This window comes from Panthera tigris, chromosome F3, assembly GCF_018350195.1.
Source record: "Panthera tigris isolate Pti1 chromosome F3, P.tigris_Pti1_mat1.1, whole genome shotgun sequence".
NCBI classification, from domain to species: Eukaryota; Metazoa; Chordata; class Mammalia; order Carnivora; family Felidae; genus Panthera; species Panthera tigris.
The window spans coordinates 27,981,623-28,229,884 of record NC_056678.1 but is presented as its reverse complement, the minus strand read 5'-3'; the positions used below and the strand labels follow the sequence as shown (position 1 = coordinate 28,229,884).

Below are 248,262 nucleotides of genomic sequence, written 5' to 3'. Positions count from 1 at the left end.
TTTTTAAAACTGATACTATCTTCTGTAAACAATTAAATGAAAATGCTTTTATTGTAAGTCACAGTTGCTTTTCATGGGAGACATTTAAGAGGTAATTCAAAAATAAATTATCCCAGATTCCAAAAAGTATCCACATTAGGTTTAGGTCATTTAGTACAACCTATTTTAGGTATCTAATATAGAACCCTATGAAATTATATCAGTTAGTATCCGATGTCCTAATAGTTATTCTGTGCTTGTGTGTCATACATTATTTTTGGTAAGGTGGGCATGAATAGGAAAGGTATAGGGATTATTCTGTACTTTCTACTCCCACTCAACTCAGAATTGTCCCTGAAGGGGTGCCTGGGTGGCTCAGTTGGTTAGGCGTCCAACTCTTGATCTCAGCTCAGGTCTTGATCGCAGCAGTGTGAGTTCAGGGTCATGGAGCCTACTTAAGAAAAAAAAAAAAAAGAAAGAATTATCCCTGAAAATTCTGTAATTTTTATGGGAACAAATTATGAGAGGAGGGAGTGGTTCTTGGTTGTTGCCCTTTCAAAAATGATATTTTGACTTTAGTCCCCATCTCCAAGCTCCTATAAATCTGTTATAGTCTGCCCCATAAACAGAAACTGGCAAAAATCACAAACACAAATATATGTTTATATACTAATAGCAAGTACTTGTGCTAGAAGCAAACTAATCACAGGACAAAAATAAAGTTTGAGAATATTAACTGCATGTAAACTGTATATTTCAAAAATGGAGAAATAATGCATTTCTCCTTCATTTTGACCTGAATTTGGGATTAAGGTTACTGATGGGAGATCAGGTTAATTTAGGGCAGAGAGCTGCATATAAACATCCACAGTTATACCCATCCCACCTGTGTGGGCTGGTAACCTGAGAGTTGGGGAAACAGAGAAATCATGAACCCAGCAAACAGAACGATTTGTCACTAGGTAACTCCTATCTTTTTGGCTCAGCCAAAGCACAGAAATGCACATGCCAGTCTTCTCTCTAAAGAGAATCCAACTTCTTTGAGCACCTTTGAACAGGCATGCCTTCTGGATTCAAATGATGGAGGTTCCACGGGTAGCCCTACCACTCTTCAACCTGTGACCAAAAGCAAGCCATGTCATGACGCCAGGCTTCAGCTTCCCCTCTCTGAGAGACGGTGATACACCACAGGAGTTGGTGAGAATTAAACAAGACAATGTGTGTGAATAACTGAGGTTATTAAAGTTTGTGCAAGAGTTATTTATACATACATGTTATCTAAAATTAGTTACATAAAATACATATGTATTAGTTATAACCACTTATATATGTAAAATAAGTATTAGCATGTATTAGAACAGTATTTATGTTTGGACAAATTTTTATTTTTCTTTCTTCCTTCCTTTCTTCCTCCCTTTCTCTCTCTTCTTTCTTTCTTTCTCTCTTTCTTTCTCTTTCTTTCTTTCTTTCTTTCTTTCTTTCTTTCTTTCTTTCTCTCTTTCGAGACCATGCATATACACACATGCAACATGCAAGCAGGGGAGGGGCAGGGCGAGAGGGAGAAAGAATCTTAAGCAGGTTCTATGCACAGCCTGCCACCAGGGGGCTCGATCCCATGGACCTGTGAGATCATGACCAGAGCAGAAATCAAAAGTTGGGTGCTTAACCGACTGAGCTCTTCAGGTGTCCTCTCCAACCTCCTTTTTTTGTGTGTGAGAGTGGACAAATTTTTCAGTTCATGCTTAATGTATGCAATCACTTATATTTCCAAAACCAGCTCTCTCTTTGCCATCAATCTTATTCCTGCCTGTCAGTTTTTCTGTAAGGCAGTTCCAGCTGCTCTTGGCCCCTTATAATATTTTGTTAATGCAGTAGGATTTGTAACCAAATGCTCACATGTTCTCATTTCTTGTCCAACAGGTGGGGAGAACCCAATCCCGGGATTCCAGGAGTGGTTTTAGTGGCTGATAAGCCTCATTTAAATCTATGGGTCTTCTTCCAGGCTGGGCACCCAGCTGCCTTTTTCTATTTTTGGAAGGGCCACAGAAAATCTCCTGTCAAGAGTTTAAAACTTTCCACAGCCTGTAAAGAGATGGTTCACCCCTTTCAAAATATAACCTGGTTTGGTTACATGTAACCTTATTCTGACTTCTATTCTTTAGCGTTCTTTTTTTTTTTTTTATTTTTAAAAATTTTTTAAGTTGCAGCTGTCTTGCTATGAGATGTTCCACTGTATATTTCATTTGTATTATTGGTCCATAAAACAGCATCGAAACAGAGAGATGCCCTAAAAAGAGATACCCTTCTCTTTAGAGTGTTCTGGGAAAAAAGAGGTTGTCTTTGTACAGTAAAAGGATTTCCATGTCTGTTAGCTAAGCTGTTTAAAAGAAATGTCAATAGGGAAATAACCAAAAAGAAGGTGCTGAACATTAGAAGAGACTACTCTTTGAAGGTTCATGGAGATAAAAATAGGAAAATATAATTTTTTAAAGCTTAAAAACATTTCAAAATCACCCATTCAGAAGTATTCTTCCTCTTAAGTATAAAACTTAATTTGGGGAAAATAGGAAAGACGTGGGGCTTAGATGTAAATACATTGTTTGTCCACTCACAAATCTTGTTGAGGAAACCTGAGAAGATGGAAGCAAATCTTGGAAATAAAATGACCAGCCTCACCTAATCCTGATCCATTCCCCAACACCAGAGTTTATCTTTTTTATATGCTGTGGATATGCACAGAATATGTATAGAATTATTTTGATTTTATTTACATAAAAGTCAGACTACAGATGTTTAAGCAAGTTGCTTTATTACACTCAAGAATTTTTTTTAAGTTTATTTATTTATTTTGAGAGAGAGATAGAGAGCACAGGCAGGGGAGGGGCAGAGAGAGAGAGGGAGAGAATCCCAAGCAGGCTCTGCGAGCTGTCGGTGTGGAACTCAGTTCAGGGCTCAAACCTATGAACCATGAGACCATGAGCCGAAATCAAGAGTCAGACATTTAACCAACTGAGACACCCAGGTGCCCCAACAATGTTTTTATTAAAAAAATTTGTTTTTGGTGCACGCTCCCTTTCCCTCCCTTTCTGTATCTGAAAATAAACAAATAAAAGTAAAAAAAAAATTTTCTTTAATGTTTTTAAAAATTTTTTTAATTAATTAATTTTTAATATGAAATTTATCGGCAAATTGGTTTCCATACAACACCCAGTGCTCATCCCAACAGGTGCCCTCCTCAATGCCCAGCATCCACTCTCCCCTCCCTCCCACCACCCATCAATCCTCAGTTTGTTCTCAGTTTTTAAGAGTCTCTTTTGGTTCGGCTCCCTCCCTCTCTAACTTTTTTTTCAAGCCCAGCTAGCATCCTTATGAAAAACAAAAAACCAAGGGGCGCATGGGTGGCTCAGTCAGTTAAGGAACTGACTTCAGCTCAGGTCATGATCTTACAGTTCGTGGGTTCAAGCCCTGTGTCAGGTTCTGTGCTGACAGCTCGGAGCCTGGAGCCTGCTTTGGATTCTGTGTCTCCCTCTCTCTCTGCTCCTCCCCCCACCTCTGCTCACTCTTTCTCTCTCAAAAACAAATTAAAAAAGGAAAAAAACTCAAAAACAAAAGAAATGTTTTTGAGATGTACCCATTGTTTCCAATGTCTCACAATTACTACAATAAATTAGTTTATGATTTTAAGCCTCTATATTTAAAAAAAAAAGTCAGTGTCAGGTTTGTCCTAAATCCTAGTTTGCTTTTGACCTTATCAGAAATAGAAAGAGGAAGAAATTCACTAACCCCATTGCTGGGCTGTGTTCCAACAGCACTTCATTACTCATTTTAAGGGGGGATTAGCCATCAAAAATGAAATGTGGATTTGAAGCAATCTTCCAGATAATCCAATCCCAAAAAGCTACTTTGAGCTCAATAGCCACATGTTTAAGGAGTGGACTTTGTTCTTCCTTAAATTTCCACCTAGTTCTCCTGGTCTACTTTATTGATGTAATGTATTCATCCATCTATCCATTCAATGAGTTTTTTATTAACTGTTAGAGCTAAATGCATAGCACTAGGTTAAACGGTTATATTTATTTATATTATTTTTTATTTTAAAAATTCTAGTGTAAAACATACAGTGCTATATTAGTTTCAGGTGTACAATACAGTTATTCAACAATTCTATACGTGACTCAGTGCTCACATCACAATAAGTGTACTCTTAATCCTCTGCGTATTTTACCCATACTCCCACCCACCTTTTCTCTGGTAACTACCAGTTTGTTCTCTACATTCAAGAGTCTGTTTTGTTTTTTTTTTTTAATTAATTTATTTATTTTGAGAGAGAGAGAGAAGGAGAAAGAGAGAGAGAGAGAAAGTGTGAGAGAGGGACAGAGAGAGAATCCCAAGCAGGCTCCATACTGTCAGTGTGGAGCCCGACAGAGGGCTCAAACCCACGAACAATGAGATCATGACCTGAGCCTAAGTCGGACGCTAAACCGACTGAGTCACCCAGGCGCCCCTGAGTCTGGTTTTTAAAAACAGGTTTGTTTTATTTGTGGTCATGGGGAAGGGCATGCTCTTTGTCAAGGACATGTTTCTCCTTTTCATGTTAACTTTACGCAAGATATACTTCCTAAATTCTAGCTACCTTTACCAACCAGTATGAATGAGTAACTCAAAAACAGGGTGGGAGAAAGTGTAGATCCCACCACTGATTTAACTGTTTGCCCTACAGTTCCATTAAATCTTCAAACCATATCCTATCCATCAAAAAAAAAAAAAAAAAAAAAAAAAGATACGTACCATAAAAGCAGAATCTCTGCTAACGTTAAGTCCATCCAGGTTAAATTCCTTGTTCTAGAGTCATAAGGCAAGTCATAGGGCAAGTCAGTGTGAGTAGAGGCTTTGGAATCAGATCTAGGTTGGATCAGTAATGTCCTGCTAACTCAATATGAAAGTTTCAAGCCCTTAAAACCCTGTGGTGCTTTATCGCAAAGTTTTCATTCTCAGCAACTGGTTTGTGCAAAATCAATGTTAACTGTATTTATAGATTATTTGGAGTGGGGTTAAGATCTTTTTTAGTGTTGGAAAATAATTTCCCAGACCATCTAAATATAATTCTGTGCTTATTTAGTCTTGTTTGCTGCTAAATTCATTGAAAGTCTCTCTGAGTTCTTTCTTACGAGTGATGTCTTGACCTTCCCAGATAAGGATAAACGTTTTACCTAGCAATAAAGCAGAACCAATCTGTTTTAATATTTACTCAAGAGGTTTAAGTAAAGTAAGTGAAGTAAATGGCTCTGTTTTAACTTTACTAGAACTTATTTGTTAGAATTTCTTTCCTTTCAAGCTATGGATTTTTGCAATGGTCAGGTAACTTTCTACATTTAAGAAGAATGTGATCCTGAGTCACAAATGAGCTCAAATCCCGAGTTCCTCTTTTTCAAGGAGATAGACAAATACTGCTTGCTCCCTTATTTATTTATTTATTTTTTTTAAATCTGTGACTATAAATGGCTGAATCCTCAGAGAACTTTCAGGTACATTCCACATTATGTATTTCTGGCAGCAATAGGCTTCCTCATGTGCCCTCTCACAGAATCTCAAAATCTCAGGGCAATTCTGCTGAACTGAGTCATAGTCTCAGGACTGAATGGCATCGAGCATGAGAAACACAGTGTTGTTAACAATACACTTATACTGACAGGTTTGTCCAGTAAAAAATAGACTCTGTTAGGATGGTCCAGTGTGTTCTTACCAAAGGCAAATTTTTGCCATGTTTTTCTTATAGGGCTGTAATGATGATTAAACTAGTAGGCCAAAGTTCACTGCAAATCCTGCAATAACATCATACCTAATTCTAAACTGACATCTGGTTTGGTTGTTTAAATATTAAAATAGTTCTGCACTAAATGATATATCTGATAAAGGATTAAAATCCAAAATATATATATAAAGAACTAATAAAACTCAACACCCCAGAAAACCCAAATAATCCAATTAAAAAATGGGCAAAAGACATAAATAGACATTTTCCCAAAGAAAACATACAGATGGCCAACAGACATATGAAAAGATGTTCAACATAGCTCATCATCAAAGATATACAAATCAAAAGTGCAGTGAGTATCACCTCACACCTGTCAGAATGGCTAAACTCAAAAACATAAGAAACAACAGGTGTTGGCAAGGATGTGGAGAAAGGGGAACCCTCCTGCACCGTTGGTGGGAATGCAAACTGGTACAGCCACTGTGGAAAGCAGTATGAAGTTTCCTCAAAAAGTTAAAAATAGAACTACCCTACAATCCATCAATTGTACTACTAGGTATTTACCCAAAGAATACAAAAATACTAATTCAAAGGGATACATGCACCCTAATGTTTATAGCAGCAGTATCTATAATAACCTAATTATGGAAAAGCCCAAATGTCCATCAACTGATGAATGGATGAAGAAGATGTGGTATATATGCACAATGGAATATTATTATTCAGTCATCAAAGAAAAATGACGTCTTGCCATTTGCAATGATGTGGATGGAAGCTAGAGAGTATTATGCTAAGTGAAATAAATCAGTCAGAGAAAGACAAATACCATATGATTTCACTCATATGTGGAATTTAAGAAACCAAACAAATGACCATAGGTAAAAAAAAGAGAGAGGCAAACCAAGAAACAGGCTCTTTTATTATTTATTTTTGAGAGAGAGAGAGAGAGAACACGCACATGTGAGCTGGGGAGGGGCAGAGGGAGAGGGAGAGAGAGACTCTCAAGCAGGGTCCATGCTTAGCATGGAGCCCAACCAACATCATGACCTGAGCCAAAATCAAGAGTCAGCCACTTAACTGACTGAGCCACCCAGGTGCCCCATCAGATTCTTAACTATAGAGAACAAACTGAGGGTGGCCAGAAGAGAGGTGGGTGGGAGGATGGGTAACAAGGATTGGTGGGAGGATGGGTAACAAGGTGACAAGGATTATGGAGTATACTTGTGATGAACACCGGGTGTTGTATGTTAAGTGTTGAGTCACTACATTGTACACCAGAAACTAACATTTTCTGCATGTTAACTAACTGTAATTTAAATAAAAACTTAAAAAACATAGTTCTGTACTGGTTGCTAAATAGCTGTTGTCCTTCAGCAACCTGATTGGCAAGATCTAACAACTAAGGTGTTTATACCCACCAAAAAGGGAAGCCTCTAACCCTGCTCCATTCTGTTTGGCTCCCCACCTTACTGGTTGTTGTAAAGTTGTAGTAACACTCCTGCCTGAAACAAATGTGACAATAAAAGTGAATGACATGTGTGTGTGTGTGTGTGACATAACATGTGTGTGTGTGTGTGTGTGTGTGTGTGTATAAAGAGAGAGACACAGAGGGAGAGAAGATGGAGGTTGGATCAACAATGCCCTGCTACTCAAATATGGAAGTTTCTTTTCTGTTTTATCACAAGTTTTCCATTGTCAGCAACTGGTTTATGCAAAATCAATGTCAATTGTATTTATAGAGTATTCGGAATGGGAATTTTAAGATTTTTTAAAAGTTAGACTTTTTTTTTTTTTAATTTTTTTTTCAACGTTTTTTATTTATTTGTGGGACAGACAGAGACAGAGCATGAACGGGGGAGGGGCAGAGAGAGAGGGAGACACAGAATCGGAAACAGGCTCCAGGCTCCGAGCCATCAGCCCAGAGCCTGATGCGGGGCTCGAACTCACAGACCGCGAGATCGTGACCTGGCTGAAGTCGGACTCTTAACCGACTGCGCCACCCAGGCGCCCCAAAAGTTAGACTTTTTAATTTTTTTAAAGTATATATGTAAAAACATACTTCTATATGTTACAGTGTATATAATGTTAACATTAAATTACATATACTATATATTATATTGCACACATATCATAATATTACATTTGTACATATTTTGTTACATATTTTAATATATATATATATATATATATATATATATATATATATATATATACACACACACACATATTTACACATCCTATTGGTTCTATTAGACCTGACTAATACAGATAGGATCCAGAACCATCTGGAATTATCAATCCCTCATTTGTCTGGTAGTTAATGCTGGAAAGACTTAGACAGTTGGGAGGAGGAATACCTAGGGTTCTTTGTGCATTTCTATCTCTATATGGTCTTCCAGTATGGAGCTTCAACTGGGCTTTTTTCGTGTCAGACAGGATTCCCAAGGCATGTGTCCCTGGAGACAAAACACTAAGCAGAATTATATTGCTTCTTATGACCTAACCTCTGAAATCACATTTTATCATTTCAGTTGTATTCCCTTGGTTGAGACAGTTACAAAATTCCATCCAGGCTCAAGAAGAGGGGACACAGGGGCGCCTGGGTGGTTCAGTTCGTTGTGTCCGCGATTCTTGGTTTCAGCTCAGGTCATGATCTCACAGTTTGTGAGTTTGAGCCCAGGATCGGGCTTGGTGCTATCAGTGGAGGCTGCATGGGATCCTCCCTCTCCCTCTCTGCCCTTCCCCCACTCACGCTGTCTCAAAATAGACTTAAAAAAAAAAAAAGAAAATAATTTGTTTGACTTGAATTAATCAAAAATTGAACAATGTTAGCATTAACTTTGAGTTTCTTTTTACTTAGAACCAGCTGTACTGCGTTTTCACTGACTTATCTTCCTCTCCCAGGAATGTGCATAGTGGAGGGCTGGGCTGAGAAGAGGAGATGACCTCTCTTTGCTGATCTGGAAGAGTAGCTTGGAGGCAGGACACAGGTTGGAGTTGATTCTGCACAAACTTCCCCTTGGTGGTGGTTGCTCTTTATGTGAACTGTGGCTAATTTACCTCCAAGGAAGTTGCTGCAGCTTTTTCTTGGATATACACTCTTGTCTTGGCTTAAACTCTGATAAAAAGAGTGTACTTTTCTGTTCAGTGCTACAAAGTTCAAAAGTTTCTTGAACCCCAAATCAGTAAGATATCATTTCTACTGTTCGAAATTACGTTCTTGTGTTCTTTTACTTTTCTCTCTGGGGTGTTCTTCCTCCTATTCCCTACATGTATTTTAAAATTCTCATTTATTTTTATGTTTAAAATATATTATTTAATATTTTGGAAATACAAAAACTATGAAGAATAACAATACAAACACCCACACCTAGCCTGAGAAATAAAACATTACCACCAACACCATTGAAGTTTCTTGAGTTCATCTGGACTACATATAACTTCCCCTTCTGCTCCCTCAGAGGTAATCACATTTCTGAATGTACTCTTTCTTATTCTTTGGCATTTAAAAATATTTTGCTACAGGGTCGCCTGGGTGGCTCAGTGGGTTAAGGGTCTGACTTCAGCCCAGGTCATGATCTCACGGTTTGGTATTTCAAACCCCTGGTCGGGCTCTGTGCTAACAGCTCAGAGCCTGGAGCTTGCTTCTGATTCTGTGTCTGCCTCTCTCTCTCTCTGCCCTTACCCCCATTGAGCCCCCCCCCCCCCCCCCCCTCTGTCTCAAAATAAACATTTAAAAGAAATTGAATCTCTTCCTCTTTTTCCCCATTTTTGACCATTCTATTCCTACCTGAGGAATGTTATTGATGCCTGTGACTCTCCTTCAGCTGGCCACTCCCAATGTCCCCTCATCTTCTGCCCCCTGCCAAATTCTCGTCTTTCTCTGGGTTCCACTCACCCTGGCAGGCCACCCTTTCAGGAGGATTCCTTCAATTTTAATTTCTTTTTTTTTTTTTTAAGGAAAATACCTAATCTCTATTTTAAAATACTTATTTTTTTTAACCTTTATTTATTTTTTGAGAGACAGAAAGAGACAGAGAACGAGTGGGGGAGAGGCAGAGAGAGAGGGAGACACAGAATCTAAGCAGGCTCCAGGCTCCGAGCTGTGAGCAGAGCCCGACGCGGGGCTCCAACTCACAAACTGTGAGATCATGACCTGAGCCAGAGTCGGACGCTCAACCAACTGAGCCACCCAGGCGCCCCTAAAATACTTATTTTTAAATGGTTAGTATAGTGACATGATTAAAAATTGTTAAAGTACAAAAGAGTACAACTGATAAATCTCCCTCTTACTCTTAGTCATCCGTTTCCTTCCACACAGACAGCCAGTGATAGCAGTGTCCTCTGTATCCGTGTAGAGATAATTTACATATGTACAAGCAAGTATTATATTTCTCTCCACCTTTCCTTAACTCGAATAGTAGAATACTATTTACGTGGGTTCTGACTTCAGGTTCAGTTATCTCTGACTCCTCTTTTGGAGCAGGAACACTCAACCTGGGCAGGCACCATTCTCTACCTGACTGCTGAGGCTGCTGTACCTTTTCAAGGCTGAATCCAGCCTCAGGCTACTCTGGCTTCCAGATTCTGGTGCACACATCAAGCTTTCCATGTTGTCTCCTCAAAGCCCTTCTCTCTAGCTTGAGGAAAGGAAGAGGCCACCTCTGCACCTCTCTGCCTATTCTCTCCAAAAATCTTCCTCTCAAATCCTGTGAATCTACAATCCCTTAATCCTTTTTCTCTTTAAGTTGATTTATTTATTTTGGGAGAGAGAGAGAGTACGAGCTGGGGAGGGGTGGGAGAGGTGGGGGGACAGAGGAACCGAAGCGGGCTCTGTGTCGATAGCAGAGAGCCATATTCGGGGCTTGAACTCATGAGCTGTAAGATCATGACCTGAGCAGAAGTTGGACGCTCAACTTACTGAGCCACCCAGAAGCCTCTCTCAATCCTTTCATATCACTGACCGGGTTGAAGGGTCTTGAGAGAGGGGCCCAAGAATTGCATTACTGGTATCATATTACTCCTTTGAAAATGTGCTTCTTGGACGCCTGTCTCATAATTTACTTGCTGCTACCAGTTTGTCTCAGGACCTCACGCAACAATTGCAATTTCATATTCATTATAGTCAAATATGGTAAAATGCTGCAAGAGCCAATCTGTAGGGTGTAAATAATAAGAGCTATGGCATGTCAAAAAGAAGAGAGGTTGGTGTGTTTGAGGTATTTGGGAGGTGAAGGAGAGGCAGGGGTCAGCTTGCAGTATGAGAGATGGAAATTGTGCATAGGCTGATATGAGGATAACATTGCTCCCCACACAGTGACAGAAACTTTTGGTGTTTTCTCTGTGACCCAGGAGGTAGCATGGGGGTGGAGAAGTATAAATAGGCTTTAGAGTAAGGGAGACCTCAAATCTTACATTTGTCTTTTACTGATGGCATAATATTGGGCAAATTACTTAACTTTTCACAACGCATTTCCACTTTTAAAGATTTTATTTTTGGGGCGCCTGGGTGGCTCAGTCGGTTAAGCATCCGACTTCAGCTCAGGTCATGATCCCCCAGTCTGTGGGTTCCAGCCCCGCATCGGGCTCTGTGCTGACAGCTCAGAGCCTGGAGCCTGCTTCGGATTCTGTGTCTCCCTCTCTCTCTGCCCCTCCCCTGCTCATGCTCTGTCTCTCTCTGTCGCAAAAATAAAAACGTTAAAAAAAAATTTAAAGATTTTATTTTTAAGTAATCTCTACGTCTAAAGTGAGGTTCTAACTCACAACCTCGAGATAAAGAGCCCCACGCTCCACCCACTGAGCCAGTCAGGCGCCCTCTTCCCATTTCCTCTTTTTAAAAACGTGAGTATAATATTTAATAAGGTGGTTGTATAAATTCAGGAAAATAACATATGAAAAACATCTATCCCACTGCTTTACACAGAAAGGATGAGGAAAATAACTTTTTCCTTATGTTGTTTTCTCACTACTTCTGGCACCACTGGGATATCCACATTTCCTGTTCTTCCCTCCGGTACAGCCTCCTGGAGACACAGTACAGATTTTACATACGTGCAGGACCATTTTTGCACATCCACATACGTCCTATTCAGGCACAGTTAACAGCCCTACAGAGAAGGAGCGGTTACTGACTTCTGCTTTTACTGATGAGATCTACCCAATAAGCAGTTACCCAGCACCTAAAATGTCCTAGTTACACCTAGCAGTTAGCAGTTATCCAGCACCTAAAATGAGCTAGGCCCTACTGGGGTACAGAGAGACAAGCGTCTTCAAGATACTTAAAGATGAGAAATAGTCTCTGGGTAAACAGTTGTGGGAGTTCAGAAGGTGCAGGAAAGTGATGGGCAGAGAGCTTGTGCGAAGTGAGCACCTAGCGGAAGGTGGCATTATTTGCAGAAGACATGTCATTTAAGCTAAGTCCTGACACACATTAGAATTCACCATTCGGAGACTGGGGAAAGAGGATAAAGATATTAGAAGATATGTTGATCACACAAAGTCTCTCAAAGCACAGTTCTACCAATGCCTATACCTAAACGGGAGGAAACTCCGTTTTCCTTGCTCTGGAGTCTCTAGCCATTGGACAGACTGCATGCTGAACACAATCGTTAACCCTCGCGAACAAAACGGCCAGTGACAGCAGTGGGTAACTGCAGCAGCCGCAGCGCTGCAATTGCTCTGAAACCGATTGGGGTAAAGAAGATTTACTTGGACGACAATTGGTGAAACATCGTAAACTCTGAGAAGCTGTAATTTCGACTTCTGAGCGCACCCTGGTCAAACCCCCAGCTTGTTTTTTGGCCCGGGGTGAAATGCGCAGCCAAAAGGCCCAATTAGCGTCCGAGGAAGGAGGGTGGGGGGTGGGGGTGGAGAGAGGTCTCCGCTGCGGATCTACTTTGGCTCCTCCCGAGTCCTGCAAGGCACAAACTCGCCACACTAAACATGGCGCTCTCGAGCGTCCTTTCTTCGTTCTCCCTCCCGCACCTTTCGGCCACACTCAACATGGCCCTAACCGAAGGTTGTATTCCTGTAGAACCGTGTCGGGACAGTTCTCGCGAGGTTTGCCTGGGCCCCGACTGCTCCCGCCCTGCCTCGCGCGACCGCCACTGCCACTGCCGCCGGCGCCGCTCCTCCTCCGTGTCAGTTGTTGGGCTGTAATGGCGACTGGGCCGCCGCTGCCGAAGTGACTCCCGGGCGGGGGAGCGGGGCCGGACCTGCGCCAGAGGGAACTGCAGAGAGCCGCAGCTCAGGGGGAGTCTTGCTGTGGGGGAGGGGAGGCAGCCTTTCTGCCTCTCCTTCCTTCTCTGCAGCCCGGCGGATCCCGGGAGCCGGTGCGAGGCGGGCACCCGGTGCGTCCCCGGAGCGGGGAGGCCAGGCCCGGCAGCCCTGGGGCCGGTCGGGGAGGCATCACTGCACCCTCCGCCAGGCCCCGCGGGATGCACCGTGGGAGCCGAGGGCGGAGGCGACACTCTCAGGTGAGCCGCGGGAGGACGTGGCTGGGACCGCGGACGCTCGCTTAGCTTCTGCTGCCTCTGTCCGCGGTCCCGGGTCCCCGGTGGCGGCGAGAGAGGCGGGGCGGGGCGCCGGGAGTCCTGGCCCAGCCTGGCGTCCCCCTCGGGGAACCTCCCCGTGTCCTGAGCCTTTGCGGGGAGGGCCATCCTGAGACCTGGATTTCAGGTCCCACCGGTGCCTGCCGAAGACGGATTTCCTTCCTTACCTGCTAGTGCTCTCCCTGCTCCCGCCCCTCCTCTCGTCTGCAAAAGATGTAAGATACCTCTCGCCTTTGGTCTCCGGAGAAGTGCTCCTCCTTCGCTTGCAGATCAGGCATATTTTAGGAAATTCCGGGCAACTGGCTCCAGTGGCAAGGATGACTGGTTTCTGTTCCTTTTTGGTGGGGATAAGCGTTCTCAAGTATAGGAAAAACTTTGATCTTCTGCTCCAGTCTAGCAGCTGCTGAATGTAGTCTACCGATTTATTCACAAATGATTTAGTGGGAGATTTAAAAAGCTCTACGCTTTCAAAGTTGTCAGTATTTTTCCCCGCCCTCTTTTTAAATGTAACCCAACATGGTAAACAATACTTAACTGATGTCCCAAATACGGTTTGGAATTTCGCTGGATTTTTAGTTTTCAGATAGGAAGTTGCCCATAGGTATAAAATTTTAATGTGGTTTTAGTGTAGTAGCAAGTCTTTCATAAAAGAAAAAGATCCTTCATATAGGACAGGTTGTCAGGAGTAGTAATCAGTATCCATGCACTCCGCCTGATTGTTTGATATTTTTGTTTTGATGGCGATCCTTGTTTTGAATTTGGGAAAGTCGTTAATGGTTATGTTGCCATGTTAACGATACCTCCTCCTCTTGCATTTAAAGGTTTTAAAGGAAAGGCTGTGTTAGGCAGACCTAGCAACAGCCTGAAACGGTTTGTAGAAGCAATGATAAAATACTGAGAGCTGCTCTCCACTTTAAAAATTTTTTGGTTTAAAACACAGTTTTTAAACAAGGCCGTGTGCTGCCAGTAACATGAGATTTTGGGGGATTGGTTTTAGACCCATGGTAGAAGTTGCTTCAAACCCATGGTTGTGTAACATGAAATTAGTTTTGGTGTGCTAAATTGACCAACTCCATTCAGTGTAATAAAATAAATCTGAACCATTGGAGCGTCATTGCATTGAAGATGCTTTAATCAGAAAATAAACATCAAGCTAAAATACATTGTATGTGTGGATAAATACATGTATCTCATTTTTTCATAGTAGCAGGACTTGTGTTTGTGATGATGGTGACATCTAGTCAGTAAACAATTTCATACATATGTGAGATAATTTCCCTGATTCTCTGAGATATTTTGTTATGTAAGAGTGTTACTACTTAAACAACCAGCCTCCTGTGGGGGTAATCAATTTAGGAATTATGAAGTTTTGAATTTTTTCTTAGTGCTTTTTTTTGATTGCCAGTTTTTTGCCCCTTTTATAATACTTATGGACAGACGAAAGGAGATGGAGTCCTTATCTTACCAATTTTGTTATTTTTTAAATTGCTATGTTATAGTGGCGGCAAAAAAGAAGCAACTGTTTAAAATAACTGACATCATTTTTCAGTGTATCACCACATACGTTATTTTATTTAATCTTCGTAGCAATGTGAGGTAGGTTTGACAAATATTTTTGTTTTGCAGTTGTGGAAATTGACACAAGGAAGTGTGATGAATGATGCTCTTATTCCTGAACAAGTGTTTTTTGTTTTTATTGAGGTATAATTGACACAACATTATATTAGTTTCAGGTGTACAACATAATGATTCATATGTTTGTATTGTGAAATGATCACAAGTCTAGTTAACGTTGTGGAATTAGTTTTATTTTAAAATTGGATATTAATATAGATACTCTGGAACTTGGTTTTATAAAATCTAAAAAAAAATCTATTTTTGTTCCTTTTGACATACCACTAACTCCTTAATGCTTAATGATTGTTGTTCTTTAAAAATAGTATTTTCAATAATTTTGTTAATTATGAACAAGTGATGAATTATTATAATGAATGGCTTTACCGCTGTATGTACTTTTTGCTTGAACAGTACTCCTAAGAAATTGTAGTTGATTTGTCATCTTTCATTTTGTTTGGATACTCATAGTTATGTCGTCTTTGAAATTCAAAGCATTTATAGTCTTGGTTATGATAAACCAATATTTGGGCCACATAGTAGCATAACTGAAAAGTAGTGACATCTTGGTGACTTTATTCTAGTACTGGTGATTTAAAAAGTTAACTTGTCATCTACACTTGTGATTGCTAGTTTTTGCAGTGCAGGAGAGGTTGTGAAATAATTTCTTTATTGACATTTTCTTCTCATGTCAAACAATTTCTAGTGTTGCAAATAGTCCAAAAAAACCCCACAAATAATCAAAAGATTGCATAGCGGGTTTTTTTTTTTTCTTTCTTCTGCACTAATAGCTTTTTGTTTATTGTTATCAGAAGTGTAACTTTACATTTACTAGTGGTTATTTTGGTTTGTTATTTGCCTTTCTTGTCTAGTCTGTAAGTTCCATGATGGCAGAGTTACTCTGTTAACTATTGTGCACCCGGTGCTTAGTACATAGTAAACCAGTCAATAAATATTAGTTGAATAAATTGACTTAAGAGTGGTCTTGGCATAATATTTAAAAAAACACAACACTGGTTCATGTTCCTAGGCACATATCAACTCATGTTAGAAATATACTCTAGAGATATGTTCAAGTTTGCTAGGTTGCAGGGAATTACAGCCTGGGATTAAAAAACCACTGAGAATAAGCCACAGGTGGATCCTGAAAACTTTATTGGCTATTTTAATGATTTGCCTAGGTCTTCTGGCAGTAGTTATTATAATTTAAAGAAAATAGAAGGTTTAAGGCCCTGGCCTAATTAGTACTATAATTATAGGCTTTTAATAACTTGAAGTCACTTCTTAATTACAGCATTGAGAGTTTTAAATCTGAAAGGCCAGGTAGTCCAATTCCCACGTTTTGTACATAAGTGAACAGTATCGTATAGGGGAAATATCTCACCCATAGGTGGTTTCATAACTGGATGAAGAATTCACTATACAGTCTACACCTCTTTAAAGTCAGATAATTATCAAATTAGAGGATGATTGTGAATCAACCTGGCGGTCTGTTCATTCTGCGTCAGAGTGAAAAACTCAAAATAGGCCTCTCCATGAATCAAAAATATTTGTTGACTTAAAAATGAACCTCAACCCTCCCCTCTGTCATTGGGACTATAAGTTGGTACAAGTAGGACAGTGTTCTGGAAGGAAATTTGGTATTATCTATCAAAATTAAAAGGGCGCATATTTGATAGAGTTACTTCATTTTTAGGGAGTTTATCTTACAGAAATTTTAACACAAAAGCATAAGAGTAAATCTATAGGGAGTTCATTTTAACATTATTACAAGTAAATGCCAATAGTATTAAAAAATTAAAAAATGTCAAGAATAGTCCTAAATGTAGAGGAATAGTTAAAATTATAGTGTACTTATGCTGTGAAGTGCTATGCACTTGTTAACAGGTTGAGGGATAGCTAGATTTACTTCATGAGAAGCAGCTGAGTGTATCATTGAGTGCAAGGACCATGCAACTAACTTTCTGGGTTCAAATCCCAAATGCATCATTTATTAGATGCAGCCATTAGCAAATTACTTAAACTCATCTGTAAACTGGATATAATTATAGTTTCTCACCTGACAGGGCTGTTGTGTGAATTAAATGAGTTACTATTTAGGCCTCAAGCAAGCACAGTAAGCACCACATAAATGTTTGAGTGTTTGCAATTACTATTATGTCCTGACATGGAAGAATGTTCATGATATAATCCTGAGTGAAAGAAAAAAGTTGCATTACACTGTAGAATATGATTCAGTTTTGAAAAAACAAACACGGACAAAGAAATGTAGTTTGATTTTGTTACGATTTTGTATGTCCGTAGGAAAGGGTCTGTGAGGATATATGTTAAACTATCAGCTATGTTATCCCTGAGGGAGTGGATGACTTTCCTTTTTTTACTTTAGACACTTCTGTTTATTATTATAACTTCCACTTTTATAATTTTTGAAGCTTTTTTTCTAAAAAATATCAAAACAATTTCCTTTTATTATACAATCATATAAATGTATTTTTGAAAAAAAATTTTTTTAATGTTTATTTATTTTTTAAGAGAGACAGAGCACGAGCGGGGGCGGAGCAGAGACAGAGAGGGAGACATAGAATCTGAAAAAGGCTCCAGGCTCTGAGCTGTCAGCACAGAGCCCGAAGTGGGGTTCGAACTCTGGAACAGTGAGATCATGACCTGAGCTGAAGTCAGACACCCAACGGACTGAGCCACCTAGGTGCCCCTAAATGTATTTTTGAATTTAGTTGTTTTTCAGAGATCTGTAGATTTCATCAACATGCTATCACATGATTAGATTCTGTTTCAAAACTTTTGTTGATGCAGTTAACCCTTAAGTGTTTTTATTTTATTTTTTTTTATGTTTATTTATTTCTGAGACAGAGAGAGACAGAGCATGAGTAGGGGAGGGGCAGAGAGAGAGGGAGACACAGAATCGGAAGCAGGCTCCAGACTCTGAGCTGTCAGCACAGAGCCTGACGCGGGGCTCGAACTCACAAACCGTGAGATCATGACCTGAGCCGAAGTCGGTCGCTCAACCGACTGAGCCACCCAGGCACCCCAAGTGTTTTTATTTTCTACTAGCTTTGTGACCTTAAGTGTCATTTCTTAATTTGCAAAGTAAGCATACAGGCTAGATCAGTTGTTTCTTAAACCCAGGATTCCCAAACTGTGCTGTCAGGTACCTTTGATGACTATAGTGAGCTCACACAGGCACTGTGGAATATTTAAAAATTTTTGAGGGAAACACGGTAATATTTCACAGCTGTGGGGTATCTTTGTGATATTTGACATCTGTGGGGCACTGCTCAAACTATTAGTTTCAGGTAGTGTCTGTTACATTGTGCTGTATTCCTTTTGATGACAGGAAGTCTTCAAAAAACTAGGTTTGGGGGCTACTGTGATAAAAAAAAAAGTACTGTGCAAAAATCCATATGAACGGTAAATGAAAGTGGCAGTGTCCAAAGTGTTTTCAAGGTTTGGGAAGTTGTGTGTAGTAGGTGCATTCATTCCATTAATAAGCAACTGTGGTTATTTAGTAATAAAATATTTCTTTCAATTTATATGTATTTTTCAAACTGCTACTAAGTTGTTAGGACATAAATACTTAATAGATTGTATGGATCTAATAAATTGAAATAGAAGGCATTTTTTGGTGCCTAGGGGGAACCTTGAAAAAAATTACTGAGACACTGAGAGTTCTGTGAAATGAAAAAGCTTGGGAACCTCTCAAACTCTTTTGACTAGGACACTTACAATAAGAAATTTATTTTTTCTTAGGGATATAATTTACATATATGTATAAATATAAATGAATTGTAAGTTCCACTAAATAATATCCTACTACTTTTAACATACGCTGTTATTTTTAATTCAGTCCCATTTGATTTTATTAAAAGATGCTAGCTCCAATCTATCAGATTTTTTTTTTTTTTTTTTTTTTTTTTTTGACCTACTAACGGGTTGTTAACTACAAATTTGAAGAGCATGAGGCTGGATGACCTCTAATTTCTAGCTTTAATGTGCTTTGTTTTCTGATTGGTTATAAATGAAATCGGACTACACTTATTCAATTGATGCATCTCTGAAAGTTTGTATAGATGCTACATTTCTGTATTGTGAATTATTTTTTTTTTAATTTATTTATTTTGAGAGAGAGAGAGAACCCGAGTGGGGGAGGAATAGAGAGAAAGAGAGAGAGAATCCCAAGTAGGCTCTGCACCATCAGTGCAGAGCCCAGTGTGGGGCTCGAACCCACACACTGAGATCATGACCTGAGCTGAAATTAAGAGTTGGATGCTTAACCAACTGAGCCACCCAGGTGCCCCTATAACAGTATTTTATTAAAGAATTTCTCTGTAGTTCCAGGCTTGTTTGGAATTATAAATGCATATATGTATGCATGTAACTATTATTTAGTTAGTTATTTTACATGTTGTCAAAATAAATTACCTGCTTAGGAATGGTTAACCTCTTCATATTGTATGAGACTCCTGTATTTTTTTTTGCCTGTTTGCATGTAAGAATTGGATCCTGAGACTTATCAATGGGAGCATCCATCAGTCAGCAAGTAGGTCTGGAGCACCTAGTGTGTACTCTGCATGGACTAGGGATATATAGGGGCCTAAAACCTCTCCACAGTTCCATGTAAGCGACAGATATGTAAATAATAGCACAAGGTGGTAAGAGGAATGGTAAAGTACTGTGGATCCACAAAGTGGGAGCAACTACACTGCCTTAAGGAGTCAATAAACGCTTCCAATGAAAGAAAAAGTAGTTGTCTTTCTTTCCTTTACAGCCTTAGCTTAAATTAGTAAGTTATTGAATATGGAAGGAAACTTTTCAAAATTGTTTGTTTTTTCTTGGTTTTTTTTCCTTCCTCAAAAAGTGACACGTGCCTCTGCTTTAACAAAATTCAAAAACATATTCATAGAAAAATCTGCTTTTACTCCTTGATCCTCACTCAGAGTTAACCAGGTTTAGCAGTTTCTTCGGTATCAGGGAAGGTTTTGTCATGAAAATTTCATACTTAGGCCAAAAATAATCCTGACTCGCAAGCTGTAAAACACTTTTATAGGGATGTATTCCTTGAAATTAATTTGGAAGAATAAGTATTCAGGATAACTAGATGGTGGGTAAGCAAAGCTTAAGTTCCTATTCCTAGGGCTTTTTTTTTTTTTTTCCCCCTCATTATTCCCAGTCTTGTTCGTGGTCTTCAGTTCTCCTTAAGTAAAAGATTAGGACCACCTCTAGTCAAGCTCTAGTTTAGCTCTTCATTTCTTATCATTGGGAGACATTATGTTCTTTGAGATCCTCACCCTGCCTCATATTCCAGGGGCCAAACTGGTACCAAATGTTAGTTTCTTCTGGATTTCATAGATTACAGTAGATCTGCCTTATATTTGTAAAAGTAGTTGTTGGGGTTTTAAAATTTTATTTATTTATATATTAATGTTTATTTTATTATTTTTTTTTTTTGAGAGAGAGAGAGAATGAGAATGAGTGGGGAAGGGGCAGAGAGCCAGAGACACAGAATCCACAGCAGGCTCCAGGCTCTGAGCTGTCAGCACAGAGCCCAACATGGGGCTTGAACTCACCAACAGTGAGATCATGACCTGAACTGAAGGTGGTTGCTCAACCGACTGAGCCACCCAGGCACCCCGGGTTTTGTATTTTAAATGTGAAAAGAGTTGAGGCTGAATCCGCAGGTCACTTGTGTTTGTGTATTATACTATATTATGGGGGTGTTGGTTATTCTGGAAGTTTACTTGGAACAGTGTAATGGGTCTGACCTAGAGCTGGAAAGTTTTCTCCTTTTTTTCTAGCCTGGTCCCTACTAAATTTGTCCATTTTATATTTAGACTAGATAGTATGACTATTGCAGTCTTGTTTTTTCTCATTCTTTCAGGCAGCCATGATTGTTACATAGGATCTGATAGAGATGAGAGAACTGAAATGTAGCAAAGGTATGGAAAATATTCTCTGTGAGAGCCAAAACAATATAATTTCATTTTATCCCTAGTGCCAGGCACATAGTGGGAGCCCAGTGAATAATGGAACCAAATCTATGTGACTGAATGAGAGCCCTGTCATTTGCTTCTAGAGGATACTTGAGAATTGGCCATTTAAAAATATCATCTTGTATCTTATTTGTGTATATACCGTAAATACAGATTAGCATTTCTCAAACTTTTTGGTGTCAAGAGCACTTCATGAGTTTTTAAAAACTTAAAGAGCTCTTGTTCATGTGGGCTACGTGTATTGATATTTACTGTATTAGAAGATTTAAATATATATATTAGTTTAAAACATTTTGTTTAACGTTTATTTATTTTTGAGAGCGAGAGAGAGAGGGAGAGAGAAAGACAGAGCGCAAGCAGGGGAGGGGCGGAGAGAGAGGGAGACACAGAATCCAAAGCAGGCTCCAAGCTCCAAGCTGTCAGCACAGAGCCAGACACGGGGCTTGAACCCACGAAGCGTGAGATCATGACCTGAGCCTAAGTCGGAGGCTTAACCGACTGAGCCACCGAGGCGCCCCTTAAAAAAAAAATTAATTCCAGTATAGTTAACATACAGTGTTACATTACTATCAGGTGTACAATATAGTGAGTGATTCAGTACAATATAGTGAGTGTGCATTACTCAGTGTTCCTCATGGTAAGTGTACTCTTAATCCCCGTCACCTATTTCATCCATCCATCTTTTTGTTTTCTATAGTTAAGGGTCTCTTTTTCTCTGTTTGTTTTGTTTCTTAAATTCCACATGTGAGTGAAATCTAATGGTATTTGTCTTTCTCTGATTTATTTGACTTAGCATTCTACTCTGTAGATCCATTCATGTTGTTGCAAATGACAAGATTTCATTCTTTTTTATGGCTGAGTAATATTCTATTATATATACATAAATATATATATGTACATATACACATACACACACACACACCGCCCTTCTTTATCCATTCATCTATCAGTGGACACTTGGGCTGCTTCCATAACTTGGCTATTGTACATAATACTGCAGTAAACATCGGAGTGCCTGTATCTTTTCAGATTAGTGTTTTCGTATTCTTTGGGTAAATAACCAGTAGTAGAATTACTGGATCATATGGTAGTTCTATTTTTAATGTTTGGAAGAACCTCCCTACTGTTTTCCACAGTGGCTGTACCAGTTTGCTTTCCCACCAACAGTACAACAAGGGTTCTTTTTTCTTCACATCCGTGCCAATACTTGTTTCTTATGTTTTTGATTTTAACCATTCTGACTGTGAGGTGACATCTCATTGTTTTGTTTTGCATTTTCCTGATGATGAGTCATGTTGAGCATCTTTTCATGTGTCTGTTGGCCATATGTGAGACTTCTTTGGAGAAATGTCTGATTCATGTCTTCTGCCCATTTTTTAATTGATTATTTGTTTTTGTGTATGTGCTGAGTTGTAGAAGTTCTTTCTATATTTTGGATACTAACCCTTTATTGGATATGTCATTTGCAATATCTTCTCCCATTTAGTAGTTTATCTTTTAGTTTTGATGGTCATTTCCTTAGCTGCACAGACACTTTTTATTTTGGTTTAGTGCCAATAGTTTATTTTTGCTTTTGTTTCTCTTGCCTCAGAAGACGTATCTAGTAAAATGTTGCTTCAGTTGATGTCAGAGACATTACTGCTTGTGCTGTCTTGTATGATTTTATGGTTCAGGTCTCACATTTAAGTCTTTAATCCATTTTGAGTTTTTATTTTTGTGTATGTTGTAAGAGAGGTTCAATTTTATTTTTTTGCATGTAGCTGTCCAATTTTCCCAGTACCAGTTTTTGAAGAGACTGTCTTTTACCATTCTTCTTTGTTGAAGATTAATTGACCATGTAATTGTGGGTTTGGATCTAGGTTTTCTATTTTGTTCTATTGATCTATATGTTGGTTTTTGTGCCATTCCCATGCTGTTTTGATGACTACAGCTCGCTAGTATATCTAGAAATCTGGGATTGTGATACCTCTGTTCTGTTTTGTTCTTTTTTTTTCAAGATTGTTTTGGCTATTTGGGTTTTTTGGTTCTGGTTCTGTGAAAAATGCTCTTGGTATTTCGATAGGGATTGCATTAAATCTGTAGATTGCTTTGGGTAGTATGGACATTGTAACAATATTTGTTCTTCCAATCCGTGAGCATGGAATATCTTTCCATTTGTTTGTGTCATCTTCAATCTCTTTCATCAGTGTTTTATGGTTTTTAGAAGACAGATCTTTCACCTCCTTGGTTAAGTTTATTCCTAGGTATTTTATTATATTTGGTGCAATTGTAAATGGAATTGTTTTCTTAATGTATCCTTCTGCTGCTTCATTATTAGTGCATAGGTGCAACAGATTTTTGCACATTGATTTTGTGTCTTGTGTCTTTGTGTCTTGGGACACATTACTGAATTCATTTATCAGTTGTAGTCATTTTTTGGTGGTCTTTGGGATTTTTTATATATAACATCATGTGATCTGCAAATAGTGGAAGTTTTACTTTTTCCTCACCAATTTGTGTGCCTTTTATTTCTTTTTCTTGTATGACTGCTATGGCTTGGACTTCCAGTACTTTGTGGAATAAAAGGGGTGAGAGTGGACCTCCTTGTTTTGTTACTGATCTTAAAGGAAGAGCTTTTGATTTTTCACCATTGAGTATGATGTTAGCTGTGGTTTTTTGTTTTTTGTTTTTTTTTTTTTATTATATGGCCTTTATTATGTTGAGGTGTGTTCCTCTACACTTACTTTGTTGAGGGTTTTTATCATGAATGGATGTTGTACTTTGTCAAATGCTTTTTCTGCATCTCTTGAAATCATATGGTTTTATCTTTTGTTGATGTGATGTATCACGTTGATTAGTTTGTGAATATTAAACCACACTTGCATCCCAGGAATGCATCCCACTTGATACGGTGAATGATTTTTTTAATGTATTGTTGGATTCAGTTTGCCAATATTTTGTTGAGGCTTTTTGCATCTGTGTTCATCAGAAATATTGACCTGTAGTTCTCTTTTTTTGGTAATGTCTTTATCTGGTTTTGGTATCAGAGTAATGCTAGCTTCATAGAATGTATTTGGAAGCTTTCCTTCCTCTTCTTTTTCTATTAACTCTTCTTTAAATGTCTGGTAGAATTCTCCTGTGAATCCATCTGGTCCTGGACTTTTGTTTGTTGAGAGTGTTTGATTACTGATTCAGTTTCATTGCTAGTAATCAGTCTATTCAAATTTTTTGGTTCTTCCTGATTCAGTTTTGGGAAGTGATACAGTTCTAGGAATTTATTTCTTCTAGGTTGTCCAGTTTGTTGGTGTATAATTGTTCATACTGTTCTCTCATAATCCTTTATAGTTTTGTGGTGTTGGTTGTCATTTCTCCTGTTTCATTTGTGATTTTATTTGCTCGCTCACTCTCTCTGTCACTCTCTCTCTCTCATGAGTCTGGCTAAAGGTTTATCAGTTTTGTTGATCTTTTCAAAGAACTAGCTCCTGGGTTTATTGGTATGTTACATTGTGTTGTTGTTGTTGTTGTTGTTTTAGTTTTAGTTTCTATTTCATTTATTTCTGGTCTGTTCTTTTTTATTTCCTTCTTTCTATTGATTTTGGGTTTTGTTTGTTCTTTTTGTAGCTCATTTACATGTCAGGTTAGTTGTTTATTTGAAATTTTTCTCAACTTCTTGAAGCAGACCTGTATTGCTATAATCTTTCTTCTGAGAACAGCTTTTGCTGCATTCCAAAAATTTTAGACTGTTGTGTTTTCATTTTCATTTGTTTCTGTATTTTTTGATTTCCTCTTTGATTTCTTGGTTGACCCATTTATTTTTTAGTAGCATGTTATTTCACTTCCATGTATTTGTGTTTTTTCCAGATTTTTTCTTGCAGTTGATTTCTAGTTTCATAGCATTCTGGTTGGAAAACATGCATGACATGGAAGTTTTAAACATATTTATTAATTTATTTAAAATAACAATAAACCTGTATTAAAATAAATAACATTTTTAAGTGAAAAGTAACTGTATTTTCCAAAACACAAAACACAAAAGCATTTAGTGAAAAGAATAACATTGTTTGACATTTTCAAATCTTTTTAATATCTAGCTTAATAGAAGACATCTGGATTCTCATATCTCCTTCTGCATTCAACCTGTTGTGATATCATATGTCATGTAGCCTTTGGGAGACTGCACTATATATACTCAAAAAAGAATGAAAGTGAAAAAGAGAATTAATATCTTAATATTATTATGGAAATAATTTTGATTTCAAAGACTCCCCCTGATAGGTAGACCCTCAGAGATCCCTGGACCACATTTGGAACTGGTGGTATAGATTATAAATTTAGAGTAGAATAGGACCTTAGAGGTCATGTAGTTTTAATCACCTCTTGTGGATATTTCTGGCTTATGCATCTGGACTGAGATAGGGAATACCTCAAGGTTGTGTTTTTGGGAATAATCATGAGTTGACTTTTGGAGATGTTGAGTTTGATGTGCCTTTGAGGTTTCTGAATAAGCAGTTGGATATATGGGTTAGCATAGCAGAGATAAGATCGGGACTAGACTTTTGGCAGTCATTGGCATATACGTACATGGTATTTGAAGCCTTGGACGTGGTGACATTGCCCAGAGCATAATGTTAGAAAAGAGCCAATGTTCAAACCCTCATGAACCTCTAGATTTAAAAGAGAAGGGCTAGCTAGCAGAGGATACTAAGAAAGAACTAGAGAGGAAGTGGAAAATCAGAGTGTGGTATATGGAAGCCAAAGGAAATGAGTGTTTCAAGAGAGTAGTCAACTGTGATAAATGCTGCCAAGAGGCCAAGCATGATGAGGACTTTTTATTTGAAAATGCACAGCAGATTGAGAGATCTTTGGTGATTTTAATGAGTGCTGTTGGGGAGAATTGGAGGGTGCGAAGCACCTAGGAATTGCTTGAAGAGTGAGTGTATTCAATTAACTTTTATGAGAAGTTTGTAAAGGAAAAAGAGCAGTAGTAGAGGAGGGTGCTGGGTTGAGAGACTTTTGTGTTTGTTTTAAGTAAGAAGACTTGATTGAGTATAAGTGCTGATAGGAACAATCTTGGAGAGAGGAGGACGCTAGAGATACACATGAGGGAAAATGTAATTGATGGTTGAAGTTTCTTGTAAGAACCTGGAGGTGGGGAGATCTTAAAACAGATGTATTCTTGTGGCTCCTTTCCCCTAAAAGTTACTTTTTGTGTTCTTTTTCTATTCCCCCCTCTTTATGAATTCTTAGCCTGTACAGTAAGTGGGGAAGTTAAATGGTAAATATAATTCTTTAAAATTTCTTGGCTATTGTTAGTTTTCTTTGAGCCTTGCGCCTCTCTTATGAAATGAGTATTTGGGTGATACTTTGAAGTGTGGATCCCTTGTTTGCTATCAAGTAATTTATTTTAAGTTGCATGCTTACTTGAGATAAGGTGCTTCTGCCTTTTATATGTATCGTACTTTTTTTTAAAAGATGGTTCTCCATAGAGTTCTTTTTAAACTTTTTATTTATTTATTTTGAGAGAGAGAAAGGGAGAGTACGAGCACGTGCGAGAGAGTGCGCAAGTGGGGGAGGGGCAGAGAGAGACATGGGGCTCAAACTCTCGAACTGAACTGAACTGGAACTGAACCGTGAGATCGTGATCTGAAGTCAAGAGTTGGGGTGCTCAACCCACTGAGACACCCAGGTACCCCTTTATATGTATCATCTTAACCAGATACTTTTATATTATTTTCATAGCTTTAATGAAGTTTTATTTCTGTTTTCTGTTGGCAAGTTAGAGTCATCCTTAGCTAACTTTTGGAGGCTTTTTATATTTTATGTGATGTAAATAGAACCATGTCAAATATAGTTTCTTTTTTAGTCCTCATGATATTTGACTTTAGTCTGAACAAAGTAGTATTCATTTATGCTTTGACTTTTGCATGAAACAACTTGTTTCTCTAAAAGATGCCAGTTAAACTCACTATAAAATGGATACTAGAATGAAACTCTTGAGTCACTTAAATGAGTAATAAAAGTATTCTTTTTTTTTAATTTTATTTTTTATTTTTTAAAAATTTACATCCAAATTAGTTAGCATATAGTGCAACAATGATTTCAGGAGTAGATTCCTTTGTGCCCCTTACCCATTTAGCCCATCTCCCCTCCCACAACCCCTCCCGTAACCCTCAGTTTGATCTCCATATTTATGAGTCTCTTCTGTCTTGTCCCCCATGTTCATCTGTTTTGTCTCTTAAAGTCCTCAAATGAGTGAAGTCATGATTTTTGTCTTTCTCTGACTGACTAATTTCACTTAGCATAATACCCTCCAGTTCCATCCATGTAGTTGCAAATGGCAAGATTTCATTCTTTTTGATTGCCAAGTAATACTCCATTGTGTGTGTGTGTGTGTGTGTGTGTGTGTGTGTGTGTGTGTGTATACATATATGTATATACCACATCTTCTTTATCCATTCATCCATCGATGGACATTTGGGCTCTTTCCATACTTTGGCTATTGTTGATAGTGCTGCTCTAAACATGGGAGTGCATGTGTCCCTTTGAAATAGCACACCTGTATCCCATGGATAAATGCCTAGTAGTGCAATTGCTGGGTTGTAGGGTAGTTCTATTTTTAGTTTTTTGAGGAACCTCCATACTGTTTTCCAGATTGGCTGCACCAGCTTGCATTCCCAGTAATAAAAGTATTCTTAAAGTTTTCTGAAAAGTGCAATAGAGTGGTATAGATTCTATGTTATTGGTTTCTCAAAACTGTGGTCATGGAGAGGAGTGGCCAATAATTGATCCTTTAAAAACAAATCGTGTTGGGGCGCCTGGGTGGCTCAGTCGGTTAAGCGTCCGACTTCGGCTCAGGTCACGATCTCGCGGTCCGTGAGTTCGAGCCCCGCGTCGGGCTCTGGGCTGACGGCTCAGAGCCTGGAGCCTGCTTCCCATTCTGTGTCTCCCTCTCTCTCTGCCCCTCCCCCGTTCATGCTCTGTCTCTCTCTGTCTCAAAAATAAATAAACTTAAAAAAAAAATTTAAAAAAAAAATTAAAAAAAAACAAATCGTGTTGAAGACCTCACATGATCTTGTTCCTTTTCTTCTTCAGATTTATTTCTTGACATTTGTCCTTTTCAACACATGGGGCTTTTTGGTTTCTTAAACTGTGTCATGTCTTTTTTGTCTCAGGGCTGTTCCATGTACTGTTCTTACTGCCTGGAAAGCTCTTCCGTGCTGCCCTATATTCATCCTTTAGGTCTTAGATTTAATGACACTTTCTTCTTCACTTCCCAGATTAGATGAATTTCTTTCTGTTATATGCTTCTGTGGCATTTCTATTTTTCCCCTTAATTATTTTCATCTCATTTGTAATCTTTATGAATATCAACTTTCTGAGTAAATCTTTAGATTTCTTTAATTGGTGAGTATGTTCCTTCTCACTGCTGTCTCCCCACTGCTTAGCACTTTTCATTTCTACTACATACATAGCACTCAGCAAACAATAAATGAGTGGAGGACATGGGTCAATTTGAGGAAAAGGTCTTTCTTCAGTGTGGAAGAGCACAGTCTGATGCAACACCAGAGAGTTTGCTGAAACCTCTTACCTGTGTAGAAGAGAGGGTGGAATAAAACGTTTCATCCATAGACATTTGTGAGCAAGCCCTGTCCTTTGGTGTGAGTTTGATAAGAGTCAAGACATATTGGTTCAATGAGTATTCTCTAAAGAAGTTAAAGTGCATTGAAGTTTATGGAGCAGAAATTCCACTAGAGGTGGGAATTGAGGATAGAATTGAGGTGGGAAAGCCAAGTGCCTTGTGATGAAATTTTGAGAGAGTATGGGGGATTATGTTATGGATGGTAGCTGAGTTTGAATATTATGAGAGGCATTATGTGAATGGCCTGTTAGAGGCTTTCAGAGGTTTGAGAGAGAGAGAGGGGTCTAGATTTAATTTTCAGATCTGTCACTGAATGACCTTGGACTATTTCCATAGCCTGTCTGATACTGTTTCTTCATCAGTGAAATGGATATATGAATAGTTTTTCCATACTTTAAAAACTTTATTTATATAAAAAAACTCATTCATTTTTAAAAGCATTAACAAGAGAGAAAGAAAAACAGAAAAGGTATGGAGCAGAAGACCTGCCCCTTAGTAGTGTTCAGTGGGGAGGTGGGATTTTTGGTTCTCTGGGATTGAATGCTTAAGTGTTTTTATAAACAAGAGTGAAAAAAAATAAAATAAATGTCCCCCAAAGCCCATGTCTGTTCTATTATGCATACCGTACTGAGAAAAAGAACACCAGGAAGAGAACAGAAGAGGACAAGAGAAACCCGAGTGGAGCCAGGTTCAGATGGGGGCAATTTCCCCTGCGCAGTATGTTCCTACGGTCACAAAGAAGAAAAGGCTCCTTTTTGCTAGGAGTGGGAAGAAATGGGAGGGGAGAAAAAGGGTAAATAAGGGATCTTAATACATAGGGGAAAGGAAAGGGTGATGCGTTGTGTACTTTTCTCCTCAGCATAGCCTGAGTATATAAGAAGAGAGTATATAAGGGGAGAGAGAAGGATACAGATTTCCGGCTGCATTGAACAGAGCTCTTAGATTAAGGGGAGGAGTGAAAGGCAAATAAGGAAAAGGATTGTGGGTTGTGATGGAGACTTAGTTCTTGGCCCACATAGAAGGAACACAGAAAATGGTAGCTACAATTATTAACTATTAACTGCCTTCATGGTCACCCCCCATAGAGGTCTGTAATTTTAGCTTCTGGTTTAAAGGTATTTTTTTGTTCTTAAGTGTTCTGGATCTTCGCAAGAGAGATGGTCTCAGGTGGTTGGGGAATAGGATTAGTTCTCTCCACTGATGCTCATCTTTATGGAAATCAACAGTGGTTTTGGAGGCTTCGGGCTTCAAAGAGTAGAACTGAAAATAGTCTTTAGAGCTGTAGTTCTCAAAGCTGACATGGTATTGGGATTCCTGTGGACCTTTAAAAATACAGATTTTTGGCCTCTTCACAGACCCACTGATTCAGAAGCTCTTGGGGGTGGAGCCTCAGCATCTCAGTTTCTAATATGTCATTCAGGTGATTCTCCTCCTAGAGCTGCTTGAGAAAGCAGGTTCAGGAGACAGGAACTCTGCAGCTGCTTGGAGGAGGGCGTTATGTGGCTGCTCTGAAACTCTCTTGCAGCAGGAATGATTGGGAATGTATGTATGGATTATTTGGGAGAGAGTTATCTTTAAAAAAAATTTTTTTTAATGTTTATTTATTTTTGAGAGAGACAGAGCATGAATAGGGGAGGGGCAGAGAGAGAAGGAGACACAGAATCCGAAGCAGGCTCCAGGCTCCAAGCTGTCAGCCCAGAGCCCGATGCAGGGCTCGAACCTACGAGCCCTGAGATCATAACCTGAGCCGAAGTTGGATGCTTGACTGACTGAGCCACCCAGGTGCTTTTTGGGTTTTGAGAGAAATTTTATTATGTTGTAGGTTTATTCATGGAGGTAATACCTTTTTTAGATATAGAAAATTAGCCATAAACATGTATGATATAAATATGAACAGTAGATATAAAAATAGGGAAACTAAAAATAAGGGAGGAGAGGAAGTCAGATATGTGATTAATACAGAAAACAGAAGAGGGAAAAATATCATAGAAAATGGGAGGTAAATAGGGAAAAAAAGGAAGATATAATATTTGAAGAGATTATAACAAATTGTTTTTTAGGGAATGAATATAAATGTTTCTTTAATTTTAAGCGGACTTTCTTAAGTAAGAATGTACTAGTGAATGAAAGAACCAGAGATGATAACAAAGTATCGGGAAACCCACCTTCACCTTTCAGCTCACTTTAGCCTGTAGGATTTTAGAAGAAGGAATGGTATGGTATGGGTTTTAGGAGAAAGAATGCATTGTTTACTGATGGACTTAATTGAATAAGATCTAGGATAGTGTGCCTAGATCTAATTCCAGTTATTTCAATTTTTACCTTAGGATTCTGGCTTCTTACTGTCTGTTAGAGACTCTTGGCAGCTTGGAATCTTTGTTACTGGGTTTCACTGGAAGTCAGGTAGAGTTAAGGTCTCTTGAGGATGGCACTCCGCGATATCACCATACTTCCAAAATCAGGGAACTTGATTGCTAACAGTGTAATTCTCAACAGGACAGATTTGTTTGTCAGGTGTAGCCTGGGAGTTAGTGGTACATCTCTGTTAATTACCACAAATAATCTGTTCAGATGGGGCCACCCCATTCCCCTCTGAGAAACACTCAGACTTTATATGAGGTTGAAGCCGTATTTCTAGTAGTTAATCTTTGCTCTGGGTGAGTAGCTGGGAGAAATGTCTTCTCTTTCTGAGTAGTTTCTGCTGTTCACTGACTCTAGATGGTAATGTTTTACTGCTCCACTTTACCTGCTCATTACATTATGTCCAGAGTGAATAAATGAACCTCCAGGGCAGTTTATACATAGTTCTTGAACTTTTTTTTTGAACTATACGAAACTTTCTGAACTTTTTTTTTTTTTTTTTTGGCCTAATCATAGCAAGGCTTTTACTTAAGCAAGTAAATACAGAGGATAAGCATTATCTTTTGCTCCAGCCATCTGATTCATTGCACATTAATGATGGTATGCTTTTATCAAATGACTCCCATTATTTCCATGGCATCATACATTTAGTTTATTATATGGTCACCTGTAGCCCTCTTCTTTACACTGTTATCAGCAAGGTCAATTATGCTTTTTGTGTATGTGGTTTGTAGTTTATTTTACCAGTTATTCTTATAGGCTACTTGCAAAATAGTATATGAATTTCACTCCCTTGTTCTCTTTTGTTCCCAGCTTACTAGCCTAGTGATATATTTTAATTGTGTTCCTCTTTCTTCCTTAAGTGTTTTCCAGCCTGGCTTTTTAAACCATCTCTTCTGCTTCTGTGATCATGTTTATTGTTACTGCTATTGATTTACCCCCCCTCCCTTCCCTGTTTGTCCTTTCACTGGCAGCCTTGACTTTGATCCCTCTATTATTTTCTGTTTAAGTTGAGATCATAACAGCTTTCAACATTGCCATTTGCTTTTTTGTTCATGGACGGTCTCTGTTGATAGGAAGGTAAATAAGAAGACGTAGTCCTTAAAATCCATACAACCTTGTGGAGAGACTGATACACATGCTATTTGTAACTTTATTATATAATTTAGCACATTGTATACTATTTGTTTATATGTGTGCCTTCACTAGATTGTGAGCATTAAGTGCTTAAGGAATGTTCATTGAATGAATGAATGAATGAATGAATAGTGTGTGTGTGTGTGTGTGTGTGTGTGTGTGTCTGTGTGTGTGTGTGCGCGCAATGATAAGGGCTCTAACAAGTTAACAGAGTGCTATTGCGGAAATAGATGAAGTAGTAATAGTTCTGTTAAGGAACAGTTGGGGAAAGATTTGTACTAGATGACATTAACGTTGGACTTGAAGGATATTACTGCCCCCCAAAATTTAGGAAATAAGATGTGGAGGTAAAGAAATTTCTGGATGTTTAGAGAATGCATTCTAGATATGACTTTTTGACAGGAACAGTTGGTATACAGTGAAGATAGCAAAGAGGCTAAGACTATAAATTAAGTTTATCATGCTAAGGAATCTGGAATTTTATCCCATAGGTGATAGTCATTGAAGAGCTTTAGAAGCAGAGTTGCTAGGTTCTTTTTTTAGAAAGATAATTGTGGTTGCAGTATAGAGAATAGGTTAGGAACAGAATAATTTAGGAAGCTTTTACCATAATTTGGGCTAAAGATAATTCTCTGAACAGAGGCAAGGGGAAGAGAGAGAGAGAGGGAGAGAGAAGTTAGAAATATCTTAAGTTTTTTCAACAGCTTTATGGAGGCATATTTTATATATCATAACAGAAATGTCTTAAAAGATAGTATTGACTTGGTAACTCAGTAAATGATGGTGAAGGAGAGGCAGAAATGTCAAAGATTAACTGGATGCATGACAACCCCATTCGCTATGAGAAAAAGAAGAAACTATTTTGAAGATCAACAATAATGAATTTGGTTCTGAACTTGATAAATTTGAAATTCAGTGGGATTTGGAGGTGGCCTGTCTAATAGACTGAAAACTTGGGTCTAGAGTTCAGACAAGGACCTAGGACAGAAATATGACATTTAGGAAGTGGTTGAAACTATGAAAATGTGTGAGATTGCCTGGGAAGAAGGAGCTAGGAAAGAAGAGACTTACGAATGGAACCTTTTGAAATGTTACCATTGATGAATTGGGCAAAAGTAGAGAAGCCATCAGTTAAGGGGAAAAAAAAATCAAGAAGATAAGGAAAATAGGACAGATGTGTTTTACTGATTCCAAGAGTAGTGACTATTTCAAGATGAAAGCTTAAAAACCCAATGTGATAGTGTTATAATACCTTACTGGAAAATTGTGTTATACAGATTATATACATACACATATATACGTATATACTTAGTTTTAATTATTTTTCCTGTTTTATCTTCATAAAAACTAACTTGTGGGTCAGGAAAAAATGATTTTTTAGACTTTAGAAAGTATGGACTTTTTAGTCGAAGGATTGTTTATAAGAAAATGAATTTGAAGAACAAAGCCTAAATTTTATCAATGGATTGAAAAAAGTGTTTTCTGGTGACCAGAGATAACGCTCTCTCAAAAGAATTGTCATAGAAATTGTCATTGAAATTTTCTGTATTTTCTCTCTCTCTCTTGAGTGTTTATTTATTTTTGTAAGAGTGACAGAGCACAAGTGGGGGAGGGGCAGAGAGAGAGGGAGACACAGAATCCGAAGCAGGCTCCAGGCTCCAAGCTGTCAGCACAGAACCCGACACGGGGCTCAAACTGATGAACTGTGTGAGATCATGACCTGAGCTGAATTCGGAAGCTTAACCGACTGAGCACTCCTCTTTTTTTAAGCAATATATGTAACATATTTTATCTATAATAACTTCTCCTAATAACCTAAGCACTAAATAATCATATCAAGCTATATAAACATTAGTTTATAGAAATATGAAGAGGAAACAAAAAGTTACAGTACATTTTTACTTACCTTAATTCTTAATTCTTGACAGATTAAGTAGGCAAAAGAGAATACACAAGTGTTCAGTAAATAATTCCAAAATTTCCATATGGCTGTAGAATAAAGCCATGTTCATTGAACTGAGAAGGTTAGTTTCATTACTGCCCAATAAATCATCTTGAATAAGTTTGATCTGTTTGACTTGGTAACCTTAAAATAATTGGAAAAGGCATTTTGTGGATTGAGATTTATACTTTAAAGATAGTAAGAGTTTTGATAGATTAGATTCTCTCCTTTCTATGAAGGTTTTTTTCATTGTGCTTTTTCCTCATTTTTTTCTATCTTTATAAAAAAATGGTGATATTTTACATATATATTCTTACAGAAAGAACAGACCTACTTAAATAGATTCTATTAATAACATCCACTTACTGGTATGGGATAACCAGGGATTTTGAAGGGTGGATTATTGAAAAACTGACATTCATGAGACTAGACATATAGAACTGAATTAAAACTGTAATTATAAACTTCAACTAGGCATGTTATCTGAAAATACTTTTTGATGTATAATATACATTGAAAAAGAATGTAAGTGCACACAGCTTGATGGAAATCCTTTAAACAGAATACGTGCGTGTAATCAGCACCCATATCAATAAACAATATTATCAGTACCTCAAAAGCTGTTCCTTGCTCTAGTTCCAGTCATCACCCCTGCCCAAACCTACATAACCACTGTCTTTTTAACACCATAGAAGTTTGATACTTTAAAAAAATTTTTTTAATGTTTTATTTATTCTTGAGAGAGAGAGAGAGAGAGCATGAGCAGGGAAGGAGCAGAGAGAGAGAGGGACACAAAATCCGAAGCAGGCTCCAGGCTCTGAGCTGCCAGCACAGAGCCTGATGCAGGGCTCAAACTTACAAGCTGCGAGACGATGACCTGAGCTGAAGTCAGACGCTCAACCGACTGAGCCACCCAGGCTCTCCCCACCCCTTTAAAAAAATTTTTTATAAAGTTTGATACTTTATAAAATGGAATTATACAACATGTACTCTTGTTTCTGGCATTCTTCACTTAACATGTTTGTGATGTTCAACTATCTTGTTATATGTTGTTGTAATTAGTTCATTCTCATTGTTAAATGGTGAATATACTAGCATTTCTTTACAAGATGAAATTTTACATAAATGTCACACTCGAAACATTGAGTCCTTTGCATTTGAAGATGAGTAACTCTTACGAAGGTTTTTATTTGGGAGTAGATTTAAATGCTTTTCATTTTATTTATCTACCTTGTCCCAGCCTATCAGCATTAGCCCTTAAACATAGAGATTATGGACATAAATGCAGTTTTGATTATTTAATCTATTCTTCCTTCTCATTGGAAAATGGATGATCACTGTGTATTTAAGCATTTATTTTAGTTTTAAAGAAAAGAGAAGTCTGCCCAAAGAAAACTTTTGTCACATTGTTGACATATTATTTACTAATATAGAATAACTCATGTTTGTTATTTTATTTTATTAAAACTTTTTAAAATGTTTTTATTTATTTTTGAGAGACAGAGACAGAGCATGAGTGGGGAGGGGCAGAGAGAGAGGAAGACACAGAATCCGAAGCAGGCTCCAGGCTCTGAGCTGTCAGCACAGAGCCCGACCCGGGGCTCAAACCATGAACCGTGAGATCGTGACCTGAGCCTAAGTCGGACACTAACCGACTGAGCCATGCAGTTGGTTAAGTATCTTTATGAGAAGGAAAGTATCTTTATGAGAAGGAAAGTAAAGTGAGTTAATGTTTTGAACTACATTGGCATCTCTGATGGGAGTTTTTATGGTTGGAAAAATTTTAAACTACTTGCATATGTGTTAATTTTAGTTTTTCTATCTGTTTTCTATTTTTAGTTTTATTATTTTATTTTATTATTATTTTCTAATGTTTTATTTATTTTTGAGAGAGAGACAGAGCGCAAGCAGGGGATGGGCAAAGAGAAAGGGAAACACAGAATCCAAAGCAGGCTGCAGGCTCTGAGCTGTTAGCACAGAGGCCAATGTAGGGTTTGAACCCAAGAACCATGAGATCATGGCCTGAACCGAAGTCAGATGCGTAACCAGCTGAGCCACTCATTTATTTTTATTTTTATTTATTTTTATCTTTTTTAATGTTTTATTTATCTCTTTTGAGAGAGAGAGTGCAAATGGGGAAGGGGCAGAGAGAGAGGGGGGGACAGAGGATCCGAAATGGGCTCCAGGCCCTGAGCTGTCAGTACAGAGCCCGAGGTGGGCTTGAACTCACAAACTGCGAGATCGTGACCTGAGCCACCCAGGTGCCCCACAAAATAATTCTACTATATTGATAAGAAAATATGACTATTATCAAGCTGTTTAGTCAGCATAAGCAGATCGTTATCTTTCTCTTTGAGTCATGATATAATTTTTTTCTTTCAGTATTTTTTATTGTGCTAAAATAGATAATATAGGTGTACCTGGGTGGCTCAGTCGGTCTTTGGCTCAGGTTTTGATCTCATGGCTCATGAGTTCGAGCCCTGTGTCGTGCTCTGTGCTGACAGTTCAGAGCTGGGAGCCTGCTTCAGATTCTGTGTCTCCCTCTCCGTCTGGTCCTACCTGACTTGAGCCCTGTCTCTCTCTCTCTCTCTCAAAATAAATTAAATAAATAAATAAATAAATAAATAAACAAACATTAAAATACATAATATAAAATGTACCATCTTAACCATTTTTAGTGTATAATTTAGTAATATTAAATACATTTATAGCATTGTGCATCATCACCATTCATGTCCAAAACTTTTTCCATCTTGCAAAACTGAAATTCTATATCCATTAAACAATAGCTCCATGTTCCCCCCTTTCCTGGCTTCTGGTAACCACTGTTTTACTTTTTGTCCCTATGATTTTGACTACTATAGGTACCTTATATGAGTGGAATCATACAGTATTCTTCTTTGTAACTGGCCCATTTCACTTAGCTGATGTACTCAAAGTTCATCTCTACTATGGAATATGTCAAAGTTGCCCTCCCTTTTAAAATTTTTTTGTAATGTTTATTCATTTTTGAGAGAGAGACAGAGTGTGAGCAGGCAAGGGGCAGAGAGAGAGGGAGACACAGAATCCTAAGCAGGCTCCAGGCTCTGAGCTGTCAGTACAGAGCTCAACGAGGGGCTCAGACTCACAAACCATGAGATGATGACCTGAGCCAAAGTCAGATGCTTAACCGACTAAGCCACCCAGGCTCCGTCCTGCCCCGTTTTTTTTTGTTGTTGTTGTTTTTTGTTTTTTTTGTTGTTGTTTTTTTAAGTAGGCTTCACACCCAATGTGGAGCCTAACATGGGGTTTGAACTCATGACTCTGAGATCAAGAGTCAGATGCTTAACTGGCAGAGCCACTCAGGTATTCCAAAATTGTCCTCTTTCTTTTTTTTTTTTAAAGTTTATTTTAAGAGGGAGAGAGAGAGAGAGAGAGAGAGAGAGAGAGAGAGCAAGCACGTGAGCAGGGGAGGGGCAGAGAGAGGAAGAGGGAGAATCCCAAGCAGGCTCTTTGTGGAGCCCAACACCGGGCTTAAACTCACAAATTGTGAGGTGATGACCTGAGCTGAAATCAAGAGTCAGATGCTTAACTGACTGAGCCACCCAGGCACCCCTCTATTGTTAATTTTTTGAGGAACTGCCATACTGTTTTCCACAGAGGCTATATTATTTGGCATTCCCACAAACAGGCCACAAGAGTTCCAGTTTCTCCGCATCAACACTTAGTATTTGTTGTTGTTGGCATTTTGATATTGCCATCCTAGTTGGTGTGAGGTAGTCACGATAGACTTTTTAATGGTTTAGTTTTCCAAAGAAAAATAAAGTTATCAGATTATCAGGGACTCTTAACAGGGCATGAAGGTAACTTAGAGTTGACAAAATCCCTTGCTGACTTTCATGAACGTTAAGATAAATGATAGCATTTTCCTTTGCTAATGTGATAGTATTGATGTTCAATGAACGCTGGTGGTATGATTGCAGGTAAATTGGCAGGATGAAGAGCAGCAAATCAAAAGAGGTGCCTTTACCAAATCCAAGGAACTCTCAAAGCAAGGATACTGTCCAAGGTATGATCTGTTTGCTTTAAATTGAACTTAATGCCTTGTTTAGGTCGTGTGTGTAAAATTCTGGGCTAATCAGTAAATGAAAATTACATGTATACTTTGGTTTGTAAAAGGTAGATAAATTTTTAAATGAAATTTCTTTTAAACATACAAGGGATCTCACCTTCAAAGGTGTCCTATGGTAAACTTTTATAAAGGAAAACATTCTTTTTAAAAAAGAAGCAGTGCATGCAAAATTAGTTTTACACAGTTTCTTAGAAATTCTGAAAAATTCTGGTAATGTCAATAAGTGGTATAATATACGTCCTAATATAGTCTTAGACCTCTGTAGTGCACAGATAAGAAAAGGAAAAGTCTCACTGAACTCTTTTTTTTTTTTTTTTAAATGATGCATTGGGGGTAACTTTAATTTAGGGCATGATATATTTTGAGGTACATTGACAAGCTAGAGTACATCTGAAGGAAGATTATTGGGTTTGTGAGGGATCTGGAAATCATGTCACATAAGGAACATTTGGCTGAAATGAAATTTCCTAGAGAAGGATGACTCAAGGAACTATGTGGCCTTATGTTATTTGTAGGGCTATTATCTGAAAGACTAGATCTTACCTTTGTTTCTGTTGGTAGGTTTAAGTCTGGAGTACTTTTCTAATCTTTTCAGCATCATAATGTGAAATATATCACAATATAAAACTTTGTATGTGTGTAGGTCATTGGGGCAAATTGAGGATACTGCTTATTGTTGGAGACGTCTGATGGAGCTGCGGGTGGGGGTGTTGGTCCAGCTGTCCCAGGAACTAATAGGATCAATGTCTAATACAACTGTAAAACATAAACTAGGAAACTTGGCGTTATAGGATGGGAAAAGAACCATGTTTTGGTTCAATATAATAAAGCAGTTGCTGAGGAATAGTTCTGCCTAATAAAATGGTCCTCAAAATCAAGTGCATTTAGAAGCTTACTAAAATGCAGATTTTGAAGACTTTTTCAGAGATTCTGATTCAGTAAATATCACTGTTTCCTAGCAGATATAACCACATCGTGGAATGCACTTTCTCAGACCAAGGCTGCTGTAAGTAATTATAGCTTCCATTTATTTCTTTCAGGTTTAAAATTGATTTCCTGTTATGATTGGATAGATTACATTTTTTTTTCTATAGTGCTTTTGTGATAGGAAAATAAAGTCAAAGATTTTGGTTGGAAATTAAGTACCATATATTACAAAATGAACATTAATGACAGCTATTAAATAATAAAGGGATAATCAAGACACTATTTTAGGTGGCAGGAACATTAACACTATGGCATATAAAATATTAAAATAATTTGTGCTGTTTGTTCTCCTTTAATAAATTTGTTCATCTGGTATGTTGAAATGAAGATATAAAACAAAATGAATTTGGGAATATAGGGCTATGTCTACGTAGAAGGCTCAGAGTCAGAGAGGAAATGAAAGGAACAAATTTTTATTTAAATTCTATTTGGTTAACGTATAGTGTAGTATTGGTTTTAGGAGTAGAATTTGGTGACTCACCATTTACACAGCTTCTTTAATGGACTGTGAGTTGCCTCTTTTGTGGCAATAGCAGGCTGTTTTCTGTCAGTAGTGTTGAAGAATGTCTATAGGCAACCTGTTTTCATTTGTGTTCTGTCCAGTCTTGTCTGCAGTTTAGGAACCCAAATTTGGCAAGTGGTACATAGTCCCTTCAAAGGGAGCCTTTTTCCTTTTTCTTTGAATTTGAGTCACTTATTTCTTTACTGTGTGAATATGGTATTCTCTGTACCCTAATCTTCAGAACTGGTTTGAAAATACATCTGGAAAAGGTACTATAACCTAGATTTGGTCATAATGTAGGGTAAAATGAAGCATTATATATATTCTCTCTCTTCCATATGAGCATTGTATATCTACAATGTAGGAATAGTTTTTATCCCCAGTTTAACTTAGAGTTAACCTAATTTAGAGCTGAACTGTCAATTGTCGTTTTTCAAAACTATTGTGTTTTTAAAAATAACTTTTTTAAAAATTTATTTATTTTTGAGACAGAGAGAGAGCGTGAGGGTGCACAAGCAGAGGAGGGGCAGAGAGAGAATCCCAAGCAAGCTCTGCACTGTCAGCACAGAGCCCGATGTGGGGCTTGAATCCACAAACCATGAGATCATGACCTGAGCTGAAACCAAGAGTTGGGCACTTAACCGACTGAGTCCTCCAAGTGCCCCTAAAAATAACTTTCAAGGATGACAGGGGGCTTATAATATAAATGGGAGAAAAAGCCTGATAACAGAATATCAATGATTATTCCAGTTTTGTGAGTACATTGTACCACAAAAATCTGAATGAAGATAAATCAGAATTTTACACAGTGTTTATCTCTGTGTGGTGGAATTTTGATGATTTTAATTTCATTTTTTATACTTTTTCTGTGCTTTACAAGCTTTCTCCTGTAAGCATATAATTAGGGGAAAATGGTTTTTAAATCATTGAGAACATTGGTGGTTCTACCAGAAGTTGACTTCTACTGTAAAGTGTATGGAAACCTGAGTTCTGTCTCGTGAATTTTGTTTTTATTGTGAAACTTATTTTATAGACATAAGACTTAAAAAGTTGTAGCCGTTTGAACAATTCTAAAATTTGAGTCCATCTGAGTTGTTCTTTTCTAATTTTTGCCTGTAAATTGCACAGGCTATATAACGATGATGTGCAACATATAATGTTAGAAAATGTACTGTTTCGAAAAATAATAAAAAAAAGGTCAACAAAACAAATAGAAACTCTTTGATATTCTTCAGTATCTTTTTTTTTTAAGTTTTAAAATATGTGTATTTATTTTTGAGAGAGATAGGGAGAGAGAGAAGAAGGAACTGGGGGAGAGGCAGAAAGAGAGGGGGAGAGAGAGAATCCCAAGCAGGCTCCGTGCTGTCAGCACAAAATCCCCACAAGGGGTTCGATCTCACAAACTGAGATCATGACCTGAGCTGAAACCAAGAGTCGGGTGCTCAACTGAGCCACCCAGGTTCCCCTCTTGCAAATCTTTCTGATTTTCTTGTCCAAATGTGGGCAGCATTGTACTACTTGTTACTATAGCTGAAGTAACAAACAGTGAAAAAGCTAATACTACAAAAAGGCAGTCTTGAATTTTTCCTACTTTAGAGAAAGGTGTCGGACAATATAATTTGTGACTGTGTCAATCAGTAGTAGCGGATTTATATACAGAATTAACCTATTTGTTGTGATGGTGTTTGAACTTTAGCTGAGACACATTGAAAACAAATTAGAAGTTGTCCCTACAAGTACAGCTGTGTTTGATTCTGTCATGGATACCAAGAAATCTTCGGCAAGTGCTACCAGAAAAATAAGCAGAAAAGGTATGTGTGTTGTTGCTTCCAGAATTACAGATGTATTACATTTTTGATGTTTTGTTTCAATTTAATTTCCTTTTATAGTCTGGTATATTTGCTTGCTCTTTTGTCAGAGACCATACCTCATCCACATTTAGGTGTTTTGTCTTCGGTGCTGAGTAGTTATGAAGCAGCTTCATATTCAGTGACTACTGATGATGCTTTCACTATCTTTTGATGAGGGACTTTAGCATCATTGCATCACCTTTGACAGTGACTTTTCATTTGTTTTTCATGATAAGAATTTGATTTTAAGCCTTTGGGATTATGTCTGTATTTTAAATTCACAGATATATCACTTTGAGATTTAGTTGATTTAATAAGATTTACATATTGTTTAGGGGGTTAAATCATAATTGGAATTATGTATCTCATAGGTAAATTGACACAATGCCATTACTTTCTCTGGTTACCTTTCATATATGTAATTGTGTGGTTTCTTACTTAATTAGTGGACTAGAACCTGGAGGTTAGTACTTTCCATTAAAACTGTGATTTTTTTTTTTTTAAACCTGTGAGTCTGTTGGATTTTATTCGATAATTCCTTGTTTGAGTGAGAGCCTTTGACCAAAAGGAATTTTGTATGTAGAATTTGTTTTGCATTTTTTTTTGTTCAGAATGCAGTTTTTTCCTCTATAGATTGAGTGGTTTGTAATAGTTTAATTTGAATGTTTTCTATACACGTATATGATATTCAACTAGAGATGCCAGAAATAATAGATACTTATTTTCATAAACACTACCCAAATTCAGAGGCAATCGTAGATTATATCATATGTTCTTACAGACTTTCTTTTCCTTCAGATGGTAGATTCCTGGATGACTCTTGGGTTAATGCTCCAACCTCCAAATCTTCAAAATCACGAAAAGAGAAATCTCGCAGCCCTCTCAGAGTTACCACCTTGGAGAGTAACATAAGGAAAAATAACCGCGTGGAGTTTCGTGAACCTTTGGTTTCTTACAGGTTAGTGTTTAACAGTAAATTATCAACTAGGATTAGCCTGTAATATTTACATTAAGATTATGGTTTATTTTCTTGAGTTTTGCATAGCACTGTGGCTCTAGTATTATTACCTTTTTCATTTCCCAAAAATGTAGAGCAGAAGTCTTATATATGATGAAATACTGACTTTCTGCTCTTTCACAGATTAAATATTTGGGAGGAAGAAGTAGTGAATCCAGGCTACCACCATTGTAATATATGTTTCCTACAGACAGATTATTCAGTCTCTGGAAGTGTGGCTTTTTTTTTTTTTTCTTCATTAATATCTCAGATTAAGTGTTCTACATAATGAACTTTGTCTACATAATGAACTTTATATAGCTTAGTTTTCTCCTTCTTCCCCTCCTCCTCCTTCCCCTCCTCCTCCTCCTCCTTCCTCTTCTTCTTCCTCTTCTTCTTCTTCTTCCTCTTCTTCTTCTTCTCCTTCTCCTTCCCCTTCCCCTTCCCCTTCCCCTTCCCCTTCCCCTTCCCCTTCCCCTTCCCCTTCCCCTTCCCCTTCCCTTTCCCCTTCCCCTTTCCCCTTCCCCTTCCCCCTTCCCCCTTCCCCTTTCCCCTTCCCCTTCCCCCTTCCCCCTTCCTCCTCCTCTTCTTCTTCTTCTTCTTCTTCTTCTTCTTCTTCTTCTTCTTCTTCTTCTTCATCAATTACCTGAAATTTCTTTCCTACTGAGAATGTGAATTGGTTTCTTATTTTAATTTGTTGCCAGTGGCTCCTTTTAGCAACTTATTGTCAGATGTTCAGGATTGATGTATGAATTTTGATAGAATGGATAATATAAAATGTGTATTTTTGTTAGCTGATAATTTAGGATTTCAGTAGATAAAATTAGAGAATTTTATATTTGAGGAATATTTTACTAATGATATAAAAGTATTAATGCTGTTAGTATAGCAAATAGTAATAGGTGATAAACACTGGGCCTTATATTTCTTTGTTTCATTAACATTTTTAGTGTTGTAAAATGTCAACCAGTAAATCAAGGAGTTTCGTGATGGTGCTAGATACTACTGAGTATATGTTTGTGCTCTTAAATTTGAGGTAAAGAATTTGGGAGATAGAGGTAGATCCTGAGTTCATATCAGTCTATAACATCAATATTTGATTTGATGCAGTTTTGAAATATCTAAGTGAAAATATTCAGTAGGCATTTGAAAATTTGGGTAGGAATGTGTGTGGAAAGAGGGCTGGGAATGTAAATTTGTGAGTTGTCACTAGTGTTGAAGTGATAAAAATGGTGAAGAAAATATAGGGGAGAAGGCCAGGGAATTAATCTGTGTAAAAGTTCATAGTTTAGTAAAAGGAGAAAGAAAAATGTGGAAAATAATCGGAGTTCAGAAATCTTTAACCACACAAAAACAACTTGCCTAGAAAAATAATCACTATCGGAATTGAAACTAAATTACTCTTTACTCATAGTCTAATATTCTTCCTGCAAAGAATACTACTTGAAAAAAAAAAGAATACTACTTGATATTTAAAATTTTATAAATTATGTATCTTTTAAGATAAGAAAAAGTACCTATAAGGAAGCTGTGAATAGAATGTCCTTCACCTGGCTGACTCCATTCATCACTCAAAACTTCAGTTTTGGCACCTTCTATCTGAAACATTGCCAGATGTGTTTCTATCCTATTCCATTCCCACAGCCTATTTAGCCCTTCCTGTATGCTCTAATAATACAGTGTAACTTCTGTTATATATATTTTCGTGTTGCTTTATATTTTGATTCCATATCTAACCATTACATTAGTTATGTAAGGCTGTAAATCTGTCTTATTCTCAAAACATCAGCGTAATGCCTATCATTTACTAAGTATTCCATAAATATTTTTCCCTAACATTTATTATGAAAATTTTTATATTTATAGAAAAGTTGAAAGAATTGTACAATAAACACCCTTCTATGTATTCAGCAAATATCTAATGAATGAGTAAATGAAAACTAAAAATACGATTTTCTTTTTCTGGTGGGGAGGGAAGATCAACTGTCCTTCCCTTTTTAAGATTGTGACATGATATGCAAACTACCGTTTTATGCTTTCTTTTATTCTTTACATTTGCTAATTTTATACCTAAATCCTTCTAACTATGAATTGTTCTGGTCTGGTAAAGGTAGTGCAAATAACTGAATTTAGTCTTGATCTCTAGTGGAAGCTACATGAGTCATTTCTCAGTCCCCATCTTATTTAATAATCAACCACTCAGAACGGGGTCTGATGTTTTTTGGGTCATGGATTCCAGTGAGAATTTGGTGAAAGCTGCAGACTATCTCCTTAGAAAACTGCATATACTCATAGACTGACAATAGATATAATTACCATATTATACTGCAACAGAGTTATGGCTTTAAGAATTTTTGCGATATTTAGAGTTTTGTGCCTTTCCGTGAAACATCTAGATCCGTGCTGTATAATAGAACCAGTAATGTGAGCCATACGTACAATTTAAACAGTTTTACTAGTCACATACACAGACACATGAAGATGTTTTACATTCTTTTTCTGTTGTCATCCTGAGTCTTTAGAATCTGGTATGTAATTTACATTGTAGCACATCTCCCATTGGGGCTAACCATATTTCAAGGGCTCAGTAGCTGCATGTGGCTAATGTCTACTCTTTGAGACATTGCAGATCCAAATTTTATAATTTTGTTGGCTATTTTTTATAAATCACGTGCTGTTGTTACTGCTGAGACTTGTCTTCATTAACTTCGCTTTTAATAAACTACTTCTGTTCCTAAAATATAACTTATTAGAATGATGTATAAAATAAAAATAATCTCTGGAGGAAGACTTTTGTTAATGTTTTTATGAATAAAGAATATGGACTTTGTGATATGTACTTTGGCTATGCCTAGCTGTCTTTGCTTACTCCACAATTTCCAGATGTGCTATACAGAGTTTGAAGCTACCAAAAAAAGTGATCTATGGTTTAGAGAGGTTTAACTTTACTTAACTACATTTATTTGGAGGAAAATATTTATTATACCTCCACTTTATTTGTACTCCCCATCTATTTGTTAATTTGGTACATTATTTAGAAGTTACAAACACAGAATTTGAGAACTTTTTTCCCATACTTAAGATTTCATAGAGGAATAAAATGCATATTTTGGTAATAGGTATCAAGTGAATTTCTAAAGTCAGATTGTAATCCTATTTTCTGGAGTTCTTAAGGAAATCTCTCCATGTTTTGCATATTTCTTATTTTACATATGCACATTATGATTTAGATTATTTGCTATCTAACTTGATAGAGGGGGCACTGAGCATTGAATCTTAATGTTAGTGATGAGCATTTTGTTTTTTAACCTACTGGAATTTCTAGATTTTTAAAAAATCTCTAATATTAGAATTCTTTCAGTTTGACTGGTTTCAGTTTGTTTTTTGTGCTCTTTATTTAAAGCTTATTATTTTTTAATAATAGGGAAATCCATGGCACACCTTCCAATATAAGTCCTAGCCATCTAGAGTCAAAGCATGTATATTGTGTGGATGTTAATGAAGAAAAGCCTGAGAGTGGGAACCGGATGATCTGCAATCGAGAAGAACGGAACATACATTGCTGTGATTTTGAGAGCTCCCAATCATCTGTCATCAATGATACAGTGGTTAGGTTTTTAAATGATCGACCAGCAATTGATGCGTTGCAAAATTCTGAATGTTTGATTAAGATGGCAGGTCCTGTGAGAACTGAGGAAGAAAAGCCTAGTAGAGCAAAAGGAAATGAGAAGGCTTCTGTAAGTAACATGGGCCATGATGTTGATCCAAAAGTGTTACGGATAACGGACTCTTCTCCGTCCTCTACGAGTACTTGTAATTCCCAAAGATTAGATATTTTAAAGCAGCGACAACATGATGTCAAACTGGAAAAACTCAAGGAGCGAATTAGGAAACAGTGGGAACACTCAGAAGAAACAAATGGCCGGGGCCAGAATCTGGGTCATATTGACCATCCAGTAATGGTTGTTAATGTTGATAACTCAGTGACAGCAAAAGTCAGGAAAGTGGCAACAGCACCACCTGCTCCAACATATAAAGGTTTGTAGTCAGTCTTTGTATCTTTCTCTCTTCCTGCCTTCTTGTCCCCCTTTCTCCCTAAGGTGCATTTGAATAGAGAAGGTCATCTTTAGAACAGGGTGTGATTCTCAAATCAAATGCTTAAGAAATTAATTCAAGGTGCAGGTTAAAAATACAGATTCCTGGATGCTACACTGGATCTAAATCAGAATTTCTTGGTATAGAGCCCAGAATTAGATTTTTTAACAAGTCCCTCAGGAGATGAAGAACCCCATCTGAATAGTTAATAAATTGAACAAAAGAGAAAATACAAATTAGTGTCGTTTTTAGAGAACTGCCAGAATTTTACTCTTATTCCACCATTGTATTTGGATTGTTATTAGGAATTCTTTCAAAAGTAAATATTTAAAATTATAATTGAGTTAATTCCAGTTACAGTTGGTTACAGAATATTTTGGCACTGATATTTTGATCCTGTTATTTGAAGCTTTAAGTTTTGACAGTAAGGGATTCCCCCTCCGCCCCCATGTTTGAGAAAACAAATATTTAAATCAGATTTATACTAACATAGATAGATTTTCATTGAGAAAATCCTTTTCTAAGAGAATCTCTGTTTTGTAGCCAACTCCAGTTTTTATATATGGTGGTTTTAAGGAGATTGTATTTTTATGTTCCTGAAATTATTTTCACAGAGTTATTCATGTAAAGTTTTCAATTAAAGAGTTGATTCATTGATCAGATCAGTCTGTGTTAGATTTTTGTCATTAAAACTTCTGCTACCATAGCCTTTCTTTTTTCAAAGTTCAGTTTTTCTAGATAAGTGTATGAAGATCAAAAATTGTCAAGATTCATTTTTTCTGTTAATTTTAAGTTATTAACGAACTAGGACAGTTTTTGCTATAGTTAATTTTGTTTTGTATTTGTCTACCAAGTCTAACTTTTCTCTGACCAGCTTTGCAGTTTTTTTGTAGTCCTAAGGTCTTCTTCTCCAGAATGAATTTTATATGTGAGGTTAGAGCAATTATCGGTTTTATTATTTTTTTATTTTTTTAATGTTTATTATTTATTTTTGAGAGAAAGAGAGAATGAGAGACAGAGAGTAGGTGGGGATGGGCAGAGAGAGAGGGAGACACAGAATCCGAAGCAGGCTCTGAGCTGTCAGCACAGAGCCCGTCGCGGGGCTTGAACCCACGAACCGTGAGATCATGACCTGAGCTTAAGTCGGACACTCAACCAACTGAGTCATCTAGGTACCCCAGAGCAATTATCAGTTTTATTTTGTGTTGCTTATTATATTTTGATAATGATAATTAATTGTGAATTAGATAAAAGGTGGATAGTTTGCATTTTATTCTTGCTAATTTGTGATAAAATTATGAGCAGTTCCCTTTAGAATACTGAAAACTTGTTTTGTTATTCAGGATTGGTCTACTGTATTATTAATGAAATTATTTCATATCCTTCTAGTCATTTGTGTACAATGTAGTAATTGTCCACACCGTTGACAGAGCAAATAGCAAATGTTCTTGTTAGTTGTGAGATAGTGATTATCCAAAACTTTTGCTATATTAATGTCAGATCCATTAAATAAAGATTGTACATTTAAGGTGTGTTTATTCTAGAAATCAAAGTTCTGAAATTCCAAAAGTTATTCCAGTAAGGCAAAGTTAAGATGATCAACCTAAATCCATATTTTATTTAATAATTTACAAAAATCTAAAAATTAAAAATAGGATGGAACAAAACAAACACAACCTGAACAAACCTGAGTGAAAATCTTAAAATCTTAACTTCCTCTGAGTTGGTGATTGGATTTCGCACTTACCTTTTATTTAATAATTTTTTAACCTGTTAGTTTTCATATTAAAATGTTTTATAGGGACACCTGGGTGGCTCAGTCAGTTAAGCATCTGACTCTTGATCTAGGCTTGAATCTTGATCTGGGGTTGTGGGTTTGAGCCCCACGTTGGGCTCCCTCCTGGGAGTGAAGCCTACTTAAAAAAAATTTATAAATAGAACTTTTGGGGGCTAATTTATGAACTATAGCATACATTTGTGAAATTATAACAGAATATGGTTTCCAACGTCCTGAGCAATGGATTTATTTTTCCCAACACTGAAAAACTATTTTTGTCAACTTTTTGCCAATGTAAATGAAAAGGATCGAAATATACTATAAAGTGACATTTTACTTTCATTTGTTCAAATATGTAATAAATTCACTTGGTTCACAATTCAAAACATGAAAAGGATTTACCAGGAAAATCTCTTGTTCTGCAGCTCCCTGGTCCCCTTTCAGGTTATTACTTGTGTTAACAGTTCGTATATTCTTCCAGAGATAATTTTTGCATACACAAATAGTATGTGTGTGTTTAATTATTTTCTTTCTTTTTTTATGCAGTTGTTAGTATACTAAACCCATTCTAAACCTTGGTTTTCCATTTATGTTTTTTATGTTATTTATTTATTTATTTATTTATTCATTCATTCATTCATTCATTCATTTAAAGTTTATATACTTATTTTGAGAGAGATACACAAAGTGAGTGGAGGAGGGGCAGAGAGCGAGAGGAGAGAGAGTATCCCAAGCAGGCTCCACACTGTCAGTGCAGAGCCTGATGGCAGGGCTCAAACTCAAAAACTGTGAGGTTATGACCTGAGCTGAAATCAAGAGTCGGACACTTAAATGACTGAGCCACCCAGGTGCCCCTGGTTTTGTTTTTTTTTTTTTTTTTTTTAATTTAAAGACATGAAAAGTGTTCTATGATTCTGCTTTAAAATTTCAATTTAAAAGTAGTGAACACAAACAGTGTTTATGTGATTTTTGTCTTATACTTAGTTGTTTGCATACATTTTTCTCCCTGGTGTAAATGCCCATGAAGTTTAAGACCTTATATTGATCATCCTTATTTTATTTCAGAGCCTAGTACACTGTCCTGAGCATAAGTGCACAGTAGCTTTTTTATTCTAGTCAATAAATTCAACTAGTAACGAAAAAAGGGGACAAAGAATAGAAATACGGTAGTCCCCCCTATCCTCAGGCGATACGTTCCAAGCCTCCCAGTGGATGTCTCAAACTGTATAGTGCCAAACCCTATAAATATTATTTTTTCCCTATACATACATACATACATACCTATGATAAAGTTTAATTTATAAATCAGATACAGTAACATATTAACGAAAATAACTAGAACAATTATAACAATACACTGTGATAAAAGTTAAGTGAATGTGGTCTCTCAAAATCTTTAATTTTTTTTTAAGTTTTCCTTTAAGTTTAAAAAAAAATTTTTTTAAGTTAATTTACTTACTGTAAGCTAGGGAGGGGCAGAGAGAGGGAGAGGGAGAATCCCAAGCAGGCTCCATACTGGCAATGCAGAGCCCGATGCATGGCTTGAACTCACGAACTGTTAGATCATGACCTGAGACAGAATCTAGAGTTGGACCCTTAACTAACTGAGCCACCCAGACACCCCTCTCAAAATCTTATTGTACTGTCGTCACTCACCCTTCTTCTTGTGATGCTGTGAGATGATAAAATCCCTGTGTGATGAGATGAAATGAATGACATAGGCACTGTGACGTAGCGTGAGGCTACTATTGGCCTTCTGATCATCTGATCCTGGGCCATGGTTGACAGGTGTGTAATGGAAACTGCAGAAAGTGAAACAGCGGATAAGGGGGAACTACTGTAAAATTGGGGGACAGAAAAGGGAACTGGTGTAGATATTGAAAGCTTCTTTAAGTTAACTTACAAATAAAAATGCAGATATAATGAAAGGCTCCCATGAAGATAAATGTTTCCTGAAGAGGAGAGAAAAAATGATAGAGTTGAATGCAGAGAGATGGGGTGGGGATGATGGTGGTGAAAAGTTGAGAGAGCGAGAGATTTGCATGGGATTGCCACACTTTCTTATTACAAACTGTAGCTTGCAATAGCCTGGACACTGCGTTTACAAATTTTTTGTTGCATGGGCATAATTGCATGCCCCTTGCCACAAATGTCACGTGAAATTAAACTTCTGCTCTTGTGCTAAAAGCTGAATAGATTCCTTTCTATTAGACATGTAATTAGTTTACCAGTGCATTTTATTTAACACTTCTAGAGTGCTTTTATCCGTTTTTTACTCCAGTCTGTTCTTTATATTGATTTAATTTTTACAAACATTTATTGGGTGCCAATTCTTTGATAAGTTGAGACCATCTGAAAACAGAAATCTTTATACTACTCTCGTTATCGTCCATATTCATCATTTTTATGATTTTTTAAAATAGCCTTCCAAAATAAATTCGAAGTAGGAAATCAGACTGTTAATCCCTAGGAAATAGCACATGTGTAATGTTTGTTGCAAGATTGAACAAGTATGTTTTAAAGACCTGTTTTCTACACCTTGGGTGCATTTTGCTTGTGTAGATAGCAGCTTGTCGGTTTGTTCAGCCATAGGCAAAATCAGACAGATGGTAGCAATTAATGCCTGTCTTCAAAGGAAGAAGTAGTGTTGTCTCTCTCTTACTCCTGAGAAGAGTAGTTTTTTCTCTGAAATCCGTAATTTACGATTGACATTTCGTTTATCATTTAATTGAGTGCTTCTCCATTTCTAGTCCTTTTGAAGAAATGGATATTGCTTCATCTCACTGAAGCTTACTTTTTCCCAACAGTATTTGTCAGCACATTATGTGGTAGCTAATTATGCATCCTTCTTTTAAAAGCGTGTAAAGCTGCTCACCAGCATTTGTTTTTAGGGAAACACAAATCAAAACCACAGTGAGATACCATTCACAACCACTAGGATGGCTGTAATAAAAAAGACAGAAACAAACAAAAACGCAATAACAAGTGCTGGTGAGGCTGTGGAGAAATCGGAACCCTCATGCATTGCTGGTGAGAATGTGAAATGGTAGAGCTCCTTTAGAAAATGGTTTGGCAGTCCTCAGAAGTTAAACGTGGAGTTACCATATGACCCAGCAATTCAAACTCCTAAGTATGATACCCAAGGAAACTGAAAACATATGTCCACACAAAAACTTGTACATGAATGTTCATGGCAACATTGTTAATACTAGCCAAAAAGTAGAAACTGTTCAGGTACTTATCAACTGATAAATATATAAATAAATGTTGATATATTCATGCAATGGAATATCATTCAACAATAAAAAAGAAGAAAGCTTTGATACATGTTACATGGTGACTGAAAACATTATGTTAATTGAAAGACGCCAAACACAAAAGGTCACACACATATTGTAGGATTCATATTGTAGGGTGACATTTCCAGGATGAGCAAATCGATGAAGGTGGAAGGGAGGTTAGTCGTTCCCAGGGAATAGCATGATGGAAGAGTGGCTGCTAGTGGGTACAGGAAATTAGTGTTGATAGGTCCATAACTTGGTGAGTATACTGAAAACCATTGAACTGTGTTCTTTAAAACAGTGAATTTTATGGTTATGTTAATGATACCTCAATTTATGAAGCAACTTTGATACGACTCTTTTGTGTTGTTGGTATATATTAGGCTTCAATCCTTCAGAGACCAAGATTCGAACACCTGATGGGAAAGTGTGGCAGGAGGCTGAATTTCAAAACATGAGTCGAGAACTGTATCGAGACTTAGCACTTCACTTTGCAGGTGAGAGTGGAGCTTTCTTAGATTTTGCATGTTTTATCATGTATGCTATCTGACATCATATTTAAACCTAAAATTGTCACCAAAATAAAGGTATTTCCCTTTTTTAACTGCATGGTATACCAAAGTAGTTGTGGTTTCAGTCATAAGGCTCTCTTAGCGTCTAGGCTCTGCTCCAGGATTAAAATTAGCATACATGGCTGATGAGACAGAAACTAGGTTATTTTTAACCTCAGAGACTCTCTGAGTCAGGCCTGTCTGATTTGAAGGAAACATAGCAGAGTCTAGTTGAAGTTTACTTCTACTAGACTGAGATCTTTGAGATGGTCAGTAATTTGGTAGGCAGCAGATAAGATGATACTACCATGAGGGCAAAATGCAGAAAGAAAAATCAACATTATAGGAACGGAATACATTTAGAGAATTGGAAATAGGAGGAATTTATGGAAGGTTGAAGAGGGAAATGGGAAGGTGATACTGTAATGTTATGGAATGCTTAGTGCAATTTGGGGTAAGATGAAGCATTCGTAGTCTTCTGTACTTTTGTTTTACAGTTGTGGAAATGGAGGCTTACTGAGTAATTTCCCCAAGTTTGTATCTATAGGTAGAGTAGTTGAGAATGGAAGCCAAAATTCAAAGCCAACTCTGTCTGACTCTACAGCCTGAGATTTTTCTACTAAGCCCCCATAGAGATTTTGCTAATATATTTTGTGGTATTAAGTGTCCAGTCCAGTTTTCCTAGTATTATTATTGGAACAGTGTATTCAGGTTTTTTTTCTTTTTTTCCTGAGATGGAAAAGGAGTATAATGTAATCGTTAAGAGTAAAGATTTTGGAATTAGCTTACAAGGGTTCAAATTCTTGCTCTGCCTCTTATTACTTATGTATATACTACCTGTGTTTTTCTCATCTGTAAAAGAGGGATAATAATAATATACCTCTATAGGTCAGTATCTTTACAGACCAGTAGAATGATGTATGTCAATGAATTCTTTAAGAAGTCTGCCTGGGGGTGCCTGGGTAGCTCAGTTGGTTGTTATCCAACTCTTGATTTCAGCTCAAGTCATGATCTTGTGGTTTTATGACTTTGAGCCCCATGTCAGGCTCTGTGCTGACCACGCAGAGCCTGCTTAGAATTCTCCCTCTCTTTCTGCCCCTACCCTGCTCGTGCTTTCTCTGTCCCTCTCAAAATAAATAAATAAACTTAAAAAAAAAAAAAAAAGGGTCTGTCTGTTGGGGCACCTGGGTGGATCAGTTGTTTGGGCGTCCAGCTTTGGCTCAGGTCGTGATCTCAGCGTTTGTAAGTTCAAGCCCCATGTGGGGCTTGCTGCTGTGAGCACAGAGCCCACTTTGGATCCTCTGTCCTCCTCTCTTTCTGCCCCTCCCTCTGCTCATGCTATCTCTCTCTCTTAAAACTAAACATTAAAAAAAAAAAGTCTGTCTAGTAAGACTGCCTTCTCTTTCATGGTGGTTGAACTCTGTCCATTAGCTTCTAGCTAGGACTGACCCATCTACTTGTGTTTTAGGTTCCATTTACTCTTATAAAAGTTTAAAGACATCACTTTGTCCTTATTTCCTTTCTTTGGCATCATCAAATTTTCCTTCTCCTCAAGGTCATGCCCATCAACAGACTGTTTGCTAACATGCTTTTATCTCAGCCATCACAAAAGAATGCTGCTTTTGGCCCTACTCTCTTCAGTTATTGCCTTGTTTCTCTCCTATTTGTGGCACAACTTCAGAAAGTTGCCTTATACTCATTGTCTCTGGTTTTTCTCCTCCCTTTCACTCTTGAACCCATTTCTATTTGGGTTTTTCTCCGCCTTCTCTGTGGACTGCTAATGTCAAGGTCATCAGTGACTTCCACATTGCTAAATCCAGTGTTTGATTCTCAGTTGTCATCTTGATCTCCCTGCAACATTAGACATGATAGATTACTTCTTTCTTGAAACGCTTCACTTGACGTCTAGGGTTCCTTAAGTGTTTGGTTTTCCTCCTGAGTCTAGCTACTCTTTTTCAGATTTTTTTTTTTTTTTTTTTTTTTACCTAATTAACTCCCTGATATCTGAACATAGTCATGCCCTGGGCTCAGTACTTGGGTCTGTCTATCCTTTTTTTTCCCTCTCTTTTCTCTTCTCTTCCTCTCTCTCTTTTTTCTTTTTCTTCCCTTACTACTACTGCTACTACTACTGTTTATTTATGTACACTCTAGGCAGGCTCGTCTAGTCTCAGGACTTCAAATATTTTCTGTTGCCGTTGATTCCCAAATTTATGTCTCTGGCCCAGACTTTTCCTCTGCACTCAGACTTGTATCCAACTGCTAACTCTACCTCTCCCTTTGGATATATAATGGATTTCTCAAACTTAATAAATCCAAAATGGAGCTAACTAAATGGGGTCATGATACCCCGTTAAACCTACTCCTTTGGTAGTCCCTCCATCTCTGTTAATTCTATCTTTCTACTTCAGGCCCCAGATCTTGAGTCATCCTTGACTCCTCTATTTCTCTCAGACCTTATGTTTCATGTTGTTCAAAATATATCTAAAATATAACCACTTTCTCCACCTCACCACCTTTCTCCAGAGAAAGAGCAGAGCTCTATATGTATTTTAAAGTTTACATTTCACTACTACCTAGGTCCAAGCCACCATCAGTCTCTTGTGTGGATTATTGCAGTAGCCCTCTCATTGGTCTTCCTGCTTCTGCCCTTCTAGTAAGCCCGTTATCATCACAACTGCTAGAGTAAGCTTGTTAAGATTTAGTTTAGATCATATCACTCCTTTGCCCTAAAACTTCCAAAAACCTCTCGATCTCATTCTTAAGTAAAACCTGAAGCTCTTTCAGTGACTCGTAAAGCCCCACACAATCTGGCCCTCAGTTATGTCTCTGACCGTGGTTCTCTCTACTCTGTGTTCATTTCACGGACACTGGCCTGCTTGCTGTTTCTCAGGTATGTTCCTACTTTAGGACCTTTGACTCACACTTCCACTCTGTTCAGAGTGCAGAGCTCTATATGTGTTTTAAAGTTTACATTTCTTCAGATCTGTAATTGAGGTTGATTTTCAAGTTTATGTGTATAGCTCGTCTATTTCCCCAGATTGGAATTTAAAAAAATTAGTGAGTAGTAATTTATATGTGAAATGGCTTGACATATTTCACTAGCATAACCATAAAAGGGTTAATATTTGGGAATATTATTTTATGAAGTTTTATTCTGGAAGTTCATGAATATCTCAGATATGTAGGAATTTTTAAATGAAATAAGAATCTGTGAAAGTACTCACCTGTGAGATTCTGTAAATGATCCAACCCTGGCTTGGAAAGTATTACTTTTGTAACTTCTTCCAGTTTGTGAAATTGTGAAAATGAGGAAAAGTTTTCGAGGGTTTTCTGGAAAACGACAACAACAGCAAAACAACACAACAACAAAACAAAGCAAAAATGAAAAACAAAAAATGAAAACTTAGAACTCAAACTGTAGGGGTAGTTAGTGGTAATCTTTAGACCTTTCCATAAGAGGAGTTGGCATTGGTAGCTTATGGGTCACAGAAGTAGCCTCAGCGAAGATTTTTTTCCCCCCTACCTGAATCATGCTTTATGCTGATTTTTCTTACTGGGAAGAGGACGAATGGGTGGGTAGGAATCATTATAATGTTTGCTATAAGTGTTTCTGCTTTTCAGATGATATCTCTATGAAAGAGAAACCTGCTGAAAAAAGTAAAGAGAAAAAAGTGGTCAAGCCAGTGCGAAAAGTCCAAAAGGTAACACAGTTATCAAGTCCAGAAGGCAAAACAGGTTGGTTTTCTCAATATCATGCCCATCCCCATTACATAATACTGAAGTGGCATTCTATATGGAAATAAGTGTTTGTTTTTTTTTTTTTTAAGTTTATTTATTTTGAGAAAGAGAGAAAGAGCGCATGCATGGGGGAGGGACAGAAAGAGAGGGAGAGAATCCCAAGCAGGCTCCACTGTCAGCAGGAGCCTGACATGGGGCTCGAACTCACGAACTGTGAGATCATTACCTGAGCCAAAATCAAGAGTTGGATGCCTAACCGACTGAGCCACCCAGGTGCGCTGGAAATAAATACTTGTTAACCAGATGTTTTCATTGTTTGGCACATAGAAAAATTCAGTACATTTTATATATCATTATTTTGTATACATGTTTTATTGAGGTATAGTTGATATAGAATAAGCTGTACATATTTAGAATGTTAGTTTGATGAGTTTTCACATATGTATGTACTCATGAAACCTTATGTTCACCATAATAGTAAACATATCTCCCCAGCCCAATTGTTTAATCATTATTTTTAATAGAAATTAACCAGATTACAGGCAATGATTTTTATGTAGTAAACTTTTATATATAAAGGGATTGCCTATGACTGTCACTACATCCCTTCACTTACTCTCAAAAGAGAATAAATGTTGCATGAGAAAAATATAGCAGTCCATGCCAATACTGGTCAGGCCAGACTCTAAATAGATCAGGACTGAGAAAAAGAGAATTCCCTAGTTTTGTAGTTATTAACACTTGAGGCCTAGTCTAGGTTGCCTGCATTTATAACCTGTTCTGTTCTGTTATGTCTAGCTTTGTTCTTTTGGTGAGTAAGTTAATTTTAGTGTCCCTTGGTTTCCCCGTATGTAAAATGGGAAAGCAGTAGTATTTTTCTCACAGGGTTGTTGTGAAAACTAAAATAATTAATACCTAAAAGCATTCCGTATGTAGTATTTGGCACATGGTAAGCGCTCAAATGTTAGGTATGATTCCATTAATAATAATTATTATTTCTGGTATATTGAAAATGGTTATTTAGCTGTCATATTTATGTTAGTGAGTAATTTGGCCTGAGAGAGTGGAGGAGGTTGAGAATTTGTCACTTTCAGTTTGGAGACATTCAGAATCAATCATTCATTCATTCATTATGCAGATATTTTTGAGCACTTTATACATGTGACGCCCTGTGCTATACTAAGCTTAGGCAATACAGTGGTAAGCAGGATACACATGGCCCCTACCTTCTTGGAATTTATAATCTGGTCAGGAAAACAGTAGATAGTAGATACATAGTTATAATAGAATGTGACTAATGTATGATAGGGAATTATAGGAACATGGAGCAGGGGTGATGAGGCACTGGTGTTTTTTTTTAATATATGTATTTTAAGTTTATTTATTTATTTTAAGAGAGAGAGAGAGAGGGAGAGAGAGTACAAATGGAGGAGGAGCAGAGAGAGAGAGAGAGAGAGAGAGAGAGAGAGAGAGAATCCCAAGGGGCTCGATGTCACGAACCATGAGATCATGACTTGAGTTGAAATCAAGAGTTGGACGCTCAAGCGACTGAGCCACCCAGGTGCCCCAGAGGCACTGGTTTTTAACCAGACACTTGTTTTTCTGATCATAGACTAATCTATGGAATGTGAAGTAACAGATTTTGTGACACCCATTGTTAACCTCTAGATGTCAGAATGACCCTGACTATATACAAATCAAAATTTTATAAGAACGTGAATTATCTGAACACAAACTAAGCTAATTTTTACATTAAAAAATATGGCAAAGTGTTATTTTTATGCGGTATTATGTAAGACTCTTGCCAGGGGCATAGTTTGACATGAAGCACTGGGACCATTGTAACTTGTAAACACTGATCTTGGATTGTGTTTTTCCAGTTTTGTGGTAGACTAATTCCCATGTATGCACTGTGCAGTGACTGACAGAGAATCATTCAATGTGCTAAAGCTGTGTTAATAGTTTATCAATAACTGAAAGTCCCCTTTTACCACCAGCGACTGCAGTGAGACTATTCTAGAAAGCCAGAATTTAGAAATAACCACACAGCATATTCAGAAGCCAACATTTATAAATAACTACCCAGTATATTCATGGTTGCTTGCTTTTGATTCAGAAATCAAGAGAAGCTGAACTCCAAGAGAAGCCTGTTCTTTCATTTTGCCTAAGAACATAGTTTCTTATAAATAGATTGAACAGTAGACTTAAAGCCTTTTAAATACTTTAGATCGCTTAAGGTTAATAACAAGGTGCAAAAACACTTAAAAAGTAAACACTGATTCATAATTCATGTTTCTTAATACTAGATGTTTTATTAAAACTGCGGTTTAATTGAAACTTTTAAATTGAAGCCTTTTTAAAAGAACTCTAAATTGGATGTCCTTTATTACAAATGCAATAAAATAGCATTACAGAAAGCTTGAAAAATGAAGAAAACAGAAAACCACTACCCTCACTTAAAGTACTAGTGTTTTGTTTATTTCCTTACAGTAGTTTAAAAATCATAATAGTAGGTGATGTAATCATTGCATACATAACATTTTGTCTTTTTCTCTTAGCATCGTACCACCAGAACTTTTTTCTTATTTCTTATGGAAATTATAATTTGCAATAGCCACACAGTACTCCACCTGTGTTGGTGTATGATGATCTCATTTTAATTTTTTTACAGTCTGAAAGTAGTACATGAAGAGTTTTTCTCTTAGTCAACAGCTGTGTTTATTGGACCATACTTTCATGAACTTTTATAATGAGGGCAGTTTATACTGTTGGCGATGTTTGCTTTTTGACTGTCATTGTTTTATGCATAGAAAAGTAATGTACAGTTCTGCTATGTATCTATAAAATATAATGTGAAATTCCTTATAATACCATTCCCTTCATAGTAATCACTGGTCACTGTGACATGTTTCTTGGGATTTTTTTCCTACGCTTAGCTGAAGTCATTTGTTCATTCAGCAGACATACACTTTACTATGTGCCAGGTACCGTTGGTAAACCAAACACTTACTATACTTAAGATATGTTTTTTGTTGTGTGCCCAAACTGTTGAATTCAGTGCTCTACTTCTTGAGGATTCGAGAATCATTAATGTTTGGTACTTAACGTCCAAAGCATTTTTTTTTCAATTATTTTTTAATCTTTATTTAATTTTGAGAGAGAGACAGCGTGTGAGCAGGGGAGGAGCAGAGAGAGAGGGAGACACAGAATCCGAAGCAGGCTCCAGGCTCTGAGCTGTCAGCACAGAGCCTGACGCGGGGCTCGAACTCACAAACTGTGAGCTCATGACCTGAGCCGAAGTCGGATACTCCACTGACGGAGAGCCCCATGTCCATAGCATTTTATACTTATTTGAGATGTGTGGATAAATCAAGATTTAAACAAACTGCTAATTAATTTTGGGGACATTGGGTTAAAAATTAGCTTGTAAACCCTCTGACTTTGGCATAAGATCAGCATAAGATTAATTACAAAACCTGTATGGTTGAGTAGATATACTTGAAGTTTTAAATTCAACCCGGTATGTGTATGTATATATTTTTTTAGGTAGCAGTCGTCTGATAAGTACATCTTCTTGGCGAGATGGACAGAAATTAGTAAAGAAGATTCTGGGGCCTGCACCCAGATTGGAGCAAAAAGAGCGAAGAACAGCATCAAGTGACAGAAGTGGAAGAGAAAGAACTACTAAATCTGGTGAGTAATTAAATTATTAAATTAAATTGTTTCAGTAATTAAAATTGTTGAGAAAAGCAATTAAAGATTGCTTGTATAAGTACGTAGAGAAGGTGAAAGTACTCTTGAGAATGCTTTCGGAATTTGGTTTATAATTGTGAATGTAGCTCAAAAAAGAAGAACTGTTCTATTGGGCTTGTCTGTGGATAATTCCATATATAGATGTTATGATGACTTTTATTAAGGATTCTATTTGTTATGTTAATTACATTTAGCTGCCAGCTGCATAGAAGAGCATCATTTAATTAGGTTTTATTAGACTTTTAGGGACCTTAAGAGACTAAGTCCGATTTGTCTTTCTCTACACAAACATAGGCAGACATTCATAATATTGGCTTTTTTTATTTGACAGATTAGGAAACAGGCCCTGAGAGAGAAGTGATTTTTTTTCTCAGTGTATATATTCAGTGGGTGGCAAAATTTGATTTAGAATCTAAAACTCTTTGGTTTGACCCTCAAGTCCATTACTTTTCTCTTTGTGAAGTATCTTAAATGCTCTTTGAGATAACTAGTTACTTGTTTCATGAACACTAATTTTGGGAAATGAAATATAAGTTAACTACAGGCCAGCTTTCCTTTTCAGGAACAAAATTTGCATTAATTAATTTGAGCTTCTGGAATGGATTCAGTAAGAAATGCAATCACAACTATAATTTGGGATATAGAAATCAATATATACTTTGTATTTACTCCTCTTTACTTTCACTAGCTTATAAATAAACTCATATGCATTCTTGGTTCAAAATCAAGCCATGTCAATAAGCATTTAGATTTTAAAATGATTGTTTTTCTATCTATTTAATTTTTTTTCTGTTATTCATTGGAGAGTTGTGGCAGCTAAACATTGTTGGGTTTTGAACTCCTGATTTGATGGTTTAGGGATGGAGAGAGATAGTAATATTAAATATGTACATAGGAGAGAAATAATAATTCTCTATTAATACTTAAATATTCACATCAACAATAGATTTGTCTTTATTTTAGAAATATTAAAAATGCGTTGTTTAAATGCCAAGGAAGTATAGTTGTTGTCTTTTTTTTTTAAGTTTATTTGTTTATTTTTGAGAGAGAGAGAGTAAGCAGGGGAGAGGCGGAGAGAGGGAGAGAGAGAGAATCTCAAGCAGGCTCCACACTGTCAGTGCAAAGCCCGACTTGGGGCTTGAATTCACGAACCATGAGGTCATGACCTGAGCTGAAATCACAAGTCGGACACTTAACTGACTGTGCCACCCAGGCACACTGGAAGTCTAGTTTTTTAAAAGATTGAAATTATTCTCGTCTAAAAAAGGTGTTTTTCTTTCCTTCAATTATAGTCTTTAAACAACTTTATCGGATACTTGAATTTGAGTTTAGAATAAAGGAACATTCCCTAATTTTGTCCTTACTGCAGTAAATCTTAGGAATGAATTTAGGATTTTCATACATTGCTAACAGTTCATATTTTGCAGGGGGTCATATTGGAAGAGCAGAATCTGATCCTAGATTGGATGTTTCGCATAGACATCTTCCACGAAACTCAGAACGTTCGAGAAGTAGAGCTCGGTCTGAGACTAATACAAAGAAATTAGCTCCATCTCTTCCAGATAATAAACAGGAGGACAGTACTGCCTTAAATAAGGACTTTTTACCTCTTGAAATTCGTGGAATTCTTGATGACCTACAGCTGGATTCTACAGTTCAGGCTGCAAGGCAAGAAATAGGAGAGTTACAGAATCCGAAGTCATCAACACCAGTACAAGCTCCTAGGAGTCACAGCCCAGTAAAAAGAAAACCTGACAAAATAACAGCTAATGAAGATCCCCCTGTTATTTCCAAAAAGCGCCACTATGACACAGATGAGGTACGGCAGTACATTGTTAGACAGCAGGAGGAAAGGAAGAGGAAGCAAAATGAAGAGAAGAAGGCTCAAAAGGAGGCCACCGAGCAAAAGAACAAACGATTACAGGAGCTCTATCGGAAACAGAAAGAAGCCTTTACTAAAGTCAAAAATGTGCCTCCTTCTGAGCCATCAGTAGCCAGGCGACTGCAGGAAACTTACTCCAAATTGCTACTAGAAAAGACCTTGCTTGAAGAGCCACCTCACCAACATGTCACACAGGAAACACAGGTAATAGTAGCGTCAGAAATACAAAGGGAAGTAATTCATGATTGGAAAAACCTTATTCACCACTTTGTTGCCATCATTTCGAATATTCAGACAGACGCCCAGACGGTATTTAATAGTGATGATCTTTTCATGAAATTTATTGTGTGTGAAGAGTGATTTGATAAATATGATTAGAAAGAAGTGCTCAGTGTAGCATTTCCTAGAGTGAGTGTTCCTGATCTCAGTTCAGCTCGTCATTGTTGTTAGTTCCATCCTTGCCTAGTTTTCACGGTGTTACTGAGCATAAAGTTAGATGATGTTCGTAAAAGCCTAGTTTTGTAATCTGTGCGGAACCTAGAGAATATCCTATTGTATGTGATGATTTTACGAGTATTGCTCTTGTTTTAAGAATAACATTCAGTACGTGCCATGTACCTACCACAGACTGTGTTAAAGGTTTATAGGGTAAAGCTTCACTAAATCCTCACAACCCTGAGAAGGTAAGTACTATTAGTATTTCTAGACGAAAAAACTGAGGTTTAGGAAGAGTATTATTTCCTTCAAATTACACAGTTAGTATTAGGTGCCCTTCTTGGATTTCAGATGCAATTTTGCTGTTAATTGTAATGGCTGCTTTTTAAGACAAACTGAATTTGGATTGGTTTTATTTTAGGAGAAAAAAGCCCTCACATTTCATGAATCTTTGTAAATTGAAGTGAATTAATATTAGTCTTATGTACTCCCTGAATATATCTTTGGGATGGGGGTCAGATGAATTTGCTGTCCTTTTCTCCTAGACCAGACCAGGGTATCAACCTTCTGGAGAATCTGACAAAGAAAACAAAGTCCAGGAACGTCCCCTAAGTGCATCTTCCAGTAGTGACATGTCTCTGTCAGAACCTCCACAGCCTCTTGCAAGGTAAAAAGGGGAGAATGAAGTATGATTAAGATTCTTTCCATGAAATTTAGTATAGTGGCCTAAGCTCAGTGAATTCTGTTGACTGACCTTCCTGTGTGAGCAAGAAGTTTATTTAGAAATTGGTTAGTATCTTCTGGTGGATCCTTCAGCATGGGGTACATCTGTATTTGCTGCATACCCGATTCTATTGTTCACTTTTACCTGTCCTTTAATATCCAACCTAAATGTCAGTTTCTCGCAGGGATCCTGCGATTGGAAGCACTCTTGCTTTCTCTGAACTAAACACGCAATAAACGTTTGTTGGATGAATGAATCACAGTGAAGTTAATATTTTAAAGGATTTGTGGTGAATAATTTTCAAAAGGCACATCTGTGTCCATTACTATTCAGAATTTCTTTAGATGACTCATTCCATTTTATCCATCATCCCTTTCAAAAGTTGTATTTGGATATGCATATGAACACGTGAACAAGGGCTGGATTGCTGATCAAGGACTATTTTGCTTGTTTGCTTAAAATTTTTTTTCTTGCTGTAATATATTGTTTGCAATGAAGTAAAAAAAAAAGTATGCATGGAATTTGAGGGGATTTTGAGTTTATATGTTTTTAAACAATTTAAAGTAACCATTTTGAGAAGAGAAGCATTTGGAACTCTTTTGTGAGAATGCACAAATAAAGATCAAATCACATCCCAATTTGGGTCAGTATACGTGGTCCTTTCACCCCATTGCCCCCCCAAAGAATATAAATGCTGATAAGAATAGCTAACATTTATTGAGTACTTGTTAGTTTCCAGGCACTGATCTACATACTTTGCATATATTAGCTTATTTCTTCTTGTAATTCCTTGAGTTGGGCATTATTGTTATTCCCATTTTACGGAAGAGCTAATTGAGGCCTAGAATTTAATTAATTTTCTCCAAGATCAAAACATTAGTGGTGGAGAGGGATTTGAACTTCAGTCTGATTCCAGAAACTCTGTGCTTTTAACCACTCTACACACTGCCTCCCAATAAGTTTCATATGATTTATTTAAAGTTGTAAATAACCTTTCAAATTTCAAGCATAAATAAACTTTAAAGTTTTTTTTTTTTTGGATTTGAATACCTTCAGTAGGTGTACTCTTCAGTTCATCTCAGCCCCATTATTATTGTCAGACATAGTCTTCTGGCTTCATGTCCTCTGTTTTACCTTTCCTGAGTTTCCTTGTAACTCTAAACAAGTTAGCCAGTATTAGAAACAAATCAGACGTAAACAGATCGATCATTGTTAGCTTGCACATGTTCCTTTCCTTTTTTTTTTTTTTTTTTAAGGTTTATTTATTTTGAGAGAGAGCAAGTGTGCACGAGCAGGGGAGGGGCAGAGAGAGAAGAGAGGATGTACTGTCAGTGCAGAGCTGACGTGGAGCTCGATCCCACGAACTGTGAGATTGTGACCTGAGCTGAAGTCAAGAGTTAGATGCCTAACCAGCTGAGCCACCCAGGCACCCCTTTCCTTTTTTTTAATATCACATTTCTTCACCTTGAGATATGTAATCTTTTGCCTCCACCATCCCTCTACCCATTTCTTAGGTTCACCATTTCTGTTAGTAGTCTTACCATATCTCAGTTACTTTATGCTTGGAAGCATGGCATTACTTTTCCATGCCCTTTTTGCCCCATGTTCTTCGTTAGCTACGTGGAAAACTCCAAATTACGTACTTGACCCTGAAGACCTTGAAGATCTAGCTCAAAAGTCACTTCCCTTGGCTAGCAGAGTTTATTCTTTTCTCTCCACACTCTATTGAACTTTATATGTCTTTATATTAGTACTTATGAGATTGTAGTTTAGCTATTTATTAGTGTCTCATCCCTGCTATATCTTAGAAACTAAAGAGTAAGGATTTAGTCTTAACTGAATTAAGTCTTTCCATTTTTGTCTCCCCTGTGCCTCTATCATCAACATAGTGCCTGGCACGTAATTGGCATTGAAATACTTGAATTTAAAGATCTTGGATTTTTACTTAGCAATATCTTTTATGTTTATAACTTCATTTTTTTGGTTGTTCATTTGTTTTTAAAGTTTATTTATATTGAGAGAGAGAGAGAGACAGAGGGAGGGAGGGAATCCCAAGCAGGCTCCTCCCTATCAGTACAGATCCCAATGTGGGGCTCAAACTCATGAACTGTGAGATCATAACCTGAGCTGAAATCAAGAGTCAGATGCTTAACTGACTGAGCCACCCAGGTGCCCCTATAACCTCCTTTGTATTCCCATTACTGCCAGCTTGGTTTGAGGCCTAATAACCTCACACTTCATATTTTGTGGCATAGAATCTATGCATGAGTCTTCCTTCATTCCCTTTTTATAGCAGCCCTTCAACACCAAAGATTGCTATTATACAACCTCTAACTAAACCTTGCGTGAGATGCTTTCCACGCTTTTCAGTTCTCTTTTCACTCTGCTTCCCCTCCTCCAGGTAATTCTTTTGTATTTACTTTGTAAGGCTTCCCATTTCTCCATACTAGTTTGGTTGCAGCCTGTCCAGCTAACTTTGAATCATAATTTGATTTGTTGGGTTAGCCATGCATCCTAGCTTTCTGTCATCTGTGAATTTTATAAGAATATCTTTATGTCATCATCTAAAAATAATGGACAAGACCAAGGACAAAACTTCAAGTTATTTTTTATAAGCATCTTCTTAATAGTTCACATTGAGCTTTAATTGTTTTTTATAATATCTCTAAATATACAGAATGTCCATGGTCTGGAAATGTAGGTGAATTATATAATGTCATCTAGGACATCTTTGTTTGGTTTCTCTATTTTATGGACAGCCTTCTCTGTATTGTATATTCATAATGGGTATTCATAGTTTTGCATTGGTATTCATGGTTTGATGTTCATTAATTTTTTTTTTTTAGAATGAAATTATAGGGGTGCCTGGCTGGCTCAGTTGGTGGAGAGTGTGACTCTTGATCTTGGGGTCATGAGTTCTAGCCCTATGATGTAGAGATTGCTTAAAAATAAAATCTTGAAAAAAAAGACATCGTAATAATCTCCTTATTTCTTCAGTATGTACAATGTTAAACATAAACATTTATTAAATATTTGTTGATTAGAATAATGACTCATGCCTATGTTAGTAGTTAGCAACCTTAAGCATTTCTCTTTTATATAACATTATTTTTAAATTTTTTTTTTAATCTTTATTTATTTTTGAGAGAGACAAAGACAGAATGTGAGTGGGTTAGGGGCAGAGAGAGAGACACACACACAGAATCCCAAGCAGGCTCCAGGCTCTGAGCTGTCAGCACAGAGCCCGACGTGGGGCTCGAACTCACGAGCCGTGAGATCATGACCTGAGCCGAAGTCGGACGCTCAACTGACTGAGCCACCCAGGCGCCCCATATATAACATTATTTTTAAAGGAAGGAGTAGAGCCATGTTGTAAAGAATTTTGTTCACAGAGTTTTAAAGGTTATAAAGCCTTCTCTTTAATTAATAGTTTAAAAAATATGTCTTAGTTGAAGAAAGTGGTTTGCATGACATTCCATTTTTATGAAAATAACAATGCCAGAACACAACACACACATAGAAAAATGTTTGGAAAAGATATAATTCTAAATGAAATATTAATAGTGCCTATTTCTCATTGTTTAGCTATGAGAGATCGCTGTCTTTTTTATCCTCTTTGCCTGTCCTTTTTTTTTTTTTGGTGGTGAGTATGTGTTACTCTTATGAGAAAAAAAAAAGAAGTTAAAAAAACTGGTGGCTTAGTCATGAGTTACTGTCTTAACTAACATACTGTGACTTTCATTTCTAGAAAGGACCTGATGGAACCTACTTGGATGCAGCCTGACAGATTGAGCCCACGAGTCCACAATTCTCAACCACAGCCTCTTGCTGGAACAGCTGGAAATTTACTCTCCCATCTCTTGAGTCTAGAGCATGTAGGAATTTTGAATAAGGATTTTGAATCTATTTTACCACCCAGGAAGAATCATAATATGGCCTCAGGGCCATTAACTTTTACACCTCAACCATATCTGACCTCACCAGCTGCTCATCCAGATGCCTTGTTAAAACCTAGTGCCAGCCAGTATAAAAGTAAACTGGATCGTATTGAAGCCTTGAAAGCAACAGCTGCTTCTCTGTCCAGCAGGATTGAAAGTGAAGCCAAGAAATTAGCTGGGGCTAACATTAACTATGGGTCAGTATGGAGCACTGAGTATGATGTACAACGAACACCCCAAGAGGATGGATCTTGGACGAAGGCTCCAAGTCCACCTATGAAAGAGGATACTGAAGATATTTTCTCTGCCCGAATTCAAAAGATGATGGGAACCTGTGTATCTCATGCAACTTTTGATGACGATCTTCCTGGTGTAGGCAACCTTAGTGAATTTAAAAAGCTTCCTGAGATGATAAGACCTCACAGCGCCATATCAAGGTTTAGAATGCGATCCCCCGGTCCCAAACCAGAAGGGCTGCTGACACAATTGTGTAAGAGGCAGACTGACTCTTCTAGCTCTGATATGCAAGCTTGTTCTCAAGACAAAGCCAAATTGTCTCTTGGTTCCAGCACAGATTCAGTCAGTGAAGGGCCTCTTCTTAGTGAAGGGAGTCTCTCTGAAGAAGAGGGAGGCCATGATGGACAGCCCCCATTGAAGGTAGCAGAAATCTTAAAGGAAAAGGAATTTTGTGCTGGTGAAAGAAATGGTTATGAACCCATCAAAGAATTTCAGAAGGAAGCTGAAAAATTCTTGCCACTTTTTGGGCACATAGGTGGTACACAAAGCAAAGGACCATGGGAAGAATTGGCAAAGGGAAGTCCACATAGTGTCATTAATATTTTTACAAAATCCTATCAGTTGTATGGAAAAGGTGAGAAAAATAACTAAGCCTTGTGCTATTTGTGTGTTAAGATAAATCATTTAATAATTCTGTACAAGATAATACTTAAGTACAAATTTTCATTATTCATTATGAGGATAGTGGGGACTTATTGTCTAAATTAGTCTAAGTTAATCTAAATTATCTGCAAGCTTCCACTAGAGTATTACAATTTAATCTTTAAAATTTCATTTTTTAGTTGTTACTGTCATGAACCATAGTTGATAGGTAGTTGTAGAAATTTTGGTCTACTTCATAGGTGGTGTTTGGGATAGGTATGTATCAAATATACACTAGGTTTTCTGTGACCATGGGTATGTATTTAGATAGAAAATAACTGTATTTCCTAATACACTGATTGGTGAGTCATTGGGAATATAGTGGTCAAGAACTGAGGGGCAACTGTAGTAACATTTCTAATATGGAAACTACTACTGCTTGTTAAACCTAATTTTAAAAATATTCAGACTTCGAACAGTAATGTAGCTATATATTGGGGTTGTGAAACAATTAACTTCTAAAGTTTCTTTCTTCTCCCTGATAGACTCAATTCCTTCAAATCCCTTTCTCTGTTCTTCTACTGTAGGTGGATGCTACTCATTTTATGCTAACATAACCTTAGAATTTCCAGTTCAGAGAATGAGGCTGAGCCTTAAGTCAGCTATTGATATCTGTGGGTTTTTTATTTCCATTCTACACAGGGAGCAACTTATTTGATAAGTGAATTGATTTCATCTGTTCATTTAGGCTTAACTGGGTATTGCAGTGCATTTTTCTAGAATTCGTATTTAGCTACTTTGTTATGATCTTGTGCAGGCCTATTACATGCTGTTGGTCTCTTTTTGTTTAACACTTATTTCTATATTAACACTGTTTCTATATGGGGTGTTTTTAAAGTATTTTTGATGAAAGCAAAATGCTTTTTATTTTTTAATTTTTAAAAAATTTATTTATTTCTTTATTTATTGGGGGGGGTGGGGCAGAGTGTGAGTTGGGGAGGGACAGAGAGAGAGGGAGACACAGAATCTGAAGCAGGCTCTAGGCTCTGAGTTATCAGCACAGAGCCCGACACGGGGCTCAAACCCACGAACTGTGAGATCATGACCTGAGTTGAAGTCAGATGCTCAAGCGACTGAGCCCCCCGTGCACCCCTCAAAATGCTTTTTAAACAATACCCACATTTTTTTGTAAGAAAATTGTGTTTTTTCTTAAATCCTTTTAGATTTTCATTAAGATTTTATAGTTAAACTGAAATACTTAGAGTTGAAATGATATCTTACTTAGGATTTGCTTCCAAATAGTCTGGGGAGGGGAGTGAGAAATGACGGGAATAGGAAGTAATTCTTGAAGCTGCGTGATGGATTCCTTGGTTTCATTATGCTATTTTCTCTACTTGTATGTTGGCAAATTTCATTAATAAAATGTTTAAAATGTATTGTTAGATATAAAGATAAATTGAAAAGAAGCACTAATAAAAGCAAACTAAAACGTTCCCTAAATCCACGTTGTTAATCCCCATCTTGTGGAATGCTTTGCTGGTAGTTGTTTTGTTTTTGTTTTAAAGCATATTTCAACTACTACTTTTGACAGGGTTTGAAGACAGGTTGGAAAGAGGAACCTCAGCCTCGCGGCCTTTAAATGCCGTCACGACCCCTGTGAGCAGTGTTTCATATGAAGATGACTTTGTCTCCTCTCCAGGGAGTGGGACTTTGACAGAAAGAAAATCAGCTCTTGAACCTAAGTAAGAAAATGTTGACAATATGGACTAAAATCCAAAGAGTGAGAAAACTTTACAAATGAGAACTGTGGTGTGACTCTTACTTTCCTTTGTTTGAAGACACAGTGTAGAGGCTGCATAGCATAGTACTTATTAAGAGCATGGGCTCTGGATCCAGACTGTCTGGGTTGAAATCCTGGCTCTCCTGATACTAGTTGTTTGTCTTCAGGCATACTGTTTAACCCTCTCTGCTTCGGTTTCCTTCTCTGTAAAATAGGGAAAATAAATCGTTCCTGCCTCATAGCATGTTATGAATATTCAGTGAAATAAAAAGTACTTAGAACACGGCCTGACACATAGTAAGCAGAATGTAAGTTGTTAAATCAATCTGCGAACCCCTGGTAGAGGAGGATGTTGGGAAACTATCCCATGGTGTACTAATGTAAGGGGATTAAGAAATGGTTTTCTGTGATAGAATTGAGGATGACCCGTTGGATCCTTGACGCCATGATCCCAAGTAAATCAGTATTTATTTTTTCCTAATTGGGAGAACGTCTAAACTCTTGCAAGCCTTTGAAAAATTATATTAATCATGTTAATATAGTATTATTAATCAATTAATTTAATTAATTCTTAATTGATACAATAGATACTATAGTATATAATATAATATAGTATAAAACTATACTATAAAGTTATAATGTTAATATTTATTAGACACAATGTACAAGGCACTGAGAGGACTGAGGGGACTTTGCTTGTATTAACTCATTCTTACAATAGCCTGATGTGGCAAGTATTATTGCTACTATTCCTGGTATAGAGAGGAAACTGAAGCATCCAGGTTATGATACTTGTACACAGTCCTGTAGTAAGTGAATCAGACTTTGCCAGGGAGAATTTCCTTCCTAAATCTTGCTACCATGTAAAGTAGTCTGTAATTACTCACATTCAATATCATTTTCTTCACAAATTACATATTGTAATCCATATAAAATTATTGGATGATGTTTTGAAAATTAGTTCTATCTGGTTAGACTAATGGAAGTAAGTATTACTAAAATTAAAGTGGGCAAAGTCTAGTTTTAAATTTTGAACTCTAAAGAAAAGATTAAATTACTTTTAAAGTTTATTTACTTAGAGAAAGAGAGCACATGCGAGTGGGGGAAGGACAAAGAGAGGGAGAGAATTCCAAGCAGGCTCCATGCTGTCAGTGGGGAACCCAGTGCAAGACTCGATCCCACAAACCATGAGATCATGACCTAAGCCAAAACGAAGAGTTGGACGCTCAACTGACTGAGCCACCTAGGCACCCCTGTATTTTTACTTTTAAGTGTCTGAATTATCCATTTTTATTGGTTTCACTTCAGTAGATAACTCCCTTAGATTTTTTTCAGTAATAAGTTAAGCCACAGGGAACAATCTAAACTTATGGTAGTAAGAAACCAAAACAGGAAAGTGGAAGGTTATCTTTGATTATGGTTATATTCTCCTTGTGATTAATAGATTTTAAAATATCTACAGTTTTAGTGGTTTTAGGGTTTTTTAGTCATTCTTTAACCACTGTCGCTTGTTCTTTGGCAGTATCGCAGCTGGCAGTGTGGGCCTTCAGGAGGACCATTGTAGCAGAAAATCTGCCTATGACCTGTCCTCTGTGGACATTACCTCCCAGCGCTCGTCAGGGGCCCAGTCTGCTGCATCGTCTCGCTCATCTGCGTCTTCTAAAGGGAAGAAAGGAAAAAAAGAATGTAAGTGGAATTCTACATGGTAGTGTTTTCTCTTGTCATTTTGTGGTAGCGATCTAAAGGTATAATTTAATTCCATAAGAAGTTAGATGCATTTCTTTGTGATAAAACATAATTAGTTTTCATATTTTTTTGTCATTACAACAATGCCTTTTGATATATAACATTATAAATCCTTTGTTTAATACAAAAGGAATACATTTGCAATGATAAAAAATCAAGGATTATAGATGGATGAATAGTTGTAAAAGAAGTTAAGATTTTTAGTAAGATTCCTTCCAGACAATTTGTAGGCATATGTAAATAGGAGATGTTACATATATGGGATCACATTTTTTTTACATGCTGTTTTGTTCTGTCAGTGGGTTACAGATACCTTTCTCTGTCAGTAAATATGGATCACCCTTTGTAATGACTATCTAATGTTTTATTGTTTTAATATGTTGTAATTTATTTAGCAGATTTCCTGTTCCTGGACATTTAGGTTATTCTCTATTTCTGTTTTTCATTATGAACACTGCTGCATTGAATATCCTTATAAATGTATTTTTATGCATTAATCTGGTTCTTTCCCGTAAGGTAAAATCCTAGAAGTGAGGTAATGGGGCAAGGAGTATGTCATGTTTAGAACTTGGATATATTTTGCGGCGCCTGGGTAGCTCAGTTGGTTTAGTGTCCAACTCTTGATCTCTGTTCAGGTCATGATCTCAGAGTTTCTGAGTTTGAGCCCTGCATCGGGCTTTTGCACTGACATTGCAGAGCCTGCTTGGGATTCTGTCTCTCCCTCTCTCTGCCCTTCGCTTGCTTTTGCACTCTCTCTCTCTCTTTCTCTCTCTCTCTGTCTCTCCAAAAATAAATAAGCTTAAAAAAAAAAAAAGGAATTTGGATACATTTTGCCAAATAGCCCTTCAGAAAGTTAATGCCACTTTATACCCCTAATAGGAGAGCACTAGGAGAAATTATTTCTTAATCATTAGCTAGCATAACTCTCTTATAGATTGTTCTGAAAGTTTTTGGTGGGAACATTAGACATCATTTTACCAACACTTGCCAGTGTCTGTCTTTTTTTATGAAATACTGATGCGGTCAGATAGGCTGCTTCAGAAGTGTTCTGATATAAAAGAGCTCCATGGTTCCATAAATTTGGGAATGCTTTTAGAGTGAAGTAAGCTTCTTTTCTACAGGATTTATCAACACATTTAATATGCCAACATGCGCTATTTATTTTAGGATGAGGCTTGAGGTAGCAGTATGAAGTATTTTCCAAATTTATTTGTTCACAGAATCGTTTCTTCCATCAACATGTTAGGTCATTTGGATTCAGCTGGACACGTTTTGGGATGTGCTGAACTTGCTCAGTTCTTTTATTTTGCAATTGTTTTGTTTTGTTTTTATTTTTATTTATTTGAGAGAGAACATGCATGTGCATGCTTGTGCGGGAGAGGGGCAGAAGGAGAGGGAGAGAGAAAGTATCTTGAGTAGGCTCTATGCCCAGCACAGAGCCTGACACCACAGTGCCCGATGTGGGGCTTGATTTCATGACCATGAGATCAAGACCTGAGCCAAAATTAAGAGTTGGACAAATAACCGACTGAGCCACACAGGCGCTCCTGCTTTCTTAGTGTCTCACCTAAGGTTACTAGCCAGTTGTTGGTAAAGCCTGGATAATGACTTCTGACTCCCAAATCCAGCTTACCTTCTACTATAATATACTATACAACTTAAAATATTATGATATATTAAATATGAGTATAAGCAATACTCATAAGTTTTTAAAAATGATCTAAAATATAACTAGATGAAATATAGGTAGTGTTTTGTGGAATTCATTTACCCCGATCCCCTCTTACAATGCGTTTAAAAACAAGCAAACCCTATATAATGTACTTTATACTGCATCATGTAAAACTTAGTTTCTCCTGTGTACCCAAGTTCTAAAATCAGTGTAATTTTTGTTGTATATGCTCCATCTAGTGGTGAAAAAGAGTGTCTGCCTGCTCACACAAAAATAACCTCAATAATGGTTGAAAGTCCTCGGTAGATTAAAGTGATAATCATAAGAAAATATTTTTATCTTAATTTAACTTTAAAATATATAAATATACTCTCATTTGGCAATCTTTTAAAGTAGGGACAAATATTACAGTTTCTAGTTGGTTGAAATCAAGAGCAATTTTTAAATCGTGTGCTTATTTTCAAAGAATAAAGAATTAATGAATAAAGAATAATGAATGAATTAAATTATAATTAAATTTATAAATTTAAATGAAAAAAGAAATTCATTTTTATTATGGAAAAATTAGAGATACCCAGTATTAGCAGCTTGCTTTTGGCCTAGGGATCATAAATAGGTTTTAGATTATAGAGTCCATTCTGATTGATAATTCCTTAGATCGTTTGTGTGTTTTTAGCCCCCCCTTGTGATAATGTGATCAGCGTATCTAATTCATGGTGCACATCTTTACATAGCATCCTAGAATGAATTACCACAAATGAGGTGAAATTTTGGAGTCAAAGGGGAACAAAAATTATTTTTATGCATTTTTAAGTTGTCCTCCAGAAAGGATGTATCAGTTTGCACTCCCATGAAAACAATGAGTATCCTTTTCTGTATGTACTGAATAACACTCGGGGCTTAAAAATATTTGCTAATCTAATAATGAAGAAATGGCATCTTATTTGAGGTGGTTTGCATTTCTTTGATTGCTTGTTGGGCTTAATACTTTTCATATGCTATGGTTGTTTTCACTTTTTATTTGTTTATTTATGTATTTATGTAATTAATTAATTAATTAATGTTTATTTTTGAGAGAGAGAGAGAGAGAGAGAGTGCGCACAAGCAGGGTAGGGGCAGAGAGAGAGGGAGACCCAGAATCTGAAGAAAGCTCCAGGCTCTGAGCTGTCAACACAGGGCCTGATGTGGGGCTCAAACTCATGAAGCTTGAGATCATGACCAGAGCCGAAGTCAAGACACTTAACCAGCCGAGCCACCCGAGTGCCCCTCATTTTTCCCCTTATTCCTCCTCCCCCTTTTTTTAATGTTTATTTATTTTTGAGAGAGAGAGAGTGCAGCAGGGGAAGGGGGAGAGAGAAAGAGAGAGAGACAGAATCTGAAGAAGCAGGCTCTAGGCTCTGATCTGTCAGCACAGGGCCTGATGCAGGGCTCGAACTCATGAACTGTGAGATCATGACCGGAGCCAAAGTCAGATGGTTAACCGACTGAGCCACCCAGGCGCCCCATTTCCCTGCTTTTTTAAATGTAACAAATACTTCTCCATGTTGCTGTTGATACACACATCACATGCACTGGACTTAAAGTCATGAGGCCTGTGTTTATGTCCTATTTCTGGTCTTTGACCACGTATCCTCCGGCAAGTTATTTAGCTTCACAGATTTCTAGTTACCTCGTTAGTAAGTTGAGCAGATGGTATTCAGTTCATAACATGTTTACAAGAGCCATAAAGTAACATGTGGAATGCATTTTAAATTACAAAGTGTTATTTAAATGTTCAAGTTACTATTATCTATGTAATTTAGACAGCTCTGCAGTTGTTGGAGGTTTAGGTTGAAATTTAAAAAATTTTAAAGTTGTACATTGAATATCATGCATAATTTGTGTTTATTTCAATAATCTATTTAAGATACTCCTAGAAGTAAGATTATTCTGAGTTAGAAAATAAGACCAGTTTTATGAATCTGGTCTGTGGTTCTTGTCATAAATTCTTCAAAATGGTTGTGTAGTTCAGTGGCATTTGATACCATTTTTCTCCCACTCCTGGGTTTTATCCTTGAAAAACTTCTTCTTGGTTACTTTTTCATAGAGATAGGGTAGTACTTCATTCTTGCTTAATATGCTTGTCTTTTTTTACCATTCGGTTTAAGAACAATTTGTTTTTTAACAGCAAGTGGAGGATATCAATGGAAGAAACTTCAGTCTCCTTAAATGGAAGCAGAAGGATGGACTACTTTATTTTATATATGAAAAATAACTTTTATTTTTTTTATTTTTTTTAATTTTTTTAACGTTTTTTATTTATTTTTGAGACAGAGAGAGACAGAACATGAACGGGGGAGGGGCAGAGAGAGAGGGAGACACAGAATCGGAAGCAGGCTCCAGGCTCCGAGCCATCAGCCCAGAGCCTGACGCGGGGCTCGAACTCACGGACCGCGAGATCGTGACCTGAGCTGAAGTCGGACACTTAACCGACTGAGCCACCCAGGCGCCCCGAAAAATAACTTTTAAAAATAAGCCAGTTTTTAAATACTCTGACCTGTACATTTTATTACTTTGTTGAAATCGAGGTATCAGTTACTTCTCAGGAGCTTCTAACATTGGGAATCAGCTTTATAAGAAATTTGCTTTACAGGGCTGGATTCACTCACTGGAAATGTTCAGAACTCACTTCTTGATGAGGAGAAAGTACACTCTGGCTCAGAACGTGGCTCTCATCAAGGAAAGAAATCTGGGACCAGTAGCAAAGTTTCTGTTAAAGACTTTGAGCAGACTCTTGACACTGATAGCGTTTTAGAGGATCTTTCTGGGCATTCTGTGAGGTAAAGTAATACGTATTTTATCCTGTAATTCATATTTAATTAAAGTTACAATATCTTTGATGTTCAGAGAATCCATTCAATAAATTGCTGTATTTTCTGAATAGCCTTTGTGGTTTGGTTCATAGTTTGAGTCTTTATATTTTAATATATGGTCATCTCTCACCTAAACTATTATAGCCTCTCTTGGGAGTATTCTTTCTCTAGCACAATCCACCTTTCTATTCCAAATGCCATTGCCACAGTTGTTATGTTGACTCATCCTTTGACCAAGCAATTGCCCTCCTTAGGGTACTCTGCGAGCTCACAGCTACTCTGCAGATGAACTCCCAAGAACTTAACTTTACTTGAAGTGTTTCACTAGGCTGTCACGAACTATCTCATTCCCTTGGTCCATACATTCTTCTCATCTGTGTTCTTCCACTCTTTTAACACAACTACTTAGCATCCTTTTGTCTCATTGTTTATTTCTTCCTCAAACTTTTCTCTCCTGCTCAACTTACTTGATAACTCAAGCAGATTTTGAAATCTCACTCTTCTATTGATTACAGGGCTTACATACTCTTTTTTTCTTCTTTTTAATATTCTATAGTATACATTTAACGTGTTGCTTACAAATGACCTTCAGTTATTTCTTCATGTACAGTTTCTATTCCTTTGCCCACATGACTTTTCTTTTTCTTTTTTTTTTTTTTTTCGAGAGAAAGAGTGGATACGTGGACATGTGTGAGCAGGGGAGGGGCAGAGGGAGAGGGAATCTTTTTTTTTTTTACTCTTAAAAAAAATTTTCTTTTTAACGTTTCTTAAGAGACAGAGAGAACAGAGTATGAGCAGGGGAGGAGCAGAGAGGGGGGGGACACAGAATCCGAAGCAGGCTCCAGGCTCTGAGCTATCAGCACAGAACCCCACGTGGGGCTCGAACCCACAAACCGCGAGATCATGACCTGAGCCGAAGTCGGATGCTTAACTGACTGAGCCACCCAGGCACCCCAAGAATGTGGAATCTTAAACAGACTCCACACTCAGCGTGGAGCCTGGCACTGGGCTCAATCTCACAACTCTGAGATCATGACCTGGGCTGAAATTAAGAATCCACACTCAACCAACTGAGCCACCCAGGTGCCCCTGTTCACATGGCTTTTTATCTATTGCACTGATTTTGTCCTTCTGGAAATTTAAACTAACTGTATGCTTTTTCTAGTACAGTAGTGCAGTGTCACATACAGATAATCATTTTTAATGCTTTCATGCTACATATCTTATATTGTTAATACCATCATTGCTGTATTTAAAATAGAATTTTAATTTCTTTTTCATTGATTTTGGAATTCAGAAAACTACCTTTCTTTAGAGATATTCTGATGATTTATTTACCAAAATCTGTAAAGTTAAACATTTCTGAAACAGAATCCATAGCCAAATAAGTTTGATAAATGGTCCATACTATAGACTAGAACTGTTCTCCCCATGGAGATTCACAGTGGATAAAATGATTTGAAGCTTTGATGAAGAGTCCAGATTTTTAAAAAATGTTTATTTTTGAGAGAGATAATGGGAGCAGGAGAGGTGCAGAGAGAGAGGGGGACAGAGGATCTGAAGTGGGCTCTGTGCTGACAGCAGAGAGCCTTATGCGTGGCTCTAACTCAGGAACCGTGAGATCATGACCTGAGCCAAAGTCAGACGCTCAACGAACTGAGTCACCCAGGCACCCCAGAAGTGTCAGATTTTTAAAAAATTATTTCACCCATTTTTTTCTTAGCTTATTTGGCTTAGTCACTCTCTGTCCCCAAGCTCTTTAGCTTTCTGTTCTTTTTATTTTTGGGGAAACTTGTTAGTATCACTGGAAGCATAGTTTTGGAAATACTAGTCTAGGTAAATCTTCTGGGCAGAGCAATAAAAATTCAGCTTATAAAACTGTAAGGTGAGGTTCAGGCAGAGTACTTGGTTTTGATATTGTGTTGTAACTCTTTCTTGGAAATCTATTAGACAGAAGTAATAAAATTCTTTTTATGTTCCATAAATGAAGTTGTCAGACTACTAGAAATAGTATTTCTATAAACCATGAATAGTAAGTTAAAGGTCACGGTAAACAAGGAAGTGCCTCTTAAGACTACTTTAATTCAAATATTTATATGCTGGGTGTAGGAGAAATGTCTACCTTTGAAAACTATCTCCTGGTTTTATTAAAGCTAAAAGTAAACTTGTTTTACTGTGTTAGGAATATGTTAACTGGGCTAACATGCTTTATGGAGTACCTTAAGTAATTTATTCAATAAATAAATGTTTAGTGCTTGACAACATCTTCTTGTTATGAGAAATAGTAACTTTAATATGAGCCAAATTTCTCAGAGAGGGACTAGAGCTGTGCCTTCTGTTGAAATAAATACCTTAAGAGTTATTCCAGTCAGACTGCTTCTGAGGGATTACTTCATATTAGAAAGTTCAGGAAAGAACTGTAGCATTAAAAGGCAGATGGAAACAAATGAATATATATAAAGTACTTAAATATGGTTAATATGAAAGTAACTTTTTGCTGTGGCTCTGGGTTAAGACAGATAACAAAAGAGAAGTTTTGTCATTTGATTTTTAATACAAAATTATACTTTATTCTCTTTCAGAGATATTTTAAGACATTTTTTATAAGATAGGCTTGACTGTACCTTTTATAAATAGCTATAATTTTATTGCTGTACAAGGTCTAAGTATATTAGAAGGTTTTGCCTCCACTATAATAAGTGATTTATTATATATGTACATTGTGGAGGAAAGAGTTAAGTGCCAATTTAATTGAGACTCCTTTTCTGTTTTATTATTTTGGGCAGGGTTTGTGCCTTGCTCATTCACCACTGCAGATCTGGCAGTTAGAGACCTACTCCTAGTCATTCACTCAACATGGCGACTGTGTTCAATGATTGAAAGCCTGAATCACACACAGCCTTTAAAAGCTAGCGTTTAGATACAGAATGTAATGCATGCTGTTCTTATGAAATGTTTAGCTGGTTCTTGAAGTAGTTTTCCTTTCTCTAACATCTTTATAAAACAAAACTTCTAGTGTCTCATCAGACAAGGGAAGATCTCAGAAAACTCCAACTTCTCCCCTATCTCCAAGTTCCCAGAAATTGTTGCAGTTTGACCTTCCAGGAACTTCATTGGAAAGATCTAAATCTTCGGTAATAATGCCTCCATCTGTGACAGGATTTAAGCCTAATGCACCTTTTACTGACATGAACCCTCCTGCCAGCAGAACGCCCTCAGAGATGGCCTCGGCACCAGGCAAGTAGATCCATGTAGTTGTAATTTCAAGTACTATTTTTTTCCCTTAAAATCCTTTTTCTTTCAGTCGAACTGTAGGGAAATGTTATCTCAAGTGAATGTGATTACTTTTTGAAGTATTAAAAACTATGCAGGAAAAGAAGTACAGATTCAGCAGTGGTGATTTTCCCCGTTTTGTCAGCATTAGTCAAACACACCTGAAAAATGTACACTGTACTATTAATAAGTCACTGTCTTTTCCCACAATGGAAAACAAACTCTTTTGGCTCTTAATTAATTAATTAATTTAATTTTAGAGTGAGAAAGAGAGAGCGTGAGGCAGGGAGAGGCGCAGAGAGTGAGAGAGAGAATCCCTAAGTAGCCTCCATGCTCCGTGTGGAGCCCCACCTGGGGCTCGATCCCACAACTCTGAGATCACAACCTGAGCTGAAATCAAGAGTCTGCAGCTCAACTGACCCAGCCACCCAGGCGCCCGCGTTTTGGGTCTTAAGACAAGAAATGAATATCAGAAATCTGAGATGTTGTTTCACGTGAGCTTTTTTACATTTGACAGTTATTATGCCTTCCAGGTTCTAAGCGCTTTTCTCCTGCTGGCCTCCAGCATCGAATGGCGGCAGAACTCAGTTACTTGAGTGCCATTGAGGAGTCCGTGCGCCAGCTCTCAGATGTGGAGAGAGTTAGGGGCATATCGCTGGCTCAGCAGGAGAGCGTGTCTCTGGCTCAGATCATAAAGGTATTTGTGGAGTTTTCTTCTTTAGCTTTCTGGGTTTTTTCTTTTTCTATTTAAAATCGTTTCAATGATGAGGTAGACGACAAAAACAGTAACAACAGCAACACACAAAACTTTATCCTGCCAAGTAGAAAAAAATAGCGTGACATACAGCACCTATAAATAACTGTGGGAAAACTATCACACAGAGTATTAAAAAGAAAATGAAACATCTGACATTTGGCAGCAAAACAGTAATTCATTCTCTCTCAAATCCTTTATTTTCCTTGTTCTCTGCTTTTTAAAATGACTGTGAACATCAGCTAATCGGACAGGTCTCAGTATTGTCTTTTTCACTGACAAGTCAGAGATGACCTTTTATTTCTGTTTTTGCTTTTAATGTTTTATTTGTACCAGAAAGAAAAGTTTCTGAGATCCAGGTATTTGGTAAAGCCAGGATAATGTGCACTTTTCCTTAGCGAATAAACATCTAATAAAGGTCTACGTAGTGTTCCTACATAAAAGTTCTGTTGGTTATCTTTAAAAAAAAAACAAAAACAATAAAACTTAGTATTTACAATATACTAAAATATACAGATTTTAAGTGTTCCATAGTTCGATTGGTTTTGATCAGTATAACCACCACCTTAATCAAAATATAGAATACTTCTCTCACTTCAGAAAGTTCACCCATGGTCCTTTTTAGTTAATCCTCTCTCCTAGAGAGTTACTGTTCTGATTCCTAATCACTGTGGTTTTATTTTTGCCTGGTCTAAAACTTCATATAAATGGAAATATACTTTGTACTCTGTTGTGTTTCGCTTATTTTATGTGGCATAATGTTTTTAAGATTCATCCTTGCAGTATCCATTGTTTTGTTTGTGTTGATTTTTGTCTGAGTAATATTCCATTGATCAGTGTAATATAGTTTGTTTATCCCTCCTCCTGTTGATGTACATTGGTATTATTTCCAGTTTGGGGCTATTATAAATATTCCTGTTATGAATATTTTTTACAACTCTGTATTCAACATATGCTTTCATTTTTCTTGCTTTAATACCCAGGAGCGTAATTGCTTGGGTCAAGTAAAAGTGTATGTTTAACTTCGTATGAAACTGTTATACTGTTTTCCAAAGTAGTTGTAACATCTGACTCTCATGTGAGAGTCCCAGTTGCTCCCTGTCCTTGCTGTCATTTGCTATTCTAGGCATCCTAGTGAGAGTGAAGTAGTGGCCCATTGTGGTTTTAATTTGTGTTTCTTTTATGACTGATAGGTTGATTATCTTTTTGTGTATTTATTGACCATTCCCACATTGTCTTTTGTGAATATTCAGATTTTTTGCCTATTTCATAATAAGGTTGTTGTTGAGTTGTAGGAGTTCTTTATATATTCTAGACACAGGTCCTTTTCAGATATATTTCAAGTACTGTTTCCCTGTCCTTGGCTTGCCTTTTAATTAAAAAAAAAATTCTTTTTTGCCCTTTCATTTTTAAACTGTATCTTTTGAAGTGCAGAATATTTTAGTTTTAATGAAATCTAGTTTTTAATTTTTTTCTTTTATGGTAGTCCCTTTTGTTTTCTAAGAAATCTTTGCCTATCCTAAGATATTAAGGTACTGTAACAAAAATATTCTTTTATGTTTTTCCAAAAAGTGTTATAGTTTTGGCTTTTATATTTAAGTGTGTGAACCATCTCAAGTTAATTATGGGGTGTGAAGAAGGGACCAAAGTTTATCTTTTCCTCCATGTAGATTTTCAGTTGTTTCATCACTATTTTCTTAAAAAGACTTAAATTACCTAGGCACCTTTATCAACAATTAAGTAGTCACTTATGTGTCAATCTGTTTCTGGACTCTGTCCTTTTCCATTGATCTGTTTGTCTATCCTTAACTCCAGCACCATACTGTTTTAACATGTCTTTAGAGTGAGTCATGAAATCAGAGTGTAATTACTTCAACTTTGTTCTTTCTCAAGGTGGTTTTGGCCATTTTAGGTTTTTTTTTTTACATTTCTACATAACTTTTAGAATCACTTTATCAGTTTATACAAAAAAAAAAAAGAAAGGAAAAAAAATGCGTGGTATAATTTTGATTTGAATGGCATTGAATCTACAGATGATTTCCAAGAAAATCTAGAAATCTCAATTAAGTGTAATGCCCAAGTTATGAAATCTTATTTAAAAAAATTATTAAAAAAAAAGAATCAGATCAATTTGGGGGTAGACTTTATAGTTGTTTTTTTTGTGTGTGCTATATAACATTAAAAAATTTGTTTAATTTAATTTTATTTTTTTAATTTACATCCAAATTAGTTAGCATATAGTGCAACAATGATTTCAGGAGTAGATGCCTTAGTGCCCCTTACCCATTTAGCCTGTCCCCCCTCCCACACCTCCTCCAGTAACCCTCTGTTTGTTCCCCATATTTAAGAGCCTCTTGTTTTGTCCCCCTCCCTGTTTTTATATGATTTTTGCTTCCCTTCCCTTATGTTCATCTGTTTTGTCTCTTAAAGTCCTCTTATGAGTGAAGTCATATGATACTTGTCTTGCCCTAATTTCACTTAGCATAATACCCTCCAGTTCCATCCACGTAGTTGCAAATGGCAAGATTCCATTCTTTTTGATTGCTGAGTAATACTCCTGTGTGTGTGTGTGTGTGTGTGTGTGTGTGTGTGTGTGTGTGTATGTGTGTGTGTATGTGTGTGTGTGTGTGTGTGTATACCAATACCACATCTTCTTTATCCATTCATCTGTTGATGGACATTTGGGCTCTTTCCATACTTGGGCTATTGTTGATAGTGCTGCTATAAACATGGGGGTGCACGTGTCCTTTCGAAACAGCACACCTGTATCCCTTGGATAAATACCTAGTAGTGCAATTGCTGGGCCGTAGGGTAGTTCTATTTTTAGTTTTCTGAGGAACTTCTATACTGTTTTCCAGAGTGGCTGCACCAGCTTACATTCTCAAGACTTTATATCTTAACAGTGGCATTTTCTAATTCATGAATGTGATATCTGTGTCTACTTAGGTTTTAAAAATATTTCAGCAATGTAATTTTCAGTGTAAAGATCTTACACATTTAAAAAATGTTTTTAAAAGTTTATTTTACTTATTTTGAGAGAGAGAGAGAGAGAGAGAGAACATAGGAGGGGCAGAGAGAGGAGAGAGGGAGAATCCCAAGCAGGCTCTGCACCATCAGCACAGAGCCTGATGTGGGGCTCAGACTCACGAACTGCGAAATCATGACTTGAGCCAAAATCAAGAGTTGGTCACTTATCCTACTGGGCCACCCAGGTGCCCCAAGATCTTACACATTTTTAAATTTCTTCCCAAATATTTTATGTCTTTTGGTGCTGTTGTAAATAGTTTTTTTTTCCCGATTTTATTTTGTAGTTTTACCTTCCCGAATATCTAAAGAGTGTTCTTTGTGTGGAATTGTCCCATACTTTGCAAGAAGTTCAGCATTCCAGCACCTCTCCCAACAAATGACAGTAGTACTGTCCAGTCATGACAGCAAAAATTTCCCAGACATTTCCAAGTGTTCCCTTCAGGAGAAGGGGGAGGGACTTATAACAACTATGGTGGTTATGTCACTGGAATGGAGAAATGACCCCAGAGCCATGCTTACCTAGGAATCCAAAAAAGCACTGAGTTTTTCTACCATTTTATGAATATAATTATAATTCTGGGCTTTCGTATTTGTGCAGGGCATTGATTAACTTTATATACAACCTCACCACCTTTAGAAAACCTACATTTAGCACTATTCCAGAACCAATGAAAAAAATATAAATTTATAGGTAGCATTGTATGGAATAATGGAAACAAAGGGTCCTGGTGAGAAGGAGACCTTCTTTGGGGCAACATTTTTATGAAACTGCTCCTTCACAGCCAAAATAAAGGAATCATAAAATTCTGAGATGTGAGGTGTTATCTTTATGTTTACACATAGGACATTTTAATCTCTTCTAAAGAGTTAGGTACTGGGGCGCCTGGGTGGCTTGGTCGGTTAAGCGTCCGACTTCGGCTCAGGTCATGATCTCACGGTCTGTGAGTTCAAGCCCCGCGTCGGGCTCTGTGCTGACCACTCAGAGCCTGGAGCCTGTTTCAGATTCTGTGTCTCCCTCTCTCTCTGCCCCTCCCCTGTTCATGCTCTGTCTCTCTCTGTCTCAAAAATAAATAAACGTTTAAAAAAAAAAAAAAAAAGAGGTACTATCGATTTTGCTTTGAATCCAGCTTTTTAGTATGAGTTCTTAGTCCTGTGTGCCTTGGAAATTTTTTATATTACTACATTATTTGACACATAGTAGGTGGTCATTAAGTCTTTGATAAATGATTTGTGTCCATCCTATTTGCTGTCTTTCCTTTAAGCTCTCATTGGTTGCTTCAAAAAATTTGTGTTAGGAAAATAGCATTACGTGTTATATAGTCATTGTGTTAAAATCGTTTAGCGTCTTAGAATTAATAGTTGATCATTTTTTTATTTTGAAGGCGCAGCAGCAACGCCATGAAAGAGACTTGGCCCTTTTGAAATTGAAGGCTGAACAAGAGGCTCTGGAGTGTCAGAGACAATTAGAAGAAACCCGAAACAAAGCAGCTCAGGTACTTATTTTTGCAACAGGTACCGGTTATTTGTACCTAAATTTGTATCTTTGAAATGGTGTTAGTATTCTTTTAATTATATAGGAGTATAAAAGAAAAGATGTAAATAATAGTGCTTTCATACGTTATGCCATATGGGGTAATTTCCTGTCATTTGATTCCTGTGAAATAAATTAGTCAGGATTTATCCCCAATTTAGAGAAGCGGCAACTGAGGTACATAGCAGTTACTTGTTTTAAAAACAATCTTTTTTAACATTTATTTATTTTTGAGACAGAGAGAGACAGGGCATGAACGGGGGAGGGTCAGAGAGAGGGAGACACAGAATCTGAAACAGGCTCCAGGCTCCGAGCTGTCAGCACAGAGCCCGACGCGGGGCTCGAACTCACGGACCGAGAGATCATGACCTGAGCCGACGTCGGCCACTTAACCGACTGAGCCACCCAGGTGCCCTGCAGTTACTTGTTTAAAGAAACCTCAACTCATGAACACTGGAGTTAAAAATTAAACTCCAGCAGTGATTTTAAGACTCTAGATTTTAAGACAAGAAACCCAGATAATAGTCTAATGTTTTATTTTACAAGGCATTTGATCCATGAAACAATTTTACAAATTAAAGCTAATTTGGGGTAGGGAGAGACTGTGACATAACATAACATAAGCTCTCTTTTTGCTCCTTTTTATTTTCAGGTCCATGCAGAATCATTACAGCAGGTGGTCAAGTCACAGCGGGAAGTCACCGAAGTCCTGCAGGAAGCAACTTGTAAAATAGCTGCTCAGCAAACAGAGACTGCTCGCCTCACCACAGATGCAGCTCGCCAAATCTGTGAAGTAAGAGCCATTGAGAGCCCTTTTCTTTTTAGTCATGCTGAGTAAATTTGGTCGTCACCGTAATGGGTTTCTAACATCTAGCAAATACATACTTTCTTTTTTTCAAAGATTTATTTTATTTATTTATTTAAATTATTTTTTTTAATGTTTACTTTTGAGAGAGAGAGAGAGAGAGACAGAGTGCAAGCAGGGGAGGGGCAGAGAGAGAGAGAGGGAGACACAGAATCCGAAGCTTCAGGCTCCAGGCTCCGAGCTGTCAGCACAAAGCCTGACGTGGGGCTCGAACTCATGAACCACAAGATCATGACCTGAGCCGAAGTCAGATGCTCAACCGACTGAGCCACCAAGGTGCCCCGCAAATACATACTTTTAATCAGTGACTTTCAGTGGGAGCCATACACTATTGAATTAAGAGGCACCATTTGGGGCGCCTGGGTGGCGCAGTCGGTTAAGCGTCCGACTTCAGCCAGGTCGCGATCTCGCGGTCCGTGAGTTCGAGCCCCGCATCAGGCTCTGGGCTGATGGCTCGGAGCCTGGAGCCTGTTTCCGATTCTGTGTCTCCCTCTCTCTCTGCCCCTCCCCCATTCATGCTCTGTCTCTCTGTCCCAAAAATAAAAATAAAAAACGTTGAAAAAAAATTAAAAAAAAAAAAAAAAAAAAGAGGCACCATTTATTGTAGTATATTATACATGTGAGTGATACAGACGCTGGAAAAAAAGATGGAGAAACTCTAAATGTCTGTCCTAGAGTAAGCTTTTAAAAAATATATTGACTTTATGAGGCATGGGTGGCTCATTTGGTTAAGTGTCTGACTCTTGATTTCAGTTCAGGTCACAATCTCATGGGAGTGAGATGGAGCCCTGCGTCAGGCTCCGTGCTGGACGTGGGGCTGCTTAAGATCCTCTCTCTCTCCCTCTTCCTTTACCTGTCCCCTGCTCTCTCTTTCTCTCTCAAATACATACATACATACAAAAATAAAATCTTTCAAATATATATACTGATTTTATGATGTATAATTTACTAATAATAAAATATATCCATTATAAGTATACTCTTTGATGAGTTTTGATACATATGTAAGATACATTTGTCAAATAGATGTAGCTACCATATCTATATATATATCTGTGTCTTTTTTATCTATCTATCCATCCCTATAAACGCCACCGTAATCAAGAAATAGATTACAGCTGACTCTTAGGGCGCCGGGTTGACCCAGTGGGTTAGGCGTCTGACTCTCAATTTTGGCTCAGGTCATGATCTTGTGGGTGGGATGAAGTCCTGTGTCAGGCTCTGCACTGTTGCGGAGCCTGCTTGGGATTCTCTCTCTCTCTCTCTCTCTCTCTCTCTCTCTCTCTCTCTCTTTCTTTCTCCTCCTCCTCCTCTCTCTCTCTCTCTCTCTCTCTCAATAAATAGATAAACTTTAAAAAAGAAAGAATACAGTTGACTCTTGAAAAACATGCATTTGAACTGTAAAGGTCAACTGCAAATTTTTTTGACAAATACCTTACGGTACTATAAATGTAATTTTTCTTCCTTAGGATTTTCTTCATAACATTTTCTTTCCTCTAGCTTACTTTATTGTAAGAATTATACATATATACCCAATTATACATATATACACTGTAGTATATAATATATATAATGTCCCAAATATGTGTGAATCAACTTTATGTTAGTGGTAAGGCTTCTAGTCAACAGTAGACTATTAGTTCAATTCTGGGGAAGTCAAAAGTTATGCATGGATTTTTGGCTGCATGTGGATGTTACTAAAAAGCCACAAACCTACTGTGTTGGGTACAGTGGGATTGTGCAAAGAAGTTTGAATTATTTTAAGAAAATTTTAGACAACACTAACAAAGATTTCAAAAACGCTTCAAGTTGTCAAGGCAGTGACTGAATAAATACCAGATGAGTAATACATGGAGCGTTCGCAGAAGTGCCTAATAATAGGGAAAACACTTGACATTGTAGGTCAGAAAACAGATAGGAAGTAGTAATTGAGTTGATTCTTGAAGGAAGATTTAATTTTTGGTTTACTATGGCCTATTATATGACTTGAAGATTTTGTCTTAATTCATAGTGCTGTAACTGGATGAACCCTTGGAAATCATGTGCTCCATCCAACTCTTTGTTTTTATAAGGAAGCTATTGAGACTAAAAGAGTCTAAATGACTTGCCCACGGCACTTTACCTATTATGACAGAATTAACTTGCTCTCAATCCAGTGACCTTTCTTTTTTTTTTTTTTTTTTAATGTTTATTTATTTTTGAAGGAGAGACAGAGACAGAGTGTGAGCGGGCGAGGGGCAGAGAGAGAGAGACAAGGAATCCGAAGCAGGCTCCAGGCTCTGAGCTGTCAGCACAGAGTCTGACGCGGGGCTCAAACTCACAAACTGTGAGATCATGACCTGAGCCCAAGTCGGACGCTCAACCGACTGAGCCACCCAGGCGCCCCTCAATCCAGTGACCTTTCAAAGACACTATGCTCCTTCTCAGTTTCTGTGATGTTACCATTTTTTAATGTCTGCTTTTGCCTTGTGTGTGTTCTTATTTAGATGGCAGAGTTGACTCGGACTCATATCTCAGATGCCATTACTGCTTCAGGAGCTCCCCTAGCAACGCTGTATGACCACCAGCGGCAGCATGCTCCCGACTTCGTGAAACAGCTGAGGACCAGAGCTGAAGCAGATAGGTTAATATTCAGTCATTCGGCAAATGTGCAATGAGTGTCTACTATGTCCCAGGCACTGTTGTGCGTACTGGGAATATAGTTACAGGCATACAGTTTGGGGGGGAGATAGATATTGTAATCAAATATTCACTTAAGTGAAGTCACACTTACAAACAGGTTAAGTGTTACAAGAGAAAAGAACATATGTCCCTGAGATATGTGACAAAGGAATTTGAATAGCTTGGGGATGCAGGGACATCAGAGAAGATTTTCCTGAGGAAGTGAAGTTATGGGGAGATCTAGTGGGTGAAAAGGAGTGAGTGATGTAAAGGAGAAAGAATAGGCAGGTCAGTACACGCAAAGGTAGGAAGAGAAAATGAGGGAAGACTAATGTGACTGGAGGCAGAGAGCAAAGGGGAGAATGGTAGGAGATAGTGCAGGGACCGGAGTATGGTAGGGCATCGCAGACCCAGAGGATTTTGGAGTTTATTCTAGGAGCAATGAAAAGTCATTTGAGAATTTTTAGGCAGCCTGGGTGATGTGATCATGCTTGTGTGGTTTTTTTTTTTCACATCACATTTTGACCGTCTCTGATTCATCAATTTTAAGGCTATTTATATTTATTGATACCTGGGGTGATTTGTGTTTGTTTATCATAAAGCAGAAGATACTATTTTCTATGCGTGAATGCCTTTCTCAGATACTTTGTAATAGCTGTTTCAGAATTTCTGTTTATTCAAGATTTTATCTCGTATTGATGTTAAATGGTTTTTAAAGCCCTTCTCTTATTACAGGCTTCAAATATTTAATCAGGTTTTTTTGTCTTTGTAGGAAAAGTCCATCTGTTTCACTCTCCCAGAGTAAAGAAGGGACCCTTGACTCAAAGCATCAGAAGTATTCCCCTTCATATGATAGTTATTCTGAGTCATCAAGATATAAGAATCATGATCGAAGGTAAAAACAGTATGATTTAGTAAAATCTGATAAATGGCTTAGACATTGCTTTTTCTTTTTTACTTTTAATCTCATTTCTTTATATGAAATAGTTTTTTTCCCCTTCAAAGTTAGGACTTCCCCATTTGATTAGCTGATTTATAAAATAGTTGCTCTTTGTAGTAATGTAACTACCATTCCTTGGGAGCCTGCGTTGTACAAGCACTATGTAAGTTTGTTTTTCCTACGTTTAATTTTAACCACCTTCCAAAACAGATACTGCCCTCATTTTATAGTAGGGAACAGAGGCTCATGGAGCTGTTAGAAACTCACCCAAGGTCACATAAATAGTGGCACACCAAGGAATTGAACCTTGGTTTATCTGGCTCCAAGGTCTATATTTATTGTCCATTGCTTTGCTAACATCCATATTTCTTGACATTACTGCATCTGCTAATTTTTATCATCATAAAAGAAGATCGAATACTTAGTCATTGGTTCTTGCGTGGTATTAATATCTGTAGTTTTCAATTCTGTCCTTGGGTTAGAAGATTTTCAAAGCCACTTTTCTAGCATTCCTCCAGGTAGGATACCCACATTGTCAAAGTAAAACCTCAGTTAAAAAAATTAAGTCATGAGGGGTGCGTGGGTAGCTCAGTTGGTTAAGCGTCCTACTTCGGCTCAGGTCATGTTCTCACAGTTTGTGGGTTCTAGCCCCACATCGGGCTCTGTGCTGACAGCTCAGAGCCTGAAGCCTGCTTCAGATTCTGTGTATCCCTCTCTCTCTGACCCTCCCCTGCTTGTGCTCTCTGTCTCTCAAAAGTAAATAATACCAAAAAATAAAGTCATGAGACTAAAAAGCATTATTGTTGGGTATTAAGTATCTGCTATATCTCTGGAGCTGTATGATTTTCATTTAAGCTTCACTGATACTTTGTTCATTTAGGCTGTCCACTGTCCACTGGGTTACTACAGGGGATTCCTAATAGGTTTCCCTGTTCTCTTACCTTTCCCCAGTCTCTGTACAACCACATGGTAACTAGGTGATTTTTCTAAAATTTGCAGTCAATTTGCTTTTTTTTTTCAAGTTTATTCATTTTTGAGAGAGAGAGACAGAGACAGAGCGTGAGCAGGAGAGGAGCAGAGAGAGAGGGAGACACAGAATCTGAAGCAGGCTCCAGGCTCTGTGCTGTCAGCATAGTGCCCGATGCGGGGGTCAAACTCATGAACTGAAAGATTATGACCTGAGCTGAAGTCTGACGCTTAACCAGCTGAGCCATTCAGGTGCCCCGGCAGTCAATTTGCTATTCACCTGTTTGAAACCTTCGGTATTTCTTTAGAGCCACTTAGTAGAGCATGAAAGTTCCTTTATTATTGCGGCTTTGGTCCATGCCAGCCCTGTCTCTTGGCATTTTCCCCTTTTTCATATTCCACTAATTGTAACTACTCTATTCTAATTCTCTACAAGAACCATGCTCTCTCTGTCTTTTGTACCATTACATATGATGTACCTGTTTTCTAGACCTTCTCTCCTCTATTTCATTGAGTTTACTTTTACTGCCCCTCCAAGAATCAGTCTGCTCTAGATAATGCCTTCTATGTGTTCTCCCATAGCACTCCAAATGTAACTGTTACAGCCTCTGCTGCCTTCTATATCCCATTCCTTTATTTGTCAGTTACGGACTAGACTAGAAGTTCTTTGAGGCCTTCATTTTCTTCACCCCCAGAAGAAGCCCTGTATCCATTAGCAATCACTTCCCCTCCTCCTCCTCCTCCTCCTCCTCCTCCTCCTCCTTCTTTTTAAATAAAATTTATTGTCAAGTTGGCTAACATACAGTGTGCTCTTGGTTTTGGGGGTAGATTCCTGTGATTCATTACTTAAATACAACACCCAGTGCTCATCCCAACAAGTGCCCTCCTCAATGCCCATGACCCATTTTCCCCTCTCCCCCCATCTCCCCTCCCCATTAACCCTCTGTTTGTTCTCTGTATTTAAGGGTCTCTTATGGTTTGCCTCCCTCCCTCTCTGTTCGTAACTAATTTTTTCCCCTTCCTTTCCCTCATGGTCTTCTGTTAAGTTTCTCAAGTTCCACATAGAGTGAAAACATATGATATCTGTTTTTTTCTGACTGACTTATTTCATTTAGCATAATACCCTCCAATTCCATCCACGTTGCTGCAAATGGCAGGATTTCATTCTTTCTCATTGCCAAGTAGTATTCCATTGTATATATAAACACATACTTTTTAAAAAATTTTTTAATGTTTATTCATTTTTGAGAGACAGAGAGAGATAGAGCGTGAGTGGGGGAGGGGCAGAGAGATGGAGACACAGAATCCAAAGCAGGCTTTGAGCTCTGAGCTCTGAGCTCCGAGCTGTCAGCACAGAGCCTGACTTGGGGCTCGAACCCACTAACCATGAGATCATGACCTGAGCCAAAGTCAGACACTTCACCAACTGAGCCACCCATGTGCCCGTCTTTTTTATCATAGCCATCCAAATGAGGACTGCTATCCCTAGAACTTAGCAAAATGCCTAGCACACAGAAGGCAGGCAATCTACTGCATGTTTATTCAGTGAGTGATTACTGGTACATACTGCTGAATGGAATAACTGAGGTTAATCCCATATCCTTCTGACTTTAAAGCACTTGCTGGCTCCTGCATTATATCTTTTACCTTATAGCTATATTATAGGATTTATACTTTCAAAAACATTATTAAACTGGACATATAATTGCACAATATTCTGATAAATACTATTTTAGAAACCTACACAAAAAAACCCAGTATAAATACAGATACAGAGGTGACCAAATCTTCCTTGGGAGTGGGAGAAGGTATCCACAAGCACTTTGCAGAAATGATACTTGAACTGAGTCTTAAATTAGCAGTTTATTAGGCAGACAGGGAAGGAAGGGCATTTCAGAAGAGGAGAGAACTCATGCAGAGGCTCTCAAAACACGGCTTGTGATTGGCTATGTCTCTCCATGTATATTTAAATGAATGAATAAACTTAGGAAAGCAAAGGGGGAGAAAGGAAAACACTGACTTCGAAAACAAGTTTGCTGAGCATTTGGAAATTTAAGGCCGAAAGTCAGGGGAAGGACAAAGCTAGCTAATACAGATTTGAGGCTCAATCTAAATGACCATAGTTAAAATTATAGAGATGCATAATCCCTATCAAAATAACACCAGCATTCTTCACAGAGCTAGAACAAATAATCCTAAAATTTGTATGGAACCAGAAAAGACCCCGAATAGCCAAAGCAATATTGAAAAAGAAAACCAAAGCAGGAGGCATCACAATCCCAGACTTCAAGCTATACTACGAAGCTGTAATCATCCAGACAGTATGGTACTGGCACAAGAACAGACACTCAGATCAATGGAACAGAATACAGTACCCAGAAATGGACTCACAAACGTATGGCCAACTAATCTTTGACAAAGCAGGAAAGAATATCCAATGGGATAAAGACAGTCTCTTCAGCAAGTGGTGCTGGGAAATCTGGACAGCGACATGCAGAAGAATGCACCTGGACCACTTTCTTACACCATACACAAAAATAAACTCAAAATGGATGAAAGACCTAAATGTAAGACAGGAAGCTATCAAAATCCTCGAGGAGAAAGCAGGCAAAAACCTCTTTGATCTTGGCCACAGCAGCTTCTTACTCAACACGTCTCTGGAGGCAAGGGAAACAAAAGCAAAATTGAACTATTGGGACCTCATCAAAATAAAAAGCTTCTGCACAGCGAAGGAAACAATCAGCAAAACTAAAAGGCAACTGACAGAATGGGAGAAGATATTTGCAAGTGACATATCAGATAAAGGCTTAGTATCCAAAATCTATAAAGAACTTCTCAAACTCAACACTGAAAAAAAAATAATCCAGTGAAGAAATGGGCAAAAGACATGAATAGACACTTCTCCAAAGAAGACATCCAGATGGCCAACTGACACATGAAAAAATGCTCCACATCACTCATCATCAGGGAAATACAAATCAAAACCACAATGAGATACCACCTTACCACCTGTCAGAATGGCTAAATTAACAACTCAGGCAACAACAGATGTGGGCAAGGATGTGGAGAAAGAGGATCTCTTTTGCATTGTTGGTGGAAATGCAAGCTGGTGCAACCACTCTGGAAAACAGTTTGGACGTTCCTCAAGAAACTAAATAGAACTACCTTACGACCCAGCAATTGCACTACTAGGCGTTTACCCACGGGATATATGTGTGCTGTTTCGAAGGGACACATGCACCCAATGTTTATAGCAGCACTATCAACAATAGCCGAAGTGTGGAAAGAGCCCAAATGTCCATCAATGGATGAATGGCTAAAGAAGATGTGGTATATATACACACTGGAGTATTACTTGGCAATCAGAAAGAATGAAATCTTGCCATTTACAACTACGTGGATGGAACTGGAGGGTATTATGCTAAGTGAAATTAGTCAGAGGAAAACAAAAATCATATGACTTCACTCATATGAGGACTTTAAGAGACAAAACAGATGAACATAAGGGACGGGAAACAAAAATAATATAAAAACAGGGAGGGGGACAAAACAGAAGAGACTCATAAATATGGAGAACAAACAGAGGGTTACTGGAGGGGGTGTGGGAGGGGGGATGGGCTAAATGGGTAAGGGGCGCTAAGGCATCTACTCCTGAAATCATTGTTGCACTATATGCTTACTATTTTGGATGTAATTAAATAAAAAATAAAACAAGTTAAAAGAAGATTATAGAGATAAATAAGATTGCCAAAGAGAGTATGTAGCATAAAACAGAAAGGGACCAAAAACAAAACACTGGGAGTCACCATCATTTTAAGGAAAGCCAGGAAAATTTAAAAGGAAGTGAAAGAAGCAGAAAAACTTGTTCGGAAGAAAGGAAGAAAAGCTGGTGAGAGTAGAATCAGAGAGTGTAACAAAGGAGAGTCTTTTATTTGACATTTAGTTTTGATATAATTTTGAGCTTACAGAAATGTTGCAAGAATAATACAGAGTTAATATCTTTTATCCACATTGCACCGATGTTAACATTTTACTACATTTGCTTTAGCAAGTGGAGGTTATAAAGAAGGAGGTAGAGATCAACATGCAGAAGAATTATCTATTAGATTTGGCAATTGAAGTTTAGGTAGAGGTTACAAGAACAGTTCTAGTAGAGTAGTTGGGATTGAAGCAGGTTGTGATTAATTGTGATGTTGTAGAAAAGTTGAAATAGCCAAGCAGAAGCCCCTTTTCCCAGTAGCTTGATTTTAAAATGAAGGGGGAAGAAAAGTGATAGCCTGAGAATTGTGGTTGCCTCCCATGACTAACAGTCAAACCTTCCTCTCCCCTACTCATCTTTCCTAAAACAGTTTCTTCTCGGACTTTTCTCTATTTAGCATTTTATGTTTTGTGTTACATCTTTCATCATTTCATATCTTGATCATAAGACACACTCCCTTAGTCAAATAAGTTTACTTTGAAGTAATGAACCTTACTTTCTCACCCCCCCTTTTTTTTGGTTTGTTTCCATAATATCTATAAACAGAAGTAGCAGTGGTAGCAGCCGTCAAGAAAGTCCCTCAGTTCTGTCTTCTAAGGAAAATGAGAGGAAGCTTCATGGTGAAAAGATGGAGAGTTCTATTGATGAACAGGTTCAGACCGCTGCAGATGATTCTCTACGAAGTGACAGCGCACCCTCTCTTCCTGATGAGAAAGGTAACATTCCTTGCACGTGTGTGTGTAGTTATTTGTTTGGGGAAGCTTCCAGAGCCCTTGGAGATGTTTGTGGCTGAGCTAGTTGATATGCTTAGAACATGATAGCGCGCGTGTGTGTATGTGTGTGTGTGTGAGAGAATCTGATATTAAATGTATCCAGGTGAAGCGATTTCAAGGTTACATGTTATGTCAGTTACCCTTGCCAGTATTTTATTTTTTCATTTTATTTTATTTTATTTTATTTTATTTTATTTTATTTTAATGTTTATTTATTTTTGAAAGAGAGAGAGAAAGACAGAGTGCAAGCCGGGGAGGGGCAGAGAGAGAGGGAAACACAGAATCCAAAGCAGGTTCCAGGCTCTGAGCTGTCAGCACAGAGCCTGACACAGGCCTCAAACTCACGAACTGTGAGATTATGACCTGAGCCGAAGTACGATGCTTAACCGACTGAGCCACCCAGGCGCCCCCCGCTTGCCAGTATTTTAAACACGATTGTGTGTGCCAATACCATGCTGTCTTGATGATTACAGCTTTGTAGTAGAGAATAAGTCTGGGATTGTGATGCCTCCTCCTTTGGTCTTCTTCAATATTACTTTGGCTATTTGGGGTCTTTTGTGGTTCCATACAAATTTTAGGATTGCTTGCTCTAGCTTTGAGAAGAATGCTGGTGCAATTTTGGTTGGGATTGCATTGAATGTGTAGATAGCTTTGGGTAGTATTGACATTTTAACAATATTTATTCTACCAATCCATGAGTATGGAATATTTTTCCATTTCTTTATATCTTCTTCAAGTTCCTTCATAAGCTTTCTATAGTTTTCAGCATGCAGATCTTTTATATCTTTGGTTAGGTTTATTCCTAGGTATTTTATGATTCTTGGTGCAATTGTGAATGGGATCAGTTTCTTTATTTGTCTGTTGCTTCATTATTAGTGTATAAGAATGCAACTGATTTCTGTACATTGATTTTGTATCCTGTGACTTTGCTGAGTTCATGGATCAGTTCTAGTAGACTTTTGGTTAGTCTATCGGATTTTCCATGTATAATATCATGTCATCTGCAAAAAGTGAAAGTTTGACTTCATCTTTGCCAATTTTGATGCCTTTGATTTCCTTATGTTGTCTGATTGCTGATGCTAGAACTTCCAACACTATGTTAAACAACAGCAGTGGAATTTACCCAAGGGATACAGGAGTGCTGGTGCCTAGGGGCACTTGTACCCCAATGTTTATAGCAGCACTCTCAACAATAGCCAAATTATGGAAAGAGCCTAAATGTCCATCAACTGATGAATGGATAAAGAAATTGTGGTTTATATACACAATGGAATACTTCGTGGCAATGAGAAAGAATGAAATCTGGCCTTTTGTAGCAATGTGGATGGAATTGGAGAGTGTTACGCTAAGTGAGTAAGTCATACAGAGAAAGATAGATACCATATGTTTTCACTATGTGGAACCTGAGAAATTTAACAGAAGACCATGGGGGAGGGGAAGGAAAAAAAAAGAGTTAGAGAGGGAGGGAGCCAAACCATAAGAGATTCTTACAAACTGAGAACAAACTGAGGGTTGATGGGGGGTGGGAGGGAGGAGAGGGTGGGTGATGGGTATTGAGGAGGGCACCTGTTGAGATGAGCATTGGGTGTTGTATGGAAACCAATTTGACAATAAATTTCATATAAAAAAAGAAAACAAACACTAATGTGTGTCATAATCCTAAGGGGAGGCAAAGTAAATCTAGGACAGCATGCATGTGAATGGAAAATAGATATTAAAAAAAATTTCTTAATATCCTATTATCGATATATAATATAATCATAAAAACAGAATACATTATTAGAACTTTACATTTTAGATAATATAATAAGGATACAATTTCTTATAGATAATGATAATGTCAGATATAGTAACTAAATTAAAACTCATTAGTTACGTCTTCCTGGATCATAAACAAGAGGTGTATCCCTATCAAATCGTGGGTAGTAAACAACATAATGAAGAAAACAGAATTTGGCAACAGATGACACCTTTAAGGATCTTTTTTTTTAATGACTGGCTCTCAAGCAGTGTATTTGATTAATGGTCTAGAACTGTTGTCTTCAGAGCAGGATAGGCAAGGCAGTCTTGAGAGTACAAGAAGAAGGTTTTTCAATTTTGATTTTTCTCATCCCTTAAATTTTTTTTGGTAATTTTATAATGAATATAATTTATGCATAAGCAGTCTATAATTAATGGTTAACAATTAATGCAGATCTTGTTACCCAGAAGTACAAATACAATCTAGCTAATGAATATAGCTCTTATTACCCAGAAATGGGGTGCTGCTGTAACAAGTATCAAAAATGTGGAAGTGGCTTTAGAGCTGGGTAGTGATTAGAGGCAAGAAGAGTGTTGAGGTGCATGTGAGAATAAGCCCACGTTGCCTTGCAGAGACTATTGGCAGGAATATGGATGTTAAAAATGATTCTGATGAAGTCTGATGAAGATGGAAGTTAGGAATTTGGTATTGGAAACTGGCAGAAAAGCAGTCCTTGTTATAAACTGGCAAAGAACTTGGCTGAACCGTGTTCTAGCTTTTTGTGGAAAGCAAAAGTTAAAAGAGATGAACGTGGATAGTTAGCGGAGGGAATTTCTAAGTAAGGTGTTGAAGGCATGGCCTGGTTTCTCCTTACTGCTTATAGTAAAATGTGAGAGGAGAGATAAATTGAAGGAATTGTTAAAAAAGGAACCAGAACTTGAAGATTTGGAAAATTCTCAGACTGTCCCTATTGTGAAAAATGAGAAAGCATGTTCTGGAGAGAACACCAAGGATGTGACTGGATAATCACTCCGTAAAGAGATTACCCCTGGATTTAAGCAGCCATCTCAGCAGAAGCCAGGAATAGAGATGGGATTATCCGAGTAGAGAGACTGCCAGTTAGGACTAAAGAGCACAGAGATGGGATGAAATATACGAAGGCTTTCAGAGTTCTGGGATTCTACCAGATGAGACGGTAGAGCTAGGTTGTAAACATGCCTTTTCCTTTAAAACGAGGAAAGAATGACCCTGAGGGTGATTCAGAGATCAGCAGGGCAGCCATTGCCACCACAGGCCCAGGCCATACAACCCACATGGCAAGGCTGTCTCCTCATTGGTTTGAGTATGGGGCCACCTCTTTGGTTTCATTTGTCCAGGCTGCCCTTGCTCTCAGCCTCAGGAGCAAACTGTTTCCAGTGGCCGAGGAGATGCTTCTGCCCACAGAGGTAAGAAGGCAAGGCCACCCCAGTGGGCTTGAGGGCAGAGCATCTGGCCAAAGAGGGTCATTCTTGAGCCTTAAGATCTAATGGAATTTGCTCCACTGGAGTCTTGGACTAGCCTGAGACCCATCACCCTTCTCTCTCATTTATCCCTTTTGGAATGGGATTGTCTATTTTATGCCTTTCCCACCATTGTATTTTGGAAGCACATAACTGGGTCTTGTATCAAAGGTCCGCAACTAAAAAGGAATTTTACCTCAGGATGAATCATACCTTGAGTCTCATGGATGCCTGATTTAGATGATATTTAGATGAGACTTTAGACTTGTAGTTGGTGTTGGAATGGGTTAAGACTCTGAGGGCTCTTAGGATGGGTGAGTGTATTTTGAGTGCAAGAAGGAATTAATTTGGGGGAACCAGAGGATGGGATGTTATGGACTGAACTGTATCCTCTCAAAATTCATATGTTGAAGTTCTAACTTCCAATGTGACTTTATTTGAAGATAGGGCCTTTAAGGAAGTAATTAAAGTTAAGTGAGGTCAGAAGAGTGGGCACTTATGTTCTGGTAAGAAGAAGACCCCAGGCATGCACATGCACAGAGAAAAGGCCTTGTGAGGACACAGAAGGCATCAACCTGCAAGTTAAGAAGAACGGTTTTATCAGAAACCAAGCCAGTTGGCACCTTGATCTTGGATTCCACCCTCCAGAACTGTGAGGAAATAAATTTCTGTTGTTTGTTTAAGCCAGCAGTCTGTGGTGTTCTATTATAGTAATCCAAGCAGACTAATGTAATAGTATTAAATATCAAGAGACATGCTCATATTTTTATACTGATCGATGAATGTTTTTCAGAATGTTTTCGAAAATGTTTTATGGATTACTGAATTAAAGACTAACGAAATTCATTTTAGGATCAGACTTCATAATGACACCTTCCACATAAAGAGAGAAATAAAGGATAGAGGAAAACAATAAAGAGATTATTTGTTAAGTTCCTCCTGTAGGATGAATTTAACCCCTGCAAAATTTTATCTTAATAACAGTTGTTTGTGATTATAGTGGCGAAGACCGATTTATTTATTGAAAGTGTCCATGAGCCTCAGAAGGAGTAGATGTAACCATCTGTGACTTGTTTAATGTTGTTCTCAAGTGTTTGCCGTGGTTCCAGTACCTGTAAATGTAGAATTGTCAAGTGACTAATTTGAAATGTCTTGAACCATGACTTCTTGGTAGATTTAACTTGTTTAAACAATATAAAATTAAATTACTTGGACTTCTACTTCTGGCCACAATGGAGGAATAGGACCAGGTTTACCCTCCCTCCTAAAACAAGTATCAGACAAAACATGCGAAGTAAGTATTTTTACTTGAGTATCAGGCAGTGAATGCTGTCAATTCATGAGAGATGGAAAGCAGGTGAGAGGAGCACTGAGATTGTCTGGGCTTACTGCCTGAGGGGAGTCTCCCGGCTGCACAGCATGAAGCCCAGCAGCCTTTCTGAATTGAAGAAGTAGAGTTAGGAGTGTGGAGAGACTAAGGCAACTAGAATTCACAGGACAACCAAGATCCAAAGAAACTAAACCCTATTGAAAACCAGTATGTAGAAGAAAACAGGAGAAAATACAGGTCACCTTTTATTTGGCAGTGATTTCTTAGATACGACACCATAAGTACAATCCATGAGAGAAAAAATTGATATACTTTATCAAAATTAAAAAACTGCTCTGTGAAAGACACTGTTAAGAGAATTAAAAAGATAAGCCACAGACTGTTAGAAATATTTGTAAATCACATGTTGGATAAAGGACTTAACATCCAGACTTATATAAAGGACTCTTAAAACTCAACAACAAGAAAATCAACAACCCTATTAAGCAGTGTGCATAAGATCTGAACAGACACTTCATTGAAGAAACTCTACAAATGGCAAATAGACTTAGGAAAGGTATTCAATATCATGTGTCACCAGGGAGTGGAAAATTAAAATCACAACAAGAATGTACACATGCCTTTTAGAATGGTTAAAATCCAAAAACCTGACAACAAAATGGTGCAAGGATGCAGAGCAACAGGAACTTCAATTCATTGCTGGTGAGAATGCCAAATGGTATGGCTATTTTGTAAGACATTTTCACAGTATCTTATAGTGACCCAGCAATCAATATGCCTAGGCAAGCATATTGAAAACTTAGGTCCTCACAAGAGCCTATACACTAATGTTCATAGCACCATTTTTCATAATTGCTAACAATTGGAAGATGTCTTATGAGGAGAATAAGCAAACTGGTGTAACACTATTTAGCAATTAAAAGGAACAGGCAACATCATGAATGAATTTTAAGTGAAGCGAAAGAAGCAAGCCCCAAAAGGCTACATATCATATGATTCCATTTATATGACATTCTGGAATAGGCAAAACTTTAGGGATGGAAAACAGATTAATGGTTCCCAGGTGTTAGATAGAAGAGGAAGTGGTTAACTACAAAGAGGTTGCATGGGAGAACTTTCAGTGTGAAGCAAATGTCATATAAGGGATGTCCTGTATGGTTCTTTTATTTATTGACTGATACTGGGCATTTGTCAAAACCCTAGAGCTGTATGTACATCACAAAGAGCAAACTTTAGTGTGTGCATACTAAATACACACACATCAACCAGGATGTTGGGGGATCTAGGATGGAATGCAGTCTGTGACTAATGAATCTAACTTTATTAGAAATGTATAGCATGACCACATTGAAGAGAGTGGAAGGAAAAGGAGCTGACCTAAGTAAATTTGGAAAACGGAATTTTTGAGTAGAAATTGTAAGCCTATTAAATATAAAAGGAACAGTATATAAAGTATATTCTGATTGGTAAATGAGCTTTTCATAGGGGTACAAGTTCACAGTTCTTTACATATGTATTAGGATTGAACGAATAAGTAAATGGACGTTGGATGATGGTAGGGGTCAAGTTTCTTCATGCTGGAAAAGGATGTTAGATACACAAGAAAAGAAGACTAGAATGAATCCTGTGGTGCTGGACTCAGTAACATCAGTGTGAATCTGTCTTTAGATGGGTAGATAGATACAAGAACAATTTGTGTGTGTGTGTGTGTGTGAGAGAGAGAGAGAGAGAGAGAGAGAGAGAGAGAGAGAGAGAGATTATGTGTGTACACGGGCTAGTATACATGCATATATTACCTAGCTCTGTTCATTGACAGGGTGAAGAAACCATGACACTCTAGCAGTAACAAGAGTAACCAGTGCCCATAATTATGGTTTGTAGATATTGTCCAATAAAAGAAAGTAGAGCTCTTTGGAGAAATGAGACTGGTTCTAGGACTGGGCAGGGAAAATGCAAAATGAACCTGGAGCATCTTGTAGTACCAATAAGTAAGGGTGCCCAAAAACAGAAAGGAAGGGGAGTGCATGTCAGAGGCAAACAAGAACCAACCTAAAAAGAGCTGTTGTGTTTTAAGTTAAGCATGGAATTGATGAGTTCTAAAAAACTTTTAATTTGCATTTCTTTGCTAGCAATATTAAATGTTGTTTTTTTGTTTTTTTGTTTCTTTACTTAGTTTGGCCTTTTGTATTTTTGAAGGGTCTGATCATGACCATTTCTCATTTTTCTGTAGGAATCTTAGTAGTTTCCTAACTGGTTTGTAAGAGCTCTTTATATATAAAGTATATTACACTTTTGCCATATTTCTTGTACTAGTGTTTTTAGATAGTTTAGAGACTTTTTTCCTTGTTTGTAAGGTAAGTGAACTATTCCAGGCCTACAATTATTAGTGATCAGCTCTATGAATTTATGTTAGATCGTCCCATAAAGAGGCAGCAAGGGCTACTAAATTGAATACTTACTGAAAACTGTTACAATGATAAAATCCACTTGTTCTAAATTCTTTTAGATTCAACTTCTATTGCAACAGAATATTCACTGAAATTTGATGAATCTATGACAGAAGATGAAATAGAAGAAAAATCATTTCGATCTTTACTACCTTCTGAGAGCCATCGCAGATTTAACATGGAAAAGAAAAGAGGCCATCATGATGACTCTGATGATGAAACTTCTCCAGAAAAGACAACACTGTCTTCTGCTAAGGTATGCTTCAGTTTACCTGTGGAGATTACTTCATAAAGAGTTGTGGATGTGTTCTCTCGTAGATATGAGGGTACATTTTGTACTTGAATTCAGTTGTCATCTCCAGGAATGATTTTCCTAAGATAGCAATTTTATATTATACTTTTGCTATAGAATCTGGCTTTGCTTTCCTTACGAAGTACAACACAAGACTTATTATTCCTTGGAATGATATAGAAAGGCCTTCGAGGATCTGAGCCAGTGTTATGTCTCTAGCATTTCACTTGCTTTACTCTTACTTCATTCCATTTAAAAATTTATGTTTCTATCATTCTTCTTACTAAATCGTTAGCCTTGTGGGTAACAGGGACAATTCTTACCCTGCTTTATATCCCTGGGACAGTACCTGACTTACAGTAGTTGTTTGTTAAAATGTTATTGGTTGAATAAATTAGCAGATGAATGTTCTTCCCTCTTATGTGCCTTTTTTGAAGAATGTTCTCTGACATGGTCGGCAGCCTTTCTGTGTACATAGTTTATAAGTGCATGCCTCTTTTAACAGCGTTAATTAAGTTCCAGAGGCTTAGATGATGATAAACTTGAAATAAAATCTTCACTTTAGGAGCTGAGCATGCCATTCTCAGGAGGACAAGATAGTTTTTCTAAGTTTACGATGGAGATGGTTCGACAGTATATGAAAGAAGAGGAAATGAGGGCAGCTCACCAGTCTTCACTCCTGCGTCTCCGTGAGAAGGCCTTGAAGGAGAAAACTAAGGCTGAATTAGCCTGGTTAGAGCATCAGAAAAAGTAAGTTGTTTCAGTGAATATAGTTTTCACTTCCTAATTTCTTCTTTCATTAAAAGAAAGCGCTTTGATTTTAAAGATGTTTTTGTTTCCACATTTAATTTGATCAACCCAGTTTCTCAACCTAGAAATATGGCAGTCGTCCCTAAATCCTGTTGCTTTTGAGACCTCCTACTCATAACATTTTCTTTGCATTTCTCTTTTATCACTTGACTGATTGTTATTTTATACTGAATTCCTTTACTGTGTTGTAAACTCCTTAAAGCAATTTTATCTTTAAAGGACCCGGTCTAGTGTTTGTATATTTATATGTGCAGTAAAATATTTACTTGGTGGGATGGCCATTGCTGCGTACAGCAGTTGTTTTCCACATTTGAAAATGTTAAATTAGTTTAGAGACTTTGCAGTGATCAAGAATTCTTGACATTAGATTAGAAATTTAATCTACTCTTTGTCTCACTGTGAAATATTTGCAGACATCTACGAGACAAAGGAGAAGATGATAAAATGCCCCCACTTCGGAAGAAACAGCGTGGTTTGCTTTTAAGGTTGCAGCAAGAGAAGGTATGTCAGGAAAAACACTGTTTAAGAGAATTTACAGCAAGTTATGTTGTGGGATCTATTATTTTGCCTAATCTCTTTTTCTTATTATTACTTTAAGTGAGATTTAGTTGATACGTACCACCGTTTTGCCTATGCTACTATAATTACAGAAATTGCTTGGTAGTCTGCTGTGTTTCTCTTAAATTAGGATTGTGTGTCAGTGCTAACTTAATACAATGTAGAGTCAAACCTGCCTTCATTTGTTAAATAGTCTTCTGAAATGCATATTTTAAAAATTAAGATATTTGTTGAGTCTATTTGGACTGATTTTTTGGTCTGTATTTTCCCAAATAGACTTTTAAGACATACTCATTACAAATTGACTAATATTTTGGCCCAGTGAATTCAGAAACACCTAGGATTTGAATCCTGGAGAGGTAGCATGGTATAGTGGTTAAGAATTCAAGCTCCAGAGTCCGATTGCCTGGGTTAAAATTCCAAATCTACCAATTATTAGTTTCATAACCTTGGACAAGTTACCTAACTTTCTCTGTGCCTCCGTTTCCTTATTTATAAACTGAGGATAATAATGGTAACATACTTTGTAGGGTTGTTGGGAGGAATAAATTAATACAAATAATAAACTTACAACAACAGATCATGGCGCAGTGTAAGTGCCAATAAATGTTAACTGTTATTATCTGTGAAAAATGTGTTTCAGAGTGTCTGGTAAGTATTCAGTGGATTCTAGTTCTTTTCCCTTACTGACCTGTTGCAAGGTGCTAGCCACCATATTGGATCATCTGTGAACTTAATATTTAAGTTATATATTGGATTATTACTCAACTAGTTGCTTTTTTTTTAAGTTCACCCGGGAAACATCATTGATCATATGAACTTTAAAAATTTGATATTTTTTTAAAAAAAGAAGTTATGTCTTTTTAATACAGAAAAATTGGTGTCAGAATAACTTAAAATGCTTAGTTAAAATAAGGAAATAACTGTTTACAAGGTTACGGTAGCTTTCTGTTTATAAAGTAGAATAAAAGCTAGATTTCAAATATTTTCTCTCATTCTGTGGGGTTGTTTTCCCTTTTTTTTTTTTTTAAATGTTTGTTTATTTTTGAGACAGAGTGCACAAGCGGGGGAGGGGCAGAGAGGGGATGACAGGATCCAAAGCGGGCCCTATGCTGATAGCAGCCAGCCTGATGTGGGGCTTGAACTCACAAACTGCAAGATCATGACCTCGGCTGAAGTTGGATGCTCAGCCGACTAAACCACCGAAGCGCTCCTTCACTTACTTAATAGTGTGCTTTGGAGCCCACGTCTTTGGATTTTGATGAATCTAATGTTTTACTGCATGCCTGCTGATAGCACATTCAGTTTTTGTTAGTTTAAAAATCTACTTGTTTCACCTTCGTTTTTGAAAGATATTTTTACTAGGCATAGAATTATTTTCTTTCAGCACTTTAAAAGATATTGTCCATTGTCTACTAGTTTCTATTGTTTTTATGAAGAGGTCAGTTGTCTTAATGTTTTTTTTTTTTTAATTACTTTTTTGAGTTTATTTATTTATTTTGAAAGAGAGAGAAAAGAGGGAAGGGGCAGGGAGAGAGAGAGAGAAAGAGAGAATCCCAAGCAGGCTCCTCATTGTCAGCCCAGAGCCCAACACAGGGCTCGATACCCTGAACCGTGAAATCATGACCTGAGCTGAGATCAAGAGTCAGCCACTTAGCCAGATGAGCCACCCAGGCGCCCTGTCTTAATGTTTTTTTTAAAGACTGCTTTAAACATTTTTAAAAATTTGTCTTATATTTTTTCATTAGTTTTCCTAAGATGTGCTTAGGTGTGGTTTCTTTTCTCTTTATACTGTTTATGATTTGGTGAGCTTCTTGAATTTGTTGTTTGTTGTATTTCAGTTTTTGAAGATTACCTCTTCACATGTTGCTTCTGCTCCCCCTCTCTCCCTCATTCTCTTCAGTCTCCAAGTAGAAATATGTTACACCTTTTGACCATTTACCACATCTCTCTTCTACTCTGTTTTTTTATATCACCCTCTTTAGAAACAATAAAATAAAAAAACACTATGCTTCAATTTGGAAAGTTTCTATTGATCTGTCTTTGAATTCATTAGTTATATCTTCTGTCCTGTTATGTGTTCTGTTAAATCAGCTGATGAGTTCTTCATGTGATTTTTCTTACTTCTGTAACATCTATTTTCTTCTTTTTTTTAAATAGATTTTACCTTTTCATCAGTTTTTCTACATTTTCCCACATTTTTTTGAACACGTTATTCATAGTCATTTTAACTTTCTTGTCTGCTAACTAGATTTTGGACATATGTGCGTGTGTGTGTGTGTGTGTGTGTGTGTGTGTGTGCGCTACTGCTTTCTCTTTATATTTTCTATTATCATATGATTCTTTTTCTTTGCATGTCTAGTAAATTTTTATTCAATGCTGGAAAATGTGTAAGTAACTGCAAAGGCTCCTAATGATGTTATCTTCTCACAGAGAGGGCTTATTTTTCCCTCTGCCATGCAGTTAGAGTGCTCAACTATTCACCTTAATCCGTTCAGGGACTGAGCTGGGCTAGTGTTGGGTTGCAGAGTTAGCAGGCCTCAGTCTACTGGGCCTCTGCTTTTTCATTGACCCTAGGTTGTAACCCCTAGGCATCTCAGTGGAAAGTTAGGTAAACTTATTTTACCAGTATAAGAGACTGTGTTGAGAGGTTTCTGGCTCCTTAGTCTTCTGTCTATACTGCTTAAGAAAGGCAAATGCTTTGAAGGAGATACTGCATTCGAAGCCTCTTAAGTCTCTAGTTCTGTCACATCAGGTCTGTGTACCTGTGAGAGTGGTGACTGGTGTAACCGTTTTGAGAGCGGTTTCATTATATCTAGTTATATTGATAGCACATATAATCTAGGACTCAGCAGTTCTGTGTCTTGGTATAAATCCTAGAAATGCTTTCACATGTGTACAGAGGAAAATGGAAACAGCTTAATTTTTTCATGAAGAGAATGGATAAGATGAAGCATGTTCCTGCCAGAAAGTACAATACTGCAGGAAAACGAATGCATTACATCTCAGTAATGTTCAATAGAGATTTCTGAAATGACATTGATGTTCTATATCTGTGCTGTCTGATACAGTAGCTACTAGCCACGTGGAATTTTTAAGTATTTAAAACATGGCTAGTGCAACTGAGGAACTGAAATTTTAATATTATTTAATTTTAATTTAAATAGCTACATGTAACTGTGGCTACTATGTTGAATAGTGATAGCAGTAGATCTTTATCAAAAATCGTAATATTGGCTTTTATACAAAAGCAGGATGCAAAAGAATACATACAGTATGATACCATTCTTATAAATTTTTTAAGTCACGAATCAGAAATGTATGTTTTATGGACTCACTCCTGTACGTATGGACTCTTACATGTACAAAAGTACATATAAAAATGATAAATTCCTGGGGAGGGAATGGGAGAAGGGATTGGGGTGTTCAGTTTTATCTATAATGATATATTTTTGAAACAGAAAGATTTGAAACATATATGGGCAAACTTTTCAATCCCAGTGGTTGGTGTTTGAGTGACAAATTTTTCTACATATCATGTTTATAGTACTTCATAATGTTTTTTAAGTAAATGTGCAAAAAATACTCTGAACCAACTGTCTACTCCTGGAAAGTTGCCCTACAGAAATAAAAATACCAGCTTGGAAAGACGTATGTACTAAGTTATTTATTACAGTTGTATCAATTTTAGTATATGTGCTGCTGAAGTAAGCATATTAGGGTTGTATCAGTAAGAATTATTTTGACTGGTAGTGAGATGGCTATAACCAATTTGGCCACATATCTTTGTACAACTGTATCCAAAAAAGAGAGAACATATTTTCCTATGTTATGTTCTTTTTTTTTTTTTGAGATAAAATTCACATAGCTTAGAATAACCATTTTAAAGAGTATTTCACTTATACCATTAACCATTTTAAAGTGAGCAGTTTGCTTGTACAACCTTATGGCTTATTCTGAAAAGAAGAGCAAACCTTTTCCTCCAAGAACCGCCTCCAGACAGTTTCTTCGCTCTTCTAGATTTGGATTGGGTGAATTTATATATTAATTGGTTCAGAAACCCAGGCCTAACCTGTAATAGCAGTTTTTCAAAATGTACTCTATGGAACTCTCAGGTCCCTGATACCCTTTCATGGATCAAGGAGGTCAAAACTATTTTCCCAAAAGTGGGATATGAATTCACCCTTTCCATGTGTTGACATTTGTGCTAAGTGGTACAAAAACAACGGTGTAAATCTGCTAGTGCCTTAGCACAAATCAGGGCAGTGGCACCAAACTGTCTAGTAATCGTCATAGTTTTCACCGCCTCACGCTTGAAGCTAAAAAAAAAAAAAAAAAAAGCTAGTTTCACTGGAGTATGTCTTCAGTAGTAAAAATTGCTAATTTTACTCAGTGTTGACATTTGAGTACTCGTCATTTTCCATACTCTGTGTGACAAAAATAGGAAGCCCAGAAGTAAGCACTTTTGTTAGATACCAAAAGACAGTGATTAACTCAAGGAAAGGTATTTGTGTAGTTGTTTGAATTGCAAGCTAAACTAGCTACTTTTTTTTTTTTTTATGGAATATCATTTTTCCTTGAAAGAATTATTTAGAGGCAATCTGTTTATTCAGATTTGGGTATTTGACAGTCATTTTCTCAAAAATGAACAAAGTGTGCCTGTCACTTTAGAGAAAGTAGCAGTGACAGTATTTGTTGGCGATGACAAAATTCAGACTTTCAAGTAGAAGTCATTATTTTGGGGGCAACTGGGTGGCTCAGTCAGTGAAGTGTCCCACTTTGGCTCAGGTCATGATCTTGTAGTTTGTGAGTTCGAGCGCCACGTTGGGCTTTGGGCTGATAGCTCAGAGCCTAGAGTCTACTTCAGATTCTGTGTCTCCCTGTCTCTCTGCCCCTCCCTGTTCTCACTCTGCCTCTCTCTCAAAAATAAACAAACATTAAAAAAATTTTAAGAAAAAAAAGAAGTTATTATTTTGGACAATTTCTATCCACCACCTAATACTAAAGAACTTTTGAGATCTGTGGTGATAAGAAAGAATGTGATTTTTTGATACCGTATAATGAAATGCGTCAACATTAGGAAGATCTGCATAACTGATTGAACCGACATTTTCCAAATGACCAATGCATGATGTTAAAAAAAAAAAAAAAGCCAGACGATTAAAGAGATTTGGAGAAATCTAAATACTACTCTTCTCACAATTTTTTTTTTTTTTGGAAAATATAGTTATTTTCTTTAAAATGCATAGTGTTATTGTATGTTCACGAGAGAGCAAGAGTAAACAAGGGCAAGTAATGTCTTAGTATTATGAAGAGAGTTTGACCCTGAGAGTCCCCTGAAAGGACCTTGGGAACCCTCTAGAGTCCATGGACCTTAGTTCAAGAACTTCAGCTCCAGAGAAATCCGTACATGTGCCCAAGGAGACAGACAATGTAAGCCTCTTCATTGTAGCATTGTTGTAATAGTAAACAACAACTTTATCCAAACATAGAGGTAATGGACACATGAAATATTATATGCCTCCAGTGTTATGCAGCATTTAGGTATAAGTCAACACAGAGAGCTATCAAAAGTAATGACTAGCAAATAAAGCAAGATTGAAAATATGAATATGTGATATTATTTCTAAAATATTTAAAAACATAAACCAAACAATGTAATGTTTTTTGCAGGTAAGTGTAAATATTTGTGGAAGAATTTTAAAAGAATGTGTTGGAAGGACATATACCATGGTAGTGATTACCTGTAAGGACTTAGGGCAGAGGACATACACTGATTTTATCTGTAATGTTTTATTGCTTCACAAAATAAAGACTGTGATAAAATATGATAGAATATTAACAGTTATTAATATGAGATTTTAGAAATTAGATATTTTTATGCACTTTTCTACATGTTCAGTGTTTCCAAAAATCAAATATGATTAAAAGAAATTATAAATTGCAAATTATTCTTGTCTTTATTATGTGACAGGAACACAGATGAAAACACATTTATGATAAAACCATGACAGTCTCTTAAATTTTAACTATTATTAACAGTGAAGTGAATCACCTTTTGCCCACTTTTTAAATGGCCAACAGAAAACTTAATACCATGGTTGGAGAGTTTGGTGCAATGAAGTCTTAACTGTTTCTGGTGGCAATTTAAGTAGAGACAGTTCTTTTTTGAAAGCAATCTTTAAATGATTTTGAGGGCCGTAATATGATTCATCCTCTCTGACTTGTTTCTCCTACCCTTTGGAATCTCTCCATAAATCCATAGTATGAAACGGTTATGGCATGAAAGCATTCTTTGGGATGATAAAAAAAATTACAAGCGGCCCGAGTTTAGCAGTAGAATAATGGTTCCATTAACTACTTTATCTGTTATGCAACTATTAAACAAGTGTAAAGACCGAGTGGCACTATGGAAAAATGTGGAGGGTATCTTACGTTTAAAAGGGGGACAGGAGGGTGCCTGGGTGGCTCAGTCGGTTAAGCATCTGACTTTGGCTCAGGTCATGATCTCACAGTTCGTGAGTTTGAGCCCTGCGTTGGGCTGTGTGCTGACAGCTGAGAGCCTGGAGCTTGCTTTGGATTCTAGGTCTCCCTCTTTCTCTGCCCCTCCTTTGCTCATGCTCCATCTCTCTCTTTCTCTCTCTCTCTCTCTCCTCTCTTTCTCTTTCTCTCTCTCTCCCACAAATAAATATTTTAAAAAAATTAAAAGGAGGACAGGAAATTATTTGTCTGTTGTAGTAATAGTTATTTAAAATTAAGGGATAATGTTAAATTATTTTAGCATGATATGGGGTTATCTGACTCTTTTTTTTTCCTCCTTCACGATTTAAAATTTTTTCAATATTATTACTTTTATCTTGAAATACTGTATGTTTTTATTTTTGATATATGTGATGATTGGGCTTTCTTAAAATATTACTGTGGACTTGTGTCCTCCAAATCTCAATCCCTCTCCTAACTCTTTAAACCTTAGGCAGAAATTAAACGTCTTCAAGAAGCCAATAAGGCAGCTCGAAAGGAAAGACAACTAATTCTTAAACAGCAGGAGGAGATAGAGAGGATCCGACAGACCACCATGAAATTACAGGAGAAGCTGAAGTCAGCAGGAGAGAATAAATTGGTAAATTACATAAAATTACTATTTGTTTTCTGTCTCATGTTGCTTGCTAATAATCCCTAACCCTGCCTCAGTTTCTCATATGATGGACATGTTCCTTCTAGCACTGTGATACCATAAGGTACTGGAATAAAGTTCTATGTCTGTGCCCTTATATATAATGACAGTTTTAATTTTTTTCCCATGGAGTATTCAAGTTTTGAAAGGGACACATGGTTCATATAATAGTTGAAAAATGTTTTCCATTCATAAACTCAGTTTGAACAGAGTACCTTGCTTTTGCTTATCAATCCAAATATATTCCTCAGAATTAATGAGAGAGATTATTTTTGCTCATTTTACTTATGTTAGCTATCCTATGTTAATACAATGATACAGGAGTGAAAGGAGGTATTCAGACAAAAGCAAAATGTGGATCTATTCTGAGATACTGTGAGATGTCGATATAGTGTTGGAGAACCCAGACTTATAGCTGTATAAATAGTTATATATTTTATATATTTATATTTATATATATGTTTTATGTATATATAAACAGTTATATAGTTTATAAATAGTTAAATAAAGTCTCTCGTATTTTCTGCTTTGATTTTTAAAATACACCTTAAATTTTGAAACAATTTCAAATTTATAGAAAATTTCAAACACGGTACAAAGAACTCTGTCTTCCTGAGTTGAAAGTATGACAGTTCTCCAGCTGTCACAATAATGTGCTTTATATCAAAAGGTAAGTTCAGAATCGCATATTGCATTAAGTTCTCATGTCTATGTTGTCTCCTTAGTCTGGAAAAGTTCCTTGACTCTTATAACCTTCACACTTTGGAAGATCACATGCCAGTTATTTTGTAGCATGTTTCTCAACTTGGATTTGTCTGATACTTCCTCATAATTAGGTTCAGGTTGTGCATCTTTGGCTGGAATATCACAGACATGATGCTGTGTTCTCCTTGCATTCAGTTGGTGTCTGATATTGATTTATCCCATTACTGATGATGTTGACTTGACTTGATCACTTGATTAAGGTGGTGGCTATCAGACTCTACTAAAAAGTTACTTTCTTTCTCGTTATAGTTAATAAATACTTTGCATGAGTTATTTTTTAATTTTTATTAAATATATTTAAAAAATTTTTTTTAATGTTTATTTTTGAGAGAGAGAGAGACTCACACACAGAGTCTGAAGCAGGCTCCAGGCTCTGAGCTGTCAGCCCAGAGCCCGATGTGGGGCCTGAACTCAGAAACTGTGAGATCATTACCTGAGCCGAGGTTGGCACTCAACCAACTGAGCCACCCGGGCTCCCCTGCATGAGTTACTTTGAGACTACATAAATTCTTGTTTTTCATTAAACTTACTATTTTATTTATATCAATATGGACTGACAGATTCCTACTTTACTCAAAGATGAATCTGTTACTGTCATTTGTTTTGATGCTCACTTTGCCCCAAATCAGACTATTTCAAGTTTCTTTTCCAGTTTCTGTGTCCTTTTGACATGTCCCAGTCAGTCTTTGAGCACTTCCATGTTTCCTGCAACAAGATTTCTCCAGGTCATTTTGTACCTTCCGTGCCCCAGACTTGGAATCAGCTGTTTGTCCAAGGAGGAAAGTTCTTTAAAAACCAGTAGGCATGCTCATTGCTATTCAGGTTTTGGCCTCCTAAAAGCAAGAAATCTAGAGAATATATAGTTTTATGTAGATATAATAAAAATATACATTTTACATGTATATTTCTGTATGTACATATACATGTTATATATAATGTATATATACATATGTATACGTACATATATATATATATATATATATATATATACACACACACATATATATACATAATGAGTTCATGCTGATTCTTCAATTTCTAATCCAGCACCATAAGGTTCCCTTCTAGTTTTCTCTCTTCTGAAACTTCCTTCTCTGACAGACAGCTGGTTAACATTTTCCTTAATATAGATAATTATTTGATCATTCTTCTGTGTAACCCGTCTCCATAACCTCCACCCCTTTCCTCATGTGGATAGCCTTCTCGCCGCCCCTGGAATCTGACTCCCAAGTCAAGCTGTTCCCCCCCGCCCCCCATCTCCTTGCCCTTTCTCTGTTCTCTTCTTACCCTCTTTGCACTCTGTTCTCTGTGGGAATGCCACCTCACTCTGTTTGGGCTTGTGACATGCCACGTAGGACTGCTTACATGTGGACATCCGCATTGTTCCACTTGGGCTCGGACTTGGCACACAGGCCACCCTCCTGTGTTAGAGGCCCTCTTCATCTCGCTCCATTCAGCACACCTTATTCTGCTGTGTGTATTGTTCACAGAACAGAAACAGCCATGATTGTCCCTATTCATCTTCCTGAAAAGTTATGAACATAAATGAGTATTTGTGGGAAAGACTTACTTAAGCATATAAAGTTATTTTTTGTTCATGAGAAATAACGTATCAAGCTAATAGCTCTAGGGACGCCTGGACGGCTCAATCCGTTGAGCATCCGACTCTTGATTTTGGTTCAGGTCATGATCTCAGGGTTTGTGGGATCAAGTTCCTCGTTGAAATCTACACTCACAGCACAGAGGCTGCTTGGAATTCTCTCTCTTTCCCTCTCTCTCTGGCCCTCCCCCACTTGCTCATGCACTCTCTCTCTCTCTCTCTCTCTCTCCCCCTCTCAGAATAAATACACTTTTTTTAAAAAGCCCAATTGTTCTAAATCCTTTCATTGTAATTTTTAAGTTGAGAAAATACTGCTTTTTTCGTTAGAAATGAAAAGAAAAAAGATCCATCCCTCACTATTATTAAAATTAATTATGTGTTCCCTTCTTTCTTTTTTAAAAAAGTTTTTTAGTGTTTGTTTATTTTTGAGAGAGAGACAGAGTGTAAGTGGGGGAGAGGCAGAGAGAGAGGGAGGCACACAATCTGAAGCTCACACAATCTGAGCTGTCAGCACAGAGCCCGACACGGGCTTGAACTCACAAACTGCAAGATCATGACCTGAGCTGAAGTCGGACGCTCAACCGACTGAGCCACCCAGGCGCCCTGCTCTTCATTCTTTTGTCTGTACGTATAAATGTTACAGTGTCTGTAGTTTTGTATTTCTTTTGAGTGGTTCAATTTAAAAGAAATTAGGACAGGGGCGCCTAGGTGGCTCAGTTGGTTAAATGTCTGACTTCGGCTCAGGTCATGATCTTGCTGTTCATGGGTTTGAGCCCTGGGTCAGGCTCTGTGCTGACAGCTCAGAGCCTGGAGCCTGCTTCTGATTCTGTGTGTGTCTCTCTCTCAGCATTACCCACCCCCCCGCCCTCCCCTCCCTCCACCGCCCCACCCCATTCATGCTCTGTCTCTGTCTCTGTCAAAAATAAACATTAAAAAATTAAAAAATAAATAAATAAAAGAAATTAGGACAGGTACTAGTTTGCTAGCAACAGAAGATTTTGGATTTTTTTCACATCTTATAAGAAATTATTACACTTTGTGATTATAAATATATGTAAGATATACATAACAAAATCTGTATTTTAGCCATTTTCAAATATGTGATATAATCTTGTCTTTTAAGTAATTCCTTTATTTCTACTTTTTTATAAATATGATTTTGATAAACATAATTTTGAAATAACAGTGTTTAAGATCACTTTGAGATCTTAAATTCCAGTAAAATTGTAAAACTTTGCCCTCCTTTGTTTACAGGACTCTCATAGTGACGATGATACAAAGGATAATAAGGCAACCAGTCCTGGTCCAACTGACTTGGAGACCCGCAGTCCTTCCCCCATTTCAATCTCCAGCAGTGAAACTAGCAGCATTATGCAGAAACTGAAAAAAATGAGAAGCCGCATGGATGAAAAGTAATTCATTTTTATAAATATCTCCTGTTCACATTGAAAATGATAGCAACAAATATCTTTAATGTACTTCATTAGATTAGGTTGATAAAACATAATATTTTATGAATTCAGTAGCATTTTAGCAGAATTATTAAATCAACCTAGAAGTCAGTTGACTATAGATCTTATTATAAAACAAATTTTCTTGTTTTTAATACAGTCAGATTTCTTATTTTAAAAACCAGCATAGTGGGGCACCTGGGTGGCTCAGTCGGTTGAGCGTCCGACTTCGGCTCAGGTCATGATCTCGTGGTCTGTGAGTGTGAGCCCCGCGTCGGGCTCTGGGCTGACAGCTCAGAGCCTGGAGCCTGTTTCAGGTTCTGTGTCTCCCTCTCTCTCTGCCCCTCCCCTGCTCATGCTCCGTCTCTCTCTCTCTGTCAAAAATAAATAAACATTGAAAAAGAATATAAAAAAATAATAAAAACCAGCATAGTGATTGCACATATACCCATGACAATGTTTCCATCTTTCTTTCATTGAAAGCTAAAAGTAAGTGGGAAATTTATACTTCTTTGAAATCGGTGGATATTGTCTACTGACTTAGGGAAGCAGTTAATGGTGTATCCTGAGATCTCATGCTGTGGCTCGCTGACCACTCCGGGCTTAGGTCAGATAGAAATTTTAACCTGTGAGTAGGTGTGGATTGTTCAGTTGAAACCAGAAAAACTGAAATTCTCCTGGGATGTTGAATGCTTTGGCAGTCTACCATTCTTCTCAAACATTACTAAGTATTATTTTTTTAGAAGCTTTTTTAAAGAATGCTACCTCTACTTAAATGTAGCTCAGTTGTGTGTTGACATTGACCATATGAAGTTACATGTACGTGAGAGTCTACTCTTCTGGGTGTAATTAAATATGCGTGTCAAGTTGCTGTTTGTGGACTCTATCCTTGACTTTATAACCATTTCTTCCTTCTTTAAATACGAAAGACAGACCCATTAAAACGTTTGACCTTTATTTTATTTTGTTAACAGTTTGAACCACAGATTGAACTTAAGTTGTATTGATATCTTTTGTCAGTGTACCACACATCACCAAATTTAATAATGCTCTGTATTTATATGTGACATCAACCTATGAGTTAATTAGCTTTTGAATAGTCAGACAGTTGTAAATCAAACCTGATTACCATAGGTGTAGTGTTATATGTTGGCACCTATTGCTTAGTTAAATTGTATTTCATAACTTTAAAATACCTAAGTTGGTTATGAAGATAAGTTTAAAAAATAAATACAGATTTTTAAAATAAATAAAAAGAGGTGAAACCAAATATTTACAAATGTGTAAGTATTCCTTTTGGATAATTCCATGGGATAGACTAAATAAGGCTTTTTTAAAAATATAGGAATTTATTGAAATGTAGACTAAAGATGCTTTCTTTCTTTCTTTCCTAATAAAATTTCCCAAAGCCTGTATAGGCATACTGTTTTACTTCAGACATTTTTGAATTCAGAATTATCAGTCTCGTGAATTTTTATATTATAGCTGACCTGACATTTTATATATACCTCCAAATGTCTTTGGTAAATGTTGGAGGAAAGACAGCTTCAGGAATAATTTCTTCATTGATCCCTTGCTCATCTATATTAGTAAGATACTCATTGCTGGTCTTTATGAATAATATTCTGATAATTTTGATCACCTAGAAGAAGAAACTGCTAATCCTAGTCTGTTTATGAGATGAGTTAGTTCATGTAAGTGCTCATTTCAGATTTGGTTAAAGCTTTAAAAATTCTAAATAACAAATTCAAGGTTGAACTTATTGATTTTGTTCCAAGTTTTGTTAATTATTTTCTCAGAATCCAAAATATTAAACACATAGAAGTTTTGTATTATTGTTCTACCTTTGTCAATTGCTGCAGGAACCATTTGAGAAATTCAAAGAAATAGGCCTCGAAGGATTCAGTGACTTGATGTGTGTTTGAAGCAGTGCAGTTGTGTTTGTGGGTAGGATGAGGTAAGGACAGCGGTGGCAAAGGAATTAGTTTTAATGTTTAGTGATGGTGCCGAAATTTGAGGATGAACTGGAGTATTTTTCAAAAATAGCGATGCCCTATAAAGGAAGGTTATTGTTATGCAATGCTTTTTGATCTCTAGAACAAAATAATGTGAAAACTCGTTTTTATATACCATCCAGATCACCAGAACTTTATCATGAGATCTCTTTTAACAATATTGAGCCACCCAGGCACCCCAACAATATTGGAATGTCAGTAGAAATGCCATTAAATAGAATGAGTTCATTTTATAGCCAACAAAATCATTTGAGCCTTTGCTGCTCGGCACTATTATTTGTTCTGTAGATTTGCAAAGGCAGTCTCCCAAGAGATTACTATTTTATTGATATAAAACACCTGTCAAAAAGTATTCCTCCCTCAGTAAGTTTAGCTAACTATTGAGAAGAACTTTTTCACTATATACTGTTGCTTATTGTTAACCCTCTGAACTCTGATTCTATGACAGATATTTCTCTAAAGCAATCAAACTGTTCTCGGCTATCGTGAAAGATTTCCTTCTTTAATGTGTCATCGAGACAGCAATGCCTTTGTTAAAACTTGTATGTCTAATTTATGGCTTTTTCCGACCTTTTTATTGATCTGACATTAGGTAAATAATTTCCATTTCTCAGTGTAGTGAAAAGCAAAAGAAATTTAAGTTGTGAAAAAGATTTGTAATAATATATGTTTCAGGAGCCACAGAGTGAATAGCCCTCAGTCTTTTTGGTACTGTTGCAAGTGAAATCTGGGTTTTGGTTATCATTGTGAGGGGCATTGTTTATAATATAAGTGCATTGCCTGTAATCCTGAAACATATTCATGAAGAAAACACAATGCAGTTGACTTCTTCTGTTAATTTGCCAATTCCATTTCAGGGAAATTTTTTACTGAGCAAATAGAACAGAAAGAATGGGTTTATCTTCAAGTGTTAAAATAGGATACAGTGCATTTTCTCTTTCATTTAATAGCCACTATTCTTTTATATTATTTACTAAATATATACTTAGTCTTAGCAATTATTTATTGGGGAATGTATGAGTGTGCTAGGTCTGAGAGATACGAACGTAAATCAAACAGAAACCTTGACCTTAAAGAGTATATGGTCTAGGTGGAAAAAACAAATGTTGGTTCCTTTAGAGAAGTGTATATAAATTAATTGCTCAGAAATTCAGAGGAAGAAATTTCTACTGAAAAAATATATCAAAGCAATTTTCATGGGTGAGTGTTCTGAGTTAAGTATACTTTTGAATAAGTAAGTACTTTAATAGCATAAGAAGAAGCAAAAAATATCCCACCAACATATAGTTATATTTTGGTTTGATCATTGCAGACCAAGTTAGCATGGAAAAATGAAGTCAGAACTTCTGAAACATTCATTTTAAATATTTTAAAATATTCCCAGTTAGCTTAGAAACCATTAAAGGAGCAAATTAACTTACTTGGTTTTAAATAATCATAAAGTTAAACAGATAAATATTGTATGACATAGATGTGTCTAAAAATATTTGTGGTAGTGTCTGATAAATATTAAAATCTTCACCATTAATCTACTGAGTTAAAAAGTTAAGGATTTGCGGGGCACCTGGGTGGCTCAGTGGGTTAAGCGTCTGACTTCGGCTCAGGTCATGATCTCATGGTTTGTGAGTTTGAGCCCCATGTCGGGCTCTGTGCTGACAGCTCAGGGCCTGGAGCCTGCTTTAGATTGTGTGTCTCCCTCTCTCTCTGCCCCTCCCCTGTTCGCACTTTGTCTCTCTCTCTCTCTCTCAAAAATAAATAAACATTAATTTTTTAAAAAAAAATTAAAAAAAATAAAAAAAAATTAAGGATTTACAAGGGAAGACTTTTGATATTCCATTAAAGAAGACATTTTCATTAGAATTTTAAAAAGTGTGTTGGGGCGCCTGGGTGACTCGGTCCGTTAAGCGTCCGACTTCGGCTCAGGTCATGATCTCATGGTCCGTGAGTTCGAGCCCCGCGTCGGGCTCTGTGCTAACAGCTCAGAGCCTGGAGCCTGTTTCAGATTCTGTGTCTCCCTCTCTCTCTGCCCCTCCCCTGTTCATGCTCTGTCTCTCTCTGTCTCAAAAATAAATAAACGTTAAAAAAATAAAAAATTTTAAAAAAGTGTGTTAAATATCATTGCCTTAAATTAGAAATAGAATTTTCTTGGAGAAGGTTCTAGACTGAATGAATCCTGATAGTCTGATAATTTTCTTTACTTTCTAGGTTAGGAATAATATACCTGCATTTTGTTTATTTAAGTATATGCAAATTATTAGGCACTTTTAAGTAATAGAATAAATTTTGCTTAAGAAAAAATACAAGACTTCCTTTTCTTTTGTCAGTACTATCCATATCCTCATATTCCTCATATCATTAAAAATGCTTCCTCTCTCTCTGCCCCTCCCCTGTTCATGCTCTGTCTCTCTCTGTCTCAAAAATAAATAAATGTTTAAAAAAATAATAATAAAAAAATAAAAAAAAAGGGGGCGCCTGGGTGGCTCAGTCGGTTAAGCGTCCGACTTCAATTCAGGTCATGATCTTGCGGTCCGTGAGTTCGAGCCCCGCGTCAGGCTCTGGGCTGACAGCTCAGAGCCTGGAGCCTGCTTCCCATTCTGTGTCTCCCTCTCTCTCTGCCCCTCCCCCGTTCATGCTCTGTCTCTCTCTGTCTCAAAAATAAATAAATGTTTAAAAAAAAATAAAAAATAAAAAAAAAATGCTTAAAGACTAGAAGAATTAATTCATTTTAAAATTTAAAACACTGTGTTTCATTTTTACTTATTTACAATATAGAATTAATTTTTGGTCCAGAAACAATTTTAAAATGATTTAAAGTATTAGATTTTTGTGGTTTTTTTTTTTTAATATTTTTTGGAGTCAAATGATTTTCAACTCAAAATTTCATTTAAAATTTACATCATAATTTTACTCTTTCAAATTATAGCATGGTTTTATAATCTGTTGGAACATAATCTACAATTATATTAGCTCAGTGGGAAAAAAGCTTCTCATTTATGTCACATGATCTAGCAGTATGTTGAGGTAGCAGTATGTTGAGGTATTTAAAAAAATGTGAGGAGGTACTTGGAGAAAGAGTTGGAAACTGCTGGAACTAAAAGGTCTCTTAGGGACGTCATCTAGTATAGTCCTTTGGTTTCACAGGAAGAAATTGAGGCCATGGACATAAGTGATTCATCCCACATCTCACACGTTGCATAGTGGCAGGACTAGAACTCAGACCCTGCTTTCTGGATGCCAGCCAGCCAGAGTTAACGTTGAGTTAAGTTAGCATATCTGCTTTCAACCTCCTAGCTTAAAAAAAAAAGAAAAACTACAGTGATGACTTAGAGTTATCTCCGTAGAAATTGACCCTTCTAAATAAATAGGATTTGTTTAAATTGGAAGAGTGCTCAGTGGCTGTTTATCTGTATATGTGTAGAGTTTAGAGTGTGAAAGTGTGACTTTAAAAGAGAACTAATAACTCATGAATTTCTTAAGATTAAATAAGAACATAATGATTTGCATACTAGATTAAATCTATTTTGTATCTAATTGTCCCCAGTCCAGTGTTCTGTTAAGCATTCTTGCTGCGGGATGCCTTGACACCAACCATAACGCATATTAGCAGCATTTTCTATTAGTAGGCATTTATGTCTCCATCATTTACAAATTTCTTTCTTATTTGTGCAGCATCTTGGAGGATTGTTAACTGTAGTGTGAAGTACTGCCTTTTTTATTTCAACTTTATTTTATTTAACTTGTAAAGGACACTATTTCTAGAATACACATATATTAAATCAAGAACATATGTTTCTGGGAAGAAGTTTTAACTTTAAGTTAAACTTTTCTCATACTGTATCTTAAACTATTTTCTTCTCTTTTTCTATTAGCTATTTTTTTTGTTGTTCATTCCCAACTTAGAGCTTTTGAATATGCTTAATCCTTATAAATGAAAAATAAATGGTCAGTACTTGTTCTAATAGAGAAAATTATTATTCTCTATATTGGGCTAGACAGATTTAAATTGTATCTTTTTTACAGTTTATTTTACATGTTTCAATATCATTCTACTTTTTATACTAGGTCATGCATGCATTTAGCAGTTATGTACTTAAGAGGGTGGGTGATATTTGAATATTATGAATAGAGTTTTTGGACCATTTGCTGAGTAATTTGTTTTTCCATATTTTGATAATTAGCATCAAAATAAGTTTATTATACATTCATAAAGAATGGCAAGGAAGATTGCAGTGTCTTACTAAAATTTGACAAAATTGTTTTTCCTTGAACTTCAGTGCAGAAAATCCAGGCAATCCAGATACGAATGTGTATGTATGTGTGTGTGTGTATATATATATATAAGTATATGAAGGGGAGGAGAAATATTAAGTTGTATGTGGGGAAACAGACATTGAAATAGTCTGTTATCTAAAGATACATGTGTAAGCAAGATTCTACATACTTTTAAAATCCAAATGAGTGGCTGGATTTATACCTAGATTTTCTCACTTCTGTGACATACTGATATTATTCCTTGCCCTTCCAAGGCAAAAAGCGTTGCCTTGATCTACAGGTTATTGTTGTGTGCATGTGAACAGGAGCATGCTCTGTCAAAGAGAATTAACCTTTCAAACTATTACTAGACTTAGTTATCCTTTCGAATATATATATATGTATATATATATATGATTTATTTACTATTTAAATAGTAAAGAAGAGAAACTAGTGGGTTTTTTCTACTTTTATAACTCTAACACATGAAATTTTCTTCTTACCTTTAACCTTATGATTGAGCTGTCCACAGCATGATTTATTTTTTATTTATTTTTTGCTGCTGGGAGTATTTATTGCAACAAGCTTACGTTATTCTTAATTATGCATCCTCATATTTTATAGAATGGATATGGTATTTCAATCTTATTAAAGTGGGCCTTTGTTAAATATAAAGCACGATACCTCCAGTGGGTCCTGTGAGCAGTAAGTTTTATGTGGGAGAGGTGAATAAGACATTTTCACTATAAATTTAATTTCCAAATTATTTTCAAGCTAGATCATGATGGTAAGGTCAAATAAGGCAAATGCAGTGGTTTTTATTTATTTAATTTTAATCTTAAAATAGATGACAAGGTACAGATACAAAAATCATTTGCTCAGGGTTACATATGTTTGTATAATTGCTGATGTACCAGGTTCACAGCCATAGTTGTTGTACTCTGTGTTAAAGCTTATGGGAAAACTTACTTAGCTCCACACTGTACTTTACTCACAAACAAGTAAATTTACCTGAAACTATAAGTAATGGTTAAGCAACATCTGAGGAGAAAGGCATGTTTATTCAGAAATCAGCGGTAAGATCTATAATAGCACATGTTTTATATGTCACACAGAGTGTAACACTTGCTTTGACGGAGTAGCTTATAATGTTATTCAGGAAGCATATTAAAAGTTCTCCACTCAGCTCTTATGCTTTCCCTTTCTCACTCTTCTGCCTCTTGATCCCTTGGTTTTAAAATCTTCCTCCTTATTTTGTAGACACTGCTCTCCTGTTCACTACTTCTTCTCTGTCTTTACGTCTCACCACTGGGCCTCTCTCAGTGTCTGTTTTCCCAACCTTCATCCCAAATTCCAGCTGTATATCTACAACCAGTTGGTCAGGTAACTTTGCACCTTTTTCAGTGCACTCTTTGATAGAGCATGCTCTGTTCTTTTTGTTTGTTTTGTTTGCTTTTTTTTCTTTTTCTTTTTTTTCATAACAGCCTGGAGCCTTCTTGTCAAATGTCCCATAGATGGTACCTTTTTGTTTCCACATTAATTTGACATGCTGATTGTTCAAGAAGCGGAATGACAGTTTTTGTGCTTTTTATTAAGTGTTCGTTGGATGTGTGAACGCATTTTTGTTGATTAGCTACCAATACAGATCTAACACCAATAACATGAGCAGCCCACCTTTTATTTGGCTGTGGCATCTACATTTGAGGAGAGTTTAATAGTAGCTTTTTAAACTACTCAGATAACTTTTCCTAAATCAGAAATTTCTCTAAATCCTTTGGAGCTAAGATATATCGAGCTATTGAATTTGAGAGATCAGGTTAAATTGAGAAATTTGAGGCATTTGGTGCATGCTTTTACTCAAGTAAATAAAGTTATGTTTATATGCATAAGGCATCTGACTGTGGTGCTGTGTTCTCTCCATAATTATCACCTGACTTTGCATCTTTTAGGCAATAGGAACCAAAGAGGGGTATAGTGAGTGATACCTGAAATAAAACCAGACTGAATTTGAAAATAAAAGTCAAAAAGGGACATGAACACGTTTTTTTGTTTGCTTGCTTGTTTGGGGGCTTTGAGATTTGTTTTTTGTTGTTGTTTTGGTCTTTGTTGTTTTGGTTTTGTGTGTTTTCTGGTCTGAGCGTTCAGAATAAGTTCTTCATCTGTTATGAAAAAGAATCACCTATGAGAAGTGAATATGTAATTTCAGGATTATCAGTCCTGGTTGTCCAGAAATTCTGAAGATTTTCTTTTCTGAATTTGCCACCATTTTTCCTTTGCTAATCTTTCCAAACAATTAGAAGTAAAACATAAATTCTCTCCTTTTCTGAATGATTCACCAAAGCTTCTGTTACTTCAAGCCTTTTTCAAAGGAGTAGTATGAGTGTGTTGTTTTTACGCAGCTTGTTGCGAAGGCAGTGAGTGGTATAGAGCTCTAAGTGCTTTCTGCCTGTAGATTTATTCTCTGATCGACCCTCATGGTGTGACCGTAGGTTTCTGACAAAGCGAGAGCAGAAACTAATGCAACGGCGACAACACGCAGAGGAGCTGCTGGAGTGGAAGAGACGTTTGGATGCAGAGGAAGCAGAAATTCGTCAAATGGAGAAACAAGCTTTGGCTGCCTGGGACAAAGAATTAATAAAACCTAAAACTCCCAAGAAAGAAATTGAGGACCAGAGAACAGAACAGAAAGGTAATAAATGTTAACTCCATTCACTCTGCAAACCCAAGCCTAATGTAACCGAAAGATTGACTTCATTATTTTTAAAAAAGGTGGATGATTAAATGTGAAGAATGCGATATAACTGCAAATGCCACAGACCTTGGAATTATGAGACTGTTGTGAATAACTTTATGCTAACATATCTGAGAACTGAGAAGAAATGGGTGAATTCTGTGAAATGGAAGTGGGTTATTCCACGACCAAGTGGGGTTTAACACATCCTAAAAAATCAACAGGGCAGATTACTTAAACGGATCAAAGGAGAAAAATTACATGACATCTGAATGGATTTGGAAAAGGTACTTGATAAAATCCAAAAAGCATTTCTAATAAAACAAATTTCATATCAAAGTACCAATAGAAGGGAGCTTTCTTTATGTGATCTAGGATATCTATGAACAAAAATGAAAAACCAAACCTGCTACAAGATACTGCTGTTAAGTGATAAAACATAGAAAACTTTCCCTTTAAATTTGGAAAGAAGATAAAGATGCTTTTATTTCACCTAAGCAGTGAAAGGAAGAAGCAAAACTTATTATTATAGAAAATCCAGCATTTAACAAGTGAATCTAGCATGGTTGCTAAGTTCATAAACAAAATTCAATTACACGTCTATAGACCAGCAGAAATTGGTTAGAAAAATCTAATTAAAAAAATGTTTATTTATTTTGAGAGAGACAGAGTGCAAGTGAGGGAGGGGCAGAGAGAAAGGGAGAGAAAGAATCCCAAGGAAGCTCCATGCTCAGCACGGAGCCTGATGCAGGGCTCAATCCAACGACTGGGAGATCATGACCTGAGCTGAAATCAAGAGTCAGATGCTTCACTGACTGAGCCACTCAGGCGCCCCCAGAAAAATTAATTTTTAAAAGAGATGCCATTTATCATAGAAATAAAAAAAACATGAAGTACTAGGAATAAATTTAACAAAAAAATATGTAAGATCTTTATGGAGAAAACTTTAGAATGTTATTAGGAGACATTACAGAAGACCAAAATAAATAGAAAGCTTTTCCATTCTCACAGATTCAGTGTCATTAAAGATGTTAATTCTGCCTGAACTTATTTGTAGATTCAAGGCAGTTTAAATCAGAAATTCAACAAGATTTCTTCCTCGGGTTTGATAAGCTCGTTTTACAATGTGTATGAAAGAACAAAGGACCAAAAAGCAAAGACACTGCTAAAGACGAACCACAAAATGGAGAACTTACATTACCAGATACCAAAACTTGTAAAAGTATAATGATTAAAACAGGATTATTTGTACAGAGATACACAAATAGACTATGAAACAGCCCAGAAAAAGACCCATGCATATGTGGAAAGTTGACTTCTGACACAGGTAACTTTGCAGAGCAGTGAAGGAAAGAGGGACTCTCCACTAAATTTGGAGGGCAGGAAAAAATGAAATTGGATCCCTACATTGACAATATAGAAAGATCCAGCTGAAGGTTTAAAAAAAAAAAAAAAAGGCTTAAATGTGAAAATTAGAATTATGACACTTTTAGACCATAGAAGAGAATATCCATATGACATCAAGGGGAGGGAGAGATTTCTTTAATAGGTTATACAAAGCAAAACCACAAAGGGAAATACCAATACCTTTGATTTCAATAAATTGAGAATTTGTATTCATTAATACACCATAGAGAAAGTAAAACAACAAAATAAAAAAAGATATTTGCAACATATATGACTGACAAAGGAATAGCAGAAGAACATGCAAGCAGCTCCTGTGAATCAAAAATAAAATGACAACCACATTTTAAAAATAAGGGAAAGAGCAGATAATTCACAATGAAGAACTCCAAATCATCAATAAACATCTGAAAAGATGTCACATGTATTGGTAATCAGGGCATAAAAACCATAAAGAAATACTGCTTCCCTTCCTAGGGCTGCTGGAACAAATTATCACAAATTTAGTAGCTTAAAAAAAAGTTTTATTCTCTCACTTCCAGGGGCCAGAAGTATAGGAGCAAGGTGTTGGCAGTGCTGTGCTCCCTCTGAAGGATCCAGGGAACAGCTCTTCCCTTCCTTCTTCCGGCTTGTGGTTATGCTGTCGGCGTCTCTTGTGTCTGCCTAACTCCAGTCTGACACTCTTCTCCATGCCTGTCTGCTCCTCTTTTGTCTCATAAGGAAACTTTCAGTGGATTTAGGGCCTACCTGGATAATTCAGGGTGATCCTATCATGAGATCCTTAATTACATCTGCAAGGACCCTTTTTTCCAAAAAGAATTGCATTCACAGGTCCGGGGGGTTAAGACATGGACATATCTTTTCCAGGACCATCATTCAGTCCATTCACAATACCCATCAAGCCCGTAGGTATGTAGGTGGAACATGGAACTGCTGGTGTATTAATTGTTAAACCTAGTTTGGAAAACAGGTTGAAAAAAAGAGGCATTAAAAATAATAAAATCATAAAAGTGAGGTACACGTATTTCACGATTCAGCGGTTCCATTCCCAGAAATGAATCCTAGAGCAGTGGTTCTTAAAATATGGCCCAGGAGGGGCGCCTGGTTGGCTCAGTCGGCTAAGCGTCCGACTTCGGCTCAGGTCACGATCTCACTGTCTGTGGGTTCGAGCCCCGCGTCGGGCTCTGTGCTGACAGCTCAGAGTCTGGAGCCTGTTTCAGATTCTGTGTCTCCCTCTCTCTGACCCTCCCCCGTTCATGCTCTGTCTCTCTCTGTCTCAAAAATAAATAAACGTTAAAAAAATAAATTAATTAATTAAATATGGCCCAGGAAACTCTGGGGGAGTCTCTAAGATCCTTTCAGAGGATGTGGGGGTCAAAATTATTTTTATAATGATACTATCATGTTGTTTGCCTTTTTCACTGTGTTGACATTACACTGATGTAGCAAAAATAAGGGTGAGTAAAATTGCTGACGTCTTAGCATGAATCAAGGCAGTGGCACCAAACTGTGTTATTAGTAGCCTTGTATTCTTCACCACTTTGTACTAATGATAACATGCCAGTTTTATGTAAGAATGCCCTGAAATAAGCACTTACGAATACTAATTTTGTTGAATCTCAACCTTTGGGTACATATCTTTTTAATACTTTGTGTGACAAAATAGGAAATATGAACGAAGCACTTGCATGTGCTGAAGGTTGGTGGTGGCTTTGAAGAAAAGCACATAATGCAGTGGTTTGAATTGCAAGCTGAACTAGCCGTTTTTTTTCATGGAGTACCATTTTTACTTAAGTGTCTAAAAAACTGGTTATTCATACTTGTGTATTTGGCAGTTTCTCAGAAATAAATGAAGCAACTTTGTTCAGAGAAAACAGGGGCTACATTTATTGCCAGTGATAAAATTTAAGCTTTCAAGCAAAAATTTAGGATTTTAGAAATGCCGTTTTCCCCATCTTGAGCTGGACAGCTTTCCAATACTTAAAAGACTTTCCTGATATGATGGGTGATGATACTAATCAGGGTCATTTTTTCATATTGCGCGATAAAATGTGTCAACATTGGGAAGATCTTCAGAACTCAGTGAACCAGTGTTTTCCAAATGACCAGTGATGATTTAGAGAATCATGCATGGGTAGAAAACCCATTTAAAGTACAGAGTTGACCAAAGGATTTTAATGTAACATCACAAAAAGTTTATTGATATGGTTTTAGGTTCTACATTCCAGCTAAAATACAAGGAACTACCAATGGTCAAATTTCAGTGTAGCATCAAAAAAGAATATCCACGATTATCTGTACAGACTGTTACAATACTCTTCCCTTTTCTAATTACATATATTCTTTGAGAGGCCAGATTTTCTGCATATGCTTCAGCCAAAACAACAGATAGTCACAGATTGCAGACAGAAGCAGATAGGAGATTCCAACTGCCTTCTGTTAAGCCAGACATTACAGATATTTTAAAAAATGTAAAACAATTCCTCTCCTTTCAACTAAGCCTTTTTTGGAAAAATGTAGTTATTTTAAAATTTAGTAAATGTCATTATGTTAAATGTAGATTTATTACTGTTTTTAAATATTTTAATTTTTTTTCCATTTTAACTTCTAGTATGATTAATATTGATAGATATAACCATATCTGTTACCACAGAAAAAGCTTTTTGTGGTCTTCAATGATTTTTCAGAGTATAAAGATGTCCTGAGACCAAAATGTTTAACTGCTGTCTTAGAGCAATGTTTTTCCTGTTCAACTCTCTAATTTATTAGAACTGTTGGCCTCCTTAATCATGGAAAAAGTGTAATTGGGTAAATGTGATAAGACAAAGGCAATTTTAATGCAATTTTAATCTCATCAAATACAGCCTATGAATAGTTTAACTGTTTAATAAAGTAAAGTAACCTAAAAGAAAAAATTGAGTTGACCCTTAAACAACACAGGGATTAGGGATGCCAACCCACACACAGTCAAAAATTCATGTATAACTTTTGACTCCCCCAAAACTTTAGCAATAGCTTACTGCTAACCAGAAGGCTTACTGATAACATAAATAGCTGATTAGCCCGTATTATGTATGTTATATGTATTATATAGTACATAATATATTACAGTATCGTATTATTCTTAAAATAGGATAAAGAATATGTTTTAAAAAATCATAAGGAAGAGAAAATACATTTATAGTATTGAATTGAATTGTATTTATTTTTAAAAATGCACATATAAATGGACTTGTGCAGTTCAAACCCATGTTATTCAAGGTATTGCTTGTGTTAAATAAGCTTATTTTGCAGATTTCAGACCCAGAATCTTAAATGAGACTTTTAGAATTGAGTATATCAAATGTTAGCAGTACTGATGCAAAATATGATATCATCTAATTCTTGTGGGGCATTATACCTACAAAGACAAAGAAGGAAAACAATGTAAATTCTTAAAATTATACAAGTATAATGTCAAGGTTTTTCTGTTTAGTGTCAAACATATTTGTTTTCTTGGAAAGAGCAAGGGTTATAACGGACAGGAAATTCCAGAGACAAGATAGTGCTAAAAATTCTGGAAGCACTAAATGAAATTCACTGTATATCCATCGATCATGCAGCTCTAGTTCATTCATTATTGTTGCTATGTTACATGTTATTGGCTAAATATACCACAATTTATTCATTTTACTATCCGCAGATATTTGTGTTTTTTAAACCATGTAAATGTCTCCTACTGTATATATGCAAGATTTCTCTAGGGTGTATACTTAGTGGAATTGATAGATAATGGAGTATTGTCATCTTTTCCAAGTATTGCCACATTGTTTTTCAAAGTGGTTGGACCAACTTACACTCATATATGAGAATATGAGTTGTTATTGCTCTGTAGCTTCCCAATCAGTTAGGTTGTCAGTCACTGTCATTGCTGATTATATGTTTACAGATCTCTTCTTCAGTTTGCTGCTAGCCAAAATTCTTAGACTAACAGACTTTACAGTAATGTGATTCCTTAAATGGTGGGATTAAAATTGTATCTAAATGCAATTGGTGAAATTATGCAAAAGCAAATGTAAAGTGTAGCTGTGGAAAATTTCTTTTGACCAAGACTGTGGTCTTTTTCTTGTTTTTACTCTCTCTTTGTAGAAATAGCAAGTGAAGCAGAATCTCCAGTACCTTCTTACTCTCACCTCCACAGTGAAAGCTCTATTCCAGAAGAATTGGGCAGTCCTGCTGTTGGATATATACCCTCCGAGTCTATAGTTCAGGAGCAGTCAGGGAGTCCAGATCATAGTGTACTTACTGAAGAAATGGTTTTTTCACAAGAACTGGAATCTTCTACCTCTCCTAGTAAACATGTAAGTTAATGTATATTTATTCCTTAAAGCTTCTTTAGAACAAAGTCTTCTGAAAGTTATATTATTAACAGTTAACATTCTTGCAATTAATGACAGTGTTGACTATTGCCCATACCTGTAACATACAGCATATGACATTTGGACAGGAATAAAGCTTTTCATAGATTCCTAAAGATTAATAAATAAATAAATTTAAGTTTTAGTGGCAGTCGTAAAATTATATATTATTAAATCTATTAATATTGAGGGGATAGGAAGTTCTAAAATCTTTAATAGATAATTTAAGTTTAATTTAAATTAAACTTAAAGATAATTATAGAGGGACAATACAAGTGCTTATTAAAACCTGTATTCTGACCTATAATAGAAACAGTAAGATCTTAAACCATATCATTGTGCCTTTTCTATAATTTAGTTAATAGTTGCCCTTATAACTCATAAATCAGAATAAAAGTAATGGTTTCATTTCTTTAAGGCAGATCTGAAATGGTTATTGACTCTGAATTAGAATAATGGTCACTTCTAGAATAAGATTTTCCACATTGTCCTTAATTCTGTATTTCATTTAAAAAAAAAACCTATCTGATGAGGGGGCCTGAGTGACTCAGCCTGTTAAGTGTCCAGCTCTTGATTTTGGCTCAGGTCATAATCTCACAGTTTGTGGGATCAAGCCCTGCGTTGAGCTCTGTCCTGACAGCTCAGAGCCTGCTTGGGATTCTCTCTCTCCCTGTCTCCAGCCCCTCCTCCCCCGCCCCTCTCAAACTAAATAAATAAAACTAAAAACAAAAACAAAACCTATCTGATAAAAACTTAAGCTTAGAAACTTAACTGTTTCTTTTTAAGTTTGATTTTATAAAGCCTACAAAGGAATTAGCATAATATTATTAAATATTAAGTGAACATAAACTTTGTTAAAGTCTCTGTCTAAAAAAAGGAACCCATTTAATTTCAAAATGGAGTATCTTTTGATAGAGTCTTCATTTCACTGTGGATGTGAAGAATGAATTGCATTTCCTCTATTGAAAAATCAGGTTTATGTGTGTTATAGCACCTGAAAAATTTGGGGGAAAACATTTTTTATCCAGTGATCCAATGAAGAACCTATTCTGTGCTGTGTAGCAAAATATTCCAATGCCTTCGGCACATACTTGAAAGCAGAGTTTTTAGATTATAAAAGGCTTCTAATTAAATTATATTAGCAAATTCTTAGTTATTATGTGAAAATAGGCTTGTATACATAAACGTAGCATGGAATTTACAACCAAACTGTGCTTTTTGACACAATCTTAATATTACTTCCTGTGAATTGGTTAAATCCCACCTAGCATTGTTATTGACATTCAAAATAGGCTGATCAAACACTAAAAATTAGTTTTTTTCCTGACAAACAAATATGGCAAAGAAATAAAACTAGTGTGTCCTAAAGTGATTTTTTATAACTGGGGCACCTGGGTGGCTCAGTTGGTTGAGTGTCCGACTTCAGCTCAGGTCATGATCTTGCAGTTTGTGGGTTTGGACCCTGGGTCAGGCTCTGTGCTGACAGCTCGGAGCCTGGAGCCTGCTTCAGATTCTGTGTTTCCCTCTTTCTCTGCCCCTCCCCCGGTCGGCCTCTCTCTTTCTCTCTCAAAAATAAACATTAAAAAATGTGAAAGTGATTTTTATTTTTATTAAAAAAATTTTTTTTTAACGTTTATTATTGAGAGACAGAGAGAGACAGAGTGGGAGCAGGGGAGGGACAGAGAGAGGATGAGACACAGAATCTGAGGCAGGATCCAGGCTCTGAGCTGTCAGCATAGTGCCCGACGCGGCGCTCGAACTCACAAACTGTGAGACCATGACCTGAGCCGAAGTCGGACCCCCGGTCGACTGAACCACCCAGGCGCCCCTAGTGATTTTTATAATAAAAAACTAATACTTATTCGTGCTTACTTACCAAGTGCCAGCTAATATGCCAATGCCTTATGTGGATTATCCTCACAAGGAATCTAGAGATACTGTTTTAAGCCCCACTCTGAAGCTCAGTGGGCTAGGAAACCTGCCCAAATTCACAGATACAGGAAGTGATGATAGCCAGGAATCAAATTAGATATTCCCACTTCCTCCTGGTGGCAGGATAGAAATGATGTCCTTTGTAATCTCTTGTAGATAGTCTTCTTACACTTTGTTTTCTTCCCTTCTTCCTTCCCTCCCTTCTTTCCTTCCTTCTTCAAAATAGTACATATTTAGTATTTAAAAAAATTTTTTTTTAATTTTATTTTAGAGAAAGAGAGTGTGTGAGCAAGGGAGAAGGGCAGAAGGAAAGAGAGAGAAAATGAGAGAGAGAGAGAGAGAGAAAGAGAGAGAGAGAGTGAATATCTCAAGCAGGCTCCACTCTCAGCACAGAGCCTGATGTGGGGCTCAATCCCACGATGCTGGATTCATGACCTGAGCTGAAATCAGGTCATGAGCATTGGGACGCTCAACTGACCGAACCCCCCAGGCACCCCCATATTTAGTATTTTTAAAGTTTTTTTTTTCCAGTTTTATTGAGATATAATTGATACACAACACTGTATAAGTTTAAAGTATATAGCATAATGGGTTGGCATACATACATTGTGAAATGATTGCCACAATAAGTTTGGTTAACATCTCTCACCTCATAAAGTTAAAAAAAATTTTCCCTTGTAACAAGAACTTTTATGCTCCTCCCTTAGCAACTTTCACATATACCACACGGCAATGTTTAACTCTAGTCATCACATTTTACAATACATCCCTAGGACTTATGTATTTTATAACTGGAAGTTTGTACCCTTCCCACCTTCACCCAATTTCCCCACAACCCCCACGTCTGGTAACCACAAATCTGATCTCTTTTTCTATGAGTTGAGTTTTTTTTTTTTAGATTCTACACATAAGTGAGATCATACAGTATTTATCTTTCTCTGTCTAACTTATTCCCCTTAGCATAATGCCCTCATGGTTCATCCATGTTGCAAATGGCAGGATTTCCTTCTTTCTTTACAGCTGAATAGTGTGTTCCTGTGTGTGTGTGTGTGTGTGTGTGTGTGTGTGTGTGTGTGTGTGCGCGTGCGCGTCCATGCGTGCACATGCATGTGCACTTGTGCACACATGCACCACATTTTCTTTATCATTTATCTGTCAATGGAGAATTCCCATATGATCCAGCAACTCCACTTCTGGGTGGAATCTTCTGAAGGAAATGAAATCACTATGTCGAAAAGATATCTGCACTCCCGTGTTTAGAATTTTTTAAATTAAAAAAATAAATGAATAAGAGGGTAACTATCACTTATACAATAGCCACTCCTACTTTATTTTGAACCTCTCTAAAAAGCATGCTTCTCTGTAACTTTTTTGTATAACTTAAAAAAAATTGAGGTCGATTTATCCTTTGTATAATTTGTAAACTGTTTTTACTTTTTATGTCATAGAGTTACTTAACACTCTTTGTATATATTATTAACTGCTTGGTATCTCAAATGCTAACTGGATTTTACAACTGTATCACAAAACACTTCCCATTTGGTTTTCCGTTTGAACAGTCACCTCCCAAAAGCTGCACATCAGTATCAAAGCAGGAGTCTAGCAAAGGAAGTCATAGGACTGGAGGACAGTATCGTCTACCTATCAAGTCCCATCAACACTGTTCTAGTTGGTCAGATGAGTCATTATCTATGACACAGTCAGGTAAGAGTAATAACAAGGAGTTTTCTTTGTATTATATTTGAATACCTCTTTAATAAGCTTTGTCTGTCCATATGTTAGTGTAATGTTATCCTTTCTCTCATTTGTAAAGGCTTTTTTCTTGCCAAGAGTAAATCACATAATTCAGTGCTTTTCATTGATAATTAATTATTTCCCTAATTACACAAAATTGACAAACTGTTATATTCTTGGGTTGTTAATGGGCAAGTCATTTATTCATCAGACATTTGTTGAATATTTTTTTCTATGTGCCAGACACTGCTTATGTGTTCCCATAGTGCTCTGTGCATCATCTTATACCAGACAGCATATAAATTGTAACCAGACTTTACCCAGCAGGTCTCCCCTACTAGCATATAGACTTCTGGAAAGGAGAGTCTAATTTGTTAATAATTGGTGGCACCAGGACCTACCAGGTACTTTGCATTGCACATGGCAGGTATTTATTAAATGCTCCTTTCTTTCTTTTTTTTTTTTTTTTTTTTAATGTTTATTCATTTTTGAGAGAGACAGAGACAGAATGCGAGTGGGTTAGGGGTAGAGAGAGAGGGAGACACAGAAGCCAAAGCGGGCTCCAGGCTCTGAGCCGTCAGCACAGAGCCTGACGCAGGGCTCGAACTCACAAGCTGTGAGATCATGACCTGAGCCAAAGTCAGATGCTCAACCGACTGAGCCACCCAGGAGCCCCTTAAATGTTTCTTGAATGAATTAATGATGACCATGGAGAGAGAGAGGAGGAGGTAGGGCAGGATAGCCTAAGTTTCAAAGGAGGAAAGGTAGAGAATCAACTGCACATGGCAGTGGGGAACATTGTCTATTCTCCTATAGTCTCTATTCTGCTATAAAACTCTGTGCTATTAGATTATGAAACCATGAACAGCCTCTGTTCTGTAAGACTTCAATGTACACAAGATCTGATCTTGGGAAGCGTATCTATACAGGCAACGCTCAGTTTATGAGAATTCCAAGGAAGGTTAACACTATATTGAGTGTATGCCTTTTGAGCTCATTTTTAGTTTTCATTTGAGAGTAGACATTTAATAAAGAAAAAGTGAAAAATATTATTCTGTTTTTGGTCTTTGATCCTATTCTGTACCCCCTGTTTTCAGTGTTTCAAATGATAATAAATCATTGGAGGTTCCCACACCCATATTTTTAATTCACCCTTATTTTTGAATAACTGCATAATATTTCAAAGAGTAGATATACCATAACTTATTTAAATATTTCCCTAGTGATGATCATTTAGATTTTGTCAAAATTGCCAATAATGTTTTTTTTTAATTTTATTTTTTATTTTTTTAAATTTACATCCAAATTAGTTAGCATATAGTGCAATAATAATTTCAGGAGTAGATGCCTTAGTGCCCCTTACCCATTTAGCCCATCCCCCCTCCCACAACCCCTCCAGCAACCCTCAATTTGTTCTCCATATTTATGAGTCTCTTCTATTTTGTCCCCCTCCCTGTTTTTATATTATTTTTGTTTCCCTTCTCTTATGTTCATCTGTTTTGTCTCTTTTTTTTTTTAATTTTTTTTTTTAACGTATATTTATTTTTTTTGAGACAGAGAGAGACAGAGCATGAACAGGGGAGGGTCAGGGAGACAGGGAGACACAGAATGTGAAACAGGCTCCAGGCTCTGAGCAGTCAGCACAGAGCCCGACGCGGGGCTCGAACCCACAGACTGCGAGATCGTGACCTGAGCCGAAGTTGGATGCTTAACCGACTGAGCCACCCAGGCGCCCCCATCTGTTTTGTCTCTTAAAGTCCTCATATGAGTGAAGTCATATGATATTTGTCTTTCTCTGACTGACTAATTTCACTTAGTATAATACCCTCTGGTTCCATACACATAGTTGCAAATGGCAAGGTTTCATTCTTTTTGATTGCTGAGTAATACTCCATTGTATATATATATACCACATCTCCTTTATCCATTCATCCATCGATGGACATTTGGGCTCTTTCCATACTTTGGCTATTGTTGATAGTGCTGCTCTAAACATGGGGGTGCATGTGTCCCTTCGAAATAGCACACCTGTATCCCGTGGATAAATGCCTAGTAGTGCAATTGCTGGGTTGTAGGGTAGTTCTGTTTTCAGTTTTTTGAGGAAGTGTTTTCCAGAGTGTCTGCACCAGCTTGCATTCCCAGCCAGTAAAGTTGTAATGAACATCTTCTTGTGGAATATTTCAGTAAGAATAAATTCTTAGAAATGAGATTACTAGCTCAAGCCAGTTGAAGAATGTTGTATATCATATTTATCTGTTGAATATTATTATTTTTATGTATTTGCTTTGAGGTACTCTGGCAAAAAGTTATTACCAGTGTAGTAACATGTCAGTAGACATAAACTTGATACTTGAAAACATGGATTTAGGGGTGCCTGGGTGGCTCAGTCGGTTAAGTGTCTGACTTTGGCTCAGGGCATGATCTCATGGCTTGTGAGTTCGAGCCCTGCGTTGGGCTCTATGCTGACAGCTCAGAGCCTGGAGCCTGCTTCTGATTCTGTGTTTCCCTCTCTCTCTGCCCCTCCCCGACTCTGTCTCTGTCTCTCTCTCTCAGAAATAAATAAACATTAAAAAATTAAAAAAAAAAAACCTATGAATTCATATCTTAGCTCTACTACTTACTGGTGACTTTCTTCAGCTTTCTTTCCCATACTGGATAGTCTTTTCCATCTGTTCAGTGGAATAATATTGTAACCAGCCTTGCATGAGTTACAGACTAAGGATTAATAATGTTAATAAGATACTGTTTTATTGGTAAAACATACTCAAGTGAGAATAGTTTTGGAAAAATAGCTCTGAGATTTCTAAACTCCACATGCCATCTACCTATTGATGATGACATCATTAAATGCAATGTTTATGTAAGTGGTCAGTTTTAACGTAGTGGAGTTATATAAGCCTTTCTCAAGTGATAAAGAATTTATCAGCCAAATTATTAGAGGCTGCCTGTGTGAAATACTCAGAAACTTAATTTTTTCTATTAGATCATTCTGTCCATCAGGTTATTCTGTCTTGACGTTAGTTTAAACAAACTGAAATATCATTTACCTGCCCCCTCCTCTCTCCCTCACCACCCAAAAAAACCTTGTAGGAGATAATTCCATAAAGGCAATAAATTCATTCAGTGAGTTGTTTGGGTTAATAAAAAAAATTCTAGAGATTTTTAGATGTTACTAATGATGAATTTTTTAAAATGTTTATTTTAGAGAGAGAGCGAGCGAGCACGAGCACATGCAAGTGGGGGAGGCGCAGAGAGATAGGGAGACGTAGAATCCAAAGCAGGCTCCAGGCTCCAAGCTATTAGCACAGAGCCCCACGCGGGGCTCTAACTCACAAACCACGAGATCATGACTTGAGCCAAAGTCAGATGCTTAACCGACTGAGCCACCCAGGCACCCCGTTACTAATGATGAATGTTATGCAGTAATACTATATTTGGGCAGGTATATAATGTATTCCCACTCATTCTCATAGACTTTTATTTATTTAATTTCTACCTTTCATTTGTACACTTTTGGCTTCTTTAGTACTTAAAAATAGAAACATTTCCCAAGGTCTTTCATCTAAAAACTCCCAAGTTTCTCATCAACTACTTTTAAATCTTCACAAGCATAGATGATACATATTTTTATTAGAAAAGTCACTGCTGGTGGGGCACCTGGGTGGCTGAGTCAGTTAAGCGTCTGACTTCGGCTCAGGTTATGATCTCACAGTTCGTGGGTTTGAGTCCCGCATCGGGCTCTGTGCTGACAGCTCAGAGCCTAGAGCCTGCTTCAGATTCTGTCTCCCTCCCCCTGCTCATGCTCTTTTTCTCAAAAATAAATAAACATTAAAAAAATTACAAAAAAGAAAAGAAAAATCACTGCTGGCATGTGCAATTTTTAAAATATATTAATTTGAAGGCAAGACTACACTGTATGTTAGCTAACTTGACAATAAATTATTAAATATGTATATACTAATTTAAAATAATCATTTTGGGAGGGGGGACAAAGTTGAAACCAAGTGTGTGGGAGTATAGTGATCCCCCCCACAATTTTATCAAAGTCTTCAAATTTTATCCATGTCTTGAGGTTTGGAAGCACATAAAAGCTTATCCAGCTAAAAGAAGCTCAGTTTTAGAAGATGCAAAGATATGGGTTTATACTTCATTTTAGAAAGATTTTAACTTTTAGGTCAATCTGCAGTCCTACCCCAAGTTACTACACTAGAATCATCAATTGAATCTCTGCAAAGGGCTCAGAACCTTTTAACCCTGAAAGCAATTGATTCTTTTCTTCAGCAATTAGAAGAAAACATAAGGGAGATACTCAGTGGCTCTCTTCTCACCACCAGCATTTTTAGTTTTAGATTGGAAAATCTGTTACCTAAAATATAGCTGCATAAAGTGTTTGTTTTATATGAGTATTACTCTTACCACCATTTTTTGAGCTTTTATAGTAGTTCAGGTGCTGTGCTGTGTGCTTTGTACACCTTATTTAATCTACACATCAATTCTAGAAATCAGTAGGGGTCAACCTTACCTTACCAATTACCAGTAACAGATCCAGAGTTGAAAATGGCCTTTATTATTATGCTATTTTATGAGTGTTGATCGATAAATAGTGAGCTTTGCCCCTGCTAAGGACTCACGATGATGCCACCAGTGGTATAAGATGGGTATTACTTTCCTGAGGTACCTAAAGTTAGCAACATAGAAGTGACAGGAACTTAGATTTCATTATTTCTAATCCAGATATTGGGATCATTCTATTAAAAAAGACTATAATCCTTTTGCATTTAAATAAGTTCCATAACTAGTTCTTACGCAATTTAATCTGAGGTACCTGAAAAAAAACCTGGTTATTTATGGTTTAATGTTGTAGCATACATTTGAGTCTTCAGATTTTATACAATAGTATTTCTATTGTAATAGTATTTCTATGGCTATTAGATGTCTCACTCGACATTAGTGTGTGGAAATGATATTATTACTTGATTTGGGGAGGAGGTGTGAGGAATAATCATTTTTATTCTGCGTAATTTCCATGTGTAGTGAAATAAGCAGCATCTTTAAATGACAGTATTTTCATAGCATGTATGTGACACTTATTATAATGAAATGTCTTTTTCATGATTTTGCTGTGACTGGACATCTACTTTGTACGTGTGTGTATATGTGTAGGGAACTGTTGGGAAGAAAATAAGATTTAACTAGCTTCATTTTAGCTATTTTAAATATTTTAAGAGCTTCTAAAGAAAGGTTATAGCAGAGTATATTTCTTTATAATTTCTTTCCTTTTATATGGTATTAAGACATCAACTGATGATTCACAGTCAGTGTAAAATGGCAAAGTTTCATTTTTATTTTAATAGGACTTAAAAACTATTAATAGCTAAGGGGAAGGAAAGATAAATATGTTTCTCTTGTCACCAGGAAATAATTCCTCACAATGCCCAAATTTCACTAGCTTAAAAGTTCCTCAATTTCTGGTTGTTTATCTCATCAAGATAGGGTATCTTAAGATTTATTTGAGGTTTCAAATAGTACAATTAGAAAGTGAAAATAAGTAGGAAGGACCAACCGCCCGCTATATTTCAGGGAAAGGAGAGATGCGAATCACTAATAAATTTTTTTTCAAAAGCTCCAATTCCTTAATTTTAAATGTTAGATTGACTGTAAGTGTAGTATCACCTTGCTGCTTTCATTAGTAGTTATTAAATTAACTTCATTCTCAAGTTAAAATGAAAGATTTTATTTCCCTTTCAGAAACAACATCTGACCAAAGTGACATTGAAGGTAGGATCAGAGCCCTAAAGGATGAGCTGCGGAAAAGAAAATCAGTTGTGGACCAGCTGAAGAAGGAACAGAGAAAACGGCAGAAGGAAAGACTGAAAGCCCAAGAAGCCAGTCTGATCAAACAGTTAGAGGTTAGACATAGGAAGGGGGTTCAGTATCAAGGCTAATGTATATTGAAGCCTAAAATGTTTTTTTAATGTTGTTAATAAAGTAATGGTGTAGAATTTTTCATTATTAGTTTGGTGCCACATTTTAACCTCTTTTTAAAAGAAATCCAAGGTTATCTAAACAAACTCTTGCTTAAGGTGTTAAATATTAAAATAATAAATCTTGGGGTGCCTGGGTGGCTCAGTCAGTTGGGCATCTGACTTTGGCTCAGGTCATGATCTCGTGGTTCATGAGTTCGATCCCCACATCAGGCTCTGTGCTGACAGCTCAGAGCCTGGAGCCTGCTTTGGATTCTGTGTCTTTCTCTCTCTCTCCCCCTCCCCTGCTCATGCTCTGTCTCTCTCTGTCTCAAAAATAAATAAAACATTAAATAAAAAAATAAATCTTATAGCATCAAGTATTAAATAAATATTCTCAAAATCAAATTAAAATAAGAGGTTTTTTTCTTAAATAAGAAAGATTAGGCCTGTGAAAGATTGAAATTCACTCCCTCTTAAGCAAAGAATCATTAGATGAATAATTCTGTAAAAAAAGATAAATAATTCTAGCTATTGAAACTGTTACTGCCTTTTTAAAAACGATTTGTTTTTTTTTAAGCAGAATGATGTTTCATGCCACATTGTCCTATTTGAATGGCTCAGAAGTAATAATTCTAAACTAGACTTCTCCCATGCTCTAGCAGCCTTCCCTGATTCTACCCCAGCTGGAAACCTGGTTTTGATATTTCCTCATTCTGTTTTCTCTTATCCTTTTGGTTACCAGATCTCACGGGTACTTTTTTTTTTTTTTTATGAGTCTGCTTGCTTTTTCCATTCCAGCTGCCATCGAGCCGACTGGGGCCTCATGACCCCTTATCTCTGCTCTCTGCGTGGCCTCTTAAATGCCCCTGTCTCTGTTGCTTCCCTAATACTTGCATACCTTCTGCCAGCCTAGTGTTCCTAAAATGCCACATTCATCATAGAATCAGTCTGAATGTCCTGCTCCTCGCAAGAATCCCTTCTCACGGCATCACCAGAGAAGACCATTCAGCTTCTACCTGAACACTTCCAATAATAGGAAATCTCAAAATTTCAAGGCAGTTGGTTTCATTGTAGGACTCTAGGTTCTGTAAATGTTAAAAATCTTTTGGTTCTGTTAGTCAGTATTTCTGTCCTTTCAATGGTCCTTGTTGTGGTAACACCAAATATGTATTCCTCCTACATCTATTAATTTAGTCATCAAATATTTAAGTGCCTGTTTGTATGCCAGAATTCAGCTAATGACTTTACATGTATTCATTTTATCCTCAAGCAACAGTGGCTTTACTGTCTACAGTTTTACGGATGAGGAAATTGAGTTTCAGGGAGAGTAATGCTATTCAGGGACACACCACTCAGAAGTGGTAAAGCTAGATTTTAATAGATCTCTAATTCTAAATTTTGTGTCCTATCTTCCACATAGAAAACAGGGCTGCTGACAGATGTGGAGAAAATAGACATTTACACAGGTACACAATACAGAGATGGGAACAGGGACTGTAACTTGCACAGATGTTTAGAAGTAAGGGAAGTGCTTAAGGTAGAATAGCCATACTGGCAAGTTCATGTTGGAAAATAGTGGGAAACAAAATTCAAAAATAAAGATCATGTTCAGGATCTTGGAATCAGACAGATGAGTTTGGACTTCAAGTCAGTAGTCTTCAACGTGACCACACGTTAGAATTAACTGGGGAGCTCTTTGAAAAATACAAATATCCAGTCTCCCTCCCAGAGCGATTAATAATCTAGGGTGGAACCCAGAATTTAAAAGCACTAGTGTAAGGTAATGGAGAGCCATTGAAAATTAAATGAAATACTATTAGATTGAATAGCATTGCTCAAAATTCTTCATTAATGGATATGCCAGCCAGAAGGGTCTCTAGAGAAGTGCCATAGGATCCATCTCATTCAACATTTTACTAGATGGTTTACAGACAAAAGAAAGTTGTGTATTTAGGTTTTAGAATTATATGATGGAGAAAAACATAATATATATAGCATTTCATATAAAAAATCTTTGGGAGTTTATTTAATCACAGATGTAATAAGTCAACTACATCCATGTAAGTATAGCTTTCAGATCTGAGAAGTTATAGTCCTCATATATACCTAGCTAGCTAGACCATCTAGCTTTGGTGTGTGTTTAATACCAGAAGTTACTTTACCAAAACATTGAAAATTTAGAGGGTATGGATAGTGAAAGTTGTAAAAGTAGGGATTTCAGCCCAAGTTTTAGGGATCTGTGGCAACTGAGTAGCATCCATATGGTCATTCATTCATTCTATGATGTTGACTGACAGCCTGTTTGGGGCCAAACACTGAGTAGGTACTGGATATACAGTGTTGAACAAAACAGCTATAGTCTCAAATAGAGATATAAAAGTAGGGATTTTAGCCCAGAAAACTAAGAAATATAATAGATAAAGGACTTCCCTTAGATTTCATCCAAATCAGAATTACACATTAGTGTTTATAGAATGGCTGATAACATTTTTTGTAATTCTGAACTATCATGTTCTCTAATCACAGCCTTCCTTCTTCAGGATTTGTATTCCCAAGGATTTGTATTCCCAAGAAGCTGCCATTGAACTCTGCGTAATGCCTAAACTTCTTAAAAATAACATGGAAGTATTAGGACACCCTTAAAAGAATAATTACATAGTCAGCTAAAGAAGTTTTTTAATGGGGCAGGACCCAAATGATTGCTTCATAGGTATTAAATTTTTGTAAAATGAGACTTTGTCATTTTCTAACTCATATTAGGATTATGGTTCCACATGTATGCTTATACATAGTCTGTTTCAAGAAGGATCTACAAGTAAATGTTGATGGCACTCTGGGGAATGACATGGATACTGGGAGAAAGATTTTTACATTACATCTTCTTTCCTGTTTGAATATTTTACCATAAAATATACTATTTTCTAATTTAAAATAGTTTTTTTAAAAAAATTCTGTATAGTGACTCCTCTGATTTTTCTAAACTAGTCATATGATGAATTCATTAAGAAAACTGAAGCAGAGCTTAGCCGAGATTTGGAAACATCACCAACAGCCAAGCCTCAAATTAAAACGCTCTCCTCAGCTTCTGAAAAACCCAAGATCAAGCCCCTTCCACTACACAGGTAGAAATTTTTGATAACTTCTCTATATTCTGCCTTGTTTGAGAAAAGAATTAAGGGAAGACTTTTAGTAGAAGCTATCTTTTAAGTAACTGTGAAGTTAATTTTAACCAATATTTTTACTTTCACTAGAGTAGAGTTATGTATGATGTAATCACAAATCGAATTTATCATAAGGTACAGGTTTAAAAATATATTCTGAATCCTGAAATCTGGTGGGCACAATGAAAATAGTATCCTCCAGTATTGCTAGTAGCAATAGACTTTTGCAAGGCAGTTTGCCAGTGTTTCAGAAGTAAAAAACTTTTGACTCTGTAATTTCACTCCTGGAAACCTAGTTTGAGAAAATATGCAATATCTTTATGTCCAGAAATAGGTGAATAGCCCAGTAACTTAAGGGTCTTCCTAGGGATGGAATATTATGCAGCCAGTCAGTGCAAATACAGAATGCTGAGAGGCAGCATTGGAGATTGTATATAAAAAAGTGAGGTTGCAATATTTATAAACTGAATTTTGAGCAATGAGCAGGGGGTAAGCAGTCAGTGGGACTGAGAAATAGGGGTCATTTCAGAGAAGGACGTCGATGAATGACCAAAAGCAGCAGGGAGCTTGGCATGTTACAGAAACTGAACATTATAGAATGTTGCTAATGTTAGAAGAGACTGGAAAAATAAAAACTGAATTGTGAAAACCTTGTACTCACTCATTCATAATATAGTTTCTCCTTTACTTTTCAGAAGATGGGAAGCCTTTGAAGGCTTTCCCAAAAAATACTTAGGGATTTTTAAGTCTGTTACAAAAATAATAGAGACTCATGATAATTAATTTCTCATTACCTCAGTTTGAATCATGGCTTCAGTACCAGCTAGCTATTTAACTTTGTTGGGCAAGTTGTTTAATCTCTCTGTGCTTATTTTTTTTAATAGGGATTTATATCCCTATAATAACACCTAACTAATTAACTTGTTATGAGAATTAAAAGACTTAACTTAGATCAGAGCTTAGCATACAATTAGCACTGCGTATTAGTTACTGTTTATTATTTTAATTAGAATATTGAGGGAAGCAGTAAAAAGAAGAAAAGTTTAAATCATATACTGAACTATCCCAGAATTGCAAATGTCAACAATTAGATGTATTTCCTTTTAGGATTTCTTATGCTTAGATTTTATATGTTTGGTTTTTTTTTGTTTTTTTTTTTTTTTTTGTAATATATACATTTTTCCATTATATTACAAAACTGTAAATTTTATTTTTAGATTTCTACATAATACACTAATGAATTGCTTTATGGTTTTATTAACCAGACTCTTGGAGGATTTTAACTAGAGAATGATGTAATCACATTTGTGTTCAGAGAGCTCTTTCTGACTAGTATATGAAGGAGAAATAGAAAAGAGCAAACTTGGAAGCAGGGAGAACAGGAGTCTAGACCAGGCTTCAAATAATCAGTGGAAATAAGAACAGAGATAGGAAATAAACTTAGAAATATTTAAGAAGCAGGGGTGCCTGGCTGGCTCAGTTGGTAGAACATGTGACTCTTGATCTTGGGATTGTGAGTTCAGGCCCCACATTGGGGATAGAGTTTAGTTTAAAAAAAAAAAAAAAAAAAAGAATTTATTCTTAAAAACACTTAAAATATTTGAGAAGTAGACTTCACTGAAGTGCTAGATAGGGGAACAAGAGAAATCTAGAATGACTCCCAGGTTTCTTTTAAATGGTTGGGTCAACATTCCATTAACCTGAATGGAAAGTCAGATGTTCTTTTGTGGGTAGCTTATGACTTTGGTTTTAGAATACAAATTTTGAGGTGCACATGGTTCACCTAAGGAGAATTATCCAGGAAAGATGTCAGTGTAAGATATATATGGGATGAGGAGCATAAAGATGGTGGTTGAAAGCGTATATATAGCAACATCACCCAAGGAAGATACACATTCAGAGAGAATAAAAGGGAGCCAAGTACTAATTATGATAAAATAGCATTTAAAGGCATTATAAAGAGAAGCGGAAGCCAAATACTATGACTTAGCAAATAAAGAGAAGGCAAGAAAATGAAGAATGTAGCTCTTTCTGTTAACTTAAAGAATAAGAGAGGACAGCAGCCAGGAGGTGGAAGAATGAAGAATTGAGAGGTAAAATTTTGAGGCTCATGGCGTACTTATCAGCGAAGGGGAAAAATCTCCAGGTTGAAGGACTGAAGGTTCTAGGAAAGTGAACGTATGACTGAAGAGTACCATTAATGAGGCTGAGGCAATGTGTGAGATTTTCGGCAGGAGGTTCAAACAATCAGCTTTGAATACGTGTGAAAGACACACCTCTTTCTGTCCTGCAGACAGAAGGAAAGGCAGTTGGGATGGCTATGAATATAGATACATTTGTAGGTAGAAAGGCTCAGGGTAAGAAAGGTCATGCTGATGGCCTCTGTTTTTCTCATTAAAAGAGGCAAGATTGTCTACTGAGAGTGATGAAGGCCAGAAACAGGCTTGGTGAAAGTGACAGGTTGGAATACCTCCTGTGAAGAAGTAGTTTTCTGAGAGTTGACTGCTTGTTGTTACCAGTTATTACAGTATCAGCAGTACATTTATTTCTACTCTTTATTTTTTTGTTTCAGATCTGAAACAGCAAAGAACTGGAAATCACTAACAGAATCAGAGCGTGCCAGAGGGTCGTTGGAGTCCATTGCTGAACATGTTGGTATGTAACTAGGGAAAATAATGACGCTGTATCCACTAGACTTAAGAATTTATGCAAGGGCGTATATAATTCTGCCTCTACAGCGTTTCGATTAAAAAATGAATTTCTTAAAGATAATAATTATTGAAATTTTAAGTTACTTTTATATAAAAGTGATTTATTGGTTATATATAAATTTAAAAACTGAAGCATAAAGACATTAATCTAAAATGGTTGAGTGTATCATCGGCATCCCTAAATTCTCCCTTAATCAAATTTTATAACTGATTATATATTTTTTTCAGCCTATACTATTTCTCAGGGTTAAGTGGTTATATACATGTATATTTTTCAACTTAATCCAACAAAAGATGAGAATTATTGAAAATAAAGTGTAATTCAATGAGGAAATAAAACTGAGGCATAAAAAAGCCTATGTAGAAACAATGACAAAATAGAGATTTGAATTCAGAACTTTTACTTCTTGGTTTGTTAGCTCATCAAATATTTTTTTTTCTTATTCTGCAGTTTTAGCTCTTAAAATACTGTATTTGCAGAAATTGTTATTTTTTCTCTTGCATTTGCATTTGAGAGCTTAGCTGAAGTCCCCAGGAAAATTCATTCTTTTCAAAGTATCTTTGTCCCTCCTTCATTGTTTTCCTATATGAAATAATGTGTATGTAATATCTATCTGGTTTCACATGATTTGAGGAATTGATCACTCAAATCAGTGTCTCCATTAACTGAGAGCCATTTTTCTTCACTTTCTAAGTTAAGACAGCCCTTAAGAAATATTTCAAACTTTAAATTTCCAGTCATTCTAAATGTTCTGGTTATTGCTGGGGCAATATATTCTCTTAAAGGAAAAACTTACCTTATATGGTAACCAAAACAGGTTATATTTATTGACCAGAGTTTTTCCTCATGAAGATTTGGCTTTTACTTAAACTTTGGTTCCAGCAGTTAAAAGGTTGTGATTAAATAATTTTGATAAGATTTTTTTTCTTTTCCTTAAAGATGCTGCATTGGCAGGTTCTGAGAGATCAGTATCGGAAAGGTCTTTATCTGCATATGTGAAGAGAGTCATTGAATTGGATAGACAAACAGAAGAGCATTTTCAGACTTCATCCCCAATTCTTAGATCATCAAGGAAAGCCAGAGCAGAATCTGGTGATTCTTTAGAAAATGTACCATCATTATCTCTTCTCAAAGAATTGAATGCCCCTAATAGAATTCTGGATGTGTTAGATGCCAAGGTTGAAGAAGCTAGTCAAAAATCAGAAATACAAGAAGTAGACTATGCAAAATTGGAAGAGAGTGTGATTGAAGAGGCCTATTCAAAACAATGTAGGAAGTCTGATGTCTTACTGAAACTAGACCTGGAACAGGGAGATTCATCTGAAATTCTTTCAAGGAAGGATCTTCCTTTAGATTCTGTAAATGTTCAGAAAGACTTAGTTAGATTAGCCAGTGAAAATCTTCATAAAAAACAGTCGAAAGAGAGAGAGTCAGATCAAGGTACTGATCACAGTACAAGCACCCAATCAGAAAAAGAAGTTCATGAACAAAGGAACATAAAGGAAAGGGACTCATCTTTGTCAGAGCATCTTTTTGCTCCTAAGGAGACATCATACTCTGAAGATTTTGAAGTGTCTTCTCTCAAGAAAGACATTTCAGCTGAACTGTACAAAGATGACTTTGAGGTGTCATCTTTGTTGTCACTCAGGAAAGACTCTCAATCTTGCAGAGATGAGTCACGGCCAACAAAGAACTCTACAAGTAGAGCCACTAGCTTGGGCAGTGATGATGAAATCAGTGAGTGCCTCAGTGAGAAAAGCCTTTCTGTTCATAGCAGTGTCCACTCTGAGAGGCTATTAGAACTCAAGTCCCCCACTGAGCTTATGAAAAGTAAGGAGCGCAGTGATGTAGAGCATGAACAGGGAGTTACGGAACCCCCTTCCTTGGTTTCAGTTTCTGTTGCAGATGAGTTACATGATTTCCACATTGGCGATAGGGTGTTGATTGGCAATGTTCAGCCAGGAACTCTTCGATTCAAAGGCGTGACCAGTTTTGCCAAAGGATTTTGGGCTGGAGTGGAGTTGGATAAAGCTGAAGGAAATAACAACGGGACATATGATGGCATTGTATACTTTGTGTGCAGAGAGAAGCATGGTATTTTTGCTCCCCCTCAAAAAATATCTCACATTCCAGAAAACTTTGATGACTATGTAGACATAAATGAAGATGAAGAGTCTTACTCAGATGGACGATATCAATACTATAATCAAGAACAAAAAGATACAGCAGATTCCAAATTTGATAGAGAAAAGGATGCAGTTGAATATTTTTATGAGAACTCTCTACCTAGTATGCATGATATAGAAGCCTCACTTGATAGAAGCCTTAAGATAGAAACAGACAAGGTACAGGACGTTTCTGGGGTACTTGAAGCCCATGTTCACCAGCAATCTTCAGTGGATTCACTGATCTCTTCAAAGGAAAACAAAGACGTTCCTGGTGCCATAGAAAAGGTTTCCATTGCTGTAGAAGGTGATACTTTAGACAATGCCTTTTCTGAAGAATTAAAGCAGCAGCAGCAGTTGACAGAAAAGGAAGAGGACCTATGTCCTGAGGTGTCAGAAAAGCTCTCTACTCCACTTCTAGATCTTTTAGCAAGAGAAAAGAACCAACTGGAAGCCCAGCTGAGGTCCTCACTAAATGAGGAACAGTCAAAGCAGCAGCTAGAAAAAGTCAGCTTACTGACGGACAGTTTACTAACAGTCTTTGTGAAGGACACAGTCAATCAACTACAAGAAATCAAAAAAGCTAGGAATGAGAAAATCCAGCTTAGCAATCAAGGGCTTCTTGATGATGATCGACAGAGTATGCCACCCCAAGGCCTATCCCAAAATCTTGAGGAACAGTCATCAAGCGTTCCAGATTGCTTCTTAAGGCCTGACTTAGAAGACGAAAAAGAAGAGATTTCTTCACCAGATATATGCCCCAGGCCTGTAAGTATTTTGTCTAGAAAGAATGGCAATTTACCTTCTGTAGTGCGTTTTAATTCTGTAGTTCCTCATAGATTTTTTGTGACATGTTATTTATTAGATAAAGATCACTGTACTAGTTTTTAAAGACCCTGTAGCTGTTTTTCTGTCTGAAGTATGATTGTCCTCTATTATGTCATGAGTGGTCACTGTAGGATTGTCACAAACACTGGCAGTTTTGTGCTGGATTGATGACCCCTGTGTGCTGTCTGGAGGTTCCAGACACTGAACAGATCCACTGAACAGATTTACTCCATGGAGCTTTCCAGTGGTTCTCAATCCAGTTCTTTTTTGCCTATGAAATTATGTGTCTACCTATCTACTCAGTCATAGTTGCTCTGCAGATATTGCCAGTTGTGATGTTGATTCTGGGAAAACTGAAATACATCCACTATGACCTATACTCAGACAGACCATCAACTTAACTCAGGTTGCCCGTAGACAGTTGAACAAAAGTAACGATTTTGAGGAATTTGAGCCAGATAATCACCAGAGGTGAGAAATTTCATATATTGTTTCCATATCCCAGAGACAAGAGAGTCCTTCAGGAACAAAATAATGATGATTCAAAAAGAAAAAATAACTAATCAATAAACAGTTTATAAAAATTCAGTTATAAGGCTTATGTAAGCAGAATTATGGGAAGCAGGATATTTTCTTCTTAAATTATTAATTAGTAGCCACCATGTTGTTTTTGTTTTGCTTATAGAGAAAAAGAGTAAACATACAAATAATATATTTGCTTTGTCTTTAAAAACAAAAAGCCCAAATGAATGATCTGAGGTTACTAAACGGTGCTCTGTTTGAATGGTTCCATTTCCATAGGAGAGTCCAGTATTTGGTGCCAGTGGACAGGAGGAGCTCGCTAAAAGACTTGCTGAACTTGAGATCAGCCGGGAGTTCCTGAGCGTGTTAGGAGATGATCAAGACTGGTTTGATGAAGACTTTGGTTTGAGCTCTTCTCACAAGATCCCCAAAAACAAGGCAGAAGAAACAATTGTACCTCTAATGGCAGAACCTAAAAGAGCTCCCCAAAAGCCATGTGAGACACTGTTGGCAGTCCCCCATACCACAGAGGAAGTAGAAACTCTTGTACATAATGCAGTGGAAGAACTCTGGAAATGGAAAGAATTAGGTCATGATCTCCACAGCATCAGTGTTCCTACAAAACTGCTTGGCTGTGCCAGTAAGGGTCTAGATATAGAAAGCACTAGTAAAAGAGTCTACAAACAGGTATGTAACCTGGAAGGATAATTTTAATTTTTAAACTCATCTCTGTTGTTTGAAATTTGGATTTGTAGCCATTTTATTTTTGTTTCATTTTTCTCTGTCAAGGCGGTTTTTGATTTAACAAAAGAGATTTTTGAGGAAATATTCGCAGAGGATCCCAACTTGAATCAGCCCGTCTGGATGAAGCCATGTAGAATCAACTCCAGTTATTTCCGACGAGTGAAAAATCCAAATAACCTTGATGAAATCAAGGTAAACTGCAAACTAGAGAGCATCTCCTTTTTTGACTTGCTGTTCATTTATGTAGATCTATAAATGCCGTAAAAGCAGGTGCTCTTCTGTATGATTCTCCTTCTGTCCTCAAGGCCTTTTGCATAGTGGGTTTTCAGTACATGTTTGTTGATTCATGAAGTCCATGAGCAGTGGAGGGATGAGGTGAGAGGGAGTCCTGAATCCTCAAGTGTTTGCAAGTGTAACTTTTTAACATTTCCTATGTGTACATAATTTATAATATTTAAGAAAAAATTAGGAAATACTCTTGGAGATAAATTATTGGACTTCCAGGTAAATTTTTGGCAATTTAGAGATCATGGTACAGTATTCTAGAAGTATACCTGAAAACATGTCTTCTATCAAATATGCCAGCCCTAGACAGGTGTTACCTTTTCATCTTTGATTTTGGAGGTCTCAAATTAGTTATGTGGTTTTGAAATATGTGGGATAGTAATATGATATATAAAAAATATTGTTTGGTATCTAAGAAGCCCCTGAAAAGATTAAGTGCCTTGAAGCTACAGTGACTCCCAGCAAAACTTCAAAGTCACATTGGTGGAAATTTCTGCCCGTTCACATGTTTCCTTAATATAGCAAAGGTTGTATTCCCAGTGTAGTGCCTCTTGAACTGTAATGTGCATATGAATCACTGGGGATTTGGTTAAAATGGAGATTCTTACTCAGCAGGTCAGGAGTACCATTTCTAACAGACTCCCAAGTGATGTGGACGCTGTTGACCCTAGAACCCACCCTGAGGAACAAGGCTCTGGAATTGTGTTTTCCAGACTTATTTGATCACAGAAAGCCTGCCTCCTGCATCCTGCCCCTATAGCATACCTCCAGCTACAGTTGACCCTTGAACATCTTTGGGGGTTAGAGCTGCCAACCCCCTACGCAGTTGAAAATCTTTAACTACTAACAGTCTACCAGAAACCTTACTGATAATATAGTCAATTAACACATATTTTGTATGTTACATGTTTTGTATACTGTATTCTTATAATAAAGTAAGCTAGAGAAAAGAAATGTCACTAAGAAAATCTTAAGGAAAAGAAAATACGTTTATGGTACTGTTATGTATTTCTTGAAAAAACTCTGTGTATAAGTGGGTCAACACAGTTCAAACCCATGTTGTTCAAGGGTCACCTGTGCTCATCTTACTGGTGTATTTTCTTACATCATCCAGGAGTGTATGTGGACTATTAAAATATAGTAAAGAACATATACATTATTCTGGTATGTCATGTGGAGGCATTGCCTAAACAATTTAGTCTGTTTTTTTTAATTGAGATATAATTAACATAATTATATTTGTTTTAGGTATACAACAAAATGATTCTGTATTTGTCTATATTATTAAAAAAACAAGATCACCACAAGTCTAGTTATTATCCATCATTACATATGGTTACAAATTGTTTTGTGTGATGAAAAAATTTTAAGATCTCTCTTAGTGACTTTCAAATGTACAATACAGTATTATTTAACTACAGAAAGCTTTTGAAAATATTTTGTACTCATAGAACACCAACAGATATTTATGGGATGTCATGTATGCCTACATTGAAGTTAGGCAAACTGTGGCTCACAGTCCAAATCCAGCCTACCACCTGTTTTTGTAAATGAAGGTGTATTGGACCACAGCCACACCCATTTGTTTAAATATTGTGTATGACTGCCATTCTGCTACAACAGCAGACTTCAGTAGTTGCGACAGAGACCAAATGGCCCACAAAGCCTTAAATATTTACAGGCTGACCCCTGCTTAAATTAAAGTAAGGAAGAAATAAAAAGCTTCCAAAGATTACTTTTGATTCATTAAAAAAAGAAAACTTCTAAAATGATTTTCAGCTTTGAGGAATAAAGTATCAGAACTGCCTGGGGAGCTTTTTCAAAACACAGGTGTATTCCATTGCTTTCAGCCCGCCAGTGTTGATACATCCTTGAAAGAGAGAGAGCTAGAAAATGTGTGTGGATTGGTGGAGTTTGGGGGCATTGGTAGTTTGAGAATCTTTTCAAATGATTCCGATTCATAAATGTGTCTTTTCCCCCCATTGACTTTTTTTTAATGGAACAACCATAAAAAGTTGTAAACGCCAATTGTTTTATTAATAACAAAGGACAGATAAGTTGAAATAAGACAAGATACATAATGGGACGCCTGGGTGGCTCAGTTGGTTGAATGTCCAACTCTTGATTTCCACTCAGGTCATGATCCCAGGGTCGTGGGATTGAGCTCTACGTGGAGCCTGCTTAAGATTCTCTCTTTCCCTCTGCCCCTCTTCCCCACTCATGCTCTCTCTCTCTCTCTCAAATAAAAAAATTTTTAAAAAGACAAGATGCATAATATATATCAACAATCATCAAAATGCATATATCAGTATAACATACAGTGATGCTGCCCAGCGATTTTAATATTGAAATAACATTTTGTAAAGTGTTTTTAAGGATGATAGTTTAAATATTGTTTGTAAAATTATCATGCTTTTTATATTGAAGCACTGATTAATATTTTTACAATTCAACATATTCAGTCATGGTGCTTCAAAATAAACTATCCCAGCCAAAGCCTGTACTTTGCTCCCATGGCACTGCTTCGAACCTTTATGTGGGATTCTTTAAGTGCAGAGATTTATTTAATGCTTTCTCTAATAGTTTTGCCCGCTTGAAGTTAGCTAATGGCGGTTCTTAGAGGGGACTCTAAAGTGATTTTTCTTTGCAGATTCATCAGTGGGTTTTACTTTTGTATGTTGTGTAAAAAGAAAAATTCTTTAAGTGAGTAAGTAAAGTCAGAGCATTTGGAATGCTTTTGTCTTCAAATTGCTAAGTGGAACTGTTAAGTGGAAGAAATTTGTATGATCTTTTATTATAAATGCTATGTTCTTAGCATGCACCTGCATTATAAGCACTGACTTTCAGAAACTTGGCTGTTTGGTTCATTACTTCCTCTTATTTTCACAGAACTTCATAGCCACCGAAGTGCTCAAGTTGTTTAGTCTTAAAAAGGAGCCAAACCACAAAACAGATTGGCAGAAAATGATGAAATTTGGAAGAAAGAAAAGAGACCGAGTGGATCATATCCTGGTCAGTGTATATAACTGCAATATGTTTATTTTGACTGTCTCTTCTAAAATCAGAATGTAGTCACATTCTAAAAAGAAAAGGAATGTAACTGACCCTAAGTCTATGATAGTGAAGCCGTAAAGCCTTCACTTGCTGCATTTCTGCCCCTCAGTTTTGGAACTTGCTTTCTTTTGAACTTGACAGATGAATATGTAACTGAACAGTATTTTGTGGGTGTGGAAAACTTGAGAAATAAAAAGCCGAGTGGATGAGGTACGGCTTTAAGAAGAGATCAGTGTAGACTCTGGGGCCAGACTGCCTGCCTTTAAATCCCTTTTCTGCCACATACCTGGTGTGTAATCTTGGACAAATTGTCTAATTTCCTTGTGTCTCGTCTCCCTATCTGTAATCTACCAAGACAGTTATTAAGAGAATTAAAAGTATGTTTACATATGTATGTATGCAAGAGTTCCCTGGCTATATATAACTCAGTAAATACTAGCTGTTATCATTTCCTCCTCGTTATTATTATCCAGAGCTTTTAGCTGGGTAGGATTTATTCCATTTGGCAATAGATTCCCCTAGCACTAGAAAAACATTTCTCAAACAAAAAAAAAAGAAAGAAAAAGGAAAGAAAAAAAAAAAGTCATTCTTTTCTTTGTTCCCTAAAAGAATGTTAAGCAGTAGCAAACTTCGGGAAACTCATTACTTGATTCAGGTTTATCTCTAAACATTTTGATTCTGAACTATTTTATCTTGTCTGTATTTATATTCATATAACAAAAAACAAATGTAAGGCTTAAATTAATGAGTTTTCCCCAAGTATGCGCCTTTCCATTGCTTCATTTACTCAGTAACGACTACACTAGATAAACATTTATTTAGAGTTTTATACTTTGCCATTCTTTTTCATGCTTTATTTGATCCTCACAGTAATTATATGAGGCAGGAAGGACTCACGTTATTCTGTTTTACAAATGAGGAAGTTTGGGGGCACCTGGCTGGCTTAGTCAGCAGAGTGTGTGACTCTTGATCTCAGAGTTCGAGTTCAAGCCCCACGTTGATTGTACAGATTACTTAAAAATAAAAAATCTTGGGGCACCTGGATGACTCAGCTGAGCTTCCGACTCCTGATTTCAGCTCAGGCCATGATCCCAGCGTTGTGAGATCGAGCCCCACGTGAGGCTCTGCCCTGAGGGTGGAGGATGCTTAAGATTCTCTCTGTCTCCCTCTGCCCCTCTGCCGCGTTTGTGCTCTCTCCCTGTCCCTCTAAAAATGGGTGAAATTAAAAAAAAAAAAAAATCTTTACAAAAAGTTTAGACTCAGAGATATTAAGTGACTTGCCCAGCAAATAAGAGCCAAGATTTTAAGCAACTAGTTTTTCATAGCTCTTTGCCTCTTAAGAACGTGAACTTGTTCTCATAGTTCTACAGCAGCTTAAAGTTTGAGTTCTTGTTAATTTCTAAGTCGTTACTTCCTCCACTTCTTTAGGAGTTAAAGAAGAGAGCATGTCAGGAAACATTCATGTACCCCTTCTATCAGTTAAATTGATCATATCCTCTATAAATCATCTCAGGGCACACACTGAGTCAAGAATTGTGCTAATTAACGACTAATGTTACAGTGGTAAGCAAGACAGACCTAGACCCTGCCTTCATGGATTTATCCTTGGCTGGAAAAACTAGCCATTAATATATAATTTACATAAGTAAATTAGAAATTTTATAAATTATAAATTAAGTGATAAAAATAGAGGAACAGAGAGCTTTATACAAGCATAACCCAGAGGAAACTGATCTGATGAAGATGGTCAGGGAAGACTTCCCTGAGGAAGTGACATCTGAGCTGAGACCTTAAAGACGAGTAAGCATTAACTGGGTCCTAAGATAGAAGAACAATTCACGGAAAGCAAACCACGTTTGCAAAGACCTGAAATGAGCATGGGTCTGAGCTGAAATGTTAGCACGGCTGGAGGTGGCATAAACTGGAGAGGTAGAGTCTGTGTCCTGCAGTGCCTTGTAAGCCACATCAGGGATTTTGGATTTTATTGTAAAAGCAAGGAGTTTAAGCAAGAGAGATTACAAGACCAGATCTGCAGTTTTAAAAGTCCTGGAAATGAGACACCTGGGTGGCTCAGTCAGTTAAACACCTGACTCTGATTTCAGCTCAGGTCACTGATGGCGCAGAGCTTGCTTGGGATTCTCTCTCTCCCTGTCTCTCTGCCCCTCCCCTGCTCACACTTTCTCTCTCTCGCTCTCAAAAGAAAAAAAAAAGAATTAAAAAAAATTAAAATGCTGGAAGAATCCTTCAAAAGAAATGTGTGGAGGAAAAAAGACCAGTGAGAAGGATGTAGCCTGTAGGTCAAAGGTGACTGTTTAGGTTTATTGAAGCAAAACTTCTTAGGTAAGTTTATCTTGAGCACATGTCAAGTAAATGAGGAAACCAGCATAGTGCGGCAGTTCAAAATGAACAGAGAGTGAAGGCTTAATGCATGCGGCTTCCAGCTAGTTACAGACAGCTCTCACTTCACGTGGTTATAAAAATGTCATCTTCACAGTGAAAGGATTAAATACGTTGGCGGGGGAGCAACAATTTGGAGGCATCTTCAGACTGGAATTATTAGTCAGAAATGACAAGTAATACATCTCACAAGTGAACAATAAATGAATTGATTTGTAGCTCTTTATTAGACGTACCACAAAACAAGATCTTGTCCTTGGAAGGCATAGGCTTCCAGGTGCCAGATAGGATCACTTACACAGGAAAACATTGGTCTCTCCAGCAGTTTTCAGAAAATTCTTAAATAGCAAACAAAAATTCCTTTTGCTAGTATGAGATTATTATAGCTTGGGTGAGGGTAATGTCAATGTACAACAATTCAGGAGATTTGGGAGTTGGGAAAATAGTAACAACATACATTTTGTGAATATTCCCTTTGCTGGTCATAAACTGTTTTCCACCTTCCTACAGAGAGACCTGGGCCTATGTAACTTGTTTCATGAGTTCACTCTTAATGTATAGCAAAATGATACTGTTAGTTCCTTGAGTTAATTATTAAAAATGCTAAATAGGGGCGCCTGGGTGGCTCAGTCGGTTGAGCGGCCGACTTCGGCTCAGGTCGTGATCTCGCGGTCTGTGAGTTCGAGCCCCGCATCGGGCTCTGTGCTGACAACTCAGAGCCTGAAGCCTGTTTCAGATTCTGTGTCTCCCTCTCTCTGACCCTCCCCTGTTCATGCTCTGTCTCTCCCTGTCTCAAAAATAAATAAACATTCAAGAAAAAAAAATTAAAAAAAAAAATGCTAAATAAACTCCTCTCCCACTGTTAGATTTAGCCAACCTAGCATCTGGAGATTCTAATTCTCCTGCATAGAGAGATTGAGATTCAAAACAATCTTTTTATATCACATGAACCAAAATTTTTCCCATAGTACAAAAGAAAAATCATGTTTATTATGAAACAGTCATGCTCATCTTATGAAATTTAGAAAATATTGGTAAGTCAAAAGAAAAATCATGATAATCTCATCACCTAGATAGCTCTTAATATTGTGATATATAGACTTAGGGTCTTTATACAGAGGATTTTTTTGAACAGTTGAGATCATGGTCTCTTTTTTGTAATCTGTTTTTAGTCAATAAAATGTGAACTTTTTTCTTGTCACTAAATGTTCCTCTATTTTATATCACATTTAATAACTTTATCCCATTTTATTGTTGTGGAAGTATAGTAATCCATTGTATGGATGTACCATCATTTATTTAACCAGTCAGTAATTTTTTTTGCTCTTTTAAACGGCAGTGTTGTAATAAACATCTTGTGATATGGTAGATCTTTGTACTTATTTCCAGTGGTTTCCTTAGGATAAACTCCTAGAAATAGAATCGCTGATTAAAAGCATATGCAGAATGTTAAGGCTTACGTATGTGTTGTCAAATTGTTCTCCAAAAAGGTCGTAGCAATTATACATCCTTACCAGCACGGTACAAGAGTGTAGGTTCCCACCTTTGCCAATACTAGCTACTACCAATGTGTAAGTCTTTACCAAAAGAATGAGCTCATTTTGCTCTATTTAATTTTATTATCAATGTGGTTAATATTTTTACCTGTTCATTGGTTATTCTAAATCTTTTGCATGTTTAATCCTTACATATTTCAGAATGACAAAAAAGAATGAAAATAATACAGAAACCATTGTTTCCACCTTTCTAACGTCCATACTTGAGTATTTCGTTAATCCCACAAACATCATGTCAGCTCTCAGCCTTTGTCTGCAGGTCTGTCTGTCTGCTCTGATCTCAGCCCCTGCTCCTGAATTCCGGCTTACTTACATATTGAATTCTAGGACGATCGTTCTTTCACTTCAGCAGCTTGAAGATACTATTTTCCTGTAACCTGACCTCTCTTGTTGGTCTTGAGACATCTGCTGATAGTTCTTTTTGGGGAATCTGTCTTATCTTTTTGGTTTCTGTGGAAGACCATGTGTGTGTGTTTGTGTATTTGTGTGTTTGTTTCACAGTTTCTCTGGATGTGTCTAGATGTGGATTTGTTTTTTGTTTTTTGTTTTTTGTTTTCCTGCTTTGGACTCACTGTGCTTATTAAATCTATGGATTCATATCTTTACTCAATTCTGGAAAATGCTCAGCTATTATTGTCTCTTAGAATATTGCCTCTCCCCAAGTCTCCATTTCCCTGTGGCGCCTCTCTGGACATCCCTTTGGCCCTGTTCTCTCTTCCACGGTGCTTGATTCTTCCCCTAAATAGTTGCAGCTCTTGCTACTCTTTTAAATCCCTGTTTGTTCTGGTAGTCAGGATTTTCCTCTTTTCTCAAGATTTCCCTATGCATTACAAATATTTTTTGTTGTATTTTATCCAATATATGTCTTTATATGAGAACTTTTTCGCATCACCTTACTCTTATCTTACCATTTTTACTCTGACGGGCTTGCCAGCTAGTTGTGGTGTTGGGGGTGGTGGTGTTTTAACGTACGCCAGGAGTTTTTCAAATTTTATTTCTAAGTAATATTTGGGTATTATCATTTAAAAGAGCAGAAGAAGTCAGTGATTAACATTTTGGTCAGCTCAATACTGTAGATAAAATGAAGCCAGCTTTTCTTATAAAATCGATGAGTTTTATTGTTTTTCTAGAGTTTTCACTGTTGGTAATTTTGGTTAGGATCTTTAGATTTTAGAGGTCCTGAAATATCCTGAGCCTCGTTTAATATTCTTGGATGTACGATCCCCAGAATGCTCCCATGGATGTTAGTGCCACTAAAATGAGAAAATAGGGCATAGCAGTTAAGAGCCAGATCTGTGGAATCAGACTCCTTGAAGGTTCCAAACTTGTCTCCTACCACTTACTAACAACGTGACTTTGGGCAGGTTACCTCTCTGTCTCTCAGTCTCCCCCTCTGTAGAGTGACAGCCTCATAGAGTTGTAGTGATGACCAAATGAGGTACTATATGTCTTAAGTGGCATATAGAAAGCTCTCAAAAGTAGTAGATATTATTAGTGTAAACGTTTTTATTGATTTACAATCATTTTCTTATTTGATCCCTACCCTCCCTGTCTATAAATAGCCAGAGTCTAAATTATGTCACTTAAAACTTGGGTCAGAAATTTGACTTGGTGCTATGAGATACATTATGAAAATTTTTGTTTTTTTGCATCGTGAAAGTAAAAATTTCATCTTTTTATTAAAAATACACAAGCTGGGGCACTTGGGTGGCTCAGTCGGTTAAACGTCCGACTTTTGGTTTCAGCTCAGGTCATGATCTCACAGTTCGTGTGTTCGAGCCCCGCGTCAGGACAGGGCAGAGCCTGCTCCGGATTCTCTCTCTCCCCCTCTCTCTGCCCCTCCCATGCACACGCACTCTGTCTCAAAATAAATAAGTAAACTTGAAAAAAATAAAAATAAAAATGTACATGCCTCTCATCTATAGTAGTTTTAATCTGTTACCTATGCCTGAGAGATGAAAGCACTTGGACTCAGAACAAGCAGATGCTGCCACCTCTGCCTAAAGATCCTAACACTACCAGCTAGATTTAATCCCAGAATGCTGTGATTCCATCTTCCTATAAGATCATATAATATGTCAGCCATATCGCCAAGTTTTTCAATATACTTTTTTGACCAATGCCAGTATTTTCTTTCATCACACTGGTTCATCACCACACAGTCCAGTGTGATAAAAGAAAAGATTAACACAGAATTAAATCATGTGAAAAGTTTAATTGGAAAAGGGACTCTGATGTATGTATGCATGAATACCATGCTTTACAACGATAAGAAAGAACCGAGAAAACTATTCACATATTTCCCTGTTACAGCATTAGATCCACTGAGCTCCCAGGAGCATCTGTGGCCAGTTCAAATTAACCCAATCAATCAATCAATCAATCAATCATTTCTTATGGACCTGCTATGTGCTAAGTAGTATTCTAGGCCCTGGGAATACATTAGTGAACAAACCAGACAAAATGCAAGGAGCTTTCATTCTAGTAAGGGAGACAGATACATAAGAAAAATAAATCTATGGAGGCAATAAGGGAATATTGGGGGTTGCAGTTCTAGATAGGATGGCTGGGAAAGATTTTACTGAGAAGATGACATTTGTTTAAAGGACTGAGGGAAATGAAGTGAGCCAAACACTCATCCAGGGGAAGAACATTCTGGAAAAGATACATCGGGCCTTGATTATTAGGGAAAAATCACTGGGTATGGAGCAGAGTGAGGAGTCAGAAAAAGTAGTAGGAGATGATGTCCCAGAAGTATCGGGGTGTGTGTGTGTGTGTGTGTGTGTGTGTGTGTGTGTGTGTACACGCACAGAGGGCCGAATCATACAGGGTCTAATAGGCCCTTGTAAAAACTAGGTTTTACGCTGAATAAGATCAGCAGACATTTAAGGTTTGAGCAGAAGAGTGATGTGATCTGACTTAATTTATTTAACAGGATCACTGTGACTGCTGTGTTGAGAATAGACTGAGGGAATGGTAGTAAAGGCGGGAGCAAGGAGACCAGCAGGATATTGTCATAATCCAGACAAGCAATAATAGTGGCTAGCACCAGTGTGGTGGTGTTGAGGTGGTAAGAAGTGGTCAGATTCTAGACAGATTTTCAAAGCAGAATGGAATTGCTGATAAATTGTGCCATATGAGAGAGGGAAAAGTATTAAAAATAACTCCATCGGGTTGGCCTGAACAACTCAAAGGATGGAACTTCCCTTTGCCGACTTGAGGAAGACTGAGAGGAGCAGGTTGGGAAGCAATATCAAGAGTTCTGTTCTGAACCTGTTAAATTTGAGGTGTCTGATAAACATCCAAATGGAGATATGAAGAGGCAAGTGGACATACAAGTCTAGATCTCAGGCACGAGTCCTAGGCTGGAGGTAGGACTTTGGGAGTGGTGGACACATAGATGGCAGTCAGAGCCCTGAGACCAACAGAGTGTAGACGCAAAGGGAGGAGGTCCAAGGACTTAATTCCTGACACACTCTAATGTTTCATGTATTCAGAAGATGAGGAGGAACAAACAAACGAAACTAAAAAGGAGCAGCCAGTGAAGTAGAAGCAAGCCAGGAGAGGGTGGGGTCCTGGAAGCCAGGTAAGAGTGTTTTAAGGAAGAGGCAAGAATCAACTGCATGGGATACAGCTAATTGGTCAAGTAAAATGAGAACTAAGGATCTACCATGGGATTTAGCAACGTGGCGGTCTTTACCGATCTTAACATTAATACAAAGACTTTGGGTGGCGTGCATGAGGTAAACGTTTGATTTGCAGTAGGTTTCAAGAGAGAACAAGAGATTAGTGAGAGCAAAAATGGACATGTCAAAGGAGTTTTTTTGTGAAGCGAAAGATGGAGGGGGACATGGTGACAAGAGAGCATTCTTGTAGCTTGAAAGGAATATGCTGACAGGAAAAAGGAGAATTTGTGATGGCGCAGAGGAGAGAGCACGGCAGGAACATGTCCCTGAGTCGGCGCAGTGGCATCCACACCGTGGACAGGTGCCCTCCTGCTGAACGTGAGCACTTGTGACAGGATAATCTGTTATAGTAAATATTCCAGAATGAACAGTAGCTTCCTCCAAAAGTTGCTTTCCAAAAGGAAATGTGTAATTTAGCTGTCATCGCTCAGACTAGGAAGGTCCCTAATCAGTCTAACTCTCCCTGTGTCAGTAGGCATTATTTGAGGTGAGTAAAATACAAAGAAAGGTGTTTTTTTTTTTTTTTTAGACAGAAGGGCCTCCATTAGCCAAAAATAAGAACAGAAATCTTTCTTTCAGCTCCAGGTCTCATTCACTCTGTCTCTTTACCACTCCAGAAGGACATTAAGTTTTCTCTTAGGTTAGCTAAGAATATGATGAGCTATTTTTAGCAATGCATTCTCAAAGTGTATGTGATGTGGGATGAACGACAAGAAATTAGACCAACTCTTGCATATCCTTTACACATAGTAGCCTTGGAAATTGCCTCTACTGTAGGTACAATTGCACTAAGGACAAATCCTGTAGTGAAACCACCTAGCTTATGATTGAATCTCCTTTACAAGTTAAGGTCTGTTAAGGTACGAGATAGCTCCTGAGGGTCTACCTATTGTTGATAAGTTCTTTCTCATAGTGAGCCTAAAAGGGTTTTCTTTCATATAATTAATTATAATTTACTTCTCCAGCTTTGGGGTTTTATCTAACAATTTGAATTCTTCCTGCATGCCTTTGAGGCAGCTGTCGTGTTGCACCTGAGTCTTTCTCTCCCTTTTAAACGGTATTCTCTCCTCTTGTCTGATAGTGTTTTTAAGTCCCCTCAACATCTTTTCACTTTACCTCTTTTTTCAGTGTCCCTCTTTAAATACTGTGCACAGAACTGACCATATAATATTTCGTGTATTTAATTAGTATGGACATGCAACCCTTCGTTTTTTAGATATTACACTTGGACTAATGCAGTTTATAATTACATTTGTTTTATTTTTAGCTACATCATTCTCACAGGACTCACAAAAACTTAGGAAAACCCAAGACCAAAGTTTCAACCTGTCCCTCTGTTGTTATTTTGGGGACCCAAATATAGGACCTTATTCTTTTATTGCATCATCTTGTTAAATTTGGCTCTTCATTCCAAGCTACCCATACATTTTTTAGTTCGTTTTTCCAACGTAGTTCTGTTCTCAACTTCTTGTTACCTCTAAAATTCATCCGGGTCATTGCTGCAAACGATGAACTGGACAGAGCCAAAGACAGCCTTTTAGCACTCAGTAAAAAATCCATGTGCCAGATGCTTAGCACATTCTATTCGCACCATCCTTGTCACTGAGAAATTAAAATTATTAGACTGACTTTTTAATGTAATTTAATTTATATAATACATACTAATTTACCATACATCCATAACACATCTGCAGGAACAGAGGAAAATGTGTAAGAAAATAGAATAGGCTCCAAAAGCCAGAAGAAAAAACACGGAGGCAGATCTGCAGGCTACGAGATCCCTCAGTTGCCATAGTTGAAGTTCTGAGTTGGGCTTTATGCTTTTTGATGGCTAAAGCAAAATGGAAAACATGATATTAGTCCTCGCCAGCCAAAAGGGAAATGGTTCCTGCTCTTAAGGAGGAGCAAAGCTTTTGCTAAATCTGATGAGGGCACTGTGGGGGCTCATCGTCTGTGCACTGAGATAACAGATGAAGTCCCAAACATATATTCTACTCTAAGGCCACAATTGGTTGCCTTAGGACAGTGCTTCCTAAATTGTGTTATTGGGGAGGAGAAAAGATTTAACATTAAAGGTTGAGAAAACTTATAAAAAGAAAGCTGTGCAACTTTGTTTGGACAAAATTCATGGGCAATATGAAATCTTATGTGGGGACACACCTCTTAGCTTTCCCAGAACATGGTTCTCCCTCAACACCAGTTTGAGAAGTGTTGCATTAGGCTGTTGCGTACAGCATCCTTCATGAGAGGAACACCAGTTCCTTGGGAGGTTAATTGTATTTCTTACACATCCATACAAAATTATTCTTTGATCAAATAAATATGGGAAACCCTGGATTAAATGTTTCTTGGGGTGCCTGGGTGGCTCAGTCAGTTAAGCGTCCGACTTTGGCTCAGGTCATGATCTCGTGGTTTGTGAGTTCGAGCCCCGCATCGGGCTCTGTGCTGACAGCCCAGAGCCTGGAGCCTACTTCGGATTCTGTGTCTCCCTCTCTCTCTGCCCTTCCCATGCTCATGCTCTGTCTCTCTCTGTCTCTCAATAATAAATGTTAAAAAAAATTTTAAATAAATTTATTTACTGGTGGACTTCTTTTTAATAGGCTAATTTACATTGTGAAACTCCCAGAGGGAGCTTTCTAAAACTTATTTGACCTTGGAGCCCTTTCTGGTGGCATATGTGTTCACAGATCATAAATTAGGGAACAGAGGAAATGGATGTTTTGTAAACCCTTCAAAAAACTCTCCTCAAAGAGAAAGAATGTGGCAGCCACCGTGTCATAGATCTGTCAGCCCTGGCCAAGGGCACCTGTCAGGCAAGGCTGTTCTTTCTTCTTGTGCTCTCAAACTCCAGGGCAGTGGAGTCTTCTCATTTCCTCCTAACAGGAACCAGAGTACAAGCGCCCACCTTCACTTCCTCTGCATCTTTTGAGATGAAACTCTGATCAGGGCAAGTCAGGTATTTGTGGTTGTATGGCTTTTTCACCAAGTTAGATTTCTGGTTAGACACTCCGGTCACTGAATTTCTCACTAGATTGGGGTTTACAATCCACTTTCTCCGCCTCACCTCCAACCCACATACAGTATCATTACATACTGTTAAGTCTCATATGTTTGTTTGTTTGTTTTTAAGAGTAGTCTTTAAAAATTGTAAACAGGCAAAAAAATCTTGGAGAGTTAGTTCTAACTTGATTGGTTTTAGTTTACCTTGGGAATCCCCAAACCCTAAAACGCAACTAATACTGTAATAACATTGTATGATGACGGATGGTAAGTACACTTACCATGGTGAGTATGGCATAATGTATGGAATTGTTGAATCACTGTGTCAAACTAATTAACATTGGGTGTCAACTATACTTCAGTTAAAAAAAAAGAGCAAGTATTACATGACTGATTTTTAAAATAAACTTAAGCAATAATACATTTTAAAAATACTGTAATGAAGGGGCGCCTGGGTGGCTCAGTCGGTTCAGCATCTGACTTTGGCTCAGGTCATGATCTCACAGTTTGTGAGTTTGAGCCCTGCATTAGGCTCTGTACTGACAGCTCAAAGCTCTGTCTCTCTCTCAAAAAATAAATAAACATAAAAAATAAAATAAAAATACTGTAATGAATATTAAACTTCATTTATTTATAATATTCTAAAATCGCATTCAGTATTTTCTTTCGATATATACATTTTATAATTGTAAATCCATACATCTAAGAGTTTACATTCTTCTCTCCCCGTTAAATCCTTATACACATTTGCTTATGTTGTCATAGACAACAACACACTTGTAATCCTTAATATCTATAATACCTTAATATCTAATATAAATCCTTAATATCTAAAATATCTTAGTAAAATACTGGAATATCGTCAAATTCTACTCTGACAGTTTTGAAGCCACTTTTATTTGGCAGTTGAGTTTTTTCAAATCTCTTGCAACTTGAAAAGGGATCTTGATATCATCATATAAACTACCTTTTGTCTGACTTACTTCCTTGGTCTGTGTTCTCATGGACGGGCATGTAATACACATTGATATATAATAATGCCTACTATCAGGCATTGCATTAATATGATTAGTTTTGTAGCTTTTGTGCGACAGTAATTTTCTCGCCTTGTTGTTCCCTAAATTCCAGGTGCAGGAGCTGCACGAAGAGGAGGCGCAGTGGGTGAACTATGACGAGGATGAGCTGTGTGTGAAGATGCAGCTCGCCGAGGGGATCTTTGAGACCTTGATCAGAGATACTATCGATGTTCTGAATCAGATCAGTGAAAAACAGGGGAGAATGCTACTTGTGTGACATCTTGCAAATAAATCGAACACTGAGTGTAATATGAGTCCTGGGCCTTTCTGCCTCCTGATACACACCCCATCTCCATCATAGCAAGAGTGCTCCTGGACTTGGTACCTTTCCTTAAAGACTACTGGTTTGGAGTTCATGGGACCATGCGGTATATCTGGTATGACAGCCTTTGCCTTTAGAGACCGTCCACCGGATCGATTGGTTATTTTCGGTGGGCAGGGCCGCACTCCTGATGTTGACACGCGGTATAATCCTACATCTCTTGTTAGCGCCCCTACCAGGTCCCAGATGTGGGCTGAAAACACCAGACTCACCTCTTAGCTTAGACGAGGCTGTCTCTTCGTTGAATCTGAAGTCAGGCGGGGTGAGGTGTATAGCTAACGTGCATCCTACCATTTTGGAGACGTAATCCTGGTCCATACCATGAAAGTCATAAATGGACACGATAGTCTCTCAACAGTATTAAACCCTTAACCACTTCTAAATAGGCAAGTTTAATCATGTGTGCCTATTTCACACTTTGGAATTCCTTTCGCTTCTTTTTGAAGACCGTTTTCTTCCATTCTTGCAGTTGAGCAGCACCGAGCGGACCTGTCGAGTTAACAAATCAGTGGTAGCCTTGCTTTCTGAGCACCATCTACAGAATTTTAAACCTTTGCATTATTTTTAGTTTTCTCTGTGTGGGCATGAAAACGAGGAATGCCCCCACTGAAGACCGGGCTCAAAGGACGGATGCGGGGCCGGCTCTCCTACCCCTTCTTCTGTCCCTGCACTTTGCTTACTCCTTCTAAACCTCTGCCAGCTGCTCCCAGAATCCCAGATCCTCAGGACCATCTCAGGCATCCAGGCATGGCAAAAGTGGAAATGATTCATTTTGGCCTTCAAACATTCAACTCCCTCCCACCCCCCATCTCTCCCCCAAGAAGTCAGAGACGCTGTTACTTGAATGATTTAGGAAATGAGTGTGTGCACCAAAGACAAAAAGATATTGTCTGTTGTTCGTGTGCTTGTGTTGCGCTATGGAACATTTTTTTTTTAATTTATTTTCAGATAAATTATTAAGTTGGAAACGTGTGTCCCTATTCAGAAGTGAAAGATTCTTCTTGTAATAGTTAAGCTTCCGTCTTGAAGCTTCTGTGGTTCATAGTCTTTGCACAGGAAATCTACGGTTTAAACAGACCCATACACATATCGAAGAAGGCAGTTTGATTCGGTGAAAAGAAGATGAGCTTTTCCGAGATCACCTGCAGTAGCAGGAATGGAATAAGGTGATTTAAAGACACTGCACAATTCAGTTCTGCCTCTCCTGCAGCATTGCTTCTCACAACTCTTACCTGTACCTGAAAAGAAATACATAGACTCCAGCTGCTACGTTAGAGCACACATGATGCTCTCTGGGACCTCAATACACTGCCTTCTCGACTGGTTTCTCTTAATCGGTCCCATCCTTCTTCAAGTAATCTAGAAGAATGTGGATAATCTTAGGCGTGAATGTAAATGCCTTAATATTGGAAGGTCCCGACTAGAAGCATGATATAAGACATCCACTGGATTCCTATTTACAAATATCCTGGAATGTTAGAGCTTCACAATATGTTAGAAAAACCCCAAAGATGGTATAATCTTTAAGTGTGCACGTTCGTTCATTTCTGCATCTTCCCTGTCAACTTGCCTTTGCGTCTCAAGTGTTTCACTATGCACACTTCCATTCCTCCTTGGTTTCATCTTGTCATCATGAGACACTTACTGAAATGATCATTGGAATATTTGCATTTTGCACAATGACTGGTCTGATAGCTCTTGACAAATAAGGAAAGCACTGAAATGTGGTGACTGGGTCTCGGGAAATGCGCAGTTTGATGCATCGCCAGCATTTCTTCTGGGCTTTTGATATTGAGCTCTAGTCTTGTAGCCATAACGAGCAGATTGACTAAGAGAAGCTAGGGTTTCTTGGGGTTATTAACCAGTAGTGTGGAGATATTGTTCTCACGCGGCCAAGGAAAAGCAAAGGCCTTTGTTTTTAGTCTGTGTTACTTGGAAGACAGAAAAACATCTTGTCTACACCCTTTGGCTGTTTGTAGGATTACATTGTCCTTATGATACTGAAACTTTACAGCTGCTATAAATTTTTTATAAGTGAATATAAAAATAATATAATAGGAATATAGGTTGTTTTTCTACATTCTCATTATTTGGATCTAAATCAATTTTTAATAAGAAAGTTAACCTTTACTCTTTATGACATTATGATTCCAGAAAAGGAAAAGAGTAGATCAGAGTGCGGAGCCCGTAGAGTTCCGTGGTGAGGGCGCTGCTGGGGCTGCGCGGTCCTCAGAAATCCGGGCTCCCCGGGGAGGCAGCAGTCGGTCCGTCTTGCCCCTGCTTAGAAATGGTTGTCCATAGTTTGGTAGCAGAAAACAGAGGAATCTATGATTAGCAGATGTCTTATTATTTTAACTATTGGATATAATGGAAAAGGTGTTTCTTGTTAGCATTAGGATTGATGACTGTGGATACGCAGCCACTCGTTCCATATTGGGATCTTTTTAATCAAGCTCTGCCTCTTCAAGAATCTAAATAGTCCCTCTTTCTAATCTTTGTTCCTTCTCCCCCCACTCCCATCCTCTTTCACTCTTTCTTTGTAATTCCTCTAAGAAAAAGATCTTTGCATCAGCAGTAATATCTTTTAGAATAGCACTCTCAGAATTTAGTAGTAAACCAACATAGAGGCTTCAGATTTATTTCTGAGTCCAAAATAATTTGTGCTATCCAGGGTACTTGACTCTGGGTTAAATAAGTACAGGGTATAGATTCCCTCTTCAGGTCTAAACAGGAATTTTTATTCTAGGGAAAAGTGGGAAGAGCTCAAAAGTAGTTAATAAGGAAGGCAATTTGTTTTTCTTTTACCCGAAAGAAAAGAAAATTCCTTCTGTGACTACAGGTCTCTGAGAAATTATCTTTCAGAAGAGATTTCATTGCTCATAAGAGTGTTGTGGCCTATTGATAAAAACAATTTTGTTCACTTTCTTGTCTTGAAAAAAAGTGGCCTTAGCTTTTTGCAATACTTGAATAAAGTGTGTACTCGCACAGCGTTAGAGACTCATAACTTTTCTGCAAGAAGTTCAAACTTACATCTTCTTTTACTACCTTAAGAATACTAGTGAATAAAAACATTAATTCAAAGAGCAAATGATAGAAACTACAATGATGTTTAATGCAAATTGTAGGAACTTACATGTTTACAAATCATCTTAAACTGGTTGTGCAGCAATTCAATAAAATATCTTTGTATTATAAAAATGTGAAGAAAACAATGTAAACTGATGTAAAGGAGGTACTGTCATTTTAATTAACCTGTATGTTTAATAGCTTTTCCTTCCGGACTTTGCAAAGCCTTCTCGGGAAACACGTTGCAAAGCGTTCTCTGGGAGGCCTGGCCTCCGTGTGTGTACTGTACTGTGCAGACATGAAAAAACAAACCCGTTTACTGTGTATGTGTAAATAGCCTGGTCACCAGGCCATTTTCAGCCAATAGTCACATCCGGTGCAGCTCGCACACGACACTTGGGGTGTGGTTTGTAAGTATGACCTGTAAAATAACTGGGATGGATTCCCATGTATACCTGTGTAAATAGATTTGTTAACTGAAATGTACTTTAAGAAAAGAGAAAATCTGTAAATAAACTGATTTATAAATTAATAGCGTGTCAGGTGTTTGTGTCCTCACCTTTGGAGCCAAGTGTAGAAACCCAGTCCCCGTGAAGTTCACTGATTTCTGGTTGCCCGAGGGACAGCCGACTAGGCTGAGCTGTGTGGAGGACCTGTTTGCCGTGCTCACAGACGCACACGTCTGAGCAGCCTGGGCTCTGACGTTCGTCACTCGTTTGTCCAGTCGTTGGGCACAGTTTCGTGTCCTGAGCACTGGGCAGAGGGCTGGAGAGGTAGCGGAGGCAACGGACGTGGTCCCTGATCTCATGGAGCTTAAAGTCTACTGAAGGCGTCATCAAAAAAGAACTTCCAAAACAATGTCTAACAGATTGCAGGAGGTGCTGAAATGAAGCACTCACGGGGGTTTGAGAATCTATTGACAAAAGGGCCAGCAAGGGTGGGGGTGGGCCAGAGAAGAGGTCTCTGACAAATGATAACTTTGAGCTCTATATTGGTGGGTTTCTTCCCTGTAATTCATGGGAAAACTCTTTTCTCCCAGGCGACTTGAGTTCTGATCACCCTCGCAAAATAACACACGGAAAAGTCACACACAATTAAGTGGGCCATAAAAAAGCAACCATCCAATGACTAGGTGTGGAGGCTCTAATTTATTTCTAGAAATACAAGCTTGGAGAAGAATGGAGCTAGCGATCTAGAAGAATAAAAGAATTTCAAAGGTTGCAACGTATGGCCCTCAGGATCATGAATCCTCTCTGGTCCAACAGACTGGAAGTAACCACCATCATCACACCTGAATTCCTCTAGTAGCTTCCTGATGGCCAACCCTGCTGTACCTTTAATCCCTACACAACCGTGAACCTTAATGGAATTCTCGGAAGAGGACTAACCCCAAATTGTGGCAGGTTCTAAAATATTTCTTGTGATTCCCAGAACAGACATGTGAGTGAGTGCCCATGATGTGCCAGATGCTGTGTTTGGTGCTCAGGGCACAATAGGAATGACAGGTTGAATCTTGGCGGGGGGGAACCCAAATATCCATATCCTTGAATCAAAATACGTGAAAGTGGTAGGTAGATAGATGGCAGAGCTAAGAATGGTGACACCCAAAGTGATGTGATCTACAGGGGCGAGTGCTGGAGAACCAGCCAGTGCCCTACGAAAAAGCTCAGGAATGGGAGATAGTGACTGCCACAGGCAAAGGTGGGAAGCAGGGGGATTGTCCCTCCCTTCACTGGGAGGCCAGGCTATGTGGCCAAGGTTAGAAGGCAGGTAAGTGGCACCCAGGGAAGAGACCAATGCTGTGGTACGAGGTTGCTGAGAACAGACAACAGCTCTCAGGCTCACGAAGTACAGCGTTTCCATACGGAGAGGAAAGACTGCACCAGACCCAGCCTCTTGCAGTGCCTGGGTCTCCCGTGGCCAGCAGGTCCACTCCGAAGCCAAAGGGGGAGACGGGACTGCACGCACACCGTGTTGTGCTGCCGAGGAAGGACCAGAGCCCTCCCTGTGGGGTCTGAAATACAGAAAGCTGGGGGTGTGCCTGCGGGCCACTGACACACGCCCTTCAGCAGAACAAAGGCGCACATGTTGAGTCTGAACGGGGGAAGTGCCTTCCCACACAAGGTGATAAGCTCAGCACAGGCTGTGAGGACTCTATCTCTTGGTTAAGGAAGTGTGCCAGGGCCAAGGCCCATTTTTATGAGACTGTGCAGGAGGCGAGAAGCTGTGGATGACTGCCTTTCCCGACAATCCACCCCACCTCCCCTGCTCAGCCACTGAACTAGCAGATAAAGCATACCAGATCCGGTAGGACGACTGTTTGCCACAAATGGGTAGGCGGAGCTGGGTCCAGGAGCCCCTGAACAATGCATATGGCTACAGTTCACAGAGCCTTCCTGTCATTTTGAGACATTTACCAGAGTCACTGAAAGAACTAGACCCAGGACAATGATCAGGCCTTTCCGGAGGATGGTCCTCGGCCAGAAACCTCCAGTGCCTGGCCTAAGCCAACTGAAGAGGTCAAAAGATGAGTCTGATAACCATCCGACCGGAGCACGGGGCTTCCCCCTCCCCTGCATTGTTGATGTGTCCCAGCAAGAGATGTTGGCAATGACACAACAGCTACCCTATTCTGCCAGCAGATAACTGGAGGCTAGTCAGGTGTCCGTCTCTAGTGATTCTTGTTGGTCTAGAGGAAAGTCCAAGTTGTTGTGTACCAGGCAGGACATTAAAATGGGAATGTGGGACAAAAGGAACTTTATTCTGGGATGACAAATTCAGCATTATTCGAGTTCGCCTCCTCTCCCCACGGCTGTGCTGTCGTGTGTTGTCGTGCCAGGCACAGCGGAGGCTCCTGTCGGAGTGAAGAGAAGACAGGTGAAAGTTCCCACCTCGCTTCCACACCAAAAACCTCCTGAGGCCAGAGGCGCTCTTGTCCCCTACTTCCTCGGGACCCACTGCCCATGGCTTGACCCAAATCTTTTGGCCCAATCATCCAACCTGGAGAGGGAAGTCACAGTCTGAATGAACTTGACGTATCTCATAATAACGTCACCCACTTGAGTTGGAGGTCCCAGCACAGCCAGGGGAACCCTACGGCTCCGATGCTCTTTCACCCCTTCCCCCATCTCCCTGGGGTCCCTCAAGAGTGAGGCGCCTGCAGGTAGTGTTGCTTCCACGTTTGGCCTGGGGGGCCCTACTGTGCTGCCGCTGTGATCCCGAGGACAAATCACACCTAGGAAGTATGTCACAAGGGAGAAAAGAGAACAAATGGTTGGGTACACCGAGGTTGGGATTCTGCTGGTGCAGCCTAATCAGGTGACTGTCTGGCCTTCCACCCACTCCAAGTATGGCCCGCCATGGGTGGAGCCTCCCGTTAAATGTTCAACGACTTTCCTTAAGCGGAGGTACCTCTGGTAAGTTGGCTTTTTCTCTTTTTTTATGGTCTTTGTATAGTTATTGCCTAAGCCACCCACTACAGTGTTTCCTCCCCACTCCCAATCTGTCTGGGGGTGATAGGGAGCACGAAAGCTCCACCTTATGTCACAGGAACATGTCCATCACTTTGTTTTTTGAGCTGTGAATGTGGTGTCTTGATCAGATGGGAATTTTGTTGAATATCTGAACATACGGCAATGGTGTTTTTTTAAGCCACAATAGTGATCTCTGTGTCTCTATGGCCCACTGTGTCCACACGGTGAGCATTGCTGGCATCCACGTCTGGGGACGAGTGGCCCGAAGTGGTCGATTTGCCACATTTGTGCCGGGCCGAAGGCCACCTGATGTGGATGTGTTCATTATAGTGCGTGGTCTGCATTAAAAGGCAGGACTCACACAATAGTGACAACTGTGTTACCTTTGGCTTTTGGTTTTGGGGGGTGAGCCATTGAGATTCGGTCCATTTTTGTGTCGAGGTGGACTTTGATGTTCCATTCTGTAGTGGACCCAACAGGTGCCCATGGTGGTTTGCTGAGTGCATGTTAGGTCAGCTTGTGAGTTCCATTTGTGTTTGTTTTTTAATGGTTCTTTGTCATAGACATTAATATGAGTGGTGAATCGGCTTTTTATTTATTTATTTTTTTTTCCGGTCCACAAGCTGTTGTCACCATCCCTGTCCCTACACAGGGGGAGCTAGACGGTTTGTAATAGCCCGTGAGTCTATAAATAAGTAGCAGAGAGTTGCTCGTGGAAGGGCTTCAGCATCCTTATCGGATACGCTTTGGCCCACTGGGCAGAGTATTCTTGTCCAGCCTCAGTTAAAAGGTGGTCATCCTTGGAGAAGATGGCATGGCGACCCAAGTGACTCTGCCGGCTTTGAGCTTGGCAGCTGGACATCTCTGAGCTGTGGCCCCACTTCATAAAGGGAGGGGCAGGAGCAGCCGCTACAGCTGTTTAGCCTCCTATGGCCAAGCAGCTACTGGGGCCTAAGTGGGCTTGACCTTGGCTGTACTATTTTTATTTAAAGATGGAGCTTTGCTGAACCTGTCCTATTTTATTAGTGGCATCAGCGGGTACCCACATGAGGATGGGCAGCTGAGGTCTTATGGTCACACAAGCTGTCAGGCTCTAGCAGTCAGGCACTCTCCTTTCAGTAAGGCCCAAAGGCAGAACGGAAGTTGCCATTTGAGTGGAGTATGTCTGGCACCTCCCTCAAGTAATTTATGCGTTCAGAACCCAAGGGACCAATGCACCTTGATAGCGGTCTCTTGTTATCACAGGCCCTAATCCACATGGGTAGGAGTCAATGAAACCTGTAGTTTCATAAGCCTGGTGGGCTCCATTGCCCAGTGGCAGGGCCTTGCATGTTGCACGGCCTGTGGGACCCGCTGTTGTCAGAGGTCCCATCCAAAGGAGCCGCCACGTGGGTAACCTTGACGAAAAAGGACCAAAGGAATACCCAGACGTGAGTATGTGTTTTAGTCGCCACGTGGGCCTGCCAGTTGTTGAGTCTCCTTTTTGTTGGTAGGAACTGTCTAGGACAGTAACTTTTGTTTAATCTCGTCCAGAATATTTTGTTGACTCCTGGCCCATGTGGCTCCCCGGAACTGCCGCTGTTGAGCGGGTCCTGGACCTTACCGGGGTGGACGGCCCAACCTGCATGTGTCGTGGTATCCGTGACCTTAGGCGGGGCCTGGCCAACTTGTTTCCCGGGCCAGCAGTGAGGCTGTCCTCAGTAAAGTGGATGCCAAGCCCTCCTGGGAGTCACTGGGCTTGCTACAGACCTAGCCCTACCCACTCTGGCATATGGCGAGGGGGCAAAGTGAAAGTAGACTATAGGCCTTTGCATGTAATGCAAATCGGTCTTGGCCCTTATCCCACAGGGGACTGAAAAGAAGACACTGGCCAGATCAGTAACTGCACACCGGTCTCCCGTGTGCACCGTCACCACCCAGGTGACTCGGTGTCTGGTTCTGAGGAACCAAAGGGGGTCCACTGTTGGCCTCCAGACTCCTGAGGCCTTTTTCATGGGCCACACTGAGTTGTTAGATTGCACCAGAGTGGTGCCGGCACCAAGACTTGAATTAATAATGGTTTCTGGTTTTCATGCGGCATGTGGTACTGCGTTTACTGACTATTCCGCTGGGGTTCGGCTGACTCAGGGGGCGGGAGCGGCTGTCCTGCTGTCATGGAGGGAGCTCTTTGTTGTGAGGGGACATCCACCCTCAGGTGGCGGTGATGTTGTACGTCGAAAGTGGCCCAAACGTCAATGTCTGTAACAGCCAGGACTCGTGGGTTTCAATGCTCCTTTACCAAACAGACGTACTTACCTGGCTGCATGTGACTCCCTGGCTTTTGTCCACACCTGTACTTTAGTTTCTGTATTTTATTTTCAGAGAAGGACCTCATTTGAACAGTTTCGTTTCAGCAACGCCATCGGTTTTTGTGTTGAGAGAAAACAGGTCTTACCTGAGGCCCACAAGTGAGCCAGTCCTGGCACAGCTCCCTGAACGGGGGCCCCAGACGTCCCGGGGAAGTGGTCTGTGCCCCTGAAAGGCTGGGCAGTGGGCAGGTGGCACGGGAGCCAGGAGCCCCGGCATGGTTCTCCTGCCCCTCCTAGGGCTCCTTTCTTTTACTTCTACTCCAGTCCGTCAACTCGGCCAAGTTCACGGGGAGACTCTTAGACAACGTTTGCCTGCTGGCAGGACAGCGTGCTCCTCACCCTCCTCGAGAGCCTCAGCATCCCCAGGGGAGCCGGCGTCACTCTGGGATGGGGTCCTGGGGGACACGTTCAGGACGTATCTTCAGCAACCCTGCTCAGGGCACCAAATCTGTCTCACCGTCTGCCCGCTGGCCAGGCTGTGCAGCCAAAGTTAAAAGGCAGATAAGTGGCATCCAGGGAAGAGATCGACACAGGATATGAGGTCACTGAGAACAGGCAACATGCACCCCAGGCTCCAGTGGTGCCGCATTTCCTGGTTCGGAGAGGAAAGAAAGTGCGCAAGATCAGGCCCTTGCCATGCATGGGTCTCCCGTGGCAAGTCCCCCACGGCAAGCGCATCCACCCTGCAGAGGAGGGGGAGATGGGACTGCACCCCGTGTTGTGCTGCAGAGGAAGGATCAGGGCCCTCCCCATGGGTCTGAAATACAGAAAGTTGGGGGTGTGCCCAGAGGCCACCGAGGCACGCCCTTCAGGAGAACGAAGGCGCACATGCTGAGTCTGAGGCGGGGAAATGCCTTCCCACACAAGGTGACAGGCCCGGCATAGGCCGCGAGGACTCCATCTCCTGGTGAAGGAGGTGTGCCAGGCCAAGGCCCATTCGTATGTGACCGCGCAGGAAGCAAGAAGCTGTGCCTGACTGCCTTTCCCGACAGGGATGAAAGAGCGAACTTGATTGAATTCTGAAAGGAACGGCTAGACCCCCTGGGTACCCGTGCCTCTCTGGTGGATGTGGGTCACTGCCAGTCCCCTCACTAATGCCCTCAGGAGACCATTTATTCTCTGGAGAAACCCAACCAGAGAATTCCTGAATGTGAGGACTCCCGGCACAACCAAGCACAAAGATGCGGCAACAAACCAAAAATGAAAGTGAAGTTAAAGTCTGTGGATTGAAATGGAAGGATCTAGTCAGGCTTATCCAGGACTCCCTTCTCCAGAAAGAAGACTAGAGGACCCTCCTCTGGAAAAATGGATGGCTTTGGAGGAAAGACCTAGAGGTCCTGACATGTGGGGAGATTGCTCTAGAGGAAAAGTTGGTTTGCTACCTGATCTCTGTCCAGGAAACTGACCAGTCAAAAGTCTCACACATGCCCACTGAGCTATGCATCACATTAAAACAATTTTTTTAAATGTTTTTATTTATTTTTGAGACAGAGAAGGACAGAGCACGAGCAGGGGAGGAGCAGAGAGAAAGGGAGACACAGAATCTGAAGCAGGCTCCAGGCTGTGAGCTGTTAGTACAGAGCCCAATGCAGGGATCCAACTCACAGACTGTGAGATCATGACCTGAGCTGAAGTAGGACGCTCAACTGACTGAGCCACCCAGGCACCCCTATTCATCACATTTTAGTGCATCGCCCAGAGGTGAACAAACAGCTAGCCACTGCCAGACGTTCGAGGAAAGCCAGCAGTATGAGCTAGATCAACCCAAAAAGAAAACACAAAGGAATCCTGGTGAAACAAGGCACGGCACTGAAGAAAACATCACAAGCCAAAAAACCACAATTAAAATGAAAGCCCTCTCAGACAGCTGCTGTAACACAGCGTCTATGAAATGGGCACAGGACGCTCTGAAAAAGTAATGAACCAGAGAAACAAGATGAAGCTCTTGAAAATTAAATGGATAGCAGCCATCATATAAAACTCAGTAGGAAGTTGGGAGGCCAAGTGGAGGAAATCTCCTAAACAGTAAAACGAAAAGGTAGATAAAAACAGGAAACAGATGAAGTTAGAGAACCAACCCAGGAAATCCAACATTAATTGGAATCTAACAAAAACAGAGAAAACAGGAGGGAATGGGGACACGAAAAGAATTCAGAACTTACCTCTGTGAGTTTCCTGTTGAAACTCTGCTAAGTGCCCTTCGCAAGAAATACGCTCCCCCCCAAACCCATCGCCACCCCAGCAAGGCGTATCAGGGGGATACATCAGGGCACTGCGGGAAGAGGGTGAGGAATAAAAACGTCATCACTCTCCTGAACAGAAACATTGGAGACCATACGAAAATACAACAAAATTTTCAAAAATCAAACGAGAACCATTTTCATGCAAAAGTCTACACTCAGCCAAATTGTGACTCGAGTGTTAGGGTAGAATGTGGATGTGTTTGGGGAGGCCCTAACTTCTCACGCATTCTTTCACCGGACGCATAAACCCTGAAGGATGAAACCATGGGATCCAGAAACAGCGGCTCCACCAGGAAGACTGTGGAGGAAAATCCCCAGGATGACTTGGAAGGGCAGTCCCAGGATGACGGCCACCTGGTACGCCTAGGGGGCCATCAGTCCAGATCAGAGCAGGGGGACAGACTCCAGAGGGAATGTCCCCAGGTGACAGGGAAGGGAAAGAGAGAGGAATAAATAATGTATGTTTTTAACAACGTGAAATTTTTCATTGAGAAGCTGTTGGAAGGTGAGGAAAGATTGAGTAATAGGTTCAAAGAGTGAGTAATGAAACATGAGGAAAAGCAAAGCATTGTGTGAGTAAGAAACAATCATAATACACTTCTTGGCTCAGCTATGAACAATATTTATAGTTACAATAATGTGAATACTGGGATATCACTCAATTGAAAGGGTGAGGAAAGGGAAGGGAGTTATCAGAGCGCTAAACCTACATCTACCCATATAAGGACGTGTGATGGTTAATTTTATGTGTCAACTTAGCCAGGCCATGGTACCCAGATATTTGATCAAACATTGGTCTAGATGTTTCTATGAAGGTATTTTTTGATATGAGATTAACATTTAAACCAGTAGGTTTTGAATAAAGCAGGTTACCTTTCATAGCTTTCATAGTGTGGTGGGCCTCATTCAATCAAGTGAAGGTCTTAAAGACTGAACTCCCACAGGGAAGGGAATATTCTGCCTCCAGACTGCCTTTGGACTTGAGCTACAACATGAACTCTTCCCTTGGTCTCCAACCTGCTCCATATATTTTGTGCTTGCCACCTCCTACAATCACAGGAGCCAATTCCTTCTATGTCTGTCTCTCTGCCCCTGCCCTTTCTCCCTTATTTTCTCTCTCCATACACAACCCATTAGTTCTGTTTCTCCAGAGAGCCTAAGGAATACGGGAAGTCAATAACTAAAGTATAAAACCAGTGATTTAAGATATAGCAGATTCTCTTCGATACAGAGGTAAAGACCAGAACAAAGATGCTGGAATGAAATGACTAACAACAGGTGCCTCTGGATGACGATGAGGAGAAGAATGGGGCTGAAGACTACTCATGTGTTCCACGAGTGTGTGTCTTTAATTAATAACCTTTTTTTTTTTGCTACATACAAGTATCATCTTGATAATAAAAATTAATATTCCCTCCACCAAAAAATAAAGCAGCACCAAAACAGGACAAATGCAGCTTCTCTTCATTGACTTCTCTGCTAAATGTAAAGAGGGCATATTTAGATGGGATTCTACCCTCCTTCCTCTTATAACTTTAAAACTATTCCAGTACTACTGTCTGTAGAAGCTAAATTTGGGTCACAGCTTTGCAACCTAAATATTTTTCTGTTCCAAGTAAGAGCTAGATTCAAAGTAATTGAAACGTGTTGCTGTCATGCACAATTTAAGTGATGCATTTAATGTAATAAAAAAATATTTTAGGGGAGCCTGGGTGACTCAGGCGGTTGAGTGTCTGACTCTCGATTTTGGCTCAGGTCACCATCCCAGGGTGGTGGGATCGAGCCCCGCATCGGGCTCTGTGCTGAGCATGGAGCCTGCTTGGGATTCTCTCTCTCTCTCTCTCTCTCTCTCCTCCCTTCTTTTCCCTCCCTCCTTCTGCCCCTCCCCCGCCCACACTCTCTCTCTAAAATAAAAAACTTCTAATAACATTTTAGTAGTGCATACTAAAAAAGGTTAAACACGCACATTTGATGGTAGGTAGATGGTCTAGGGAAAGGAATCATTGTGTCTTAGCACTAACTAGTGGCCTCAGCGTGTCAACTTGCATGGAACTGGAGGCCAAGGTTTCTCTTGGGTCTGTAACTCTATTACCCATTCAAATTTATTTTGTTGTCACGATACTGGCACCTTTTACAAGCAGATATCCAACTTCCTTGTGCTTTTGTTTCAAGCAAGCACACCACTGAAAAATACATTTTATGTAACTAATCTTCCCACCTGAAGAATGCAGGTCAGGAAACTCAAAACCACTCTTTTAGCTCCAAACACATTCCAGGATTCTGAGTTCCCACAACACAGACAGGCATGCGTGATGACCCATTTTAAGTACGGCCAAAATATTCTTTTAAATAATAATCACCTAAATAACTTCCCTGACTGGTCTGTCAGTATGGTTGCTGCTATTTTGAGAAAACTAAGTCAAACAATTAGATGAGCAAAATGGAGTTATAACTCCAAATTCCTACCACGAGTCTCAAGGTTGAGTTTCCTTGGAGAAAAGGGAAAAAGCATTTAGTCAAGAATTCCTTGGGAGCTGCAATATGATTAATCCCTGCTTCTGGCCTTTGAGATCATTACCTTGTTAATTCTACTTTCTGAAAGTAGCACTGCCCAAAATATACATAACAAGGGAGTTTGTCTTAAGAAGCTTTTGTGTGATTGTTATCACTTTGGAGGCCCAGAATAGAAGAGAGGAGAATCTGCTGGTTTCTGGAGAAGTTGAACCATTTAAGAGTTTTGTTCTTCTGAGAGGAGCCAGTGAATGGAAACAAAATCATTTTGGTTTCTACATCCTTACTTATAAAAAGAGCTAAAAATCTCCATGTGGGAAATCACCAACGTGAAAAGTAAATTTTACTAAAAACTGTAGCAGCCAAGATGCACTTGACTGCAAGGAACAGAACACTCGACTAAAAGTAAGTCGACAATCGGGGCTTATCTTGTACTCGTCACATCACAAGGAATCCAGAGGCAGACCGGGTCAGGGTTGGTCAACGCCTCAGAGCTTTCGGTCAGCTCCCCCTTGACTCTCTTGATCAGGATGGCCAGATGGCTGGGGCAGCTCCAAGTACCCTGTAAATTTTAACTATTTTAAAATTTAACATTTTAATATGTTGATTTTAAAAATACTTGAAAAATTATTTCCATAAGTCTTCAGCGAACTTTCCTTTATGTGTTGTTGGCAAGAATGCCCTCATCGAGTTGTAAGAGAAACTCAGAAAGCAAGCATCTAGAATTTTCAGCTTCTGAAGGCAGGTCCCACAAATAAAGAAGAAGAGTGAGAATATGGCTGTTTATTTCACAACCAGCAGTGCCTGAGAATGTATTTATCCTGAGCTGCTGACTTCCCTGGAAAAATTCTGAGAACAGGCGGCTGGGCTGTTCCATCATCATGCCAACGCCCTTCCGTGCGCTCTAGTATGACCAGCAGTGCATGAACACTCATCTTCTCCGTCCCTCCACCCTTGGGCACAACCACGTGCCCAGCAGCCTTCAAATGGAACTATGTCTCCAGCTTTCAAAACCCTAGAGGAGCCATCATTCTTGATCCCACCCATTAGCTAGAAGGTCTTCAAATGTCCCTTGCATGAGTTAGGATGAGGAGACAAAACACACACGTGTGAATAAGTAAAGGGCACCAGTAGGCGATACCCATTCATTCATTCGTTCATTCACAAATATCTACTTTCAACCACGTGAGCAAATGATTCCTCTTGCCAGTTCCTGGGCCGCCGCAGGGTGCAGGGTGGCAGTTACGGGGCAGGTGTGAGTGGGGAGGACCCAGCCAGAGACCTCGCTGGGAGGCAGTCACACTTGGGGTAATTTACCACAACCAGGGCTCTGTTCCCCAGCCTGAGAGACTGAGCAACGGGGAGGTGTCAGGTCTCCCGGGGTGTGCGGGCACTCTGGAGGTCAGAGTAAGTCTCATAAATTGGAAGAAAAAACTAGAAAACCTTCTGACTTAGAGTGGAGGCATCATTTTCTCAAGACCCACATGCCCCTGTTTTCTATCTACAGCCACGCCCCCCCTTCCCCTTCCCTTTCCCCAGAGTTTGTTTCATTAATGGAAAGCAAGTTTGGTGAACATGTTGAGGAGCCTCTTTCTTTTCCCCCAGATGCTTCACATACATTATTGTCTTTCACTGTTCTAAAAATCGGTGAAGTAAGCATTTTATTTCGCAATTGAGAAGCAGAGACTCAGACGTGGTATAATTCAGGTGAGTTGCGGACAAAACTCTTGCATCCTATTTCTGACCCAACCCTTCCTCTCTTGTTTCCCTGTTTCTTTTTTACTGAGGTATGATTGAAATACAACATTCTATTAGTGTCAGGTGTATAACACGATGACTTGACATTTGTGTATGTTGGGAAGTGACCACCACAGGAAGTCTTGTCACCACACAAAGTTACAAAAACTGTGGGGTTTTTTTGTGTGTGCGTGATGAGAACTTTTAAGCGTCTTCTTAGCATCTTTCAAATTTGCAATACAAGATTATCAACTCTAGTCACCATGCTGTCCCTTGCATCCCGTGACTTAACTGGAAGTTTGTGTCTCTTTGCCCCCTTCACTCATGCTGCCCACCCTCCACTCGTCCTCCCCTCTGGCAACCACAAATCTGTTCTTGGTATCTGTGGGTCTTGTTTTGTCTGTTCGTTCGTTTGTTTTTTGAATTCCACATAGAAGTGAAATCAGTATTTTACTTTCTTTATCTGACTTGTTTCCCTTGGCATAATACCTTCAAGGTCCATCCACGTTGCTGCAAATGGTAAGATTTCATTCTTTTTTATGGCTGAGTAGTATTCCATCGTGTATATATACCATGCCTTGCATTCCACCCAAGCATGGTGGGCCCAGAAAATGCTCTCTCTTCTCTCTCGTGCCTGCAGTGCTCCTGTCTCCGTTCAGAATGCCTCTCTCCTTCCCGGACAGTCCTGACCCTCATGACCACCTTTCGCTTCTCAGACTCTCCCGCAAAAGCCCTAACAATAAATGCGACGGCTCACTGAGCATAAACTTACTAAGTGCTGAGGACTTGGCTTGCATCATCGGATTTGGTCCTCACAACTACTTTATGAGGCAGACCCCATTTCACAGGTGAGGAAACTGAGGTTTCGAAGGTTAGGGACCTTGCCTGAAAACACAGAGCTTGTGAGTGACACGAGCTGGACTCACCTGGGTCTGTCTGGTTCCCAAAACCATGCCTTTTATCCTGTGTTTATTTCTGGTCATTGTCGCTTCACCTGGACATTATCCTTTCCTGGGCAGGCAACCTCAGGCCCCCAGGTCACCAAGGTCTAGATGAGACTGTAAGACCTGCCTACAGCAAAATTAAGAATTTTAAATACCTCCCCATTTGTTCAGAATAGAACCAAACCCCTTAGCAAGGCTGCAAAGCCCCCGCAGGCTGGGCTCATGTCCTCACCACACACCTACGCTCAGGGCAGCATCACGATCACTGGAGGGGGTATTAAAAACGTCATGTGGTGGCACCGTTTCTCAAGCCTCTGGCCTGCTCCCCTTGGATGAAATAATGATAAACAACATGACTATTTAGTCTTGTTAGTTGCCATTCTGAACGTTCTGCCTCTAAGTGTTTATATGTATTAACGCACACTAATTCACTTAATCTGAAAATTACCCCATGAAACAGATACTATTAGTAGAACCATCTAATAGATGAGATGATTGAGGCATAGGTTGGGTAATTAACTTGCCCAATTTCATTCAGCCAGCCAGTGGTGGGCTGGCCTGGAATCCCAATAATTGAATTAAGAGCTCTATGCTGTCTGTCTGTAGATGCCCACCACCATTAGCTTCAGATCCTGAATGTGGGTGCTTATTTTCTTCTGAAAACAGGCTGCTGCAGCCTGACTTCTGGGTATCGGTGAAGAGAAGAGAGAAAACCACCTGGGTATGCAGCCAGCACTTTGACCAGGCCCTTCAGAGAGTCTGGGTCCCAGTTAGGACCACCCAGGTTCAATTTCTATGAATTCGGATGCCACATTTGCCCAAACAGGGCAAAGGAAGGAATGTCAGCTTTAACATCCTATTCTGCAGAAACCCCTCCTGCTTTCCCCCCAACCCCCTTCCCTAGTAACATCTATCTTACTTGCGGAGGGTTTCATAATGAGTTAAAAGGAAACCTTCATTTCTCAATAAGAACATTAAACTCTTGTCAAACGATGATCTATATTTAGCCACTAAGAAGTACTTCACCTAAACCAATTTGCATGTCTATGGATGTGTGTGTGTGTGTGTGTGTGCACGCGTGAGTGTGTTTGGTTTAATCATTATTAGCAATGGGGAAGGCCATAGGCCTTCACAGCTCACAGGTAACGAACATTAAAGGAAAAAAGAGAGTTCTGAAGGTGGAGGGTAGGCCCACCGTGTTCCAGGACTGCACTGGCTCCTGAGAGACCCACAGAATCCTGCTTTGGAGCACTGCAGGAGGACCTATCCCACACCCCTTCCAGCTCAGCTATGCCAGGGCCCAGGACTTAACCATCAGGGGTCTCTGTGGCCCGTTACTTTGGCTCCTTGCCACCTCAGTGCTTGGGATCGGTTTGGGACAGCTTCCCAGGGGGGCAGCTGAGCCATATCCCTTGGGCCTCAGAGCAAAGGGTAAGAGGGGATGACGATGATGAGAAATGTTACCAAGTGTGTAGACTTTCCCATTGGGTGACGTAATTTGCCCAAGGTCACACAGCTTATTAATGGCAGAGCTGGGATTTGAACCCAAGGCATATGTAGCACCAGGACACCAACCAGCCCCAGCCTCCCTAAGCCTTCAGCCTCCGGGCACCAGTGAGAGTATTACGAGTTTTGTGGATACAGTAATGGCCGATATTGGAGCCCCCACGGGAGGAGCAGCTGGAGGACAGGACTGGACAGACGGGGCCAAGCCTTCCCGGGAGCTGAGGGTCCAGACCTCTGGAAGGTGCACAGCTCAGAGCGCAGAGGCTTCCCAGTTACTGCTTGGGACGTCAGCCCTGAGCCAGGCTGCCTGGGGTCCGCTCCGACCTACCCCTGACGTTTGTGGGGCCAGGGCAGGAGGACACGTGGACGCATGGATCACATGTCTAAATACTTCAGGTATTTTAAAGTTATCCGTCCAGCTAACAAACTGTTAAGTAAAATACGTTCTCTCCTCCCATCTTGACACAGGAACCTTCACGAAGACCTGGGAGGCGGGTTTGGATCTCGCACACTTGAAGTCCACAGAGTCCTCTGGGTGAGGAGCTGTGGGGAAAGTGGCCCCTTCTCTTCCAGGCCCTGCTCTGCTGCACCTCCTCAGGGCCTTTCCCCAAAGCGTGTGAACACTGGGCCTGCACGTTTGAGCTCTGCCCGTGCCTTTTGCAACAAGCCACCTCTTGGTCACCGTTTGGGCCTTCTCGGGGGCACCGTCCACCCTCAGCAAGATGAAGCCAGAGAAGAGGCCATTTGGGCCGGGATTCCACAGTCCCAGGTGCCCAAGCGTGGTGTACAAGGTGGGGGGTGGGCTCTCCCCTTGGCCCCCTGGATTCTGTGCCCTGGGGGGGCAGGGATGGCTCCAGAGCAGGGCCTTCTAAAGCATGAGGCCCAAGGAAGAGGTCCCTCCAGTCTGGGTCAAAGGATGTTGTGGCTGCCAGTCCCTTATTGTGAAACTTTGAGCATGTTAATTAATCTCTCTGCACCTTGTTTTCCATGTCTGGAGAATGGAGATAATGTCAGTACGGAGTAACAGGAATAAGTGAGCTTATTCAGGGGTAAAGTGCTTAGAACAGTGCTTGGCAAACAGTAAGTGTTAATTAGGTACTGCCCATTACGTGTAATTATTATTTGGGCTCGGGCATCCTCAAAGTTGCTACCAGATTGAATGCTGCGAAAAAACCTCATTTCCTGACTGGTGATGGGCAAAAGCTATTTCTGGAGACCTGGAGAATTCCAAGAACAGGTACTCTGGCTGCCTGATCTGTCCTCAGGCCAGAGCCTGTGACTGGAACAGAAACTGTGGAAAGAGGGGAACAGAAGAGAATGGGCCAGAAAGAAGGGCAGAGTATTTGCTGCCAGTTCATTCAGAAAGAGTTTCTTGGGCAGATACTTTTCCAGGCACTAGATAGCAGGAGTGAGCAAGACAGGGTCCCTGCCTCCATTCATCCTACCTTCTTGGGGTAGGGTGGGCAGGGGGGATAGAAGGAAGATGTGTAACAAGAAAACAAAGAAATAAACGTAAGCCTTACAGAGATAAGGGTGTGTGTGTGTGAAAGAAATCAAATAGGATAAATTGAGAGAATGGCTGGTGAAGAGAGTTGGGGGAGGGTGAACCAAATGAGGTAGGGTGCTCCCTGATGGCGTCTGAGGAGGTGACGTTAAAACTGAGACCTGAATAATTAGGAGGAACCAGCGGTATAAAGAATCAGGAAAAGGATGTGCCAAGAAACAAAATCGGCTAGTGCAAGGGCCCTGAGGTGGTTGTGTGCTTGACATAATATGAGAAACAGAAGATCTATGTCACTTAAAGGTAGTCAGCAAAGGAAAGAGTGACAGGAAACAAGTCAGAAAAGTAGAGAGAGACCCAGTCAAGTGCTTCTCAAAGTTTAAGATGCCCACAAGCCATCTGGGCATCCTGTCTGTTAAAGTACAGATTCAGGTTCAGAAGGTCCAAAGTGGGGGCCTGAAATTCTGCATTCCTAACATGCTCCTAGGCTGGGCCAGTGCCGCTGGTCTGTGGACCACACTTTGAATGGCCGGGCTTTAGGCAACAGATAGTAAGCAGAGATGTGACTCAGTCTGGTTATATTTTTAGAGCTTGCTCCCGCTGCAGTGTGGAGAGTGGGTTAGGGGTAAGAGAAAAGGCTGGACACCAGCAGAAGGGCAATTACAGTGGCCCAAGTGAAAAGTAGAAGCAGCCTGCATTGGCTGGGGGTAGTGAGCTGGACAGAAGTAGGTGGAGAGCAAGTCAATAAGCCTGGCTAATTGACTGCATGAAGGGGTAGAGTTAAACACAGAAATCCAGGGTTGCCTGGGTGGCTCAGTGGGTTAAGCTTCCAGCTCCTGATTTCGATTCAGGTCACGATCTCACCGTTGGTGAGTTCAAACCCTGCATTAGGCTTTGCACTGACAGTGTGGAGTCTGCTTGGGATTCTCTCTCTCCCTATCCTCTCCTCCCCCCCCCCATTAGTACTCTCTCTCTCTCTCCCTCTTTCTCTCTCTCTCTCAAAAAAAAAAAAAATCACACACACACAAATCCAGCATTACTCCTAGGTTTGGGGCCTGAGCTAGAGGCTGAATCAATGCCTTCAGTGGTGTGGCCAAGGCTAGGGGGAAACGGGGTTTGTAAAAAAAAGAAACAAACAAACAAAACAAAACAAACCAGAGTTTCAGTTTGAGATGGTAGTCACATATTCAACTGAAAATGTTGAGTCAGATAGATGAATCTTTATTTTTAATTTCCCTTTTTAATGTTTGTTCAGACTTTAATGTCTGTTCACAGACAGAGGCAGAGCATGAGCAGGGCAGGGGCAGAGAGAGAGGGAGACACAGAATCCCAAGCAGGCTCCAGGCTGAACTGTCAGCACAGAGTCCGACGTGGGGCTTGAATCCACAAACCACGAGATCATGACCTGAGCCAAAGTCAGATGCTCAACTGAGCCACCCAGGCGCCCCCAGAGAGATGAATCTTGGGCTCAAGAGTGATTCTGGGGTTGAAAATAAGCATTTAGGAGCACTGGTTTTCGGATGGTATTTTAAAGCCACAAGACTGGACGGACTTGCTTATGGAGAACATGTAGCAGATAAGAAGATCTGAGAGCTGAAGCTGCAGGTTCCTAACATTTAGGAGTGACGGGGTGAGGAGGAGCCAGGAAAGGAGAGTGAGAAAGTACTGGTGAAGTAGGAGAACTGGTGAGTGGCCTGGTGGGCTTAACAGCGGACTCCAAAGATATCCCCTCCCTAATCCGCGGAACCTGTGAATATATTATCTTATGTGGCAAAAGGCACCATGCAGAGCAATTAAGTTTAAAGAGTTTGAGGTCAGAGATGATCCTGGATTATCTGGATGGGCCCAATCTAACCACCACAGCCTTTAAAAACAAAATGGAAGGTAGGAGCGGGCGTCAGAGATATGTGGCGATGGGAGAAGACGCACAAGAGATTTGAAACACGAGAAAAACTTGACCCACGACTGCAGGCTTTGAAGAGGGAGAAGCCAATTCCAGAACATAGGAATGGCCCTCAGAGGGAGGCTAGCTAAGACCTAGAACCTGAGTCCCACAACAGCAAGGAATGAATTCGCCAATGACCTGAATAAGCAAGGAAAGACTCTCCTCTAGAACCCCCCAGCAGGGAACACAGCACTGCCAACACCTCCACATCAGCCAGCGAGACCTGTGTTGGGCTTCTGACCTACAGAACGGTGAGATAAATTTACATCGTCTTGAGACACTCAGTTTGTGATCATTTGTTACTGCAGCAATAGAAAATGAACCCATGTGGTTTAGAAGCCTAGGAAGAAATCATTTCGAGGAAGAGGGAGCCATCAGCTGTGTCACAGGCTGTGTGAGGCTGAGTAAGAGGAAGACAGGTGCGAGCTTTGGAGGGGGTGACACAGAGCTTGCTCTCAACCTTGACGAGCAGTTTCGGCGGAGTGGCGGGGTCGGAGACCAGGCTGGAGTGGGTTGAGGAATAAAGGGCAGGGTGAGGAAGTGGAGGCAGTGAACACAGACAACTCTGTTGTAAATTTTGGTTGCAAAGAGAAGGAAGGAAATAGGGCGGTATCTGGAGAAGGGTGTGTTCATCCAGGAGTTTTATTTTCTTGGTCTTAGTGGGAGCCAGAGAACATGTGTGTTTGCTGAAGGAATCGACCGAGCAGAGAGTAGTTAGGTTTGGGGAGGGTGTGGGTGGGAATCAAGAGTGCGTGAGTGAGAAGGGCCTGGCCCCGGGTACGTGTGGTGGGAAGAAACAGCTGGAAGGAAAACAAAGAAGGCGAGCACAGGTGCAAGGTGATTTGTAGTTTGGTGGTGGGGGGAAGGAGTTCCTGTCTGATGGCTTCTACTTTGTCACCAACAGGACTGAAGTGAGGTCTCCTGGGAGGGTGTGTGGAGAGGGAGGCGTGCTGGAGGGTTGAGGAGAGAAAGAAAAGATATGAAATGGTGTCTCTTGAAATGTGGGAAGCCACCTGATGACAAACTGGAGGAGCACGGCCCCAGGAAGGAAGTGGCCTTTGTCATCTCTCTTCGGGCCCTGATGCTGGGACTGGAGGGGGCGGGGGTCTGTTGGATCCAGGTTGGGCCCCAGAGGAGGTTACTTACTAGACAAATAACCCTCAGGAACTTTCTTAGCTCTTCAGCTCCATGCTCACCCCGCCTACTTTCATCAAAGGAAACAGCAGGTGCCAAAGTGTTTCATGGCCTGTCAAGCCCGGTCTTTCTTTATGGGTGGGGTCCATCTTATACTCTCCGGCCACTGCAGGTGGAGATGCCCTGAAGGCTGGAGATGAGTGTAGGGGAGGGTGTCTGCCCAGCAGCAGCTCTGATTCTGAGATCATCCTCTTCCAAAGCATGAGCAATTCCTTCCACCTCCACCCAGTCCCAGGAAAAACTCGGGCCTGAGTGTGCTGTCCTGTACCCGGAACAAAGGGAGCGCCATAACCTGTGTTGGGGCTTGCTCTCCTTGGGGAGCTCCTCCAGCTATGTCTGCAGCCGTCACCTAGCTGGTCCTGCCCTGCCACTGGCTCAATGTCTGCTCCGTGGAATTGCCCCAGAGTGGCAATATGTATTCTAACGAAGGTTCCCTGTGAAAGCTCTCTGGCGGATTAGGACTTGTTGTGTGGGTGGTTTGGAGAAGGGCTACTTTATAAAAGTTAAATAAACCTCACCGATGAAAGAGACAGCGGATTCTCCCAGCGGAAAGTAGGGATCACAGAGCAAGAGGACACCATCCAGGGTCAGACACAGCTCAGGTGAGGACCTGTGAGTCCACATGAGGTCTATTTGACTCCAAGCTCATGTTTTCTCCCCCACCATATAACACTGCCTTCCTGGAGCCAACAAACCTGCCTGCTTCCAGGGAAGGGAGGTGGAGGGAAAGCACCAGCGTTTACAGAGTGCTTGCCTATCAGGGGTCATGCTTCTGTTCTGGCCCTCTCTGCAGGAGGGGAGGCAGAAGGCACACCTCCGGGTGGCTGAGAGTCTCTCTGTGTAACACAGACAGAGGTTGTTTTGTGACTACCCTGGCAACTGGAGCTCTATGGGAAACGGGTATGCTCTGGCACAGAAGCCACTCTGAGTTCAACATTTGATCCTGGTCACCTAAGACGGGAGAGCCAGGAACAACAACAGGGCACCATGTTCTTTTTGGCAACCACCTTCTCTACTCCTCCTGCCCGTCCTCCTAATGCCATAAAATTCACCCATTTCTTCCCCCTCCAAAGTAGGAGGAAGTAGACAAAAGAAAATTTTTCAGGGGAATGAAGATGGAATGGAATGCCTTCAAAACTCACAGAAACATTCTATGGGAGAGATGAACATAAAACTGGTTTTGAGCTGATTCTGAAGAGAAAGTGTTTACAGTTTGTGTCTGGCCAAATTGATGACTTGCAAAAACCCAAACAAGTCAAATAAAAAAAATCAGCTCTTTGGAAAAATACATCAGAATCCAGAGTCTCTAAAGCATGATATTCACAATGTCCAGAAGATAATCCAAAACTTTTGACATATGAAGAGACAGGGAAATGTAGCCTATTCTCAATAGAAAACAACCACAAAGGACTCAGATGCTGGAATCAGGAAACGGGACTTCGAAACAGCTATATGTCTGTATTCAATGATGTAAGGAAAAACATGCTTATAGTGAATAGAAAGGTAGGGAGTCTCAGAAAAAAAAAATCATAAAATGTAGTGAAATGGCAATTCTAGAGCAAAAAATTGCAATCTATGAAATAAACTAAAATTACAATATCTGAAATAAAAAACAAATTATGGAATGGGCTTAACAGCAGAATGGAGAGGACTAAATTTAGAAAAATTCAGTGAACTCAAAGCTAGATCAACAAAAGTTAATCTAAGAACAGTGAAGAAAAACAAAAAGAAAATCAGAAAAGACTTTCAGAGACCTATGGAACTCATGGAACACGTGTCTAACATACTTATAAGTGGAGTCACAGCCAGAGAAGAATGAGAGTGGGGCAGAAAAAGTTATTTGAAGAAATATGACTGAACCATCCCCAAATATGGTGAAAGACATACATTTAAAGACTCAAGAATCTCAGCAAATCTGAGGCAAGGTAAACATGAAGACACTATGCCTGGGCACATCAAACTGTTGAAAAGCAAAGAGAAAGAGAAAGCAGTCTGAGAAAACCAACATGTTACATACAGAGAAACAGTGATATGAATGACTGCTAACTTCTCACCAGAAGCCATGGAAACATCTTTAAGTGCTGAAAAGAAAAACAAAACAAAACAACAACAACAACAAAACATGCCAATTCTTTTCGCATGCTAGTGAAAATACCCTACAAGAATGAGGGCAAAGACAATTTCAGATAAAATTAAGAGTGGCACCTGGGTGGCTTGGTCAGTTAAGTGTCCCATTCTTGATCTCAGCTCAGGTCTTGATTTCAAGGTCGTGAGTTCAAGCCCCACATTGGGCTCTGCACTAGATGTGAAGCCTACTTAAAAAAAAAAATAATAAAATGAAATAAAAAATAAAAATAAATTAAAAAATAAAATTAAGAAGACTCATTGACAGCAGAGCTCCACTCTAAGAGATGATAAAATTCTTCATGCTAAAGGAAAACAATACCAGATTGACATTCAGATCTTCTAGAAGGAATGAGGTGCTTTGGAAGTGTAACTATCTAGATAAATAGAAAAGTCTATTTTTTCCTCTTAATTTCTTTAACATATGTATGACTATTTGAAGCATAGAAATATTTTCTTGTGGGTTTTATAATATAAGTAGATATAATTAATACCCATGACAATACAACAAGAAGCAGGAGATAGCACACTTTTCCTGTAAAGGGCAAGAGAGTAAATATCATGGATTTGAGGGCCATAGGATCTCTGTCACAAGTACTCAACTCTGCACTGTAGTGTGAAAGCAGCTGCAGATAAACATAAGCGAATGGGTGTGGCTATGTTCCCATAAAACTTTATTTACAAAATAGGCAGCAGGCTGGATCTGGCTCACTAACTACAGGTTTGTCAACTCCTGTAAAGGAAAATGGCAGTAGGATGGTAAAAAGACTTATGCAGTGGCAAAGTTTCTGCATTTAAATGAAGTGGTACAATATTAATCCTAAGTGAACAGTGAAAAGTCAAGTGTTTCTCAACAGTGGCAATTCTGACCTTTCTGGACAAGCGCCCAGCTCTTGATCTCAGCTTAGGTCTTGATCTCAGGGTCATGAGTTCAAGCCCTACGTTGGCAACCATGCTGGGCATGGAGCCTACTTAAAAAAATAAAGACTACAAAAAAATAATAAAAGGAAGATGAAAGACCTGTACCACCAAAACTGTAAAATATTGATGAAAGAAACTGAAGAAGACACAAACAAATGGAAAGATATTCCATGCTCATCACTGAAAGAACCAATATTGTTAAAATGTCCATACAACCCAAAGCAAAATATAGAATTAATGCAATCCCTATCAAAATATCAACATTTTTGGGGTACCTGAGTGGCTCAGTTGGGTAAGTGTCTGACTCTTGGTTTTGATTCAGGTCATGATCTTACGGTTTTGAGTTTGAGCCCCTTATCGGGTTCTGTGCTGGCAGCACAGAGCTTGCTGGGGATTCTCTCTCTCCCTTTCTCTTTGCCCCTCCCCCCCGTCTCTGTCTCTGTCTCTGTCTCTCTCTCAAAATAAATAAATAAACTTAAAAAAAGAAAAGATATTAAAAATATATCAACATTTCTCACAGAATGAGACCAAATAATACTAAAATTTTTATGTAGCCACAAAAGACCACAAATAGCCAAAGCAATCTTGAGAAAGAACAAAGCCGGAGGCATCACAATTCCAGATTTCAAGATATACTACAAAGATATAGTAATCAAAGCAGTATGCTATTGGCACAGAAAATCGACACATAGGTCAACAGAATAGGATAGAGAGCCCAGAAATAAACCCATGCATGTATGGTCAATTAATCTATGACAAAGGAGGCAAGAATATACAATAAGGAAAACACAGTCTGTTCAACAAACAGTGTTGGGAAAACTGGACAGCTACGTGCAAAAGAATGAAACTTCAGTACTTTCTCGCACCATATACAAAAATAAAACAGAGTAAAGACCTAAATGTGAGACCTGAAACCATAAAACTCCTAGAAGGCAGCAATTTCCTTGAGATCAGCCACAGAAACATTGTCCTAGATATGTTTCCTCAGGCAAGGGAAACAAAAACAAAATTAAACTGTTGGGACTACACCAAAATAAAAAGCCTTTGTACAGTGAAGGAAACCATCAACAAACAACAAGGCAACCTACTAAATGGGAGAAGATATTTGCAAATGATATATCCGATAAGGGGTTAATAACCAAAATATATAAAGAACTTCTACAACTCAACACCAAAAACCCAAACAACTCAGTTAGAAAATGGACAGGGGACCCAAATAGACATTTTTTTCCAAAGAAGACATTTAAATGACCGACATACACATGAAAAGATGTTCAATATCACTCATCAGGGAAATGCAAATCAAAATCTCAAGAAGATATTACCTCACACCTGTCAGAATGGCTAAAATAAAAAAGACAAAAAATAACAAATGTTGGTGAGGATGTGGAGAAAAAGGAACCCCGTGCACTGTTGATGGGAATGTAAATTGGGGCCGCTGCTGTGGAAAACAATATGGAGGTTCCTTAAAAAAAATAAAAAATAGAATTACCATATGATCCAGTAATTCTGTTTCTGGGTATTTACCCAAAGAAAACGAAAACACTAACTTGAAAAGGTATGTGCACCCCTATATTTACTGCAGCATTATTTACAGTAGCCAAGAGATGGCAGCAACCCAAGTGTCCACTGACTGATGAATGGATAAAGAAGATATGGTGTGCATACACAATGGAGTATTACTCAGCCCTAAAAAGAATGAGATCTTACTATTTGCAACAGTATGGATGGCCCTACAGGATATAATGCTAAGTGAAGAAATCAGAGAAAGACAAATACCATATCATTTCACTCATATGTGGAATTTAAGAAACAAAACAAATGAACAAAGGGAAGAAAACCCCGCATCAACCAAAAAGCACTCTTAACTATAGAGAACAAACTGATAGTCACCAGAGGGGAGGTGGGGGGCGGGGAGGATGGGTGAAATAGGTGAAGGGGATCAAGAGAACACTTATCATGATGAGCTCTGAGTAACTACAGAATTGTTGAATCAAGTATTGTACAATTGAAACGAATAGAACGCTGTGTGTTAACTATGCTGTATTTAAAATTAAAAAAGAAAACCGCATCAGTGAGCACAGGCTTGTGGAATGGTCAGTGAGGGGCAGAGCAGCAGGGGTGGGAGATGGGGTCCGAGCCGCAGGTAGCGCCTTTAGGCCGAGGTACAGATGTGGATTTCCTAAGTGGATGGGAAGTCACCGGAAGGTGTCAAGCAGGGAATGAGGCGCTGTGGTCCAGAGGACAGTCTGGGAAGAAGTCTAAAACTGCCTCTCTGCCTCTGTCCAGGGTGTTTGCGGACAGCAAGGCCATCGTAAAATAAGAATGCATAAAATAACATCTGGATGCTGATATGGTCACCTGAGAACATACGAACACTCCATATTTCATTTGGGCAATTCACACAACACGCTCTGAGAGCTTCCTGTGGGTGAGGCAAATTCTTGCAAGATATTCTTTCTTCTTTACATAAGTTTCTCCCCATTTCTGCACCCAAATGGCTTGAGCCAAGTTTATCTGCACACCTGAAAATCCCTGGTACATTCATGGCACATCTCGACATAGGTATTGTGACTTCCAGGTGTACTCAGACCTCAGCCTTCCCGACTATTCTTAAAAACAACGATTAGTTGAGCCCTACTGTCCCAGGCACTGTGTTAGACCCTCACATTCTCCCAGTGGATCCTTACACTTACACCTCCTTGTGGTGGCCATCTGCACCTTCTGCCTTGGTCCGCACAGCCCCATCTGACCTCTTTCCCAGATGGCAGTAGTCCTTTTTCTCTGGAAAACTCCTTTCTTACTCCAGACATGTAGTTCTGGTTGGGGCTGCCAGTACTGTGATCACCCGGCTACCTATAGGAATGGATACACTGCCTGGGATGAGCCAGTGGTGATACCCCATCTCCCTGATCACAGGGATTGATCAGGGAATGAACACGTAACCCAAGCCTGGCCAGAGTTTTTCTCCAGTATTTCTCAAACTAGGGTCAGGAGAGAAGTTTGGTCTTTTCCTCCTGACCTCAAAGATGAAAGCATATGACTACGGTTCTAGACTTTTGGAAGCAGCCAGGCTTAGAGACTAAAGCCAATGTGGAGACTAGAAGTGCAGAGAGAAATATGGAACCATGGTTTCTCCGAGGCCAGATAGGCCTTTGCCTTATTCTCGAATTGGTCCCTCCTGGCAATCGATTCCCCTTTCCTGCTTTAGCCAGTTCAGTTAAGGATTTCACCCAGCGTAACCAAGAGTCTTCTGAAGGTGTTCTTTGTTCAGACAAATCCCAGAATCTCAGGCAGCCCCTGCAGCTGACCAAGAGTCTCAGATCTTGTTCCTGTTGAGTTCTGACATGCTTTTGAAATTCTCTTGCTTCCTTTATAGCTATCCCCACCACAATGGCTAGAGCTCACAGCCCTGGCTTCAGCTCATAGCACTGCTAAGATAGGCTGGAATTTTCAAAGACTTGACTAAAATTCTGAGAGGTCACAGCAAGCAAATGAATAACATGAGGTAATAAATGCACAAAACAGACATGATTACAGAGCAGTCTGCAGCTAGCTTGCTTCAGGGCCTGCAGACCTATTCTCTTGCATGAGCTATATCGAGATTGCTTCATTCTACCCTCATGATGTGGCGAAAGGTTTTAGCAATCTAGCCTGGGATCCCTGCTTCCTGGCCTGATTACACATAGAGCGTTGCTTAAAACATTAGCTAATTTAAAAAATTAAAATGTGGCAAACCAAATTGATTTATAGATGCGATGCAATCCCAATAAAAATCCCAGCACGTTTTTTAAAACTTTAGAATTGACAAGCTGATCCTAAAATTCCTACAGAAATGTAAAGAACTAGAATACCCAAAATAATTTTGGGAAAAACAAAGACACAAAATCAGAGGACTTCTCCTAATTAAAGAATTCCTCAAAAAGTTTAGCATATGTAAACAAATGTAAAAGCTAAAACTATAAAACTTCTAGAAGAAATCCAGAAGAAAACATAAGAAAATCTTTGTGACTCTGAGGTAGGCAAAGACTTCTTAGGACATAAAAAGTACAAACCTTAAGAGAAAAAAAAAGATAAATTAGACTTCATGAAAATGAAAAGCTTCTCAAGAGACACCATCAAGAAAATGAATAGGTGAGCTTTTGGCTGAGAGAAAATGTGTGTAAAGCATATATCTGCAAGGATTTGCATCTAGCAAATATATATATATACACAGAACACTTACGACTCAGTAATAAGTCAACCCAATCTTTAAAAAGGTCCACAACACTTCAATACTTCATACACACAAAAAGATTTAAGAAGAACCACGAAAAGATGTCCAACCATTAGTTACCAGGGAAATGCAAACTAAAACAAAATGGGATGCCACTACCCACCTACCAGAATAGCTACCATCAAAAAAATATGGATACCACCAAATACTGGCAAGGATGTGGAACAAGCTGAACTCTCATACGTTGTTGGTGGGAATATAAAATGGCACAACCACTTTGAGAAAAGGTCCGGAAACTCCCAATACTACATACAGTAATCCGGCCCTCATTTCTGCAGGGGGTTTGTTCCAAGATCCTCAGTGGATGCCAAAACCACTGTACTCTGTATATGCTATGTTTTTCCTATGCATACACACCTATGATAAAGTTTAATTTAGAAATCAGGCACAGTAAGGGATGAACAACAATAATATTAAACAGAACAATTGTAAGACTATACTATAATAAAAGTTATGTCTCTCTCTCTCCAAATCTCTTACTGCGCTGTACTACTCACCCTTCTTCCTGTGATGATATGAGGTGATAAAATGCCTACGTGATGAGCTGAAGGGAGGGGAATGACCTGGGCCTTGTGATGTAGCGTTAGGCTACCACTGACCTTCTGACCATCAGTCAGAAGGAGGATCGTCTGTTTCTGGTTCCTCTTGATTGCAGGTAACTGAAACCATGGAGAAGAAAACTGCGGATGGGGGCTGGTGGGACTACTGTGTAGACCAGTCCAAGGACACAGAAATTCCTCTCCCCGTGTGGAGGTTTCTTGGGCTAAGAGGCTGAGTCTCCTCTGAGATCTGCCAGCCGTGGGAGGGCATCTTCTCATCCACCTGGTCAGCTTACTAGAGAGGGCCTGTAGTTAGGAGACAGTTTTAATTCGAAGGGGAAGTACAAGGAATACTTTGTGGGCGTCTGAGCCACATTCTGCAATCAGCTTTATCCGTAAGAAAGCAGAGAAATTTGAATCTCTGCTTGTTCCTTACTCAAGAGGGGACCCAGCAGCATTACTCATGGACACAGACCCTCAGCCCCCACCCCACACCCCTTTGCTTGGCAGCGTGCTCGGCCCACAGTAAGCTCGCAATGATTGCCAACAGAGACATTATTACTATTAGCTTTCTGCTGAGATCTGTGCATCTTATGCCCTTCTGTGCAGCTCACCAGGGCTGCTTTCTCCAAGCCCCAAATTCCAGATGGGAAAATGTCTTTCTGCAGGGGGGTAATTGGCACCAGAAATGCCCTTACTCTGCTGGTGAGACCAGGCCTCTATGCCCAAGTGTGGCCTTACCTTTACACATTCAACAGCAAGTCGATCACATAAATTCTTTTTGTGGTTTTTTATGGGCCACCAAAATTCCCAAATTATTTTAGGGACCAAAATAGGGTGCCAACGGGGCACCTGGGTGGCTCGGCTGGTTGGGTGTCTGACTTTGGCTCAGGTCATGATCTCCCCATTTCATGGGTTCGAGCCCCACGTCAGGGTCTGTGCTGACAACTCGGAGCCTGGAGCCTGCTTCAGATTCTGTGTCTCTCTCTCTCTCTCTCTCTCTCTCTCTCTGCCTCTACCACGCTGGTGCCCTGTCTCTCTCAAAAGTAAAAAAAAAAAAAAAAAAAAAAAATTAAAAAAATTAAAAACAAAAAAACAAAACCAGGGTGCCAACTTTAAATTTTTCCATTAAGGATACATTTTTTTTTTTTTTTAGTTATCCATCCGCTATCATCATTTCATTTTATTTTAAAAAATTTTTAATGTTTTTATTTATTTTTGAGAGAGACAGAGCACAAGTGGGGGTGGGGGTGGACAGAGAGAGAGCGAGACACAGAATCCCAAGAAGGCTCCAGGTTCTGAGCTGTCAGCACAGAGCCCAATTGGGGCTTAAACTCATGAACCATGAGATCATGACCTGAGCCGAAGTCAGACACTTAATCCACTGAGCCCCCCAGGCACCCCTCATCATTTCATTAAAAAAAAAAATAGATTGTATCTTTTCGAGCAGTTTTAGGTTCACAGAAGAATTCAGCAGAACATCCAGCGAGTTCTTACATACCCCCTGTCACCGTGCATACCTCCCCCACCCCCATCAACATCCTGCTCCCGAGTGACACATGTGTTAAGACCTATGAAACTCCTAGGCACATCATTATCACCCTAAGTCTACGGATTGCTAGGGTTTGCTCTTGGTGTTGGGCATTCTGTGGTTTTTGACAAATGTAAAAGGACATGTATCCACCACTACAATATCTCACAGAATAGTTTTACTGCCCTAACAGTACTCTGTGCTTGTCCATTCATCCTTATTCATTTCATTAAAAAAAAAAAAAAAGCATTTAGGAAATTGAAAATTGGATAGGTATCTCAAAATAGAAATTTTTACCCCCTTGGACTGGTGAAACTAGTCTGAGGTGCGGTGGAACCACAGCTGAATAAGAAAATCACAACAGTTGGGGGCGCCAGGGGGGCTCAGTCGGTTAGGCATCTCTCGATTTCAGCTCAGGTCACTGTTTGTGAGATTGAGCCCTGCATCAGGCTCTGTTCTGGGTGTGGTGCCTGCTTGGGATTCTTTCTCCATCTCTGTCTCTAAAAAAAGAAAAGGAAAGGAAAAGGAAAGAAAAAATACAATCACCACAGCATTCATAGACAAGAACTCCAAAACTCGAGTAGCCTCTGTACCCATTTTACAGGTGAGGAAACTGAAGCTCAGAGAGGTGGAGGCAGTTGCCAAGGACTGAAAGCTAAGTATCTTCACTCCACAGACCAGGTGCTCATCTGCCATACCCAGTGTCTTCTAAAAGAGCTCCCAAACTAGTAGCTTTGAGGTAGAAGGAGGGTGTCCCCACAGCCTCAGGTGACTGCTGTCTTCCAACTTGTGCCTGCTCTTCCCACCCCTCCCTCCACGTCCACATGCGTATTTGTCTTCTCTTCAGGCAAGTTCTGAGAAGCCTTTTGTTATAAGCAAAGTTTAATTCTGCCCCTTCTCAGGACTAGTGTTATACTTTGTAGTTATTTGTATTTATCTATTATACGAGAACTACAGGACTCACCCTTAAGTCACAGCAGAAGATATTTTAAATTAGGACACCTACTCCAGAAACCTAAATTTCCCCCCAAATAAATCCCACAGTATCAACAAGTTGGCAAAGTCTCCAGAAGCCTTGGAGGGGGAAGACTGGGCACTCAGGGTGTGGTCTTCTTGCTTTTGACCTCAGGCCTCATTTGACAACTTGCAGGTCCCCAAAATGTTTCATTCCTGACATTAGTCAGAGAGCCCAAACAAGGTCTTGAGTGTATAGACTTTTATCTTCATTCTACTTTAAATAGTTTCCTTCTGGGGGGGTGGGGGTGGGGGAGGGAAGGGCAGTGTGTGTGGAAAGGGTGGGGGTGCCTGTTCCTTCTGAATTGCCACCAAGTGACCTAGGGACTGGGGAAGCTCTACACGAACACTGGGTTCGGCCCCAGATATCCCATTCATACACGTCCCCGTCTCAATCCTCCCACAGTCATGTTGGACAGCCCAACAAAAATGGAGTCTGCCATTACCGGGCTGTTGAGGAAGGTCATCAAAAAGACGTGACTGTCGACCGCCCCATGAGCTGGCCCCCGGGCACTCAGAGGTTCCTCCCCTCCCCCGTTCTTGGAATGTGGGCTCTCCTTCCTTTCCCGCTCCGAAGGGCTCCTCCAAGGACACAGTCTTGAGATAGCGATGTGGTGTGAAGAACACCAACATGGTTTATGTGACTGAACCAGTTAGAGGCCTCTTAAGATTTGGCAGGCAAGCGCAGGAATCCATTAGTCGTGCTGCCGCCCAAGACAAGCCTCACATGTAAGTTCCCTTTACTTAATAGAAATGCCAGCTGTCAACCTGGACTGGCCTGCCTCTTGCTTCGGTCTCTCCCTGCCCTCCAAGTACAGGGTTTCAGATTACTCCAGGGAAGCTCCCGGGAGGGTTATGAACCCATACTTGCCGTGTGGTCTCAAGCGAATCCCTTCACTTTTCTGAGCCTGTGTCTTCTCTACAGATGAGAATAAGGCAGCCGGACCAAGTGCGAACAGGGTGAACGAGGAGCCCAGAAGGAACTGCTTAGCAGCCCTCTTCCAATGGCTCTCTCTCCAGTGGTCAGGTGGATGTCTGGCCCTCCCCTCCCGCCCAAGAGACTCACAGAAAGATGGTCAGGGATGTTTGTGTTTTCTATTCTCATTTCTAAGGCCTCAAAGACCCGCATTTAGGGACCCTGTTCTAGGGTATTCTCTACTAGTAGTATTTTCTCTCCTCTCCACCCTCTTCCAACCTGCCTTTTGTCTTGGAAATCAACTTCTATGAACGATAGCCAGGGCCGCCCCCACCCCCACCCCTTCCAGCTTTGATTGTGTTTGGCCAATGGGAGGCACTGTTAGAGGACTAGAAGAGAAAGAGGTAGTAGAGGTGAGACTCTCCTGGTGCCTCACTGCTCTCCCCCACACTTCCCTGTGTTCCTGGCAGTGGTGGCATTTTGCAATTACAGCTGTGGTTGGGTGGCCCCTCTTCCTTGACCCCAGCTCCCACAGGTTTTCCTCACAAAGTTCCTTCACCTTATCTCCCCCAGTGGAGGGGCACTAAAAAGATTTCTTGCTGTTGTTAGTCACGAAGGACCTCACAGCTCTTGTCAGTTCCCTTCACCCACCTCTGTAGACAGTCCTTCCATTAATGAACCTTCGAATGTGGTTTCTCTTTCCTGCCATACCTAAACGACACAGAATCTTATACCTCTCTCTCCGCTTTCAGAATTGGTATTCTAACCAGCCCTGGCTATTGAAAAGTTCATCTGTAAGACCAAGAGGTGAGTCTTGAAGGGACAAAGCAAAGGTCCCTTGGCTGCTAGGCAGTTGCCTTCTAGCTAGCTGCACACACCCTTTCTCATGCTCGGTGCAGATGAGTGAGTGGGAAGTCATCTAATGGTCTGCTACCGGGTGACATGTTTTACCAAACACAATCCTGTTGCTCACCATAATTATCTGTATTTGTATGTAAGCTGCATTCCTCTGACCATCTGTCTTATTTTGGTTGACAGACTCCCAAATTCCCTCTCTTTTATTCATGCATAATACATGAATGATTCACAAGTGGGAAAGTCAACAGGGCTCCTTCTACCTCAGTCTCCTCATCTGTATAAATGGGATAATAATACTATCAACCTCATAGAATTGGTGTGAAGATTAAATGAGTAATGTCCTTAAGTGTTTAGAACAGCAGGTGCAAAGTATTATCTAATACTCTCATCTGGTTCCTTTGGCTCACTTTCCTACAGCTTGTATGTAGGAAGGGGAGCAGGGGACCTGGGTAGGAATTCTGAAGTCCCCCCACTTTCAGTGTTTTCCTCCTCTTTCCCCTCCCCCCTCCATACCCCACTCCTGAGTAGATCTCCTTCTTTGCCATCTTTTTATCCCAGGAAGCTTCTGGAAGGGCAGCCAGCACAAGTTGATTCTTATGTTTTCTGCTTTCAATTCTAGACCAGTGGTTTTCAGACGGTGGTCCGGAGAGCCCCAGGGCTCCCAAGAAGCCCCACAGACCACAGAAAGTGGTTATCACTCTAGGTCACACCCTTTAGCTTGCTTTTTTATCTGTTCAAGTTTCCTTTCAAGATTCTGTTTGAACACAGGCTTCCAAGACGTGAAAAAGTTGAAATCCCTATTCTGAGATATTGAAGCCCTAGATATGACAGCTCTCACTCCTAACTTCTTTGACCCCATTGCCAAGCAACTTTCTCTACTTCATTCAAATAGTTTGGGTTCTTTTCCATTTCTGATGCTCTGAAACAGATACGTGAACAAGCAAATCTTTGTGTACACATCTGCGGTGTCTCTCACAGGTGCTCAGCATGTTCAGCAGACATTGTCTCCTTAATTCTCAAGCCTCTGGGGGAAGATAACTACAGCACTGTTTAACAATAGACACACTTAAAGGCACTTGACTTTTACTGGCACCCAATCCAACCACTGGAATACTTCCAACCCCAGGAATCAAAAGACTATTAGGACTCTATCCTGATGACCCTGGGCCACAACTGGTCCTAATGGCTGCTCGGAGTGAGGGAAGTGGGGTAGCAAAAGCTGTTCAGGGACCGGCAGGCAGGGAGGAGCGCTCAGCATCTGGAATTGGCTGTGGGAGTTTGGGGAGGTACTAACACTCCAAGCGGTCAACATATAATTTCTTTATGCAGTTCAAGACTCTGGGCATTGAGACTACGAATACAGGAAAGGAGCAAAAGCCCTAACATCCAGATCTCTGCCTGGAATGCTCATATCCCAGATTGCCACAAGGTCCCTCTCATACTTCATTTGGCTCAAATGTTACCTCATTAAGACTGTCTTAAGACTGGGGCAAGCGGTGCCTGGGTGGCTCAGTTAAGCTTCCGACTCAGCTCAGCTCATGATCTCACAGCTCGTGAGTTCAAGCCCTGCATAGGGCTCTCTACTGTCAGCGTGGAGCTGGCTTTGGATCCTCTGTCTCCCCCTCTCTCTGCCCCACTCTCACTGTCAAAAATAAGTAAACATAAAAAAAAAAACAAAAAACAAAAAACAAAAAACGACTGGGACAAGAAAAGCCCCTACCTGGGTTCTGAGCTCTCTGGCCCACTTCTTTTTCTTTCTTTCTTTTTAAATGTTTATTTATTTTTCAGAGAGAGAGAGACAGAGACAGAGACAGAGACAGAGCAAAAGCAGGGGAGGGGCAGAGAAAGAGACAGAAACACAGAATCTGAAGCAGGCTCCAGGCTCTGAGCTGTCAGCCCAGAGCCTGATGCAGGGCTCAAACCTACAAGCCAGGAGATCATGACGTGAGCTGAAGTCTGACACTCAACCAACTGAGCCACCCAGGCACCCCTCTCTGGCCTCTTCTAACCACACGCCTTTCCACAGAGCAAGAAGTCCATGCGCCACGGGGATGTGCCCACCCAAAGCTTCTGCTCGTCACCCCTTCTTAGACAATATTGTGCGTACCTGAGACCCTAGAATTCTCTGTCCCGATAGCACAAGGCCAGCTTCTAGAGACTGTGTTGGCTTTTCCGTCCTTTGGAGGAGCCAAGGAACAGCTATTTGTAGGAGGTGTGGATGTGCAGATCCAGATATGATAGTGTGGGTACATGGCCCCTTGAAGTACGGGACAGAGCTGGAGTACAAAGAGTAGGAGGAGGAAGAGTAGGAGGAAGATCGAGGGCCAGGGACCGGTTACCACCTAAGCCACCCCATTCTAGTGCACATCTTGGAGGAGTCCAAGAATTCTAAACTTAAATTTGGCCTTCCAGATTATGATGAAGGTATACTTGTCACAATGAAAGGATATGAATTTTACATACCAGTTTAACTTGGTTTGTACTTTTTCAGTACATACACATACGGTATGTGGGCCTCCATTTGTGCCGTTGACCATGGCCCTGTAAATATTAGGGGTAGGCCCATCCCCGACCACGCTGTCTAAAATAAAACAGCACTTCCTCTGTCACTCTATTTCTACCCTAGTTCTTCATAGCATTTGTCACCATCACATCTACATTTACTTGTGTATCATCTCTCTATCCCTAGCCTCACTAGAATGTAAGCCCATGACTGCAGAATCTCAGTTTTGTTTACTGTCTTATTCTTAGTACCTAGAGCAGTGTCTGGCACAAAGAAACCACTCAATAAATGTTAAATGAATAATGAGTCCAGTCCCAGATGGCTCACAGATGAGTGAGCTAGCCCACAAACACAAAGGAAAAAGATGATGTGAGACAACCCTCCCAGGAGCTCTCTCTCCCTGTAAAATAACTCAGTCTAGGGGCTACAAATGTGACCAGGGAAATAAATTAACCATTAACACCTTAGTACACACAGACACAAAATTAGTTAGAGGGTTACTTTTGAGAGGGACACTTGAGTACAGAGGGCTTCTAGTAGGCTGGGGAATTAGATGTGGGGGTCCACTGGAGGAATCCCCTCATGACCTTACCAGGGTGGCCAGACCTGTGTGCTGAGGATACACTGATTCCACCGCAATGGCCATGCCAATCCAGCGCAGCTTAGTGTGGAGAGGGGGCTTCTCATCCATGATTAGAAAGCCCTCAAATACGGTTTCCCTTGGATGGTCACAGACCTCAGGGGTGTGGGCACATCTCATCCTTGTGGGGTCATGATGATCACAGACTCAGAGACCTCCCTCTTCTCTCTCACCTGCTTCTAACTCATGTCTTATTGCGTGGAGGGATCCCCAGAACTCTCTTGGTACAGCGTAAATCGATCCAATCTATTCCAATTTACTCCTTTTCCGTTAGATACGAGGCTCGTGAGAAGCCAAATGACCTCCTCGAGTCCCCAACAGCGACCGGAACACCGGTCGGGGCCTCTGCAGGGCAAACGCCCCTCTCCTGGAGGGCTGGAGTGGGGGGCTCCAGGGCCGGGGTTGCGCTCCCCGCCCCCTGCCGCCGAACACTCTAGCGCTGACTCCGAGGCCTCGGCGGACCACGGGGCGGGGAAAGAGGCGGGGCCGGGCCTAGGGGGCGGGGCCCCGTGGCTCCTCCCCCCGACGGACGCCGGAGGAGCGGCGGAGCGGTCGGGCGCCGACTCGTCCGAAACTGGTGCGCAGTGGTGGGCGCCGCCTCGGAGGATGGGCTGGTGCGGCCGCCGCTCAGGGCCGCCGCCGTCGCTGCTGCTGCTGCTGCTGGCGGTGGCCGGCGCCGGCGCGGCCCCGCGCTCCGCGCTCTACTCGTCCTCCGACCCGCTGACGCTGCTGCAGGCGGATACGGTACGCGGCGCCGTGCTGGGCTCCCGCAGCGCCTGGGCCGTGGAGTTCTTCGCCTCCTGGTGCGGCCACTGCATCGCCTTCGCCCCGACGTGGAAGGCGCTGGCCAACGACGTCAAAGGTGAGAGGCGGGCCGGAGGGCCTCTCGCGCCATCCCCCACCCCGGCCGACCCCCTCCACCTGTCGGGCCGAGAGCCTCTCCCACCGGCCCATCGCCTCGCCCACCTCTTTCTCTTGGCCGCTTTGCACTTCTCCCCGGTTTCCAGCCCTCGACTCCATTTTTGGCTCCCGCGCCTCCTCTCTCCCTTTGGCAGGTGTGCCAAGCTTCTCTCCCCTCCCGGCGGCCTGGGCCCTCGCACCTGCTCTGCTTTTCTGCCCGTCTTCTACCGGCTTACCGCCCCCATCCCTGCGCCGGGGTCCTTTGTTCCTCCGATTGCTAGGCTGACACCTTACTGCCTCTTCTACAGTCGCCTGTGGCAGTCCCCTTCCTCTCGCCCAGGGACCCGTCTCACCTTCCTACGGAGTTCTTCCGCTGCTCTGGGATCGGTACTAAGGACAAAAGGAACTGACATTCCGTCTGCCGCCCCAACAACCCCTTGGCTAGTTGACCCAGCTGCTACTTAGACTTCTTTTTTTAGCTCTACTTCGGAGACAGCGTTTTCCTGCCTGGGTTCCAGGCCTCTCCTGACCTGCTGCCTCCAGTTAATTAGCTTCTGGGCCACATCCTTCTCTCTCTTCCCCTTGGCCATGAATCCTTCCACACCCTTTTGCTTTAACCAAAGGAACCCAGAGGCCCCACTGAAGACAGCCTCTCCGTATGTGTTTGGCCCTTGCTCCACGTTCTTGTTCTCTGGCCTGACCATATTTCCTTGATTCTAAGAGTCCCTCAATTGTGATACACACCATTCATTTACTGACAGCCTGAGGGGTAGAGAGATAACAAGACCACTAAATGTATAGAGATTTAAAGGCGTGCTCTGTTGCAGAAATGGTAAATTTTTTAAAAACTTAAGACTAGAGCTGAAAAAATATGGTCATAATAGTAATTAATATGTACTGAGTGCTTACTGTATGTCTGACACCTCCCTGGGTAAGTACATAACATGCACTATCTCGATTTCCTTTCCACAGTTTAAAGATCTCTGTGGGTTCACACGTCTGCCTCACCCAGGTAGTAGGTGTTTGGTGGGTGGGGTGGTAGTGATTGGCTTCTGATTTGCTGCCTCCGAATGGAGCTACTTCCTGATTGTGGTGCTAGGGCCCTCGCAGGGCCCCGGACTGGAAATGGTCACTGACTGAGGGCATCTTGGGGAATAGGCCTCTTTCTAGAAAGAGAACTGGAACCGCTGTTTCCTCGTTGTGCTGTTGGTATTTCTTGATAAACTCAGCCATTCGTGGCAGAAAAGTGCATTTGTAGGTGTTGGTTTTCAAACCGAGGCCACCACTCACCGTGAGCAGCTTGCGTAGTGGCGACTGAAGTGGCGAGCTGGAAAGATGCATACACCTGTTAGCCACGTGGTCCCAGAATGTTATTTTTGACAAAACCGATAAACTGTTTCACCTCCAGTGTACATGTAGACGCGTGTCTGCATGCCTCTCTGGTCCCATCACCGGAATGAGCCATTTCTCAGCAGCTCTTCACACTGTTTCAGTGATGTCAACACATCTGGTCAGGGCAGAAGGGAGGAAGAAGAATGTTGAACATGCAGCCGGAACACCTCAGGGGACATTGAGGGCCTGAAAATCATAAAAATCCCCAGATCAGTTTCCATCTTGAGGCCGTGAGAGGTCTTTAATGGCTGCAGATGAACCCAGCCTAGAAGAGTCTTCTATCTTAAGAACGTTGGAGGGAAGGGTTAGCTTCCAGCTGACTCATATGTTTGGCCTCTTGCGACCCAGGGTTTTCCAATGAATTGCATAGTCAGACACTGACCCAGCTTACTCCTGGATGAGGGTTGCCACTTCCAAAAGGGGTCTTTCCCTAGTGTACAGAGGGACAGCCTCCCCCTAAAAAACACCAATCATAACTTAATCTGAGGAAGGAAAATGAAAGCCTCGAAGTCTGAGGAGATGAATCAGTCAGTGGGAAGTGGGAAATTGAGGTGGGAACCGGAGTTCTCTCGCGAGCCACAGGGATGGGTCAGCCCCCTTAACAAGATCCTGTGGGAGGATAGCAGTGGCCGAATCTGGTGTCAGCCTGCAGTGATAGAGAATGCCCCTACTCCAGTCCAAGGGGGAGGCCCTGCTGGGAAGCCAGGGTTATTCTCACATCACCTCTGTATTCCCGAGGTTCCTTGAGAAAATGGTTGTGGGCCAGCAGAAGGCTCAGACACCATCATGGGCCTGTGGGAGTGTGGCCCCTGCCTTCTGCCAATGGGATGAGTATCTGGGGTAGAAGCAGTGAGAGTGTGGAAGGCCATGGGGGGAGAGAAAAAATTTGCAACCCGGCCCAGCTGGCCTCAGGCATTTCATCTGACTGGCTCGGGCTCATTTGTTCAGTGACTTGTAGGATAGGTTCTCTGGGGCAGTCATTGCCACGGACTAGCACACTGGCTTCGAAAGATCTGGCTCATCCCTTTCTATTCAGGAGCAGCTCTTATTGTGTCACTAGATGTTTGGGAAATTGATTGCATTCATTTTAAGTCTTCATTACTCTTCACTGGCTAATCAATGAGTAAATATTTGTTGAGTGACCTCTGTGTGCAAAGCATTGTTTACATTGCAGTTTGGGTTTGGGAAGTGAGCTACACACAGAAGGAGAATTGGCCACAGTAAGAAGCTGTGTTTGAAAAGGGACAAAGGAGTGGCTCAGCCATTTCTTGTAGGAATTGAGGGAAGGGGGAAGTCACAGGAGGCTAATCTGGTCACCAAAGGCCATCATTTAAGCAGTTTTCACACTTGCCTTATGCCAGGCACTTTGCTAAGGGCCACTATTACATATAATCTTTATGAGAAAATATTGGAGCAGTCGATTGTATTTTGTTTTTAACAGATTAAGTAACTTGCCCAAGATAGTACAGATGCTGGAGGAGGTTCGTGAGCCCCTCTCTCTCTCTCTCGAGCCCAGGCAGGTGGAGAAGTGGGTGAAGGAGGGAGGGTACAGGTGGGAAAATGGCCCCTGCAAAGCCATGGAGATGACATTTATAAGGCATGGATGTTTGAGTGATGCTGAACAGCATTGGTTTGCCTCTTTTTTTTTTTTTTTTTCCCATGGTGTAGACCACCTCTCTTACTTGTACCCCTGTGATGCCTTAGTGCAGAGTCTGGCACAGGGTAGGAGCCCACTGAACACTCATCCAGGCCGATGGCATGAGCCTCATGGGATTCCAAGTGAGAATGTAGTGACTGGGCCTTCTGCTGGTGCTGTGGCTCTTCTGGACTTAGACCTGGAGTGTCAGCCAGTGTGAGGGCTAGGGAAGGCATTTGGTCTATCCCATGACCTCACTGCCCAGAAGTCTACAACAAGGAGTCAGGGGTGTGGTGGAGACAGCATGGCACTGGCTAACTCCTTGTCAGGAGGACTCCTGGAGAGTTGGATGGGGGTCCAGTTCTGACCACTCGACTTGACTGGCTCTTGGTGGTTTGGGTGGGTCTGGCCTCTGCCTTAATAGTGGCTTGCTTAACACGCAAAGGACTAACGGCCATTTTTCTTGGCGAGAGTTTGCCATTAAGCGCTTGAACAGCTGTTGGAGCTGGAAAGGAGAGGAGAGACCATCCACCCTGGCCCCCATTTGACCCGGGAGGCCCAGAAAGAAAACATGTGCAGCTCTTGGTGCTTTGGCCACTTATAGCCATAATCAAGACATGTGGCTCTGGGTCCATGCCCCTTCCTGGACTGGTGAGTGGGGGTGGGGATACTGCCTAGCACTCCAGAAGGAGCCCATGACCCCCCTTACTATGGGTGTCTCTTTACTCACCACCTCAGAGACCATAGCTGTCCTAGTTATGCTTGTGTCCCCATCCTTCCCTTCTACACTTGCTCATTTACTCTGTTGTTAATAGAGAAATTACTTCGCCAGGGCAGTAATTGCAATAGGAAACTTTTTTCTCCCCAGGAGCGGGGCTGGTCTGATAACTGCTAATGTTAGGTGTTAGGCCTGCAGATTGCAGTGTTTAAGTCACCTGACACTTTAAAAAGCCTCCCTCGCCCAGTTCTCTTCCTCTTTGACAGGAGTGCACTTTACTTAAATGCAGCTTTGCATTACCAGTGGAGCACCCAGATAACAGCACCCTGTTCCTTGGACTGTTACTAGAATGATGAGTGTATCAAACCAGATCTTTATATGTCATTATGGCTCATTAAGGTATTGACATTGATATTCCTGAGAAACCTTCCTTAGCTGACACTCTCGGCACCTGACTGGCCTCAGCCTACCCCTCCACTTCCCCCTGTGGCTGAAGAGGCACGGGTTCCATTTCATGGGGAGAAAGAGAATCAAGGTATAAAGAGAAGGAGTCAAAGACCTGCTCAGGAGCGAGGGTCTGAGAACTCCCAGGCATCACCTTTCCCCCCTGTCTCCACTACTAACACCCCCCTCCACCCCACTCCCTGGGTTTTCTGGTTGCCAAGCCAACAGAGCAGCTCTCTGTTCTGTCTTGGGCCCTCTTGAGACCAGAAGAGAAGCTCAAATCCTGGGTTCAGATCCCAGATCTACCATTGATTCATGTGTGCCTTGGGCACAGTTCTCTGATCTTTGTCTCACAGTGGTAGTTGCACATTAACTAGATAAATTAGGCACACAATGATCTCTTCATAAACTCTGTACATGTGATATCATCATCTAAGAGGAGAGTCTATGAAAGCAACTGAATGTTTGGGTTAAAGAATTTATGCTACTTGAAGACAGCATTGTGTTTACGTTCTCTCAAGGTTGTGATCAGAGCCAAGAGCAAAAACAGAAGGGTAATATCCTGACCCTGGTGAGGTGGAAAGGGAAGGGAAGTGGGTTTGAGTCGGGTAGCCTTTGGACAACTTGGAGGCCTCAGTTGCTTGCCTCATTTGTAAGGTGCGGGGAGTGATGCCCCCCCTCCAGTGGCCGTGGTGGAGACAGGGTGTGTCATAGGTGCTCACTGAGCACCAGCTTTCTGTTCTCTCCCCTCCCTGCCCCTTCAGTCTTCGTGTCCCAGGGGCAGTGGACACTGACTCTGGTCCAATGGATGGTGGCCTGTACTCTTGGAGAAGAGGGGAGCAGTTGAGGCCTTCAGTGCTTGGTCACCCTGCCAGGTGACTTTGTGAGACCCCCGCCAGGGGCCCTCACCGGTGGAAGGACACGGAAGTGCTTCTCTTTCATGTTTTTGTCTAATTGGCTTACTCCTTTGAGAGTAGCCAAGTCTCGCCACACAAGGTGAGCAGAGCCTGAGATGCAGAACAGAAGGCGCCAAGCCTTGAGTGTGCCAGACGGCCGCAGGAGGCGACCTGTGCTTCCCACTCTCCCTGGGACTCCCTTGGGCAAGGAAGGAGCCATAGGAGGGAGGCCTGGGGTGCTCTCGTCTGTGATCCAGGACAAAACCCTGTACCTGGGCAGCTCTGCTCTCCTTCACAGGTGGCTGGCTTTAAGCTCGCCCCCTGCCTGGGCCTGCTAGACTGAGGCAGAGAGCAGAGAGCAGTGGTTCCGGCCCTGGAGCTGCTGAGAGCCAGGGCTGATCCTGCAATGCCCTGTAATGCTGTCAGTGCTCACTGAGGACAATGGGCAAGCTGGGCAGTGAGGTTGCACACATGAAGAAGCACTTGGGGCGGACAGGCTTGTGACTGTCACAGAGACACGAGCAGGGCTCTGAGCTTATTGCTCACACAGGCGCCTGTCAGCTGACTGATAGGCTTCCACTCAATTTCTGCCCTTCCGGCGAAGCCTGTGCTTGGTCCCCGGGGCTGGTCTCCCGTGTGTCCAAATCCCATTAGAGCTCTGCGCCATGTGGCAGGCACCAGTCCATCGCCACCTCACGGCTGTGTGGCCTCACGTGTGTGTGTATCTTGCCCTCCAGCCAAAGCAGCCTCAGTGTAACGTGGAACCTTAGCAGGGGGACCCGACCTGGAACCAGAGCTCGGGGGGCCTGCCTGGTAGAGAAGTTTGTTTGCTCTTTCACAGATCCTGGGCTATGGCCCAGAATGGGGCCATTATTTTCTCTGCCGGTGAGTTTGAGCGGAGGGGGGACTTGCAGCCTGGGGCCTGTTGAAGGAGCAGGGTGCCCAGGCAGCTTGGGAGCTGTTAACCTTTCCAGACTCTGGCCTCAGGCTTCTTTTCCTGCGGTTCCTGGACTCCAGGTGCCTTTCCCTCCCTCCCCTGGGTTTCCTGCCTCCCTGTCCGGCGGGGGAGCTAGTCCTCACCACCCCGTGTGCCGCCCATGCCAGCCAAGCTGGGCCGACAGCCAGGACCTCTGGCCGCAGAAGCCTTCACTCAGCGTCCACTGGGGAATTCTAAAGCTCCTGAGGCATGTTCTTCGCCCTTCTGGAATGGATGCTCTCTAGAGGGCAGCAGGGACAGAGGCAGTGCCAGGGCTTGGTCCCAGGGCGTTCAAGATCATCTCACATTTTTTGTCATCCCCCGCAGCCTCTGTGCCCCTCCCCCACCGCAGAAAATGGAGGAACACAGATACCATTACAGGACAGTGTTGCCTGAGCTGTTTAACCGTGTCCTAAGCACTGGCCAGGTACAGGATAACCAGACTATTTCAGAGACCCCTCCCGAGGAAGGGGTGACCTTTTCTCATGAGAGCCTTAGGGGCAGGTACTCTGGGCATTGGTGAGGGTGGAATGTTGCACTTTGGGGGTGAGCAGGCGGAGGTCCCGGTCCCTCTTACTTCACCTGATTTCTTTGCTTTCCCTTTCAGACTGGAGGCCAGCACTGAATCTCGCCGCGCTGGACTGTGCTGAGGAGACCAACAGTGAAGTCTGCAGAGACTTCAATATCCCTGGCTTCCCGACCGTGAGGGTGCGTGACAGACAGGGAGGGGAGAGAGGGCACGGCACTGGCGGTGCATGTTGCCCACTGCTGCCCCGTGCTGCCCTGACATCTGAGCTCCGTGGTGGCCTCTGATGCCTCTGGCCTCGATCCGCTTAAGTCATGGCCTCTGGAGCACTGTTCCTGTGCTTGATGAGACACCTGTCGTAGAGGCAGAAAGGGATGTGAATCGGGAGGTTCGTTTCGTCTGGCCAGTTCTTCCCTTTATAAGGAGGGGAGGGGCCGATTTCAGCTGCTCTGATTTGAGCTGTGAGGTAGTTATCGCCTAGGCTGGTGAGAACCCTCAGCCCCCAGGATCCTCTTTCCAATTCCTCTCCCTCCCGACCTCCCAGCCGTAGAGGTCTGATCCAACCCTGTAAAACCCGATTCAGGCTCTGACCCACCCATGGGCAGGATCAGACTCAAGGGGCCTGATGATCCTCTAGAAAATACCAGCAAGCTTCGTCTTCATCAGGCAAGTGCCTTGAGACAAGTAGCTCAGAAGTGACCTGCCCGGGTAGCCTCACCCCCTGGTCAAATGCTGATGCCTCAGGCAGCAGGGGTCCCCATCATGGGAGCCATCACACCCAGCACATGAGGGCTCTGTCACCCCAGCTCTGGCTGAAAGTAGCGTGAGCTCTCCAGTGAGGCCTTGCCTGGCAACCTGCCTACTGTGGGGCAGCAGCAGCTTAATTAACATCTGAACAACTTCCAAGGCTCTCAAGTAGGAGGTTCTGGAAAGCCCAGAACAGCAAGGTTGTGCCGTTATACTTAGTGCCCAGGGCTCAGCCCTGGCTGTAATCCAATTAGTTTGCTTCCAATTTAAAGAATCAGAATCTCTCTCCCTACCTCCAGCTATAAATAGTAAGCCTCCTTCTACCAGAATGGCATCTAGAAAAGCATTTCTTCTATAACCACTAAGAATAATCAGGAAAGACCTCTGAAGGTTAAAATGCTAAGCATTGTCCTTAGAACAAGGTATCTGAACACAGCGGCCTCAAGTTGCAGGCTGACCCACCAGCCATATCTCAGCCTAATGATTCCAAGAGAATTTGTCTGGAAAACAAGGCTCCGGACTCCAGCAAGAATGTCCAGCTCGACCTCTATGTGACCTTTCTGTTCCTCACACCCATTGGAATCCTGCTAGGTTCAGGGTTTCCACAGCCCCAGCGAGCTCCCTCCTACACTCTTGTTACCATTTGGGGTCAGGCCTAAACCCCAGGTGTAGCTGAGGCTAGGCCTGTCTGGGGAACAGCGTGGTGAGCCAACACCTCCTGCCATATCATTTAGAGGTGGCAGTAAAGAGATTGCCTATCAGTCATCCCTTTCAAGTTAAAGACCTCCCTGGCAGGGCCACTGCTTTATCCTTGTCCTGAAATATGTAACTGAAAATACTCAGAATTACTGTACAGGGATCTCTGTTACTTTTGCTGAGCCAGGGTAAGCAGCCCAGTGTGGAAAGCTGTGGGAAGACCACCGTGGCTAGAAGAGTCCTCATTCACAGGCTCATACTTCCGTCAGTGAATACTGGCCACAGGGGTCCAGCCCCTGCTCAGCCCCTGGGAAAGGGATTGGCATTGGTGCCAGGGCCGCGTCAGGACGTTCTGGCAGGGTTCTGTGGGACCTGGCACCTGGGGCTTTGTGTTTCTGCCGGGAGAGGCTGGGGCTCAGTGGGTGTGAGGGAGGCAGCTCAGGCAGTCGGGAGGTCCCCCATAGCTCCCAGTGCCTGGCCTGCCTGTGTCACGCAGCACACGCAGCCCAAATACCTCAAGAGATTAATCATCTCCTGCACCGCCCAGCTGGCTGTGGGAGGGGAGCTGGGAGAGAAGGCCCCACGCTGGTCGTCTTGACCTTTCCCAGCCTTCACACGGGCAGTGCCTGGCTGGGCCTGGCAGTCCAGTTTCAGCAGGGAGAGACACTCAGTGTCCTGTTGTCAGGACTCTGGCCCAGGTGGTTCTAGCTTCCGATGGGTCTCTGCTCTAAGGCACTGGCTTTCAAACCTTTTTACTGTAACCTACAGTAAGATATATACATTTTCCAATGACATCCAGAAGTTGATTTGTATGTGATCACTAAACCAAAAGTTTCATAAAACAGTATTTATTCTTCCTAAATGCAGTGCATGCTACTATTTTTGTTCCATTTATTATTTTTTTTAACTCCTAGCTGTGATTCGCTAAACTGATGTTCCATCTTACTACTACGCTGCTTCAAAGTTTTGGAAAATTCCAGATCTCCAGAAATTCTAGCCCATTCAGAGTCTGGTGTGCCTGTGGGCATCGTGTCTGGACTCCCTAGAGAGCAGAGCAGAGGCTAGAGGTCAGCCTGGCTGCCAGCAGGCCAGAGAGATAGCCCTGATGCCCTGTCTGCTGCCCCCGCCCGGGGCTGGACCTGTCCACACTCCTGCCTCTAGAGCCTGTGAGAACTCCTGTCGCACAGGGCAAGGGAGAGTGTTGCTGGTGTGATGGAGGCAGACCCACACAAGAGTCTGGCCACCCCCAGTTACATGTATCATTGTCCCTTTCTTCTCCCTCCTACCCCTTTTGTCACCATTAGCAAACAGTGAGCTTCCACTAGCCCAGCCTGTGTAGCAAACATCTGGCCCTGCAGGGCCAGCTGGCTGTGTCAGGTGCCTGTCAGACTGGAGCCGGAGCCCAGCTGGAAGAAAACAAAGGTGTGGGGGAGGGAGGGACTAGTTGGCAACAGGTTCTGGCTGGCACTTGGAGACCTAGAGGCTGGATCTAGTGGGGAGGGGCTCTGCCACGGGCCACAGTAGTGCTGTCAGGGGATATTCCATCAGGACCCCTTGTAGCCAGAAGCCCAGCAGGGGCAAGATTACAGAGAGCATCAGCATTGGGGTGGAAGAGGACGGAAGTCTCCCCTTTGCAAGATTCTGAGGAGATACTTCACGTGGGTTCAGATCCTGGTTCCACTGCTTACGATATATGACTCAGAAAGTTGTTTAACCATGCCTCAGCAACAGGCCTCATTTTCCTTGTCTGTAAAAACTGGGATGCTAATATCTCCACCTAATAGGACTGTGGCCGAGCGTGAAGTGAGGTCTTACACGTGAGAGTGCCACAGCATTGTGGAGTATCACGTGGAGTTCAGTAAATGTTACTTGGCTTCCTTCCCATCGTCCGGCCTCCTTCCTAAATCATCCTGTGGAGCTCACGATGGCTCCTCTGTGGGCGCTGCATTTAAGGCAGTCCTTCCATCAGCAGCCCTTGAGTGAATGTTTGCTGGGCGCACTGCGCTGTGCTCACCATCGTGGGGGAGACACAGAGAACTCAGCAGCTAGGTAGTGGGCAGTGAACGCCAGAAGAATCGCCTGGGCTCCCTGAGCCCTCTCCCTAACACATCAGAGAGGTTTCATGGAAGAAGGGGACTTCCACTTGGTATTGAAGGACGTGTGGGCTTTGGCTAGGAGAAGAGGAATGCGGCCAGAGGAGGAGGTAAGAGCAGAGGCCCTGTGTGGGCAGAACCGTGTGACATGTTGAGAAGACTGGTCTGGCTGGAGCAGAGGCTCCTGGGCAGGGCTGAGGCAGGGTGGTGGGGCCCAGGAATGGCAGGTCCCTGAGTTCAAGGCTGGGAGTGTGGACGGCCTGTAGGGGCACAGAGGCTGGGCTGTTACCTTATGTGGCACTTGCAAGAGGGTGGGGTGTCAGGGAGGGGGACTCCTGGCTCTCTCAGGAAGAAGGATATGAGCCCCCAGTCAGCAGTCACCTGCTCTCTTGTGGTCCCCTCCACAGTCAGGCCCCAACATAGCAATGGTTAGGCATATGGATCCTCCTGGGATCACCATAAGATATTTGGAGACCGGGTCATTTTCCTTGAAACTTGCCTTAAAAGCTTGGATCCAGTGTTATCGATGGTCACCACTGGAAAGTATGCTTTCCATTCAGCCTTATTTGACCCCTAGAAAGGCAGTTACTCTTGATATTGGTGTTGCTTCTTGACAGATTGGTAAAGACCCACCTGCTGCCCCTTGGTCTCCTGCCTTTGGGGAGATGGGGAGGTCTTCCAGGGGCGCAGAGTTGGGGAAGGGTCCTGCGTGAAGTGGCGGGAGGAAAGGGACCGGGTGCCGACTGCTCCTGGAAGAAAGAAAACTCACTGCTGACATCTTAATTACCTGTTTCCAAGAGTTGTGGTGGTTTCCCTTGGGGAGGGCACACGCCTCCTCCAACAGCTGACTTAAGAAGGATGCATTTTAATAGGAGGACAAAAATGTGCCCTGACTAGATTTTAATATGATTTTCACATGAGCATCTAAGATGATCAAAGGGCAGAGGTTCTCTGCTCAGCTGAACAGATGCCTTCTGGGAACTTCCATGTTCTCGACACCGTGGGGCTTGCAGAGGTGCCAGAGTACAGTCCTCTACAGTCCAGAGAAAGTTCCGGTTTCAGGCCTGTCATAGCTGAAGTGTAGGGAAAGGGGACAGTGGGGGTAAGTTTGGGTCAGGTCCTAGAAGGCCTCGGACCCAGTGAGTTTAGCCATTATTCGTTGGTAGTGGGGAATCAGGGGAGAGATTTGCAGGAGAATGACATGATCAGACCGGAACTGTGCCACTAAGCAAAGGGGCAACGAGGAACAGAGTTGGAGAATGCAAAAATTGAGTGGATGAAAATGTCTGAGCTCACAGAGGGACAGGTGACAACTGTTGCATTAGGCCAGGAAATAGGTGGTAAGCCCTGGTCTGGACAAGGGCAACTGGCCCAGACGACTGGTGAAGAATCACAAAGGTCACATTCACAGAACTTGTCCTCTGACTGGCTGATGGGGTTAGGGGGAGGACGAGGTGCTGGTCTGGATAATGGGGGGAGAAGGATGAGCATGGGATGAAATAAGCAACATAAATGGAGAAACAAGTTGGGGGAGGGGTGACTTAGAGAGTTGGGGGAGGGGTAGCACCTGGGTGGAGGGCACCAGGAGGAAACGGAAGTCTAGGACAGGTGAGGACCTGGACAGAGGGTTCAGATTGCAAATCATTTAGACCAAGTAGATGACATTGGCAAGGGAGGCAAACAGTAGGCTTATTCACTCATTCATTTGCTCCTTTGTCCAAAAGCATGGATTAACCTCCTTGTTTTTGACGATGCCTCCCAGGGCTTTTTATAAAAAAAAATTTTTTAATGTTTGTTTATTTTTGAGGGACAGGGTGTGAGCAGGCAAGGGGCAGAGAGAGAGGGAGACACAGAATCCGAAGCAGGCTCCAGGCTCTGCGCTGTCAGCACAGAGCCCGATGCGGGGCTCGAACTCACAAACCATGAGATCGTGACCTGAGCTGAAGTCGGACGCTTAACAGACTAAGCCACCCAGGTGCCCCTTTCCCAGGGCTTTTTAAACAGAAGAGTGTCAAGAGCTGATGCATGGCTAGAGACTGGGTACAGGAGATGGTGGGGGCAGGGGACGCGAGAGAGGAGTCCAGGGCGAGGCTAGGACAAGGGTGAAGGGAAGGCTGTGAAATGGCGAAGAAGGCCTGGTCGGTGTCACGCAAATCAAGGGAGATGGCAATGTGAAGGCCAACGAGGAGAATGTCAGGAATATATGGTACAAAAAAATGGCAAAACCTGGCCATGGGGGCAAAGCAGACACTGCAGAGGAAGCAAGGAGGCGCTGGAGAGGTCATTGGATTGGCCAAAGGGGTCAGCTGAGCAGTGGGGGCACAGGCCACAGGCCACAGCATGGGAGTGAAGTGAGGGGGCATGGGAGTGAAGTGAGGGGGCAGCCGGAGAGGGAGAGCGGACCCTGCTTTGGGAAATTTGGCAGTGCTAGGAAAACGGGAAATGCAGTAACTGGAGGAGGAAGGAGGGCGTCTCTCTATTCTCATCCCACTTCCCTTCCTGCCCTTTTTTAAAAAAAAAAATTAGGAGGATTGGAGTCTATTTGTAGGCTTAGGGAAGTTGCTGGCAGAAAAGGGGAAAGAGATGAATTGATCGGAAAAAGTTCCTAAGAGCATGAAGTTGGGAGCTGGAGCCCCAGTGGCGACATTGTTCTGGAAGGTAGATGGGCATCTGAGGACAGAAGGGAAGGCTGTGTAGTAGCACAGGGGCACGTGGAGGGACGTGGGAGGTCTTCCTGGGGGTGTGTCTTGGGTCCCTGCATTCCCCTGGGTCAGTCTTGCTGGGGCTCCTGTCTCACTCCCTGCTGCCCATGGCCGGGGCCTTTAGAAGTCTCCGCTGGGGTCCAGGGAGGGTGCCTTTTGATGGAGGTAACATGCCAGCCCCTTTTAATAAAGCACCTGCTCAGACCTGGGTGACCTGGTGGTTGATGAAGACAAGTTGCCACACTGCTTCTCATGACTGAAAATAACACCCGTAGCAGTGACGGTCCATAAATGCCTTAACATGCTTTCTCTACTCGATCCCATCGCAATTCAGGAACTTTGTGATTGTTCTTACAAGTGTTAGGATAACGTATAATTTCACTCAGAATTTGTTCAATAACTGCAAAGAACATTATCATACATATATGTGGCAGGGCGCCTGGGTGGCTCAGTCGGTTAAGCGTCCAACTTTGGCTCAGGTCATGATCTCACATTTCATGAGTTCAAGCTCCGCATCAGGCCCTGTGCTGACAGCTCAGAGCCTGGAGCCTGCTTCGGATTCTCTGTCTCCCTCTCTGTCTTCCTTTTCCCCACTCACAGTCTGTCTCTCTGTCTGTCTCTCTCTCAAAAATAAACATTTAAAAATGAAAAATAAAAATAAATATATGTGGCGTGTATCTGTGGATGGTTTTCACCTAGAATAAAAGTTCATATTAATGGTCTAGAAAGAAAGAGGATAAAGCAGTTAGCAGGAGTAGGAGCCAGGTGAGGTCAGAGGGAACAGGAGAAGGTTGTAGATGGGAAGAGGTGGGTGGCTCCTGTGCATCTTTGTGGTTCCTCATGTGGGAGGGTGGGCAGGTGGCCTGTTAGTTTTCCGCCTACAAATGGCTAGAATAAACAAATGCTAGCTGGTCAGTGTTTCCTAGTGTTTAAGAGGTGGAACAAGGGAAGGGGATGGTAGTAATCATGCAGTTAACACTTATTCGTTCCTTACTGTATGCATCAGACACAAGCACTTAGATATGTTATCTTTGACTCCTCACAGCAAATCTTCAAGGTGGATGGTGTCATCTCATCTTAAAGATGAGAAGGGAGAGGGGGGCTAATGGATTGCCCAAGGTCACACAGCAAGAGTAGCAGAATCCAGGTCTGGTAGACCGCAGGGCCCGTACTCAACCACCAGCTTGGAATAAGGCCGGATGGCCGTACTGTTGCAGGCAGAGGCCCAAAGAAAGCTACAGGTGGCCCCGGAGGACCTCAGGAAGAGGCCTCTTCCTGGCCAGCAGACTCTCACAGGCCTTTAGGTAGCTGTCTGTCTGTCAAGACAACTGAACTTTGTTCCCTCCTGAGCCTGGGAGAGCACAGGCCAGAGCCCTGCCAGTGGTCTTGCCACTTACACAGAGGCCCATGTCCTGAGGAATTGTCCTCTGTTCTCTCTGTCCTCTTGCCCAAGGAGGTCATTCTCGCTCCACACTGAGGCTGGAGTGTCATTCGCGTAAATGGGAAAAGAGGACGAAGTGGTGAATTAAATTGGCCTGTCTGTAACAAGACTTGTTTCTTCAGGGGCTTGGGCCCACCCTTCAACAGGACCTGAACTGGAGACCCCTCCCCTCGTGGAGTGTCTGCTGTGCCAGGCTGGGAGTTCTCAGTGGACAGACAGACACCAGCCTCTAAGGACAGACTGCCTCAGAGGGTCGCTTACATTTTCTGGGGGAAGTATGACGTGACTTTGTTTTCTCGGTTGGGTTTGCCTCATCCTTTCATCCATGCAGCGGATATTTTCCAGTCACGGTGTGCTGGGTGCCGGTGCTTAGGGAGACCGTCTGCCTCTAGTATTGTGCGTCCCTGGGTGCATCAGAGCTGTGGGGTAGGGATTGGGTATGGAGACGGGGAAGACAGGAATCCGTGTCCAGCCCCAGGGGCAGAAACCGTCCTGTTCTCCTTTACAGATGAGGAAACTGAGGCTCACAAAAGTTAAGTAATTTTCCCAAATTAACCCCCTTGAGTAAGTAGAGGGTCTTAGACACGGATCCATCTGGCACAACAGCATCTGGCTGATGTGGTCTTAGCTCCGTGTGTTACTGACTCTCGCCTGTGTGTTTGCTTCCAGTTCTTTAAGGCCTTCACCAAGAACGGCTCAGGAACAGCACTGCCAGGTAGGTGTCCTGGGTCCAGTTGTCCATGGTCTTTCTCTTTTTCTTTCTGCTGGGTTTCTACTGAGGTGAGGAGAGCCCGGCAGGGTCTCCTGGGTGAAGAGTTTCCCAGGTGAAAGTGGAGTTTGTGGTTTCTTGTGTGGCCTTCCCAGCCAGCCTGGAAGATGCCTTCAGGGAAAGGAGGCTGAAGAAACCCTTCTGATTTGGCTCGTTCAGGGTCCTGGGAAGAGGGGAGGGTCACAGTGTATCCAGGCTAACTCTTCCTGTCAAAATGGGGTTGGCATCCAGAGGGACAGACCAGCTAGCCTCCGGGGAAAACCCTCATGGGTCCCAGGTCTGAAGGACTCTTTCCTGTCCCCTAAGAGATGGGTCTCCTTGCATAACTTAGGGCCACAGAAGAAGACCCCACCCCCACTGCTAAGGACTGAGCCATGCTCTGTTTCTCTCAGAACTAGCCTGTGCCCTGGGCCCTTTGTTTCAGTGAAGCCGACAAGGGTGCTGGGATTCATTCTCCTCCCCTCCTCATGCCCCCCCCCCCACCATGTCCGTCTTCATCCAGTGGCTGGTGCTGATGTGGAGACGCTGCGGAAGAGGCTCATCGACGCCCTCGAGTCCCATAGAGACACGTGGCCCCCTGCCTGCCCCCCACTGGAGCCTGCCAGGTATTCAGGGTGGAGCAGATTTGGTGCAGCGTGGGCCAGGATCACAGGCCTGGGAGCAAGAGGGCAGTGGGGACAGCTGGGCAGGGGAAATGAAGGCCTGTGTCTTTGGGGCAGACACCTCTGTAGGCTGGAGCCACTCTGGAGCAGCTGGTAGAAGGTACCCTGTTGCTGGAGTCCTCCCCGAGCAGCCCTGGCTTCGTGGGGCTGACAGGTGCAAAGGTCTGTCTTGCCAGGCAGAAAGGAAGAGATGGACAGGGGTTCTCCAGGTCATACCTGCTGCTGCTTTTCATAACCTGTCCTCGTGATCTTTTCACATGAGCTAACCTGGAGGGGGCACCGAGAGAGTGGGCGGGGGGAGGAAGAAGATAGGCTCAGAGGAAAAGGGAACCCTTCCTGTAAAAGGAAAGTGGTTGTCTTTCTGAGCAGCGGCTGTGACTGGGGGGTGGGGCGTGTGACTGTTGTGCCACAGAGCATCAGGCATGGTGGCTGGTGGCCCTTATCTGCCTGCCAGGCAGGCTTCCAGGATTGTCTGTTCTAGGAGAGGCAGGTACACAGCGTACTGCTTTAGCTCTCCTACAGCGGGTAAATTGAGGACACTGGGTCCCGCCCTCCCAGATAAGCTCTTGAGACCGGATAGTGCCCACCTCAGGGACTCCTGCCAAGAAGGAACAAATCCAAATACCAGCAGGCACTGCTGGAGGGAGCCCAGCCTTAGAGCACAATGAAGGTTCCAGGGGCTGAGAAGGCCTCGTGAGACAGGCGCTGGTGCTCCAGGCCCTCCACGTTGATTTAATGATGTTCTTCAAAGCCATAGCCCTGCCAAGAGATTGGGCTTCTAAGCGTCAGTCAACCCACGGTGACTTTTTATAATCTTCCCCAATTGTCCATCCTCCCGGAGGGCCCCACAGAGATCCTGGACCCAGCATTAGTCAGGTGTGGTTTGGGGCTGCACAGCGTGATTCTATCTCTCCAGGAAACAGCCAGCCAGCCTGTTCCTTACTTACATTTCCCAGTGACCGTGTCTGTCTGTCTTAGGCCCACACATCCCTCATGGTGCATTTTCAGTCCCAAGGGATCTCAAAAGCAGCAAATCAGACACACCTGCCAACTCCCTCAAAGTGGCCCTTCTAAAGAGCTTTAGGAAGGAGGCAGAGATGTGTGATGAAAGGTGAGCTGCCTCTTCCAGAAGTCTGAGTGGGAATGGATGGGCTGGGGGGCGTTGGCCGCCATGTTGCTCTTCTGCCAGCCGAAGGGAGGTCTGGCGAAGGGGTCTGAGAGGCTGTCAGGGTCCACAGCTCCTCTTTTCATTCCCCCGTTGGAGTTCACTCTAGCCCCCACCTCTCTAGCACATCCTTTTGTATTGTCACTGGGCTGGGCTCCAGCGTTGGCCCCATTTTGTGTGTTCCATTTGGATGTGATCATGCCACATGTGTCATTGGATCCAGTAGAGGGAAATAGGTCATCAGGTTAGGGATAAAAAGATGCAGTCTCCCAGTGCCCTCTTACGTGTTGGCCTCTTAAGCATGTGTGACAATGTGCCGTCTTTAATTGGAATGAAGAAACAGATCATTTTTGTGCAATTATTTTCTGCTGAAACTTTGAGTTTCTAAAACCATTTGGAGCTTAATTCTCTGATTTGAGGTGATCATAACATTTACCTTCTTACTAATTTCTGCCTTTGTTCTGGGTCTCAGTCTCTTCAAATTAAAATAAGGAGGTTGGATTAGATGGCTTCTAAGGTCTCCCGCACCCAGGACTTTGGTTCTTTAATTCCCTTGTCAGGCCTGCTCCAGGGGAGGGAAAGCGGGTCTCCCAGTTGTTAATGACTTGCCACCACCAAGACCAAGTCTCATATCTGAATGGTTCTAAACACTGGTCCTTAGGGGACAAATAAAAACCATATTCGCTAAGCCTGGGCCTTACCCAGAACATAAAGACGACTAGTGTCAAAGCATCCCTCCCCCACCCACTTCCTGCTCCCTAGACCACCTCATAATCACCCCAGATTTTTAAGAGACAGCATCAAAAAACAAATCAAGGGGCACCTGGGTGGCTCCGTCGGTTCGGCACCCGACTCTTGATTGGAGCTCAGGTCACAATCTCATAGTTTGTGGGATCGAGCCCCACATCAGGCTCTGCACCAACAGTGTGGAGCCTGCTTCTCTCTCTCCCTCTCTCTCTCTGCCCCTCCCCTGCACACTCTCATGCTCGCTCTCTCTCTCTCTCTCTCTCTCTCAAAAATAAACATTTGAAAAAACAAGTCAATAAGGTGGGCACAATGGAGAGCCAGTGTGAGGTAGCAGAGGCAGCATGCTCTGAGACTGAGGGTTTGGCTTTACTCCCCCAGAGGGGAGGGCTGGCAGGGGGAGACCGCCATGGAGCCCCCTGTGGAAACAGAGGAGGAGTTTGTGTGGCTGTGCCTGCAGTGCTATGCCTGCCGCGCCTGTGTCCCCAGCAGCTCCGCTTTATTGTCACTGGCTGTGGATGGTCACTGCCAATGTTGTCTCTTGCAGGCTGGAGGAGATTGATGGCTTTTTTGCAAGAAACGACGAAGAATACCTGGCCCTGATCTTTGAAAAGGCAGGCTCCTATCTGGGTAGAGAGGTGAGCTGCCCCCAGGGTCCCTGCAACTCCTGAGGAGCCCAGTGAGTTCAAGGACAGAGCTGTCCCCCGGAATTCTAGGGTGTCGGTCACGTGCACTTCTTAGCTCAGCACTGGCCTGACCCCTGCTGGGGGACACGGGAAGTGTGGGAGCCGGGCCTTTCTATTTGAAAACCTTAATGTCTGTTTTCATGTCCCTCATTGAAACCGCACATATATCACCTGTTGTCCATTGAATGCTGGCACACATAGTCGCTAATCTTCAAAGTTAAGGTAGATAATCAGGTAACACGTTGAAGATCCCCTGGCCAGTGAATTGGTGGAGTACGGCTTTAAGCCAGGTCTGTGAGCCTGCCCACCTCCCCCCGCCCCCCCCCCAAGAACGGGAGTAGAAAACTTGAGTGGGGGGAGGGGACATCAAAGCTCATGCAGTGCCTCATTAGGAAGTGAGATCCCTTACCAGATGAGGCAGGTTACAGAACAGGCAGGTTTGACTTCCCATTTCGTGATGATCTGTGATCAAGTGAGTTAGCTTCCTGGAGCCCCATTTCCATCTATAAAGCAGCGATAATTACCTTTCCTCAGAGTATTGCTGGGACAGTTCAATGAGGCAGTTTAGGTAACGGACCTGGGTGGGTAGCTGGCACAGAATAGTGCCTTTTAAAGATCCATGCCCCTGGCCTGATGCAGAGAGCTCTGCATTCTGCCACTGGCACACAGACTCCTCTAGACCACTGGTGAGCTTTTCCCAGGTGCAGAGGTGGATGACAGGCCAGGGCACGGGTGAAGGTGCAAGGCAGGCCAGGGATGTAGAAGAGGCATGAAAGTGGGAATGAAATTAAACACCACTGTTGACTCTGAATGGCTTTCCTCCCGAAACTCAGCAAGCACAGTCGACAGGGCTCTGGGGTGCCTCTAGGCCTCGGAGCACCAAGAGGGGAAACAGAGGGAGGTGGGGAGGGGGCACAGAGTTTTGCTGAAGGACTGCCTGACCCTTCTGGGGTCCCAGTCCAGGCCTGGGGGCATGCCTGTCATGAGGAAGTGACTGATAAATGTTCATTGGAATCAGCTTTTCTCCTCAGGAGTTGCAGGGACCCTGCTGCCCACCCCCTAGCCCCCTGGGAAACCAGGAGCAGGGACCCCTGTGGACTGAGTGAGTCTGGGGCCGTGTCCACGCAGAGGATGGTTAGTTTGAAAAGCAGGAAGGCACAGTGACCAAGAGCCCAGGCTCTGGAGCCAAACTGAACTGGATTTGTTGCCCAATTCAGGCTCTTGCTAACTGTATGACATAGACACTCGATTTCACTTCTAAGCCTCAGGTTTTTCATTTGCAATAGGCATTTATTTTTTTAATGAACACTTATGTACCTACTATGCACTAGTTGCTGTTACGATTCCAATTTTGTTAATAATCCAATTGTTACTCCAGTTTTGCAAGTAAGGAAATTGAGTTGGGGGGAGGTTTAGGCCAGTGGGGCCAGGATGCACACCCAGGTAGCCATAGTATACTGTGCCTACTGGCTTGGCCTCCTAACAATAGTTCCTGTTTCATAGTATTATTTTGAAGATTAAATGAAACAATATATATACAGTGCATAATACCTACTCTATAAACATTAGCTAATATTATTTTTCCCTTATTTCTTTCTAAAATTAAAATCCTATTAAGTATGTTTTCTGATTCGGAACATAGATAGAAAGCCTTATAAATATGAGAATAAAAATGAAACCACATTTTATCATGCCTTCTACAGATTGCTTTCATTGGAAAGAAAATGATATTCAATTGGACTGCTCTAGGAAATTCAAGGTGTGTGGTGTGCACAGTTCCAAGGCCCCTTCTCCTGGGCAGTGCTTGATTCTTGTCCCCTGTGGCATAGATGCGGTTGGTGGCATGAGACTCACTCAGCACCCTGGTCCACTCTCTGAAAGGTTTAGAGTCTGGGTGGAGCGTGGCTGCCACCAGGCACCCACCCAGGGCTCCTTCTGCCCAGTGACTGGACCCCGCCCCCAACACGTCTATCTGTCTGTCTCTGCAGGTGACTCTGGACCTGTCCCAGCACCATGGCATAGCGGTGCGCAGGGTCCTGAACACGGAGGGTGATGTGGTGAGCAAGTTTGGGGTCACCGACTTCCCATCTTGCTACTTGCTGTTTCGGAATGGCTCTGCCTCCCGGGTCCACGTGTGAGTGCAGTGCCTCTCTGTCCCCTCCCTCCTCTCTCCCTGTGCTGTTTCTTCCTGCCGGGAGGGGCTTCTGGCCTCTTAACTGGGGCTGACAAGTTCTTTCTCCTGCCCTTCTTCTGAGGAGCTCCCTCCGAGACAGGCAGGGAGCTCCCTGTGCAGGAGAAGCAGCCGTCTGCCTGCGGGGGTGGGCAGTGCCGGGAACATAGCCCCTGGCCCCCAGCTCAGCAGTCCTGCCTCTGGCTCCTGGCCCCCTCACCCTCCGTGCTTCCGCACCGTCGCCACCGTAGCCCTGGCCCCACTCCTCATTCTCCTCTGTCCACAGACTCGTTGGCAGGCTGCGGGCCTGGCAAACTCTCAGATATGCCTGACCCTCCCTCCCTTTAGTTTTCTAATTGCAGAAAAGTTCATTAGGAGCTAGACAATAGCCGGTTCCAAAATGCCAAGAGAAAACAATCAGGCCAGCCGTGGCCCTCTGTCAGGCTCCTGCTGCTGAATGTCCCGTTAAATGGCGCCAGATGGTGCCTCGATGCCCTCCCTGGGTAGATGATTGATGTAGCCTGGCTCTGCAGGCAGGAACTCGAGGGCCAGGGGGCTCGAGACTTGCCCAAGGTACCCAGCGAGCTGCTCTGCGGGCCCATTAGTGCCATCCCGCCTGGAGGCTGGGCAGGGCGGCCACGCGCCCTTGCCGGCCCCAGTCGCTAGATAGCACCGGGCCAGGCCTTGTCAGAGAGTTCTCCTGGGGGAGGGAAGCCTGATGTCTGTAGGGGGACAGGAGGGACAGAAAGTGCCAGTCCTGGTGGGGAGAGGAGGCATTGTTTCCCTACTTGGAGCTGGTGGAGGGGAAAATTGTTTGTGACGACGCTGCTCCGGAGCCATCTGTTCATCGATAAACATCGGGCCAGGACGGCAGAGTGGGAAGCAGGGCTTCCTGATGCCAGCTCCCCTGGGGTGTCCCGTCATGCTGTGGCTGGTCTTCACACCCTCCCTCCAGGTGGCCTTGACCGGGAGGTGTCGCCTGCCCTCAAGGACTCTGTCAGAAGAGGGAAAGCAGTCAAAAGGATTGTAGAAGGATTTGAGGATTGTAGCGTTTTTGTTGTTGTCGTTACTACCTGTTTTTGAAAAGCCGTGTATCACACTGCGGTGACTTTCTTGGGGACTCATGTCCCCTCTGGTATCTCAGAGCCAGCTTGTGAGCAGGCAGCTTCCTCGGTCTCTGGGGAGGGGAGTCAGACCCAGCCGTCCTGTCCACGGCGGAATTAGCAGCAGCCCCGCGGACCCTACCTGCTCCTCCGCGTGCTCCATCCCACAGCCTCTCCGGGCCAGGTTGAGACCTTCTCGGGCCCCGCTGCTTTTCCAGATGGGGTTTTGACATCAGACTGGTGTCCACGAAACTTTCCATTGCATGAGCAGTGGATAGAAAGGCCAAAGTGAGGGGCGCCTGGGTGGCTCAGTGGGTTAAGCGTCCGACTTCAGCCAGGTCACGATCTCGCGGTCCGTGAGTTCGAGCCCCGCGTCGCGCTCTGGGCTGATGGCTCAGAGCCTGGAGCCTGCTTCCGATTCTGTGTCTCCCTCCCTCTCTGCCCCTCCCCCGTTCATGTTCTGTCTCTCTCTGTCTCAAAAATAAATAAAACATTAAAAAAAAATTTTTTTTTAAAAAAAAGAAAGAAAGGCCGAAGTGAGGCATGGGTGCCTTGATTTTGAGCTCGCGGAGGGTAAGACCCAACCAGATTCAAATATTTCTTAATAAACATTTCTGTCAAGTGAGCCACCTACCTCCTCTCCCGGCAGGAGTTCGCCCTGGGGTCTGCTTCTCCAGACTCACTGCCTCTCCTCTGTGCTTTCTTCCCTCGCAGACTTAAGGAATCCAGGTCCTTCTACACCGCGTACCTGCAGAAGTTCTCCAGGACCACCAGGGAGGCTGTCCCGACCACGGTTGCGCCCACCACAGCTCACACAGCAGCTCCCACTGTGTGGAAGGTCGCAGATCGGTAAGGCCACGCCTACTTCCCTGAGCCCTTCCCTCACCCCAGCCTTACCTCTGATCACAGACCCCCTGCCTCCTACCACATTCCGTTCCTTGTCTTGAGCTTAGCACGTGCCTTTCCAGTCCCAGACCCCCGAGGGCTGACCTTGGCCTTTGGGCACCGCCCCCCTCTCCGGCCATGCAGGAGAGTCTCAGATGTGTGGGAGCAGCAGCAGTGAACTGGTGACCAGCCCTGCGTCTGCTGACTGTGGCGGCTGCCAAACAGCATTTACTTGTATCCTTCATGATAGAATGAATACTTTTCTATGCCCACATTCCTTGAGCTTAATGCCATTCAAGAACAAGTAGAATCAGCTTAGAAGGATAATCTGTGGCCTTCCAGCCAGCTTCCTACCCAAGCAACTATTTCTTCAGCCGGTACTTTTGAGTACCTGCTACAGGCTAGGCACGGTACCACAGGTATGCCCAGATGTGCAGCTCCTTCCCACAGAGAGTTTACTTTCCATTCTAGGAGGACACTGACCTCATTTGAATGCCTCTGGTGCTGGGGAGCTCACTACCTTTTGAGGTAGCCTATATCTTTGTGCACAGTTGTAACCATGAGGAAGTTGCTCTTGGAGTAGAATTCCTGCTTGTTGGGCAAATGAGGCTATAAACCTCTTGCACGGGCACCCAGCAGTTTACCAGGTGGAAATGGCTGACCAGGGAGCCCAGAGCTGCATCAGGAAGGTGGTTTGCACCTACAGTACAGGGGACTGTACGAGACAACTCGGGGAAAGGTCATCTGATTTCCAGAGGATTTTGCATCCCAGCATGAGGGACTTTAAGGGTCGAAAGCACTAATGGAGAGATTTTTAGTAAATCAGGTAAGAAGGAAAGAGAGACTGAGAGGTGGGAATGAATGGTCGTTATGGTCATTCAAATTATGGTGATTCAATTCATTCATATTATAATAGCTGACACATACTGGCCTGGTGTGCCAAACTGCTGGGCACCTTCCAATACATTATCTCCCTTCAGTCACGGGCCACTTCTTGAGGCAGACCATGGGAACGGTGAGGTACTGAGGCCCAGGAGCACAGAGAGGGACTCTGCCACGAGCGTGAAGCACAGGTGGTCACAGGCTCACCCCAGTTAGCTCACCTTGCTGGTTCCCTGCAACCTGAGGTGGTAGGTGCGGCAGGAACCATCAGTCCATTTTACAGGTGAGGTCACTGAGGCCCCAGAGAGGTAGATGGTAGTTGCCCCACCTCCCAGAGCTAGCTCACTGTAGATCTGAGGCCAGAACCCAGGCCTCAGGAAGCAGGGGTAGAGAAGCGGCCAACACACAAGGAGCCCTTTGCTTCAGAACCCCAAGCCCAGGCCCCAAGTGAGCGTGATGGGCGCAGGGGGGAACGGTCAGCATGGAGCCTGAAGCCCTTCCGCTGGGGCTGGGGTCAGCCCAAGAGGTGTGAGAGGGAGCCCCACCTGCTACCAAGGTCTGGCAGCTACGAGGATGTCAGCCCCAAAATAAAAACACACACCGCTTCTCCTCCTATCCCCTGAGTCCCCGCTGTGCCCTGACTTGGTGGGCAGCCAAACCCTTGGTCTTTCCGAGAGGACCCAGCTTTTTATTGGTCTGTCTGTCCCTTAGGGGTCTTTGTTCAGAACAGAGAATGAAGCTCAGCCTTCCACCAGCAGCCTGACTAAAGCACCTTTAAGGAGTCATGGGTGAGACTGGCTCTGAGCCTGCAGAGGGGGATCCCCTACTCTGTGCCAGGAGTTGCTGAGGGGTTTACCTTTGTGCTTTTGTTTCATCCTCTTAGCAACCTACCCGGGAGCAATTTATTATTTACTTGTGATAATAAATGAGGAATTGAGGCTCAGAGAAGTTAAGTCATATACTCAGGGTCACAGAGCTGGTCAGTGGCAGAGCCTGGTGCTAACTTACAAGACTCTGTGACCATCAGAGATGGCCCTCCCCTTCTCTCTCTTTAGCCCTGGGCACTCGTCCCCAGCCGCTGCCCTATGGCTAACACCTCTCTCTCTCTCTCTCTCTCTCTCTCTCTCTCTCTCTGCCTCCTCCTGGGTCCTTAGCTCCAAGATCTACATGGCTGACCTGGAATCTGCACTGCACTACATCCTGCGGGTAGAAGTGGGCAAGTTCTCTGTTCTGGAAGGGCAGCGCCTGGTGGCCCTGAAAAAGTTCATGGCAGTGCTGGCCCAGGTGAGTAGGGCCCCAGTCTCCTTTGTCTCTCTTCCCTCTGTAGCTGGCTCCCCCTCCCTCCCTGCATCCTTCTGTCTGGTTCCAGATCCACTCCAGTGCTGCCCTACTTAAAATCCGAGGCTCTGGGCTGCCGAGGACTGCTGAGTCAGATGCGGTCTCTGGTCTCCTGCTGAGCCTGACTGCTGACTCAGCTACCCTCAGCTCCTGAGTGCCAGGTCTGCTTCTTCTTGGTGCAGGTCTGTGGGCAGCTGGGGCTGCCGCTGGGGGTGATCTGTGCCTCCCCATCGGGAACTGCTTGCCAGCCCCACCTCCCCAGTCCCCACCTCACCCAGTCCTGGCCTCAGGCCCACCTGGCTCAGTCTTGTGCTTGTGTGGTGCTGTCACAGCCTGAAGCCAGAGCCTTGGGTCCCTCCCCAACGACGTCCCTGCTCCTTCCTGTAAGCAGCTGGTGGGACTGGCCACTGGGTGGCGTGCGGTCACCAGCGTTTCCTGCTCCAGCCAGAGGGTGACTCCCTGAAGTCCAGAGCCTTTAATTCATCCTTCCTCCTGACACCAGGGTCTTAGAAGGAGGAAGGGTCCAAGTCAGGATGAAGGGCAAAGGTCAGGGAAAAACGCTGACTTAAAGCTGTAAAATCATGTTGGGAGCCCAGAGGCCCGAGTGAGCTGACCAAGAGGGAGTGGGTCAAAGACAAGATTCTTCTGGCCACTTCTCCCTCAGGGGCCGTGTCCAGCCCTGGAGGGTTGATGGGAATATGTAATGGCTTTCTCCCAGGACTCAGTCCTCTGGCAGGTTTTTCTGTGTAGTGATCCTTCTTTTTTCTTTTTCCTCCGAACTTTCCTCAGTGTCATTGTCCTCTTGACCAGTGTCTCGGTGGTTTTATCTGACTTGCTCTGCTGGCATTCCCCTCTTCTGCCCCCCTCCCCTGGTGTGTGTGTGCACACGCACATGCACACACACATCTGTCCTCCTCCCTAGAGTCCTGTGGCTTTAAAGTGCTGATACTAATGAGATTTCAGCTGACTTATTGTCAGAGTAGCTTTTCATGCTCCTCAGAGACTCTTGGGAGTTACCATCAAGGTCTGGATCTTGGCTATGCGCCCCAGGGCCGCCTTGTCCCCATGGCATCCTACGGAATACAGATGGAAGGCTGTTCCCCAGCCTCGCCCAGCAGTCAGTAAGTCAGCAAGTCAGCTGGTCTCTCAGAAGATCACCTGCAAAGAGGACTGTGTGGCCCAGGTGCCCAGCAGCCCTGGGAAGCCACGGAGCTGCCCAGCCTTCCTCCCAGGGGCAGTGTGGGGTCAGGGTCAGCCTTGAGAGAGGGAGCCTCAAGGACCCAGCTTGACTTAGAGCCTCTGTTCTCTCCCCAGCCCCTCCCTCGCCTCACCAGGTACCCCAGAGCAGAGGTTGTGAGGGACACACATTTGCATCTCAGGCAGGATGTTTTCCTGGTGGCTTGGGGACATTTCAAGAAACTGCCTTGGCCTACTTCTGTTTAGCCCCCTATCCTCCCTGGGACTGCAGGGCTCTGAGGGAATTGCTGTTCACTCCCCAGCTTCCCCTTGTGCCCCCCACAGTACTTCCCTGGCCAGCCCTTAGTCCAGAACTTCCTGCATTCCATGAATGACTGGCTCAAGAGGCAGCAGAGGAAGAAAATTCCCTACGGTTTCTTTAAAGCTGCCCTGGACAACAGGAAGGAGGTGAGTCTGGGGACAACTGACGTCCTTCTTCGTATCCTCAGTAACTGTGGGAGTGGAAGGCTCACCCTGTAGCCTCCGACCTCCTTCACCAACTTGGACTGGGGCAGGAGTCCGGGATCCTGGTTGGGTCCTTCCATTCGTAATGAATAAACTGCTACTTAGAGCTGTGTGCGTGCACCGTAGCTCATCTGATCTTCCCAGCTTTAGTGGAAGGTAGCTATTATCCCTGTTTAGCAGATGAGGAAACTGAGGGTAAGAGAGATTGTGTAACTTGTCTACGATCACATAGCCGGTAGGTGATTGGGCTGGGATTCAAGTCCAATTGTGAGATACCAGCCATGAGCGAGTTTGTAGCCACTGCTCCCTGTGGCCTGCAGGCACATTGGACCCCTCTGGCCCTCTCCAGGGGCACCTTTCTGGACTCCTGTGCGTTCCGCTCTTTGCAAAGGTGGGCCACGGCAGCCAGCAGAGGCACACAGCCTTATAGATTTGTAGGATGCCAAGGCTCGAAGGGACCTCAGAGGTCAGAGGCCAGACCCCTCATTTCTCATTTTACAGATGGGGAAGTTGAGGCTAGAATAAGGATGTAACTCAGTCTGTGTCACAGCTTTTCAGATCTGCTGCTCCTTTGATGGGTGTCGCCAGTGGAAGGGAAAGGCCACCTTTGAGATGAGAGACTAAGAAAGGGACCTCGTTTGTCTTAGGGTTGTGTGCTGACCTTTGAGTCTCCCGGAAGCTTCTTTCCTCACCACCCATCCCATTCCTTTTCTTCTCCATATACGCTCTCATGCACGTATGTGTTCCTTAGGGCGCTGTGATTGTCAAGAAGGTGAACTGGGTTGGCTGCCAGGGGAGTGAGCCACATTTCCGGGGCTTTCCATGTTCCTTGTGGCTCCTCTTTCATTTCCTGACCGTGCAAGCAGCCCGGCACAATTTAGACCACTCGCATGAAGCAGGTGAGTCCGAGGCCTGTGCACCCCCAGTGCCCCAGCCCAGCCCTGCCTTGCCCTCCTCACTCAGGCCCAGATGTAGAAGATTCTGCATTTGCAGCTGGCTGCGTGCACTCAGCGTAGAACCAGAATGGGGAGGACCTGGAGAAGCCACCCGGTCCTGTCCCCTGCCCCAGGGTGGTGCCCGGCAAACAGCAGCATGAGGTTTCTTGCCGGCTTTCTTGGAACCACGACCTTGCTTTGTTTCCAGCCCTTCATGAAAAATGTGTGGTTCTGTTTTTTTATACTCCTGTAAAGGAAAGAACTATGTCTGTTTTGGTCTACGTGGCCAATACTGCATACTTTGAACAGTTTTAGTGTTTCCCACTGAAATGTCATTTTCTGAGGGAAGCTGGGGGAACACATTGCTCCTCCTGCCCTGTTCCCTCCCCAAACCGAGCAGCTGCCTCCATCACCCACCCTGCCTCGCAGCCACACCTGACAGCCAGAAGGGCAGGTATTCAGTTCAGTCCGCGTTTGCTGAGGGTTATATGGGGCCCTGGCTCAGCCCGGAGGGTGCAAAGGTGGGAAAGAAACAATCCCTGCCCTCCGTGGGGCAGGGGGGCGGAGCCACCCTGCAAGGTGCCAAGGCCAAGAGCCAGGGATGAGGGTGCGCAGGGAGGGGGAGGAAGTCTCCATGCTGTCAGGAGAGGCAAAAGGAGGTAAGCTGAGAATGGATGGGTGAACAGGAGCCGAGCTAGGAAGGAAGAGCACCCCAACGGCTGAGCAGAGGCAGAGGGATTCGAGGAGCGGCCAGGGTGCAGCCAGCCGGCCAGCCAGCCGGTCTCTACAGAGCACCTTCAAAGTGTTGGGCCCTGTGTCGGGAGGGGTACCGTGGTGCATCAGGCAGGAAGTCCCTGCCTCAGGAGGGCCGATGTTCCAGGGGAAGGAGATGAACAGGGACCATACAAATAGATCATCTCAGGTGTGATGATGAATGCTCTGAAGAACACTGAGCTAGGTGGTGTGGAAGAGGGCGAGGGAGGGGTGCCATGTTTACACAGGGTGGCTGGGGTGGCTGGGGATGGCTTCTCCGAGGAGCCGGCCCTGCACGGGGCCCTGGCTAGTGAGAGGGAGGCAGCTGGGGGAATGTGGGAAGAGAGGTTTCCAGGCTGTGCCCGTTTGACCGCCATAACAAAGTGCTACATGTTGAGGGGCTCGCACAACAGAAACTTACTTGCTCACGGTTGTGGACTCTGGAAGTCCAGGATCAAAGTGTCAGCAGGGTTGGTGTCTGCTGAGGCCTCTCCTTGGCTGGCAGAAGGCCCTCTTCTCGCTGTGTCTTCATGTGGTCTTCACCGTGTGCCACGTCCCAACTTCCTCTTGTAGGGACACCAGTCATAATGGCTGAGGACCCACCCTCGTGACCTGATTTTACTTTAATTATCTAATTTGAAGTCTGTGTCCAATACAGTCACATTCTGAAATACTGGAGGTTAGGACTTTGACATAAGAATTTGAGTGGACACAATACTGCCGATAACACGGGCCAAGGACTAGCAGGTGCAGAGGACACGTCTGGCGTGTTTGCAGCAGCAAAAGAAGGCCAGGGGGAGAGGCTGGGATGGGGGAGGCAGTAGAGGAGGTGCACGTGTGGTGGTCTCGGCAAAGGAGGGGTTGGATTTCTGATTCAGCGTCAGGAGACCCTGCTGGAGAGTTTCATAGGGGAGCGTCCCCAACGACTGATGCTTTAGAGAGACTGCTGGGTGGAGGGTGGTCTGTAGCGGGGCAAGGTGGAGGCAGGGCCACCCCAGGAAGTTGTGAAGCTAGTCCCGAGAGGCGGTGGTGGCCTAGACCAGAGTGGTAGGTAGCATGTGGAAGAAGTGGTCAGATTTAGGAGTATTTTAAAAAAAAATTTTTTTTAACGTTTATTTTTGAGACAGAGAGAGACGGAGCATGAACAGGGGAGGGACAGAGAGAGAGGGAGACACAGAATCTGAAACAGGCTCCAGGCTCTGAGCGGTCAGCACAGAGCCCGATGCGGGGCTTGAACTCACGGACCGCGAGATCGTGACCTGAGCCGAAGTCGGCCGCTTAACCGGCTGAGCCACCCGGGCGCCCCAGATTTAGGAGAATTTTGAAGGTAGTGCTGATGGGAGCCCGGGGCGGACTGGATGGAGAGTATATGCAGGAGCCAGGACCCAGGGTAGACCCCAGAGTTGCTGGGCCTGAACTTCTGGTGGACGGTGGTTCTGTGAGCCGGGAAATGGGAAGGCTCAGTGGTTGGAGTGTGTAGATGGTGGGGGACTCCGTGGTCTGTGCCCACTAGCTGTCTGAACGGAGATGTAGACAGTTGAGTCCAGGCTTCTGGGGAGAGGTCCATGGCAGAGGTACAGATCTCGTGGGCATGAGCATGGGGGTGATAGGTAAATCCTCAGGACTGGACAAGCCCATTACGGGGCGGGCAGAGGACAGCACTGAGGCCTGTGCCCTGGGGTGTGTGGCATCTGGGCCTCTGACGAGGAACAGGAGCCAGCAAAGGAGATGGAGAAGGAGCAGCCGCTGTGATTTCAAAATACCGTGTTTGAAGAAGAAGGGTGTACTCAGCCAAGCGGGGGTGGGGGGGGGGGCGGTGCGGGGCTCTCTGGCAAGAGCTGTTGCAGTTGTGTCGTGGAGAGAAAGGCCTGGCTGGAATGGGCTGAGGGGAGAACAAGAGGCAAGAAACGAGATGATGGGGAAGTAACAGGGGTCAGAGAAGGGACGTCTTTATTGCAGTCGTCTTTCCCAGTCAGAATGATCCCGCGTTAAGGGAGAAGTGGGTGCTGCAGTAACAAAGGAATATGTTTACAGGAGTGAGGCCGAGGACAGAAGGAGTAAGGCCCCCGAGCACAGGGAGGGAGGAGGCGGTGCGCACAGTGGCGGGGCAGGCAGCAGCCAGGCTGGGGCAGGAGAGGGCAGCACCCAGGGGGCCAAGGACAAAGGCAAGGCATGGCTTTCAGGGTGCTCAAGTTGCTAAGAATGATGGCTTGGGGGGTGGTCGAGGTGGGGGGGGCCATGGGTCCTGTTTTGAGGGGCTGGGAGTTTGCCGCAGGACAGAGAGAGTTTGGAAGCAACCAGCAGCAAGGAGGGTCCTTCTGCCACCACCGGCCCTGACGTATGAGGTGTGGGGAAGACAAAGGGTTTAAGAGGGCGTGTTTCGGGGAGCCCAGCGTCAGCAGGAAGGTGAAGGGAGTTTGCGGAGGTGGGCACTGACGCCAGTCCAGAGGGCCCAGTGGGAGGGAGTAGGGGGTGAGGGGAGATGGAGACAAAGCAGGGGATGTGCAGAGCCAGATCGCAGGGACCCCCGATGCAGTGGCTGAAGGAGCAGGAAGCCCAAAGTGGGTTGGGCACAAGGAGGGGTGCAGGGGATGGGGTGTAGGCAGGCTGGCCCCTGCCTGCTTCTCCAGACACGTCTCAAAGAGCCTAAGTGTTCTGCTGACGAGTTTGGGCTTTATCCCAAGTGTCAGTGACAGGGACCTGGATGATTAGCAGAGAAAGGAAACTGGGATTTAGGAGTTTGGGAGGAGATGGGGTCAACTCTGAAGTGACCTCTGGAAGGTGGACAGGTGTGCAAGGAGACTCGGGGCCCGTGGAGGGGACGGTGGTGGGGCTGGCGGGCACAGGCAGCCAGAAAGGCCCCCCCACCCCCCGCGACCGCAACAGCGTCTCCTCTCCCCGCAGCCAAAGCCCAGGAGGTCCTCCAGGCCATCCGGGGCTACGTGCGCTTCTTCTTCGGCTGCCGAGATTGCGCCAGCCACTTTGAGCAGATGGCGGCGGCCTCCATGCACCGGGTGGAGAGTCTGAACAGCGCCGTGCTCTGGCTCTGGTCTAGCCACAACAAGGTCAACGCCCGCCTCGCCGGTAAGGAAGGGCCCTCTCCAAGCCTGGAGTCACCTACAGAGGGAGGTGGGGGAGTTTTAGGGGACTTGGACCAGAGGTGGGGACAGGACACTCATCCCCAAAGTAACACCCTGTGTTTCACAGTGCTTCACAGGGCACAGAGCCTTTCCACATGCTCCGCCTGCTGCTGATGGAGTCAGTGTCTTTAGACCCATTTTCCAGATGAGGAAGCTGAGGCTTTGACACTCTAGGACTGTGGTCTTCCAGTGCACTGCTCACTCTTTCTCCTGCACCAGGGCACCTTCCTCAGAACTCTTGGGGTCCCTCTTCTGCCTTCCTTGTTCTGCTATCTGGCTCTTGGCCCCTTTCTTACTCACACCAACAGGGAGAGGAGAGCTGGGCTTTTCCACCCAAGGGGAGGGGTCTAGCAATGAAATGTGCCTGAAGACAAAGACCAAGTCCTCCCTAGAAAAAAACAGGGACTGATTCCCATAGGGGGAGGCCTTGTCTTCTGAGTTTCCCCATTTACAGTGTTTTCTGTTCCTGGTGCAAAGGAGTCGGATGGGTCCAACAGGCAAAAGCATTTAACTAAGGGGTGACCAGAAACTGTCGCTGTGGGGAGGGGCCATCTGTGGTCGGGAGCCTGGGCTTATCTGTGGGGAGAGGGGAGTGGCTGACAGACCTCCTGGGGGTGGGAGCTTTAGGCGTGAGGCCTGGGGCTGCCGAGGTTAAAGGAAAAGGAAGGGAATGGAGCAGGTGGTGGTGCAGGCTGCTGGTCCCCTGGGGCCTCCTGGCCGACTTTGAAAAGAAGACAGGAGCCCCTCTCTCCTCTCACTGCTTCCCTCTCTGCTGCCGTCCCGCCCCCACATGCTCCATGTGACCCTCCAGCCCCATGACCTAGGCAGGCTCCCTGCTCCCCTTGGGGCCCAGCTGCCACTGGAGGGTGGATCTGGGGCTTCTCCTGGCGCAGCCGGGCCTGGAGGAAGGCAGTACCCCGCCCTTGGAGCGGGGGGGGGGGGGGTGGTGGTGGGGAGTGGGGTCCTTTCGGATTAAACTGCTTGGTAACAAGCAGGTACAAATCGAGTGCTCGCTTTACAAGGCTGGTCACCACTACTTCTCACTGGACCTTTGGAATCTGCTCGATGTCCCCTCCCCACAATAACTGTTCCAGCGGTTACATCACTTGCCGCTGCTTCCTTCTGGCCAGCACCTTTTGTTCCCTTATTAACCCCTTTAGGAAAGGTGCCTCCTCCAAGAGATCTGGGCTGATGGGCACTCCCTGGGCCACCCTGGCCCTGTGGGGCTCAGCCTGGGGCTGTGCCCCACCAAGCCAGCCATCAGGGTAACTCCCTGACCCTCCTGAGTGCCCTTTTCCCCATCCAGGCCCCTAGGCGCCCCCATACCCACCCCTTGGAGCCCACCAGGGAAGGAAATTCCACCAACTCCTGCCTACTCTGGAGGGCTGCCACGGCGTGAGGAACACCTGTGCATTACCACATGCCAGAGCTCTTGTTTTAAAAAAACATTTTCCCTTGAACTACAGAAGTAATGTTTCTTCACTGTATAAAACTTGGGAAATTTCAGAAAAATGCAAAGAAAATTACTAGCAGACCAACCAAAGACTGCAAGACAGATAATACTGAGTCCTCTGACCCTTTTCCATGCCTCGTTGAAGGGTACAACCCAGCAGTGAAGTTGATGAAGGGGCTGCAGGGAGCGGCCTCTAGGAGGCTGTGGTGGCTGAGGAGGGGATTGGAGTCCTCCTCTCCCAGGGCAGCACCGTGCTGGGCTCCATGGGCCCCCCCGCCCCATGCTAGGATTTTTCACCTGGCTTCTCATACCCATCATTCCCAAGGGCAGATGAGGAAGCTGGCATTCTGAATGAAGAATGAGGTCTGGGCTTCTAGGCAGGCCCAGGGGTCACAGCCAGCCTGTGTGTGTGTTTTCCTCGCCAGGTGCCCCCAGCGAGGACCCCCACTTTCCCAAGGTGCAGTGGCCGCCCCGCAAACTCTGTTCTGCCTGCCACAATGAGCTCCGGGGTTCGCCTGTGTGGGACCTGGACAACACCCTCAGATTCCTCAAGACCCACTTCTCGCCGAGCAATGTCATCCTGGATCTTCCTTCAGCCGGGCCGGGCCCCCGGATGGTTGCCCAGAGGATGGCAGCCAGAAATTTTACTCTGGGCCCTGAGAAGGCTAGGGTCATGGTAGGCCCAGGACCCACGGTTCCCAAAGTTCCGGCAGAGACACTGAGGATGAGTCACCCCCGGGATGTGCTCATTGGCCTCAGTATGACGGCTGAGCCAGACCAGGGACCTCCTGAGCACATAGCAGAGCTTCACAGGGATACGTTGGAGCGGCCAAAAGGGCGGGAACACTTGACCAAACGAGACACAGGAGCCGTGTTGCTGGCCGAGTTCCTCGCTGAGAAGAACCCCGGAGGCCCTGCAGAGCTGGGGCGAGTGGGTCGCAGCTCAAAGCAGCTGGCCAGCATTTCTGATGGGGAGCTGGAAGCTGGGCCCGTGCGGGGCCGGGACCAGTGGCTACAGGTGCTGGGAGGGGGCTTTTCCCACCTGGACATCAGCCTCTGTGTGGGGCTCTACTCCCTGTCTTTCATGGGCCTCCTGGCCGTGTACACCTACTTCCGGGCCAGGATGAGGGCACTGAAGGGCCACGCTGGCCACCCCACAGCCTGAACCGTTCACCTTGGGAGGGGGCGGGAAGGGGAGCTGCCGTTCATGGCGCTCTTCCAGCCCCCTGCTCCTCTCCCCTTTTCCCTTGCTCCTTGTCCAGGGAAATCCAGGGAAGCCAGTTGCTCCAATGAACCTCCTGGGGCCCTCTGGGAAGGAGAATTCCATAGCCATGAAAGCGCACCTAGGGCTCATGTCCATCTGACAGCACGGGGGAGGACAGCTGTGGGCAGGGGGGATGGGAGGCTCTGTCCCTGGCCTCTCAGGACCCACATTCCTTTTTTTCACCTTGTTTGAAGTCCTGCTCATTCTCACTGAAACTTCCGTGTCTCCCACCTGGCCTTGGGCCTAAACTGGGGCAAGTGAGGCCACAGTTCCCCAGGTCCCCCATCCAGAGGAGCGTTCCCAGGGCTGGCGCACTAGAGCGGAACTCTTCACTGCACCCCAGGCCCCGTCCATCCCTCTCCCTTCTGGATGCAAAGAGGCCTTTGTGCCAGAGAAGGCAGGACTGCCTCTGGCCCTCTGTGGTCTGTCCATCCTCCAGCCCCTCAGTATCTATGGGGCGGGGTTTGCTTTGAGGGGGGTGGGTCTGGAAGCTTCTGAACGTCCTGCTGGTCTCCCAGGTGAGGCTTGGGTGAGTGTTGGAGGGAGGAGAGCTTCTGGCTCCTTCCCCCACACCTCTGCTTCAGGAGGGGTGCAGGCCAGAGCTGGTGTGGACTCGGATGGGTGATGGCCACGGGGCTGGGTGGTGAGCAGCTGGCTTGGCGGGACCTGATAAGGGCTGGTGTGGGATTTAAGGAGGGTGCTGGTATCTTTAGTGCCTTGGCTCTGGGCTTAGCTGGAGGGTAGAGTGAAGCCACAGGGAAAAGATGGTTGCTTCGAATGTGCTTTGTCTCCTCCCCAGTGCACTCTACCCCTCCTAGAGCTGGGTCTTTTGTCTTTTGATTTTGGCCTCCGAAATAGATGCTAATGTTTGAATGTGGAGGGTGTTGCAGTGAGGAAGTGTCCTCTCTCTCAAGGGCCCACCTTCCATCGTGCAGAGGTTAAAAGGGTCAGAGGGGAGGGTGACTCTGTACACATGCTCGATTCCCACTCTACCCCACTGCTTGGGAGGGTTGTGGAATAAATTATTTTTGTTAAGGCAAAGCGTTGGTGTGTTCTTTAACTTGCTGTTTGGAGACCTAGTGTCCAGGTCTGGACAGAATATGCAGAATCCAGCCTCAGTGGGGATCCAGCCAGAAGTGACTGGCCCCTGGCTCACATAGCTACCACCCTGCAGGGGAGGAGGTGCCCCAGCACAGCCCCTGTCTCTGGGATGGACCCTCCTGTACTGCCCACGGAGCTCTCCATTCCCAAGCCCCTTCTGTCTCCACATGCACTGGAGACAGGCCTTGGTGGAGTTCTAATCCTGCCTCCTGTTCCCCCAGCCTCCCTGGAGCACCTGACTCGTGTTCCAGTTCTGCTCCAGGCACCTTCCTCGCACCTGCCTGGCCTGGCCTCCTGCATCCCTGGCTGCATCCCCACGGCCTGGCCTCCTGCATCCCCAGCTCTCTCCCAAGGAAGGAGAGGGCTTGTTTGTGGCAGCGGCCTGCCTTGGCTGCTCGGCAGGGAGGAGTCAGCCAGATTAGAGAGCCTGTCCCTAATCCGGCCTGCCAGGTTTTACAAGGATCAGAACAGCTGATAATGAACCTCATTAAGGGGGAACAGGAGCCTCAATCCGATTTGGGGTTTTTCTCTTTGACATCTTCACTCTGCTCAGATGGCCTTGGCACTGGGTGAAGCAGGCGGGGTGCCGAGCGTGCTCCCTCTGCTGGGGCAGCTGGGATGGGGGCACAGGCAGGGGTCGACACCCCCTTCCCTGCACGTGTCAGCCCTGTGTTAGCTGGGTAGCTTCCAGCCTGGAGCCTCCCCGCAGCCTCCCTGTGTCCTGGCTCTACTCATCCGTGTGCCCCCTCCGTTCTCCTAAGCTGGCTCCGGTCCTCTCCCCGAGCCCCACCGGGTCCTGGCGGGGAGGCTGACGGGCCAGCACACCGGGCAGTGCGACCCCGGCCTGCAGGAAGGTGAAAGAGGTCCCAGGGCCAGTGCCCACGGGGCCAAGACCACCTGCCTTGCTCCTCTACTGCCTGGTACCCGGCACAGTGTCAAGTGCAGAGGATTTCCCTCGGCAAGCCTGCTTCACAGGACCTTCTTAGGGCCCACCAGGGCCTCTATAGTGGGTGTGGGCCTCCTCCGCACAGCCAACCCTTTCTTGCGCTGTCTCCGTGGCTCTGATTGATAAACAAGGGTGGGCCTCCTCCTTAACAGGGCTGCTGCCTTTCACCCTGATTTCCCCAGGGCGCTTTCAGCTTCATCGATAAACCAGCTTGCCCACCAGCTCGTCCCCTCCCCCGGCGGGTCTGCCAGGCTGGGAGCCCCTGCTTCTGTGACTTAAACTCTGCTTGCCATTCTGGGTTGTTCTCCACTTCTTGGGAGAGCTCCCACGCAGGAGAGGGTCCTCGGGGGAGCTCTGCCAAAGCGAAGGCTCCTTGTTCTGGAGCTGGACAGAGAAACTCCCCTCTGCCTGGGATGCTACCTACTGAGCATTTAGGAACGATTTCTTACAGACAGATGCCGCCGAGCTGGCTTTTGAAAACTGAGTGGGTGTAGCAAGGAAAACGTGCAGGAAAAGGCATCACAGGCCAAGGGGAAAGCACATGCCAAGTCCAACAAAGAAAAAGAGTGAATACAAGAAATTCTCAGTAAAAAAACATAGACATTGTTTCTGTTCAAAAAAATTATTTAAGGATTTGTTCAATGCTGCCCTGGGCTAAAGCTGAGGATACACAGAAGAAAGCCGTGGTTCCCGCTACGGTGGAGCTTTCCACTCTAGGGGAAGAGACGAGAGAGGAAAATGTGCTCATGCTCTTAAGGAGGGGCCAGCAGGGGATGTTAGGGGAGGCTTCTCTGAGACCTGAAGGAAGAGAAGACAGGAAGTGGGCAGGGGTAGGAGGACCACAAGCCTGAGGGGCTGCTGCATTCAGAAGCCACCCCCAGGCTGGTGAGGTCCCAAGGGGTGGCCCCACCTCCAGCCTGGCTCCTTCCCCCCACAGCCTTGGCACTGGGTGGGTAGGTGGGTGCCCAGGAGCAGCACATCATTCCCTGGATGTGGGGGTGAGGCCTGGGGTCCAGGTACCCACACAGCCTTGGCCCTGGAGGAAAGTCACCAGCAGTTGGAGGAGGAGGAGGAGGAGATCTGTTTCATTCTCCTGGCTTGGCCGCTAACCAGCTGCATGTGACATTGGATGAGCCATTCACTTCTTGGGTCTCCGCTTCCTCACCTCTAGGATGAAGGCTTCAGACAGAGCCTCGTGGTCCCTAAGGTGCCTTTACCTTTCTTGCAGTGATCTCAGCTGTTTTCTTGTCAGCTCAGGGAGGGCTGGTCCTGCAAGGCCACTCAGGAAGGACTTGTGGCAGAAAGAAATAACAGCCTGTATGATTTGTGTCCTCTTGGAAGTCCAGGACAACTATGAGAAGGGAAGGCTCACTCATGCTAGCCCTCAGCCTGCACCCCACCGGCGTCCTCTGCCCCAGCACTGCCTGGGTCCCCCCCCCCCACCCAAGAAATTTAGAAATTTAAGAAATACTTAAATACCTTTTTGAATTTTTGCAACCAATGCAGTTCTTTTGAAAAGAAAGAACAACAAGGAAAATAAACAGGATTAAAGGATTTTAAAGTTCTGCTGTAAATAGGAAAAGCATTAATGCCCTGTTGAAAATAATGGGCCAAAGTATGAAGACCAAATGAGAGATGTCACTCTTTTTTATCCTATTGGCAAAATGAAAGAAAAAAAGGATAATGCCCAGTGTTAGCTAGAGGGAGGGAAAAGGACATGTATCAGTTATCTATTGCTGCATAACAAGCCACCCCAAATCTTAGAGGTTTGAAACAACAGTCATTTATTTTGCTCACAAATCTTCAATTTGAGCAGAGTTCAGGGGAAAATGGCTCATCTCTGCTCTGTGCAGTATATCTGGATGCAATTTGTCTGGCAAGCTCGTGCTGTGGGCAGGGAGCTTCAGCTCTCTTCATAGGCCTCTCCACGGGCTGCCTGGACTTCCTCACAGCCTGGTGGCTGTGCTCTGAGAGCAAGTATCCAAAGAGGACAAGGCAGAAGTGCATGGCATTTTCACATAAGAGCCCTCAGAAGTCACATAGCATTATTTTTGCTATACTTTGTTGGTTGAGACAGATATAAAATCTCATCCGGGTTGCAGATACAAAGTCCTGCCCAGGTTCAAGGGGAGGAGTCCTAGACTCCACCTTCTGATAGGGCAGTGACAAGTTCTGGAAAACTATGTGAGATGGGAGAGGTTGTCGAAGCCAGCTTAAAAAAATACAGTCTGCCACAGAGCACCCTCCTATACCGCTTGTGGAGGTAAAAACTGACACCACCTTTGGGAAATGTGCAATTTGTAATACAATGTAACTGGTAATATGTTTTAAGAGCCTTAAGAGAATATGTAACCTTTGATCCAACAATTGTATTCCTGGAATTTGTCCTAAGGAAGTAATTGAAGATATTCACTAAGATTTGCTACATGATGAATATTTATAACATCAAAATAAATTTGATCTAAAGTCCATAGTCGGAGGTGATTAAGTTATGGTACATCATTACAATGGAATACAACATAACCACTAGAAACAATTTGAGTGCGTATTTTTAAGCTGAAAATGTTTCCACACCATATTGTTAAATGAAAATATGAAGTTACAAAAGCAGTTCTACATAGTATGATCTTATTTTTGAAAAAGAGAATACATATATACATAGGGATACTGAAGGCATGGGTGAAAACCTGGAACATGTACATGAAATAGGTCAACAGTGGTTAACAGTCAGGGGGAGGATTATGGGTGTTTTTCTTTTTAGGTTATCTGTATTTTCTCATTTTTATTAAATATTTACTACTTGTACAATTAAAAACCACTTTTAATGGGCCAAGAATATGAACTGTCAATTCATAAAAGAAGAAATACAAAGATCAATAAATATATGAAACAATATTCTTCAATAATCAACAGAGTGAAAGAGTAATATTTTTTATACATCAAGTAACAATACAACTTGATGCTGGAAAAGTGATCATATAAGTTGGTATAGTATTTCTGAAAAAGAATATAGCAATATGTATCAACTTTAAAGATGTTAAGAATCAGGGGCGCCTGGTGGCTCAGTCAGTTAAGCATCTGGCTTGGACTCAGGTCATGATCTCATGGTTCATAAGTTTGAGCCCCGCGTCAGGCTCTGCACTGACAGTGTGGAGCCTGCTTGGGAGTCTCTCTCTCTCTCTCTCTCTCTCTCTCTGCCTCTTCCCCTCACCCACTCATGCTTTCTTTTTCAAAATAAATAAACTTTAAAGAAACAGATGTTAATAGTCAGAAATACTGACCCAAACTTGGAATAGCCTCCATGTTCACCATCGGAAAACCTTCCCTGGGGCCTGCTTCCCACAGGAAACAGTCCACTGGGCCCTCCTCTCAGACCCACAGTTTTCACCTCCCCCTTTTGCACTCCGAGTGCAGAGGCCAGGGGGCAGTTACGATTTATCATCACACTGGCACTGTTGATTTAGAAGAGGGAAATATTCCCCTGTACTCTTGTTTTTAATTACACAAGTCGTGTTTTAGGAAAAAATGAAAGAGAACCATATGGGTGTGGAAGTGAAGCACATGCCTATATTTGGGCTGAGCACATCTGTGTCTGAGAACAGACCTAGCTCACATCCCTCCTTACCTGGCTGCCTGCCATATAGGCGTTTGAGTTTTGACCTGATTTAAAAGTTTTTATTTTTTTCAATGTTTATTTTTTGAGAGAGAGAGAGAGAGAGAGAAAGCGAGCATGCGTGGGGGAGGGGCAGAGAGAGAGGGAGACACAGAATCCAAAGCAGGCTCCAGGCTCTGAGCTGTCAGCACAGAACCCGACCCAGGGCTTGAACTGACGAACTGTGTGAGATCATGACCTGAGCTGAAGTCAGACGCTTAACCGAGCCACCCAGGCGCCCCAGTTTTGACCTGCTTTTAGACTCAGCCGAGAGATCACTCTCTCAAGAAGGTCCTCCAACACCCTCAAGCCTGAGCTGGGCGTACGCTCCCCGGAGGGCACTTACCACAGGGCAGTGTGGTCACCTGGCCGTTGGCATGTGCTCTGAGAAGACAAAGACAATCTTCCCTTCTCCCTTTGCAGCCCCAGGACGTAGCATGGGGCCTGGCACCTCCTACGTGGTCAATCAATATCTTTTGAATAAACAGGGATATATTCCAGGATCTGCAACTCTCATAGCATGTTATGCCTTTTTATACACCTTCAGTGCTGCGCACAGGGAGTGCTTTGAACACTAAAGAGGCTTAATAATGGTAAAATGAGTGAATAACAAATTAGGGATCAGCTACCATTGTGGAAAAGGATGTTTTAGGGTGAGGGAGACATGGGCTCAAATCCCGATGCTGCTCCCTCTTAGCCACATAACCTCGGGAACATGCTGCTCCGAGCCTGAGTTTCTTCATCCGGGAAGAAGGTCATCAGGGGTAAGGTGTGGCAAACAGTGCCCAGCACACCGTAGGAGTTCATCGCACATTCTCATCAACACCATTTGCCTTCTCTCCTAATTGCGCTGGGCCGGGGATTGGGATTCGGGTGGTTTCGGAGCCTCAGGCAGCCAATACCTCTGGGAGTAGTGTGAGCCGTGCCCTGGCCCCTTGCCTGGCTGAGGGGACCAGGGCGCTTCTCCACAGAGGCCTGGCCTCATTCCTCAAAGGCAGAATCGCTATGTCTCTCAAGTCCTTTACTCATCCCATAGTTCTTTCACATACTTGGTTCTTTTTTTAAAAAAAAGATTTAGTTTTGCTCGATGTTTTCAATAGGTAATACAGGAATAAGTATTTTAAAAGTTCAGAAGGACACAGAGTGCCTGCCAGGCTCTCAGTTCCCCTCCCCGGAAGCTCGCGGTACTGCTGGTTTCGCGCGTGTCCTTTCAGACCCGTTCTCTGCAAATACGAGACAGGCACACGCTACACGTACCACTCGGCACCCGGTTGTGTCACGTTAATACTGCACGTCGAAGACCTTGCCGCGTCACATACACAGACTGCCAACACACGCAGCGTCCTGTCTCTGGGGTGCACCGATCTCTGGCCCCTTCCCAGTCTCCCTTCCGAGCTCCAGCTACGTTTTCAGGCTCCGCAGACTTGGACTTGTTTCCCCAGGCGTCTCTGGCTCCTCCAACTCCCCAAATCCGAAACCGATGCTGACGGAGGCTTCCTCTCCAAGCCTGCTCCCTCTCTTGGCAGCCCAAGGTGTTCCCTTCACTCTCCCAGGCCTGGATGTCTCCTCTTGGCCGTCCTGTGCATGGATTCTCTCCTCTCTCCTGTTGCCCGCCCCCCCCCCCCCACTCACAGTGTCTCAGAACCCCCCTCTTATCTACAAGGATAGAGGCCAAACCCCTTAGTCTAGCAGGCGTCCCCTCCCCGTGAGCCCTCCCTCCCCCCCACCGAAGGGGCCTCACTTGTCTCCCCTGGAATCACAGCCGGTGGGGGACTGGCTACCTGGACCACAGCAGAAGTTCAACTTTTCCCAAACTGTGTTTTGTTTCAGCAGCAAAATAGGGTCAGGGACATCTAGGCACTTGGGACACAGGGATGAGTAAAAGAAGGGTCTCAGGTTACATCTTGTGGCGAGATGGTAGGAAGAGACAGACCATAATCAGGTGAAGAAATAAATGAATAAGGATCTCACATAGTGATAATGCTATGGAGAAAATAAACAGGACTTCCTTATGAAAGACATCAAAATCTCACTAAACAAAGATTCTGTGCTTATGCACGGACAGATCAACACTGCAGAGAGAAAAGTTCTTTCCAAATTAACCTACAATTTAGTGTAACACCAATCAAAAGTCCAGGTAGATTTTTTTTGGTAGAACTCAGCAACTTTATTCTAAAACGCATATAGGTGATTAAAGGTCCATGGATTACTAAATCGTTCTGGGGGGAGGGGAAGAGTAAAGTAGGGGACTTGCTAGTTGTGAGAAATTTTTTAAGGGTGATTTTCACCATAGGAACCAATAGATCCTAATAAAACGTTTAAAGGAAGACCCACGAATATACGGCCATGTGAGATATGACTAAGGTAGCATTATAAACCCATCAGACAGTCAAAGTTGACAGGAAACTGGCTCACTCAGCATGGAGAGAAGGAAAACTGGACCTCTGCCTTGTACCGAAGATGAGCTCTAGATGGATTTATTTTTTATTTAAGTCCAAAGTAGTTGCGTATTTTATTTTATGTTTTTAGATGGATTTAAAACCTAAACATGATTGATTAAAAGTTATAAGCCAACAGAAAATAGGGGAGCATATCATTGCAACATAGGGATAGAGAAGCACTTCTTAAGAACCTAAAAAGCACAAACCACGAGGTGATGTGGAGACAGATTTCTTAGGTCACACTGAAGAGTTTCTGTTTGCCACAGGCAAGTGAACAGACAGCTTATAGGCTGGGAAAAGGTATCTGCGGCGTCTAAAACTGCCCTCGTCACCATCGAGTGTAGACCTGCCCATGACAACCCCGTAGGGGAGGTCTGGCTCTGGCGGGACTGTCTCTGCACTCGGATCAGGGAGGGGGCTGGCGCCGAGGTGGAAAACTCGATGGCATGGCAGGCGAACGACAGGAGTGCTGGCCGGCTGTCCAGGCCCTCTCCCGGCCGAGGATGAGGGGCTCCCTGAGACCAGATTCATTCATGGCCAGCCACAGGCCAGACCATGAGCACTGGCCCTTGAAATGTGTGTGGTAAAATGGACAAATTACCCTGACGGGTTCCAATTTTCACTCTGCGGGAGCAATTCCCTGCAGGCCTATTCCAGAGTGGCAAGTGTGAAACGCAGCCTTCATGGTGGATTAGCGGCCTAAAGGAAGCCCGTCACCTCCAGGCCTGGGGGAGAGAGTGGGGCTAATTCTGTTTCTCCACGGCAGAATTCCTTTCTGTGTCCCGAGCAACACTTCCTGTCCTGTTTCTGTGACTGAAAGCCTGAATCAACAGGGTGTGCGTGTGGTTTGGGGGTCGGGGGACTTGCCACCACAGGCCACAGTCACAGACGCTTCAGACTGTGGAACAGTGTCCCATAAAAGTACTGCTCCTGACACTCTGTCCCCTTTCTAGAAGGAAGCTTTGAGTGGGCTTCTTCTGAAGGACAGTAACTTCATAGCAACTATTGATTAAGGTGCCCTGCCCTTAAGGAGTGTGGAGACCCACCAGGAAAGGGTTCCATGACGATTCAGCCCGGTAGATGCCCCACAGAAGGGCTGGGGTGCTGTGGAGCCCCAGGACTCATCTCCTCTTCAGGAGAGAGGAGCAGGGGTCACTGGAAATTCACACAGGGAAAGGGGGAAGAAGAGAGAGGGAAGCACTAAGGATGAGAGGGTGGGATGTGGCCTGAGCAGGGGACTTAAGGAACAGCCTGGAAGTCTGGAATGGATTCTGCAGGCTTTAGGGGCCGGTGGGGTGCTTCAGCAGAGAAGCACAGTCTTGGGTATTTTTTAGCAAGATGTCCCTGGTGTGAGAACCCAAGTCTGAGGTCCAAGTTCTCCCCAGCCAACAACATGTGAGACCTCAGTGTGGTTGCCTCGCTGTGCCTGCCGCCTCTCCAGCTGCCTCTCTGGTCCTCTCCGGGGTGGGCCCACCCCAGCCGGACAGATCTTGTGAGTCCCCAGGACTCAAGCTCTCAATCCACAGGCCTTCTTGTGTGCTCTTTCCCCACCTGAAATCTTTCCCCCACCAAATGCCTGCCTGTGTTCAAATGTCACCTCCTCCAAGAAGCCTTCCCTGACCCTCCTTGGGCCACATCCTGCAGCCAAGCCCTTCCTCCCCTTCGTGGCCCACGGTAAGCACCACCCTTTTCCTCCCATCCCATGGCTGAAGATGTGTGCTGACTGCTTGGCCTCCCCACCCCATTAGACTGGGAACTCTGGGAATGTGGAGTCTGTACTCCCTCCACCCCCGTGTCTCTGCTTGTCACCCTTGCTGTCAATAAGTGACTGACCGGTGAAATCATGGCCCCCTCTCCCACCGGCTAGTAAACACTTGCTGACTTTTTCTACCACTCCTTTCCTCCTCTCTGTCTCAGGATGACTCAGCTGTCTCTGCCCCAGGTGCATTCAGCTACCTGGGGAGAGAAGAGATACTCAAAAGTATTTTATGTTTTTATTTTTTTAATGGTTACTTAATTATTTGAGGAGGGCAGAGAGAGAGAGGAGAGAGAGAGAGAGAGAGAGAGAGAGAGAGAGAGAGAATCCCAAGCAAGCTCCATGCTGTCAGTGCAGAGCCCAACGTGGGGCTCAAACCCACGAACGTGATCATGACCTGAGCTAAGAGTCAAATGCTTAATTGACTGAGGCACCCAGGTGCCCCCAAAAGTATTTGTTTAATTTAGGTTTTCAATAGCACCATAAGATTTGTACATTGGGTAGACCCTTTTTGGTGAGCTTTCTGGCATGTGATCTCTCCAGCTCAGTACATGGATGGGGGAGCAGCCCCCCCCCCACCCCCCAAATGCCACACCCTCTTAAAGCTCAGTGACAGAACTGGCACAGTGTCACCTCTGCTGTATTCTAGTGCTTGAAGCAAGTAACAGACACAGCCCAGATTCAAGGGGCGGGGACTCCACAAGGTTCCAAATACTAGAGATATGGCTCATTAGGGGTCACCTCTGTGACTAGTGTAAACACCAAAAGTCTACTCCGTGCATGAGAATGTAGCGTGATGTGAATGTTCTTCAAAGGTGTGATCACGTGAATTGTAACTAAATCTCTGAGAGCGATTCATTTTTGTTTTCAGGAAAGAGTCAACCATCTAACATTCAGTGAAACGTCAGTGGGCCACTTTGAAAAGGCCAAGATCTGATGGTGGAGGTCACCTCTGATCATTGCAGGCTCAAGAAAATGGTGGAAAAGCAAGTAACTCCAGGTGGTAAAGTCATTTTGAAATAAGAGCTAACTATAATGCATGTGTAACACACACACGCGCACCAGCAAAATCACACTTTCAGCCGAATTTATTCAAAGGCAGAGTTTGTGGGAATGGTAATAGTCCTGTGCAGAACTGCCTGGAAATGGCCTCGACTGCCGCTGAAAGGAGGAGGCCGGTGCCCCCGGCCGTGTTCACACAGAGGCCGAGTGTCTGCCGGGCAGGGGTGCACAGACACGATTCTGCAGGGGCAGGGGCAGGGCAGGGCTAGGGCTAGAAGTCCTCTCAGACATTTCCAGAGGGAGGACCTGATGTGTGATGCCAGAGTTGCATGGGACTCAAGGCTGGAGGCGGGCTTGAGGAGGGGGCCAGCACCTGGAAAGGAGAGGAACAGCTTGCATCCTGGGCCTGGGGACTCCAGCTGAGCGTTCACGGGTGGGAGCCCCCAGCCTCACTCCAGCGACAGCGGCTGAAGCAGGATGCTGGTGTGGCTTTTCCTGTGCTCTGTGTCCAGGTCACCGTCTCAGGCTTTCCTCTTCTTCTTTAGCTCGTCAAAAGGACCCCGGGCCCGTGTAATAAAGTCTGCAGGGCACTGAGGGAGAGCGGGAAGTCCATAAAAAGCCAGGGCCCATTAGTGGTGAGAGGTAATCGGGGCCCTGACAGCTGTAACCATGAGTATCCAGCCAGCGACTGCACCAATAACAGGTCCGACAGCCTAACCAGGCCTGACAGGGCCACCAGCAGCGGTGTCCGAGCAGCTGCTGAGAGCCTCCCCACTGCCCCAGGGAGCATGTGCTCGGGCTTCTCTTGGTCAGTGGGTTCCTTGTACACTGCCCCCCGCCCCTCCTGCATCCATTCACGTAACAGGTATTTA

The 248,262-nt window shown here is 41.5% G+C and overlaps 2 protein-coding genes and 2 long non-coding RNA genes across 5 annotated transcripts; 2 read left to right on the top strand and 2 right to left on the bottom strand.

Annotated features, from left to right (window-relative positions):
* The first annotated feature begins 12,882 nt into the window (after positions 1–12,882).
* Positions 12,883–163,812, top strand: CEP350 (centrosomal protein 350). Of its 2 annotated transcripts, none has more exons than XM_042976344.1 (38): positions 12,883–13,209; positions 37,924–38,009; positions 39,035–39,078; positions 41,258–41,372; positions 42,210–42,369; positions 45,833–46,446; positions 51,945–52,058; positions 55,734–55,847; positions 59,397–59,543; positions 61,031–61,689; positions 62,466–62,587; positions 66,393–67,453; positions 69,053–69,203; positions 70,764–70,927; positions 75,292–75,478; positions 78,528–78,748; positions 79,318–79,481; positions 83,948–84,058; positions 84,749–84,889; positions 87,448–87,584; positions 88,395–88,517; positions 94,054–94,223; positions 101,357–101,553; positions 102,155–102,339; positions 102,813–102,900; positions 109,931–110,077; positions 113,751–113,908; positions 122,703–122,902; positions 128,477–128,688; positions 132,237–132,381; positions 138,160–138,320; positions 141,363–141,499; positions 144,111–144,193; positions 145,190–147,183; positions 148,045–148,452; positions 148,555–148,701; positions 151,684–151,806; positions 163,616–163,812. In XM_042976344.1, exons 2-38 carry the CDS (start codon positions 37,937–37,939, stop codon positions 163,778–163,780), a joined length of 9,342 nt encoding a protein of 3,113 aa, XP_042832278.1. In that variant the 5' UTR covers positions 12,883–13,209; positions 37,924–37,936; the 3' UTR covers positions 163,781–163,812. The 2 variants fall into 2 exon arrangements, with proteins under 2 accessions (XP_042832278.1, XP_042832277.1); XM_042976343.1 differs by having other exon boundaries at positions 39,032–39,078.
* Positions 136,411–147,511, bottom strand: LOC122235884. Its single transcript, XR_006213994.1, has 3 exons — positions 147,218–147,511; positions 145,047–145,237; positions 136,411–137,089 (listed from the first exon to the last, which is right to left on the bottom strand). It is a non-coding gene; the product is annotated as an uncharacterized LOC122235884 (long non-coding RNA).
* Positions 163,813–180,195: 16,383 nt separating the features above from the next.
* LOC122235759 lies at positions 180,196–196,181 on the bottom strand. The gene is made up of 3 exons (XR_006213803.1): positions 196,042–196,181; positions 194,172–194,519; positions 180,196–180,334 (listed from the first exon to the last, which is right to left on the bottom strand). It is a non-coding gene; the product is annotated as an uncharacterized LOC122235759 (long non-coding RNA).
* A 5,791-nt stretch (positions 196,182–201,972) lies between these two features.
* On the top strand, positions 201,973–237,533 carry QSOX1 (quiescin sulfhydryl oxidase 1). The gene is made up of 12 exons (XM_042975692.1): positions 201,973–202,537; positions 209,245–209,345; positions 217,512–217,557; positions 218,114–218,216; positions 220,730–220,820; positions 222,857–223,002; positions 224,856–224,990; positions 227,063–227,192; positions 228,768–228,890; positions 229,699–229,846; positions 233,540–233,719; positions 235,654–237,533. The coding sequence occupies exons 1-12, from the start codon at positions 201,973–201,975 to the stop codon at positions 236,391–236,393; spliced, it is 2,508 nt and encodes an 835-aa protein (XP_042831626.1). The 3' UTR covers positions 236,394–237,533.
* Positions 237,534–248,262: the final 10,729 nt, after the last annotated feature.

Bases quoted from the DNA above. Each gene is read 5' to 3' on its own strand.
- QSOX1 (XM_042975692.1), top strand. From the start codon at position 201,973: ATGACCTCCTCGAGTCCCCAACAGCGACCGGAACACCGGTCGGGGCCT. The intron at 218,217-220,729 runs GTATTCAGGGTG...TGTCTCTTGCAG, and splicing joins CCCCCACTGGAGCCTGCCAG to GCTGGAGGAGATTGATGGCT. The intron at 223,003-224,855 runs GTGAGTGCAGTG...CTTCCCTCGCAG, and splicing joins TCTGCCTCCCGGGTCCACGT to ACTTAAGGAATCCAGGTCCT.
- CEP350 (XM_042976343.1), top strand. From the start codon at position 37,937: ATGAAGAGCAGCAAATCAAAAGAGGTGCCTTTACCAAATCCAAGGAAC. The intron at 102,901-109,930 runs GTATGTCAGGAA...TTTAAACCTTAG, and splicing joins TAAGGTTGCAGCAAGAGAAG to GCAGAAATTAAACGTCTTCA. The intron at 151,807-163,615 runs GTCAGTGTATAT...CCTAAATTCCAG, and splicing joins ACCGAGTGGATCATATCCTG to GTGCAGGAGCTGCACGAAGA.